A 243793-nucleotide genomic window follows, 5' to 3' on the forward strand; every position below is an offset into this window, starting at 1 on the left:
TATACACTGTTAAAAATTCATTCATCCAAGAAAAATTTTCCACCCAGCTTCTTTGAATTTACTCATTACTATGGTCAATTTGACCGTAGATTTGACCCCACTAATGATTGGTAAATAGAACAAACGCTGTTAAAACAAAAAAATTTGAACAGAATGTATGAACAGCCTATGTCTTCAAACTCATGCATATTAAATATTTGCTCATACTATCATGTTAAACATCTTCTGGATCATAATAAATATTTATAAACACAGCTAAGAATAGGAAGACTCCATAGCCTGATAGGAAGGTCACGGGGCTCCTGAGTATATCATAAATCTTTCAGCATGTTAGCAGGGTTCCATGCTTAGATAACTCTGTATACTGAAGAGTATAAGATATGTTGTGTTTATATTCGGTCGGTCGCTGCAAGCAAAGACCTTTCGACCTGATTCTGCTTAAATATTCGACAAGTGCTGCAGGATATGGTCCTCTGAACTGATACTACCTAAATTTTAAGTCAACAGGCATTTTGTAATCCAACAGCTGGCAGGGGAAAGACATTTTCTTTTTGCTGTCTATAGCAGTTTAGACGTAAATCATAATTTTAGCTTGAGCATAAGTAGAAAGTAATTATTTGTCACTAGTAAAGAATAGAAACTCTTGCATTAAATTTCAGTATTATGAAATAAGCTCCAGTCTTTAAGAAGGTTGTAGGTTGGAGGTTCTCAGGCAAGACATTTTGACATGATAACCACTCCCTAAACTGCAGCTGTTGAAAATAACATAATTGCCATTTGCCAATAGTTGAAGAGATTCAATGGCATGTGTTATATACAGAGTATTTTGTTCTCCAAGCTTTCTACACAAAGGGCCAGTTTATTGACCTTCAGTTGAAATAGAAAATGCCCCAGCATCAGTGGGAGTGGAAAATGCTACAGGCTTGGTTGTCAGTTGCAGTGAAAAGATTACATAGGGCTTAAGGTCAGGAGAAGAAGGAGTAATGCCTCTTTGCTGGTGTCAGTGGAAGGAATTGCTCCCCATCATTGGTGTCAGTGGAAGGAATTATGCCCCACTGTTGGTGTCAGTGGAAAGAACAGTGCCTCATTGTTGGAGTCAGTGGAAGGAATAGTGCCTCATTGTTGGTGTCAGTGAAAGGAATACAGGCATACCCCACTTTTAAGTACACAATGGGACCAGAGCATGTATGTAAAACGAAAATGTACTTAAAGTGAAACAATACCCTTTTTCACTTCTGGGGTGTCAGGGGCTGTAGAGGGGGGTCAGGGACTGTAGTGGGGGGGGGGTCAGGGAATGTGTTTCCAAGTAGTGGGGAATCTGAACTATCCGTGCAAAGATTACTCAGCTGCAGCTTTATCCTGAGAGCCACTTTACATACACTCACGGGTATGTCCTTACTCACGAGTGTATGTAAAGTGAGTTTACTTAAAGCGGGGTATGCCTGTAGTGCCCCTTCACTAGTTTCAGTGGAAGGAATAATGCCTCATAGCTAGTGTCTGTGTTAGGAATTGTGCCCTTTCGTTGCTGTCAGTGGGAGGAATTATGACCCATCGTTGGTGTGAGTGGGAGGAATAGTGCCCCATCGCTGGTTTCAGTGGAAGGAATAATGCCTCTTTGCCAGTGTCAGTGTTAGGATATGTGCCCCATCATTGCTGTCAGTGGGAGGTATAGTGCCTCATCATTGGTGTCAGAGGGAGGAAAAGTGCCCCATCGCTGGTGTGAGTGGAAAAAATAATGACATGTTGATGTCAGTAAAAGGAATAATGCCCCATCATTGGTCTAAGTGGGAATAATTATGCCCCACAATTGGTGTTAGTAGAAGGAATAGTGCCCCATCATTGGTGTCAGTGGGAGAAATAGTGCCCCATTGCTGATTTCAGTGGAAGGAATAATGCCTCTTTGCTAGTGTCAGTGTTAGGAATTGTGCCCCATCATTTCTGTCAGTGGGAGGTATAGTGCCTCACCATTGGTGTCAGAGGGAGGAATACTGCCCCATCGCTAGTGTCAGTGGAAAAAATAATTCCTTGTTGTTGATGTCAGTAAAAGGAATAGTGCCCCATCATTGGTGTCAGTGGGAGTAATTATGACCCACAACTGGTGTTAGTAGAAGGAATAGTGCCTCATCGTTGATTTCAGTGGGAGCAACAGTGCCTCATATCATTGGGGGGAACAGTTCCCCAAGGCTAGATAAAGGGCAAGCAAAGGGTTCACAGTTTGGAGACCACTGCTTTATGCAATCCCTCATATTTGCAGTTCCTTATACACCTCTGTTATACAGGGATACCTTTACTACAAGCAGTGCCCAATGCACTACAAGTATTGCGTTGTGCCTCTCTGTTACATGCAGTGCTTTACATATCATTGGTACTTGATAGGTGTACCTAATAAGAGGCAGCTTCCTCTTGTGTTGAACACAGATGGGAGTTTTTCTTACTGCTCTACAAATACAGTATCATAATACATGCATTGCTGTTGGGTAGGATGGATGTTTAGAGACCACACAAAAGCTCAGGCAGATTTCAGACAGGTGTTAATATGCTGTGGAGAATCTTACAGAACTGCTTTCAGTATCAGAGCATTTGATCCTAAAGGCTAATGCCACCTTTTGGACCATGGACCATGTTGCAACCTGGTTCAAATGTGACACACACACCGAAACCACCCACCACCCCTCCTTCGATCACAACATAGTTCTTCTGCAGCATCTGTCAATTTTGAAGCTTGAGATCTGTAAATGAATAAACTACACTGCAGGAGATGGACTTGTAGTTCTTAAAGTGGTTGTAAACATTACATATACCCCATGAAGTGACTGGTTCCAGGTGATACATATAGATTAAACAAATCCTCCTACATAAATTATACCTGTCTATCTGCAGCCATCTCTTCTCTACATCTGTTCAAAGTGCTGAATTATAAAGCTTGTCTGAGAGTTCTGAAAAAGGGGGTGGGTAGCTGAAGTTACACTCTGCAGAGCTCAGTGAGGAGAGCTCTGAGAGCTGATTGGAGGCAAGCCCCCCCCCCCCTCCCCTTCACACAGGACACAGGAACAGAGCTGAGGCTGTCAATCAGCTGGGGATCCCTCCTCTATCACCAATTTTCTCTTGGTGTCAGGAAAACTTTTCAGAAGTGACTCATGCAGATAGCAGAGGAACGAAGCAGCAGACAAAATTGATACTTAGTGCTCTTGATTGAGATGAGTATACACTATAGAGGGATATGCTTTGTTCATATTTAATGTCTGAAGTTTACAACCACTTTATTGGACTTAAGTAATGCTAACAAATTCAAAATTTGTAAGTTCAGGTAATTTAATCACAACCCTCAAATATCTAGTTTGGGAGGACCTGTTTTCCCCAGTAGCAGCAGTCTTTTCTTTGTACTTTGGAGAACCTGTACACAGGGCCGGGACAAGGGGTGGGCAGAAGGGTGCTATGTGGCAAAGGGGGCACTGAGAGCTGATGAGTGCTCCCCTCTCCAGCTACCTTAATGACAGGAGTGACACTGCCATCAGAGCACAGTGCAGGGCTGCACTAACAAAGTAAAACCCTCCCTCCAGCTGTGGGACTGGATGTCTCCCTGTCCATCACCAGAGCACAAGAAGTAGAGGAACTGGGACTGGAGCAGGCTGGAATTGAGGAAGAGGTTAACATTGTCATTACCACAAATGCAAGTGGGGTATGGGGGGTTAAATTTCGCTGCCAATGACCCCCCTGCATTGGTGGTCAGTGCCAGTGAATGTTAACCCCGTCATCCCCTCCCCCCTTTTGTACTGAACTTCATGGCAGCGAAATATTAATCCACAACCCCCTCTGCATTTGTGGTAATGTCAGTGAAACCCAGATAGCAAGCAATTGAGCTGCAAGTTTGAAAATGACTTGCTAAGCTACTGCTAGACTTGCCAGGCTTCCCAAGTTTGTTTCACAATTGCAGCAAGTACGCATTGCATGACTCCGAGTCAACTTTCTTTTCAAACATTCTGCAAGTCTTCAAGTGTTGGTTCAGTTATGTTGTGCAATAGTCATCCCACCACAGGGGTCACTGTGACTTGCAGAGCTCCTGCTGCAGACTCACCACTGCAACTTTGCTCTTGCTAGAGACTTGTTATGCAAATTTGCTACAAATTGGAAAAGTCACAAGTGTCAACTAGATCTTGTGCTTTAAGTGCTCTGCAAGTGTAAAACTTGCCAGTGAAAATGTGCAGCAAGGTAACAAGACTTACAATTCAACACTGCCACAAACTTATGGCAAGTTATCCTTGCTATCTGGGAAGTTAACCCCCTCCTACATAGTTACATAGTAGGTGAGGTTGAAAAAAGACACAAGTCCATCAAGTCCAACCTATGTGTGTGATTATGTGTCAGTATTACATTACATATCCCTGTATGTTGCGGTCATTCAGGTGATTATCTAATAGTTTCCTGAAGCTATCAATGCTCCCCGCTGAGACCACCGCCTGTGGAAGGGAATTCCACATCCTTGCCGCTCTTACAGTAAAGAACCCTCTATGTAGTTTAAGGTTAAACCTCTTTTCTTCTAGTTGTAATGAGTGGCCACGAGTCTTAATAAACTCTCTTCTGCGAAAAAGTTTTATCCCTATTGTGGGGTCACCAGTACAGTATTTGTAAATTGAAATAATATCCCCTCTGAAGCGTCTCCTCTCCAGAGAGAATAAGTTCAGCGCTCGCAACCTTTCCTCATAACTAAGATCCTCCAGACCCTTTATTAGCTTTGTTGCCCTTCTTTGTACTCGCTCCATTTCCAGTACATCCCTCCTGAGGACTGGTGCCCAGAACTGGACAGCATACTCCAGGTGCGGCCGGACCAGAGTCTACTCCTCTTACATTAAGTAATGGAAGGGATTAAATTGCAATGGCACTGACCACCAATGTTGTGGAGAGGGTTAATAATACTGACACCTGTGCTGGGAGTGATTATTGTCCCCACTGGCATCAATGCTGGGATTATGGCATGCAGTGACACCAATGCTGGGAGTTATTAATGCATCCTCTGACACCAATGCTGGCGATTATTAATGCATCCTCTGACACCAATGCTTATTAACTACTTGCCGACCAGCCGCCGCAGTTATACTGAGGCAGGTTGGCACAGCTGCGCGGATCACCATCATGGTATGTCAGCTCTTTAAAGCGCTATAGCAGGTGCACGTGCACCCGCAGCATGTCCCTGGAGCCAATGCGCGTGGCCAGTGGGTGCAATCGCCGCCGGCCACCCACGATCGCAGGCACGAGAGCCAGAATCAGGATTTGTGCGTGTAAACACACAAATCCCTGTTCTGACAGGGGAGGAGAAACAGTTTGTCTGTTCCTACTAAGTAGGAACAACAATCTGACTCCTGGACTCCTGCTCTAGTCAGTCCTATCCCCTCACAGTTAGAAACACACCCAGGGAACACATTTAACCCCTTGATCGCCCCCTAGTGTTAATCCCTTCCCTGCCAGTGACATTTACACAGTAATCAGTGGCTATTTATAGCACTGATCGCTGTATAAATGTCAGTGGTCCCAAAAAAGTGTCAAAAGTGTTCGATCTGTCCGCCACAATGTCGCAGTCCCGCTAAAAATCGCACATCGGCGCCATTACTAGTAATAAATAATAAATAATAAAAATGCCATAAAGCTATCCCCTATTTTGTAGACGCTATAACTTTTGTGCAAACCAATCAATCCGGTGTCATGTGACTCGTTAGTCTTACAAGGTCTCAGGTGTGAATGAGGAGCAGGTGTGTTAAATTTGGTGTTATCGCTCTCACTCTCTCATACTGGTCACTGGAAGTTCAACATGGCACCTCATGACAAAGAACTCTCTGAGGATCTGAAAAAATTAATTGTTGCTCTACATAAAGATGGCCTAGGCTATAAGAAGATTGCCAACACCCTGAAACTGAGCTGCATCATGGTGGCCAAGACCATACAGCAGTTTAATAGGACAGGTTCCACTCAGAATAGGCTTCACCATGGTTGACCAAAGAAGTTTAGTGCACGTGCTCAGCGTCATATCCAGAGGTTGTCTTATGGAAAAAGAAGTATGAGTGCTGCCAGCATTGCCGCAGAGATCGAAGGGGTGGGGGGGTCAGCCTGTCAGTGCTCAGACCCTACGCGGCACACTGCATCAAATTGGTCTGCATGGCTGTCATCCCAGAAGGAAGCCTCTTCTAAAGATGATGCACAAGAAAGTCGAACAGCTTGCTGAAGACAAGCAGACTATAGACCAAAAACATGCCTGCCTCATTTTTATATCAGCATACAAGGAGTTTGTTTTTTCTTACTGGAACCATATCCTGTGGTCTGATGAGACCAAGATAAACTTATTTGGTTCAGATGGTGTCAAGCGTGTGTTGCGGCAACCAGGTGAAGAGTACAAAGACAAGTGTGTCTTGCCTACAGTCAAGCATGGTGGTGGGAGTGTCATGGTCTGGGGCTGCATGAGTGCTTCTAACACTGGGGAGCTACAGTTCATTGAGGGAACCATGAATGTCAACATGTACTGTGACATACTGAAGAAGAGCATGATCCCCTCCTTTCGGAGACTGGGTCGCAGGGCAGTATGCCAACATGATAACGACCCCAAGCACACCTCCAAGACGACCACTGCCATGTTAAAGAAGCCGTTGGTAAAGGTGATGGACTGGCCAAGCATGTCTTGAGATCTAAACCCTATTGATCATCTGTGGGGCATCTTCAAAGGGAAGGTGGTGGGGGGGGGGTTTTCCAACAACCAAGGTCTTCTAACAAGGCCTCTAACATCCACCAGCTCCATGATGTCATCATGAAGGAGTGGAAGAGGACTCCAGTGGCAACCTGTGAAGCTCTGGTGAACTCCATGCCCAAGACGGTTAAGACAGTGATGTAAAATAATGGTGAAAATAATGGTGAAAATAATGGTGACCAGACAAAATATTGACACTTTGGGCCCAATTTGGACATTTTCACTTTTACCACAGTACCACAGTTCCCGGTACTCACTTTTGTTGCCAGCGGTTTAGACATTAATGTCTGTGTGTTGAGTTATTTTCAGGGGACAGCAAATTGACACTGTTATACAAGCTGTACTCTCACTACTTTACATTGTAGCAAAGTGTAATTTCTTCAGTGTTGTCACATGAAAAGATATAATAAAATATTTACAAAAATGTGAGGGGTGTACTCACTTTTGTGAAATACTGCATGTACATTTATTATTTTCTCTTAAAAGGTGGATTTAGCTTTTAATTCATGATGTGGTATTATCTGCTTGGTGTTTGTATTTTTGAATTCAATCGTTTATTAAAGAGGCACTCCTGTCTGCCTGCTTATATGCAGTTATATTGTCTAATGTCTATTGAGAAAATCTTTATATACCGATGCAGACAACCATATACTATAGTTGTTTCTTATGCTATACAGCAGTTTTACTATAAATGTATAAGGGGTTGAAGCTTGCCAGCAGAGAGGGAGTTAAACACCCTGGAAATTCCTTGGTAATGATATGTTGTGGTGGAATTCTATTGCTCATTTTCATGGAACTAAAGATATTTAAATGCTCCCAGTGGGGAATGACCATGGTGGTCCTGATAATTATAAGCTCAGTGGTGAAAATGACAGCCTCGGGTCTGTAGCTCTGTCTGTCCTCTCTTTTATGCTGCAGTGTGTGCGTGGGTTTGAGGGCGCCCAGGCAGCAGGGGGTTGGCAAATGCCAAGAGCACGAATAAAGAGATCAAAGCACCTGATGATGCGACTGCCCGCAAACGAGTAAAGGGCACAGCGTTTGCTGCTTTGTGTAGGAGGACAGTTGTTTTCTCAGACTGCACTTCTGGCCCTTGTTAGTTTATGGATCAACAAGTTTTCAAACAAAAAGTGATGCTAAAATGTGCCTCAAATGGTTTGAGTCACTTGTTGTGTATGTAACTTTTTAACTCATGCAGTTTCATTGTAAAGGGCCTGTAAAAGTATTAAATTGCCATTCACTCCTATATTTACAGTTTTGGCAGCATGTTGACACACATATTGTTGTATGTCAATGCACTTTCCCTATTTAATTTCAACAGGCCATTGATGGACACCTATAGACCAAAAACATGCCTGCCTCATTTTTATATAGCCATACAAAGCATTGTTTTTTTCTTACATACCTCACACTGACCACCAGTGAATAGGAAATGTTTTGGGGGGGATATGCTAATGATTGGGAAAAGGAATATTTTACTGATCACCAGTGCCTAAGTTTGGGAATCTACAGTATATACCACTGATCACCAATTTCTCTATATCTCTGACCACCAATGCTAGGGGGATTGGGGGTATTTTTTCCTCGCAATGACTACACTACAAACACTTGGGCATTGTTTCCTTTCACTGCATTCTTTAAGCTACAGTATGTGGTACATTTATACTCCTGATTGCTACATTGCATATGTAGTGTTTTATATTACATAGTCCTGACAGCTGCACTCTGTAAACTAGGCTGTATATTACTCCTAACAAAGGTGTTTATTGTTTTAACAGTTGCTGCTTGCTAAGTAGTCCCCAGTAATTTTAATAAAGTTCAGGCTAGATTTGAGTGATTGGAGCTGCGGAACCACCAGCAGCAACCACCTGCACAGAAAAATGTGCTGCCGCTCAGGAGATGTATGGGGGTGGCAATAATACTAATGGCAACTGTAATGGAACCGTCCAGCACCCCGCTTGAGTGTTTCTGTCAGTATACTGCTTCCTCCAGTATGGACATAGGAACCAGATATTATAGCTGCAGCATACAAGACTAGCCGGCAATAGCTTGTATGAGAACTGGAACTGTTTATTGAAAACTCACACAGACGTTATATACCACACCAGGTCAGGTGAGCCTGATTACATTATTGTATGCAAAGAAAATTGTATACAGGACAATAATTAACATAACTAAGAAACAGCCAACATAAACTATGCTAATTCACCTCGCGCAACTAATAGCTGACAGTGATATATTTAACTGAAGCTAATTAACTGGTTATTTTAAACCAGCTAAGGTGACTAAACTGCCCGGCATCTACAACCCTGGATACAAAATACTGTACAATACACATTATTACAAGTATAAACACACAGATGAGAAGATAGACAGAGCAATTAACACAATTAAGAATGGGACTGTGCCCTAGGAGGCATACAATGGGAGAAACGCACATTTGTGTATTGTGTCCTCTAGACAAGTCATTAGAAGAGAAACCATATGCCAACAGTCTGATAAAGTGGAATTCATTCATCTTTATTTATTTCTTGAGGGATATTGTTGATAAATATTACTGTCCCAAGTAAAGGAGCCTCACAAACCACACATATAGAACCCAGGGTAACAGGGGTACAGTGAAAAGCTGAGTCTGGTGTGCTTATACAGTTAGTCTGGTTAGGGCAGACCAGACTGGACTTCTTTGTTACCCTGAGCCCCTAATAAACACAGGGTAACTTACACATAAGAGGGGCCTGGGGAGCTGAACAAGGAGTTTCCCGACCTCTCTAAGGTAAGCTGGGCTCCACAGGCCCCCTGCCCAAAGTGACTCCCACCTGCCACAGCAACCCTACACACTGGAAACCATAGTGCAGCTTCCTGAACTGGGAACCACACTACACCTGCATTTGCCGTGCAGGCCGCATTTTTCAAAAATGGAGCAAGGACCTTTTCCCTGCATTTTTATGTGACACGGCAGCCCACTCAAATGAATGGCCTGCCATGCCCACTCGAAATGCGGCTCACAGAGCCACACAAGCTGAACCTAGCCTAAAGATGAACACCGGCTTTACCTTAAATCTTGCACATTTGTATGGGCTACTTTCCTGTAATAAGAATTGTGAGATAGAGCCTGTCTCATATTCTGGATGGGGAATGGCTATCCCTGGCTCACTTCTTTCATTCATTGTATTTCAGTTCTTTCAATCATGGAGGATAAGCATCACATGTAGGCATTATCTAGTACAGTCTGCATGTGTCAGAACCAATGAATCGGACTGAGACAGAAGTACAGTTAAATCACATTTGTTTAATAATATTAAAAAAGGTAAACAGAGTAAACCTAGCCAAAACATAGCCAGAGTTCAGGAACAGGAACGGATAGTCAGACAAGCCAAAACGTCAGGAAGCCAGAGATGAGCGTAAGAGAACAGCAAGCAGGATCTGAAGCCAGAAGGAATGTCAGCCAAGCAAGTCTTTGACAGGAACACAGGAGAGCTTCTCTAGAGATGTGACCAAGGCAAAGGCAGAGATCATCTGGACTGGGCGGCTTAAGTAGGCAGGACTGACGAGCAGGATATCATCAACAGGTGAGTCAGTGTGGAGAGATAGGAGCTAGCAATTAGCCGACAGCTGAGCGGCCAGCTTAGAGAAGGAAGGGCTGAGCCCAGCCCTGGCAATACCCCCTCCTCAATGACCCCTCCCCCTCGGAGGACCACCAGGCTTGAGGGAAAAATGTCTATGGAAATCATGGAGGAGGACAGGGGCATGTAAGTCCGAGGATGAGACCCAAGAGCGTTCCTCCGGACTGTACCCTTTCAAATGCACCAGGTACTGTATGCGCCCACGGAACCTACAGGAGTCAACAATAAACTGTACTTCATACTCCTCATGGTTCTCAACCTGTACAGGGTGAGGATGAGGCACCGAAGTGGTAAAGCGGTTGCAGACCAAAGATTTTAAAAAGGAGACATAAAATACATTCGAAATACGCATATTAGAAGGAAGGTCTAATGCGTAAGCCACTGGGTTAATCCTGCGAAAAATACGGAAAGGCCCAATAAACCGAAGTGCAAACTTCAGAGAGGGAACACAAAGTCGGAGGTTGCGAGATGTCAGCCAGACCCTGTCCCCAACCTGGTAGGAAGGTGCAGGCAGGCGTCTGAGGTCAGCATGGAGTCTGTACCTATCATTAGCATGTCACAAAGCCTCCTGGACTTGTGCCCAAGTGGAACGAAGACCACAGAGGTGCTCCTCTAATGCAGGAATACTCTGTGGAACAAACGAGTCAGGCAACATAGAAGGTTGAAAACCATAATTTGCCATAAACGGGGACAACTGGGTCAGAAATATAGCAACGTAGGAATTGCTCCAAGGACTGATTGGCTTGTTCTGCAGCCCCATTAGACTGAGGGTGATATGCAGAGGAGAAAGCAAGCTGAACTCCCAACTGTGCACAAAAGGCTCACCAGAACTGGGATACAAACTGACTACCCCTGTCCGAGACAAACACCTTGGGTAGCCCATGTAAGCGATAGATCTCCTGAGCAAAAATGGGAGCCAGTTCCTTAGCAGTGGGCAACTTCTTCAATGGAATACAATGACACATCTTTGAGAACCGGTCAACCACCATAAGAATAACTGTGTTGCCCTGGGAGTTGGGTAACGCCACAATGAAATCCATAGACAGGTGGGTCCAGGGCCTCTCTCCATTGGGTATGGGTTGTAGTAGGCCCACTGGAAGGTGTCGTGGAGTCTTACTCTGAGCATACACGGAACAGGCAGCTCCGATTAGCTAAGGTCCGAATCGCAGTTTTGTGCGATGACTCAGATTCTTTACATCACAGCCTAGGTGTGCAGGCACGACAGTCCATTCATTTGAATGGGCTGCTGTGCCTGTGTTTCTTGCTGGGAAAAAGTCCTGACACCTTTTTAAAAATGCAGCCGCATGGAAACTGCATGGTGCGCTTGTACCATGCAATTTCCATGTGCAGGAAAATGCACCTTATATTTCAGTGCACTTAAGAGTCAATGGTACCCCTACACATTTTCTGTGCAGCACCTCATTTTGTGTGCAGCTGCTTGTCCCCTTCACATTTTCCCCACCACAGCACTGCCCCCTTCACATTTCACTCCACACAGCACTGCCCCCTTCACATATCACCCCCACACAGTATTGCCCCTTCACATATCACCTTCACATATCACCCCCACACAGTATTGCCCCTTCACATATCACCTTCACATATCACCCCCAGACAGTATTGCCCCCTTCACATATCACCCCACACAGCATTGCCCCTTCATATATCACCTCCACACAGTATTGCCCCCTTCACATATCACCCCCACACAGTATTGCCCCCTTCACATATCACCCCCACACAGTATTGCCCCCTTCACATATCACCCCACACAGCATTGCCCCTTTCACATATCACCCCCACACAGCATTGCCCCTTCACATATCACCCCCACACAGCATTGCCCCTTCACATATCACCCCCACACAACATTGTCCCTTCACATATCACCCCCACACAGTATTGCCCCCTTCACTTATCCCCCCACACAGTATTGCCCCTTCACTTATCCCCCCACACAGTATTGCCCCTTCACTTATCCCCCCACACAGTATTGCCCCTTCACATATCACCCCACACAGCATAGCCCCCTTCACATATCACCCCACACAGCATTGCCCTCTTCACATATCCCCCCACACAGCATTGCCCCTTCACATATCCCCCCCACACAGTAGACGCTCTCCATCCAATCTGACAGAACTTGAGCTATTTTACAAAGAAGAATGGGCAAAAATTTCACTCACTAGATGTGCAAAGCTGGTAGAGACATACCCAAAAAGACTTGCAGCTGTAATTGCAGTGAAAGGTGGTTCTACAAAGTGCTGACTCAGGGGGGCTGAATACAAATGCACGCCACACTTTTCACATATTTATTTGTAAAAAAATCGAAAACCATTTATCATTTTCCTTCCACTTCACAATTATGTGCCACTTTGTGTTGGTCCATTACATAAAATCCCAATAAATACATTTATATTTTCGGGGTTGTAACATGACAAAATGTAGAGAATTTCAAAGGGTATAAATACTTTTTCAAGGCACTTGTAGGCCCCCGGGCCCCCTGCTTTACGTAGAGGACTTTTGAACCCAACTGTGGACCGCTTGGGGGGTGGTGGTAGATCCTTCACTTAATTTACTGATTGGGTGCAGGTATACAGCTTCACTGAGATATGGCGATGGAAGCATCCGGATGTCTGCCAGTACTCCTGTCATTCTGATTCCTTTCACAATATGTCTCATATAGACCTGGCGCTTGCCTCAGAGGCTGCACTTCCTATTGTTTCAAATGTGTCTTACTTGTCTAGAGGTGTATCAGACCATGCACCCCGTTCTGTGGATCTCCTCCTCCTCCCAGACTCGGCTCCCACTGTTTGGTGCCTGAATTCCCAGTGGTTGGAGGATGAGGTGGTACAGGGGGAATGCAAGCAGGGTATTGTCAATTATTGGAACACAAATTTGGGCACGGTTGACCCATTAGCAGAAAGGGAGGCTTTTAAGACTGCACTGCAGGGCACTTTTATGTCAATTACAGATGTTTTGCATAATAATACCCAACAGCTTACCTAGGAATTAGAAAAAGCCATGGTAACAGCAGAATCTGCTTATGTCACCAACCCTGACCCTGATACGTGGAATACATGGTTACAATGCCGCAGAGAGTATGTGCTCCCCATTTGCTGGACCTCACATAAAAACATATGCTACATATTACCCAAAGAACATGACAACAAGGTTGGACGCTTACTGGCCTACTTAACTAGGCCAGAATATTCCCCTGTATCTATACCCTCGAATCTTGACTTCTCAGGGTCAGGTCAGGGACACCCCCCAGGATATTGTGGAGACCTTTCTAAACTTTTACAAAAAACTCTATACTACCAGAGCACACTACTCTGAATCCCAATTAGGCGAATACTAAAGGAACTGGAGGCGTCTCTTTCTGTTGAAGAGATCGCCCTGGCCATTTCGCAGCTACCGATATGCAAGACACCAGGCCTAGATGGTTTCCCAGCTGAGTGGTATACCAATTTTCGACTTTTACTATGCCCATTTCTTCTTCATACCTATAACAAAACCTTGGAAATCGGAATTCTTTACCCCACTATGTGAGAGGCTCAGATTATCCTATTATTAAAACCTCATAAAAATCCTGTTAAGCATGACTCTTACCGCCCGATTTCTCTCATTAACGTGGATGTTAAGATCCTAGCTAAAGTAGTGAAAATATTAAAAAATTGGGTGCAAAACCATATATACATATGAATGTCATCTAAACCTACATAGGTGTGACAAAATAATCAGCACATATACTATAAAATACAAAACCAGTCCAATATAAAAAAAAATTGTGAAATAAATAAGATGAATGAGTGTATTTCTTCTGTGTAGGAGAAATCTCCAACACTGTGCCTTCATAAAGGGCAATGTGCTAGTTCCTTGTGAGAAAAACGCTTCACCCGAAGTGATAAATAAATCTGCTCACCAGATATCTCTGGCCACAAAGTGACCACCAGGCATAAAGTATGGAAAGCTTCCTCGGTAAGCCATGATCCTCCAAGCCAATTTGAACTTCAATCGAGCATCTCCAATATCGATCAAACCTCATACAATCATAGATGGTGGATGGTAATCCTCTGATAATTACACTCACAGTGCAAATCCCAAACACTTGTTATCCTCAGCTTAAGTCTGCAAATATTGGCTCTCCCAAGAATGAGCCAAAAAACGGCAATATAGTGTAGTACTGTCTTTATTGTGAAAGCACTTACATGCCTTAGACGTACAGCAGATAGCAGCTCAGCTGTGGGATGAGGCAGGGGCCGGTCCGTCACTAGAATGTGAGACAGGGAAGCGCGGCATGCGTCTCAGCTGAGGGTGAAAGAGATAGCTCCTGTGTCAAGCATCTACAGCCTCGTTTTCAATGCATTTCGTGCCTAGTCACACATCATCAGGAAAATGGAGCTCCTGCCTTATCCCACAGCTGAGCTGCTATCTGCTGTACATCTAAGGCATGTAAGTGCTTTCACAATAAAGACAGTACTACACTATATTGCCGTTTTTTGGCTCGTTCTTGGGAGAGCCAATCTTTGCAGACCTAAGATAAGGATAACAAGCGTTTGGGATTTGCACTGTGAGTGTAATTATCAGAGGATTACCACCCACCATGTATGATTGTATGAGGTTTAATCGATATTGGAGATGCTCGATTGAAGCATTTTTCTCACAAGGAACTAGCACATTGCACTTTATGAAGGCACGGTGTTGGAGATTTCATCTACACAGAAGAAATACACTCATTCACCTTATTTATTTCACAAATTTTTTTTATATTGGACTGGTTTTGTATTTTATGGTATATGTGCTGATTATTTTGTCACACCTATGTAGGTTTAGATGACATATGTATATATGGTTTGGAGCCCAACTTTTTAACATTTTTGCTATATTAGGTTCACTAATTTTTTGGTGCAGCATCACTCTATTTTTAATACTGTTTATATTATCTGGCGCCGTTTCTCATTCCTTTTATTCAAGCTAAAGTAGTGGCCAACTGTCTAACACTCTGGTTGGGAAACTAGTCAGGAACGATCAGGGAGGCTTTATAGCCAATAGATCCACAAGGATGAATATTTACAGTATCCCCATGATTGTTCTCCTACCTGTGCCATTGTGTCCCTCGATAAATGCAAGGCCTTTGATAGTGTGGAGTGGCCCTATCTCTTTCAAGTACTACAGCTTTGGCCCCTACATTTTAGTATGGATAAGACTCCTTTATAACTCACCACTGGCCTGTATACAAGTTAATTCTCTTGTTACTGATGCCTTCCCAATAACCAGGGGCACTAGGCAGAGGTGTCTATTGTTGCCCCTCCTATTTGCTTTGGCTATGGAGCCTCTTGCTGCACGCATCCGTTGCTCCCCTTTAAATAAAGGCCTCCCTGTTGGCAGCACCATAGAGGATCGTGTTTCGCTTTACGTAGAAGACACCTTCCTGTATCTGGCTAACACTCACAACTGCTTAAAAACTCTTTTGTCCAAAATTAACATCTTTGGCGACTATTCTGGTTTCCGGGTGAACTGGGACAAATATAATCTTTTCCCTTTGGATCAAACTGGGATACCTATGGTTCACCCAGATTCCAGACTACAAATTGTACCTTCCTTTAGATACCTGAGTGTTATAGTTCAATTACCTTTATCTTCATATATTAACAATTTGTGCCCCCTATTAACCCAGTTGCAAACACAGACTAAGCAGTGGATGGATCTACCCCTAGACCTTATGGGAAGGGCCAAGGTCTTTAAGATTATCTATCTACCCAAGCTTTTATACATTATGGTCAATACCCCCTGCAAGATTCCCAAATCCATTTTAAGCGTATTGATATGATCTGCACAGCGTTCCTATGAAACGGCCCTCCTCCTAGGGTGGCACTCGAAGCGCTACGGCTTCTGACACATCTGGCATTTCCTAACTTTTACTTATACTACCTGGCATCCCAATTGGTCCATATTCATGACTGGCTATACCCGATTGCTGCAATTACTTGTACCACTACAGAGGAGCCTATCACCTCCTCCTTAGAAACCCTCCACAATATTATATATAGGGGTCCTGTCCCTGCTTGTCTGTGCACGTCAATGTTATGCACCTCTCTCTCCTTATTTCAATCGGTGGTTACGAAGATCTCCAAAGACTCATGGTCAACTTCCCGCAACAACCCCTTGTGGTTCCACCCTAACTTGCAGGAACTATACTTCCTGCCTGATCCACAGCAATAGTATTCTAGGGGGATTAAATATCTATGCCACTTATACACTGCACAAGGTTTTAAGTCCTTTTACCAATTGTGTGCAGACTTTAACCTACCACACACTTACCTAATTTACTACTACCAACTCCAACATGCTGTCTGTGCGCAATTTTGTTCTCTTGATAATCCTATTAGAGTGCCTTCACTGGAAAAAATGTTTAGACAACTAGATCCCACCAAACTTATCTCCACATATTATGCTGCCCTCGCCACAGACTGTAACCATAGATTCCGGATTGCCCATATAAAGTGGATCTCACTAGACATGCCTCTCATGGAGGCCGATGGTCTGAATTTAGCGACTTGTATCAGTCCTCAACCATATCCTCTAGGGACCACATTATACAACTTAAGCTCTTTCATCACTCCCACCTTACCCCGGCCAAGTTATATAAAATGGGGTTGTCGCCATCTGCTGAATGTTTTAGAGGATGTGGCCAGACTGCTGATTTCCTACACTGTTTCTGGACCTGCCCAGTGGTTCAGGACTTCTGGATAGATATAGGTTCCTTTATTTCCTCTTCACTAGGTCTACCAAACATCATGAATCCCAAGAATTGCCTCCTGGGCATCTTTGGTGACATGCCTATCCCCTCTCATGCTAAGAAATTACTCCACATCTTATATTTTTATGCAAATAAGTCCATTTTATTATCATGGAAGGAATTGCAGTTCCCAATGAGACCCCTTTGGTTGAAATTAATCAACGACTTTCTACCATTGTATAAACTCACATTTGAGACTCAGAAAAGAACTAAAACATTTCATAAAATTTGGGGCAGATGGATAGCTAGCCCTCTGACCCTCACCCTAGTGTAAATATGCTAGCTATATTACTCTTTGGCCATGCTAACCACCCTATTAATTTCAATTACTATTTCACTGATTCGAAATTCTGTCACCTAGACAGTTCCTTGTAGATATACATTTTAATAACCACAAGTGACATGCGTGATGAGAATCGATTATTATTGTTCACTGTCTATTGCTCGTTTGAGTGCATGGCCCTTCTGTGCACTGTGTTGGGCAACAAAAGTTTTTTTGTATGTAAGTTTGTCTGTAAAATCAATAAACATATCTTTAAAAAAAAAAAAAAGAGTATTTTGTGGGTACAGGGACTGTGGGATATGTACTGCTTATAGGCTCAGACCTAAACGATGAATTATATTCAGTATATTATAGCCACAACCACTTTTCACACATTACAGATATTCTTCCTCAAGTTCAAAAATTGGGAGGTATGCAAAAACATAAGCACATTTTCTGTGTTCTGTAGTGACGTAGGGATCAGATGATGAAATAGCATGCAGTAGGGACACAGGCTTGAATGCTGAGGAGTCTGATGGAGGCTGCAACACATAAACAAAATAAAAGTAGGAGTCAGAGGCTGCAAGACAGGTAAGTATAATACATCTTTCTTTGCAGGGAACTGCCTTGGCCAAATTTATTAGGTGATAAGACAAAGTCTTGACCTGTAGCTATGTACAGGGATCTGCTGCCCTCTACTATTAGCTGCTAATATCACTTATAATTATGCATTTACACTTCCTGTCTCAGGGAGGGGCTTTTAAAACCCCAGAAGAAGAAAGTGAAGAGAGAGACAGAGGACTGAGCCACATGACCTTATACACACAGGGGCTGAAGCTGCTGTATTTTTACCCAGATCAGAAGCAGAGACTATTAGACAAGTATTTCTACGTTCTAATAGTTTAACTGCAGCTGTCCATAGCGTATTTCTAAATGCTAGTGACAAACGTGTCTCTGTCCTATTGGTATTATCTCACATGCACAATGCCAGATAACCAGGTCTGTGCTACTGTAACTAGGTCTGTGCTACTATACTGTACTGTGTAGTAGTCACCTTCCAATATATTAGTAGGTGAACCTGTTTATTGCAGTTATTTTATATGTAGCTTCTGCTATTTTAGTTGACCCTGTTCCTTCTGGTCTGGGATTCTATAGTTAGTTTCAGCATAGGATTTAATAACCAGCATAGGCTAGAGCCAGGTTAGACATCAGATGACCAATTATGGTAGTTGAAGGTCAGGCTTCATGTCAAATTAAAAACTACTAGGGAGGGAAAGTGCAGAGTAGATAGGCTGACTCTGAATTCTGTGCCACACTACAGTTCCTGCTGGTGAGTAGCTCTGTTCCAGGCTGGATGGGCAACAGTTGGACTGCCCCCCCGTGACTGCTGATCTTATCTTCAGGTCTCCGATACAAGGCCAAACACTGCATCATCCTCAGGAACCCCTGTAACATTCATCTGGAGGCATCTCTATTCATAACTGTATATACCCGGCTATACGTGCACAATTCCACCAGGACTCTTATTGGCCGTTTGCTGATAAAACCTTTTTGTACATTGGATGTATGTTCTGTTATTAATCTCTTCTTATATAAAGCCTGTATTATTTCTTTACTGGTATGCATCTTTATACTTATGGTTAACGTTATATGCTATCTGCAGTAGTTCCTCTGCTCCCAATTACAGAATAGTCCTTTTTGAAGTCTCTACGCTGCTCTTTTATTAAATTTATCTGGGCAAAAAAGCATCCCCGTCTATCATTCAATTTTTTGGCTATGCCAAAGGCCAGAGGGGGCATGGTCTTTCCAGATCCGATTAGATACTATAAAGCAGCATATCTTGCTAGGGTACTCGCCTGGTGTAGAGACGAGGGACACAAAATCTGGGTAACGATCGAACAATCATGTACAAAGATCCCACTCCCCTGCTTGCCATGGCTGTGGCCAAAAACTTTGTGAATTTTAAGATCTCACCCTCTGATAGGGGCAACCTTAAAAGTAATCCAACAGAGCCACCTTTTCTAAAAATTTGATGGAGAAATCACTCGGCTCCATCCAGTTCTGGGGAATCCATTATTCCCCCTGGTTATACAGATAGCCGTTTTAAGCAAATCACGTGCCAGGGTAAATCCCGCTTAGGGGATTTTCTTGAGGTATCTAGGCTGAAGAGCAGGCTGGAAATACAGTCGCTGTTCCGTCCGCCACTGGATCCATGGCGCTTGTAGCAGCTTACACATTTCCTAACTTCCCTTAATAGGGGGGAGAGATCAGATCGACCAAACACACCAGGGGAAAATGTATGTCTTTTAGAAGAGCCCTCTGCCCATGGAGTATCGGAGATATATAAAATACTAATAGATCCCCCCGAAGACTTTGTGCCAGGATTCCTTACGAAATGGGAAAGAGATTTAGACATTACACTTTCTAAGGAGCAACGGAGTTATATCTTACATTTTGCCCATTACTCTTCAACAGCCAGCCATTACCAAGAGCTATGTTACAAAATTCTTACAAGGTGGTACAAAGTTCCATCACTATTACAAAAAATTACAAAAAACCCAGAGAGGACGAATAAATGCTGGCGGTGTGGAGAGTCAGAGGGTAACATGCTCCATATCTTCTGGTCATGTAAAAAGATAGTAGATTTCTGGTCTAAAGTGCGGGACACCGTAAGACAGTTAACAGGGTATGACTTAGGGCTCGATCCAGGAAGATATCTTCTCCATCTCTCAGATCTTCCTAAGCATAAATATCGGAACTCCCCGGTGGTTCACCTTCTGAATGCGGCAAAGGCCTGTATCCCGGCCGTCTGGAAGCAAGAGTCACCCCCCAGATCTCACTATGGTATAAAAAAAAAATAGCTGGGATATATGCTATGGAAAAAGGCATTGCAACTTTACAGGGCAGGGTGGAGAAATTCAATAAAAAATGAAACTCATGGTCCCTTCTGGTTTGTACTAGGGAATACGGATGTGCGATCGGAGAGCAAATGGAGACCTAGGTGGTAGGGAGAGAGAGTGGGAGCATTCCGGGGTAAGGTGGGGGCTCTGTTTTTTTTTTTTTTTTTTTTTTCCCTTCTTTTCTCTCCCTGGTTGACAGCATTTGTGAAATGCTGGGGGGGAAGAGGACGGGGAAACCATACTTATGTATGCATGTATGTATGTGCGTGCATAAGGTGTGTATATGGACAAATGCGTGTATATAGAATGGATATACTAGAAACAGGGGAAGAATCTGTGTGCGGGTTGTGGTTTTTTTTTTTTTTTTTTGTTTCTTTTATATATACGCTGTGTTATTTTTGGTTCTGCTGTGGTTGATAATAAGCCATATATATGTAAAGAAAACTGAACTAATAATATGTTAAACTATACTCTGTGATACGCAAACAGCAATAATGGCATTTGTTTATTTGTTGATATGCATGAAAAAAGTACTTTATGTTTTTGTTTTTGGAAAAAAAAAAAAAATATATAGAATTTAAAAAAAAAAATTGATTACAGAATAAATTCCCAGGAGTGGAATCCCTTCCGTTCACAGAGGTGCTGTCCTGGATGGCGGCATTGCCAACTTTATTATCACACCCACTCTCCCACTTAGCGAAGGTTCTGGTTATCTTATTACTTACAGGTTTAATGCAATATCCTGTTTGGGCAGAGCCATTTTTCATAACCTCGCAAAAGAGGGCTACATATGTTTTGCCAGATCATTTGGCTTCATGTTAGGGGAATGCAGCCATAACCAGTCATTTTTTGGGCTTTACTTGCAAAATAAGGACAACATAAGGGGTGTCTGGCTGTGCTTTCTCTGCACAGATATTATCTGGCATATCCAAACTCCATCTAGTGTTGACGTATAAGTTCACCCTAAAGCTAAAATTTCTAAATCTACAGACATCCACGATCTAAGACTAGCCTATCTAGCCCTGTAAAGAAACAATCGCTGTACATACCTTTTTTTGAAGCCAATCCAGTCTCCAGTGGCGGAAGCTCTGCAGAGGACACAGCTGACAACAGCTGGGAAATTAATGGGAAGTGACGTCACCCATAGAGTTACTATGGGGCTTCCATTGTGGGGTGCCTCCTCTGCACCTGCCTCTACAGCTAAGCCGCTGCTGACAGCTCACCGTGGGACCGGAGAGGAGCGGCTTAAAAAAAGATATTTACAGCAATTTCTTCTTTACAGGGCTAGATAGGTTAGTCTTGGATCATGGAAGCCTGTAGATTTACAGATTTTAGTGTTATGCCGTGTACACACGATTGGACATTCCAACAACAAAATCCATGCATTTTTTCCGACGCATGTTGGCTCAAACTTGTCCTGCATACACACAGTCACGCAAATCTTTTTGGAAATTCTGATCGCTGTGACGTACAACACGTACGACAAGCCGAGAATAATGAAGTTCAAGAGCCAGTGCGGCTCTTCTGCTTGATTACGAACATGCGTGGAACTTTGTGTGTCAGAATTGCGTACACGCGATTGGAATTTACGACAATGGATTTTGTCGGAAAATTTGAGATCCAGATCTCAAATTTTGTGTGACGGAAGTTCCGATGGAAAAAGTCCGATGGAGCCTACATGCGGTCAGAATTTCTGACAACAAGCTCCCATCAAACATTTTCTGTCGGAAAATCCAACCGTGTGTACGGGGCATTAGGGTGAACTTCTACTTTATAGCTAGCTTTAAAATGAGTCAGACTTCAGTAGCAACCAAAATCATCTTACATTATTCTACAATATTTTTATTACTTTATTATCAATATGTTATGGACTATAGACCATAGTTCTTTTACATTATGTTATTAAACAGGCCTTTTAGCATTCACTAAAGATTTTCTGGGAAAATACATGTGTGTATCTTTGTATGTATGTATGTAGGTAAGCACAGATCGTAGCAAAGTTCATAGTGATACTCTGCCACCTGGCTCACATAAAGGCAAACGTAATTAATGATGTGACAAGCATTTCACATATGCTGCTGCTGATGTACTAATGACAGTAATGAGGTATATTTATTTCCTCACTCTGGCAAAGAGTTCTTCAAATGTCTATTTACCTGTCAAATTGGAAGTGATCCTTCATTGGACAAGCATCCATTTAAAGTTGGCATATCATTAAAGTTCATGCATCACATCAATCAATACAGAAAATGTCTGTATTACCAACACATATTATTTTGTGGAAAATGTTACTGCTTGCATGCCATGAATAAATAAATAAATGCTGCTTCTGAGCTCTTCCATGCAAGTTAAAACCTCATGTAGAAAGCAGATATTTTGTTATAATAGTTGTCATAAGTAGAAGTAAGTTCAGAGTGATCTACTTGAGAAAGCATCTGCTCCAACCTGGCAACACGGAAGGAAACATTAGATAACCCAAATTGAGCAGCCACCGTATGTTGAACCTGCAGATATCGGAAAAATTCAGTGCCAGGTATATGGTACTCATGCTGAAAACCCACAAATGATTTAAATGATCCCTCTCAATATAATTGTGCAACAGTCTTAACCCCCGTATCTGGCCCAGAACAAGCCGTCCTCCCAGGAGTGGAATTCACAAAGACGTGGATTATGCCACAGTGGAGCATTGGAAGTGAGAGCGGTCGCATCGCCGGTTTGGATTAAATGAGCGGCTTTAAAGACCCGTGGTGTTATATCATGAACCTCAGTACCCTTGTACCTTTGTGTAGACTGTCGATGAATAAGGTTTTGCAGTAGCTGCATTATTTGTATCCGGGTGAAACCACCAGTGCGCATGAGTCAGTTGGGATGCAGAATAATATGTTTGAGGGCTGGAGATAGCCAGTCCTCCATCAGATGGGGGCATCTGTAGTGTATACCTAGCACTCTTGCTGGCTTGCCTGCCCATATGAATGATGTGATAACGGTGTGAATGGGGCAGAATTTAACTACAGAGACACCCACTGCCCCTTTCCCCAAGTCGGGACCCCACAGCAACCACATGGGCCACGTTATTGCAGTAGTTCTGAGAGGTAAAACGTAATAAGGAAGGTGGAGCTTGACACATGTTACAATTGAGTGAGCTGCAGAGGATTCAGATAAGGAATCATTTACAGTCTGTAAGTACTATCCCTAATTGCACACTATGTGGGAATGAATAACAGGTAGAAAGAATTGTTCAGGATGCTGACTAGTCATCATTGATGCATATTTAGGGGGCTGCTGATGGCTGAATATAAAATCACAGTTCAATGTAGGGAGAATCTGAAGAATGTACATAAAGCAGTGGCGTCTCCAGCTTTCAAATTTAGGGGGGGCACATGGGGGGACAACTATAAAATGCATATATATATATAGATATATATATATATATATAGATATATATATATATATATCTATATATATATATCCTGGGGCCCTTTACTACGACCCCACAACGGGCCCTTTCACATGTTCTGCAGTGAGCTCCCTTCCTACTGTATTGGGGTCCCCCAGGGTGGCAGAAAACAAGAGATATATGTCACCAGCATATCAAGAAAATATAAGGATCCAAAGCAGTGGGAGAATTATCAGGGTTGCAAAGGTTGTCTTGCCTCCGGGCCCTGGTGTTCTGCCACTGTGGGGTTCCGCAGCCTCCTCTTGCTGTCCTGCCCCTGCTATTGACAGCGCTGGTCTGGCATCTCTTGGAATTTACAGGCTGGTCCTCCTGTCCTAAGGACGGGAGAAATCAGTCTGTTTTTTCAGTAACTGAAAGTCCTGGTGGAGTCCTTCCTGCAACTCGCTCTTCTCCCTGCCAATGAGGATGCAGGTGAAGGAGCAGATCAGGCGGCCGTGGTTGTGTGAACGCTAGCATTATGCAGTGTCAGCGAGCAGGGGAGGGGGGAGGAATCACCCGCAGGAGCTGACTGGGGACTCTCTCCCTCTTAGACATTGATTTTTTGTAAAAAAAAAAAAAAAAAAAAAAAATTTGTTTTTGGGGGGGGGGGGGGGGGGGCACATGGTGGGGCACAGCATAATGTTGGGGGGGTCAGGGCCCCCTCTGGCCCCCCCTAGGGTCGCCATTGACATAAAGGTGACTTACTTTGAGGGGGGTCTGCTGATAAATGGAGATACAGTAAGGGGGCTGTAAACTGGGAAGGAGAGGCTGATGAATATAAGGGGAATTTACATTGGGGGTTGCAATAAATGACTATAAGGTGAAAGGGTAAGAACTGGTGGGGCGGTTCATCAGAGAGTCTATCTGTGGCTGTTTACAGCTGAATTTCAGACTTCATTTCACATTAAATAGTTTGTTTGGGCCAAACAAACAATTTCCCAAAGTAAGTCATCCAGTCGTTTTGTGCGATTTATCATACTGTAGTAGCATTAGTTACATACAATATGCGGTGCTGTATTCTGGCAGCAGTACAGGTGAGTACGATTCAGCATGAACACTTCTCAGCCTGTCAGGGGCAGCTTATTTTTATCAATAAATACAAGGCTTCCTCTGATTGGCAAGGTTGAAATTCTGACCATCCGCCCACCTCTCCACCTTGGCCAGAGGAAGACTTGTGTTCATTGATAAAAAATTACAAGGCTTCTCCTGAATGACTGAGAAGCATTCAAACCGTCTCAATTTACTTCCAGCAGATGGAAAGTTGGCTGTCCTGCTGTACACAGAGCCGCATACTGTATGTACAGTGGTTGTTGCTACTACAGTGTGTTACAGAACATAGCAGCCGCATCTCGTAGTCATAGAAATAGTTCATTTGGGCCAAGCTGAACTATTCATGGGCGGCACAGTGGTGTAGTGGTAGCACTCTCGCCTAGCAGTAAGAAGGGTCACTGGTTCGAATCCCAACCACGACACTACCTGCTTGGAGTTTGCATGTTCTCCCTGTGCCTGCGTGGGTTTCCTCCGGGTACTCCGGTTTCCTCCCACACTCCAAACACATGCTGGTAGGTTAATTAGATCCTATCTAAATTGTCCCTAGTATGTATGAATGTGAGTTAGGGACCTTAGATTGTAAGCTCCTTGAGGGTAGGGACTGATGTGAATGTACAATGTATATGTAAAGCGCTGTGTAAATTGACGGCGCTATATAAGTACCTTAAATAAATAAATAAACATGACAGGAAACCTGGAATTCAGTTTAAAAATTACAGTATGAGTACAATCACACCAGTTTTTATTATAGAAGAATCTGCAGTAGTGTCCAGGCAGATGTCTGGAGTGAGTATTTCTTTTAATTTAGTTCCGCTTTATAACTGTGGCAGTTATCGTACCCGAGCAATATGGAAGGTTGTGATGGCGCCATTTATAGGGCGATCAGTCACCTAGATGATGATGCTGCCCTCTCTCCCTGCATGCGTGCGTGAAGTTGGGGGTTGTTCTGTGGTGGCGCCCATATAGGCATCCTCCCTAGGTGGGCTAGACACTCTGGGCTCTTTCACACACCGGACTTCATGCATTACCCTGGATCACAGTCCTCTTCTTCCCCCAGAACTAGGTATCCGTTTGGATTCAATTAAGTCATTTACCCTTTCCGTCTTTTTACTCGCTTTCATTCCTCAGGTGTCTTGTTGGTAATTTCTTCCACTTCCTCCACCTACCTTCTATTCTTGCTTAGCCAAAATTGCCACCAGCTCTCACTCTTGCACCTATCACTTTCATCACGATTATGGGTTCTAGTGTCAAATCATGATTTTTTTATTCACATATTCTTTACGGAGGTCCCACCTGGTTGGCCCACTCATTATTCCTATTCCACACCAGGAGTGCCTTACGGACCTATATCCACCTTGGATGCTGTCTGTGTTGGTTGCTATTATTTAATACACCACCACAGCTCCCGGTAATGATTTCCCCAGGTGGCTCACGATCCACAACAGCTCCTGAAGAGTGGCTAAAAGCTCACAAAACGCGTAGAGCTACCAGATGCCATGTTTAATACTAATCATGCGCTTATTAGATCCCCATGTAATTATGTACACACCCTTACAAATTATGACAAGGATTAGTGAGAGCATAGGTCAGTGTTTCTCAACCTTTTTCCAGTCGGGGCACCCTTAAAAAGTATTTTCAGTCTTGAGGCACCCCAGTCCAAGGCTTAGTTCACGTTACTGTGTGTCGCGGAACATGCGCAAAATCGCACTCGTTCCTGACACACAGACAAATGCTCTGCTCTTTAGGGGTGCCATTAATTCTTAATGGTACCTCACACATTGGAAAATGTGCTTTTGGTGTCGTGCAATTTAAAAAAAAAAAAAAGGCTGGGGACTTCCTTCCCTGAATTTTTGTGGTTAGGGAAGCCCATTGAAATGAATGGGCTGCCCTACACGCAGCACGCAGCCACACAGATGTGAACCAAGGGCTTGTTCACATGTCAGGTTGGAGGGGTGGTAAAAGCACATGGTTAAGCTGTTTTTACCACCCCCAACTTCTTCCCCTTTAGCTGCAGAGACAGCAGCTGAGGGTGTACACATGCTGTGGCTGCAGCTGGAGGTATACCCAGGGTGAATGGGGCTGCACTGCAACTACCCTGCAACTGTGTTCAATGCACGGTTGCGGTGTAGTGATGCTGCATTAAAACAGGTGGTGAGGAGGCAACATAATGCCTATTTACCGTCTGTCAAATGCCTCTGAAAAGCGATCTGTGCATGGGTTGCTTTTCAGAGGAGAAGCAGTCCTTGCTGCTATCACAAACAAGACCTACAAAAGCAGTTCTGATGGTACAGGAATGGAGGGGGGGGGGGTGTCCGGATTAAAAGATATATACACACACACATATACAGACACATACATGTGCACACAGGCATACGGACACATACAGGAACTTGTACACACGCACATGCAGACACGTGCACACACACATGCAGACACGTGCACACACACATGCAGACACGTGCCACACACATGCAGACACTTGCACACAGACACATACAGACACACACACACACACACACACATGTACAAACATACAGACAGACACTCACATGCACACACACATGTACAAACACACATACAGACACATGCACACACACACACACACACGTACAAACACACAGACGTACACACACACATACAGACAGACATTCACATGCTCATGCACATACAGACACATGCACACACACATACAGACACACACATACAGACACATGCACATGTACACATACAGACACTCACATGCACACACACACACACACACACACATGTACAAACACACATACAGACGTACACACACATGCTCACGCACATACAGACACATACATACAGACACATGCACACACACATACAGGCACATGCACACACACACACACACATACAGACACATGTACACACACATACAGACAGACACTCACATGCACACACCCATGTACAAACACACATACAGACGTACACACACACATACAGACAGACACTCACATGCACACACACACATACAGACACATCCACACACACATACAGACACATGCACATGTACAAACACACATACAGACACATCCACACACACATACAGACACATGCACATGTACGAACACACATACAGACACATCCACACACACATACAGACACATGCACATGTACATGCACATGTACACACACACATACAGACACATGCACATGTACACACACACAGACACACACATGTACACACACACACAGACAGTCAGACACTCACACACACACACAGACACATGTATAAAGCCCTTTTAAAACAAATCTAGCTTCTAGCACAGTACCTTTCCAGTTTCCTCATTCAGCCGGGTACTGCACTGTAGGGGGAAGCAGAGAGCACAGTACACTCCCCTGCACTTTACTTTCACTTTGCTGAGGCTGACGGAGCTTCTCACAGTGCCGATGTACAGTTCGGCAGGGGATCAGGAGATCGGGCTCATCTGACAGCCCTTCTCTCCCCTGATCCCGCGGCACACCTGAGAACCTCTGACGGCACACTGGTTGAGAAAGGCTGGCATAGGTCATGCAGGTATTACTCTGTAACATATGTATGTATATATATGAATTTTGGTGGATTGTGAATATTTTATTATGTGATGTTATTTGATACCAATGTTATTATCATGTTTAACTGTTTTAGTTCATCAAGATGATACATATATATATATATATATATATATATATATATATATATATATATATATATATATATAAACAAACATTTTTTAATATTCACCAATTTACTCATTTGCAACCACATACTTCATACAAAGTCCCACCTCCTTGCTCCTTCTTTCATATTGACAGGGATGAAGGCACATGACCTTACCAGGCCATGGCTTAATATGGAGTCTCAAACCTTTTTCCCACGTGTGACAGTTATCATTCATTGCATGCCTTAAATATAACAGTTTTGGGAAACAGTTACGCCGACGAGATTAGTTCTGCTTTTTTTTAACTGATTAGTCTCTTTTTTTTTTTACATTAATAAAACATTATTATGCGTTTCTATACTTTTATTGTTATTTTTTCCTGTTGGGGCAGGGAAGGTTTTGACAGAATTTATGGGTCCTGGTTTCACTAAGGTTGAGAACCACTTGAATAGAGAATGTACAGCACAGTGTACAGAATGAGTCATGTATATACAAAAGGGTTGTGTTGTTTATTGGTATCTATCCACTTATAGTAAAAATGATATTTTCCTGTTCGTAACTCTAAATTGTGTCTGCAAGCCTATGGCTTCGTGCTTCATTGGTTACATTAGAAGCTGTCATGGTTTTTATATTGTTTACAGACTGTAGCTCCTCCTATCCCTGTTTCATGATCTCATTGCCTTTTACATTCTTCCATGTCAATTTTGCGCAATAACCAATGTGTCAGTTCTTTACAATGCTGCCATAGCAACAAAGGATTTCAGGGTCCAGTATCCATGGAGATTTTGTCTTAAAATCCTAGACATTCTCATAAAGCATTGCTACATAATTAAGCAGCTTTCTCATACAACCTCATAAAACCTAATAAAGATTGTAAGTAAAGCTGCATATCTTGATGAAATTATTACACTTCTCTTTTATAGAAGAACACAAGGCCTCAATCTGACAAGGCTCCACCATTCAATGCACAGAGTCATTTACAGACCAATCTTTGACATCTTCATTGTTGCCAGTTGGGTTTGTATTATTACAATGTCTACTGTTCTGTTCATTTGTACAACTTTGCAAATACATTTTCCTCTGACTATAGCAGCACATTAAGTGAGCAAAGACCAGGGACAGAAGGTCTGATGTCATGTGGGAGAAACCAGCAAAAATGTAGCAGAAACGCATAAAAAATGCAAGCACTGCACACTTAATGTGATTCTATTGAAGTCTATAGAACCAAAAAGGCACTCTGCTGCAGGAAAAAAAAGTCCCTGGCCCTTACCAAAAATGCAGAGAAGTGAATGTGACCAATAGGAAACCATGTTAAAAGGGCTGTAGTGCATTTCTGCAAAACTGAAAATGCACTGAAGAACGCTAAGGTGTGAACCAGGCCTTAGTATCCAAGAGGACAGGGAGAAACATAATAGAATCAAGTAAGACAATGCCAAGGCTTTTGCGCAAAGCAGAAGTGAGCACATCTACAAAGGAAACCATATTGCATGAAGCCATAACATCAAGTGTTTAGGAGGCTGGAGATGAGAACTCTTCTGCAGCCTCTAACACCACCTCTGGGTCTTCTTTATTCCCTTCAATGCCCTTATCCTTTAGGGAAGGGGTTGTATTAAAGCTATTAGTTGTTTGAGCATTGCAGAGAAATCTACCCTGGTCAGATAGGGCTAGAATCAGATGCAGAGATGAGACTGATGTTAAATTAGGGCCCTGCTCCAAAGCAAAGAAAGCATGGTTTGAGTGTTTTGCAGGCCAATGACAGAGTTAATATTTGCCTATTTGCCCCAGTTCCCATGGTGAGGGTATTCCCATATGAGGTTCACATGGAGTAGGGTGCAAAAAACGTGTAAGCGTGTCCCTTAAGGAATACATAGTAACCCAGATGTTGAGTGTACTGTAGTAAAGTCCTTGTGGCAAAAGGGCAGTAGGAACTGCTCTAAGAAGAATTGGTGGTTATAGTGTGATCTGTAGTGTGATAGCACCTACTCATCCACCTGAGACTAAGCTCTGAATTGTGGGATCTTTACTTCCAAATTTGAAAAGTTTAACTCTCCATTAGGCTGGCCATAGATGGTTCAAATTTGTTTCCTGTAGCCACGGGTTGCAAAAAAGAAAAGTGCACGATTCCCCCGTCAGCACAGACAGTGCTGACAGGGGAATCCCTCCTGCCGAGACATTGTCGTCTCCCAGCAAGGGAAGCCACTGTCCCTGCTGGGAGAGGACAGTAGTGATTATCGCTAGTGGCTATAGCAGCTGTTTGCGATAATCGGAAGGGAATCTGGCAGGCTGGTTGTACCCAAATTGACATTCAACCTGCCCATTAATGGTTTGAATCTCGGCTGATTTCTGATGAAGTAAACACCATTCATGGACAATTCCCAGTTTTCTGAAAGTAATACTATTCAGGAAACTTGTAATAAATGAGGCTACTGTATCTTGTCAATCCGAATGTGGAACTCCTGAACCAATGTCTTGTAGTGAAAAGAGTTTAAGGTTTATTTCCTACAAACACACAATATATTATTTCTTTCTACAAGTTAGGGCACATTTTAGATTATGCTGTAAGTGTACACAAATATTCTTTATGAAGTGGAAGGACAGAAACCTGACCCTGGATGGTGCGGAGAGCCAGATGCTGGTCCATACCCAGCTGTAGGAGGGAGAGATATTGTCCTCTGGAGAAACTTCTGGAGTGGAAACCATGACTCACACCAAGTAAAGTATGCCTTCTAGGTGATATACAACATGCAAGAAGTAGATTTCCTAGTCTGTGTTTGATCAGCTGGAACAGAAGGCAGAGGAGACATTAGGGGTTTAATACACCCCTGATGTCTCTATAAAGAGTACTTGTCACCTGCCCAATGCTATCACATAGAGGATTGTGAATGCCTTTACCAAGGAGTGATTCTGTCTTTGAAAAAAACACTAGAACTGAGATTTGACTCTTAATGGTACACAAGGATGTTAATCCAGACCAGACAACTGAAAAGAGAGAAGTTGTTTTAGTAGATTTTAAAAGCATAGTGATAACCATATCAGATAGGTCCCATCACTCAGAAACCTGGCTTCAACAACTAGGCCTTTAAAGCTACTGACCAAGAAGCAGGGTTGAAAACTGATCCTTGGGACAGAATATCTGGGTGATTCTGGTGAGAAGAGAGAATCTGCCAGGAGTCTTACAAGGTTAGTACCACGTCTGCCTGGGCCAGGTTGGTACAATGATAATCATCGGAATGTCCTCCATCTCGATCCTGCAGGCCAGAAGAAAAAGGAGTTTCAGCATAGGAGGAAAAGCATAGATTAGGTTGAACCAATCCCATGGAGTCACCAGAGTATCCACTGCTATGGATTGAGGATCCCTGGACTAGAAGACAAACCTGCTAATTTTGTTGCTTTACCTGGAAGCTAGGCCCACGTCCAGCATCCCCCATCAGTGACAGAGGTCTTGGAACACCTCAAGTTGAAGAGAGAATTGTCTGGAGTCCAGATTTTGACTGAGGAATTTTCTAGGCCTGGCATGTGCACTGCAGACTACCCAAGCTAGGACCTGATCTGCCTCTATTTGAGCTGCACAAATTCTGGTTTATCCCTGATGGCTGATGTAAGACACTGCCGTGGTGTTTTCTAACTGGATTCTGGTCTAATGACTTTGCAACCTTTGGGCTTTAGGATATTGATCAGCAGATGAGCTTCCTCCGGTGACCAAGTAACTTGTACCAAGAGAGTATCTAGGACTCCTCCCAAGTCCACCAGGCTGGCATTTATCATGAGAACACTTCCAAACCAATAGGATTTTCCCGACTCCAGCACTGGACGTGTGCCTGCTTGTCCCATGCTGCCATAATTTTATATTGAAATGGTCAGGAGTGAAATTGGGCATATAAAACTGTTTTGGAAAAGGCAACATGAAGTCCAGAACCCTCATTGAAAAGTGGAGGGTTTATTGACTCCTAGACTGTAGAGTCTGAACATGGTAGCAGAGAGTCTGGAGTTTGTCCTGTGTAAAGAAAACCTTGGACAGATCCAAGCCCAAATACTCCAGAGCAAGCGCTGGTTTTTGGAGAGTTAGGCTCTACCTGAACTTCAGTAATGTCTAGAGTAGACAGTCCACTGGACATTGGCCCTTTATCAACTGACCCCTTAGAAATAAGATATTCAGATATTCTACTATGGATAAGCCTTGCACATAAAGCAGAGATGACACAGGGGAGGGGTGCAGTGGACAGGCCAAAAAGAAAAGCAACAAACAGGGAATGTGTGCCCACAGTAAAATTCAGGTAGTACTCATGTGCCAGGAAGATGGGGACGAGAGAGAAAGAGAAAGAGAGAAAGAGAGAAAGAGAAAAAGAGAAAAAGAGAAAAAGAGAAAAAGAGAAAAAGAGAGAAAGAGAGAAAGTGAGAGAGAGAGAGAGAGAGAGATCATCATGATTTAAGATCGGAAGCCACTCATGATACAAGGAGGTGCCTGGTCTCAAGGAGAATCGTTGCCAATGGAGATCACGAACATACAGTAACCGAAGTTAAGTAACTCTTGAGTGTATTTGGACTGTTTTAGACCATATGCTGTTCATTTGCTAGGCATTTTGCTTGTTATAGATATCTGCCAGTCTTGTATTGTATTCCTAACATTGTAATAGTTTTGTATGCACAGCATCTTTGTATAGTAAAAGCACATTTACACACTGCAGAAGTCTCAGCTTCCTAGCTTATACCAGATTTGATTGTAGCCGTATTAGTGCAATTGTGACATAGAAAATTGAGTACTGTCCGTGATACTTTTTTTATTTGCACTAACATACAATTTTTCAGGACAAGCTTTCGGGGTATGTCCCCTTCTTCAAGGTCCAAGCAGTACTCCTTATACCACAAAGTACCCTTGCTAGATAGAAGCAAGCAAAACAGCTGGAAAAGTCTTAACAGGCTGGGGACTTTTAAGAGAACCCAAGCTGATAACTTTAGGTATAGGTGATGCAGGTAGCCTAGTTATATGTGGACTGCATCAATAATGACCAATATGGTATCCAAGTTTTGGAGGTATGTCTGCTGATTGAAACTCCTCAAATTAGGATATGGTACAGTCCTCTTTATCCTTTGACTGTGTGGGAGCAGCTACAGCCCCAAGGAAATCAGAGTTGTACTCTAGAAAAGAGGGTGTGGAAGCACACTTGCAGCCCCTGTGTTCTGAGTCAGCTAACATGTGGGTAATTTTCACATAAACCTAGACATAGTAGCAGAAAGTTAATCCCTAGATAAGGACAGAGGAGGGAGTTATCCATGAAACACTCTGAGGAGTGTTGGGAATATGGCAGGGGACAGGTTGAGCTAACGGTGTCAGTACTCTGCCAGACTCCCCTGTACTGTTAGAAGATTAACTGGCTCCTAGGACTGCTGCCATTGCATGTATGATCCATTATATGGTAAACGTTCCGCACTACCCCCAACTGTGATAACCCAATGTGAAATTTAAATTAGTGAAAATCTATTTTAAAAGTGCATAAAAAACACACAAAATCGCAAATATATGAAACATAAATAATCCTGAGTGCTGCAACTAAAAAACCTTGAACATGAGGTTTTATACAGTATAAAGAAAAAAGTTCAGTGCGCTACTCAAATAATAATGTGAATATAAAGAAATGAAAAAATTATAGTTTATATGGAAAATGATTGTATCATAAACTGGAGGTGTGATTCCTCTTTAAATCTTCAGTAAATCTTCTGTGGATCTTCTAAGACAATGCAGAAATAGGAAAAGGGGGCTGCTTACCAGATTTGATGGATCCCTACCACAGAGATCATACGAGCCTGAACAAACTGCTCTCGGGGTCAGGAATAGCTGGTCTTTAAGTAGAGACAGACTTCCCTCCACGCCTGGTAGTTGAAATTTCAGAGGCGGCAATCAGGAACGCTCTCCTCCATTAGATGCTCCAGCAAAACCACTCGTAGCAGGAAATAGTATATTTTAAAAGAAAAAGAGGCGCTTCATTGTGCAGTAGTCTAAAATGCTTTAATCCATGAATGGACAACTGACATCAACGCATTGGCAGGGTAAAACACCGTAGCAATTAAAAAACACAGCCAACGCTGAAGCTGATCAGCTGAGAGTGTGGTGACGTAAGTTCCTCTGACTCCACCCAACGTACGTTTCTCCTAAACAGGCATCGACTGGGAGAGGAGGCCATAGAAGATTTACTGAAGATTTAAAGAGGAATCACACCTCCGGTTTATGATACCATCATTTTCCATATGAACTATAATTTTCTCATGTATGATCCATTATCCTTGGTTTACAAATGAGGGATCCCCCACAAGGGCTGCTCACAAACTAATGCTCAAGCAGCAAGGGTTAACGCTATCTGCGACCAGTACACTGTAAGACAGCAAGGAAACCAGGTGAATGCCCAGAGGATCAGGAAGTGGTAGGCAAAAGGTCTGCACACACGTGCAATGAAGACCCCGAGTGTACCCTCACACAGGAGCAATAGGGCCAAATAGTCTACACAGCAACAGTAGAGAGTTGCTAAAGTGCAGGGACAGTTCCAGACAATTTGTTTGGAGGATGCTGTGCTGGTGCCAAGAGTATAGGTGGGGGAGCTAATGTGGCACGTGTAGCGCACCCCCTTCCACCCCCTGTGGACATGGCCAAACATTGGTGTGGCACTAAGTGGGTGTGGTCAAAGTGCATGTTTCACAGTCCACAGATTGTAGGGAGCCGCCTTTTCCTTTTTTATTGAAAAATAAATTCGTTCATCACAATAGACCCATCTTCACATTAGCAATCCCCCTATTATATCCGAAGACCACTTCACATCAAAAGCCCTCTCCATCACACGAGAGGTAACCCCAATCACATCAGGGTGCTTTCTTTTGCACATATTCACATTACAGGTCACCGGTCACATCAGAAGCTCCCCATCACATCAGAGGTCCTCCATTACATCAGAAGATCTACTTTACCATCAGAGGACCCCACATCACATCTGAAGTGCCCCCAATCACATCAGAAGTGCCCCATCACATCAGAGGCCTTCCTTTGATTGGCTCAATATAAATACGTTTGGGCTGTCCTCACAGGGTGGTACTGTGAGCAGTGAAGGTATACAAAATGCCATGTCCTTTGAATTGATGAAACACTATTTTTGAAAAGAGGAATGAATGGACTTTATAGGCATGATAAGAAACAAGTTTATAAATCTTATTTGTAGCAAAACTGACAAAGTCATTGTATGAAATTGTTCTAATCATGCCTATAAAAAAAAAAAAAAAAAAAAAAAGGAAAAGTCTGAGAGCTGCTCCCTAACATGAGACACCTCCATCCCTATATTACATACAGAAACAAAAAAATTCGCCTGTGGGACTTTAAATGAAGTGTCCATGGTGATCCCATATAAATAGAGAGAGTATAGAAATAACAAAATTTATTGAAATAAATATCATCCAGTACAAGTCATAAGCATGGGTGACAATTACATAGGAACAGCAACATGATAAAATGGTCCTAAAACATAACCATCATGACATAACATCAAAGTATAAAAAGTACAGATATACATGATACATTTCTAACCCGACGCGTTTCGCGAGCTCTCCTCGCTTCATCAGGGGCTGATGTGTATATCTGATGTCTGTAATAACAAGTAAAAATGTATTGAAGTATAGCTTGTAATTGGACAACAACATGAAGCCGAAGCTAGTAATCCGATACCTACTTGTCAGGCACTTGACCCCAAAGAGGGCGGCCCCAGGCAGGGGGCGGCGGAAATACATCTCCCCCGGGAGCTGAGGGGGAGGAGACCACGGAGTGGAGGTCCAGGAACAGGCATAGGGCAGGCATGGTGAAAAAGAAAGAAAAAGGATGGACCCGATTGTCACCCACGATGGTTACAGAGCGTGCTCGCTGTAATAAAATATACCAAAAATATATGTATCTAAAATAATGATAGTAACCATATCCAAAAGGGTTTGCAGTAATATGATTGAGTATGGTGGGTGCAGGGTGTCCAGCAGAGCATGAAAGGGAGAGTGAGAGCAGAACAGAAAAACGAGAAAAAGTAAAAAAGATGTGAGCCCAGGTGTGGCCCAAGTGTTAACCATGAATCTAGCAGGGCTTAGTCTTTGTAATGAAGTATATAGATGTATATATATATATATATATATATATATATATATATATATATAAAAATGGTGGATAATATGATCTCCTAAATAACCTAAAAATCCTACATGGCATGTACACCATGATAAGGTACATGAATATATGTATTGTGTAACTTGAATGATTCATATCACAATGTACTGGGAGTATAAGGTATTAGGCTAGGGTACAGGAAATATAGGAGCGTCCTGCAGAGCATGGGGGGGGGGGGGGGTTGATGTAAAAAAGAAAATGTAAAGGAAAGAGTGGGAGAGAATAGTGAAGGAAAAGAGGGAAAAAGAAAAGAGAAAAAAAGAAAAAGGAGGAATAAGGAAAGATGGCAAAGAAAAAAGACAAGAAAAACTGCAGAAGTGAAGAAGAGGGAAAGATGCAGACAAACAAGAAAGTAAAATGGAGAACAAACAAAAGTAGTTATCAATAAATTGCAAGTGATATTGCAGGGTGTACCTATACAAGTGGTGAGTGCACTGGTGGGGTGACATGTAAAAATATAAATATAATGGTGATGCCTACCAGTATAGTCTCTCGCCAGTGTGTAGAAGGAGCCAGATGAAAGGAAAAATGACCATGCCAAAACCCCCGCCTAAATATCCGGACGTCCGCCGCAGCCTCCGCCCCCAATGTCATACAAGCGTCGGTGGGGGGGGACCGCACACACCGCGCCCGCCAGCGTGCGGCAGGATGCAGCAGAGGTACCCGCCCATCGTCCGGATGTTAACTGTGCTCAGGAGGTGGGGACACCGCTGTTTGCGGAAGTCTCTCACTGTAGCACACAGTATGACGCCGATGCACTGGTGGCTCCGCCCCTTCTGAGGTGAAGAGGCGGAGACAGCAGGGGAAGACAAACCCCATTTGTGCATCGCAGCTCCCGGGGGGAAGTGAACCGCCACCCCTAAACCGAGAGCCACACACATGGGGCCAGGTCCGCAAGTGGGAAAGGGGAGTCACCTACGAAAAACCATGTCATATTGTGGATGGGTAGTCAAGGTATATATATATATATATTTATAAACTGGTTCTAGGAGCAGCAACAGACTTAGGGCATTTAGGTGTCTTCCACCTGGGTTCAATAGAAAAAAAAAAAGGAAAAGTCTGAGAGCTGCTCCCTAACATGAGACACCTCCATCCCTATATTACATACAAAAACAAAAAAATTTGCCCGTGGGACTTTAAATGAAGTGTCCATGGTGATCCCATATAAATAGAGAGAGTATAGAAATAACAAAATTTATTGAAATAAATATCATCCAGTACAAGTCATAAGCATGGGTAACAATTACATAGGAACAGCAACATGATAAAATGGTCCTAAAACATAACCATCATGACATAACATCAAAGTATAAAAAGTACAGATATACATGATACATCTCTAACCCGACGCGTTTCGCGAGCTCTCCTCGCTTCATCAGGGGCTGATGTGTATATCTGATGTCTGTAATAACAAGTAAAAATGTATTGAAGTATAGCTTGTAATTGGACAACAACATGAAGCCGAAGCTAGTAATCCGATACCTACTTGTCAGGCACTTGACCCCAAAGAGGGCGGCCCCAGGCAGGGGGCGGCGGAAATACATCTCCCCCGGGAGCTGAGGGGGAGGAGACCACGGAGTGGAGGTCCAGGAACAGGCATAGGGCAGGCATGGCGAAAAAGAAAGAAATAGGATGGACCCGATTGTCACCCACGATGGTTACAGAGCGTGCTCGCTGTAATAAAATATACCAAAAATATATGTATCTAAAATAATGATAGTAACCATATCCAAAAGGGTTTGCAGTAATATGATTGAGTATGGTGGGTGCAGGGTGTCCAGCAGAGCATGAATGGGAGAGTGAGAGCAGAACAGAAAACAGAGAAAAAGTAAAAAAGATGTGAGCCCAGGTGTGGCCCAAGTGTTAACCATGAATATAGCAGGGCTTAGTCTCTGTAATGAAGTATATAGATGTATATATATATATATATATAAAAATGGTGGATAATATGATCTCCTAAATAACCTAAAAATCCTACATGGCATGTACACCATGATAAGGTACATGAATATATGTATTGTGTAACTTGAATGATTCATATCACAATGTACTGGGAGTATAAGGTATTAGGCTAGGGTACAGGAAATATAGGAGCGTCCTGCAGAGCATGGGGGGGGGGGGGGGGGGGTTGATGTAAAAAAGAAAGAATAATCATGCCTATAAAGTGATCACACCATACTTGGGGCTGATAGGGCCATCTGCTAACAGCTGGGCTACCTGGCCATTGTGCCGCTTGCCTGCCAGGTTTTAGCTCTACCAGCGCCTCCTTCGTTTTGCCACTCCATACCCTACTAACAGCCAAGGCTTATTGGAGTATCTTCCATTTAGCTCGCTCCATACCCTGCTAATAGCCAGGGCTTACCAGAGTATCGCAACCTGTCTTCCCAGTGCTCACCAAAAACTTCAGGAAGAAAATGAACCAAACCGGTCCTTAGGAGGAGGACAAAAAAGGAACACGGCCGCTGGCTTGGAGCAAAGAGTTATCGGAGAGGGGTCTTATAGGGGAGGAGTGAAGGCAGGATTAACCCACACGACGTATGCTGCCATGGAGTCTGCCAGGAAAGTGCATATATAGTGAAAATATATAAGTATTCTGATGATACCACAAATATCACTTCATATGTAAAACCAATACAAATTGTGCAGTGCATAAACACTTAAAATTTGTAAAACAATAAAAAACAGAATTCATATAAACATATAATAAAAATTAAATATATATAAAGAAATTAGTCCATAAAGTCCCCACGATGTAAGTGCTTCATAATAAGTGCAAAATAAATTCACTCCTCTGTGCTCAACAAGCAGGGTGGGCGCCCCCCCCCCCCCCCCCCGCAGGAATATTCTCACCTGGATCAGTGTGACCACTACAGCTAAGTAGGGTCAAAAACAGCTTTCTAGCCTCACCATGGGCTGTAATAAGACAACTCCAGAGTTCCTCTCCACTCCTTGCTCCCAGGTGGCCAGTTTATGATAAATAAACTGATAGTGCTTATATCATTTAAAAAGCTTTTATTTTCATAAAAAGTGATGACAAGGTACTGACATTTTTTCTGGTGCTACAAGCGCACCAGTCTGTGCTCTTCTCATGGAAATAACTAGCTCCTCTCTATTTCCTAGTACTGCGATCATCCGTGCCCCTCCCCAAGGCGTGTCGATACAGGGTCTTGTATCTTCCTCAGGGGGATTTCTTGACCTTCATGACCAGGCCATTTTTTGCAATATGGCACTGTGTTACTTTAACTGACAATAGCGCGGTCATGTGATGCTGAACCCAAATAAAATTGATGTCCTTTTTTCCTACAAAAAAAGACCGACAAAAAAATTAAATTTTTTTTTTTTTTACTTTATGCTAGAATACATATCCAATAAAAAAAATTGTAAAAAATCAAATTTCTTCATCAATTTAGGCCAGTATGTATAATATGCTACATATTTTTGTTACAAAAAAATCCCAATAAGCGTATATTGATTGGTTTGCGCAAAAGTTATAGCGTGTACAAACTATGGGATATAGTTATATGTATATATATATATATATATACCCCCTCTGATGAAGTCGGAAGTGATGAAACACATTGGGGCGTGGCTACATGGCAACTGTATTCCGATGCTGGATCATTGACTCTGGGCGTGCGAGTGAAGGGACTGTGAGATGGCAGCTCTTTGTCACCCAGCATGATTTGATTTTACAATATGAAAGCTTGTTTGAGTTTTATTTGATGTACATTCAATACTTTTTAAAATAAATCAGTTACCTTGTGTTTTTACACTATTAGAGGCTCTGTCTTCACTTTCATCCCTACATGTGGAGTTTGAAGCTAGTATCTGGATGGAATTTGGCGTCCATTAACAGCTCTTCAGTATAATACATAAGCGATTTTTGACAAACTTGAGAGTGAATGGCAACATCATTTGGTGAGCGCTTTTCTTAAAGGAATGGAAGTGGCACACATCAATGTGGTGGAGGAGTATTGGTGATAATACTTGCTTTGCAAACAGACAAAAAGGAGACAATATGCCCTACTACAATCCTCCTATCTCAGCGCTTAAGGATATTTGCTATAATAAGATGGAAAATATAAAACCGCAGTGATTTGACCTGATGTCACCTGATTCTAAATGAGATATCTCTAAGAAGCCACTTAATACAAAAACATATATAAATATGGATGAGTAAATAATCACTATATATCAACCATTAACCCATCAAAGCGGCGCTATTCTCAGTCCTAAATGCTGACTGATAAAACAAAAAGTCTTTGTAAAATGCAGGCAAAACAAATGCAGGCAGGAAAATTCCAGCAAAGACACAAAGGCTAGGACCTAATCTGGAGTCTCTTAAACATATAGTAGATCTGATGAGTGCATCTTTCACCATCTGTTAGGACACCTTGTGCTGCACACACCCCGCAAGGGGTTCAAACTCACCGGAACCGAGAGGTTAATAGACCTTGGATAGTATCCTCACTCCAATTACTCCCGAAGTCCTCCAGGGTTGATAGTCAAACACCAGCAACAATGTCCATATGTAAAAAAGAGACCCCAAAATAGTCCAGTACCTTTTTGATAATTTATTAAACAAATAAAGGAAAATAAAATAAAATAAACTGTAAAAATCAGCAGGTCCTTTCAGAGGATAGCCTTCAAGCTTTCAGTTGGTTGGTAATAGTGGATAACTCAAATAGCTTCTCTCAAAGCACAAGGGAGCTGGTTACAGACTGGATGGACGATACACACTCACAGCTGATCAGCCCTTCATCCCACTGGTAACAGAAAGCTACTAGTTTGGAACGCACTGCATGTCAACCAGTCTCAGCTGATCGGCACTTCCTCCCTCTCGTGTCTGAAGCTTCAGGCTTAGAGCGCACTGCGTCCTCACGTGATAACGGTTGCCGTGGTATCAAGCTCTGACTAGTTTCGTCATTGAGACTTTTTCAAAGAGCGTGACATCACGGCATGTTAATCAGAATTTATCTTAGAGACAGGGGGTGGAGCGCGGCCGGCACTCCGCCCTAGTGAGTAAATAATTTGTAAAGTCTGGGTCTGATTGAAAGGTGCGTCCCTATCTTATACTGGGAACGTATCCTCACTCCAACCAACCTAAAACTGCAGGCTGCACATTTTATTAACATCGCAGTGTAAATGTAGCAGAATACTGCAATACATCTGTAAACACCCAATTTCTTGTAGCACAATAACTCAGCCATAGTTCTAATGTCCTAGATTGACATTAAAAACATTAAACTAGCATAAAACATTACATACAAAATCGCATATAATCATAGCAACAGCGAAACTTGTAATAAAATCAGGTAATATTGATTCAAATCCAGTCAGATTGTAATGAATACCTGAATGACAAACTATAGAAAAAACATTTCCAAAGGTAAGAAAACGTAGGTTAATAGTAGAGTACAGTTATCCACTATTACCAACCAACTGAAAGCTAGAAGGCTATCCTCTGAAAGGACCTGCGCCCACTGATTTTTACAGTTTATTTTATTTTATTCTACTATACAGATTAGGAGGTATTTTTAATCTGAGTAATGCACCGCTTACACACAAAGAAACTAACATCCTACATCAGGGACTAAAATGTGGTCTCAATAGACCTCTCACTAAGATTGATGCTTATATAGATGTACACAAGTTTGTGCGTAAGCTGAGTATTAAAAAACACTTTTTAAATAAAAACTCAAACCCAACCAGTATGAGCGGGGTCTCATCACTGGCGATGGATAGCGGGTTAAAAAACAAGTCCTTATTCAACCTCCCAATAATGGTTCTCACCATTTGGAGGTTTTTAAAAGTCTTATTTTAAGAGATTTAGATCAGTTAAAACCAAAAAAGCAAGTGAACCCGAGATATATTAAGGAAGCTATTGAGTCACTTGAAGCGAGAAAAAATATAATAATCAGACCTGCTGACAAGGGAGGGGGAGTGGTTATTATGTCAAAGGACTATTATACCACTCAATTGACTGAATTGTTGTCAGATAAGGATACATACGAGATGTTAGTTAAAGATCCGACCCCTCAGTACAGAGCCGAATTAAAGTCTCTGATTGATTTTGGCTACCGCTCACATGTCCTTACGGACAAAGAAAAAAGATTCCTGTTCCCCAGCAGCAGTCGTACCCCTACTATATATACTACTATATATACCCTTCCAAAAATCCACAAGGATCTGGCTAATCCCCCCCCTAGACCCATAGTTAATGGGATTGATTTGGTCACCTCAAGTATAGGTCAATATTTAGATGTATTCCTACAAAAAAGTGTGACCACCACGAGAGCCTATTTGAAAGACACTAAGAGTTTATTACAGGATCTGAAAGAAATCAGCTTAGCGGGGATGAATGAGGTGTATCTGGTCACATCTGATGTGACCAGTCTATACACTATTATTCAACACGATGATGCCCTGCTAGCACTCAATTGGGCATTGAGTAAAAGGGAAGATCTTCCTCTGAGACAAAAAATATTTCTTAGAGATGCGTTAGACTTCTGTCTCTCTCACAATTACTTTTGGTTTAACCACAACTTCTTCACCCAAAAGAGGGGCGTTGCAATGGGCGCGAAATTCGCGCCCAGCATCGCTAACCTCTTTATGGGTGAATGGGAGGATAAAGAGATCTTTCGAGACAGAAGACCAGAACTCTTATACTACAAACGCTATATTGATGACCTGATACTGATATGGGCGGGTTCAGAACTGGCACTCCAAAATTATATGGCTCATTTGAATGATAATACTCGTAATATCAGACTTACAAGCCAGTGGAGCACTGAGGAAATACACTTTTTAGATGTGAACATCTATAGAGTTGGTGACAGAGTACAAACGAAAGTGTTCTTCAAACCCACTGATAGAAATAGTTACCTTCCAGTACATAGCGGTCACCATCCGCTTTGGTTGAAAAATGTGCCCAAGGGCCAAATAATGAGGGTCAGGAGAAATTGCTCCGAATTAGAGGATTTCGATCAACAAGTTACAGTATTAAAAAATAGGTTTGTGAGGGGCAGGAGGCGGAGCCTAGCAGAGCAGACATGCATTGTTAGAGCTCCACACCGCTGAGGAGAGAAGAGAAGGACAAAGCGGAGCCTGCAGGCTCAAAAGGTAGCCATTTGAACCTTTTTGCCCCAGGGAACAAACTGTGAAAGTTTGGGCAGGAAATATGGTACTGGGAGGAAACCGTGGCAGAAATAAAAATCACCTCACAAAGAGCTCACAGGCACTCACTGCAGCTGAAGCAGCTCCAGTCACCTCACAAGATACAGCATCAGGGCGCTCTCACAGACAGAAAATGTCACAGCAAGACTCTCCATTTGAGTCAGATACAGAACAAATCCTCTCACAAACTTCTCCACAAGCCTCCTCAGTATCCCCAGTAATAGTATTACAATTTGAAAAGATGCTTCATAAGGCTTTAAAACAAACCTCAGACCAAATAACAAAAAGCCTAACCAAAGAAATAAGAGAGCTGGGAAACCGCACCGCAGCCTTAGAAATAAAAATGGATGAAATTGAAATTACAACCCAAGAAAATATAACAGAATTGGAACAATTAAAAAAAGAGAATTTAATACTTCAAACTAAGCTCGAAGATTACGAAAATAGAGCCAGACGTTCAAACTTGCGCATAAGGGGAATACCTGAAACTGTGACAGACCTGCAATCTACTATTACTGCTCTATTACAAGAACTAAAGCCAGATATCCCTATTGAGCGTTTAGAACTGGACAGAGTACACAGAGCCCTCACAGCCAAAAAGAAAGATGGACCCCCACGTGATATAATCACAAAATTTCATTATTACAGAACGAAAGAACAAATACTAATTGCTGCAAGAGAAAAAAAGGAACTTAATTTTCAAGGACACAATTATCAAATTTTTGCTGACCTATCCCAACTTACTATTACTAAAAGACGATCCATAAAACCCCAACTAATGGAACTGCAACGCCACAACATTATGTATCAATGGGGCTTCCCCTTTTCAGTCAGATTTAACTACCAAGGTACAATTTACAGAAGCAGATCAGCAGATGAACTACAACAAACCCTTTTAAAATTAAATCTGACAGAACCCACAAGCAGCAACACTCCCACACGCAGAAGAATGGCGTCATCTTCACCTTCAGGCAGCACCCAGAAAATTTCAGAACAAAATGGGAATCATCATTCTCACAAAAGAGGCCGTTATGCCACATCATCCATGGACCAAGAAGATTCAATGGACTGACATCCTAATTCCTGATATCTCTTCATTTATTATACTAAGAGATGGTTCTCTATAAAAAAAACTATATTTATAACTGAATGTAACTGCATTCTGATAGTCACACACTGTGTGGGATCATGTTACATTCCAGTTATATTTCTTATTACTTCTGATTCATATAGCCTTAGAATATATAAGTGAAATAAGGAAATTCTTGTTCAGTTATATATTATCAGGTAATAACAATAGATTTATTACTTTTTAGGACAAATATGTTCAATAATCCAGAAGTAATGGAAGCTTTTTCTTTCTTTTCTTAAAACAAATATATTATTACCTAACTAGTTCCTAGAATTATGTTTTTGTTTATTCTAATCTGAAGCAATACAACCTCAATTTTATGAGTTAACATATCTAAAAACAGTTACATATGAATAAAATATGTAATTGTTTACTCTAAAAGGGTTAAAATCCCAAAATAATTCAAACTATCTTCATCAATACCAAAGTTATTAACAGTACCTTTCTAACTGAATTATTTAGCCTAGGGCAAGACTAACCATATACAACCACCCTGGAATAAATAATTTCAACAAAAACTATATTCTGCACTCCAATTAATGAAACATTATTTTGATGTCTTTTGACATAGCACTTCTCTCCTGTAAGCGGAAGATCCGTGTACCCCCATTAGCCCTCCTCATTCTCCCAACCATATAATGTGGGAGTGTGACGAAGGCACTTATTCCCCTGAGAGAGATATTTATTCTCTTTCACGGGTAAATTGTGATTACTTGCAAAAAATAATTTATACAATGTATCATCTAATCTCATATGTTTTTTGTTTACTCTTTACTCCAGAATTCACTGGTTTCTTTTCTATCTATTCATCTCTTCAGTCCACACAGGTTGATCTGCGCAGTCAGCTCTGCATAACAAAAAGTAAGTCAAAACTATTTGATCTATTGCCATGGCACCACTGAATATACTTTCCCTGAATGTTCAGGGAATAAATGTCCCTCAAAAAAGGACCAAAGCCTTCCGTACTTTCCATAACAAGAAGGCTCACATAGTATGCCTCCAAGAAACACACTTCACCAAAGATTCTACTCCAAAATATATTTCTCCTTTTTATCAACAAATTTACACGGCTTCTGCCTGTACCAAGCAAAGGGGAACTCTAATTGCATTTCACCGATCCACACCATTCACCTTATCATCAGAAATTAAAGACCCAGAAGGTAGATACCTGATACTCATGGGTTATACAATGGATACAGCAATCACGGTGATTTCCTACTACGCTCCTAACAAACAACCTACACCATTCCTCTCACATATATTACAAGTGATTAATACACACAAAATAGGAACAGTGATAATGTGTGGGGATTCGAACCAGGTCCTCCTCCCATTTCTAGATAAATCACCTTTTACACCATCCAAAATAACCTCTAGATTACCTTTTTCTCAACTTCTTTCCAAATACAATCTGGTAGATTCATGGAGAGAAAGTAACCCAATGAAAAAGAAATTCACTTATTTCTCACACCCTCATCAAACCTTCACGAGAATAGATCATATTTTTCTAACAATAGGAATGATACCAGAAATTATTGCATCAGATATAATTCCGATTCCGTGGTCTGACCATAATGCAGTATACACTACTATAGCCTCAGCCATACCAAAAGCGCATGACCCAACGTGGTACTTACCGGACATAATGCTCAAACACCCACTACATCAGATGGCCATTGAACAAGCTTTAAAGGAATACATATCAATTAATAATACAACAGACATCTCCCCAATAACACTGTGGGAAGCTCATAAGCCTGTCTTGCGTGGTACAATACAAAGACAAATGGCACTATTTAAACGGGAACGCAAAAATCTAGCAAAAAAACTAGAACTCAATTTTAATGCAGCCTACATATAATTTCAAGATAATCCATCTCAGAGTACAAAATCTCATCTGGAAAAATCTAGATTGGAATACGATCTATTTCTCACTGAGTCAGTTGATAAATCCCTCAAACGCTCCAAACACAATTTCTACATGAATACAAACAAACCAGGTACATATTTGGCTCTGGCATTAAATTCAACTAACAAATCTTTCAAACCAATACGTTTGAAATTATCAAAAAATGTTTACACTTGTAATCCAGTTAAAATAGTCCATAAATTTCACTCACATCTCGCAACTTTATACAAGACAAACAATGAATTTAATCCTACAGAAGCTGAATCCTTCTTCTCAAAAATAACCTTACCTGAGTTATCTCAGAATCAAAAAAGCAGTTTGGATGAGCCTATAACTATAGATGAAGTTGCTAACGCCATAAAAGACCTAAAACTTAACAAAAGACCAGGCCCAGACGGCTACTCGGCTTTATACTATAAAACATTTTCAGAAATACTCTCTCCCATTCTCACTGAAACTTTTAACAAACTTCTAGATGGACATTCTTTTCGGCAAGAAACACTAATGGCAATTGTTTGTATGATCCCAAAACCCCTTTCTGATGATACTTCCTGTGTGAATTATCGGCCTATCTCTCTGTTAAACCTCGATATTAAATTATTAGCAAAAATAATAGCAAAACGCCTCAATAGCATTATAGGAAAATTAATACATAGAGATCAAGTAGGCTTCATGCCAAATAGACAGGCAGGCGATAATATACGCAGGGCAGTGTTATTGGCACATATTGCTAAAAAACGGAAAATCCCTTTATGTTTTCTATCTCTCGATATTAAGAGGGCATTTGACACAGTATCCTGGCAATATATGCAATATTCATTACAAAAATGGGGTTTTGGACCCCACTTTTTAACATGGATCAAAGCATTATATAATAAACTCAAAGCCTATATAAAATATGCTGGATACAAATCTGAAGCCTTTAATATCGAAAGAGGTACCCGACAGGGTTGCCCATTATCTCCCTTATTATTTGCCCTTATACTCGAACCCATGGCCCAATACATCAGAACAAACCAAACTATAACTGGCATTGAAGTAGGAGGTATTACACACAAATTATGTATATTTGCAGACGATATATTACTTTTTCTATCATCACCACAGGTCTCTGGTCCTAACTTAATACCAGCTCTTGATGGATTTGCAGCCCTATCCGGCCTTATGATTAATCCTAAGAAATGCCTAGTGCTTAATATTTCACTCACAAACATGGAATTGATCCCGGCTAGGGCTGCACTCCCATTCACATGGGCAGAAAAATCAATCCCATATCTTGGAATTCATTTAACAGCATCTCATTCTGACATATTCTCAACCAATTATCCTCCTGTATTAAGACAGATCACAAATCTAATAAAACAATGGTCGCAACTTCCTTTATCCTGGATAGGGAAGATTAATGCAATCAAAATGACTATTCTACCCAAATTGCTTTATCTATTCAGAGTCCTCCCTATTCCAATTCCTTCCTATTTTTTGAGAATAGTACGAAAAAGAGCAACTTCGTTTATATGGGGCTCTTCTAAACCACGTATACCTATACACACACTACATCTTCCCAAAAATAAAGGAGGCCTGGGATACCCTAATTTTACTAACTACTACAGAGCAGCACATTTGGCCAGTCTGTCCAAATACCATGCAAAACAGGAAATCCCATTATGGGTATTTATAGAGGCTTCAGAAAATGACCCTCTATTAATATCAAATTTATTATGGCTTGATCCTAAAGACCGCTTTAAAATTCATAATCCCATAACTAAACACTTCTTATCTCTCTGGGATAAACTAAAAAACAAATATCAGTTACAATCTCCACACAATCCTCTCCTTTCTTTTATCAGAAATTCGGCCTTTTATCCGGCATGGATCTACCCAAATTCTTTTAAAGCTTGGACAACATCAGGCATTCAGACACTAAATGACTTCATAGCATCTAAATCATTCCTTTCATTCCCATCGCTTAGAGAAAAATATGATCTACCAAACTCTGAGATATTTAGATATCTCCAAATCAAAAATTTCTATACACCATTATCCCAATTATCCATTTTTGAATCAATCTGTACAAAAGATCCATTTGCTAAAGGTACAATTTCATCACTTTATAATCAATTATATGGAGTAGCAAATCTTAATAGACCCTCTTACGTTCAGAGGTGGGAGGAGGACCTGGGACGAACTTTAGAAGACACGGACTGGTCTAACATATGGCTCACATCTAAGTCATCTTCACCCAACATCTTAGCACTGGAGACAAATTATAAAGTCCTAACTCGCTGGTACCTTGTACTCGCTAGAGTGGCAAAATATTCACCTAATACTAGGGTTGTCCCGATACCACTTTTTTAGGACCGAGTACAAGTACCGATACTTTTTTTCAAGTACTCGCCGATACCGATTACCGATACTTTTTTTTTAATGTCACGTGACAGTTTTTTTTTTTTTTTTTTTAACAGTGCTTGCTTTTTTTGGGGGGGGGGGGGGGGGTGAACGTTGTATGTGTGTGTTATTTTTTTTTTTTTACAATTTTTTTTTTTACAATAATATTTTTTTTATTCTTTATTGTTTTTTTTTTTTTTTTTAATCAGCCCTTTTGGGGGGCTTTGGTGAGATATCAGGGGTCTTAACAGACCTCTGATATCTCCCCCTTGAGACAGAGAAAGAGACAGAGGATAGAGATTCCCCAGTCCCTTTCTCTGCAGCGTCAGCTGCACTGAGAATGAATGGAGAGGAGACAGCGGCTTCTCTCCATTCATAAACTGACACATTGTAATCACAGGAGATTACAATGTTTCAGTTATGTGAATAGACAGAGTCAGCTGACTCTATCCATACACAAAGGAAGGAGGAGGGGGAGGACGGAGGAACTGAGGGGGAGAACGGAGGGGACAGATAAGAAGAGCACTACGGAGGGGACAGCTGAGAGGGACAGATAAGGAGAGAGGAATGCAGGGGACAGCGGAGAGGCACAGAGGAACGGAGGGGGCACGGAGGAGGATGCAGTGACATACAGCTGTGACCGATCACAGCTGTATGTCACTAAAGCAGCTGAAAGCCGCTGGGGGAGAATCTTTGTATCTCCCCCATGCGCCGATCACAGCTGACTTCCAGGTATCGGTGGAAGCATCGGGAGCATTTGCCCGAGTACAAGTACTTGGGCAAATGCTCGGTATCGGTGCCGATACCGATACTAGTATCGGTATCGGGACATCCCTACCTAATACCTCAACTCTTTGTTTTCAAGGATGCCCAGAAATAGGCACATATTTACACATATGGTGGACGTGCCCAGTAATCCAAACCTTCTGGAAGGAAGTCTTCGTGATTGCATCTAAGATATTTAAAAAAATAATACAACCAGATCCATATTTAACTTTACTTAATCTAAAACCGGAATGGTTAACACTCTCTCAATTCAAACTTATGATCCAACTAATAACGGCTGCAAAACAAACAGTGGCCAAGGCATGGAAATCTCCTACATTGGTACTAGCAGAAACAATTCACAGAATGAATAATATAATGTCCCATGCTAAGATGGTAGCCATCGATCAAAATCAAATTCCAAAATTTGAAAAACTTTGGCATCCTTGGATAAAACAACAGTTCCTGTCAATCTTCAATGACTCTGTCCTGTTGCCATGGTAACAGATTAAATGACTTACAGAGACACCCATTCTAAGGCTTCAAAGAGAACTAAAAAGAATAATAAACTGACGAGCGGGACAACCTTGCAGACCATACCTCTACCTTTCAACCCTTTTTCTTCTTTCTCTTTCCTTTTCTCCACCTTACGATTAAAGCTCATTATCAGAATTTATTTGACCTATATACACTCTACTTGTAAACAATATGTATAGTAGGTATAAATCATTTAAATACCTACAAAAGTAACTAAGGAAATGATATATATCTTTAATTTAGGTTTACGTGAACCCAATGTTTAATATTTGAAATTTCATGATATTTACCTATATAAACCCTACTGTAAAACAATGAGCTTACTTTATAGATCCTTGTAAACTTACTTTATGTATCTTTATAACATTGTATACTCAATAAACTTCTTTTGACAAGGAAAAAATAGGTTTGTGGAAAAAGGATATAAACCTCAGTTTTTAGACCCTATTATTGAGGAGATTAGGGCTCTCCCTCGGGATCATTGTTTAAGAGATGTACCTAGTATGGAAAGAAACCTAGATCATGAATGGAGTTTTATATCTCCCTTCCATTCACAATTCAAGGAGGTGGAGAATATTTTCCACAAATATTGGCACGTCCTACGTTTGGATAGGACACTGTCAAGGGTTCTACCAGACAAACCCAAGTTCATTTACCGTAAGGCGCCAAGCTTTGGGGATGTTATAGTCAAAAAGATCATTGATCCCCCTGGGAGAAATCCAACCTTCTGGGATCAAAATGTTTTTTTTGCATGCCGGAAATGCAAAGCTTGCAGAAAGGTGGCTAGACCTATGAGAAAAATAGAAAAATTTACCTCAAATTCTAATAACAGGGAATTTGCAATTAAGCACTTTATAACATGTAATACATCTCATGTTGTGTATGCCTTGCGTTGTCCTTGTGGATTAATGTACATAGGTCGCACTAAGCGTCTTTTAAGAGTTAGAATCGCAGAGCATGTGCATAATATCTCTATTGGTTATAAAGACCACAATGTATCCCTGCACTTCAAACAACATCATGAACAAGACCCTTCTGGTTTGTTATTTTGGGGGATAGATCACATTAAACAATCATGGAGGGGGGGCAATATAGTAAGGGATTTATCAAAAAAAGAAACTCAATGGATTTTTTTAACTGACACTCTTAGCCCGAAAGGGTTAAATATTGAACTCGATATTAATTGTTTTATCAGTGATTTTTAGGGATCTATAGTGGACGATCCTGTACTGTATTAGAGGTTTAATTTAGGGGGTCTCTACTCTGGGATTTAAATTTGTTTATTTTATGGATTACATAATGACTTTGCCTCGTTTAGATTACATATTAGTTATTGTGTATGTACAGTTAGACCTTTGAGATACAGAGAGGCACTGTAGAATCTACTATTAACCTCCGTTTTCTTACCTTTGGAAATGTTTTTTCTATAGTTTGCCATTCAGGTAATTACAATCTGACTGGATTTGAATCAATATTACCTGTTTGATTTTATTACAAGTTCCGCTGTTGCTATGATTATATGCAATTATATGCGATTTTGTATGTAATGTTTTATGCTAGTTTAATGTTTTTAATGTCAATCTAGGACATAAGAACTATGGCTGTTATTGTGCTACAAGAAATTGGGTGTTTACAGATGTATTGCAGTATTCTGCTACATTTGCACTGCGATGTTAATAAAATGTGCAGCCTGCAGTTTTAGGTTGGTTGGAGTGAGGATACGTTCCCAGTATAAGATAGGGACGCACCTTTCAATCAGACCCAGATTTTACAAATTATTTACTCACTAGGGCGGAGTGCCGGCCGCGCTCCCCCCCTGTCTCTAAGATAAATTCTGTTCAACATGCCGTGATGTCACGCTCTTTGAAAAAGTCTCAATGACGAAACTAGTCAGAGCTTGATACCACGGCAACCGTTATCACGTGAGGACGAAGTGCGCTCTAAGCCTGAAGCTTCAGACACGAGAGGGAGGAAGTGCCGATCAGCTGAGACTGGTTGACAGGCAGTGCGCTCCAAGCTAGTAGCTTTCTGTTACCAGTGAGATGAAGGGCTGATCAGCTGTGAGTGTGTATCGTCCATCCAGTCTGTAACCAGCTCCCTTGTGCTTTGAGAGAAGCTATTTGAGTTATCCACTATTACCAACCAACTGAAAGCTTGAAGGCTATCCTCTGAAAGGACCTGCTGATTTTTACAGTTTATTTTATTTTATTTTTCTTTATTTGTTTAATAAATTATCAAAACGGTACTGGACTATTTTGGGGTCTCTTTTTTACATATGGACATTGTTGCTGGTGTTTGACTATCAACCCTGGAGGACTTCGGGAGTAATCGGAGTGAGGATACTATCCAAGGCCTATTAACCTCTCAGTTCCGGTGAGTTTGAACCCCTTGCGGGGTGTGTGTGCAGCACAAGCTGTCCTAACAGATGGTGAAAGGTGCACTCATCAGATCTACTATACGTTTAAGAGACTCCAGATTGAGTCCTAGCCTTTGTGTCTTTGCTGGAATTTTCCTGCCTGCATTTGTTTTGCCTGCATTTTACAAAGACTTTTTGTTTTATCAGTCAGCATTTAGGACTGAGAATAGCGCCGCTTTGATGGGTTAATGGTTGATATATAGTGATTATTTACTCATCTATATTTAAATACTTGCTTTGTGACACTTATTTTATCACATTGGAGTGAATTGGAGTTAATATTGCTGCATGATATTGCAGGATATTGCTTCATATTTTCATGGACACGGATTTATTTTCATGGACACTTTTTATATATACATCATATAATATTCTTTTTTCGTTTTTTTGTCCGCTACTGTGAAATGTATGTTTTCTGTTTGCAATTTATATTTTCACTTGTTTGTTCTGTTAGTATTTGGTTTAAGTAGCAGAACATTTATTTCCTTATTTATATTTAAACACATTCTGAAGCAGTGGTCATCAACCCTGTCCTCAGGGCCCACTAACAGGCCAGGTTTTATGTATTACCTTGGGGAGATGCAGACTAGAATACTGCAATCACTGAGCAGCAAATGATATCACCTGTGATGTATTTCAGTTATCTTGCAAACCTGGCCTGTTAGTGGGCCCTGAGGACAGGGTTGATGACCACTGCTCTAAAGCGTAGTGCGCACATATATAAACTATGGGATATATCTATGGATTTTTTTCTTTACTAGTAATGGCAGTGATCCAGAGATTTTTAGCAGGACTGCGACATTGCGGCGGACACTTCTGACACTAAGTGACACTAATACAGTGATCAGTGCTAAAAAAAAATGCACTGTCACTGTTCTAATGACACTGGCAGGGAAGGAGTTAACATCAGGGGCGATCAAAGAGTTAAATGTGCTCATAGGGAGTGCTTTCTAACTGTGTGGGAGATGGTTTAACTGTAGGAAGACAGAGATCCCTGTTCCTGCAGAAACACAAGATCTCCATCTTCCCCTCTCACAGATCGGTGGTGTGCCTTGTTTACATAGGAAGACCACCGATCTGCCTCTCCTGAGAACAATCGTAGGGTGCCGGGAAAATCGGATGTGCCGGACCCACTGATTGGCTCCCGCTGTGTTTAATCACAGCGGGAGAGGTTCGCCGGCAGTGTGCACGCGTACACCCCAGACCACGAAGTCATGTGGATTTCGCACAGGAGGGACGCCCTGCTGCAGTATATCTACGTGGGGTGGTCCAGAAGAGGTTTAAAGTGGTAGTAAACTCTGCTATATAATTTTTGTTTCAGGGCCCCCCAGGTGAGTTATACCATAATGTGCTAGTATGCACAGCATATTATTACATTATGACAGACTTACCTGCCCTCCAGCACTGCGGTGGGATTGATCCAACTGGACCCCGGAGCTTCCATCTTCTCCTGGCCTTCCTTCTGGGTCTTGTGCCTTCGGTCGTTTGATAGGCCACGCCGCAATAACGTCACTCCCATGCATATGCACAGGAGTCACATCGCTGTGGCACAGATTGGGACTGTAAATATTCGCTGAGCTGCGCATGCACAGCTCAGTGTTCATGACAGCTGACAGGCAGAAGGACAAGTTTTCAAAAATTGCCTTTACTTTCATTTTAAAGCGGTGTTCCACCAAAAAAAAAAAAAAAAGAAAAGCCAGAAGCTACACATACTGCAGCTGCTGTCTTTTAACAATAGGACACTTACCTGTCCTGGAATCCAGCGATGTCAGCACCACAGCTGATGTTTCCATCAGCTGTCGGGTGCTGCCGCCGCCATTGTGGGTAAGAGTACCCGGCAGTGTGGCCTTACGGCTTCATGCCGGGAACCTTACTGCGCATGCTTGAGGCCGCACTCCTCTCTCCTACTGGCTCGGTGACAGGGAGAGGAGGAGGAGGAAGGAGGAGGGAGCCCCACGGTAATGTCATGAGCCGCGGCCCGGACTCCCGGAAGTGGGAACAGGATGCATGTGAAAGACAAGTATCCTGTCCCCCCTCCCCCCCGAAAGGTGCCAATTATGGCACCGCAGGGGGAGAGGAGACAAATGAGTGGAAGTTACACTTTTGGGTGGAATTCCGCTTTTATTACTTCACCCTGTGCCCCCAGAATAAGAAGCTTGATATGTTAACTTGTACGTTATTTCACCAGATAAAAGGAATTAAAAGTCTCCTAAAAACTACAATCATTTTTCAGAATGAAGTAGTACGTTCTGCTTTGTGCTGTGGTGAATCACATATTCAGAAAGGCTGATGGATTTGCATGTTGCTGTAGCCTCCCTGACGGTATTCCCGAGTGTGGCTCGGGGTTAAATTTCAGCACCATTAGCGGTAAGCCCGAGCCACACCCGGGATTACATCTCAGGATCCTGGTGGGGTATACTTACCTTGTCCCCAGGATCCTGTGATGTCCCCCCACGCTGTCTGCGGGCTCTGTCCTCCTCAGAAGCCTCTCTGTGCCAGGCTCCGTTCCCTGCGAGCGTCGCAACGCACGGGGCGGAGCCTGGTGGCAAATTCAAAAAATGTAAAAATCATAACACATACAGTACTGTAATCTTACAGAAAGTGGCTTTAGACCAGCTAGAAAACAGCGATAGTAAATAAGAACACTTGCAGAATTGAGCGATAGTGAATCGTGGGGAAATTTATTTTATTATTATTTTATTATTACTTTTTAAAATTATTTATATTTATTTTTTTATATTATAATTAATGATTTTGTGTTTCAAACTTCGTCATACCCGGGATATCTACTAGACTCCTGGTGGACATATTTAAGTGTGTTATTGTTAAGAATTACAGGCCTACGATATAAAACAACAAATTTCCATGCAAAATAATTGTACCGCTTTCAGCACCTAAAATCCGAAATAATCATACCGCCAGGGAGGTTTTAGCAGAAGGGATACTCTACTTTCAAAGAATATAACACATGCTACATGAGTAGATACAAAGAAAAATTTCACAAAGGTTCTAACCACAAGGAGAAGTGAAACTGTTTCTGTAGGTGTAGCAATGGTCATGTGCAATAGACCTACAGTATTCCTTCTGCAGCTACTGTATGTTCTGAATTTTGTACACAGTCTGCATTTTTAGAATTTCTTGAATTTCAGCAATTTTTAAGTTTCTTAAAACTGCAAGAAAATTTCATGGAAAATACAACATTGGCTAACCTGCTACCAAGCCAGATTGTGATATTTTTTTTTTTTTTAAAAGATAGTTTGAAAAAACTTACATTTTAAATTCTATATTTAACGTTTATATACACTAAATGTATTACTAAAATAAGAAAATTTCTACTGGCCAGCAAGTATCTGGTTTTGGTCACTTTTATCAAGCTGACAGGTGCCCTTTATATTATAGTGCTGCGCAATTGTTGTGCTTTAGCTACTTCAGCCTTGGAAAGTCTACCCCCAAACGACCAGACCAATTTTTGCAATATGGCACTATGTACTTTAACCGCTTTGGCCCTGAAAAGTTTTACCCCCAAATGACCAGGCCATTTTTTTGCAATACGGCACTGCGTTATTTTAACTGACAATTGCACGGTCCTGCACCGCTGTACCCAAATAAAATGTATGGCCTTTTTTTCCCCACAAATAGAGCTTTCTTTTGGTGGTATTTGATCACCTCTGCGATTTTTATTTTTTGCGCTATAAACAAAAAAAGATTGACAATTTTGAAAAAAAAAATGTTTTACTTTATGCTTTAAAACCTATCCAATAAAAAGAATTTAAAAAGATGTAATTTAGTCATCACTTTAGGCCAATATGTGTTCTGCTACATTTTGGGTAAAAAAAAAAATCCGCACAAAAGTTATCGCATCCACAAAATGGGGGATAGATTTATGTAATTTTTATTTATTTATTTTACTAGTAATGCTGGCAATCAGCGATTTTTAGCGGGATTGCGGCGGACACATCTGACACTAAGTGACATTTAGGGGACACTAAGGCTCGGTTCTCACTGGAACCGTCTGCGGATCGCACAGGGACGCTGTGCGTCCCCATTCTCCAGTTCAGGGATGAATCAGAGCCAAATCTTTGTCTGAATTTGGGACTGAAACGGAGCCAAAGACGCACAGCGTTTCTGTGCAGTGCGCTCTGCAGCCGCCCCGGAGATATGTGAACCAGCTTCATAGAGAACAAGTCAGATTCTCCTGCTATGCGAATTGGATGCGGGTAAACCCAGCCTAATACAGTGATCAGTGCTAAAAAAAAAAAAATGCACTCACTGTACTAATGACACTGGCAGGGATTTGGTTAACATCAGGGGCAATCAAAGGGTTAAATGTGCTCCTAGGGAGTGCTTTCTAACTGTGTAGGGGATGATTTGATTGGGGGATGACAGAGATCCATTTTCCTGCTTAGCAGAAACACAAGATCTCCATCTTCCCCTCTCACAGAACGCCGGTCTGCCTTGTTTACATAGGCAGGCCGCCGTTCTGCCTCTCCTGAGAATGATCATGGGATGCCGGCGAACGTAAGTTCCACCAGACTCGCTGATTGGCTCACGCCGCGTCCAATCAGGTACATGATTTTGTGCTGGAGGGCCACCTGATTTTGCGTGGGGCGGTCCAGAAGAGGTTAAAGTAGTTTTAAAGTCAAAAGGTTTTTTTTTTACCCGAAAAATCATCTTTATTAGCAGCAGAGATTCTTGCCATGTTGGCACTCTTCCAGATTATTGGAGCGTACTTATTCATAAAAGTTGTATCCTTTTTACTACTTCATTCTTTTGATCATTCTGCAAATACTAAACACTTACTTATATCGATTCAGTTTATATATATATATATATATATATATATATATATATATATATATATATATATATATAATTCCGCGCTAATGTAAATGTGCTTGCTGCCTCCCCTGGAAACCTTACTGTGTGAAATAGAGTGCAATATAAATATAAAGAGGTAGGTGGTGCTAATATATTGACCAAAGCAACCTTGAAAAAGTGCTAAAGTGCATGTGCAAGTGCAAATTGTTACCAAGACTTGAAATGATCCTATTGTGCCAAAAACTTCATTAATAAAAATAAAGAATAAAAAGTGTTTTTCAAAACGGCAAATAGTGCTATGTGCCACAATCTTCATCCATAAACAGAATAAAGTGCTAACAAATCTTGATAGATAGATAGATAGATAGATAGATAGATAGATAGATAGATAGATAGATAGATAGATAGATAGATAGATAGATAGATAGATAGATAGATAGATAGATAGATAGATCATAGGGGTTCACTTATGCCCCGTACACATGGTCGGACTTTGTTCGGACATTCCGACAACAAAATCCTAGGATTTTTTCCGACGGATGTTGGCTCAAACTTGTCTTGCATACACACGATCACATAAAGTTGTCGGAAAATCCGATCGTTCTGAACGCGGTGACGTAAAACACGTATGTCGGGACTATAAACGGGGCAGTAGCCAACAGCTTTTGTCTCCTAATTTATTCTGAGCATGCGTGGCACTTTGTGTGTTGGATTTGTGTACACACGATTGGAATTTCCGACAACGGATTTTGTTGTCGGAAAATTTTATAGCCTGCTCTCAAACTTTGTGTTTCGGAAATTCCTATGGAAAATGTGTGATGGAGCCTACACACGGTCGGAATTTCCGACAACAAGGTCCTATCACACATTTTCCATCGGAAAGTCCTATCGTGTGTACGGGGCATAAGAGTTCTCACAGCATTATACTGACATATAATCACACACATAGGTTGGAGTTGATGGACTGGTGAGTGTGGAACAGAGAGGGGAGCACGAGTGTTGATCACTTTCTACACAGAAGTTGTGACCAATTTGTCGTATAAAGTCACTTTGGAGAGTCACGTTTATGGACATTGATTGCACAAGTCACTTTGGACTATTATTACATATATATTTTGTGTTGCTTTTTATATATTTCCTTTACTAGCACTTTATTATTCTGTTTATGGATGAAGATTTTGGTACATAGCAATAATTGCATATAATTCTCATAGTTTTACAAGGTAGTATCTGGATGTGATATAGTGGGTGGACGTGTCTGAAAGTTCCCCACCTTGATCACTGGGGGCACGGACATTCATTTAGTCCATTTGTCCTCCCGTGGATCATGTTATTCTAACTAAGCAGTTAGCTAGATGGAATAATGCTGTGAGTAAGAACTCTTAGTGCACTCCTATGAGTTGTTTATATATATATATCTATATAGATACCTATATTTCCTTATTAGCACTTTATTCTGTTTATGGATGAAGATTTTGGCACTTAGCACTATTTGCAGTTTTGAAAAACACTTTTTATTCTTTATTTTATTGATGAAGTTTCGGGCACAAAAGGATCATTTGGAGTCTTGTTAACAATTTGCACTTGCACATGCACTTTAGCACTTTTTCAAGATTGCTTTGGTCAGTATATTACTCTGTCTCTTGGCAGCGCCACCTACCTCTTTATATTTATATTATATTTGCTGTCAAATTCTGTGAGGAGGGATCGGAGTATGGGGGCAAGCTGCACTGTGTGCGTCTATGGACACACACAGCCTAGCCCGAGAGTGCACCCACACATGTGCCCACATAGTACACGGCTTGCTATGGGGGCACATGCATTAGGAGAAGCAGAGAGCACCGGTGGGGAACCCCCAGAAGAGGAGGTAAGAGACTGCTCTGTGCAATACCATTGCACGGAGCAGGTAAGAATAAACCTCATTAAAAAAATATTTTACAACCGTTTTAACTCTCCTTTTACAACACAAGTCTGAGTCAACTGACTCAATGGAAACAATGCACTTTGTTGGTGGTTTATTTTTTATCTCACTTGCTAAAGAAAGTTTCTACTAAAAATGATGCTGGCTGTCATTTTGGTATGCCAAGCGGGGATTGATGACTTTGTTTGCTCCATACTTGTTTCAGGTCAAAGTTCTGAAGTTAATAACAGCAAGACAGTACCAGGACAAGGGCATCTAGAGCCCAGGGTGAATATGCCAAACAGTGCCCCCCAAGATGTATGAGCACTGTGTTAGCAAACCCCCCCCCCCCCTCAATAAAATATGAACATTAATCTGCATGCTTACCCTCTATGCATAAATTTCCCTTCCTCCATGGACAAATCTTAGCCCCTCCCAGCTCATGTCCGCTCTTTTCCCAAATCCCCCTAGCACAAATCCCCCCCCCCCCCCCAAAAAAAAAAAAAATCACTCCTCCTAGCACAAATCATCTACTTCTCAAATTTCCCCTCCTTTCACATCCTCTTCCCCTCTAGCACAATTATCCTCCAATCATCAGTACTAGCACAACATTCCCCGCCCACTAAAGAAATGTCCCCTCCTAGAACAAATCCCCTGCCCCCTCTACCATATCACTGCTTGTGGCACAAATCCTCTTCTCCCAACACATATCCCCCCCAAATCACCTTTCCTAGCCCACCCCCTCTTTCCACACAAATTCTTACCCCCGTTGCCCCCCAAATTCCCCCACCCAACACAAATCCCCTCCCTGCAACCTCCTTTTGGCACTCCCACACCTCACATGATACCACAATGCACAGGGCAACCGTTCCTCCTACCCACCCCTTCTCCCGGCCCTGCAGCAAGGACACACATAGGAAGACACATAAAATGGCAGCAATGCATTTTGCAAATACAGTACATTGGTTTGAATCTCCCAAACATACACAGTGTATTTCCACTTTTGCAGCCAAACTGAGATAACACCTACTTTGTTGTTACATGTTCTCATTCCATAACTTACATTTTTTTTAAATAGTTGCTTGCCAGATGCTTAATTTCGGATAATTGCAGCACTGAAAAATCTTACTTGGTTCTCTTTGTTTAGGAGTGGGCTGTGGAGTGGAGTATAACCTCTTGGGATTATCTCCTCTCTGGGCATGGTATGTGTGCAGGTGGTGTATTTTTATTCCATTTGGCAGCATTATACCAGTATATGCAAACTGCTGGACGTTTAATGGTGTACCTCATCCATCTTATTTTTTTACATTTGTGTTTTATTGTAGTGGAGTTTTGTTACAGAGTTTCCAAGTTCATTCTTTAAATTTTGGGGGTTTGTCAACGTATACACTTTAAGTTAGTGGTACGTTTTTCCAATAGTTGGTATGTAATATGTGTATTTTGGTCACTTAGAGATGTGGAATGGGCAAAGATTTATGATTTATGTCTAATTTTTTGCAGTCAGTGGGAGGGTCATATACATAATCTTTGCCATTTGCTTTCCACTCCACCGTGACCATTTCTACCAGGTTTCCTATAAGAATATATCTTTCTAGCAGGACTTATGTGTACATCTTATATGGTATGACTAGTTCTCTGCCCATGCATGAGCTTATGCTTTGATGTATGTCAGGAATATTGGATTTGGATATATATTTTGATAAAAACTCTCTTTGGCATATTTACTTTCAGATTGGCACATGTACTGCCCTTTTTGTATCATCTGGATGATATCTGAGATACTAGTCTTGGGATGTATATGTAGTATTTTAGGTGAGGAGTGTTGTTCTGCCTGGGAAAAATTATTTTGATTCTGTGCCCCCCCCCAACTGTCCTGTTCCTCCCTTCCCCAAACTAAGCTAGCACCAGTGCAAGCCAGAAACAGTGTTTCAGATCGTCACTACACTAGTCCCTGTGTTGCCAGGCCAGCGCTGCCAGCAACAGTGTTCCTGATTGCCACCACAACAGGTCCAGCATCAACAGAGCACTAGGTCGGGAACAATGTTTCTGATCGTCGCCACACCAGTAACTGTCTCTCCAGACTAGTGCAGCCACCAGATTTCCACATTGCCACCACATAAGCCAGTAAGTGTTCCTGATCTCTGCCATACCAGTCCCAGTGTTACCAGACTAGTGTAAGCCAGCAATAGTTTTCCTAATCACCACCACACTGGTCCCAGTGTCACCAGAGCAGTGTAAGTCAGAAACAGTTTTCATGTTATTATCATTTTTTTTTATTATTATACAGGATTTAAATAGCGCCGACAGTTTACGCAGCGCTTTACAACATTAGGACAGATAGTACAATTACAATACAATTCAATACAGGAGGAATCAGAGGGCCCTGCTCGTTAGAGCTTACAATCTAGGAGGGAGGTTCAAGTTATACAAAGGGGTAATAGCTGTGGGGGGTGAGCTAATGGAGAAAATAGTGCAGTTGTTAGATGGAGGCAGGATAGGCTTCTCTGAAGAGGAAAGTTTTCAGGGATCGCTTAAAAATGGATAAATTTGGAGACAGTCTGACAGATTGGGGTAGGGAATTCCAGAGGATGGGTTAGGCTCGGGAGAAGTCCTGGAGGTGGATATGGGAGGAGGTGATGAGGGAGCTAGAGAGCAGGAGATCTTGGGAGGAATGAAGAGGACGATCAGGTTGGTATTTTGAGACTAGGCTAGTGATGTAGCTGGAGGCAGAGTTGTGGATGGCTTTGTAACTTATTGTTAGTATTTTGAATTTAATTCATTGGGCGGGTGGCAGCCAATGGAGGGATTGGCAGAGAGGGGTAGCAGACACTGTGCGGTTTGTAATGTGGATGAGTCTGGCAGCAGCATTCATGATGGACTGAAGGGGGGATAGTCTATTTAAAGGTAAGCCAATGAGGAGGGAGTTGCAGTAGTCGAGGCGAGAGATAACCAGGGAGTGAATCAGGAGCTTTGTGGTTTCATTGGTTAGAAAGGGACGTAGTTTAGAGATGTTGCAGAGGTTGAGGTGGCAAGCTTTGGAAAGTGATTGGATGTGGGTCCAAAAGGAGAGTTCAGAGTCCAGGATAACGCCTAGCACCCTGACATGTGGGGATGGGTGGATGGTTGTGCCATTGCTCTTGACAGATAAGTCAGGGGAAGAGGCACGTGGGGTAGGAAATATTATAAGCTCGGTTTTGGACAAGTTGAGTTTGAGGAAGTGGTGTGACATCCATACAGATATGTCGGTTAGTAAGTCAGTGATACGTGAGGAGACTGATGGAGTACGTCGAGGGGTGGAGAGATAGATTTGTGTGTCATCAGCGTAGAAATGATATTGAAAGCCGTGAGAGGCTATCAGCTGACCCAGGGAAGAGGTGTAGATTAAAAATAAAAGAGGTCCAAGAACAGAACCTTGGGGGACCCTGACGGAGAAGGGAAGATGTGTGAAGGAAGTAGAATTGTTATTGACACTGAAGGTGCGTTGGGATAGGTGGGATGAGAGCCACTGAAGAGCACAGTCACAGTGGCCGAGGGAGTAAAGTTTTTTGAGGAGGAGGGGGTGGTCAACCGTGTCAAAGGCAGCTGAAAGGTCCAGAAATAGGAGTACAGAATAGTGTCTGTTGGTATTTACAGTTAGTAGGTCAATTATGCATCTTAATCCCCCAAGCAAGATAAAAGTCATGTGAAGTAAAAAACATCTGAAAATTGGTCAATGTGTGTTTGATGCATCGAAGGTAGGCCCGATGCTGCGTTTCATGGACTTCAATCCACTCTTCAGGAGCCAGATGCATCTAAATTCTATAAAAAAAATGTATGAAAAGCAATATAGTTTCAGGGTCTGACAAGATCAGCAGAAAAGGGGGAAATTTGGGCATAATGGGCCATACCAAAAAGGGTTACTCACATGATAGTCAAAACTGGGACCGTGCGACAAAACAAAGCCAGGGGGGAGCCATGGAGCCTGGCCCGGGAGCTGAGAGGGGGACCTCAACAAGGAACACCGGACTGCGCACACCAACACCCTGCAGTGGAGGGGACTTCTATAATGTAGGAAATATATAAAATGTATCTATGATGATACAAGTAACAAAAAAACGAGATGATATAAGCTGCAGATATCACCAAGGTGATTGAAAAAAGCACCTGGAAGATTACCTTGAAAAATGCATGTGATGTTTGAAGCCACATAGATGGGAGAGGATCAGGGTTGCATAGGTTGTATCAGTACCATCTCTGAATACCATGAAGCAGGGAGTGAGATGCAGCCCCAGCATTGAACGTCAGCTCCCCCTCAGCGTCATGCAGGCACGACAAAGTGGAGCAAAACCTCGGCGAACGCCAGAGAAGCTCACCACATGTCAGCCCAGCTGATATACCAGACGTCTGTGTGTGCGACGCCCAACCAAGGAGGTCACATGCACAGTGCCGGGGGCGTGGCGCCGATGCAAGGTGGAAAGATCCGCCCAGCCACTCACCCCCAACCCTGTGGAGGGGAGGTAGGAGGGCGGACACCAGCATGCATCGCAGCTCCCGGGAGACAGGACATCTGCCCACCCACCGACATTGAGTCACACACACCCAGTCTGGCCACAGGGAGTAAAAAAATATATAAAGTAGTAAAAGATCAAAGTATGTGAACTGTCAGTGCAAAGAACATTCCATATCAAGCATGCTGAATTACGGCCGGACCCGTTAGGAATCCGCCATAAGAGAGCAATGGGCTACAATCATGAGCACCTTCATCCCTAATCAATGCAAGCAATGGGGGGGGGAAAGCGAACTTAGGACTTTAAATGGGACGCAAGGGAAAGTTTGCTCCCCCTTCCTTAATATCATGAAAAAGAGGGGGGAAGGTTGGGACTTTGAATGAGGTGCACATGATGCAGCCCAATCACACTCACAAAGGTGCAAACATATGTATGTTTATAAAGGACCAATGATCAACATGGCATAAAAACGCATTGCATACATTAAACATAAAAAAAAAAATCGCATATAGACAATAAATCTATGTATATACAACCATAGGACATGGGTAGGTACAATTATGCATCTTAATCCCCCAAGCAAGATAAAAGTCATGTGAAGTAAAAAAAAATCTGAAAATTGGTCAATGTGTGTTTGATGCATCAAAGGTAGGCCCGACGCTGCGTTTCATGGACTTCAATCCACTCTTCAGGAGCCAGATGCATCTAAATTCTATAAAAAATGTATGAAAAGCAATATAGTTTCAGGGTCTAACAAGATCAGCAGAAAAGGGGGAAATTTGGGCATAATGGGCCATGCCAAAAAGGGTTACTCACATGATAGTCAAAACTGGGACCGTGCAACAAAACAAAGCCAGGGGGGAGCCATGGAGCCTGGCCCGGGAGCTGAGAGGGGGACCTCAACGAGGAACACCGGACTGCGCACACCAACACCCTGCAGTGGAGGGGACTTCTATAATGTAGGAAATATATAAAATGTATCTATGATGATACAAGTAACAAAAAACGAGATGATATAAGCTGCAGATATCACCAAGGTGATTGAAAAAAGCACCTGGAAGATTACCTTGAAAAATGCATGTGATGTTTGAAGCCACATAGATGCGAGAGGATCAGGGTTGCATAGGTTGTATCAAGTCTTTGAGAGACTTAGTCTTGTGCCACAGACGCTCAAGAGCACAACTACGTTTTTTGAGAATTTTAGTGTCATCTGTTTGCCAGAGTTGTAGGGGTCGAGGCCTGATTCTGCGTCAAGTGAGGGGAGCAAGCTTGTCCAGGGTGGAGGACAGGGATTTATTGTAGATGGACGTGGCTCGGTTGGGGCAGGACAGGGGAGAGATTTTGTCATAGAGGTGGTCAGTAGCAGAATAGAGGAGAGAGGACTTGAAGTTGCGAAAGTTTTTACAGGTGATTGTTAGGCGATTGGAGGGAAAGGTGGTGGAAGACAGGGGGAGAGAGAAACTAATAAGGTGGTGGTGGGTGAGAGGAAAAGGATTGTTTGAGAAGTTGTATAGAGTGCATAGGTAAGAGAATACAAGGTCAAGGGTGTTGCCATCAGAGTGAGTAGAAGCCTGTACCCATTGCTTCAGGTCAAATGAAGAGGGTAGACTACGAAGTTTAGAAGTAGCAGGAGTGTTTGTATTAGCAAAGATGTTGAAATCACCAAGAAGGATTGTGGGAATTTCTGAAGAGAGAAAGTAGGGTAGCCAGGCAGAAAATGAATCAAGGAAAGTCGATAATGGTCCAGGGGGCCGGTAGATCGCAGCAATTCTTAGGGAAGTTGGAGAGAATAGACGTATTCAGTGGGCTTCAAATGATGAGAGGGAAAAAGAGGGAGGATAGTGAATAACCTGGAAGGTGCTCTGGGGGGATAGGAGGAATCCCACTCCACCTGCCTTGCATCCATTAGGCCTAGGGGAGTGAGTCCAGTGAAGGCCACCCTGGGATAGGGAAGCAGGAGAAGGGGTATCAGATTCGTGGAGCCAGGTTTCGGTGAGAGCAAGTAGATGAAAGGAATTAGTGACAAAGAGGTCATGAACAGCGGTGAGTTTGTTGCAGACAGAGCGAGCGTTCCAGAGGGCACAGGAGAAGGGGAGGCTGGTGTTGGGAAGAAGAGGAATGGAGACTAAATTGAGTAGATTGCGACTACTGCCAGAGGGTGTAGGGTGATGATGATGGGTGTGTCGGTACAGTTAAATAAGGGAACTGTCACACTAGTGACAGTGCTGCAAGACCAATGCAGCCCTCAACAGTGTCCCTGACCATTGTCACATTAGTACAGTGTCCTTACTCAGTGGGGCCAATAGTTTTCCTCATTACTGCCTCTCCAGTGCAGTGCTGCCTTTGCCTGCCACCTGTACTGACCATGTTATTGCATGCTGCCTGAAGAGCTCCTTTGCCTATTTATTGACCATGACTTTTTCCTTGTCAAAAGAAGTTTATTGAGTATACAATGTTATAAAAATACATAAAGTAAGTTTACAAGGATCTATAAAGTAAGCTCATTGTTTTACAGTAGGGTTTATATAGGTAAATATCATGAAATTTCAAATATTAAACATTGGGTTCACGTAAACCTAAATTAAAGATATATATCATTTCCTTAGTTACTTTTGTAGGTATTTAAATGATTTATACCTACTATACATATTGTTTACAAGTAGAGTGTATATAGGTCAAATAAATTCTGATAATGAGCTTTAATCGTAAGGTGGAGAAAAGGAAAGAGAAAGAAGAAAAAGGGTTGAAAGGTAGAGGTATGGTCCACAAGGTTGTCCCGCTCGTCAGTTTATTATTCTTTTTAGTTCTCTTTGAAGCCTTAGAATGGGAGTCTCTGTAAGTCATTTAATCTGTTACCATGGCAACAGGACAGAGTCATTGAAGTTTGACAGGAACTGTTGTTTTATCCAAGGATGCCAAAGTTTTTCAAACTTTGGAATTTGATTTTGATCGATGGCTACCATCTTAGCATGGGACATTGTATTATTCATTCTGTGAACTGTTTCTGCTAGTACCAATGTAGGAGATTTCCATGCCTTGGCCACTGTTTGTTTTGCAGCCGTTATTAGTTGTATCATAAGTTTGAATTGAGAGAGTGTTAACCATTCCGGTTTTAGATTAAGTAAAGTTAAATATGGATCTGGTTGTATTATTTTTTTAAATATTTTGGAAGCAATCACAAAGACTTCCTTCCAGAAGGTTTGGATTACTGGGCACGTCCACCATATATGTAAATATGTGCCTATTTCTGGGCATCCTCGAAAACAAAGAGCTGAGGTATTAGGTGAATATTTTGCCACTCTAGCGGGTACAAGGTACCAGCGAGTTAGGACTTTATAATTTGTCTCCAGTGCTAAGATGTTGGGTGAAGATGACTTAGATGTGAGCCATATGTTAGACCAGTCCGTGTCTTCTAAAGTTCGTCCCAGGTCCTCCTCCCACCTCTGAACGTAAGAGGGTCTATTAAGATTTGCTACTCCATATAATTGATTATAAAGTGATGAAATTGTACCTTTAGCAAATGGATCTTTTGTACAGATTGATTCAAAAATGGATAATTGGGATAATGGTGTATCCCCCTTTAGGAATGGTGTATAGAAATTTTTGATTTGGAGATATCTAAATATCTCAGAGTTTGGTAAATCATATTTTTCTCTAAGCGACGGGAAAGAAAGGAATGATTTAGATGCTATGAAGTCATTTAGTGTCTGAATGCCTGATGTTGTCCAAGCTTTAAAAGAATTTGGGTAGATCCATGCCGGATAAAAGGCCGGATTTCTGATAAAAGAAAGGAGAGGATTGTGTGGAGATTGTAACTGATATTTGGTTTTTAGTTTATCCCAGAGAGATAAGAAGTGTTTAGTTATGGGATTATGAATTTTAAAGCGGTCTTTAGGATCAAGCCATAATAAAATTGATATTAATAGAGGGTCATTTTCTGAAGCCTCTATAAATACCCATAATGGGATTTCCTGTTTTGCATGGTATTTGGACAGACTGGCCAAATGTGCTGCTCTGTAGTAGTTAGTAAAATTAGGGTATCCCAGGCCTCCTTTATTTTTGGGAAGATGTAGTGTGTGTATAGGTATACGTGGTTTAGAAGAGCCCCATATAAACAAAGTTGCTCTTTTTTGTACTATTCTCAAAAAATAGGAAGGAATTGGAATAGGGAGGACTCTGAATAGATAAAGCAATTTGGGTAGAATAGTCATTTTGATTGCATTAATCTTCCCTATCCAGGATAAAGGAAGTTGCGACCATTGTTTTATTAGATTTGTGATCTGTCTTAATACAGGAGGATAATTGGTTGAGAATAAGTCAGAATGAGATGCTGTTAAATGAATTCCAAGATATGGGATTGATTTTTCTGCCCATGTGAATGGGAGTGCAGCCCTAGCCGGGATCAATTCCATGTTTGTGAGTGAAATATTAAGCACTAGGCATTTCTTAGGATTAATCATAAGGCCGGATAGGGCTGCAAATCCATCAAGAGCTGGTATTAAGTTAGGACCAGAGACCTGTGGTGATGATAGAAAAAGTAATATATCGTCTGCAAATATACATAATTTGTGTGTGATACCTCCTACTTCAATGCCAGTTATAGTTTGGTTTGTTCTGATGTATTGGGCCATGGGTTCGAGTATAAGGGCAAATAATAAGGGAGATAATGGGCAACCCTGTCGGGTACCTCTTTCGATATTAAAGGCTTCAGATTTGTATCCAGCATATTTTATATAGGCTTTGGGTTTATTATATAATGCTTTGATCCATGTTAAAAAGTGGGGTCCAAAACCCCATTTTTGTAATGAATATTGCATATATTGCCAGGATACTGTGTCAAATGCCCTCTTAATATCGAGAGATAGAAAACATAAAGGGATTTTCCGTTTTTTAGCAATATGTGCCAATAACACTGCCCTGCGTATATTATCGCCTGCCTGTCTATTTGGCATGAAGCCTACTTGATCTCTATGTATTAATTTTCCTATAATGCTATTGAGGCGTTTTGCTATTATTTTTGCTAATAATTTAATATCGAGGTTTAACAAAGAGATAGGCCGATAATTCACACAGGAAGTATCATCAGAAAGGGGTTTTGGGATCATACAAACAATTGCCATTAGTGTTGCTTGCCGAAAAGAATGTCCATCTAGAAGTTTGTTAAAAGTTTCAGTGAGAATGGGAGAGAGTATTTCTGAGAATGTTTTATAGTATAAAGCCGAGTAGCCGTCTGGGCCTGGTCTTTTGTTAAGTTTTAGGTCTTTTATGGCGTTAGCAACTTCATCTATAGTTATAGGCTCATCCAAACTGCTTTTTTGATTCTGAGATAACTCAGGTAAGGTAATTTTTGAGAAGAAGGATTCAGCCTCTGTAGGATTAAATTAATTGTTTGTCTTGTATAAAGTTGCGAGATGTGAGTGAAATTTATGGACTATTTTAACTGGATTACAAGTGTAAACATTTTTTGATAATTTCAAACGTATTGGTTTGAAAGATTTGTTAGTTGAATTTAATGCCCAAGCCAAATATGTACCTGGTTTGTTTGTATTCATGTAGAAATTGTGTTTGGAGCGTTTGAGGGATTTATCAACTGACTCAGTGAGAAATAGATCGTATTCCAATCTAGATTTTTCCAGATGAGATTTTGTAATCTGAGATGGATTATCTTGAAATGATATGTAGGCTGCATTAAAATTGAGTTCTAGTTTTTTTTGCTAGATTTTTGCATTCCCGTTTAAATAGTGCCATTTGTCTTTGTATTGTACCACGCAAGACAGGCTTATGAGCTTCCCACAGTGTTATTGGGGAGATGTCTGTTGTATTATTAATTGATATGTATTCCTTTAAAGCTTGTTCAATGGCCATCTGATGTAGTGGGTGTTTGAGCATTATGTCCGGTAAGTACCACGTTGGGTCATGCGCTTTTGGTATGGCTGAGGCTATAGTAGTGTATACTGCATTATGGTCAGACCACGGAATCGGAATTATATCTGATGCAATAATTTCTGGTATCATTCCTATTGTTAGAAAAATATGATCTATTCTGGTGAAGGTTTGATGAGGGTGCGAGAAATAAGTGAATTTCTTTTTCATTGGGTTACTTTCTCTCCATGAATCTACCAGATTGTATTTGGAAAGAAGTTGAGAAAAAGGTAATCTAGAGGTTATTTTGGATGGTGTAAAAGGTGATTTATCTAGAAATGGGAGGAGGACCTGGTTCGAATCCCCACACATTATCACTGTTCCTATTTTGTGTGTATTAATCACTTGTAATATATGTGAGAGGAATGGTGTAGGTTGTTTGTTAGGAGCGTAGTAGGAAATCACCGTGATTGCTGTATCCATTATATAACCCATGAGTATCAGGTATCTACCTTCTGGGTCTTTAATTTCTGATAAGGTGAATGGTGTGGATCGGTGAAATGCAATTAGAGTTCCCCTTTGCTTGGTACAGGCAGAAGCCGTGTAAATTTGTTGATAAAAAGGAGAAATATATTTTGGAGTAGAATCTTTGGTGAAGTGTGTTTCTTGGAGGCATACTATGTGAGCCTTCTTGTTATGGAAAGTACGGAAGGCTTTGGTCCTTTTTTGAGGGACATTTATTCCCTGAACATTCAGGGAAAGTATATTCAGTGGTGCCATGGCAATAGATCAAATAGTTTTGACTTACTTTTTGTTATGCAGAGCTGACTGCGCAGATCAACCTGTGTGGACTGAAGAGATGAATAGATAGAAAAGAAACCAGTGAATTCTGGAGTAAAGAGTAAACAAAAAACATATGAGATTAGATGATACATTGTATAAATTATTTTTTGCAAGTAATCACAATTTACCCGTGAAAGAGAATAAATATCTCTTTCAGGGGAATAAGTGCCTTCGTCACACTCCCACATAATATGGTTGGGAGAATGAGGAGGGCTAATGGGGGTACACGGATCTTCCGCTTACAGGAGAGAAGTGCTATGTCAAAAGACATCAAAATGATGTTTCATTAATTGGAGTGCAGAATATAGTTTTTGTTGAAATTATTTATTCCAGGGTGGTTGTATATGGTTAGTCTTGCCCTAGGCTAAATAATTCAGTTAAAAAGGTACTGTTAATAACTTTGGTATTGATGAAGATAGTTTGAATTATTTGGGGATTTTAACCTTTTAGAGTAAACAATTACATATTTTATTCATATGTAACTGTTTAGATATGTTAACTCATAAAATTGAGGTTGTATTGCTTCAGATTAGAATAAACAAAAACATAATTCTAGGAACTAGTTAGGTAATAATATATTTGTTTTAAGAAAAGAAAGAAAAAGCTTCCATTACTTCTGGATTATTGAACATATTTGTCCTAAAAAGTAATAAATCTATTGTTATTACCTGATAATATATAACTGAACAAGAATTTCCTTATTTCACTTATATATTCTAAGGCTATATGAATCAGAAGTAATAAGAAATATAACTGGAATGTAAAATGATCCCACACAGTGTGTGACTATCAGAATGCAGTTACATTCAGTTATAAATATAGGTTTTTTATAGAGAACCATCTCTTAGTATAATAAATGAAGAGATATCAGGAATTAGGATGTCAGTCCATTGAATCTTCTTGGTCCATGGATGATGTGGCATAACGGCCTCTTTTGTGAGAATGATGATTCCCATTTTGTTCTGAAATTTTCTGGGTGCTGCCTGAAGGTGAAGATGACGCCATTCTTCTGCGTGTGGGAGTGTTGCTGCTTGTGGGTTCTGTCAGATTTAATTTTAAAAGGGTTTGTTGTAGTTCATCTGCTGATCTGCTTCTGTAAATTGTACCTTGGTAGTTAAAGGGGTTGTAAAGGTAAACATTTTTTCACCTTAATGCATTCTATGCATTAAGGTGAAAAAACTTTTGACAGTACCGCCGCCCCCAGCCCCCCCGTTTTACTTACCTGACGCCTCGAATCTTCGCTCCTCGTCCTCGTCAGCTTCATTGCAGCTCAGCCTGGTCGCTGATTGGCTGCAGTGGATGGATTGAAAGCAGCGCAGCCATTGGCTCGCGCTGCTGTCAATCACATCCGATGACGCGGCGCGCCGGGGGGCGGGGCCGAGTGATACAGCGAGCGGCTATAGCCGCCGGCTGTATCACGGGAGCGCGCCCGCAAGCACTCACCACCGTGCGAGGGAGCTCGCATGAAGGTGGTAAATGCTTGCGGGGAGGAGCTGAAACAGCCGCCGAGGGACCCCAGAAGACCAGGTTCGGGGCCACTCTGTGCAGAACGAGCTGCACAGTGAAGGTAAGTATAACATGTTTGTTATTTTAAAAAAAAAAAAAAAACATCTTTACAACCCCTTTAAATCTGACTGAAAAGGGGAAGCCCCATTGATACATAATGTTGTGGCGTTGCAGTTCCATTAGTTGGGGTTTCATGGATCGTCTTTTAGTAATAGTAAGTTGGGATAGGTCAGCAAAAATTTGATAATTGTGTCCTTGAAAATTAAGTTCCTTTTTTTCTCTTGCAGCAATTAGTATTTGTTCTTTCGTTCTGTAATAATGAAATTTTGTGATTATATCACGTGGGGGTCCATCTTTCTTTTTGGCTGTGAGGGCTCTGTGTACTCTGTCCAGTTCTAAACGTTCAATAGGGATATCTGGCTTTAGTTCTTGTAATAGAGCAGTAATAGTAGATTGCAGGTCTGTCACAGTTTCAGGTATTCCCCTTATGCGCAAGTTTGAACGTCTGGCTCTATTTTCGTAATCTTCGAGCTTAGTTTGAAGTATTAAATTCTCTTTTTTTAATTGTTCCAATTATGTTATATTTTCTTGGGTTGTAATTTCAATTTCATCCATTTTTATTTCTAAGGCTGCGGTGCGGTTTCCCAGCTCTCTTATTTCTTTGGTTAGGCTTTTTGTTATTTGGTCTGAGGTTTGTTTTAAAGCCTTATGAAGCATCTTTTCAAATTGTAATAATATTACTGGGGATACTGAGGAGGCTTGTGGAGAAGTTTGTGAGAGGATTTGTTCTGTATCTGACTCAAATGGAGAGTCTTGCTGTGACATTTTCTGTCTGTGAGAGCGCCCTGATGCTGTATCTTGTGAGGTGACTGGAGCTGCTTCAGCTGCAGTGAGTGCCTGTGAGCTCTTTGTGAGGTGATTTTTATTTCTGCCACGGTTTCCTCCCAGTACCATATTTCCTGCCCAAACTTTCACAGTTTGTTCCCTGGGGCAAAAAGGTTCAAATGGATACCTTTTGAGCCTGCAGGCTCCGCTTTGTCCTTCTCTTCTCTCCTCCTTTCCACTGACTATGTTTCTGCGAAACAGCCACAGGTGATGCTGCACTAAGCTATGTTCTTTGACCACTTGTACAGAGGCAAGTATAACAGTACACTGTTTTTGATGCAATATTGTTTGAATTTTGTGATACACAGGATAAAATGTCTGGTACATAATCAGTCCAAACATTGAAAAAGTTTCACAAATGTGGTGTCCCCATACTCAGGAGGAGTAACAGAATATGTTTTGGGGTGCAATTCTAAAGATGTTAATTTCTTTGAGAAATATCTTAAAAACAACTTTATGTTGTTACTACTGTATGTGTGAAAGAAAATATTTTTCATTCTCCAAAAATATGTGGCAAGAAATGAAATATTCAAGACTCACTATTGTCTCTTTAGGGTGCTTGCTTTCCAAAATGTAGTCATTTTATGGAAGTTAGTCAGGAAATTAGATGGCCAATTTATGCCTGTTGAAAGCCTGAAGGTGCTCCTTGGAATCTGGGTCCCTCTACAGTATGCACGCAGGCAGCAAAAAACTCACCTATATGGTATCTTTATACTCTGGAGTAGAAGAATGTGTTTTGGAGTGTAATTGTAAGTACGCCTATGCCGTGTGAAACAACGTGTTAAAATAACAACTTTCTAAAATAAAATGAAATGTTATTTACTTTTTTTTCATTTTCCCAAAAAATTGTGGCAAAAATACAACTTCAAAAATCTCACTGTGCTCCTTATTAAATACCTTGAAATGTATGCTTTACTCAAAATTGGTCATTTTGGGGGTGTTTTATACGGTCCTGGCATAATAGAGCCTCAAGAAATGAGATAGGCAGTCAGAACATCAGGGTTGATAAATTTCAAATATATACAGTATAACAGTTTGTAGATGCTATAACCTTCACACAGACTAAACAATGTACACTTTTTTTTTTGTTTAACCAAAGAAATGTAGAACACATTTTGGCCTAAAATTAAAATAAAAAACTTTGCAAATAAATAATTTTTTATAACGGTCAGCCTTTTTCCTTTATATTAGGGGTATTGAATTAAAACTCACAGGCACCTAACGTTCAATACAAAAAACTTAAATGATATAAACAGCGTGAGTGCAGTGCTAGATATGGTGTGAAATTGATTGTTATATCAATACATGATAAAGAATTGGATGATCAATATATTAATAAACAATAAATTCATTGAAAAAAAATATTATGTAAAAAACTAAAAAAAAAAAAAAATTTCCAAAAAAAAAGAAAAAATATTTTAAAAAAAGAAAAGAGAAAACTAAAGCAACGTCGCATTCAAATAATGATCAGTGAAAAAGTCAGTGCAAAGTTAACCTCCAGAGGGGAAAAGATGAACTGCAGGAAAGAAAAAAAAAAGTTGTGACACCAATCTTCCCAAAAATCAAACGTGTATTCAGGTCAACACCTAAGCCTGCTTACCAAAAAGCAGTGACTGCTGATAACAGTCTCACCCAGCACAGGGAATTAACAGTCTCCCCAAAACCAATATGGCATCCCGAACAGCCGTTGATGTTCTATTGCTGCTCAAAGATAGAAAACAAAAACTCCCATAGTGTAAGGCAAAGTCTACAAGCTTGGAAATATCAGTTTGTAAATGGATAGAAAACTGGTTAAAAGACATAATTCAGAGAGTAGTGGTTAATGATTCTTACTCTGAATGGTCTGTTATTAGTAGTGTACCCCAAGGTTCAGTGTCAGGACCTTTACTTTTTAATATATTTATAAATGATATAGGGTTTGGGATTAAAAGTACCATCCCAGTCTTTGCAGATGACACCAAGCTATGCAGTGGAATAACATCCTTACAGGATGTCTCCAATTTACAAGAAAACCTCATGGCACTGTTTAATTGGGCAGATGAGGTTTAATGTTGATAAATGTAAAGTTATGCACTTGGGAGCGAAGATTATGCACGCATCAATCATGCTAGGGTGGGGGTGGGAGTACAACTGGGGGAATCCATGGTGGAGAAGGACCTGGGTATTCTGGTAATAATAACCTGCAATGCCAAGCTGTGGTTTCCAAAACAAGCAAAATCCTTTCTTGTATTAAGGGAGGCATGGACTGCAGAGAGAGAGATATAATTTTGCCCCTGTACAAATCATTAGTAAGACCTCATCTGGAATATGCAGTTCAGTTTTGGGCACCAGATCACAAAAAAGATAATCAGGGAACTGGAGAGAGTGCAGAGAAGAGCAATCAAACTGACGAGGCATGGAGGAACTCAGCTATGAGGATAGAATAGAGGAACTGAATTCTGTACTCTAATGAGGAGAGGAGATTAACCACTTCAATACAGGGCACTTATACACCTTCCTGCCTAGACCAATTTTCAGCTTTCAGTGCTGTCGCAGTTTGAATGACAATTGCGCGGTCATCCATCACTGTACCCAAACTAAATTTTTATCATTTTGTTCCCACAAATAGAGCTTTCTTTTGGTGGTATTTGATCACCTCTGCGGTTTTTATTTTTTGCTAAACAAATAAAAAAAGACTGAAAATTTTGAAAAAAAATAAGTTTTGCTTTTGTTTCTGTAATAAAATTTTGTAAATAAGTAAGTTTTCTCTTTCACTGATGGGCACTGATAATGGGCATTGATAGGCAGCACTGATGGGCACTCATGGGTGGCACTGGTGGGCACTGATAGGCTGCAAAGATGGGTTCTTATGGGTGGCAATGCTGGGCATTGATACGTGGCACTGATATGCATCCCTGGTGGCACTGGCAGGCATTGTGAGTGGGCACTGATTGGCAGCTGCCTGGGCACAGATTAGTATTTTCCTGGGGGTCTAGGGGGGCATACCTGGTGGTCCAGTGTGGATGGCCATCCTTGTGGTCCTGGGTGGCATGATGGTGGTCCTGAGCGGGATCTGAGGGGGGGGCTGTGCTGATAAACAATCAGCACAGACCCCACCGTCAGGAGAGCAGCCGATCGGCTCAGTGAGGAAAAGACGATCACCGGCTCTTCCTATTTACATCGTGATCAGCTGTGATTGGACACGGCTGATCACGTGGTAAAGAGTCTCCGTCAGAGACTCTTTAACTAGATCAGAGTTGCGGTGTGTCAGACTGACACACCGCAACAATGATCGCCGCGATGTGCGCCCCCCCCGGCTTAATATCCTGAGGATGTCATATCACGCCCAGTCAGGATATTGAAACCACTTTGCCGCCGTCATTCTGCTATATGGCGGACAGCAAGTGGTTAAGGGAGGATATGATCAACATGTATGCATACATAAGTGGTCCAAATAGTTTACTTGGTGTTGTGTTATTCACTTTAAGGTCATCACAGAGGACAAGAGGGCACTCTTTAGGTCTGTTTAAAAAAGATTTAATTTCCAAATACGGAAAGGTTTCTTCACAGTAAGCTGTGAAAATGTGGAATAGACTCCCTCAAGAGCTGGTTCTGGCCAGCTCAGTGGATTGCTTTAAAATAAAAAAGGCCTGGATTCTTTCCTAAATGTACATCATACAGTACCTTGAAAAAATATTCATACCCCTTGACATTTTCCACATTTTGTCATGTTACAACCAAAAACGTAAATGTATTTTATTGGGATTTTATGTGATAGACCAACACAAAGTGGCACATAATTGTGAAGTAGAAAGAAAATGATAAATGATTTTCAAAATGCGTTACAAATAAATATCTGAAAAGTGTGGCGTGCATTTGTATTCAGCCCCCCTGAGTCAATACTTTGTAGAACCACCCTTCGCTGCAATTACAACTGCAAGTCTTTTTGGGGATGTCTCTACCAGCTTTGCACATCTAGAAAGTGAAATTTTTGCCCATTCTTCTTTGCAAAATAGCTCAAGCTCTGTCAGCATGGATGTAGAGCATCTGTGAACAGCAATTTTCAAGTCTTGCCACAGATTCTCAATTGGATTTAGGTCTGGACTTTGACTGGGCCATTCTAACACATGAATATGCTTTGATCTAAACCATTCCATTGTAGCTCTGGCTGTATGTTTAAGGTCGTTGTCCTGCTGGAAGGCGAACCAGTCTCAAGTCTTTTGCAGACTCAAACAGGTTTTCTTCTAAGATTACCCTGTATTTGGCTCCACCCATCTTCCCATCCACACTGACCAACTTCCCTGCTGAAGAAAAGAATCCCCACAAAATGATGCTGCCACCACCACGTTTCACAGTGGGGATGGTGTGTTCAGGTTGATCTGCAAAGTTAGTTTTCCGCCACACATAGCCTTTTCCTTTTAGGTAAAAAAGTAAAATTTTGGTCTCATCTGACCAGAGCACCTTCTTCCACATGTTTGCTGTGCCCCCAACATGGCTTCTCGCAAACTGCAAATGTGACTTCTTATGGCTTTCTTTTACAATGGCTTTCTTCTTGCCATTCTTACATAAAGGACAGATTTGTGGAGTGCATGACTAATAGTTGTCATGTGGACAGATTCTCCCACCTGAGCTGTGGATCTTTGTAGCTCCTCCAGTGTTACCATGGGCCTCTTGGCTACGTCTCCGATGAATGCTCTCCTTGTGCGGCCCGTCAGTTTAGGTGGACGGCCATGTCTTGGTAGGTTTACAGTTGTGCCATTCTCTTTCAATTTTCAGATAATGGATTGAACAGTGCTCTGTGGGATGTTCAAAGCTTGGGATATTTTTTTATAACCTAACCCTGCTTTAAACTTCTCCACAACTTTATCCCTGACCTGTCCGGTGTGTTCCTTGGTCTTCATGATGCTGTTTGTTCACTAACCTCCGAGGGCTTCACAGAACAGCTGCATTTATACTGAGATTAAATTACACACTGGTGGACTCTATTTACTAATTAGGTGACTTCTGAAGGCAATTGGTTCCAATAGATTTTAGTTAGGGATATCAGAGTAAAGGGGACTGAATACAAATGCAAGCCACACTTTTCACATATTTGTAAAACATTTTGAAAACCATTTATCATTTTCTTTCCACTTCACAATTGTGTTCCACTTTGTGTTGGCCTATCACAGGGGTAGGCAACCTCGGCCCTTCAGCTGTGGTAAAATTACAAATCCCATCATGCCTCTGCCTCTAGGAGTCATGCCTGTGATTGTCAGGGTCTTGAAATGTCTTGTGGGACTTGTAGTTTCAAACCAGCTGGAGGACCGAGGTTGCCTACCCCTGGTCTATCACATAAAATCCCAATAAAATACATTTACGTTTTTGGTTGCAACGTCACAAAATGTGGAAAATTTCAAGAAGGTATGAATACTTTTTCAAGGCACTGTATAACTGGGTACTAACATTTATAGGTAGTTGATCCACAGAATATACAATTGCCTCTTGGGGGATCAGGAAGGAATCTTTTTCCCTGCTGGAGCGAATTGGTTCATGCTTTGCTGGGTTTTTATGAGTGAGGACGCTTGCGCACCTTCATACATGAGAAAACACATGACATCATGGATGGGATGGGGTCGGAGTGAGATGAGAGTGGGGGTATCTAAGCAGGCTGTGCTGTGCTGCTAGTACAGACACTGACAATGGTACCAAGAAGTGCATGTGAGCAGCCACATTCGTCTGCATAGACAAATTGCCAAATGTATAAATTAGACTGTTGTTTCTAATCAGACATTTAGCGATTACAATAATGCATAATATAACACTATTATATATTATACATACTAATCAAGTGTAGATTTTCATTTTTGACTGGAATTCCACTTTACCATGCCAGTTATCAAATGGTTAAGATGATTCCCAAACAAATGACAAAGACCAGTTATTTCTATACATAAACTATTCTTTAATGTCACATTTTCTGACAATTGTACATGGATTACATGATCTGCAATAGATGTGGTCAAAAAAGGCAATGATAATGTATGCTTCAGTCTTATTTTTTCCTGTTATAACAGTAAATGTAATAAACACAGAGGTTGTCATTAACATTTACACAATTCACATCAGATTGATGACATCTCAAAGTACTCCTTTTAAAGGATAGCAATCATCAATAAAATATTACATTTCAACTAATACTCTGGCACAATACTTCATATGTCTTTAATAGAAAAAAAAAAGGGAAGAACATCATAAAAGTGGGTATATGTCTTTTAGCTCTCAATCACTGTATCAGAGCAGTTCCTTTTCCCATCTGTGACGGGATAAATAAATGTGGTATTGGTAAATGATAATTTTGCAGGACTGAATGTACCAACCGGGTGTGTAATAAGATACCTCAGTGTGCAGGATTTCAGTCAACCACATAAAACAATAAAAAAAATATATATCAATACTAATAAAACAAAATCATTCACTAGAGACATATCCCCAAACCAAATGGCATCTGCATGATTCTGGACAGAAAAGCTACGGTCAAGTAAATCATGGGTGCTGAACATTCAATGCTTATGCTACTGCTAGCCTACAGCCTCTGTCTCAGTTGGCAGAGCATGTAGGATACAGAACAGCCAGAGCAACTTCAGCAATGAACAGAAATTTCCCTTACCAGTTGATGGATTATTGGTCTCCGTTACCAGAGGGCGTCTCTTGCCAGGGTTTCAAGTATACCAGCGTCTGCAGTGATTCCTTCCTTTTAATGTACTTTCTGATCCTTGCCAGACAGTGGGGGAAAGATCAAGCAGACTTGGAAAATTGAGCTAATATGGCCAGGAATGCTAAACACTATAAAGTGGGCCCAATAAACAACTGCAAAGGCTGCCTTTTTCTCATATCCAGTCAGTAAATTGTGTGTCTATTTGAAATGTGGTCTAAGTAGCATCTTCTGCATGCCTTTCACAGGGACATTGAGTTGTGCTAGGTGATATCAGCAGGTTTGACACACCTGCCTGCTACAAAACTGGAAAGTGCAGTGTGAATAGCAAGCTTGTATGAAACTTTGAGCAAAGTTTTGAAAAGATTTCTGCAATCTTCGAGCAGCTTTCTACAGGCCTTTAAAAGCACCCTTCAGCTCCATTTTAGAAATGTTATATACAGATCTTATTGGGAATGCCTGATTGTCACTTTTAACAAGCTGTTAGCAAGCTTCCCACAAACTTTAAGTAGTGCCGATGCCTGCTAGAAGCTTGTTTAAAGTGGCAATCTGCACTCCCATTAGGGATCTGTGTTCAACATTTAAAACTGGAACTGAATGGTATTTTAAAAGCTTGATAAAAGCTCTGAAAATTTGTAAAATTTGCTCTCATACAAGCTGAAACCTGTGTGAAACAGGCCTAACATGATTTGAAGAGGGACAATAAAGTAGTACTGTATTTCATCTAAAAAAATTACAGCTTTCATTACCAAACAAAAGTTAGTCCCTTTTAAAGTTCCTAATTTGGAAATTGATTGCTATCACTAATACTGTCTACACACAATAAATTGCTTTTCAATTCAATCACAATTTTATGTTGTGGATAAATAAATCATTTCCCTGCAAACTGCCATCAGATTAAAAAAAAAAAAATCATCATCAAGAAAGAAAACTCTACTATCGATTTATCTGTGGGCACCTTAAGAACTTCCCAATATATTTGCACATGTAGTAGCATGTGTCGAACATGCATTAACATATGTTTTCACAGGTTAATGCACATTTTCTGTGATTTTGAGGTTGAAATAACATAAAAATAAATAACAAATAAAAGATAAAAGAAAAAGTATAAAGAATGCTAGTTATCATGCACTACAAGCTCCTGAAATGCACTTAAATGTAGAAAAAAAAACTGCTTATGTTTTCACTGCTATGCAGCACATTAATCTAAATACCCAACAAATACATTCATTTTTTACTACCCTGGCGATTACCTATAGTAAAAAACAAAACAAAAAAAACATACATTAGAACAGGAAGGTGTAGTTTGTGTTTATCAAACCCAATATCAAATATCTCCAGAAAGGACCATCTAGATTGATTTCATCAGATGTAGGAGTTGAGTCTTGTACTCTGCATTACAATTGGCTAAAGAAAAATAAAAAGATGCTGCAACAAACCAGTGTATTATAGGGACTTTTTAATGTGTAATATAATGTATATCGTATGTGTGAACTGTCTGTAACTACATATGAATCTCCACATAGATTAGTCAGTAGTAAAGAAACTGTACTTTATTTAATAATTTGGTGCAAACTGTAGTGGTGCTCGGTAACATAGCAAAGAAATGACAGCTTTCATTAGTCTCGCTACATTAACTGTTAATTCTACCTCTAAAAACAATTAATTGCATGTACTGAAAACATTACAAGGCAATATCTAATTCAAACCATGTGACTGCATGATCTTCCACTGCACTGAAGCTTGTTGTGCCCGAGCCTGCATACACCTGACAATTTATGCAGCAAACACCCACTTGGCACTAAATTGAAAACGTCTAAGAGCGTAGGGGAAGCATGTGTTATAATGCACTATATGACAAACGGAAGAAAGATCTCATCAAATAGCTGGAATCTTTCATTATTTTGCACAATTATTTTAGAGGCTAACTTAATTATCTTGTGTGTCAATATTTCTAATATACATGCCTTCCATTTGGCAGGAATTCACAGTTTGGAACGATCATATTTTTATACAGCATAATTCATCACAAAGATACCATTACAACTCTTGTAATTTATTTTGGGGCTATAACATTCTAGGGTCCGAGATCAAAACCTCTGAATGTTCTTAAAATAGTGCAAGCTTCTTTATTTTGATGTAAAAGTCGATTCAAATAGCAGGAGACAGAGAGGAGAGTAACCACATCACATATTGTATGTATCCTTTACTGTGTACCAGTAATTCCATCTGAAAGCTGTGCATTCTATTAATGTCACATCAGCTTCAATAATGAATTCAAACAATTAGGCATATCCTGCATTAAACAATTTTCACCCATAGCGTGGGAGCGGCCATTAGACAGATTATTATCTTAGCCTCAGGCTCCTTTCACATAGGGTGGATTCCGTTGCAATCACCAGGGGATTAGCTAATAGATTCCCTACTGATCGGAGCACAGTGGGCGGATGACACATCTGTGGTCGCCCAGTTTCTGCTGAGTGGACACAGACAGAGCCCGCTCTGCTCTGTGGGCGGCTGGTAGTAAATGAACTTCGCGGTCCGTTTACACTGGACTACCCTCCAATCCACTCCGCCTAAACAGAAGAGGCTGGATCCCCTTAGATTTTTTTTTTTTAGCGGACTGGATCGGACCCGAAGGTAGGCAGGTGCAAGTGGACACAATTCTGTTTACACTCACCTGTCCAAAGGAATGCATGGACCTTCTGACCAAGCCCGTCTGAAAAACTGACAGGTGGACTTGATTGTGAATGGGATCTAAAAGGTAGATACACATAATACAACTTTTGTTGTTCAATTTCCTTTAGCCTTACCTTCAACTATGTAGTGCAAGGGCTGGCCTGATTGCATACAATTTGAAAGTGTTTAGGTTTTGGTAAATCTAAAGGAAAGTTGTACAATAAAATTGTATGGTGTGTAGCCAGCTTTAAACTGCAGTGTTGTCACTAGTTGGAGCCAGTATTGGTTTGATTTACCAAATAAATACTTCTACATATAGATGCCAGGTATATATCATTTTGCAGTACACAATAAGCTGGGGTAGTTAGATAAGCAATGGTTGTTTAACTTCATGGTTACAGTTTATTGAGTTTTGAATATGTGATATTAAATCTTTCTCTTCCCAGGTTGGGAATCACATTCAGTGATATCCTGCGACACTACTTAGATGAGGGAAACTAGCTACAGAGAGGGAACTGGAGCTAGAAAATGCTACTAGATGTGAGAATCATAACTTGGTCTCTCCTGCTTTCTTTATACACCATCCCTAAATGCTCTAAGTGCAAATATAATCCCAATAAGCTATATGAATAACCAATAATCTGTAAACATATCCCATTACAGTGCAGTTTTCCCCACAGAGCACTACAAAATACAGGTATCATAAAACATTATCTGAAGTGCCTTATTTAAAGTGGTACTTGGCAGACCAAGTTATTGCATGCATTTAAAGCTCAACTCCAGGTTTCTTATGACTAAAGTGGAACAAAACTCCAAAAAGGGAGTTTGTTTCATGTTAACACGTGGGAATTTTGTTTGTTTTTTTAATTTTGCCTGAAAGTGGTTGTTAAGCTACTACTATAAAAAAAAAACCTCCCATCCCCTCTGTAACATAACAATGTGTGTCCCTGTGCCTGTGTTATATAAAAAATATGCTGATCTGTATCTATATCAGAGCAGATTTTGGCGATCGCGCAACTCCTCGGCTCTCTCCGCTGTCTGGCTGACAGCTCCAGTGGGTGGGGCCGAGCACTCCCGATGACATCAGTCGGGAAAGAGGGGAAGAGAGGAGAGAGCCGAGGAGTCACGTGAACGCCAGGAGATGCTCTGATATAAGGTAGAAATTGGTATCTATTTTATAGAACACAGGCACAGAGACACATATTATGTTACAGAGGGGATGGGAGAATTTTATAGTAGTTATGAGAGCAGCAGGAGGGGAGGGGGTGGATACTGACATGAGAAGAAAAGCGGGAAGGGGGGAGGATAGAGAAGGCTTGAGCGGGGCTGCGGATGACGGAGGCACGTAAACGGACTATGGTATCAGGACTCAGCAGCCACGATAAACTGGTCAGTTTACAAGGGGGAGGGTATAGCCAGGCAGGATCAGCCAGGTTTTGTAGGCGATAGAAGGGGCCAAATTACACAGCACAAGCACTGTGCTGTATAATATGCTTTAAGGGAAACAGGATCTGTTTTTTTTGTTTGTTTTTTTTAAGGTTAAACACTTGAATTTTTTGCTCTGCACCTAGCCCTGCATCTTCCTGGGATACCTACATCACATCTCCTAGACAGCTGCAGGATCAGCACACAGAGCGGCCAAAGAGGGATAGGTGGGAGGGGCAGGGGGATTTAGCACATCATCAGAGCTGGCTGCCTAGACTTTGAAGAAAACCAATATGACAGCATGGGACACCCCAACAGAGGATCGCAGAAAAAAAACTCTGGATTCGCTGGGGGGGGGGGGGGGGGGGGGGTTAGAGCCACTTTAAATAGTACTTTAACCAAGCTGGTTCAAACAAATTATTTTCCTCACTAACAGATACACCCGCTGGGGATGCTATTTAAATTGTATGTAGCATCAGCTACATAAAGTATGCATTTATTGTGTTCCTGCGGTGGGATGGGGACTTCATCAATGACTACAGGGCTTCTGCTGCTTGATTGAGGTGGAGAAGTGGACGGATGATGTCACAATCTCCACCTGTGAAATTCGATTTTGCTCCAGGAATGGGAGGTCCCCATCCTGCTTCTGGAAGCCAGTAATGTAAACTGTATGTAGCTGATATAATTCTGTTTTGTAGTGTTCCCAACAGGCACATCTGTTAGTAAAGCAAATAGATCATCTGGACCAGCTTGAAGTAAAAAAACATGGAGTTAGGCTTCAAACAGATTCAATATCCTTCAGATTTGTCAGAACTTTCTAGCACAAGGCTACTAAAAAAAGTATTTAAATTTATATCCAGTCTGGTACTACATTATCCAGTCACACTACAAGATTAGTCTTTTTAGATTTACCAACAGAGAACATTACGTGTGGCCACTTCACTTCTAACATAAATTGCTAGAAAATATAAAAACATGCAAATAATTTAAGGAGATTCCACCTTAGTATAGTTTTGTCCACTACTTGGATATCTTCTTGTAGTTGGTTGCAAGTCCCTAGGTTCTCCTTTTGAACTAAGAGCTTTCATTGCAAGGCACAGCCAGTTCAGCCATGTAGCAAGACTATTCCACTGGCCGAAAAACTGAAATCTTCTTTGAAATCTAAAGCCTGAGTTTAAGTTGGTCACTGAGTAGGGAATGTAAATAAACCTGAATATTTTACCTTATGCAGAATCTGCCTTCTTCTGTGCCAAGTATATTGGAAAGTGAATTTTGCATACTTAAAGCCGATCTCCAGCTTTAGTTTCAGTTTAAATAGAACCATTTCCTTCGCCAACATGTGTGGACGCTGTATTTGCTGTCTAAACTGTATGTAGCTGAGGCCGAAGCCAAGGCTTTAGCGGTGGTCCGGGTGTGAGACAAGACCTTTTTGTCTCACACCCAGAACAAAGCACCGTTGGTCTGAGCGGTGCTCAGCCATTTATAGGCAGCTTTGCATTCTATCAATTACCTCATTGATAGAATACAAAATTTTCTATGAATGGCTAAGCGCTGCCCAGACAGATGCTATTTTGTCCTGGGTGTGAGACAGGAAGGTCTCTGCTTGCACCCGGAACATAGTGCTGTGCATTGTATATAGCCTCAGCTACATACAGTTTATACAGCACATCCAGCAGCATCACATGTTAGCAAGGGAAATAGTTTGGTCAGAACGAATTATGTAAACTGAAACTAAAGCTGGAGATAAGCTTTAAATCAAATACCGGAACTTCTTGCAGTCCCTGTACAGAAGGAAGGAAGAATCAGAACAAGATACCATTTAGGCATGTTGCAGTTCAAGTAGTATGTTGACTGGAAGAGAGAGCAGAGTAAAAGAGAGATGAGCTTACGAGTGTGCTGTTCCTCCTTTCACTGTCCAATCACAGGGTGGGGTGGAGAGGAGAACGTAAGAAAAAGTAAACTACAGTAAAGAAGGGATAAGGTCTACTTCCCTGCCAAATAAGGCTGTTCTGTGGGGCAGAGCTGTGTAAATTGAAGGACTGGATGTCGAGAAATGCATATCTATGGCAAATACATCAGCTCTCGGATATGGAATTCATCTGTGTATTTAGCCATTTGGCTGGAGTTCAGCTTTAAGCATCATATCATGCAAAATACATCAAGGCCTTCTTCAATTAAAGAAATGTAAGGAGTTTGCCTGTAAATTAATAAAATGTCGTTAACAGACATCCTTTTGCACAGGCTGCCATCTTTTGATGATCAGCGCATGAAGCTGAACATTGATCATCCTTTTCTAAACAACAAGGTTGTTTAAAATTGAAGGAAAGACACAGAATATTCTGCCATGTTGCTACATAAAAATTAAAGCTCAATTCCAGCTAGATTTACGTAAAAAAAAAATGGGATCAAGTGGAAGTATGGATAGAACCCCTTTTTAAGGCTTTTATTGTGTTCACTGGAGAAATTTGCTTTTACTTTCTGACCAGACAGGTAGTGATGGGAATTCTCTCGGGCAGGGACACACACTGTATTAAAACTTCTTACCAGTAACATGGGGGAGGGTTAGAACCTCTGGGGTTTTTATAGACACTACTCTCCTCATATTTTATCCTGTTGTCACAGATGCAGAAGTCCCTAATGGAGTCACAGACAGCAAACAAAATAAAAGCAAAAGTATTTACTCTTCCAAAGTCTATCCAAAACTAAAAGGAAAGTTTTGACTGGAGTTGTGCTTTAAAATATATGTGCCTCATTTCGTAAAGTACTGATACCCTTAAAATCTAGCAACAAAAATGGTGGGATGTCACACTCTGACCACTAAAAGGTTTGTTGTAAATATACATACATTATCTGGAACTCCAGTATTAGCTTGGTAAGCAATGTCTAATGGTCAGGGAAATCAATATGAGCCAACAGGATTGACCACAAAGTTCCATCGTTCAGGAGTAAGAGGGTCTCTTGAGGTCATAAAGTTATCAACGACATTACACAAACTTTGTCCAATGCAAAAATAAGTACAAATAGATTCCAATTTAATGTATAGAGTAGGAGACTGAAAAATCTCAATTACCAGCATCCAATACACATTGTTAAAAAGGTTAAAAAGTCCTGCTTCGGGGTCTACTACTACCTTAATTATATAGGTGTTACTCTGTTCCTCTGGAAGGGCTCGAATTACTTGACCTTGGGGGTTAAGCCTAAGAAATGAGTGTACTCTTTTTAGCCACAAAGTCCTTGTCAATATTAAAAGAGAGCTGGGCCTTAAAGTTGGAGGAATAGTAAATAAATGAAGCTGGTATGCTAAGTACGTACAGAAGAGACTTTTCTGACTAAGAGCACACTCATTGTGGTATCTAGAGAGGGCAATAGAATGTCTGACAGATTCACATTACCTTGGTCATTTTTAATGGCTTGGGTGCATTTTTGTATGTTTACACAAAGTCATTATTGATCGTTATGGAAGATGCATTTGACGTGACATCATAACGTCGCTCCCAGGCATCTGAGGGTCATAGAGATGACCGGGGACCACCTGGTCATCAGAAATCTATATGGTAAACTTCTGCCAGCGGCCAATTCATTCTTTGGCTCACTGATCGCACGGGCCCTTAGTGTGATGCACAAAAGACATCACACTAAGGGCTCGTTCACATATGTGCATTACGGTAACATATGGTAAAACACACAGTTTACTGTATCACAGCATATATGTTTTGGTGCACTGCAATGCCATTTATTTATGATAGCACACCAACACACCTCCACAATGCACTGGTGTACTGCAGTGCACCTCACCCACAAAAAATGCAGCCTTCAAGCTGTGAGCATTCCTGAAAAGCAGAAAGGTGTGAACTGTGACTTTAGGTGTGTTCACAGTATCTTAATTTCTTTTTCATCTACTTTAAAACACCAAAGAGACACATAAAGAGGTTGAAAACCACTTTATGGCAGCTTTTCACAGCCACGCAGCATTTTTGCTAGAAGTGCAACTAGCCCGCACGAAAACCACTTTCCCATAGACTTCCATCTTCTTAAAGTGCAAAGATGCAACATGAAGGAGTTTTGGATCGCTTTCTGAAAACATATCAAAACCGCAGGTCCTCACAGAAGTCTATGGGAAAGGGCAGCTAACCCTAACAAAAACTGCAGGTTTAGCAGAAGTGCAGCGGGGCACTGTGAAGCCGCTCTAAGAGAAAACAACCTAGTATAACCATTTAGGGGTTGTTTCCCAGAATACATGGGTTAATGTGTACTGTGTCAACATACATTGCTTTGCACTGCATTTTTGACTGAATCATTTTGGACTGGTGTGAGTGGCAAACTTCAGGTCAACACACAAAATGCAGCACACAGGAACCCTTTACGATGCAACACCTTGGTGGGGACAAGCTCTATACAAAACAAGGGCCTGCCTGATGTCTATGCGTTCTGCCTACACTGGAGAAAGCAACAAATTGTGTGACAATACATCTGGAAGGAGCTTATAGACAAAGAACAGAGGTCTATAATGTAGGAATACAATCAATGAAGCAGTACAAGCTGACAAAAGGTTCCACCTATAAAAGTTCAAGTTTTACTTCACATATAAAAGAAGCACTTAAAACATTAAAAACGTACCTGGATTGTAAAATGGGTAGTTGGGGCACCATCGTAAAGGTAGAGAATTTTTTAAAGGAAACATATTCCAACAGAAACAGGGGGGTGGTTCCAAATATCCCTCTGAAAATGGTAGTTACATGTCTGTCATGCTGATCCTCCTGACTTTAACAATTATAAAAAGTATGCAGCAAGTAAAAGCAATGTCTGGTCAGGACACTAAAAAATTATTCAATCCTTAGATCAGCATGACAGCCAGGGAAACTAGTGGTTTCCGAAGGAGGAGTCAGTAATGGTAGCCTTCACTTTCTCTAGGCATAGGTTTCCTTTACAATGGTTACAAAACAGACTAAGAGGTTTTTAGGCTGAACTCCGGGTATTTATTTATTGTTTTCCCATACATGGGGCTGGGTCTGCACTGCAGAGGTTAACTGCTCGTTGTTGTCTCGGGGATTGAAGAGCGGAGATAAACTTAACTAATCCTCCCAGCACAAGACTGGTCCCCGCAAGTCCTGCCCCACCTGTGGTCTAGCGGTCCTGTGCGGTGGACTGGAACGTCTGGTCCAGTCCATTGCATGGCTCATGGGGGAGCTCCATTAGCCGTTGCAGCGGAGGATCGGGTGAGTATACAGCTTTCAGGTCAGATCTTGACAAAACGAGCAGTTTATCCATGCAGTGCAGGCACAGCCCCACTGCATGGGGAAAAAAAATACCCAGAGTTCAGATTTAAGGATGAATTTCAGAGAGAGATCCAAACTCCAATTAATATACTCCACTGAAATATAATGACATTATTTTTCATGCTACTGGTTTAAGTACCTGAATTTGGCTTGGTACCAGACTGCACAGTAAAAGGCAGACTGGGAAGGCAGCAGGGCAGCATTAGGTGCTCATCAGGTATGCTGCATGCAAATATGCTCACTAGAATTATGCTGACAGGAAGAGGACAGCAAGTAGACGTCTCTTGCTTTTTCTTTATTGTCCAATCACAGGCTGGGGGCAGGAAGTGACAAAGCTGAATAGCTTAACTGCAGTAGTAAATATCCAGGTTTCCTATCTGGCTGTGCTGTGTGGTTGCGTAAACCTCAGGACTGTATGGACATGCGTACAAATCCTTTGGCAGGCAAGTTGGTTCCCATATACGCATTTCAACTATGTATTTAACAGTTTTCCAGGAGTTTAGATTTCAGCTTAGTGAGCAGGACCATGGCGTGCTATACTAAACTTTATATGTCAGATAAATACATTCACTGAATTTGCAGTAAGACTATTCACATTCATGTTTTAATTCCTTGCATTTCCAAACAACAATTTTCAGCAGGCAAGGCGATAGAAAATTGTGCTCAATTTATAACTGAGCTAACATTCTTTGTACTTTGAACAAGATTACTTGTCATAAATATTCCTCATCAGTTTTTTAAAACTGTGCTCTTGGGTGAGGTTAACAACAACTGATGCAAAGTCTAAAAACCTGCTACAGCAACCAATCTCATTTCTGCTCATTTTAACAATATAGGGCAGCAAATTTAATACACTGCCTGACTCGTTGCCCATCATTATAGGCACAGCTTCCAAGATTCTTTATATATTTTTTGCAGTGCTACCAGATTCAAATGGTGAAAAAACTCAAATGGTGCAATGCCTTCAAGCCAAGCTACAGAAAAAGAGCAAAACTATTTCAAGCATGGTTGTAACCTTGTATAAATGTAAGAAAGCTTACACAAAACGGTTTCAAAATAAGCTTGTGTCACTCTTTTAGTATCTTTACAGTGGGGATTTCTTGGTTTTGGTCAATAATAATAGAAAAGCAGTACCTTTTAAAAGCTGCTGTACAAACGAAACAAATACAGCATAAAAAAATGTTGTTTAAACCTTGCACAGTATCTCTAAATACAACAAACTATCCAATATTCATAATAGCCACATTTATATCTCAACATTATTCAGCAATTCAAATTTATTATACTGATGGTATCTAGAAATGAGCGCACAGGGCACACTACTAGCAAATGAGAGCATGAACAGTTTGATGTAATCGTAGCAGTTAAAAAAAAAAATTATAATAATATAGCTACATGGCTTGAGATCCACTAACTGTCATTAAACTAAAATTACCAAGAGCTATGGAAAAGCATGCTGGGTAACCGTAGGCTACCCACTCAAAGTTATTAAAAAAAAAAAATTATGATGCAATTGTTAGCCCACTTTTTTTTTTGCAAATACCTATTCAAAGTTTAAAAAAGTATATTAGAGTGCGTAGTTTTGTTTTTGACAAATCATTCCACTGCACTTGCAGCAAAGGAAATCATTTCTGGCAAAATCCAACAAAAAAAATGAAAATTCTCTCCTTAAAACATGACAGTTCTAAGAAAAAAATTAACTCATTATTTTGCAAAGTTGTTAATATTAAGGTGTGATGTTAAAATAAAGCAATTGTCCAATCAAAGTACTTTTGCATTTTGGGGTGAAAGTGACAATTTGGACTTATTGGAAAAACTAAAACCTCAAATCAGATGATTTGATATCTTATATGGGTGGAAAAGCCTAATAATCTCAACTCTTCATATAGTAAAATGACAGGCTTATTAGGTGCAAATGAACAGTGAAGCTGATATCCAATGAACAACGGCAGCGCTATACTGGTGCGGGCTCAGAGGACGATCTGTGTTATTATAAAGAAGGCATCTTAAAATTCATGTCCATTATAGCTGGAATTCACTAGCTGATCTTTAAGTGGCAGGACTGTGGCAACATGAATAGTCTTTCATATGGCTAAGGGAACTGCCATCATCATTTTTAATCCATGCCGCATTTCATTGGTTTTCAGTTATCTGCTTAGCTAAATATTATTTCTACTCACAGAACAGCTGCCTCTACTATGAGTAGCTTACAGATACACCAAGGCCACCCGTAGAAAAGAGGGCAGTTAAAAGTGAAGACACAATCTGACATACCCATGGGGCAAGCCCACTGGAAAGCACTCAAAATACCTGCAAGCATAGTTGAGCTTACAAATACTATCAAAGGAGAGGTTGGAGTGGGGAGCAGGAAGTGGTACTAGTTTGTCAGTGGGAGGTGACTGACAAATTTTGACCAGACCAGGCGACTGTTGACTCACATCGAAGGGTAGCTTAAAATCCAGCTCAAGTGGTTATGGCTTACATAGCACATCTTACAATCTACACTGCTACATAATTAATGAAAATGCATAAGCCTATACATAAGAATATATCAGTCAAGTTTGTACATATAAGATGAACCGCTAGCACGGTTATCACTGGGAGGTTTGTAGAAGAACTCCAGTGCAACTGAAAATCTTATTACGGTTTTAATACAAGTAGCTGTTGATTTGACACTTTTGCCTGTGTTGCAATGGGTAAGAAGATAATATGCGGTCCAGAATCTAACAGTGTAAACATATCACCTCCATGACAGGAGTAACAAATTAAATCTCTGCATCTATGCTAATTTACAGGCATGGAGGACACCATAAAAGCTAGCAAGTATTCACAGAAAAGATTGTAGCTTTCCTTTAAAAAAAAAAAATTTGGTTGGGTTATGTTGCCATATTTCAGTCACATAGTGCTATGCAGAGTTCTCCTTTAAACGAGCTACGAGTACTAGAATTAGCAGATTAATCGATTCAAAGTGTGGGGGATAATGGAAATACATCTGTGGAAAAAGTGAGCTTAATTAAAGTCCTTATTACTGTGGGCTTATATTCATGGAATCTACAAGCATCAGTCATCTGAAGAGCATAAAGGCAATATGGTAAAAAAAAAAAAGCAGCAATGACTGGAAAGAGTCAGCATTCTATGAGTAAGTTTTAATCTCAGGAATTTGTCCTTGTAGGTAGGTGTGTTTTGCCAAAACAAACCCACATTCCACTCATTTTTGATCTAGAAATTGGTTAAGCCAGTCTGGTAAGGTCCTGTATTTGGTGCACACAGCTCAAAAAAAAATGTGTTACAGGAACCTTTTGGCAAAACACACCTAAAGAAAAAAAGAACACAATGAAGCACCTGCAGAAGAATGTAACTGAAAAAAAGAGTGCAATATTCACCTTGTGGGGCCCAGAGCACAGAGGGCAGAAACTAGGCCTCACAGTAATAATGTACTTTCTGGCTGAAGGTAGGCTGTGACTGTAAAGGCACTTTAAGGAAATGCTTAACTAAGGTCCTGCTATAGTAAAAGTGCACAACTTGAGCCTTTTAAGCAGCAGCCCCCTCCCACTGAGAACACTGCATTTATCCAGTGTTAAAAGGGGGCCACATTTTGCAGAGTTAAGCAACAGGTGACATAAGGCCTTACTCAGCAAGGGTCAGTTTGAAGCAAGATAAATGAACCCAACAGCCTTGCCATTCCCAAGAAGCAGAACAAGTTAAACATTAACCATTTGTAAAGTGCATCTCTAAATTTTCACTGTGTATCGCTGCATTTTTGTGACTGGCACAACATTCCGTGATCAATAGATCCTTAAATCAGCATCAGTCACACCTCCATGACTCGTTACAATTGGCACTAGGCATTATACATTTTGTCCATTCAATACTCATTTCTGGCTTCCTGCTCTCTAAAGAAAGTCTTATGACAAGAAAGAAAAAGAAAGCACCATTATATTATGTGAGAAAGCTAAGAGTGTAGATATTCACATTTTAAACATCTCCACATTAGCATGAAAAAGTTAAATGAATACAGAGGTTTTTTTATGGTCTAGTTAGAAACGGTTATCATTGTCACAGTCTGCACTGTGAAGAAAGGAATTGTTCCCGTTGTAATGCAAGCAATCACCTTATTACTTTGTGTTGCCAGTGAACTAAGGTGCACTCAGTGGACTCTCAATACCTTAAACAGGGAGCACTATAAAAGAGAAGAATAGGCCAGCTTATTTGTAGTCTGTGTTGTGGACTCTACACAGTCAAACTGTAGAGTTAAAGATGTGTCATCGTGAAGAAAGCGCTGATCCAACATTTGGGAGATTCAGAGAGGACTTGAAGGAAGGGTTTCCAAAATCTTCTGATTTGTAATCTTAACGGTTTATGGATTTCAGACCAATTATTTAAATGGACACAGCCTTTAAAAGCCAGGTCTTATACGTTCCATCTCGTCTTCACATTTCTTTTGCCTTTTCTCAGTCTTAGATTCTACAGGGAAAAGAAAAAAGTTAATTAACACACTCTAATGACAGATGTCTAAAGTGGACCAGAACTTGAAAAAGTGAAGATCTGCTATCATAGGGCCATTTCATAGGGGTGACAATGTGGCAGTAAAAACGGGCAGTTGATCCACACACTCTTACCATCTCGGTCAATGGGACTCTACTGCAATTGTGAGCACAAAATTTCCCTTGGGGGTTGCCACCAAAATACCTGGCAGCTGCTGCTGTACAGCAGGGTGGTAGAGACAATGCCCTGTGTTAAAGAGACCTTTGAGGGAATATCTAAACAGTTTAGTCCTAAAGTGGAACTTGACAAAACAACGTGATAAAAAAAAATAATGTTCTTTAGAAAGGAACATACATTCCACATTAATAATTATGCTACCAAAATTAGTGTGTGCAACTGCCTCTGGCATTGCTCTGGTTTCTTCCCTGATTTACCCTGTGTCCTGGTGACCATTATCAATGAAAGTGAAAGAAAATTGCAAATTTTAGGTGTTCACCAGAACAGAAATAGAGAGGAAATCTTACAATGCAGGCAATAGTTCTAGTGATCACCAGGGATTTTCTCTCACATCATGTGGTGGCTATGGGACAGGAAGTGAAGGGAAATCTTCCCAATGGGACACAGAAGTCAATAAGTACCTGAAAGTGCTCATAACCATCTCTTACTCAAAATGAAAAAAAAAAAAAAAAAAAAAAAAAAAGTTTTGCAGGTTTTTGCCTTCAGCTCTAAGTTAATGCCTTCAGTTTTCTTTGGGCTGCAAAATGACCCTTCGCCTGTTCCCTGATGCAGTTTGTTAGCATTATCAACAGGCCCCAATGCCCTCTGTAAGACACAACACCAAGGGGAGATTATTAGAAGAGAATCAAAGCCTGGAATCTATATGGAGCCTGCAGAACTACAGTGGTTATAGAACATCCACACACCCCTGTAAAAATGCCAGGTTTTTGAGATTTTGTAAAAAAAATAGATAAATCAAACCAAGATAAAATCACTTCAGAATTTTCCTGACCTTTAGGCCTCGTTCACACCATGGTGCAGAGATGTCAGTTTTTCTGCATGCATTCTGCAAGGGCACAAAAAAACAAATTGTTCTCGATGTGTCCTGTTCACAACACAACACTGGTATCATGTACAGATTTTTTTGTACACGGTAATCCGTAACATGTATGCAGTTTTTAGCATAGGGGAAAAAAACGAACATGACATCAACATTGGTGTGAATAGGGCACATAACTAAAGCGCATGAAAACTGATGTGCGTGTACATTAAAACTGATGTGAAACTGATGTCTCTGCAAGTGAGATCTGCGTGGTTTTCCCATCAGTTTTCATGCATGTATGGGGTGTGAACGATGTATCTGACCTATACTCTACAATTCAATTAAAAAAACATCAGTGACATTACCAAGACCTGAACAATCCTCCCAAATTGAGATACAGTATATCACAAAAGTGGGTACACCCCCCACATTTTTGTAAATATCTTTTCATGTGACAACACTGAAGAAATGACACTTTGCTACAATGTAAAGTAGTGAGTGTACAGCTTGTATAACTGTATAACAGCGTATAACAGTGTAAATTTGCTGTCCCCTTAAACTCAAACATACAGCCATTAATGTCTAAACCACTGGCAACAAAAGTAAGTACACCCCAAGTGAAAATGTCCAAAGTGTCAATATTTTGTGTGGCCACCGTTATTTTCCAGCACTGCCCTAACGCTCTTGAGCATGGAGTTCACCAGAGCTTCACAGGTTGTCACTGGAGTCCTCTTCCACACCTTCAGACCTTGCGCTCCTCCACCTTCTGTTTGAGGATGCCCCACAAATGCTCAATTGGGTTTAGGTCTGGAGACATGCTTGGCCAGTCCATCACCTTTACCCTCAGCTTCTTTAGCAAGGCAGGGGTCATCTTGGAGGTGTGTTTGGGGGTCATTATGATGGAATACTGCCCTGCGGCTCAGTCTCCGAAGGGAGGGGATCATGCTCTGCTTCAGTATGTCACAGTACATGTTGGCATTCATGGTTCCCTCAATCAACTGTAGCTCCCCAGTGCCGGCAGCACTCAGACCATGACACTCCCACCACCATGCTTGACTGAAGGCAAGACACACTTGTCTTTGTACTCCTCCTGGTTGCTGCCTCACACGCTTGACACCATCTGAACCAAATAAGTTTATCTTGGTCTCATCAGACCACAGGCCATGGTTCCAGTAATCAATGTCCTTAGTCTGCTTGTCTTCAGCAAACTGTTTGTGGGCTTTCTTGTGCATAATCTTTAGGAGAGGCTTCCTTCTGGGACAACAGCCATGCAGACTAATTTGCATGCAGTGTATGGTCTGAGCACTGCACTGACAGGCTGACCTCTCCACCCCTTCAACCTCTGCAGCAATGCTGGCAGCACTCATACATCTATTTCCCAAAGACAACCTCTGGATATGACACTGAGCATGTGCACTCAATTTCTTTGGTCGACCATGACGAGGCTTGTTCTGATTGGAACCTGTCCTGTTAAACTGCTGTATGGTCTTGGCCACTGTGCTGCAGCTCAGTTTCAGGCTCTTGGCAATCTTCTTATAGCCTAGGCCATCTTTATGTAAAGCAACAATTCTTTTTTTCAGATCCTCAGAGAGTTCTTTGCCATGAGGTGCCATGTTGAACTTTCAGTGACCAGTATGAGTGAGCGAGAACGATAACAGCAAAATTAACACACCTGCTCCCCATTCACATCTGAGACCTTATAACACTAACGAGTCACAAGACTGGGGAGGGAAATGGCTAAATTGGCACAATTTGGACATTTTTACTTAGGGGTGTACTCACTTTTATTGCCAGCGGTTTAGACATTAATAGCTGTGTGTTGAGTTATTGTGAGGGGACAACTGTTATACAAGCTGTACACGCATTACTTTACATTGTAGCAAAGTGTAATTTCTCCAGTGTTGTCACATTAATAGATATAAAAATAAAAAAATATTTACAAAAATGTGAGGGGTGTACACTCACTTTTGTGAGAATATATATATATATATATATATATATATATATATATATATATATATATATATATATATATATATATATATATATATACATACATACATACATACACACACACACATACATACATATACACACACACACACGGTATCAAAAACTGGTCCAGGAGGCAGCCAAGAAGCCTACAGAAGGAGCTGCAGGAATGTGGCAAATACTGGGTTTATACTACATGTGACAGCAATCTCCTGTATTGTTCATATGTCTTGGCAGTGGAATAGAGTGGCAAGACAGAAGCATTTTCTTACTAAAAAGAAAAAAAATTCAAGCACTGCTACATCTTGCAAAAACCTACATCAAGTCTGCCAAAAGCATGTGGGAAAACGTGCTATGGTCTGATGAAACCAAGATTGAACATTATGGTCATAATTCTAAAATAGAAACTTTGGCACAAATCCAAAACTGTGCATCACTAAAAAGACTCCATACCAGATGGATAACTGGCGGGAGGCGTGGCTGGGTGAAAATGTGAGAGGACGCGTGTAGCTGCTCCTCTGCTCCAGCTTCAGAAATCCTGTGTCCAGACGCGGAGCGGCGACTGAGGGGGAGGCGAAAAGCCATTGTGCGATGGAAGAGGCAAGCGGTGTGGTGAGAGAACACCGCGGCCCCCACACTAATACCCCGGACAGGTGGATGTGTGTAGGGCCCCCTCTCTAAGTGGTGGGAATACCACGGTGGTAAATCGTGTCTCTGCCATGGTGTTTCATCGGGGAGGACGTGCGCGGTGGTCTGCTAGTGGCACTGGGGACGCCGCTCCGGATGGCATGCCATGACGCTGATGTGGAGAGCGATTTGAAGGAGAGGTGAGAGCGGTTGGACAGTGCTGGAGATCAAGCAGCGAGGAGAGAGAGCACCGAGGTCTCCACTTTGTTGGGCCGGTGGGGAGGACGTGTATGGAGGCTCCCTGATGGATATCAGGAGGTGCGCTGTGCTTGATTGTTCCTTCACCCCAGTAGCCTATGAGGACATGTGAGGAAAACCCTCTGTGTCAGCTTGGATCATTACTGTGCTCATTTGAAGTGACAGTGTAGAAGGACAGTTGAAAAGAAGCGAGGAATGAAACTGAGACACCAAAAGATCCTGGGGAAATCCGAGTACATTAATATACTGGATAACCCTATGCTGGACATTATAGTTGCTGTGTGAGAGTCCCTTGATTTGTTATGCAAAAGGCCAATTATCTACATTGAATCAAAAAATACAAAGAGCAAAAGTGTGAATAAACAAGGGGCATTGTAGAACATTAATTGGTGGATGGATTTGCAGATCCCTTGAGAGGTGAATATCCTGTGATCCCTTTAAAGCTATACAGTGGCTTGCAAAAGTATTCGGCCCCCTTGAACTTTTCAACCTTTTGCCACATTTCAGGCTTCAAACATAAAGATATAAAATTTTATTTTTTTGTGAAGAATCACCAACAAGTGGGACACAATTGTGAAGTGGAACGAAATCTATTGGATATTTTAAACTTTTTTAGCAATTAAAAAACTGAAAAGTGCGTGCAAAATTATTCGGCCCCTTTACTTTCAGTGCAGCAAACTCACTCCAGAAGTTCAGTGAGGATCTCTGAATGATCCAATGTTGTCCTAAATGACTGATGGTGATAAATAGAATCCACCTGTGTGTAATCAAGTCTCTGTATAAATGCACCTGCTCTGTGATAGTCTCAGGGTTCTGTTAAAAGCGCAGAGAGCATCATGAACACCAAGGAACACACCAGGCAGGTCCGTAATACTGTTGTGGAGAAGTTTAAAGCTGGATTTGGATACAAAAAGATTTTCCAAGCTTTAAACATCCCAAGGAGCACTGTGCAAGCGATCATTTTGAAATGGAAGGAGTATCAGACCACTGCAAATCTACCAAGACCTGGCTGTCCCTCTAAACTTTCAGCTCAGACAAGGAGAAGACTGATCAGAGATGCAGCCAAGAGGCCCATGATCACTCTGGATGAACTGCAGAGAACTACAGCTGAGGTGGGAGAGTCTGTCCATAGGACAACAATCAGTCGTACACTGCACAAATCTGGCCTTTATGGAAGAGTGGCAAGAAGAAAGCCATTTCTCAAAGATATCCATAAAAAGTCTCGTCTAAAGTTTGCCACAAGCCACCTGGGAGACACACCAAACATGTGGAAGAAGGTGCTCTGGTCCGATGAAACCAAAATCGAACTTTTTGGCCACAATGCAAAACGATATGTTTGGTGTAAAAGCAACACAGCTCATCACACTCAACACACCATCCCCACTGTCAAACATGGTGGTGGCAGCATCATGGTTTGGGCCTGCTTTTCTTCAGCAGGGACAGGGAAGATGGTTAAAATTGAGGGGATGCAGCCAAATACAGGACCATTCTGGATGAAAACCTGTTGGAGTCTGCAAAAGACCTGAAACTGGGACGGAGATTTATCTTCCAACAAGACAATGATCCCAAACATACAGCAAAATCTACAAAGGAATGGTTCACAAATAAACGTATCCAGGTGTTAGAATGGCCAAGTCAAAGTCCAGACCTGAATCCAATCGAGAATCTGTGGAAAGAGCTGAAAACTGCTGTTCACAAACGCTCTTCATCCAACCTCACTGAGCTCGAGCTGTTTTGCAAGGAAGAATGGGCAAGAATTTCAGTCTCTCGATGTGCAAAACTGATAGAGACATACCCCAAGCGACTTGCAGCTGTAATCGCAGCAAAAGGTGGCTCTACAAAGTATTAACGCAAGGGGGCCGAATAATTTTGCACGCCCCACTTTTCATTTTTTTATTAGTTAAAAAAGTTTCAAAAATCCAAAAGATTTCGTTCCACTTCACAATTGTGTCCCACTTGTTTGTGATTCTTCACAAAAAATAAAAATGTTATATCTTTATGTTTGAAGCCTGAAATGTGGCAAAAGGTTGAAAAGTTCAAGGGGGCCGAATACTTTCGCAAGCCACTGTATATCAACTGAAATACAAGTAAAGTAAACTGTATAACTTACAACATGACTAAGAAGAAGAGAGAAGAGGTAGCACAGCAGGAAGGTACACAGGCACAGCGCTAAGCAAAAGGGAATCAAGCAGCAGAAAAATTAGAATGATTTGCACATACACCTATAAAAGGGGAACAGATTCCAACCACACAAACTAAAACTCAGACAGGGATGTCAGCTGCAAGGAAAAATCAGGGGATGACCGCGGGGGTTGATCAAAACAGCGGAATCATCAATGTTACTCTCTGAAGCTAGTGCTCTAATAGACGAGGAGCCATCTCTGAAAGAAGTATTACATGCAGTCAATTCTTGAAAAGAATCCGTGAATCTTCAATCCGTGAAAAAGTGTAACATGTATACCTCCAAAATGGAAGATATGGAAAACAGACTTCGTAGGAATAACATAAGAATTGTGTGACTCCCTGAACCTTGCGAGCGGGTCTATCCGCACAGGATTTATGGAAAAATGGCTTTCAGAGACTTTTGGTAAAGAATCCTTTTCACCATATTTTGCTATAGAGAGAGTACACAGAATTCACTATAATGTGCCATTGCCAAGAGGTCAGTCTAGGCATTTTCTGGTTAAAAAAAAACATACTTAACTGTAAAATCCTTTTCTTTGAGTACATCGTGGGACACAAGAGTAGGCTAATATTCATTTCCTTCTGGGTTATACTTCATCTCCAGGTAAATGGACACTGGTCGACCAAAGGTCTTTAGACAGGAAGTGATCCCCAATATAACCACTCCCATACAGGAAGTACTTCAGGTTTTGTAGCAAGCACCAAATCCTCAAAAAGAGGGGAGGGAGCCTAACTCTGTGTCCCATGATGTACTCAAAGAAAAGGATTTTACAAGCAGGTATGATGAAAAAATACTATTTTCTTTTTCATACATCATGGGACACAGAGTTAGGCTAATATTCATTATCTGCTGGGACGTTCCAGAGCAATAGCTTTGAGGGGAGGGAGACACCCTTCCAAACAATAGCCATCAGACCTTATACGGCAGCCCGCAGTACACCGCGGCCGAAAGCCGAAACCTCGGCTGCTCGAACATCCACTTGATAAAATTTTGTGAACGTATGCACTGAAGACCAGGTGGCAGCCTTACAAATCTGGGCCATAGATACCCGATGGCAAAAAGCCCAGGAGTTTCCTACACCCCTGATAGAATGAGCTGTCACCCTAAAGGGAGGAGCTTTATGTTTCAGACCATAGGCCTGAATGACCAATTGACGGACCCAATCGGCAATGGAAGCTGCCTGCCCCTTCTTGGGTCCTTTTGGTAAAACAAAAAAGGAGTCTGATCCTCGGATCTCCGCAGATCTAGACAAATAAACCTTGACAAAGAATGCAGTCTCTCTTCCGCCGAACAAGGCTGAGAGAAAAAAAAGGCGGCAAAATAATGTCCTGATTTAAATGAAAGGCTGACACCACTTTTGGAAAAAAGGATGGAACAGATCATAACCTGACCCCGTCGTGGTGGAGGATCAGGTACGGTTCCCTGCATGAAAGGGCCGCCAACTCCGACACCCTTCTAGCCGAGGTGATAGCCATCAGGAAGGCTAGCTTGTGTGACAGCAAGCCTAATGGAATTTCCTTGATAGGTTCACATGGTTGTTTCTGTAACACAGACAGCATCAAGTTCAAGTCCCAAGGACACATAGGTGACCTAATGGGGGGAAGCAAGCAAGTTGCCCCCTGCATAAAAGGTTCAGATCAGTGAATGGGAGGCTAAAGGCCTCTGGAAGAATACTGATAGGGCCAAAACTTGACCTCTGATTGTACTCAAAGCCAATTTGATTTCCACAGCTGACTGTAGAAAAGAGAATTCTCCCAATCACGTATTTCTGAGAATGCCTTATTTTTCCTTCACACCAAGCAATATAAGTCTTCCAGACCTTATGATAGATCTTCCTTGTACAGCTTTTCTGGCATTCACTAGGGTAGACAACACTGGTCCTGAGATGCCACGGTCCTTCAACACCCTGGCTTCAATATCCATGGCGTCAAATTTAGAGACTGTAAACTGGGGTGGAATATAGGACCTTGAGACAGTAGATTGGGGCGCCATGGAAGCGTCCATGGTCCGTCTATTGTCAGTCTCACAACCTCCGGGAACCAGAGCCTTCTGGACCAGGCTGGAAGGAGAGGTATCGGAGGGAAAGCACAAACCATGGCGTACTGGCTCCATGGAACTACCAGAGCATCTGCTTCGATTGCCAGAGGATCTCTTGTTTGGGACACAAACTGCTGTAGTTTGTTGCTGAACCTGGATGCCAGTAGGTCGACCTCTGGCCATCCCCAACATTGGCAAGTTTCCTTGAACACCCCTGGGTGTAGGGATCATTCCCCCGGCAGATGTGCTGGTGGCTGAGATAATCTGCTTTCCAGTTTTCTACTCCTGGGATATGGACTGCCGATAGAATCGGCACATGGCTGAACGACTCCTGGTACCACCTTGGTGGTTTATATAGGCCACTGAAGTGGCATTGTCGGACTGAACCCTGATAGGGTAGTCCTGAAGCTCCACCGTCCAGGACTGTAGTACTGTCGTCCTGCCCGTAATTCCAGGACCTTGATGGGCAGGATCTATTTTGTCCTTGACCATTCCCCTTGAGCTGTGAGCCCCTCTAAGGTCACTCCCCAGCCCGAGAGACTGGCATCTGTAGTCAGTACTCTCCAAGTTACCAGGAGGAAGGATCTTCCCCTTCGCAGGTTCTGATCCTGCAACCACCAGCTTAGGCTTAAGCGTACCCAAGGAGATAAGAAAATTGGATAATCCAGGGCTTGTCCTCTCCAGTTCCAAGCCAACAAGATGTCTTATTGTAGAAGCCTGGAATGGAACTGGGCATAGGGCACTGCCTCGAATGAGGATACCATCCTCCCTATAGAACCGAATGGAGGGTTGTCTAGTGCCTCTTATCTGACCTACCTGATCCTTGAGGGCACAGATCCTTGCGGGTGGCAAGAATACTCTTGCTTGGACCATATCTAGGATCAGACCTAAATACTTTAGACTTTGAGCTGGTCTCAAGGTTGACTTTTCAGTATTTATGATCCAGCCTAAGCTTTCTAAATACCACACTGTGCATGTTATGCTCTGTTGTAGAGCCTGTAGTGAGTGATCTCTGAGGTCATCCAGATACCCGAGCACCAGGATCCCTTGGGCCCTTAAAAGACCCAGTACTGGTGCTAGGATCTTTGATCTTTGTGAACACCCGGGGAGCTGTAGAAAGCCCAAAGGGTAGAGCCACAAACTGAAAATGACGTTCCTCTACTGCGAATCGCAGGAACCTCTGATGAAGCTGAAAGATGGGTACATGTAAATACGCATCCTTTATATCGATGGAGGCTAGAAAGTCTCCCATCTGGAGTGAGGCTACTACTGAGTGGACAGACTCCATCCAAAAGGACTGGATCAGTAGATACTGGTTCAAGGATCTTCGGTCCAAAATGGGCCTTGTGTCCCCGTTTGGCTTTTTAACCGTAAATAGGTTTGAGTAAAACCCTGCACCCCTTTCAGGTAGAGGAACCTCTACAATAACTCCTTGATGCACTAAATGATGTAATGCCTAAAGTAATAAGTCTCTTTGTGGAACCCCCCACAACTCCGGCTTGTATCCGCGGGATATACTTGAGGTGACCCACTCATCCTGAACTATTGTTGTCCAAATCTCCCTTCCCCCCACCCAATGGAGTGGGGGCGTCCCCTTAAAAGGAGGGCTTGGTGCTGGGTTTAGAAGAATTTTGGACCCATGGCTTTTTCTGGCCCTAGCGCCCTGTTGGCGGGGGAACTGCCTTGGCGCTGAGACATTTGAGGAAGCAGTCCTTGAGGTTTTAAACGAGGGACGCCTGGTGCTTTTCTTCACAGGAAGTAGAGAACTCTTCCCCCAGGAAATCTTTCGGATATAATTTGTCCAAGTGATCACCAAATAAACGTTCCACATGAAAGGGGAAACCTGCCAATACCTTTTTACAAGGAAGCTCGGCTGACCAGTTCTTAAGCCACAAAAGTCTGCGCATATTTACAGACAAAGGAGCCAAAATGAGAAACCTGCTGTATTTAATCCTTTAAAGGAGTCAACAGCAAAACACAGTGCTCGAGGAATATCTGCCTTATTATCAGGCAGATCATCCTCCTGGTTAGGCCTGTCAGGCCGTCTGATCTGATCCTTTATGGACTGGTAGATCCCAATTGCTACAACAGCTGGCTGAATAGCTGAACTGGCCAAAGAAAAGAAAGCCTTTAATAATGACTCCATATTCTTGTCAACAGGGTCTTTCAAGCCCTGTGCGTTATCTACCGGACAAGTTAAGTTCTTGTTTAACTGCTTGCTGACCGCCGGCTGTCAATTGACGTTGCGGGTGGGCGTCATATGACGGCCTCGCTTTCCCGGCCCACCAGGTGTCACTGGGCACTCGGTGCGCGTGCCCGGCGGCCGTGATGTCCGCCGGGCACCCGCGATTGCCGGTAACACAGCAGGACCGTTGATCTGTGCGTCTGTAAACACACAGAGCCACGGTCCTGTCAGAGGAGAGGAGACCGATGGTGTGTTCCCAGTACAGAGGAACACCGATCGGTCTCCTCCCCTAGTGAGTCCCCTCCCCCTACAGTTAGAAACACTCCCTAGCAAACACAGTTAACCCCTCGATCACCACCTAGTGTTAACCCCTTCCCTGCCAGTCACATTTATACAGTAATCAGTGCATTTTTATAGCACGGATCGCTGTATAAATGTGAATGGGCTCCAAAAATGTGTCAAAAGTGTCCAATGTGTTAACCGCAATATCGAAGTCACGATATAAAATCGCAGATAGCCGCCATTACTTGTAAAAAAAAAAAAAAATAATAATAAAAATGTTATAAATTTATCCCATTTTGTAGACGCTATAACTTTTGCGCAAACCAATCAATATACGCTTATTGCTATTTTTTTTACCAAAAATATGTAGAAGAATACGTATCGGCCTAAACTGAGGAAAAAATTTGTTTTAAAGAAAAAAAAAATTGGATATTTATTATCGCAAAAAGTAAAAAATACTGTGTTTTTTTTTTCCAAACTTGTCACTCTTCTAATGTTTATAGCGCAAAAAATAAAAACCGCAGAGGTGATCAAATACCACCAAAAGAAAGCTCAGTTTGTGGGGAAAAAAATGATAACAATTTAATCTGGGTACAGTGTTGTATGACCGCGCAATTGTCATTCAAAGTGCGACAGCGCTGAAAGCTGAAAAATGGCCTGGGCAGGAAGGGGGTGAAAATGCACTGTATTGAGGTGGTTAAGGAAGAGACTGCTGCATCTACGGCTGGAATGCTCCACTTCTTAACAAACTTTTCATTTATGGGATATAAAAGGGAAAACCTCTTAGGAGGAACAAAAATTCTGTCAGCATGTTCCCAATCAGCATACCCTGCCCATTCCAACAGTGGGTGTAAGGGGAAAGCCTGTGTGGCCTGAAGAGGCCTCGGGGATCCCAAAGAGTACCAGGGAGGCTCAGTAACCTCTGCAAGAGGCAACTTAAATGGAGGCAATCATGCCAGCAATCCTGTGCTCTAACCCAGCTAGGGCTGAGGACAGTTCATTCCCTAGTGATAAAGGGTGAAGCAGCAGCCTTGACTGTAGGCACAATCCCAGATAGGCGCAGCGTCTCAGATTGCCCAGAAGCCTCTGGTCCTTCAGGGGATATAACACTAGGGATACGACTAGGTTCGTAAGGAACTACTGATGACATAGGTGTGTTCTTTTCTGCACTGTTAGTCTTGCTCCTCTTTTTTGAAGACATTTACTAGCCACAAAAAAGGAGTACCTGGGTGTAGTATGTTGTGGAAATTTTATTATATTGACTCATGTGGACATTTTATTCTAGGATGCGTGTTTTATAGATTGTCATCTGTCTTCCTGTGTCTGATTTATCTAGCAGAGCACACTTGGGATGAATCGGGACCAGCGGTAAAACCTTCTCATGGGCTTGGAGATGTGTTCTCGGAGTGTGTGGGAGTTTGTCGGTTTGTAAGTATCAAGCGCAATGCGCTGAGCTTCTTTCCTTCAAATGTCCAAGTACATTAGAGAAGCGAAGTCCACATAATGAGAGAAACATTATCTCTCTGTTGTGGCTATGCTATCTCTTTTAGATACATATCTGATTTTATAAGAGGACATTGGTATCTGCCTTGTTGGTATACTCGTACCGTATATTGGCAACAGCAGTGGCAATGTCCCCGCAGACCATCTCAAGCCTGTAAGAACAAGTAGAATGATCTTACTAGATACTGGTTACTCAGAGCAGCATTGAATAGGCTTCATGCTGACCAAGATGGTGGATGTGCATGCATGTGGCTGGGCGGGGGGCAGTGTACACGCCTCAAGTGGGTGAGACGTGCACTCCCCCCCCCCCCCCCAATCCTGTGGATGTCCACCCCTTTACGGTTGTCATTTCCTGTGATGTCATTTCCTGTGATGTTATTTTGCATGGAGGAAGCGATTGGCTGTTGGGGCCCATGACTTCCTGTTTGTCATCCTTTTTGTTGCCCATAAATAAACAAAGTGCCTGTGGTCGTGAGGTCAGACACATCGAGACTCCAGCTTGAAGCAGCATCTTTTCTGATTCTGTCTGGTGCCACTGAAGTACTTCAATTTCCTTATACCAAAGAGCTTGATACAAACGTGCTTTTAAGCACAAAGGAATTGTTTTGTGCTTTGTGTGCATTTTGACGCGGCAAGTGCACATTTTGGCACAGTGTGGATTTATGTACAAAGCCCAAGAAAATTTCCATGACAAGTATTAACACACCTCAGAAGGGAGACCCTTTAATAGGGATCACCAAGCCCCTATGCAAAAATCCTGCCTTACCTTTAGCCTGCCAAGCAACACCTGGTGACTCGCCTGCCCTGGGTAAGGAAAAAATGAACCGCTGCAAATGCCTGGTTCAGAGCCTGCTCTGTGTCCCACAGCTGCCTTCTGGAAGCACAACATGCTTGGCATACACAGCGTAAATAAGCTGGCTGTACGCTGGAACGTTCTGTGTGAACGCACGGGCCTGGTGAATGGGCGTGGCTGTATTCGCGTCTGGCGTGAACCTTCAGTAATACTTCATATTCCCATCGCACACATTCCTGGATGAGCTCACGGATAAGGGTGCTGCAGCAACCACCAGCTGGATACTGGTTCAAGTCACAATGAAAATATTTGCCAGCACACCATGGAACGGCGTAGATAGCGTCCAAACGTGTAATTTATTGCATGATCACAACACAAGGAGAGTGCAACGTTTCGCAGTCACGCGGGACCCCTTCGTCAGGCATCACATGCACCCAGATGAAGGCTACAGCGCATGAACGTACATGCGCCATTGCCAAATGGCGCCTCGCCATGCGCCATCATACGGGTAAAAAACAGCCAGACACAAGCAAAAAAGGTAAACTCTGCAAACACCTACAGCTAGCCCCAAAAAAAACTCCCCCGAATGGTCACCGCACACAGGTATCCAGCCTCTAGCTAGTTTGATTGTTACAATCACTGGGACACCCCACAATAATAATAATAGGATTTTTAAAACAGCCTACCTGTAAAATCCTTTTCTTTGAAGTACATCACGGGGCACAGAGCCATAGTAGTTACTATGTGGGTTATAGGCCACCTTCAGGTGATGAACACTGGTACGCCCTAAGATAAAAAGTGCACTCCCTATATAACCCCTCCCACTATTGGGAGGATCTCAGTTTTGTAGCAAAGCGATTACTTGTTGAATCCATTTAGAATAGTAGATTTCAATGCTGCCTGTCCTCCTTTAGGATTTTCAGGCAACACGAATAAAAACATCCGTTTTTCGAATCTGAGCAATCGCCTTTAAGTAGACATTGGCTTCTCTCACCACATCAAAAAAATGTAGTGATTTTTTTTTCCAAAGAACAGGGTTCTGGAAAAAGGACGGTAGAACAATATCCTGGTTTAGATAAAAACCTGATACTGCCTTTGGTAAAAAGTTAGGATGAGGACGCAATACTACCTCATCCTTGTGAACAAAAATATGGCTCTTTACAAGAAAGAGCAGCCAATACTGATACCCTTTCTTGCAGCAGATATGGTTACCAGAAAAAATAGTTTCCTTGTCAAAAAAGCACCAAGGGAATATGTCGTATCATCCCAAAAAAGTCTGTTTTGTAAGGCCGACAAAACTAAATTCAAGTCCCAAGGATTCAGGGGTTACTTAACCAGAGATTAAGTTGCGTTACCCCCTGAATAAAGTTATGGACCAAAGAATGCGAAGCAAGTGGTCGTTGAAATAATATCGATAAGGCCGAGACCTGTCCTTAGAAAGCACTCAAGGCCAGCTTTATTTCTCACTCCATGTGCAGAAAAAAACCAAGGACTCTACCTAGACTTATTTCCTTGGGGCAGCTCCTGGTTTCACACCAGGAGACATATGTTTCCCAGACTCCATAATATATAACCATGGAGGCTGGCTCTGCATAAACCAAGGTAGAAAAACTACCGAACCTGACAGCCCACGCTTCTTCAGAGTGTGGGCCTCAATAGCCAAACCGTTACATTTATCGTTTGTAAAGTAGGATGGAACTTCAGACTCTGCGAGAGAAGGTCTGCCCACGAAGGTAGGGTCCATGGGTTCCCTACTGCCATCTCTATGATCTCTGCATACCGAGATTTCCTGGACCCCGCTGGGGTTACAAGAATCAACGACTTCCCTTCCTGCTTGATCCTGTGAAGAAGTTGTGGATGCAGGCAGAATAGGGGGGAATGCACAAATAGTGAGAACCGATTTCACAGGATTAGCAAGACATCTGTTCCACATGCTAGCGTATCCTTTGTTCTTCACAAAGTTGTCAATCTTATTTGTTGATCCTGGACGCAAACAGATCTATGTCTGGGATTCCCTATCCTTGACATATTGAAAGGAAGATCGGGGTAAAGGAACCAATCTCCCAGGAAAAACTGCTGGCGACTCAAGTAGTCCGTCTGCCAATTTTCTACTCCTAGAATGAAAACTGCCGTTAGGCAAAGTACATTGTTTTCTTTCCAAGATAGGATAAGCTTCACCTTTCTCTGGGCCGCACAACTTCTTATGCCCCCTTGGTGATTAATATAGGCCATTGCTGTGGCATAAACGGATCGACTCCTAGCAGGACAATACCTTAAACTGAAAGTTTAGGCCTCAGAACCAAGCGTTCTGCCTGAATTTTTAAAATGTTAATGGGCAAGGCCATTTCTGATCTAGGCCACCTCTCCTGGACAGCTGCCTCTTTCAGGACTGTCCCCCAACCTAAACAAAAAAAGGTTGGCATATGTTGATACTATTTCCCAGGTAACTGAAATAAGGTTGTTCCCCTTCGCAGATTTTTGGATGTTAACCATAAACTGAGGCTCCGGCGCACTCAGCCTACAGCACCTGGTATTTCCAGGTGGTCTTTCATCCGGGTACTAACCAGGCCCGACCCTGCTTAGCCTCCAGGATCAGACGAAATTGAGCACTTACCAGGGTGATGTGGCCGTAGGCTTTGGAGTCAGACACACATGTGGTGACCATACTTTTGGTCTAAGCGGGCTACCGACTGGTCTAACAAAAACAGATCAACTAGGTAAACCATAATCGTTGTACCTTGGGCCCTCAATCTGGCTAGAAAAGGAGCCAGAACCTTGTACTTGAGGTGTAGCAGCTGGATTGGAAAGCAGAGCTACACACTGAAAAAGAAGATTTTCTACTTTGAAAGAAAATATTACTAGTGAGCGAGGAAATAGGCATATAGAGATATGCATTCTACATGCAAAAAGGGGGAGATTATATTCAGCAATTGAATTTTAGATTTTTGAGATCTATAAAGTCCATTTGGATTTAACCAAATCCTAATCTCTTGATCTGAGAAAAACGGTTTGTACGTTGGAGCTATTGAGGAAGTCCCCCATTCGTCTTGACATTCCTTTTGCCAGATCCCTGAGAACTGTAGAAGAATACTCCCCTATTGAGCAAGCGCGGGTACCTCCTCATAAGGAGGCTACAGTATCTTGTAGGCCCTCCTCCCTCAAGAACTCTTTCGTTCCTGGGGTTAACCCTGAGGATTACCCTTTGAACCTGACGGCGGAGGCCGGCGTGACTGCCTGGAGGCTGATGCCCCTGGCACAGAAGAAGGAACTTTGAAATAAAAAACACAATTAGTCCTTCATTTAAAAGGCAAAAGGGGTATCTTTCTTTTGCTAGAAATTCTTTGGATTTATCCAAAATATCCCCAGATAGCGGTCTTACCGCAAAAGGGAAGACTAGCCAGGAGCTTCTTGCACGGTGCTTAGCGAAAGTGCAATCTGTCATAGCAACTATTGCAAACATAAAGCTGCCTCCTGGACCTGCTGAGCAGGATAACCTTAAACACCTGTTAAAACTGGTTTCTCAACAGAAAGGGGAGAAAATAGTGAGGAGAGCCTGGAAGCTGCTGTGTAGTGCGGTGTGCCAATCGTTTTTTTTTCTTTTTTTAGAGCTTCTTCCTCTTGAAGAGGGGTAGCAAATGGCACGGGTGGGGGGAATCTGGTGGGGAGGAAAACCCCCCCAGACTTAGCGGAGGTCTGCTGCTGGCTGGAGGAGATGGAAGCTGCTGCTCCGGCCACATCGTGAGCTCTCTGAGGAAGCGTGAGAAGGTATATGCTCTATACAGCTCCCAGTGGTGACACATAAGCATGACAACATTTACTTATTTAAAGGAGACATTCATAAGAAAATTCAAAAATTTCTTAGAAAAACTCCACTTACCTTTCCCGCCGCAGGATTTTCTGTGGTAAAATCAACAGACCCAAACTTCACCCTTCACGGTGGGTTCTGTTATACCTTCAGGAGCTGGGGATCCTGGAGGAAACCCACATTCCTGGACCTGTAATAGCAATAGCCTTACTACCAAAAAGTACTGGATCCCAGGGTCCAGCTCTCTAAAAAGAGAGGCGTTTACAGGCAAGACCTTGTTTCTTCGGACAGGAAGCCCGGGTACCATTCAATTCGGCCTAAAAGACACTTTGAATGGATCCGGCTGCATGGCTAGCCCCAGCAAGGATTACTCCAGTGGAGCTCAGCACAACACATCTTTACTCGTGACCAACACCTTAGACACTGGCGAAAAAACTGAGATACTCCCAATAGTGGGAGGGGTTATAGAGGGAGTGCACTTTTTATCTTAGGGCGTGCCAGTGTCCATCACATGAAGGTGGCCTATAACCCACATAGTAACTACTATGGCTCTGTGTCCCGTGATGTACGATAAGAGAAAGGGGTTTCACTTACCCATTCAGGCACAGGGCAGCTTAGAAACTAAGAGCCCAATCTTGACCCTTCACGGTGGGTTCCTGTCGCTTGAGGACCTTCAAGGACTGGATACCCTTTTCACGTTTAGGGTCCACTCCCTTGGATCTGTACAGCACCCTCCAGGAATGCTTTCGCGCTGTGGTGTCCAGTATTCCACTTCGCAGGGTCCAGCGCCCGGAGGCCGCATTACAGGCAAAACCTCGCAGGATCTTGAGTCTTCTTTGTGAGGCTCGGGTACCATTTATCTAGCATGTCAAATAGATCCGATTGGTCAATCCCTTGATTCCTTTGAGAACCGTTTGTGGGACTAGAGACCTGGAGCTCAGAGAGCTCAAACAACCGTGCCATCCACCTTGCAGACACTGGTAAAAAAAAACTGAAGTACTTCCTGTATGGGAGGGATTATATAGGGGATAACTTCCTGTCTAAAGACCTTTGGTCTACCAGTTTCCATTCACCTGGAGATGAATTATAACCCAGCAGGAAATGAATATTAGCCTAACTCTGTGTCCCATGATGTATGAAAAAGAAATGTTCTTTTTTTTTAAGGATAAGGGCAATATATTACAAAAGGCAAGAGAGAAAAAAAGAGTTTATCTATAATGTAACTAAAATTTCAATATATCCATATTTTTCTCCGGAATTACAGAAGAAAGGGGCTAGGTTTATGGAGATTAAAAAGAGACTGCAACACTTGAAAATGACATACGCCATGTTATATCCGGCGCAGTTGCGCATAACTGCTTTTGGTGAGGTACTTTTCTTCAATACATTAAAAAAAAGCACTGGCGTGGCTGAAATAAAAAGTGAATGGAAATTGCGGAATAATTATTATGAAACTTACATGAACAGGAAAGGTGTTGAAACCAAGTAGTGGATTAGATTGAAAATAACGTTTTCTCCTATAGAAAATAGAAATGAGTGGGAGTGGAAAGCTACAGGTTTTTTTTTTCCCTTTGTTTTTTGCCAAAGAAATTTTTTTACACGGGATTTGTCAGAAACTTTTTTTGATTTTAAAGTTTCTGGGTACTATAAGGAAGGTAAAGGGAAATAGGCAGGGAAGAGAAAGGTTAGATATCACATTTATCACATATGGCCCAGGTGTGGAAAATGAGAGAATATTTTTACATGGGTTTTTTTTTTTTTTTTTTACTGTTTTCCTGCTCGTTGGCCGAGGAATGGCCAGATGAGAGGGAGAAAGGATTATTTTTTTTGGTTGTTTATAGAGTTTTTTGGGTTATGAAAAAATAAATTCACTACTATGGAAAAAGGAATTTGTATGTAAAGATGTCACTGATACACAAAGTACACATTATATAAAATACACATTGAGATAAATAAGGATAATGAATTTAGGTAAAAGGATATTAACCACTTAAGGACTAGCCTCGTTTTTGATTTTAGGTGTTTACATGTTTAAAACAGGTTTTTTTTTGCTAGAAAATCACTTAGAACCCCCACACATTATATATTGTTTTTTTTCTAACACTCTAGAGAATAAAATGGCAGTCAATGCAATACTTTTTTTCTGCACCGTATTTGTGCAGCGGTCTTATAAGCGCACTTTTTTTTTGAAAAAATTCACTTTTTTGAATAAAAAAAATAAGACAACAGTAAAGTTAGCCCAATTTTTTTTATATTGTGAAATATGTTACGCCAAGTAAATTGATACCCAACATGTCACGCTTCAAAATTGCGCCCGCTCGTGAAATGACGTCAAACTTTTACCCTAATAAATCTCCATAGGCGACGTTTAAAAAATTCTACAGGTTGCATGTTTTGCGTTACAGAGGAGGTCTAGGGCTAGAATTATTGCTCTCGCTCTACCGGTCGCGGCGATACCTCACGTGTGGTTTGACCACCGTTTTCATATGCAGGCGCTGCTCACGTATGTGTTGGCTTCTGCTTTTTTTTTTTTCCTTATTTTATTTATTTTTCACTGTTTTTTTTTTTTTTAATTTGGATCACTTTTATTCCTATTACAAAGAATGTAAACATCCCTTGTAATAGAAAAAAGCATGACAGGTCCTCTTAAATATGAGATCTGGGGTCAAAAAGTCCTCAGATCTCATATTTACACTAAAATGCAAAAAAAATAAATAAATTGTCTTTTGAAAAAATGACAAAAAAAAATATGCCTTTAAGACAAATGGGCGGAGCTGACGTTATGACGTCGCTTCCGCCCTCCTATGGTATGGAGACAGGTGGGGGCCATCTTAGCCTCACTCATCTCCATACCCAGGAAGTGACAGGTCCCGATCGCCTCCGCCGCTACCGACGGCTCCAGTAAGCGGCGGAGGGTGCGGGAGAGCGGCGGGTGGCCGCATATGTTTAATATGATTTTAACTTTTGATTTTGAAGATGCAATTTATGAATATATGCTCTTGGAATATCCGAGGGCTGGGTGATCCAATAAAGAGAAAAGCAGTCTTTTCCACTATAAACATGTATAAAGCTGTGGTACTCTGTCTGCAGGAGACGCATTTGACAAAAGAAACAACTTGGTATTTAAAACAAAGGAATTTTCAAACCCAGTACCACTCAGTGCACACATCATATTCAAGGGGCTTGAGCATTTTGACTGGTGCTGGGGTTGCGTTCTCTTGCAGACAGGCTGTCATAGATGATAATGGCCGATATATTTTTCTTTATTGTACTTTTGAATATATGGGATGCATCTTAGCTAAAATATATACATCCCGCCTCCATTAAAATTTGAAGTAATATATACGGTAAGTTGATATCAATTATCTCTGATAAACCCAATGTCCCAGTTTTGGTGGAGGGAGACTTTAATGCAGTAGTGGGTGGGAAAATGGATAGGTATCCATTAGGAAGGCTCCATGATCAAGGATCTGATAGAATGTTTTACCAGCTAGTAAATGAAATAGGTTTGAAAGATATATGGAGATTAAGGAACCCGACGGAACAACAATATTTGTGTTTTTCAAAGACTTATACACTTTTGAGGATTGATTTGGCTCTAGGTAGCGAAGACATGTTAGCTTATATCAAGAATATTAAATATATGTCCAGGGGGCTTTCAGACCATTTGCCATTGGTGCCAACAATATGTCAAGGAGAAGATTACAAAAAGGCAGTGGAAAATAAAAACTTTTTGGTTGGAACTGGTGGGGGACCCGAAGGGAATAGTATCAGCTAAATCAGGAGTATACAGAAATGAATTCTGACAAGGCACCTTTGGGGGTGGTCTGGGACTCCCTTAAGGCCCTCCTCAGGGGTATACTGAGACAGCAGGTGGCGAAAATAAAAGAAGCAAACCAGAGAGCAGGAGGTGACTGCTATGCAAAGTGTTATGGAGGCAGAAAGAAAATATATAGAAGTATCATCTGACGAGGCGCTAGATGACTGGGTAAATGAACAACAGAAATATAAACAAATACTCCTGATAAAAGTGGAAAATAAGCAGTTGTTTCAGAGACAAAACTCTTTTGAAGATGGAGAGTATAGGAAATTTACTGGCCCTACTGGTAAAAACAATAAATCTTACATAGTTACATAGTTACATAGTAGGTGAGGTTGAAAAAAGACACACGTCCATCAAGTCCAACCTATGTGTGTGGTTATGTGTCAGTATTACCTTACATATCCCTGTATGTTGCGGTCATTCAGGTGATTATCTAATAGTTTCTTGAAGCTATCAATGCTCCCCGCTGAGACTACCGCCTGTGGAAGGGAATTCCACATCCTTACCGCTCTTACAGTAAAGAACCCTCTACGTAGTTTAAGGTTAAACCTCTTTTCTTCTAATTGTAATGAGTGGCCCCGAGTCTTATTAAACTCTCTTCTGCGAAAAAGTTTTATCCCTATTGTGGGGTCACCAGTACAGTATTTGTAAATTGAAATCATATCCCCTCTCAAGCGTCTCTTCTCCAGAGAGAATAAGTTCAATGCTCGCAACCTTTCCTCATAACTAAGATCCTCCAGACCCTTTATTAGCTTTGTTGCCCTTCTTTGTACTCGCTCCATTTCCAGTACATCCTTCCTGAGGACTGGTGCCCAGAACTGGACAGCATACTCCAGGTGCGGCCGGACCAGAGTCTTGAAGAGCGGGAGAATTATCGTTTTATCTCTGGAGTTGATCCCCCTTTTAATACATGCCAATATTCTGTTTGCCTTATTAGCAGCAGCTTGGCATTGCATGCCATTGCTGAGCCTATCATCTACTAGGACCCCCAGGTCCTTTTCCATCCTAGATTCCCCCAGAGGTTCTCCCCCCAGTGTATAGATTGCATTCATATTTTTGCCACCCAAATGCATTATTTTACATTTTTCTACATTGAACCTCATTTGCCATGTAGTCGCCCACCCCATTAATTTGTTCAGGTCTTTTTGCAAGGTTTCCACATCCTGCGGAGAAGTTCTTGCCCTACTTAGCTTAGTATCGTCTGCAAATACAGAGATTGAACTGTTTATCCCATCCTCCAGATCGTTTATAAACAAATTAAATAGGATTGGTCCCAGCACAGAACCCTGGGGAACCCCACTACCCACCCCTGACCATTCTGAGTACTCCCCATTTATCACCACCCTCTGAACTCGCCCTTGTAGCCAGTTTTCAATCCAGGTACTCACCCTATGGTCCATGCCAACGGACCCTATTTTGTACAGTAAACGTTTATGGTTTATAAATCTACCAAGGTTATACTAGCAATTAGGACAAGAGAAGGAAGGGTTACTGCATATACACCTGAAATTATAGATGAATTTAAAGATTGTTATAAAACATTGTATAGAACCCAGTGCCAAGAAGTAGAGGGGCAGATGTGGAGTTTATTTCAAGGCTTGGAGATTCCACACCTCTCCGATGAGGATAGGGAGATGTTGGATGCCCCCATAGTTCTGGAAGAACTTTGACAGATAGTAGCAGCGTTGGCGAATCAGAAGGCTCCTGGGCCAGGTGGTTTGCTGGCAGATATATATAAAACATATGGAGAGGTATTGATGCCTGATCTGGTGAAGGTATTTAATGGAGCAACGAAAGAGGGTAGGCTACCAGCATCAATGATGGAATCTACTTTTATAGTTCTACCAAAGGAAGGACCCACTTAATCCTTCTTCCTACAGGCCGATATCCTTGCTGGGCACAGATGTTAAAATCCTTGCGCAGATACTGGCCTCTAGGTTAAAGAAGATAATACAAAAATGTGTGCATCCCGATCAATCAGGATTTATACCGAAAAGGGCAACTAGTATAAATATAAGACGGGTATACTTAAACCTGCAAGTCCTGACAAATAACATGGGATTAAGAGCCATACTGTCATTGGATGCAGCTAAGGTTTTTGATAGCCTGGATTGGCACTACTTAATGGCAGGTTCTGGCAGCCTTTCGGTTTGGTCCAGAGTTTGTTAAATGGATGAAATTTCTATATGGGGAACCTAAAGAGAAAGTTAAAATAAATAATGAGTGCTCAGAAAGATTTCCGTTGACCCGGGGGGATGAGGCAGGGGTGTCCTCTATCGCCCCTGCTCTTCCCTCTGGAAATGGAACCACTGGCTTTAGCTATCAGATCGTCGGTAAATATCCAAGGAGAGAGGAAAGAATAGCATTGTACGCAGATGACTTACTTTTGGGGGATAATCAATCCTCTTTAAAACGGAAGTAAACCCATCCATAAAAGTTTAATTACCGGGACGTGCTGGAAATGTAACACACCCATTGGTTGTGCTCTCAACCAAACTGTCAAACCATGCAATGGCTGGTGTCTAAACTGATCACATGCGGCGGTCCGCCTAATTTTTTTTTTTTTTTAAAGTCAGCAGCTACAAATACTGCAGCTGCTGACTTTTAAAATAAGGACACTTACATGTCTAGGGCTCCCACGATGTCGGCACCCAAAGCCGATCTCTCCCTCGGCTCTCGGGTGCTGCCGCCGCCACCTTCGGTAAGGGAATCAGGAAATGAAGCCTTGCGGCTTCACTTCTTGGTTCCCTACTGCGCATGAGCGAGTCGCGCTGCACAATCCGAATTGTCCCTGCTGTCTCTGGGACCCATGTGTGTCCCAGCAGACAGCGTGCGGGGATGGGAAGAGGCGTAGACTCCTGCGGGAGTCTATGCCCAGAAGTGGGTACAAATACTTGTCTTAGACAGGTATCTGCACCCCCCTCCCCCCCTGAAAGGTGCCAAATGTGACACCGGAAGGGGGGAGGGTTCCGAAAAGCGGAAGTTCCATTTTTGTGTGGAACTCCACTTTATACAGAGGCAAAGATGGCAGCTTCCTTGGCTGAAAACGATAGGGGGGTTTACCTACACTTTAAGTGCAGCGATGGATGCGATAAAAGATTTTGGACGTATTTCCGGTCTAAATATAAACTGGAAAAAATAAATGCCCCTACCAGTAGACCCTATAGAAACCTCCTTGCCTGTTGGGGTTCCACAGATGGAAATAGTCAATAAAATGAAATACCTGGGAATATACAGATATAAATCCTAAACACTAGATTAGTAATAACTTAGCTCCGTTAATAGAAAGATTTAAATGTGGTGCCGATTACCTTTGTCATTGGTAGAAAGATGTAATCTGATAAAGATGATCTGGATGCCAAAACTCATATATCACTATATATATATATATATATATATATATATATATATAAAATCACAACTCGCCACTCTGGATACCAAAGCAACAGTTTCAAAAGGTAGTTGAAACCTAGGATAAAATTACGGGTATTGCAACTGCCGAAAAACAAAAGGGGTAATCTTCTGGAGGGAGAGGAGTTGAATAGGAAAACTATGCTCTTAGGTACAAATCATAACACATTAATGGAGGCTCTGGAAGCTAAGTCGTTGGAAACTTCCCCTACATCTGAGTTGATTAAAAAGTTAAGGAGATGTTGGGATATCAGGGTTATACTGAATTCTCGCCCATATGCGATAATAAAAATCTACAGGAAGTTGAAAATATAGAGAGTAAGGAATGGGAGAGATGTGGTTTGGTGCGATTGGTTCAATTGTACAAATAGACAACCCTTAAGTCATTTCAGGAACTTTGTGAGAAATATGGACTACAGAGACAGTCTTTCTATAAATATTTACAAATTAGACATGCACTGGACAAATAATTTAAAGAAAAGCCATTAGAATGGAGTGGGATTACTGTACTCCGTAGAGTGACTGATATTGGGAACCTATGGAAGGATATGTGAAGTGGCGATAGATGCAAAAGAAGAACTTCCCTGTAGAAGATGATGGGTGGAGGATTTGAGTGATGCAACGGAGGAGCAGTGGAGGTATATACTAGAAGTTGGCCCATTGGTATCACTATCCTCATCACAAAGAACTCTGCATTTGCTGCTACTTCACAGAACATACTATATTCTCCAGAACGTTATTTTTGTTTTGGCGGAGGCCAGATGCTAAATGCCCACGATGTGGGGGATTGAATGGAGATATCCATATGATATGGAGGTGTCCAAAGTTACACAGATATTGGGGGGAGGTTATGGGCACCATAAAAAGGACTTTTGAAGTAGACCTTGCATTGGACCCCATAATATGCATTTTGGGGTATACAAGGGAAGAGGGTGTAGTAAATATTAGACAAAATGCAGTAATTAGGTGTCTGTTTCTAGCGCGGAAATTAATAGCAAGAAAATGGCTAGCAGTAAACCCACCAACTGATAGAGAATGGATAAAAGCGGTATAAAATACAATTAAAAAAGAAAGATCCGTATATATTAACCACTTCAATACTGGGCCATAGTCAAATGATGTCCACAGATGGGATCTCCCATCTTGGGTGGGCGTCATATGATGTCCTCGGCTTCTCGCTGCTCCTGCGGGCCCCCGGGGGCCCGCAGCGCAGCGAGCGGGGATGAGGCGTGTCCCGCGGACACAGCCCATCCCAGATCCGTGTAAAGAGCCAATAAAAAAATATGTCTCTTTACCACGTAACCGGCTGTGTCCAATCACAGCCGGTCACACGTACTGTCCACGTGCACGGCGCTCGTGCGTGCCCCTAGGGCGCGCGCAGAGCAGCGATCGGGGACGAGACTTATCACCCTGACACTGCCCAACCCCGATCGCAGTAAAGAGCCAATAAAATTGGCTCTTTACCACGTGACCAGCTGTGTCCAATCACAGCCGGTCACAGAATGTCAACAAACCACGGTAACAAGATGTTACCGGCTTCTCCTCCTCACACACCAGGATCCTGTTGATCGTTCATTTCCACAGTACATTTGGTTTTGTTTGACAAATTGTTGCAACATCTGGCTGTACAGCTAGGCCTGCAAGAGCAAAGAGCCTTTAAGAGAATATAATTTTTTCTGTCTGCAGAATCCTTGGAAAGAAAAAAAAAAAAAGAAGGAAAGTCAGCTGCAGGTACTAAGGTGCTTTTTTAACACTGAGACAATGTTTCTATTACCAGAACAGCCCACTTTTTAGTGAATTTATATTCCATGGATATAGCATCATAAATTGCCCATTCTTCTGGTTCATGAAGGGGGAATGTCTTTCAGCTTTCACACAAAGTGAAGAATATTCAGGGGACACTTAAATGCGTGCACTGCCAGTAATAGGATATAATGAGTCTCATGATATACCATAAGAGTACTATATATATCTATATCTATCTCCCTCTCTTCTTTAGCCTCTGACCAATCCCCAAGCTCCTCTTGGGGTAAGGATGAGCTTGAGCGTTTGTTATTTTTTAAAATAATAATCTTTTCTTTAGCCAGCCAAATCCACCAGCACCTCTCACTGTAAGGCTGAGCGCAGGTGTTTTCTGTTATTTTTTTTTAAATGATAATCTTTCCTTCAGCCAGCCTAATCCACCAGTGCCTCTCACTGACTGAAAGGAACCGCATTCTGGTTTGATGTGGCCCCCACTTGGAATTTACATATATATCCATCTGTGGCCCCCCCAAGTATATCCATCTGTGGCCCCCAGATGTTATGTTTTTTTTGCTGTGAATATATCCATCTTCTTTAGCTGAACAAATCCCCGAGCTCCGCCGCTCATTGTTAGGATGAGCCGGCCCGGGGTGTGTGTGGTTGGGCGTGTTCAGAAGTCAATGTGCCTGAGCCCACAAGGAAGCTGACAGCTCGCAGCGCCACCGCCAATCACAGGCACTGTGACATTTCCCCAATCTCTGCATCTGCAGTCCACAGATGCAGAGATCGGGAATAGTCACAGTGCCTGCGATTGGCTCTGCGCGCTGTCAGCTTCATAGAGGCTCGGGCACATAGACTTCTGAACACGCCCAGCCACACACCCGGCTCATCCTAACAATGAGCGCGGTGCTCAGGGATTTGTTCAGCTAAAGAAGATAGATATATTCACAGCAAAAAAACAACACGCTCGAGCTTGGGTGCCACAGATGGATATATATGTAAATTCCAAGTGGGGGCCACATCGAACCGGAACGCGGGCCGGACTTTGGACATGCCTGCCTTATATACTACTAGGAAGGGATCCACCGATTATCGGTGGGGCCGATATTCACTTTTTTTGAAGTATCGGGCACACAAACGTACCCGATATAATCATTATTGCTACAAGGGGTTTTACCGGGGTGATGCATGCAGCTGCATGCATCACCCTGTTACCGTTCTTTAGAGCGGACGGTTGGCTTTATTGTAATAACAACCGATACGGCTCAGCAGCTGCTCGGCTGTTATTACAAGCAGCGGGACGGGACATCCCCTTCCTCCCGCCGCTCACCCGGGCTTTCCCGTCCCACCGGGAATCCTGAGCAACCACCCTGCACATCCGCCAGCTGGCCAAAGACCCGATGCTTTGTTCGCGTCTTGGATCTAGTAACCCGGAAGCGATGTCATGACATCACTTTCTGGATTACTGGCATTTTAAAGGTGTCAGTTTTAAAAAATATAAAGCATTATATTATCAATACTATAAATATTATATTCAAAAATGCAGATCTTTTGAATACTTTCAAGTGCAGAGGAGGGGTTTGGGGTCTTGTAGACCCCCAATCCCTCCATAAAGGAGTACCTGTCACTCCCTATTACTGTCACAATGGATGTTTACATTCCTTGTGACAGCAATAACAGTAGTAAAAAAAAAAAAAAAAAAAAAAAACAAAAACTATTTTTACACTTTAACATACAGAATATCGGCAGACAATATCAGCTATTGGCCTGAGAGGTGGCCGAAGTATCGGTATCGTATCGGCACAGAAAAAAACTATATCGGTCGAACCCTACTACTAGGTAATTTACAAAAGAAGTAGGTTAACAAGGAGAAGGTGCATGCCTAAAGCGGGGGTCCACCTATCTATCGTTTTTTTTTTTTTTAGTTCATTCACAAACTTTTCTTCTCAGCATTACATACTCACATATTGTGTGTAATATGTCTGCCTGTGTCAGATTTCGTCGGAAAGAATAACTTATATTATTCACTGCAGGTAGTTTCCATCTTCATTGTGGGCATTTGAAGCCCACAAGCATTTATTTCCTGGATGTGGTGAATGCTGTGCTCCCAGCATTCACCGCTCATTCCCGCACATGCTCAGTGGCATCCTGGGAAGCCTGAGACTAGCTCCCAGGAGTCTGGGAGAGGCTAGAAACACGCCTACTCCCACGGGAGGAGAACCAGGAAGTGCAAAGAAGAATAGAAAAATAAAAGGTAATTACGGTGATTTAAATTTTTTTAAATGGCATGTCAGCATCTAGGCAAGGAAGAGAATACATACAGATATTGTTCAAAATTTGGGTGGAACCCCGCTTTAAAGGCAGTATCTGACCATAATCATGAATTTCCATACAATCCACTGATGCCCTTGAGGCATAGCACAGGCAGATAGCAGATCTGCCTAAGCTCTAATCTGGCAGCTCATACATTTTATCAATATGCTGTAAATGAAGGAGGGAAATACAAGCACCAGCTCTGCTTTTCTATTTTTTTAATCTTCCTGTGATATATTTAGTGTTTTTTGAATGGTGGCATTAAAGCTGTACTCCAGACAAAAAGTTAAAATACACAGATCAATACTCATAAAAGGGGATGCATTTTACCTGCCAAAGGATCTCTATTTGTGTCCATCCAGTCCTGATATTTACACAGCTCTGCCACACAGCACAGCCCTGTCTGGAAGGGCAAGAGATCTGATTTTCCACTGATGCAGTTCAGTAATTCTTACAGGTCTTGTCCCTGCTCAGCCTATTACTAGACAGTGAGAGAAAAGCAGCAGACTAAAGGTGTTCACCTCTGTCATTCTACTTTTTCAGCACGCGTCTTCATACCGCACACACACACACACACACACACACACACACACACACACACACACACACACACACACCTACCTGTTTGGTTCATTCTGCCAATTCTCATTCACCCAGTCTGATTTCTGCTGTACAGGGATTGCAAGTGGCCAATACCAAGTCAAATTTAGATACCTATACTGCTTGTATTTAAAAAAAAGGATGTAATGATACATTAATAAATACAGAGCCTCAAAAATTTGTGTCCGGAGCTCAGCTTTAAGCCTTTACTTTCATTACTGTAATCCTTTCTTCAGACTAAACCAATGAAACCAACATTCAGATTAAAAGCAGGTACCTAGAGCTGCTTCACATACATATTACTGCACCAGAGTACCTTCTTTTGAAATTGTGTGTTACCTTAAGGAGTGAATTTGTGTGTTGCCTTAAATAGAATATAAACCATATTACAAAGAAAACCAGTCTCTATACTTTGTATCTCGCTTTGTCCATTAATGCCAGTCTCTGCCTGCAGCAGAGCCCTCTGAAAGACTGCCGCAGTAACAACCGATACAAACACGAGATGCTAAATGAATGCAGATGTTACAGAGAGGCTGGCCACCTTCTGCATTCAGCATTCTGCTGAGATTTCCACACAAATCTAGTGTGTAAGAGTGGAGCTATTTTTCTATCAAGCAATAAAAAGTGCATTTTAGTTTATATTCAAACAACATTTCTGCATGGTCAAACAGTTCATAAACATAGTTTCCCTTTCAAATAGATTTTGCAGCATGAACCTAGTGCAGCCTTTTATTGTTTATGAACATGCAAAGAGGAAAAATGGGCGGGCATGGACATTTCACTTACGGAGGAAGACTGGACTGAATTTAGTGACACATACAAAAACACTGTTATCTCATCTAAGGACCGGGTTATACAGATCAAAATTTTCCACCAATCTCATCTTACCACAGCTAAGCTGTGTAGGATGGGGTTGAAGCCCACTGCTGGATGTTTCCGGGGCTGTGGGAGAGATGCTGATTTCCTACATTGCTTCTGGACTTGTCCGGTGGTTCAAGACTTTTGGAGGGAGGTGGGTTCTTTCATTTCCTCTGCCCTAGGACTCCCCAATATTATTCACCCTAAGAATGGCTTATTGGGGGTCTTTGGTGATTTACAGATACCAGCACAGGCTAAGAGACTATTACGTATCCTTTATTTTTATGTTAGAAAGACTATACTGCTTTCCTGGAAAGGTATACAAACACCTTTGAAATCTCTATGGCTAAAATTAATGATGTCATACCGTTGCATAGACTTACCTTTGAAATCAGGAAACGAAAAAAAATGTTCCATAAAATATGGGACAGGTGGCTAGCTAGCCCCATGACCCTCTCTATATAATTTATGCTCAATCTGTACCACTCACAGGTCGTGCCAGGAAATGCACTATATATGTGAATTACTTATACTCCTATTCATCAATAACTGGTTGTGTATATACTTATGTAGTCAACCTCAAATCGAATTACCATTAGCTATCTGTTTGTTTTTCTCCTCCCCCCACATATAGGCAATATACTTGACAGGGTATACCAATGCTTAACCGTGATTTATTTGGTGACTGTTTGTTGTGCTTGTTTTTTTGTACAACTGGTTTGTATTAAAATCAATAAAAATATCTTAAAAAAAAAAAGATCATGCAAAGAGGAAACTGCCAAAAACGCAGAACATAAAGTCGAGATTCAGTCTTATTCAGACTCTTATGTCATAAAAAAAAATTCCAAAGCTCTTCAGGTTTCGAAAGGTCCCACCTTCATCAGAGCATACTATTGTGGAACAAGGTGTGCAAGTGGATCCTAAAAAGTAATTGGTTTGATCGCTCCAGATGCTAGTTAGGCATCACCTTCTCCACTGCAGAAACCTGAGGGGGGTGTAAGAGAACTATATGATAAGTGAACCTTGGCTTTTAGCGCTACAGAGCTGAAATCAGAATTTACTTTTTAAACAGAATTATCATTTTGATAATTTCACATCAGCTTTGCATGCAAATGTAATTGTAATTTCAATATGGTAAACCATGGCTTCCCTGAAATGTTATTCCATGTGTTAATGGCAGTTGCATTTATTGTAAAATACACTTCACGGGCCTTTATAAAGATTGGTGTAATTCTGGCATGGCAAGATTGAAAGATAGCCTGGCTAACATTTTTTTTCATAGTAAGTAAGGCTACTTTCACAATGAGGCGGTTTTCAGGCGCTTTAGCGCTAGAAATAGCCTCTGAAAAGCACCTCCCATTCATTGTAGTGTGTCTTTTCACACTGGGGCAGTGCGCTTGCGGGAAGTTACAAAAAGTCCTGCAAGCAGCATCTTTGGGCCGGTTTGGGAGTGCTGTAAATAGTGCTCCCAAAACGCCCTGCCCATTGCAATGAATGGGCAGCACTTCCAAAGTGCCTGATAAGCAGGACTTTTTACTATTTGTTTGGTAAAAAAGTGTTCCGCTAGCGGTCGTGCGCTGCCAGTGTGAAAGGGGTCTCAAGTATTTCTTTATTAAGTAACATTTTATCAAAATAAGAATAACACATCGTTGAGCAATGGATTGTAAGCACCATATATTACCAGTCTATGTGGTGGAGACATCATATTTCAGTTCATCTGAAGCTTTTCTGCTGCTGTATGAGGCCCACATTTTCATACACTCTACCAGAATCTTCTCTCATTCTGTAACATAACAGACAAATATTCAGACACCGGTATTCAAATAACTCCAGAGCTGCATTATGCTTCATCACTCTGTTGTATTCGTCACCTGATAACGTTTCTACCAGTTTAGAATTTACCCTTAAAACATGCTCACCCTTTTATAGACTTTATCTAAACTGTCATAACAGTCTTTAATGCTGAACTCCAGGAATAATTAAAAAATACACTTGCAGTCGATCTTTTTTGTCTAGGGTACTGTTAAAATATATATAATATATATATAAAATTACAGCACAGGGTGGGAAGTCATAAACTGAGTTATATGTTGCTACCCTCAGGTGATTGAATACTGACAAAAGCTTTGCTGTGGACACCCCGAGTGCACCCTCATAAAAACCCATCCATTCTGGGACTTCAGTTTTGTAGCAGACAATAAGAAAAAGAACAGAGGGGAGAAACAAGAGTCCTGTTCTACAAGATATGGAATTTACTGACAACCCAAATTCATATTATCTTAATTGTACAGTACAGGAAATCAAAAGAATGTGCGACTTCCCCAAGCAATAAACTGAGGGTTGGGCAACAACATAGCAAACAGACCCACAAAGAAACAAGGATGGGTGCGATGGTAGCTTTTACGATAGGTATATGTAGGGAGGATACAGGATAAGGGATTCAACAGCCATGCCATTAAACCAAGAAACTTAAAAACAAGGTGGAAGAGAGAGCTCTTTGATGGGTCGTCTGGCCTGCTTTTGCACCAGCCAAAGTAGGCCCTCCAAGTGCGATGGTAGCTTTTACAAGCAGTAGATCTGTCATTGATCGAGGTGAAAATGAGTCATTAATGCCCCTTATCCTGGGTTTTAGTCAGCGACTTCGAAGCAAGGTGGAACAGAGGGCTCTGTGACAGGAGGTCTGGCCCCTCTGGAAGAGGCCAAGGCTCGCTCTCCAGGAGTCTGTGGTTGCCGATGTACCAAGTACTCCTGGCCCGGTTTGAAGCAATGAGAACCACTGGAATCCATTCTTCCTCTATCTGGAGGAAGCAGTCAAAGGAAAATCTTTACTGGAGGTAATGCATATACCAGCCTGAGAGGGAAACAAGGAATTACTAGGGCATCCACGGCGAAAGCCAGGGAATCCCTGGAACTGCCCACAAAACCTATACAGATTTTTTTGTTTAATCTGGGAGGTTATGATGTCCACGTTTGGTGTACCTAGTTTCTGACAGAGCATCAGGAAGATGATGGATGGCCTACTTCCCTGAGACCAGGCATTGGCGACTCAGGAAATCTGTGTACCAATTTTCCACTTACAGTATTTAGACAGCAAAGAGAATTGAAATATGGTTCTCTGCCTGGGAGGGAATCATGCTTGCTTCCTTTATGGATCCCCGATTTCTGGTACCACTTTAAAGATTTATGTAAGCCACAGCAGTGGCATTGTCTGGCTGCACCATGACTGGGTGACTTTGTAGGAGAGGGGTCCAGCCTGGGAGAGTCAGTCTTATGGCTCTCAGTTCCAGGACGTTGCTGGAGAGCATCAACTCCTGTGGGGACCAGGTTTCCTAGACAGTCAAACCATTAGGCTTCCGTCTATCCTCTAGGGAGGGGGAAATAATATTTTCCTGGATTCTAGGGCTGAGTTCCACCATGCCAGGGAGAGTTATACCTGGCTGAGCTGTAGTAGTGGGTGAACCAGAGAAGGAATTTGCTTGTGCCACAACGTGAGAAATATTTGTTTATCTACAAAAGGGTTTGAGTGGAAATGAGTATTAGGAAACGCCTCAAAAAGAGACCACCACAAGGACCAGAACCATCATACAGAAGTTATTCTTGAGACGCCAGCTTGACCTGAGAGTCTGACAGCGGGACTTCAGAGAAGCAATCTTTTACTGGGGAAAGGAAATCTTGGCCTTTACAGTGTTCAAGATCAGTCCCAAGCATTCTAGGCAATAGGGTGGCTAGTGTCCTGCCACTCTGGAGAGTGAGGGTGCCCTTTCATTGTGAAGAGGACTTCTGGTTAGGCTTGAAGGGTTTGAGTTCATGCCTTGTGATGAAACAAGGATTCACCAAACAGGGCATAAAAGATACCCACTGCAGGCAGGCACTGTAGGCCAAGACTTTAACTACAAAAATTTTTGCATATACACAGACAGCAGTGTCATCCTAGAGACCTGGCAAAGTACATTCTTTAGGGAGTCAACACAAAATAGCAGTGCTAGAGCCATGAACTGCAATTGTTCCAGCAGAACAGGGTCCTCAAAGACAGGATTGTGTTCTCTATTTGCCTAGTCTAGATGGCAACTGTCTGACAAAAAGAAATAGCCACTTTTGCCGGTTGTTTGGAAGGACCAATGGGGGAAGATTTGGCTAATCCTCATGCAAAGCACAGACAACTTGCTTGTGCAAGGGATAAGTGAGCTCATAGTAGAAAGCGCATGGTGTGAATCCTTAGCTTGTGCCTCAAAATGCAAGAGGTGAAAATTCCTCTGTAGGATTCTCTTCTGTGTCAACCTCACCTTTTTCAATATCTTACTTGAAGAGTTTAGAAGGTTCAGGGTCATACTCCTGAATAGAATTAGGTGGTGGATAGGCATATGAGGGCTTTTGAGCCCTGAAGAATGAAGATCCTAAAGGGGCACAGTTTCCCAAAGAAATAAGACATAGTTGCAGTGGAATTAGTTTTAATTAGATAGGCTGTTTCACATCTAAGAGGGAGATGAATTAGAGGAAGGGAGCTGTGTCAGTATAGGACCTATGCAGGGGAACAGCTAACACCCTAAACATTTTGCTGGTTTCCCTCAGTGCTGTATCATGAGTGCTATTAGTAGGGGTGCAACGGATCAAAAAACTCACGGTTCGGATCATTCCTCGGATCAGGAGTCACGGTTCGGATCATTTTCGGATCAACAGAAAAAAATCTCCCCCACTGTAATATCCACAATCTCCCCCACTGTAATAATATATTAGCAGGGTATTGGCAGGGTATTGGCGGGTATATTGGCAGAGTATTGGCCGAGTATTGGCAGGGTATTGGCAGAGCATTGGAAAGGGGATGGCAGAGCATTGGCAGGGGATGGCAGAGCATTGGCAGGGGATGGCAGAGCATTGGCAGGGGATGGCAGAGCATTGGCAGGGTATGGCAGAGCATTGGCAGGGTATGGCAGAGCATTGGCAGGGTATGGCAGAGCATTGGCAGGGTATGACAGAGCATTGGCAGGGTATGACAGAGTATTGGCAGAGTATTGGCAGAGTATTGGCAGGGCATTGCAGGGTATTGGCAGGGTATGGCAGAGTATTGGCAGGGTATGGAAGAGTATTGTCAGGGCATTGCAGAGTATTGGCAGGGTATTGGCAGAGTATTGGCAGGGTATGGCAGAGTATTGGCACGGCATTGCAGGGTATTGGCAGGGCATTGGCAGGGTATTGGCAGAGTATGGAAGAGTATTGTCAGGGCATTGCAGAGTATTGTCAGGGCATTGCAGAGTATTAGCACTGCTGCCATCCGAACTCTCCCCTCCACTGTACAGATCAGTACACAGAGGGGAGATCACTTGTAACGACGCCGGTTTGTTACAAGTGATCGTTCCGTCATTTGACGGAGCGATCACATGGTAAACGGCCTCCGGGTGCACCAAGATGGCCGCCGCTCCGGAGCTAGGCCGAAGCCGCGGCCTTTCCTATGGCCGAGGCCACAGAGCGCTCCGCGGATCGCAGGTGTCCCAATCCGCAGAGGTTGACCCATACGGATCACGGATCGATGGCGATCCGTTGCACCCCTAGCTATTAGGCTTCTCAGCTACTCTGCGTCTTGTTTTGGACCATAGCCAAGTAAGGGGATCCCCTGAAAACGTAAGGCAAAATAAGAGGGTACTAGCGAGTCCAGCTGTGATAAACCCAGGTGCTGACCAATCTCCTGTGGTTGGGCCTCTGGAAAGCAGGCAGCCAGAAGACTCTGTGATTAATTTGTCAAGTACTTCACCAAACAGACATCCTTACTCAAAGAGCATACATGTGAGGCATTTTTAGAGGCAGCTTCAGCTCACCTGGCTTTCAGCCACAAGATTCTGTGCATGTGAACAGAAATCAGAACCATGTCATTACTTGTTCTAGGGCAGCAGGGCAGAAGGTAATTGCTCAGTAAGTATGGTCCTGGAATACAGGATCATGTTGGTTGTTTATGGCCTTTATCTAGTTAGCTGCGTTTTGAAAGAAAGAAATTGCAGCAATACAACCCATGGCAAAAATTATGGAATCACCAGTCCCTGAGGATGTTCCTTCAGTTGTTTATTGTTGAAGAAAAAAAGCAGATCACAGACATGGCCAAAAACTAAAGGCATTTCAAATGGCAACTTTCTGGCTTTAAGAAACACTAAAAGAAATCAAGAAAAATAATTGTGGTGGCCAGTAACAGTTAGATTTATAGAACAAGCACAGGGAATAAATTATGGAATCACTCAATTCTGAGGTAAAAATAATGGAATCACCCTGTAAATTTTCATTACAAACACTAACACCTGCATCAGACATTACAATACATTACAATAGACACACTCCTAAACCTTGTGGACAGCCTTCCCAGAAGAGTTGAAGCCGTTATAGTGGCAAAGGGTGGGCTAACTCAATATTGAACCCTACGTACTAAGACTGGGATGCCATTAAAGTTCATGTGCGTGTAAAGGCAGGTGTCCCAATACTTATGACAATATATTGTACATACATATATATGCGCACACACACGCACGCACTTACACTTACATGTAAAAATCATATTTTTTTTTTTTGCTAGAAAATTACTCAGAACCCCCAAACGTTATATTTTTTTTTCTTTAGCAGAGACTCCAGGGAATAAAATGGCGGTCGTTGCAACTTTTTATGTCACACGGTATTTGTGAAACAAATTTTCAAACGCATTTTTTTTTTTGGAAATAAACGGTTTCATAAATTAAAAAAACAACAAAACAATGAAGTTAGCCCAATTTTTTTGTATAATGTGAAAGATGTTACGCCGATGACATGGATATTCACTGTACTGTTCATTTAAGCACAAGAGACTCCATTTTGTTCTCACTGTTGAAATGTGTTCTGTAACCTTCACCTAACACAGAGTCACATCTCCTACTAAACGCTCTCTACTCCCCCCTCCCTTCTCAATGTTTTACTTTTGCAATTGTTCTATTTCACTAGCTTTTAATAATATATTTCTATTTGTTAGTTTTTAATAACATCTCACACCAAACCTTTCTTATCTATGTATAAAATAACATGTAATAATAAATTTTGCCACTGAACAGACATTTTAAGCACAGTGATTGAGTCCTGTGAATCTGTTCCTGCAGTTGCAGTATTAACTTTGTTTGATGCCCTGTACACACGGTCGGACATTGATTGGACATTCCGACAAAAAAATCCACGGATTTTTTCCGACGGATGTTGGCTCAAACTTGTCTTGCATACACACGGTCACACAAAGTTGTCGGAAAATCCGATCGATCTAAACGCGGTAACATAAAACACGTACGTCGGGACTATAAACGGGGCAGTAGCCAATAGCTTTCATCTCTTAATTTATTCTGAGCATGCGTGGCACTTTGTGCGTTGGATTTGTGTACACACGATCGGAATTTCCGACAACGGATTTTGTTGTTGGAAAATTTTATAGCAATTCCGATGGAAAATGTGTGATGGAGCCCACACACGGTCGGAATTTCCGACAACAAGGTCCTATCACACATTTTCCGTCGGAAAATCCGACCGTGTGTACAGGGCATTAGAGTCCCAATAAGAAATTTGTCATAACACCGAGTAAATAGATATCCAACATGTCACGCTTTAAAATTGTGCACACTTGTGGAATGGCGCCAAACTTTGGTACTTAAAAATCTCCATAGGCGACATTTTAAAATATTTTACCGGTTACCAGTTTAAAGTTACAGAGGAGGTCTAGTGCAAGAATTGTTGCTCTTGCTCCAACGTTCGCGGCGATACCTCACATGTGTGTTTACATATGCGGGCGCTACTTATGTATGCGTTCGCTTCCTTGCGTGAGCACACGGGTACAAGGCGCTTTAAAAAAAAAAACAAAAGAAAAAAATTAAAAAAAAACTTTTTTTTATTATTTTACTTTTTTTTTTTAACTTTCTCTTTAATTTTTTTTTTGTTTGATCACTTTTATTCCCATTACAAGGAATGTAAACATAACTTGTAAAAGGGATCGTGTGCGACAGGTCCTCTTTATGGAGAGATGTGGGGTCAATAAGACCCCCACATCTCTCCTCCAGGCTGGAAAGATTGAGCCTAAAAAAAAAAAATAAACGATCTCTTTCATTCAAGCTGAGTTCTCGGCTTTGTTTACTTCCGTTGGCCTGATGGGATGTCATAAGGTCACGATCGAGCCTCCGAAGGTCATAGAGATGACTGAGAACCATCTGGTCACCGGAAATCTCTATGATCAACATACGGCGGTGGGTTCTTTCTCCGAGTTGCCGATCGCGGAGAAGCACCGAAAGGGCGGCGGGGGGGATTGCCCCTCCCGCCACCTGTAAGAAAGATCAAGTGGCTTAACTGCCGCTAGGATTGTTCTTAGGGTAAACAGAATCGCCGGCTGTAAAAGATGATGATATCTGAATGATGCCTGCAGCTGCAAATCCCCACTCAAAGTCAATGCTGTGTAGGCACCCAAGCAGGCGTGTTTCCAAGCCACGGCTGTGTTTCCAGTCACACATGGAGCAGCAGCTTGGCCCCGCCTCCTGATTGGCATTTCACAACTAGTGAGCCAATCAGGAGTGTGAGTCCAGGAGAGCCAAGGCTCTTGTGGACATCACTGGAGAGGGGGCTCAGGTATTAGGAGGGGCTGCTGCACACAGAATTTTTTTTTTACCTTCATGCATACAATGCATGAAAAAAAACTTGTGCCATTACAACCAAATCACTTTAAGCCGGCCCCGTACATGGATCGAAATTCAGTTAGTTTAGCGGAGTTTAGCGAATGTTGAGCTATGTATGGGCTAGCGGGTCGTACACAAGTTGATCTATTGATTCACATGTGTACAACCAGCCTGTCAGGTTTTTCCCTGAACGATCAGTATACCCAGCTATAGCCAGAAACACTGATCACTATATTCTGTTTGCAAAAGGAAATGTTCAGAACATTGATCAGCCGGCACCTATGGGCTACATACTATTTCCAGAACAAGTTTACAGTAGTAGAATTCAGAAAATGGTAGCTTCAATCTGATCCTTGTCAGGAAAAAAAAAAAAAAAATCACTTTAAAGACCATTTGGCGCACACAAACGCTGATATGTCTTTAATTACTTCTCTGTTACCTGGTTAGATCAGAGCTAACGACAGAGTAGCATCACAGCACTTCAAGACAGATTAAACCTCTATTTAATTCCAAATGTCAAGGGATCTGCATAAACAGGGTATAAGTGAACACATCTCACACTAAGCCCTGGATGAGTTTATCTTCTAAGTTCTCCATCAATAATCTCCTTTGTAATGTGACTTCTTTCCAAGTTCATTATGGCCAAGACAGACCAGTAATTACTGTTTGCCATTTAAAATTTCTACATATCAAAAAAAGGTATTTATCTATCAACATGACTTGAGTAAAAATTAAAATGATCCTATGTCAAATACAAATTTTCAGGGTAGGTTTGAATCAGACTGACTGAGGCTTGTTATTCTTCATCAAAAACGTAAATGCTGGAAAACAAATTATAAGATAAAATAAAAATACCTTTTTTTTTTCTTTTTTATTATCTCTGTTCATTGTGAGTTCTCACAGAGTACTATACAGATATTTTTAAAAATAAGTAATTTTTCAGAAATTAAAAAAAAAAGAACCCAACTGTCAATTAGGTCAGAAATGTTAATATTTAAATTAAATTGGCAATTTAATGGATCAGAAAGTAACAAATATTAGCAGCACATGTTAGCAACACACTGGGGGGGGATTTACTAAAACTGGTACAGCTCTGCATAGTGACCAATCAACTTTTAGGTTTATTCGCAAAGGTTAATTGAACAAGCTGAAGTTAGAAGCTGATTGGTGCTATGCACAGCTGCACCAGATTCAGAGCGCTCCAGTTTTAGAGCCGATTCACACTGAGGCAGCACGACTTGCAGAGTGATTGCCTCAGGCGACCTGCACACGACAGCAGCAGCGACTTGCAAATCGACTTCTATAAAGAAGTCAATGCAAGTCGCCTCAAGTCACCCCCAAAGTAGTACAGGAACCTTTTTCTAAGTCGGAGCGACTTGAGTCGGTCCTTTTAGAACGGTTCCATTGTACAGAACGGAACGCGACTTGTCAGGCGGCTAAGTCGCCTGACAAGTCGTCCCAGTGTCAACCGGCTCTTAGTAAATCTCCCCCACTGTTGCGTAAAATCCAGAAAGAAAAAAAAAGTGCAAAATGCCATTTGGACACTCTTTCTACTTGTGTTTTTCACCTGGCATCACCTGGCATCTAATACAGAAAAAGAAATGCATCAGACATGACTAAAAGCTCACTGACACAGTGAAAGTTGAGCTGTGCTTATCTGCATTGATCAATACAGGCTCAAAGCAAGAGCACATGGAAAATAATCTTCACTTTATGTTATGCAAATTTTATTTACTATTTTGTATATTCTAGAGGCAGTATTACCATTTGTAATTTAATTATGGTAATGTAATTAATTAATTTAAAGGGACAACACAACATTTTCTGTTGTTTTAAGTGTAGAATATAGAGAACTGGCATGGTCTGTTTTCCTTCTTCAGTTTAGAATTGGGAATCAAACATTCAATAACCATAGTCACAATGTGTACGCCTCAGTGAAAAGACGTCAAAATATTTCAGATGCTGCTCCAGTCAAGATAAGGCTCTACACTCCACAATCACATCTGAGGTGCTGGCTCAGCTCCTCACCAAAGCAATCATTTGTACCAGCAACAGCAATGCCACATACCAAGATCAAAATAATATTCTCCCTTTATTAAAGTGGTTTTAAAGGCTCAAGGTCTTTTACCTTCATGCATGAGGATAAAAAAAGCTTCTGTGTGCAGCGCCCCCCCAGCCCCCCTAAAAACTTACCCGAGATCCCACTCGATCCAGCAATGTGCATGAGAGCAGAGCTTCTCCAGGGTCTCTCATTCCTCATTGGCTGAGACAGGAGCACCGGCGGTAGAGGATAGGAACTGCTCTGTGCAAAAGCACAGCAGGTAAGTATACGTTTTTTTAAAATTAATCCTTAATGTCACTTTAAGACAGCCAACAGGAAAAGGTTCTATTCTGACATGATTCAGGCTAGGCACAGCTCTTTCTCAAAGAAGAGTATGTACTGTGTGTCTAGCACAAACCATGTCAGTGAAAAGATGGTGGCAAACAGCTATGAGCTGCATAACAGTGGCACTTCATAAAAGGATTGTAGAATCCAGTCTTTATAATAATAGCTTACCTAAATAACTCTTTGGATATTCAGCATCAATCCTCCTTTCCCTTTTTTTAGTGCTGGGTTCACACTTAGTGCAGATGCGGCTCACAGCAGGGGTCCGGTGCGTCCATTTTCCGTTTTATGGAGGAATCAAGCCCAAATTTTTGCCTGAATTCGGACCTGAAACAGAGCCAAAGACGCAAAGGACCCTTGTGCAATCCCCGGCCGCCACGGAGATGTGTAAGCTGGCTTCATTGAGAGCCAGGCACACTGTCCTGTCATGCGAATTGGATGCGAGGGAAACCCACATCCATGTCGCACTAGTGTGAACCCAGCCTAAACAAAGTGATCAAAACATAAACATGTTGACAGAGGATTACATGAGTGTAATATCAGTGACAGAAAGACTGGTGTTTGATTATTGCACCTGAATTTACAATGGATTAAGGTGAGGTGTATACCAGATGATGGGGAATCCTCTTCATTTTTAAACAGTTACTATTAAAGAAGAACTCAATTCTAATGGGAAAGCAGGATATTTGTGTACGATCACAACCACCTATCTTTGCAACGGAAAAGAGACTAATGTTAACCTTTAACACTCTATTTGTGCCTGTGCAAAACAATCGCTTTGCAACGTGAACCCCCTCTACTAAATGAGTAAATCAAACCAAAGTATGATTTTATTTTTTGACGTTATGTGGCTAGCTTGGAAGCAAAAAACGTATAGCAGAGACAGTCATTAGTTTCAACCATAAGAGTTCAGAAAATATGACAAGCTACCAAGCTTACACCTGGTAAAAAGTTACATTTCTGCAAGCTACTGTATACCAAACTGGAGCAAGGAAATTCAATTGCTGGACTCCCCAGAGGGACAACAGAAAATACTGCTGGTAGTTCGTGCCGGGGGTTTTAGGCCAGCAGGCTCCCTTGATAATTTTAGGAAATTATTTTACTGCAAGGCACATCTATGGTATAATCAATAACAAGCATTTCTCCAATAATCGGTCCTTATAGCAATTGAATGTACAAATATTAAAAAGTTTGAGGGACTGTAATTTTCATATTGATATAGTTACATTGGAAAGATCACACATCACCTATAACACTCTTAATGGTAAGATATGATAAGAGATTGTCTGAATCTCTATTTTTGTGCTATTTTTTTTTAATCTAAGGGTTTAAGTTACGGTAACTCAAATGATGAAAATTAAAATTTTGCATATCTTTTACTTTCTTATATTTTGTTGTAATCTAGTGCTGAAGAATATGGGCCAGTTTACACCAGCAGTTGTGTTAGAATACAGTTTCTGGTATGAAGTTCGAAGGCTGTGGTCTTGATGAGCTGGGAACAGCGCATCACTCCAACTTTTTTTTGGGGCATTTTATTCACCTCTATTGGCCGCAGCACTGGAATACAATATGCATTGCACCAGCTGTGATGGAAAAATGTACTGCATGTCTTACTTTTTTCAGCGCACACTACTACGTCACAGTGATGTAAACTGAACTGAACATAAACAAAGCAAATGGCCTTTTCCTGTGTGGAACTGCGCTGGGCAAGGCTGTCATCCAGTGCAGTCCCAACACATCTAGTGTGAACAGGGCCTTTATACCCAGTGATCCTACCAGCCTGCAGGGCTTCCTGTTCTCCTTTGACCACGCTAACCATAAATACATATTTGTTGTAGTGCAGCCAGTTTCAGTCTCTTCTTTGCGTAGGATCTACATAATGCTGTGATAACAATATGGCCATGCCTGTGGTCCCGTTGTCTGCTTGTGACATCACAAGCAGACTCCCAGCCTGGAGTTGGGCTTTAAATATAACCTTTCAAGATAGAATTGAAGCTGGCACTGCTGACTTGCCAGGTTCACAATTTAGGTTATCCACACTCCACTACTTAATGAAAACCAGGGACCTAAAACAAGCATGTGCATGGTGAGTGTCCCAACAACTGATCTACATCTGATCAGTGACTTAAATAGTGAAGAAAGGATGGGAATGACTTCTGTGGAACCCTCCTGCAAAAAACCTGGCTGCTCCCGTATTACGATTGTGACAGATTCTTTAACCACTTGCTGTTGGTTAAAGAGTAATGCTTCCCAATACCGAATTTTCGTAGGTTTGGTCTTTGATATTATATTTACATGAGTACTATGTATGTACCAGAGTTCTCCATAACGGCAATGTAAACTTGCGCCGTGAGTCTATATTTTAGGCAGTTTAGTTCAGTCTTCATTTTAAATTGTCTGAATCCCAACAAAGCAGAGACAGATGGAAATAATGGTTCCTGCTGGAAATGGAAAAGAGCAGAACATTGTCACATCTTTAAAATGGTGGCAAGAATATACAAAATCATTTTACTTACTCTGGAAGTGTGGGTGTTGGCAATGGTGTAGGGGTACAGGGAGGAAGAGGGCTCTGGTCTCCTGTCTGTTCAGTAAGGGAATATTTGATATTTGTGTATTCATGCCCTTTCCTCTTACTTTTCTGAAAATAGAAGAATACATGGGCTGATTAACAAAAACACAATGTGAGGCATGTTTTAAACCATAAAGTCTAAACCGGTATCACATATATAACTATACAGTATACATTTTAGCTTAAAACTGAACTCCAGGCACATAGAATATAGCATTGAATAGTGTAGCAGCAAGCTTCCCTTTACACAATCCATTTGCATCACTCCAGCAAGCCTATACTTTTACAAAACTATCTTCAAAATGGCTGCCATTTTCTGTTGTGCAGACTGGTCACTCCAGCCTACTGTACTCCGTGATCACTCTCGTTTTTTTTTTGCTCTCGAGGGCTGTCTGCAGCAGCAGGATCATAGTGGATAATGCTGAATGGGTTTACTCCACCTCTATCCAACCTGCTCCTAAGAACTCAGGACAACAAAAGCATTGGGGTCAATTTACTAAAACTGGAGCGTGCAAAAACTGGTGCAGCTCTACATAGAAACCAATCAGCTTCCAGATTGTTTTTTTGTTAAAGCTTAATTGAGGACGTGGCTTGGCAGCGGATGTAGCCGGACACGTGGATAGCGCTCTCTGCTGAGACTCCTGATTTTGATCCTGTCAGCATCTTTTCCCCTGCACAAAGGGTGACACCGATCACACCTCTAGACTGCTCAAGCTTATGGCTATCAGTCGCTGGTATTCTGATAGCCGGACATGTCTATATGGGGGGCTCCTCTACCTGATCGGCCGCGGACCATGCGGCCCAAGATTGAGGTGGACTTCCTCCCCAGTTGGCGAAGGACACTTAAAGAGAAGCTGCGCAAAAGTTCTTCTCTAAACAGGCTCCTAAGGATCTGCTTCCAGAGCCCTCCTCTCCTAAAGACTGCAGCAGAGAACATTCGGAGACTGGACGATACAGCACCGTTGGATACTTCTGCTATTCCCCTGCAGGAATGGGACACAGCGAGTATGCAGGCAGATATCTTTGATATGCACTCTGCACAGGCTCCAAACTCTGAGGAGACAGAGCCAGAGCCTACGCTTAGAGAAATACTCTCTGCGGTAACGGCCTGCAATACCACCATTACTTCCCTTTATGCTGACATTAAGGGGGTTAAGGCTGAAGTGTCCTTCATACATCAGGACATGCAGAAACTTAGAGACTGCACAGCGGCCCTGGAAGGCTGACTAAGCACTCGAGGATGACTGGGCCCCTCTGCAATGTGAGGTTGCCTATACTCACACCACTGTAACCCAACATGCGGCAAAATGATAGGATCTTGAAAATAGGCTGAGGAGAAATAACATGTGGGCTACAGGTGTTCCTGAGAAAAATCAAGGGGAAAAACCCTGTGACTTGTTGAACAATGGTTAATTAATACCTTTGGGAAGGATTCCTTTACCCCCATGTTCTCTGTGGAACAGGCACATAGGTTCCCAGCAAGTCAGCTACCTCCTGGAGCCCCTCTTCGCCAGTTCCGGTTTAAAATGCTAAAATAGACAGAGACATAATTCTTTCTAAAGCCAGAATAATGGGCCCGACTATGGTAATCGACAACTCCAAAATGTCCTTATTTCCTGACTTTTCAGCCGACGATCAGAAGAGAAGGGCCCAGTTTACTGATGTCAAGAAAAAGGATGGAGAGCCCTGGATCTTCAATATGCTATGCTTTACCCTGCTAGGTTACGTGTGGTGGCAAAAGGCATGGTTGACTTCTTTGAAAAACCACCCCTGGCCCAAGTGGTTGGATTGTGAGAATACCCTGCAGAACCAGGCTGCAAGCCGACGAGAACACGCTTAATCCCAGTGGATCCTGCGGGGGGGGGTCTTTTAAATTTGTGCCCCAGGCTCCTTGGTTGATGCAAAATCATGCCAGAGCCTGGTGAACTGCTACAAAATTTTCTTCTGACCTACATTTAGTACTACAGTGACTATCTGTTTGGCAACAGCTAGCTAAGATGTTAACCCCCAAAGTTATCCCATGTGGATGCTGCCTTGTGCCGTCTATGTTGTCTTGGACCCAGTTGGTCCGCTCAATCCTTTTGCTACTGGTCCTACCTACCTACCTGTGATTTATCCTACCTTTTTTTACTACTCAATGCAGACTCGGACTGATTACGTACTTATTCAAAGTTGTTCATTTCAGTAAGGTCTACTTTGTTCTCAAGATATGGACCTACCCTACATTACGGGGTCAAATGGCCTTTGGACTGGGGTCCGCTGCTCTACTTATGGTTAAATTCTATTATCTTATTTTCTATGTTATGGCTAATGATCATATTACTTTCTCATGGAATGTGAGGGGTTTGGGTACTCGGGTGAAAAGATAGCGTTTTGAACAGCGCTGAACAGCCTATAACTCTTCTGTTATGTCTCCAAGAAAACGCATTTTTCACCCGGGGACAATTCCCCATATTCAAGGAGACTGTACAGCTACCAGTTTCAGTCTTTTGATCCCTCAGGGTATTCAATTCTTATGTATACACCACCTTATCGATTCTCTAGGTCGATTTAGATTACTACGTTGTGTGCTGGAGGGCTTTCAGTGTGTTCTAATTAACTTGTACATTCCTCCTTCATTCTCTGTAGATTTTCTGCAGTTGATGGCCTCCTTTTTAGTGAGCCACCCTGGGATACCCGCTTTGGCGGTTGGCGACTTCAGTAATGTGTTGGACATTACTCTAGGTTTCCTGCTGCCGTAGCGTATTCATCTCGGGGATGGAACTGAGCGATATATAGAGATCTCTAAATCCTATGGTGCAGAAATTCTCATGCTATTCTGCAATACATGGCAGGCTCTCTAGGTTTGACCTGGGCCTGGCTAATGAGATGTTACGAGTGGTTTCTTCAGCTGATTATGAGCCGAGAACGGTCTCTGACCACTGCCCTCTCTGGATCAAACTAGCGATAAAGGGGGGGTGGGGGTCAAAAAGAACGTATTGCAAAATTAATCCTTTTTGGCTTGACCTGTTCCCTAACCCAGATCTGGTTTTTGCAGCGATGACAATGCTATTTCCATGGGTATATTGTGGGATACTCTAAAAACGTTCCTTGGGGGACAATTTATTCCTGTTATTTCCAATACTAAAACAGGAATTAAGGAATGGGAGTCCACTATAGTATGAGAGGGTGCTAGAGCAGAATCCAACTATATTGCACAACCAAATTACAATACTAAAAGAGTATGATTGGAAGTACAGGGTATGGCACACCAGGTTACTCTAACAAAAGCTGAGAATAAGCGTTTCTTTCAACAGCAGACATCTGAGCAATGGGAAGGTACTGGTCATATGTTGGCTATGATGGCAAAAGCAATTAGGAGCGTTATCCCAGCTCTCACTAAAAGTACGGGAGAACTTATCACTTCTCATAGAGCTATTTTATCCATATAAGTGTCTCTAAAAGTGGTTATGTACTCTTCTAAAACTTCACCTACACTGGAGGAAATTAATTTCTTTCTGAAAGTCCACTTCCATGCCTGTGTCCCTCTGATAGTATAAAACAAAACGGAGAAAGCGCCTCTGAGTGCAAGCATTTAATTAGACATATTAATCGCATAAGTACACTTACAGTAAAGGTAGACAGGGTTGAGTTGCAGTAAAAAAGTCATCTGGGATCAGTAGAACGTCCAAATAGCGTGTTCCTATGATGTAACTCCAGAGGGACGGCCGCGGACCTCCACTCGGGGTGACAGATAGTAAGGCGGCTATCAAGCCGCCTTACTATCTGTTACCCCGAATGGAGGTCTGCATTATAGGAACACGCTATTTGGACGTTCTACTGATCCCAGATGACTTTTTTACTGCAACTCAACCCTGTCTACCTTTACTGTAAGTGTACTTCTGCGATTAATATGTCTAATTAAATGCTTGCACTCAGAAGCGCTTTCTCCGTTTTGTTTTATATGGTCGTTTTAAGAGCTGGCTTCGCTCTCCATGATAGCTGCCCTCAGCGCTGGTGATCATTAAAGACAAAAGATTTTATCTGCCAATATACCTACCCACCAATATGGACTTTTTAGAGACTGTTCTGATACCAAGTAACTATTATTGATTGTTATAAGGACCAAAGCGCTGATATTATTATATGTTATTTGTGTCCCTCTGATAGGCCCTTTACAGGGGTACAAGGCAGGGGTGGCCACAATGGATACCTCACCGTTGGTTCCTGCATATAGAAACCCTACTCGTGACCTTATTTGGTGGAAAAAAACTGCCAGAATAAGGGCTCTTTCACACGGGGCGGATCAGTAATGATCCGCCCCGTGAACACCCGCTTGCTCAGCAGGGATCACTCCGCCGATCCCCGCTGAGCAGGAAAATGACAGGTCCGTCGCTGCACACTGTGCATCGACGGACCTGTCAGAGCGCCGCTCTCCCCTATGGGGGATCGGATGATGACGGACCGTAGAGTCCGTCGTCACCCGATCCGATCACGGATGGAAAAGTAGGGTTTTCCTCCGTTACACTTTTCGGAAGGGAGCGGGTCGGATGTCAGCGGACATGTCACCGCTGACATCCGACGCTCCATAGGGATACATGTATGTCCGTTTTTCATCCGAAAACGGAAGGATGATAAACGAACATACGGATCCCCCTGTGAAAGAGCCCTTAGATTGACCACTCTACAATATAGCAAAGATCAGGGATGCTTGGCAATACCCATACCAAAATTGTATGTTTTTGCCTCTCAGTTGCAACATATGGTTGGATGGGGGCTCCCGGACTCTACAGATCCCATAGGCAGACTCTTACCAGGATACACCTCAGATCTATTGCTCTTATCCCTGTTAGAAGGGGCGTTTGCTAATATCTCACAAGGAGGCCCTACATTTTCATCAATGCAAAAAGTGTGGTGCACCATCAAGGAATATTTAGGAATTGCAGGATTTCTTAAAGAAACTTCCCTTATGGCAAATCCCATCTTATAAAGAGCTCTTTATACTTGAAGGATTCCAGTCTTGGAAGGCTTGTGGAATAAGATATACCTTTCCCAAATTTATAGCCAGAATGTTCTAAAATGTTTTACTGAACTACAGGGAGACTTTTCTTTACCCAGAACAAAAGTGTATCAATACCTTCAGCTGCGACATGCCTTGCAGGCCCAAGCTCGCTCCCTCTCTTTGGTGTTGGTGCAGCATGCCCTGGCTGAAGAGGTGATGGGGACAGAAAGGGTATGATATCTAGAGTATATTCAGCCTTGATTGCTAGTGTTCATGATCCTACCAAGCTACTAGAGCTGCATGATTAATAATTAAAAAAATTGTGATCGATTAAACCCCCCTCAAGATCTCTATGCAGAATTTCCTGATTCATTCATGTAACAAGTGTAGAGAGAGTTCTCTGCTCACTCAGCTGTCACTCAGCAAACAGGAGATTCTCGATGTAAGTAATCTGATGGCGCTTGTCCCGCCCCCCTCCCTGTCCCCTCCGAGGCAGCAGTAATCTAAGGTGAGGCTGCAGATGAGCAATGGTGCAGCTGCAGATGGGCACGGATAAGGATGCATTGATGGACACCAGTGAGGCTGCATTGATGGGCACTGACCCTTATGTTGCTTCAAAAGTTCTTTATTTAAAATTTAAGTTTTTTCCCTGAAACTGCCCTCTTAAAATGAAGGTGCATGTTATACGCCTATAAATACGGTATTTCTACTGTCTTTATCCTTTAAAATACCAGATCCATTGATTTGTATTTTGAGGCAATTGATGAAGGAATGTATCCTGCTCCACTTAATCTTACAATCATTAGGCTATTATATAAAGCCTGCAAGCAGATTGCCAGACCGTGGCTATCCCCTCGTGCTCCCATGGTCAAAACAGTGGATTAATCAGATAAACTCTTTATAAATAAGAGAAAAATACCTAGTAAATTTTGTTCCATATGGCAGGCCTGGCTTGTTAAGCCAGGAATTGCTCCTGCTCAGCTAGTATTGGACCGACTACTACAAATGTAAATCCAGATATATTAGGATGTACCATTGACAAAGGCTAGCAATGGATGGCTTTACATACCGTTTATTGATCTACTCTTGTAGTGAACTGGACACATTAGTAGAATATGAGTACATGCGGTTGAAGGATCTGGGTTTGGTTTAGGACAGGTACTTACTTATTCTAGTTCAAGTTTTCTTTAAATTTTTTTTTTAATTTTTTTTTATTTGATGTTCTGTTTTTATACTGGTTATTCGATGTTGTCATCTTTGAAATCCTAATGCGATATGAGAAGTATGCCACTTAATTGGTTACCACTGCATCTTTTATTTGTCTATACTTGACTGAATGCTCAATATCCATTTATTCTTTTGTATATTTTCTTAATTTGTATTTTTATATGGTACACCTGTACCTGTATTTTGAATGGATATGTTTTTGCTATCAAAAGAAAAAAAAACGGGCAGCCTGCCAAGATTTACACAACATTGTCTGCACTAGTAGATAACTATAAACATTGTAACTTTGTGTTCTTAGATCAAAGGAATGAATTGGTGTGTAGATGAGGGCAGTTTAACCATTTAAAAACTAAACCTTTTTCTGGCACTTGTTTCTTACAAAGTTAAAAACTGTATTTTTTGCTAGAAAATTACTCGGAACCCCCAAACATTATATATATTTTTTTAGCAGAGACCCAAGGAAACAGTAAAGTTTGCCCATTTTTTTTGTATATCGTGAGAATCGTGATCGTTATTTTAAGCAAAAAAATGGTAATTCTCATTTTAGCCAGAATTGTGCAGCTTTACAAGATACCATGTAGAAGTAGGTGGGAGCAGGACCTGGGAGATATTGATGGAGATACATGGGATTTGTGTTTACAGTCCTTGCCTTTGTGCTCGGTTTCTCCCTCGCACAAATTATAACAACTGTTCATATTACATAAGTCTTACTGCACGACAGTACAATTGCATAGATGGGGCTGACGAGCATCTTCTCTATGTCCCAAATGTGAAAGACAAGAGGGTGATCTGATACATCTGGAGATGCCCGAAGCGTCACAGGTATTGGAAAGGAGTCAGACATTACCATATTTATCGGTGTATAACATGCAATTTTTCACCCTGAAAATCAGGTGCAAATAGTGTGTGCGTGTTATACACGGATACTTCCATTTGGACTGCCTCGGAGGGTGGAAGGAGCGCCGTCAGATTACATTCAGCGAGAATCCCCGGTTTACCGGCATTGGACAAGTGTTCTGTCCATTATAGAAGCCGGTCCAGGAGGCGGGACTTCAGAATAAAGAGGCCGCTGAGTAAACAGGAGATTCTCTATGTATGTAATCTGATGGCGCTTGTCCCGCCCCCCTCCCTGTCCCCTCCGAGGCAGCAGTAATCTAAGGTGAGGCTGCAGATGGGCAATGGTGCAGCTGCAGATGGGCACTGATAAGGATGCATTGATGGGCACTAGTGAGGCTGCATATGGGCAATGATAAGGCTGCATTGATGGGCACTGACCCTTATTTTGCTTCAAAGTTCTTTATTTAAAATTTAAGTTTTTTTCCTGAAACTGCCCTCTTAAAATGAAGGTGCGTGTTATACGCCTATAAATGCGGTATTTCTACTGTCTTTATTCTTTAAAATACCAGACCCATTGATTTGTATTTTGAGGCAATTGATGAAGGAATGTATCCTGCTCCACTTAATCTTACAATCATTAGGCTATTATATAAAGCCCGCAAGCAGATTGCCAGACCGTGGCTATCCCCTCATGCTCCCATGGTCAAACAGTAGATTAATCAGATAAACTCTTTATAAATAAGAGAAAAACACCTAGTAAATTTTGTTCCATATGGCAGGCCTGGCTTGTTAAGCCAGGAATTGCTCCTGCTCAGCTAGTATTGGACCGACTACTATAAATGTAAATCCAGATATATTAGGATGTACCATTGACAAAGGCTAACAATGGATGGCTTTACATACCGTTTATTGATCTACTCTTGTAGTGAACTGGACACATTAGTAGACTATGAATACATGCGGTTGAAGGATCTGGGTTTGGTTTAGGACAGGTACTTACTTATTCTAGTACAAGTTTTCTTTAAATATTTTTTTTTATTTGATGTTCTGTTTTTATACTGGTTATTCGATGTTGTCATCTTTGAAATCCTAATGCGATATGAGAAGTATGCCACTTAATTGGTTACCACTGCATTTTTTATTTGTCTTTACTTGACTGAATGCTCAATATCCATTTATTCTTTTGTATATTTTCTTAATTTGTATTTTTATATGGTACACCTGTACCTGTATTTTGAATGGATATGTTTTTGCTATATGGTGGCTTAATAAACAAATTTTTTGATTAAAAAAAAAAAAAAAAAGGTTAATTAAACAAGCTGAAGTTAAAAGACGATTGGCTACCATGCTCAGCTGCACCAGATTTTGCACTCTCCAGTTTTAGTAAATCAACCCCATTGTGTGGAAAATCAGCAGAAAAGACTTACTATCTTTCTGCCCCTGTGCAATGAACCAATGATCAGCATTCAACAGGGGGTGAGGCAACAGTTGTTTGAGTCAGTGGTAGAAATCATGCCACATTGTTGGTGTCCGTGGGGGAATAGGGCCTTTCATCAGAAAGAATAATGTCCCAAGGGCCAGGTAAAAATAAGCAAAGGGCCACATCTGGCCCCCAGGCGGCAGTTTGGAGACCACTGGTCTACAGCCTAGTCAGACCACTAGATGTGTTGGTGCTGTATCAGTACCGGTGTGATTGAACTGCTGCCTGATACAATTAGATACAAGAATGACAGAGCCATCTACTACCGAGGTCACAAACTTGCCCACATTGCTACCCACTGCTGCCATTGCCAAGGAAAATCTTTTTCCACTCTTCACTGTCATTGCTAAGTCATAGGTATAAACAGATGAAAATCTATAGGAATGAAGCATTTAAAAATGATGTTGGTTTAAAGAAAATGCAGCTAAATTTCATATTCTTTATAACACCCATAGAAAAAAAAATGAAGGAAACTAATGAGCCAAACTCCTTTTCTCCCACCACTGAGGATAGAGTGGATTCAAAATTACATGCAGACTAATATACAGTATCTCACAAAAGTGTGTACACCCCTCACATTTTTGTAAAGATATTATTATTATTATATCTTTTCATGTGACAACACTGAAGAAATGACACTTTGCTACAATGTAAAGTAGTGATTGTACAGCTTGTATAACAGTGTAAATTTGCGTTCCCCTCAAAATAACTCAACACACAGCCATTAATGTCTAGACCGCTGGCAACAAAAGTGAATACACCCCTAAGTGAAAACTTCCAAATTTGGCCCAAAGTGTCAATATTGTGTGCGGCCACCATTATTTTCCAGCACTGCCTTAACCCTCTTGGGCATGGAGTTAACCAGAGCTTCACAGGTTGCCACTGGAGTCCTCTTTCACTCCTCCATGACGGAGCTAGTGGATGTTAGAGACCTTGCGCTTCTCCACCTTCCGTTTGAGGATGCACCCACAGATGCTCAATGGGGTTTAGGTCTGGAGACATGCTTGGTCAGTCCATCACCTTTACCCTCAGCTTCTTTAGCAAGGCAGTGGTCGTCTCGGAGGTGTGTTTGGGGTTGTTATGTTGGAACACTGCCTTGTGGCACAGTCTCCGAAGAGAGGGGATCATGCTCTGCTTCAGTATGTCACAGTACATGTTGGGATTCATGGTTCCCTCAATGAACTGTAGCTCCCCAGTGCCAGCAGCACTGATGCTGCCCCAGACCATGACACTCCCACCACCATGCTTGACTGTAGGCAAGACACAGTCTTCACAGCCTCGTCCGGTTGCCGCCACACAGGCTATACACCATCTGAACCAAATAAGTTTGTCTTGGTCTCATCAGACCACAGGACATGGTTCCAGTAATCCATGTCCTTAGTCTGCTTATTTTCAGCAAACTGTTTGCGGGCTTTCTTGTGCATCTTCTATAGAAGAGGCTTCCTTCTGGGATGACAGCCATGCAGACCAATTTGATGCAGCGTGCGGCGTATGGTCTAAGCACTGACAGGCTGACCCCCCCACACCTTCAACCTCTGCAGCAATGCTGGCAGCACTCATACAGTGGGGCAAAAAAGTATTTAGTCAGCCATCAATTGTGCAAGTTCTCCCAATTAAAAGATGAGAGAGGCCTGTAATTGTCATCATAGGTATACCTCAACTATGAGAGACAAAATGTGGAAACAAATCCAGACAATCACATTGTCTGATTTTTTAAAGAATTTATTTGCAAATTATGGTGGAAAAGAAGTATTTGGTCACCTAAAAACAAGCAAGATTTCTGGCTCTCACAGACTTGTATCTTCTTCTTTAGGAGGCTCCTCTGTCCTCCACTCATTACCTGTATTAATGGCACCTGTTTGAACTTGTTATCAGTATAAAAGACACCTGTCCACAACCTCAAACAGTCACACTCCAAACTCCACTATGGTGAAGACCAAAGAGCTGTCGAAGGACACCAGAAACAAAAATTGTAGACCTGCACCAGGCTGGGAAGACTGAATTACCCCCAATCACTACTGATACCAGGGTATTTATTACACTCACCAATGCAGGGAAATATGTTTCTCGTGCCACGACCACTTGATAAAATTTCCCAAGTTGTGGGGACCCCTAACAGTAAAATTATTTTCATAGCATGGGTTGTCAGCACCCAAGGCAAGACAAGTAATTTGCTCCCCTAACCCATGGACATTTAGCTCTCCCAGAGTCCCTTCCACTTGTACAGTATTAAAACCCCTTCTGGTACAGTTTAGGATGTACCACTCTCTCTTTGTTCTCCTTTCTTTCCCTTTTATCTCTCTCTATCCCAATTTCTTGTTTTTTGCCTCCCCATCCCTCTCTCTAGCCGCATTTCTTGTTCTCTTGTATTCTTTCTCTCCGTTTTTCTTTGTTCCTCCCCCTCTTTTCCTCTCCCTTCCATGTATTCTCTATTTTTTATTCCTTCTCTTACTCCTTGGTGGGGGGAATGGGATGAGTGGCAGTTCTGATAAGCCAACTTAGGTGCTCTTGATCAAGGTCATCTGCTGATCTGAGAACTGTAGTGAGGACCTTTAATTGCAACTCTAATTACAGGTAGTTACACACTGTGTCTCCGGCTTCACTGTGTCTCCAGCTCTGTGGTTTCTCGTAGCAGTGACACCTATGCTGAAATCAGGTGATAGGGTCTCCTCCAGCCCCTCCCACTTCAAATTCCTCATCAGTCAGCTGACCTCTAGTTTCTGCCCCCCACCCATGCTGTGAACTGAATGGGCGGATGCGAAGAGGCTGAGTGGGCGGCCGCGGGCTCCAAGAACAGCCCAGCTGGGCGGTCATAGGCTCCAGGGACAGCCCTGCTGGGCAGCCACGATAAGGCTGGGAGAGCGGTGCGGGCTTCAAGAACATTCCAGGATTCGGTGACCGCTGGCAAATCGTCAGTCTAACCCCTGGGTTGAGAGCATTTTTTCCTCTTGCCGACAACTGTTGCAGAAGCATTTATTACTTCTCCTGACTACTGATTTATTTTTGCCATGTGACTTCAGGAAAATAATTCCTGGAGCATCCTTTGGCTTTTTTCCCCCATGCGACTACTGGATGAGGGAAAGCATGAGAATTGGCTGTAATAAATTTTAACCAAAATAGTGAAACTGGGAGTGCTTTTACAGTAAATTTAGAACTTTCCACTTGGCACATTTAACACCTTCAATCAAGTACACCAGCCATCATCAAAGCAAAAAACAGAATCTGCACTAAAGTTCAGGCAAATCCATGCCCTATACTGCAAGACTGAAAACATTTCATGGATTCCAACTAATAGTATGATTTTTTCTACAGCTTACCTGTAAAATCCTTTTCTTGGAGTACATCATGGGACACCGAGCAGCCATAATAACCAACTAGGTTATAAGCCACCTACTGGTGAATGGACACTGGTAAATCAATCAAACAAGAAGTCCTCCCCTATATAACCCCTCCTATACAGGAAGCACCTCAGTTTTGTAGCAAGCAATAAACTTCCCAGACAAGAGGGGAGGGATCTCTGTGTCCCGTGATTTACTTCAAGAAAAGGATTTTACAGGTAAGCTGTAGAAAAAATCCTAATTTCTTTATCATAACGGGACACAGAGCAGCCATAATAACTACAGTAACTGGGATGTCCCCAAGCAAATGCTTTTAAGGGGAGGGAATCCATTATGACCAAAGAAACACCATCAGAACAATAGGATCTATATTTCTGCCTGCGGTACACTGCGTCCAAATGCAACATCCTCCTAACATTCACTTGATAAAACCTAGTGAATGTATGCACCGAAGACCAAGTAGCAGCCTTGCAAATCTGAGCCATCGATACTTGATGATGAACTGCCCATGAAGCACTCACTCTTCTGGTAGAGCGTGGCCTTACTGGAAAAGGCGGGGCCTTACCCCTTAAGCCATACGCCTGAACAATCACTCATCTAATCCATTGGGAAATAGTCGACTTAGATGCTGCCTGTCCCTTCTTGGGTCCTTCTGGCAATACAAACAGAACGTCAGTCTTCTGCATCTGAGCTAACATCTTCAGACTGCCACCAAGACTGTTTGTAATACGCAGGTACCAAGGCAGTCTCCTCCAGGTTTTTGATGTCCACCTGGTAAAAACCCAGTGGATGTATAAACTAAAGACCAAATAGCCGTCTTGCACACCTGGACCACCGACACCTGATGACGGATGGCCCAAGAAACTCCCACAGACCTGCTAGTAAATCTCTTCCCAGAAAAAAAAAGGATTTTGCCCTTTAAAACCATAGGCATCCTTGGTAAACTGGCAGATCCACTGCTAAACATTTGACCTGGATGCTGCCTGCCCTTCCTGGACTCTTCTGGCTGCACAAATCATGATTCCTGACCTGTGCCGACAACTCAAGTAGACCCTGAGTGTCTGAACTACCTCTACAGTAAGTAGCAATCTTTCTCCTGCCGTCTGTGGAATAGAAGAGAAAAAAAATAAAATAAAAAAGCAAGACACAGTCCTGATTCAAGTGAAAACTAGAAACCACTCTAGGCAATAGAGATGGATTAGGACGCAACATCACCTTATGATGTGCGATCAAGAACGGCTCCTTGCATGAAAGGGCCGCCAGCTCTGACATTTCAATTATTGAAGTGATAGCAACCAAAGAAGCCATCTTTCGAGAGAAGGGACTAACAGTCTCCCGATTGGTTCAAAAAATGGCCTCTGCAAAGACCACCAAAAGCGAATCCCAGTCCCAAGGACACAAGAGTGGCCTGACATGTGGGACTATCTACGCTACACGCTGTATTAAGTATGAATCCAGGAGTGAGAAACAATGGCCTCTGGAAAAAAATGGATAGGGATGAACTCAAACCCTTAATGGTACTTAAGGCCAATCTCCTTTCCGCTACTGATTGGAGAAAGAAAACAACATTTCCCACTCATATTCCTGTGAGTGCCACTTCCTGACTTCCCCCAGAAAAAAAATAATTTCCAAGTCCTGTAATCGAGGTTCCCTGAAACCAGCTTCCAGGGCTCAACAGTGCTGAGATACAGGACCCAAGACCATTAGGTCATACTGGACTGGGAGTGTTCAAGGAGCGACCCCCGAAAGCCTCGCTATGTCAGCATACCAAGCCCTCCTGGGCTAATTCGGCTAACACTATTATCAGTGTTACCACCTCCAGGATTCTTCGCAAAAGATGTGGGAGAAGTCAAAACAGAGGGAAAGCATCAAATAAGGGAGAACTGGTCCCTAAGGTGTTACCAGTGCATCTGCCCCTATTGCCAGTGGGACTTTCGTCCCAGACACAACCTGTTCCCACCTGTTGTGGAACTTGGAATCTAGTAGATTTACCTGCAGAGTTCCCCCTGCCATTATTCTATACCTGGAGTATGTACTAGTGATAGAGACAGCACTTGTTGTACTGTCTCAGACAGAATCTGGTTGATCTTCCTGAGCCGCATGACTCCTGGTGGTTGATATATATGCCTGCAGAGGCATTTCCAGATTACACCTACAACTGGTTTGTCCCAACATCCAGAGCAAGGCATACTCGCCAAAAATCCAAGATATTGATGGGCAGTACTTTCTCCTGTGGAGACCAAGTCCACTGAACTATAGCCACCTTCAAACCAACTGGAGAAGATGGCATCAGTGGTTATCTTCCCTATCCCTTCTCCAGAATTCGAACCAACCAGCAATCTTAGCTGTGCAATACCCTGGTAACAGATCCCTCTGGCAATCCAATTCCTGCAACTTCATGTTCCAGACCTCAGATGCCTCCCTCACACAGGTGGAGAAAAGCTTACAGCATCTGGTATTCCCGGGCAGTCTCACCTCCATTTACTAATCGGGCTCGATCCTTAGGCTTCGATCAACAGAGATCAGGCATGATTAAGGTGATGCGGCTCGGAGATCATCTGATGAAAAATGAATGCATCAGGAAAATACTGCAATGCCAAACCCCACAGTGGCTCAGATGCATCTGACACCACTGTCCATCGGGGGATGCTGACACTGCCAGATCATTGAACCTGACAGCGGTGCACCTGCCTCCCCCGGCTGCCTCTCCTTTCTGGAACCATGCCGTAGCAACTATATTAGCCAACTTAATACACAGTCCTCTAAGGATGCAGGCCTAAAAACAATGTTGGTTTAGGGCTATGCAACCTCTTACGCATGTAAGTATGCAGGTACCCAGACATGCCGTTATGTAGGTACCCAAGTATGCAAATATGTAGGTATACAAGTATTCTTGCCATTCATGCATTTATGTAATCCGTGCCCCTGGAAACATGCATTTACGCAATAAGCAAGCACACGTTTATGAAACCTATATTACGCAACACGAATCTATGCAAACATGCATCTTTATGCCACCATGTATCTTTATGCAATCATGTATAACCAAGTATATTTATGCAAACATGAATAACTATGCATCTTTGTGCAACCATGTATAATCACTGAATATGTAAAAACATGTATCTTTAGCAACCATGCGTTTCAGCCACCGTGCGTTTTAGCTAGTTTGCAAGCATGCACCTGCTTAACTGCAGTTGGCCCCATGCCCGTCTTCGGTCCAGCCTCTGCGGGGGGGGCTCTGAGTTCTGGGGTGGAGGGGGCCCATGCTCATGTTTTTCCAAACGTGTATATTTAAACATGCATTTAAGCAACAAGTTTGCAAGCATGTATACCAGGCTGCAGCTGCCTTCCGAGCAGTCACCACTTTAAAGCAGACTGCTATCCATTCAGGGGTGTATCGACTTAAAGTTGTACAGTTCCCCCAGATAAGCAGTAAATATGCAGCATATAATTATGGCTTGTCTGCCACACAGTTCTCCCATAGTAAGTACTCACACATTGTTAGTATCCATGGGCTGCTGTTATGTCTCCAGAGTCCCTGCTAACCACACCCTTCCACTTCCTGCCTATATGAAAATAGGCCATACTGAGCAAGCCTGTGCCCTCTAGTGGGTGGAGGAAAAACAGCAGCCCACAGCACAAAGGTACAGTCAGGTCCATAAATATTGGGACATGGACACAATTCTAATCTTTTTGGCTCTATACACCACCACAATGGATTTGAAATGAAATGAACAAGATGTGCTTTAACTGTAGACTTTCAGCTTTAATTTGAGGGTATTTACATCCAAATCAGGTGAACGGTGTAGGAATTACAACAGTTTGTATATGTGCCTCCCACTTTTTAAAGGGACCAAAAGTAATGGGACAATTGGCTGCTCAGCTGTTCCATAGCCAGGTGTGTGTTATTCCCTCATTATCCCATTTACAAATAAGCAGATAAAATGTCCAGAGTTCATTTCAAGTGTGCTATTTGCATTTGGAATCTGTTGCTGTCAACTCTCAATATAAGATCCAAAGACACCTAACACCCAAAAAAGCCTTCACAGTTCTGGAACAACATCCTATGGACAGATGAGACCAAGATCAACTTGTACCAGAGTGATGGGAAGAGAAGAGTATGGATATGGAGAAGGAAAGGAACTGCTCATGATCCAAAGCATACCACCTCATCAGTGAAGCATGGTGGTCGTAGTGTCATGGCGTGGGCATGTATGGCTGCCAATGGAACTGGTTCGCTTATATTTATTGATGATGTGACTGCTGACAAAAGCAGCAGGAAGAATTCTGAAGTGTTTCGGACAATATTATCTGCTCATATTCAGCAAAATGCTTCAGAACTCATTGGACGGCGCTTCACAGTGCAGATGGACAATGACCCGAAGCATACTGCAAAAGCAACCAACAAGTATTTTAAGGGAAAGAAGTGGAATGTTATGCAATGGCCAAGTCAATCACCTGACCTGAAGCCAATTCAGCATGCATTTCACTTGCTGAAGACAAAACTGAAGGGAAAATGCCCCAAGAACAAGCAGGAACTGAAGACAGTTGCAGTAGAGGCCTGGCAGAGCATCACCAGGGATGAAACCCAGCGTCTGGTGATGTCTATGTGTTCCATACTTCAGGCTATAATTGGCTGCAAAGGATTTGCAACCAAGTATTAAAAAGTGAAAGTTTGATGGATGAGATGGTTAATCTGTCCCATTACTTTTGGTCCCTTAAAAAGTGGGAGGCACATATACAAACTATTGTAATTCCTACACCGTTCACCTGATTTGGATGTAAATACCCTCAAATTAAAGCTGAAAGTCTGCAGTTAAAGCACATCTTGTTCGTTTCTTTTCAAATTCATTGTGGTGGTGTATAGAGCCAAAAAGATTAAAATTGTGTCAATGTCCCAATATTTATGGACCTGACTGTACACAGCATGATTAAACAGCACACTGTCCCCAGTGGCCATCAGGAAAACAGACAGCCAGATTGCTTTTTTTCTTTTTTTTTTTAAAGAGAAACTACAAAAATGCAGACTTACCATTCCTGCTGGAGGACTCTGGACTTAACAGGAGTCCAATCTTCACCCATCATGGCGAGCTTTGTCATAAAAGACCTTCAGAGACTGGGTCCCCCTTAATCTGGGGTCCACTCCCCTGGACCTGTATAGCACCCTGCTGGAAAGCACCTTGGTCAGAACAAACACTGCACAGGGTTCCATTACGTAGGGTCCAGCGCCATAAGGCTGCATTACAGGCAAACATTGAGGAATCTTCTCTCCTTCCAATGAGGCTCAGGTACCATCCATTTTGGCTGATAGCTTTTTCAAATGGATCCGACTGAAGACCATGATTCTTAAAAGAACCGTCCAGACCTCCAAGTATGCTCTAAGCTAGAGACTATCCACCTAACAGACACTGGCAAAAAAAACTGAGGCACTTCCTGTGTAGGAGGAGTTATATAGGGGAGGACTTCATGTTTGATTGATTTACCAGTGTCCATTCACCAGTAGGTGGCGTATAACCCAGTTGTTATGGCTGCTCTGTGTCTTGTGATGTACGATAAAGAAAAACAATTTATGACTGCAAAGCTGAGCCTAAATGCAACTTTAAATACACTTTTAATATCATTTGAAATATAAACCATTTTCTTACACACATTCACATTTTGCTATGAATAATGGGCCCCAGTACATTATAAAGAAATTAATAGGACACGTGTTTTAAATGACCGTAATTAAATGTTAGGTAAAAGTCACGTTCACAGTCTTATAAATATACCCTTAGGAGCGCAACTAGGTTTTCCATTGTATGGTAAAAAATGAAATAGAACATCTGATTGGTTACAGAACACTAGTACAGTATACTCGCCATCAGTGCAAAATCCTAAACATAGTAATGATGTCTGGAACAGAACACAAGTGAAAAAGTTTTGGCATTGCAAAATATCTAGATAAGGAACACCTGCCACCAGTACTGATTTTATTTTCCCATTCCTGCAAAAATTTCCCAGGTGTGTCCTTTTACACAAATATGGATCATTTATTTTTGTTATGCCACACAGTGCAAGCCTTACCTGCTCCTCTTCAATCCTGCGCTGCAAGGTTTCTATATAATGCTGTACAGCCATGTATATAAACCTGTACTGTGCTTCTGTCTGAACCATTCCTGATCTCTGAGATCTTACCATCTGAATAGTCTTGGGTACGTCAATGTCACAATCAACACCTATATATTAATAGAAATAAGAGTAAAATCATCTGCCAGTCTATCAAATTTTATAATCTAAATATTACTCTGCAATTCCTAATCAGCATTTGACTTGAAACAAACTGGAGACTGTACCCTAGAGCTGCCGTACTTGGGTACTCAAGAGTTAAGTGAGCAACTTTTTTTTCCCCCCAGAAGGTGTTAATCAACAGCCAATATTTCTTTTCTCAGTAGGAATGTTTCTTAACCCCTTAATAATGGAGGGTTTTGCAACTTTGACATGCGTTAGTAAAGCTATACATATTATCACAGCTACTTTGTGTATCTAGGTGAATTATTTTTCAGAACAAACTGGGCTTTTTCATTTGGTGGTCACTGGTAACAGATGATATCTCCTATTTATTTTTTATTGTTCTCAAAAGGAAAATCAACCCAAAATAAATTCTGCCGTTCCTGACAATTGCAGTGATACCACATTTGTGTATGTTATTTTTGTTAGTACAGTACCTGTAGTAAGTCCAGAAACAATGGTGCGCATTTGGCCTTTTTTGTTTTAGCCTATCTAAAGCACACGGACAGTAACTTACAGTCATACTAATTTTTAAAAATGCTTTTTCTTTTTTAATCCTACCTAAAAATTTACTGCCCCTGACCTTTGACCCCAACTCTAACCCTCATACTGACCTAGAACCTTGATCTAGCTATTTTTCGTATTATTATTTTTATTTTTTACACTCTAGCAAGGAGAAAAAGACACAATTCAGAGGAGAAAAAAAAATGGAGATAGCCAATCAGAGACTGTCACAGCGGAGGCCTGGGAACCGGGCCTCCTGATTACCGATCATTACTACAAGACTCAGGGCCTTCCAGTGAGCTCAGTTTCTGTACTAGCAATGCATTGTGCAGCAAGCTTTTGGCACAAACACAGGTATGCACATATGTGGCTCAGTGGAAGAAGGCCCAATTCAATAAGGCCGCATATATGTATACACTCGGCGGCAAGGGGTTAAAAAAGACACTTCTATGGACACCCCAACTACTATATAATGCTGATTCACTGCAGAAATTACATACACACACACACACACTAGGAGGGGGGGGGGGAAGGGGTTGGGCTTTCTTTTGGGGGTATTTGATCACCTCTGCGGTCTTCTTTTTTTTTTCGCTATAAACAAAAAAAGAGCGACAATTTTGGGAAAAATAAAATATTTTTTACTTTCTGCTATAAAACACATCCAAATTAAAAAAAAAAAAATTAAATTTATGTCAATATGTATTCAGCTACAAAAAAATCTCAATAAGCGCATATTGATTGGTTTGTGCAAAAGTTATCGCGTCTACAAACTATGGGATATTTTTATGGCATTTTTCTTCCTTTTTTTTTTTTTTTTTTTACTAGTAATAGCAGCAATCAATGATTTTTAGCGGGACTGCGACAATGCAGCGGACAGATAGGACACCTGACACTTTTTGGAACCAGTAACATTATTAGTGATCAGTGCTAAAAATATGCACGGTTACTGTACAAATGACACTGGCAGGGAAGGATTTAACATCAGGGGCGATCAAAGGGTTAACCACTAGAGGACCAGCCTCCACAGTTATACTGCAGCAGGTTGGCTCTCCTGGGCAAATCGCCGTAGCTATACGTCGGCCTCTTTAAGAACACTAGGGGGCGCGCTCGACCACGGAAGCTGATGCGTGTGCCCGGCGGCTGCGATGTCCGCCCGCGATCGCTCCTGAGAGAGACAGAACGGAGATCTGTCAATGTAAATAGATGGATCTCCGTTCTGTCAGGGGTGAGGAGACTGATCTGTTGTTCATACCAAGTATGAACAATGATCGGTCTCCTCCCCCAGGCAGTCCCACCCCCCCCCAGTTAGAATCACTCCCTAGGACACACATTTAACCCCTAGATCGCCCCCTAATGTTAACCCCTTCCCTGCCAATGACAGTAATCAATGGGCATTTTTAGCTCTGATCGCTAATGTCAATGGTCCCAAAAAAAGTGTTAAAAGTGTCCGATCTGTCCACCCGCAATGTCGCCGTCCCAATATAAAAATAAATAAATAATATCGCTGATCAGTGCCATTACTAGTAAAAAAATAAAAATAAAAAGGCCATAAATATATCCCCTATTTTGTAGACGTTATAACTTTTGGGCAAACCAATCAATATACGCTTATATACGGGTTTTTTTACTAAAAATATGTAGAGGAATACATATCTGCCTAAACTGAGGAAGAAATTCGTTTTTATTTTTTGGGGGATATTTATTATAGCAAAAAGTAAATAAAATTGCAGTTTTTTCAAAATTGTCGCTCTTTTTTTGTTTATAGCGCATAGAATAAAAACCGCAGAGGTCATCAAATACCACCAAAAGAATGCTCTATTTGTGGGGGAAAAAAGGGCGTCAATTTTGCTTGGGTACAGCGATGCAAAACTGCGTAATTGTCAGAGCGAAGCAGTGCCGTATCACAAAAAATGGCCTGGTCATTAAGGGGGAAAATCCTTCCTGGGCTGAAGTGGTTAAATGTGTGCCTAGCTGGTGCTTGCTAACTGTGTTGTGGTTGCTCTGACTGGATGAAGACAGAGTTCCATGTTTCTGCTTAGCAGGAACACAAGATCTCTATCTTCTTCCATGTCAGAACGGCAATCTGCCTGGTTTACATAGGCAAATCGCCATTCTGCTTGTCTGGGAAATGATCGCGCGTGGCCGGCAGACATAGAGTCCACCGGACCCACTGATTGGTGTCCCCCGTGGCCAATTAGCGAGCGACCGCTCCTCCGGCAGCACACGCACGCGCCCCCCCCCCCCCAGTGTCTATTGCACGAAATGATGTACAGGTACATCATTTTGCGCAATAGAACCGACCGGCCGCAGTCAAAGTGGTAGGCGGTCAGCAAGTGGTTAAAGCAGAACTACACTGCATCTGAGCACCACAAACCATTTAATTCATTTTTAATATTCAAATCAAACGCCCCCATCCATCCATGTCTCCGAGGAAGGGCAAAAGATTCATGTAGTATTTACTTTCTGGAATCCATCTGCCCTTAACTCAGGCAGGGGGATATGCTTAGCTGATAAAACCCCTCCTCTCCTCCTGAAGACTCCTGGGATGCATGACATCATTTGTAATTGAAATGAAAAAAAAAAAAAAAAAAGTTTAAAAACAAGTAAATGAGATATAATTTTATCTTATCTATTTACTAATTCTTGCAGCATAAGGATTGAAAAGTGTCAATGTTGATAGGGATAGACTGACGTTCCGTTTTAATTAGACTAGGATTCTTCCTCAACATGTTGATGAATGTATGATGGTACACATGCTGCAAATATCTAACTAAAAAGATAAGCTCTTCTTTCAGACGGCCTGCGGTTTGACTCATCTGATCAACAAAACCTTCCAGCTATGAGAGAAGGAACACAAGACAGTAACAGGAGTGGACAGAACTGCTTTCAAATTTGGTATTAAACTGCAGCCTAATCCAGAGCTCTCCTAGGGATGCAGAGATCCTTAGTGCTACAGCCGAGACTTATTTGTGCAGTAGAAGGTCCACAGCCTGTAGGGCTCTTTGCAGATCATGTAAAGAAAAAAAGGAAAAAAAAATGTAAAAATATAAAAAAAAGGTACCAACATGTTAGCAGCTTTTCTAAAAGGAAACCTATAGTCACATCAGTCCTTTAATAAAATCTACATTGTAATAGCAATACAAAAAATCGTTTTTTTTTATAATAATCCAATATTGGCTTCCTTGAAAAATCTCCTTTCATATTTTCAGTGCTACCGGTTTGCTGGCCATCTCTTTCCAAAATTTCCTGTATTCCCTGAATGCAGCTACTGGCATAATCCAGATATCTTTTTTTTTTTTTCAGTCAGCGATTCCCTACATTGTAAAAACTATCTTCGTGGCGGTTTAGCCGCCTGATTTCTCCCGTTCGATCGGGGAGCCGGAGAATATATCCGGCGGGGCCGCTGTTTTACCAGATGGTCCCCGCCCATCTCTGCATCAGAGGCCGGAAGAGACGTCATGACATCACTTCCAGCTCTGGCAGATGTAAACACTGTGAAGAAAAGAAAATGAAAGCGCTGATGTGGATTCTCTATAAAATAACAAAACACCAAAAAGAAATGTGTAAGCTGCAACCCACCAATTAGTGCTGTGACACCTGTTGCTATAAATCAATATAAAATATGTTGGTGCGCTTATCAAACTATCCCCCATCTGTTGGAATGGTGCTTATATATAAAATCCTAAACCATAAAAATACCCTGATATCATAATCAGTAAAGTGAATAAGTGCAAATAAATAATCAATAAAGTGAATAAATGCAAAAAAATGCATCAAAAAAACATATACCCTGATATCACAATCAGTAAAGTGAATAGGTACAAATAAATATATCAATCAATAAAGTGAATAAGGTGCTGTCCATTTCTTCTGATCATCCTTGAGATGGTTCTACACCTTCATTTGAGTCCAGCTGTGTTTGATTATACTGATTGGACTTGATTAGGAAAGCCACACACCTGTCTATATAAGACCTTACAGCTCACAGTGCATGTCAGAGCAAATGAGAATCATGAGGTCAAAGGAACTGCCTGAAGAGCTCAGAGACAGAATTGTGGCAAGGCACAGGCCTGGCCAAGGTTATAAAAAATTTCTGCTGCACTTAAGGTTCCTAAGAGCAAATGCTTAAATGGAAGACGTTTGGGACGACGAGAACCCTTCCTAGAGCTGGCTGTCCGGCCAAACTGAGCTATTGGGGGAGAAGAGCCTTGGTGAGAGAGGTAAAGAAGAACCCAAAGATCACTGTGGCTGAGCTCTAGAGATGCAGTCGGGAAATGGGAAAAAGTTGTAGAAAGTCAACCATCACTGCAGCCCTCCACCAGTCGAGGCTTTATGGCAGAGTGGCCCGACGGAAGCCTCTCCTCAGTGCAGATATAGATATATATATATATATATATATATATATATATATATCCCCCATAGTCCATGGGACCCAGTCAATCTCGGGAAAAATGAAGAGAGGGTAGCTACGTCCCTACATACAGTGGGACCAACGTAGACCTCTTCTGTACAGCAAGTGTAACAGGAAGTCTGATCACAGGAGCACAAAAAAATACCAATTACATTTGGAGATTGGGTGGAGACTGAAGGCAATTTAATGTTCTTTACTGAATTAAGAATACATACTTGAATATTTTTAACTAGAGTTTAGTGTCACTTTACAGCACAGTTATTTTAAAGGAGAATTATGGCTAAAGCTTTTTTGGCCATACTTCTACTATGGCACAGAGGAGTGTAGTTCTTCCTGCACTCCTGTGACCAGTTTTCAGCCAGCGGGCTAAAGCCCACTGTCGGCTGACGTCACTTAGCCGGCAGTTGGCTCAGCCTTTCAGCTGTGCCGCTGGGAGACTGAGCCAGCAGCTTCCTCCCCTTCCCAGCCCAGCGCTCAAGTGCTGGAGGAGAGAGCAACGAGCCATTGAATGACAGTCACGGCTCTCTGCTTAGAACAGAGGGGGAGAACTGAGCAATCAGTGGTGTTTGATTGCTTAGTTCTCTGTGCAGAACTGGCAGGGGACAGATGCTGCATCGGATGGATACTGCATCTACCTAGGTGAGTATAAGGTTTTTGTTTTTTTGAAACCCGGAACTATTCTACTCATTTCTGATTTCTCTAAAGCAGGTGCCCTTCAGCGCCTCTAGTAACCACTTCTGCCTACCATTTTGATCACTGCCATAGTCCTACTGAAAATTCCAGTACTTTGGGGTAAGTGGCAAAAAGGCATGCCCCCCTCCCCTTCCACAAGGTTTTGCTTGGTACCCGAGCCCATGGTGGGCTGAACGTTACATACAGCAACAATCGCAACAGTGCCCAATGGAGCAGTAGACATGTAGAAGAGGTGCCAAGATTGGGCACTGAAGGGTGCAACTGAACTGAAAAGCAGGCACCCTCCAGTACTTGCATGTTTGTGTTTCCCAGTGTCCTGGGTCCCCCAAAACCTAGGGTACACTGATATACAAACTATTCGTGACCTTTCCCATCATATTTGAAGATCAATAGTTAGATAAAACACCCACCACCTAATTCAGAAATTTCATGTAAAGGAAGCACACAGCACAAAATTAAGAAGAAGATTAAACATATTTGTAGCAAACATATGTGATCAAAGCAAGGCATTTTGTTCTCTCAAAGTGTTAAAAGATTAAATTAAATCAGCTTGGTAAGACAGCAAACATATAACAACATCAAATATCCTCATATCTCTAGAGCCATACATTATGCTCAACTTCCTTAAACATGTGCCTTGTGACAGAAGACATTGTAATTCTATACCCACCTTTTTCTCGGATGACATCAATGAGAATATCAATCACAATAAAAGTGCCTGTACGTCCTATTCCTGCACTGTTAATAAAGAAAACAGCAGTGTGGTGAGCAAGAGACCATCCTGGAGTTCCAAAGCACAGATTTTATTGTGCAGACTGAAAAGCAACACATTCCAGCTGGCAACACACAAATACCTGTTAATTTTATTGAACAGAGCTGAAAAAATAGACTGCCACGTTATCAACAAATTTAATGGTCAGCTAATCCACTAGTTTAAAAGGCCTTCAGGCAAAGAGAAAGACCAGTATATTCAACTCTCTAGCTGTAGGGAAACAAATACCTATATTTCATTAATTTATACAGTAAATGTAGGTAAACAGTCAAAGTAGCCTGGTTATAATAAACAGCTGTGTGGCCGTAGCAAACAGTCCTCCCCTGTAAAAGATAAAAAATAAGATGCTTGCCTTACAAGATTTTAATGTGAGTGTGCTACTTTCATTTTCTATTTATTAAATTGTTTATACGGATTCACACTATGGAGGATGTGTCTTTTATTCCCCTGGGTTCCTCATGCTGAGTTTTTGGCTTGTATGTTGGAGAGTTCCGGGCGATCCTCCCTCTATGCTGTGACCGTTGGTGGTGTCCCCGCTGAGTGGATTTCTTACATAAGCCTTATGAAAGCTTGCCTTTGGTAAGCATACATCTTTATAGGTGGTGGATCCTTCTCACGAGGTGTTTTTTGTTCATCAAGCCCTTAATCACTATTGGTGAAATTATTTGCAATAAGGACTGTCTTTATTTGAAGTCACTATTAGCCACGGACTTATTCTCCTTTTTTTCTCATCATTTTTCATCATTTTTTTTTCTTTCCTTTTTTGTCACTAATTTATATGCCTACAGTCACAATATTCAATATTTATAATATTAATCACGATCATGTTGTGTTGATATTTGGGTTCAGATTATAATATGTTGTTTTGTTTATAACACTATAATCAAGGTAATAGGTTGATGGGAATTTATTCACTATAAGATTTATAGCGCGGTTCTGTTGACTGCTTTACTAATTTGATTCTTACCTATGAATGAGAACTGCAGCTTGGGGGTGTAGGGAAGCGCAGTAATTTTCTATTGTTTTGGTCTACTATGCTTGTTTACCGGTTAGCTCCTGTCTACTATACTAAAAATACTTCAGTACAACCAAAGGCAGCCTGCACTGCCTTTATGACTAAAGCCCAATCCAAAAAGACTTAAAGTCTTACTAAACCCAGGACCCTGCATTCACTATATCTGGTCTCTCACAGTACACAGAACATGGAAATACAATAGTTTTAGTAAATATAAACTACTAAATACCTTTTTTCATTAGCAGTTAGAGCAGTCCTGTGACTAGAGGTCGACCGATATGGGTTTTTCTCTGGCCGATGCCGATATTTAGAAATCGCGGTGGCCGATATGTGATGCCGATTTTTTTGGGCCGATATATTTGGCAGATTTTTTTTTTTCCTTTCTTTTTTCCCTTCATCTCATAAAATCTAACAGTTAGACCCCTTATACACTGGGGCGTTTTTCAGGCGCTTTTTGGGCTAAAAATAGTGCCTGTAAAACGGCTCCCCTGCAGTCTCAGTGTGATATCCCGAGTGCTTTCACACTGAGGCGATGCGCTGGCAGGATGTAAAAAAAAGTCCTGCAAACGGCATCTTTGGAGCGGTGTATACCGCTGCTCCACCACTCCTGCCCATTGAAATGAATGCGCACCGCTGCCGAAGCGCCTGCAAAGCGTTTAGGCAGCGGCGCTTCAGGGGCACATTTAACCCCTTCCTCGGCCGCTAGCTGGGTTATAAGCGCCCCGCTAGCAGCCGAATAGCGCCTCTAAAATGACGGTAAAGCGCCGCTAAAACTAGCAGTGTTTTACCATCAACGCATGCCCGCTCCAGTGTGAAAGCAACCTTAAGTAATACAGAATTTTTTTTCATTTAAACATTAAACAAAACAAACCTTCAATCAGTTCACTTGTATGTATAATTTAGAAAAAAAAAAAAAAAAAAAAATATCTTAAATAATAAATACACAAAAACAGGTAATCAAAACTTTTGGACGAAAAAAAATGGGCTAACTTTACTGCTTAGGTTTTTTTTTTTTAATTCATTACTGTATTTTTTTTTTTTTAAATTGCGTTTGAAAGACCGCTGCGCAAATACCGTGTGACATAAAATATTGCAACAATCACCATTTTATTCCCTAGGGTCTCTGCTAAAAAAATATATATAATGTTTGGGGGTTCTAAGTGATTTTCTAGCAGAAAATACAGGATTTTTACTTGTAAGCAACAAGTGTCAGAAAAGATTTAGTCTTTAAATGGTTAAACTGAGAGCTTCTACACATTCAGTCTATTGATAAAAGGAACCTGAAAAGATACAAATGTATCTTCTTATCAGACTTGGCAGGCTGCCCAGAGGAGGAGAGAATCCTCTCCACAGATAACTTAAGGAAACTTGCATTAACTTCTATTACAGAAGTCATTTGCAAGTCATGGCTGAAGTTATAATCGGCCTTTTTTATCAGCACAATCGGCTGATGCCGATTAAGTAAAAAACGCCAAATATCGGCCGATATATACCTGTGACCTCTATCAATGTCTGGTTAAAGCTTGTAGGAGGTGTTTTTATTTTACTACGACTGTCCTATAAGGCTGCAGGACCCTTGACCTTCTGTCTGGACAGTGCTGATTGGCCCTGTTCTGATCACATGCACTCTCCCAAGAAAAAGAAAAAAAAAAACCTTTAGCAATACACATCTAACTGAGCATGTGCAGCCTCTCCCCAAGCCTCTGTTCTATCAGGAGATGGTTTGGGGACACTGGAAGAAGGGGAGGATCTGTTCATACAGGATCAAACCGACTTTTTACACAATGCAGAGGATTAACCCTTTAGGTTCCACAGTGAGTATAACAAGCATGCTTTACTGCACATACACACCGATTTTAATGTTGTGGGTTTAATAACACTTGAAGTACTCAGTACAGCCACTAAAAACGCTGGTGATTTCAGGAGGCTACGCAGGATAATTAGACCAGGGCACCAAGTGCTAATGCCAGAAATTAAGAATACAGGGACAGAACGGCTACTAAATCTTGTCCTTAAAAAAGTCTGTGCTAAACATCATCATCGTGTAAATAATCAATCTGCGCAATCCAATACTATATCAAAGAAAATTAAATAAAAAAGTTGCTAGCCAACACCCAGAAGTGATTCAAACCTTAGTGAGCTAATATATACACAACAGAATGATGTAGTGCAACTTACAAAAATAACCACAATATAAAAATAAAATAAATAAATCTCACGCTGTGTGTGTGTGTATATTAGAACTGCACAATTAATCGTCAAGAATCGTTATCGCGATCTTGACTAAAGTGTTTCACAATTCTTTCTATGCAAAGAATTCTCTCTGCTCTTCTGAAGCCACAGCCCTCAAAAGAAAGGAAGAGAAAAACGGGGCAGTCTGCCAAGAATCAAAACAATCTTTATCAGTTGAACTTAAGTATAAACATTGTAACAATTTGTCAGAGGAATAGACTTCTTGTGTAAGTGAAAAAAGTTTAACCACTTATGCCGCGTACACACGACCGGAGTTTACGGCATACTTGGTCCCGCGAACATGAGTCCGTCGGACAATTAGATCATGTGTGGGCTCCAGTGGACTTTTTTTTCTCAAACGTTTGACGGACCTACCCTGTTTCCCCGAAAATAAGACCTAGCGTGATTGTCGGTGATGGCTGAAATATAAGCCTTACCCCCCAAATAAGCCCTAGTTAAAGTCCTTGTAGGTCTTATTTTCAGGGTAGGGCTTATATTGCAGCCATCACTGATAATCACGCTAGGTCTTATTTTCGGGGAAACAGGGTAGAAATGAAACATGTTTCAAATCTGTCCGACGGACTCGGGTCCGGTCGGAAAGTCCACTCGTCTGTATGCTAGTCCGACGGACAAAAAACGACGCTGGGGCAGCTATTGGCTACTGGCTATGAACTTCCTTGTTTTAGTCTGGTCGTACGTCATCACGTACGAATTCGTTGGACTTTGGTTGATTGTGTGTAGGCAAGTCCGTTCATTTGGAAAGTCCGTCAAAAAGTCCGTCGGACAACGTCTGCCGTAAAGTCCGCTCGTGTGTACGCGGCATTAAACACTAAACCTTTTTCTGTTGGTTTCAAGTAAAAATCATATTTTTTGCAAGAAAATTACTTAGAACCCGCAAACATTATATATTTTTTAGTAGACACCCTAGAGCAGCCATTCTCAACCTTTTCAACACAGAGGAACCCTTGAAATAGTTCTCTGGTCTCGGGGAACCCCTGCTAAAAATTAGAAATCTACAACTCGCGATACAATAGTGTGATGGTCAGTGGGAAGAATGGTCCTTACACTTGTGGTCATTGGGAAGAATTACCTCCTTACAGATAGTTAAAAAGATCAATGGTGTCAGTGGGAACGTATCTGAGAGGCAGAAATTGCCCAATGCTGAAGGAACCCCTAGCAACTTTTGGAGGAAACCTAAGGTTCCACGGAAACTTGGTTGAGAATCACTGCCCTAGAGAATAAAATGATGGTTGTTGCAATATTTTATGTTGCACTGTATTTGCGCAGCGGTCTTTCAAATGCAATTTTTTTTGAAAAATTACTTTAATGAATTAAAAAAAAATTAACCCGTAAAGTTAGCCAATTTTTTTTGTATAATGTGAAAGATTTTACGTCGTGAGAATCGTGATCTTTTTATTCTAAGCAAAAAAAAATAGTAATTCTCATTTTGGCCAGAATCGTGCAGCTCTAATATATATATATAATATACATACACACAGTGGGTACAGTGGGGACAGAAAGTATTCAGACCCCCTTAAATTTTTCACTCTTTGTTATATTGCAGCCATTTGATAAAATCATTTAAGTTCATTTTTTTTCCTCATTAATGTACAAACAGCACCCCATATTGACAGAAAAACACAGAATTGTTGAAATTTTTTCAGAATTATTAAAAAAGAAAAACTGAAATATCACATGGTCCTAAGGATTCAGACCCTTTGCTCAGTATTTAGTAGAACCACCCTTTTGATTTAATACAGCCATGAGTCTTCTTGGGAAAGATGCAACAAGTTTTTCACACCTGGATTTAGGGATCCTCTGCCATTCCTCCTTGCAGATGCTCTCCAGTTCTGTCAGGTTGGATGGTAAACGTTGGTGGACAGCCATTTTTAGGTCTCTCCAGAGATGCTCAATTGGGTTTAAGTCAGGGCTCTGGCTGGGCCATTCAAGAACAGTCATAGAGTTGTTGTGAAGCCACTCCTTCGTTATTTTAGCTGTGTGCTTAGGGTCATTGTCTTGTTGGAAGGTAAACCTCCGGCCCAGTCTGAGGTCCTGAGCACTCTGGAGAAGGTTTTCATCCAGGATATCCCTGTACTTGCCTGCATTCATCTTTCCCTCGATTGCAACCAGTCGTCCTGTCCCTGCAGCAGAAAAACACCCCCGCAGCATGATGCTGCCACCACCATGCTTCACTGTTGGGACTGTATTGGACAGGTGATGAGCAGTGCCTGGTTTTCTCCACACATACCGCTTAGAATTAAGGCCTAAAAGTTCTATCTTGGTCTCATCAGACCAGAGAATCTTATTTCTCACCATCTTGGAGTCCTTCAGGTGTTTTTTAGCAAACTCCATGCGGGCTTTCATGTGTCTTGCACTGAGGAGAGGCTTCCGTCGGGTCACTCTGCCATAAAGCCCCGACTGGTGGAGGGCTGTAGTGATGGTTGACTTTCTACAACTGTCTCCCATCTCACGACTGCATCTCTGGAGCTCAGCTACAGTGATCTTTGGGTTCTTCTTTACCTCTCTCACCAAGGCTCTTCTCCCCCGATAGCTCAGTTTGGCCGGACGGCCAGCTCTAGGAAGGGTTCTGGTCGTCCCAAACGTCTTACATTTAAGGATTATGGAGGCCACTCTGCTCTTAGGAATCTTAAGTGCAGCAGAAATTTTTTTGTAAACTTGGCCAGATCTGTGCCTTGCCACAATTCTGTCTCTGAGCTCTTCAGGCATTTCCTTTGACCTCATGATTCCCATTTGCTCTGACATGCACTGTGAGCTGTAAGGTCCTATATAGACAGGTGTGTGGCTTTCCTAATCAGGTCCAATCAGTATAATCAAACACAGCTGGACTCAAATGAAGATTCAGAACCATCTCAAGGATGATCAGAAGAAATGGACAGCACCTGAGTTAAAATATGAGTGTCACAGCAAAGGGTCTGAATACCTAGGACCATGTGATATTTCAGTTTTTCTTTTTTAATAAATCTGCAAAAATGTCAACAATTCTGTGTTTTTCTGTCAATATGGGGTGTTGTGTGTATATTGATGAGGAAAAAAAAATGAACTTAAATGATTTTAGCAAATGGCTGCAATATAACAAAGAGTGAAAAATTTAAGGGGGTCTGAATACTTTCCGTCCCCACTGTGTATGTTTATGTATGTAGGCCTTCAGAAAGAAACTCAAGACCTACCTCTTCTAAGAAGCTGGACAACACAGGACGGATCTAGTGCCTTGAGGCGATTCAGTTCGCATCTGTAGCGCTATACAAATTATATATATATATATATATATATATATATATATATATTACATCCCTCTCATTTTTGTAAATATTTTATTATATCTTTTGATGAGACAAAACTGAAGAAATTACACTTTGCTACAATGTAAAGTAGTGAGTGTACAGCTTGTATAACAGTGTAAATTTGCTGTCCCCTCAAAATCAACACACAGCCATTAATGTCTTTGATGGCGGACCTGAATGGGGGCTCCAAGCTAGTCTATGTCAGCGGTGACATGTCCGCTGACATCCGACCCGGTCCGATCCGCTAAAAGCAGACGGATGCCCCTACGTTTGCATCCGTCCCTGGCGGATCGGATTGGGTGAGATCTGATGAAAATGGACATGATGTCCATTTTCGTCCGATCTCTCCATAGGAGGCAGCGGCGCTCGACAGGCCCCTCCCCGCTCAGTGAGCAGAGAGGGACCTGTCAACCGACGGCTCAGCGGAGATCAACGGAGTGATCTCCCACTGAGCTGGTGGACAGAGGCAGACTCCGAGGCAGCGGATCTGCCTCGTGAATATGATGCCTAATAGTGTAAATTTTTTGTCCCCTCAAATTAACACACAGCCTTTAATGTCTAAACCGGTGGCAACAAAAGTGAGTACAACCCTAAGTGAAAATGTACAAATTGGGCCCAATTAGCCATTTTCCCTCCCCGGTGTTATGTGACTCGTTCGTGTTACATGGTCTCAGGTGTGAATGGGGAGCAGGTGTGTTAAATTTGGTGTTATCGCTCTCACTCTCTCATACTGGTCACTGGAAGTTCAACATGGCACATCATGGCAAAGGATATAAGAAGATTACCAATACCCTGAAACTGGGCTGCAGAACGGTGGCCAAGACCATACAGCGGTTTAACAGGACAGGTTCCACTCAGAACAGGCCTCGCCTTGGTGGACTAAAGAAGTTGAGTGCACGTGCTCGGCGTCATATTCTGAGGTTGTCTTTAGGAAATAGATGCATGAGTGCTGCCAGCATTGCTGCAGAGGTTGAAGGGGTGGGGGGTCAGCCTGTCAGTGCTCAGACCATACGCCGCACACTGCATCAAATTGATCTGCATGGCTGTTGTCCCAGAAGGAAGCCTCTTCTAAAGATGATGCACAAGAAAGCCCGCAAACATTCTGCTGAAGACAAGCAGACTAAGGACATGGATTGCTGGAACCATGTCCTGTGGTCTGATGAGACCAAGATAAACCTATTTGGTTCAGATGCTGTATAGCGTGTGTGGCGGCAACCAGGTGAAGAGTACAAATAGTGTGTACAATTGTGTCTTGCCTACGGTTAAGCATGGTCTGGGGTTGCATGAGTGCTGCTGGCACTGGGGAGCTACAGTTCATTGAGGGAACCATGAATGCCAACATGTACTGTGACATACTTAAGCAGAGCATGATCCCCTCCCTTCGGAGACTGGGCCACAGGGCAGTATTTCAACATGATAACAACCCCAAACAAACCTCAAAGACGACCACTGCCTTGCTAAAGAAGCTGAGGTTAAAGGTGATGGACTGACCAAGCATGTCTCAAGACCTAAACCCTATTGAGCATCTGTTGGGCATCCTCAAACGGAGCGCAGGGTCTCTGACATCCACCATCTCCATGATATCGTCATGGAGGAGTGGAAGAGGACTCCAGTGACAACCTGTGAAGCTCTGGTGAACACCATACCCAAGAGGGTTAAGGCAGTGCTGGAAAAAAATTGTGGCCACACAAAATATTGACACTTCGGGCCCAATTTGGACATTTTCACTTAGGGGTGTACTCACTTTTGTTGCCAGCGGTTTAGACATTAACGGCTGTGTGTTGATTTTGAGGGGACAGCAAATTTACACTGTTATACAAGCTGTACTCTCACTACTTTACATTGTAGCAAAGTATAATTTCTTCAGTGTTGTCACATGAAAAGATATAAAATATTTACAAAAATGTGAGGGGTGTACTCACTTTTGTGAGATTGTGTGTGTATATATATAATCCAATGTATATCCAAAAATATCAAAGAAGGAAATAATAAAGTGCAAACAACTGTGCAAAAACATATGTACAAAAAAAAATAGTCCAATGTATATCCAAAAATATCAAAAGGCAAAGAAAACGATATCCAATTTGAATCCACTCCAATCACCAATGTGAAATGTAATGCAAAGTGTGAATCCTCCACCCTTGGAGATTAGCCTCTCACCTCACTGCTGTGACCCCTGCATTACCAGTAGGTCTCACCACATATTTTTCCCTCTCTGGGGATGAATACAAACTGCTGCTGCTTCAAATGTCTCTTCCTCAGATTACTTACTTAGATGGATGAATGAATTATTAGATTTCCAATCCCTATAGCATACATGCAGGAAGAAAAAGCACACAGATCTAGTGCTCTCCATTTAAAACTTCACATTTATTTAGAAAAAGGTATAGTATTGCACTTACAAAAATGGCACTATAGGCAGTGCTAAATCGCGCATTAATCGTGTGTCCGTCATATACAATCACAGGATCCTTAGATGCAGAGATGATCGCGGGATGACACCATATACGTGAAAACCTCGTCCTATACGTACGTTACGTCCAAACCTCGAGACTTCCTCAGTAGGGGGAGGAAGTCCCGATGTTTGGACGTAACATACGTATAGGACGAGCTTTTCATGTATATGGCGTCATCCCGCGATCATCTCTGCATCCAAGGATCCTGTGGTTGTATATGACGGACATGCGATTCATGGTTAGCACTGCCTATTATGGCAGCTCCATCGTCTCTTCTGATCTCTTCTCCCCTATCTGGCTTTTCTGTGTCCTCCGCTGACGTCTTCTGCCTCTCTCGATTCTTCTCCCTCTGTCCGCTGTCTTCTGCCGGGTCTCCTTCGCTGTTTTCTCCCTCTGTTCTTCTTCCGATGTTGACTCGACGCACTCTCCCGCTCTAATGCTAGGTGCGCAGTGTGCCACTACTTATATTGGCATGGGGCGGGGTCACCGGGTGATGTCATTCGGAGGCCCCGTCCCTTATGTTACCACCCGGGGCATGATAGGATGGTGACATAAGGGGCGAGCCTCCGGTGACCCCGTCCCATTCCAATATAATTAGTGGCACACTGCGCACCCAGCATTAGAGCGGGAGAGAGCACTGAGTCAACATCGGAAGAACAGAGGGAGAACACAGCGAAAAAGATCAGGCAAAAGAGCAAGAAGATAGCTGAGAAGTCAACGGACAGAGGGAGAAGAACCGGAGAGGGCTAGAAGACATCAGCGGAGAAGACCCGGAGAGGGAAGAAGAAAAGGCAGAAGTCAGCTGAGGAGGCAGAAGAGCCGGAGAGGGGAGAAGAGATCAGAAGAGACGACAGAGCTGCCTTAATAAATTACTATAACCACTTGAGGTCCGGGCCATAGCCGAATGACGGCTACAGCGCGGACCTCAATTTCCGGGAGGCCGTCATGGGACGTCCTCCCCTGTGGGGGCGAGCGGTGTGCGCGATGTGATCACCGAGTCAAAGAGACTCTCGGATGATCACAGATCCGAGTAAGGGGCCGGTCCTGGCCCCTTACCATGTGATCAGCTGTCAGCCACTTTTTTTTTTTTTTTTTTTTTAAGTGAATGGGAAGGGCCAGATTCCGATAAGCCCCAATGGCCAGGGTTGTCGGGAGGAGGCCCTTGTCATAATCATCATAGGGACAAGGTGGTTGGGGGGGGGGGCGCAGGACCCCCTGCCCCAAAGCATCCACCCCCCCCCCCCATGTTGAGGGTATGTGGCCTGGTACGGTTCGGTGAGGGGGCGCTAGGTCGTCCCCACCCCTTTCCTGACCTGCCAAGCTGTGTGCTCAGATAAGGGTCTGGTATGGATTTTGGGGGGGACCCCCACGCCGTTTTTTCAGAGCACAAGTCGCATGCCAAAGTCGGATCAGTTAAGACCGCAAACCGACTTTGATCCGACTTCAGTGATATTTAATGGGCTGAAGTAGGATCAAAGTCGGATCAAAGTAGTGCAGGGAGCATTTTCTAAGTCGGACCGACTTGTGTCGGACCAGTTAAGACGGCTCTCATAGAGAAACATGCGACATGAGCTCCCAATGTCGGAGCGTTTGTTGTACCAGTCTGAACCCGGCCTTAGGAAGTTTCTCACATGTATCAGTCAAATGCAAACCTGCTGGGGATGTTAGATTCCAATTGGTAATGCAGCAATCAAAGATAAAAAGTTGCACAGCACATTCTTAAGATACTTCTGTTCAAAAATATAATGAGCTGTGTGTGCTGTGGTTGCAGTGGATTAAAAAAATCTCACATTTGAAAAAAATTGGAAAAGCATGGGAAATTCACTCCTTCAAGAGTCCTCGTGGGGAAAAGGTGTCTCCACTGATGCTTTAGCACTAATTCTTGTTTCCACAACAACCCAAATCCAAATTCAACTTAAAGGAGTTGTAAAGGCAGATTTTTTTTATCTTAATGCATTCTATGTGTAGCAGCCTCCCTAGCACCCCTCTTACCTACCTGGGCCCCATCTCTGTCCACGAGTCCCTTGGCCTGATTGCGACACTCCCTTGGGATTGGCTGAGATGCAGTAGCTGCGTCATTGGCTCCCGCTTCTGTCAAAGTCAGTTAGCCAATCAGGAGAGAGAGGGGGCGGGGCCAAACGCCAGCTCCATGTCTGAATGGACAAACGGAGCTGCAGCTTGGCTCGGGTGCCCCCATAGCAAGCCGATTGCTGTGGGGGCACTCGACAGGAGGGAGGGACCAGGAGCACAGAAGGAAGAACCTGAGAAGAGGAGGATCCAAGCTGATCTGTGCAAAACCACTGCACATAAGAGGTAAAAGCATAACATGTTTGTTTTTTTTTTTTGTTTTTTTTTGGGGGGGGGGGGGTTAAAGAGACTTTATAATCAATTTAAGAACAAACCTACAGAACCTTTGTATGTAACCCAAGGACAGCCTGAAGTCTGCAAATTCCATTTTACCTGCAGTGAACGACAACAGGTCCAGGTTCTTGTATATTATCCTGCTTATGGTGAACCTCTTCTAAAAAGTCCAGGACTCCGCCAGGGTCAGTAGGTACTCCATGATCTGGCCAAGCTTTGAAATGATACTGCCATACAGTCCTTTCATTGTTTGCCTTAATGAATATAAAAGAATTATCTTGTTAACTGACAATATCACGGGGGAAAGCTGAATGAAAAAAAAAAAAATACACTTTACACCTAGCAAACAGCTACCACGGGTGTTGCTCATTGCTTAAATAAATAAAAAAAAAGGAAAATGCTCTACTTACTTGTCCTACTTTTGAAAGTTTAAGTTCCCTTAATATATAGTCATGAGATGGCGTTTCTTTGACATTTCTCACTCTCATAACTCCGTATTCCTTGAGGGCACACTCCTCTGGCCAGTATTTAACACATTTACTCTGGAAAACAAATAAACCTTCCATTTTGAATAGGTGCCAACAGAGGCAGCTCTAGACTTTGTGAGGCCTTAGGCAAATCTTAGATATGAGGCCCCACTCACGCCCATAATGGGAAAAAAAATTAAAGCGATAGAAATTAACTGTATAAATTGCATATATTAAGAGCCTTAAATCATATGAACAATGTATACATAGTTTCTAGAATTTTCTCTAACCAATTACTCTTCAATCAAATATCATTAAACATAGGGTATATTAGCAATGTGTTTAAGTTATAGAAAAAGTGTCAAAAACCATATTTCTCCATTTAACATCAAGGTCAGGTTAATACAATCCAGCCAGCACACAGTTCCCACTTACATCAGAGTCTGCAGGAGAACCCCTTACCGTGAAAGGGGAAATTTGATGCAAGGGGGAATGGTGCAGACTTTGGTATAAAGGAGAACGCTGATGTAAGGGTGCAGGGGTTACTGTTATAAGGGGGAACCTTTATATCAGTGCCCCCTTACCTTAGTGTATTCACTCCCCCTTACATCAGTGACCCTCCCCCCTCAGACTGGCCTGGTGGCTCTGTCACTGACCTTCTCTTAGGTGTACTGTGCAGGGCTCAGTCAGACAGTTCTCTCTGAGCTCCAGTGTGGCGGCTCTGGCCTCATCCAATATTCTCCTCTCCACAGTCCACACACACCTGACTCCTCCCATGACCCCTGCCCTAGCAGCGTTCCCACTCTTGGCTCCTCTGTACCCCCCCCCCCCCCCCTCAAAGACTGTAGACATGATACTGGAGATGGTCAGAGACTGTGCGGCTATAATACAAGAGATGGTCAGAGACTGCAGACATGATAAAGGAGATGGTCTTAATGGTAATGGTAATGACAAGCAAACTCTCACCCGGCTAACACAGTAACACCACAATGTTGCAGCAGCCAAACACTAGAGCCACAACCTCACATGATCCCGCCACAGACAGGGTACAGACAGATGATCCCCCTCTATACACTCCTCCATTCCCAACTACAAGCAAGAGAAACCAAGACATTCGCTTTGAGCGCCCAAGAGTGCATTCTGGGAGGTGTAGTCTCTGCAGAGCGCAGGTAATGGCTGACCAGTGTGTAGTGTGGAGAACTACAACTTGGGAGAAGGCTAGGATTAGGATGACATTAGAGCCTGTTATTGGCTGCAGCTTATGAGATGTTCACAGTGTGAGGGGGGGGGGATTGTTACAGCTGGCTGGAATCTCCATGGCTTTACCCCAGTGTGTGGCGGCCCTCTCACCCCGCCCGCCCAGGGACTGGCGGGGTGAGCGGGCTAAAGATGACAGGGGGGTGGGATAAAGATGACAGGGGGGTGGTTGGAAGCTGGCAGTAGGGTACAGGTGGGATGATGAAGACAGGGGTGGTAAGAAGCTGGCAGAGGGGTACAGTGGGGATGATGATGATGACGGGGGGTGGTAGGAAGCTGGCAGTGGGGTACAGGTGGGATGATGATGATGATGGGGGTGGGGGATGATAGGAAACTGGCAATAGAGTACAGGTAGGATGAAGATGACAGGGGGGTGGTTGGAAGCTGGCAGTGGGGTACAGGTGGGATGAAAATGACAGGGGGTGCGGTGGTAGGAAGCTGGCAGAGGGGTACAGGTGAGATGATGACAGGGGTGGGGTGATAGGAAGCTGGCAGAGGGGTACAGGTGGGATGAATGTATGACTGGTGGTCAGTAGGTGGCATCATATACCGGATGATATACAGATCATGGTTGTGTGTGTGGGGTGGCTGGCAACAGTGAATTTCGGGGCACCCTCGGTCAGGGGGGGTGACGTCATGGGATGTTTCTGTATCGGCAGGACCGTCCGTCAAGCTGTACCACGAGCCGCAGACAGGCTCCCCGATCGCCAGGCACCAGCTCTGGCAGGTTCCTCCATTACAGAGACTGTCAGCATCTGTCCTGGAGAGTGGATCAGGGAGCTGCTCAGCTGCCACGCTCTGCACATTGCAGGAGATCCGCATAGCGTGGCAGAAGCGGAAGAGCTGGAGGAGGGGAAGTACATGGAGCCACAAAGCATTGACCCTAGGACCTCGGGAAGTGATTAAGTGGTCAATCCGCCCCCTGGCTGTGGAAAACTATTTGCAGCCATAAACACGGCCCTGGGGTCACCGACCAGGGGACATTCACTCCAACTTCCACACACACATTAGGCAAATTAGGCGTCTGCGAGCCCCTAGGAGCGCGAGACCTTAGGCGAAAGCCTAATTTGCCTAATTAGAGAGCCGCCTCTGGGTGCCAAATTCTGTAAATAGACATTCCAAACGGAAAACTCCACCCAGAACTTATTTTAACCCCTTCACGCCGACAGTACACATATATGCCTCACTGGACTGAGCTTTTTGCCGTGGGGCCGCATATATGCATACCTGTCTTTGTGCTGGGAGCACGCGGCATAGCGTGCTCCCAGCACAGAGATCGGGGTTTCACCAAGTGCCCCAGGTCCTGTAAGAACGATTCCAGGTCACCTGATCGCTGTAGTAGCTTCCGATTTGTCAGACAATGAAGGCTGCCCGTGTTTCTCTCTGTAAATGGCATGGAAAGATACATTGTATCTTTCTCTCTCCTTACTCCTTTTGCAAAAAAAAGTGTGTGTAAAAAAAAAAAAAAATAAATAAAAATAATATAATAATAATAATAATAATAATAGGTCAGTGCCAGGGTTAGTGTTTGCGTCAAGTAAAGGTCAGGGTCAGTATATTTTGGTTAATTAGTGTCAGTGTGTTTTAGCTAGGATAAAAAACAAACAAAAACGGTTATAAACATATATACACATATGTGGTATCGCTGCTATCGCCAGGAGCAGGAGAATTTATTTTGGGTTGTTATTTGGTGGTAGGCTATGGTAGTTACAAGAAATGAACAGCTGGATTAAAAAAAATATATATATTTTTTACTATTTTGGGTCAGTATTCAAAAAAAAAAAAAAAAAAATCAGAAGATATCCATTACCATTTACCACCAAATGAAAGCCCAATTTGTCCTGAAAAAAAACAAGGTATAATCTTGGATGCACAAAAGTAGTTGTAATGATATGTATGGTTTTATGATCACATGTCAAAGTTGCAAAATTGTGCATAGGCATTAATATTTGTTTTACCCTTAGGCATGAAGGGGTTAAACTTTGCAAGGTTAACAGCACATTCATTCGCATTCTGGCTTCTGTAAAGCTGTTAACATGCTTTCCATTAAAGGCAGCCCATTCATGTGAGGGTGTATACGCTATTCTTTGTAAGGCAGCAACCACAACATACAGTGAGTCAACCCAATCCTCCAAGTAGCTTTACTTTTAAAGCAGAGGTTCATACAAAAATTGAACCTCCGCTTTTCGGAACCCCCCCCTCCGGTGTCACATTTGGCACCTTTCAGGGGGGTGCAAATACCTGTCTAAGACAGGTATTTGCACCCACTTCCAGCATAGACTCCCATGGGAGTCTACTCCCCCTCCCATCCCCACCCCGCTGTCTCCTGGGACACACACGTGTGGGTCCCAGAGACAGCGGGGACCAGTTAGGAAGCGCAGCGCGGCTCGCGCATGCACAGTAGGGAACCGGGAAGTGAAGACGCAGCGCTTCACTTTCTGATTGCCTTACAGAGAATGGCGGCAGCAGCACCCAAGGACCGAGGGATGATTCGGTCTCGGGTGCCAATATCGCTGGACCCTGGGACAGGCAAATGTCCTTTTTTTAAAAGTCAGCAGCTACAGTATTTGAGGCTGCTGACTTTTACAGTTTTTTTTTTTTTTCACGGGACTCCCTCTTTAAAGACTAATTGCAAATAAACAAACATTGTAACCGAACAGCTGAGGCGCATTAAGGGTTCTTGCACAATAATGTGCTTTTTTATTGCATTTATCTTGAACAAATTATAACTAATGGCATAAACATAGCAGAATTCTTGCTATGGTGCTTCAGAGAAAATCATACATGCAGTAAACAAAGGTAATCTTTAAACAGGGGACTTTGAAAGCCATCTGAAAGCCACACGCCTGTCTCAGGGTTTTATAATAGACAAATAAATAGTCTTACCACTAAAGCCAGCCATAGATGGAGCAATTTTCTTTCCTGCAACAAAGAAAATCGCTCGGTTCCCCCATCAACACAGTCAGTGCCGATGGGGGAATCCCTCCCAGGAAGCCATTGTGTTCTCTTGGCAGGGGGGCGGGGAGCTGTCCCCACCGGAAGAACCCAGTAATTACTACTAGCAGCTATATTAGCACCTAGCAATAATCGCATGTAAAATCCGACAGGCTAGTTGCACCCAAAGTTGATTAATCGATCAACTTTGGTACATATAGCCTGCTCATACAGGGTTTGAATCTTAGCCGATCTGAGCTAAACCGTCTATGGCTGACTTAAAGTGAATGTAAACCCTCTCCTATACCCAGTGAAGTGAATAGCCTTAGATGATACACAGAGATGGAACAAATCTCCCTACATAAGTTATACATGTATATAGCTGCTGTCTTCAGCTTTCTTTAGAAAGTGAACATTGTGTTAGAATTTTTACTTCCTCTTTCAGTAGTGGGATGGGAGTCTTGACATACACTGTGTGACAGCTGATTGCAGGAAAGGCACACACCCCTCATTCACATAGGCAGAGGAAGAAAGAAGCATGAAGAGCTGTGAATAGACAAGCTCTCTGCTAATCTATTAATAGCAACCTCCCAAATTTTCAGCTGCTTTTATCTCCTATGTTACAGAACTTGTCAGAAGTTATCATGCTGATAACAGAGGAACGAAGCAGCAGAAAGACACGGACTCAGCGCTTTGGAGAGAGATTAGTAAACACTACAGATATATGTGCACAGGTCAAATTTCATGAATAGGGTTTACATCCACTCTAAAAGGACCTTATGTATCAACACATCCTTTTTTTTAATTAGTCCTCCTTAAGCACCGATAAGCATTGGATCTTCCCTGAAAATCGGAGTGATTTTTTGCTGTCTGTGCCTTCTTATCTATTGTATGTGAGCACTTTTGCATTTTATTTTATTACAGGTAAATACAGGGTGCCGACAATTTTAAACACTGTGCATTTAGTTGCTGGAGCTTACAATGTAAGACTAGCTAGGTGCAACCCCAACCCATACAGTACATATAAATAATGGATGTGCCTGTCAGCTGAGGTTATGATCAATTTAAAAAAAAAAAAAATCTGATTCCTTCCTGCATGGCCAGCTTTAGCAATCCCCTAAAATCAGGGCCCAAAATTCCTGAGCTACTAGCCAGGTCTCAAGGGTTACTCGCCACCAGTTGCCCCACTCAACCCTTACCCTGCCCCGCCCCTAATCACGCCATCGTAAATTATCTCATGAAATTACATTTAAATGTTTTATGCAGAATTAAGTTACAAAAATAAATTTTAACAACTTCTTTATCAGTTCCCCTCAGCACAGCCTCACCAGTGCCCATCAATGCATCGTGACCTGTGCCCATCATTGCAGCCTCACCGTGCCCCCCATTGCAGCCTCACCGTGCCCCCTTGCAGCTTTGCCAGGGCGGAGAGGGGTGGCCGGATCATGACTGAAGTTAGAGGAGAGCCGTGGGATCACCGAGCGGTAAAACATGCTGTAACAGCTTACAGGCTGTTACAGCTGAAACTGTCTCCGCTCTGTTCACTCTCACACAGCCCCACCTCCTCCTAACCCCACGCCTGTAATAGACAAAATGCATCCCAGCATTGGACCCGCGTTCTGTCTATTACAGGCGCGGGGTTAGGAGGAGGCGGGGCTGTGTGAGAGTGGGCAGAGCAGAGACAGTTTCAATGTAAGCTGTTACAGCGTGTTTTACCGCTCGGTGATCCCGCAGCTCTCCTCTGACTCCATGCACTCTTTCACCGGGAGAATGGCTCCCGGTCAACCCCGGCGGTGCTCGCCCCACCACTCCCAGGCAGCCCAGCTCCTCGCCAGCCCTCATTTTCCACTCGCAAAATGTGAGTAGGCGAGTGGAAAATTTGAGGGCTGCCCTAAATAATTTTCAGCTCCTTCCTCACATCAGAAAGAAATGGACCAAAAACATTCAGTTTTAAAATAATATATAGAAATGGGAAAAAAAAAAAAAAAACTATCATAAATGGACAGGTTAATGATCTTTTTTTTAATAGGGCTATTAAAAAAAAAGGACAGATACATGTGTACACATTTTAAGGTGTTTATTACAGTGTTCACAAAAGTGTTCCCAACAGGAGGTTGCTACCAACATAGAGCGCAGTGTGGCATTTATCTTACATTGTCAAAGTTATTCAGTGTAAGATACAATGTGCAGCACTCACAGCAACCAGCCACAATACATCTTTTCCCAAGTTGCGATTGGCTGCCATGGCTCAGTCTCCTCACTTCGCTCCTTTCATTTTCAATAAAACTCTCCCACATCTACTGCTAACAAAAAAGCAGCACCTTTATATAATCAACAACCAGTGTTGAGTAATTCACAAACGATTAGACAAAACAAATGAGACAGCTACGTAAGAAAACACACCTTGCCTCGTTCAACTTCTTTTGTCGTCATGACGATAACCCTGGAGTTTTCCTGGAAAACCATTCTCCAGAAATCATTTACTGTAGTTGGCAAGCAGCCCTGAGTAGCAATATAACGTTTCTTGGGTTTTAAATTGTTGCATTTTGTTTCAAATTCAGGCTGTAAACATAAACATAGTAAAAATATAATGGAAAACCACGATCATATTGTGTTAAATAAAAGAAATGGGCATTCAAGTACTTGAGAAAGGATCTTACCATTATAGTATTGGCATTAATATAATCAGAGACTTGCTCGTTAGGATCTCCATCATGAAGAACAACCCTTGTGTGATCAACTGTATAGAAAGAAAATAAGTTATAGTAAAACAACATTCTTATCACTACTGACAAAGTGGATTTGGATATATTTTAGAAAGAGGTGAGAAGGTGGCCTGGTGATTTTATGCTTCAGCCTATTTTTACGCTCCCTGTACTTTAACAGAAACCCTAATAGAAATTAGTAGGCAGTTACTGTTTTTTTTTCCTTCTGAAAATTCCAACTTGCTTGGCTTTCAATGACTTCAGTCACTGACCCAGAAAAAGTATGCAAGTGAAATCAGAAGTTATGGGATAAGCATGACAGCCAGCCGGCAACTAGCATTTACAGAAGGCGATGTCAGTAACAGTAATCTTTGACATTCAAGTAAGTACACGTTTTCTTCATATTTGGGAGTGATGAAGTGTTATCCCAAGTGCTTGAATTGTCAGGCAGCACAATAGGGAGCATGGTACACAAACCCATTACTTAAAATGAATGAGTCAGCAATCACAAACTATTAAAAGAATAGGGTCACCTTTCTGAACATGTTACACTCATATTTAGGGTGTAACATGTTCAGCATTTGACCCCTCTCCTTCTATCCACCGCCCCCCCCACCTCCTTGTGACAGTGAGCCAGGGATCTTCCACCCGCACTCGCTGTCACAATTCAAAGAGAGCGTGGTCGTGCAGGGCTACACCCACACAGCTTCTTTATTGATTCACAGATCCCTGAAGTGAATTTACCAACAGCCTTTGCAGATGTCGGGTTGTAGTTCTCACTGAACTACCAGGGCGCTGTTGAGCTCTCAAGGTAGTTCATTGAGCTTCCTGCCTGTATTGCAGGTACGGGCAGGACAGCTACGCAGACAGTCTGCAGGAACGTGGCATTTCACCCACGATCTGCTGAGCATGGGTGCAATGCTTAACTAGCCCCTAACGAAAAAAATAATAAATGCATATTTTTTTTACCATGTATTCATGTATTATTTAATTTTTTTTGTAAGGGTGAACTTATCCTTTAAACTAGCATTACAACCTTAGTACATGCTCCTTGGGTCAATACACATACATGAGACTTTCCACGCTAACCACGAATGCACCTTGGATACAAAAAACAATGCTTTTCTTGGATACTGGAACCGTAAAAGAAACAGTATGACTCAAAAGTCAAGGAAGCTGTGATTCTAGGACTGGGCTCTCCTTGCTATTTTCACACTAAATGTCCTCCCCACCAATCAGGAAGCGGGTCGTGAGACACGTTTCCCGATTGGCCAAAACATCAGGCGATCCTATTGGAGGCCTAGCACCTAGGAGGAGGAGAGAGGAGCTGCCGTGCTGGAGAGGAGGACACCGAAGCTGCTGACCACCACCTAGATCGGGTCCACTGTGCCCGCAGCCCGCCACCCAGATGGGTTAAGTGCCAGACCGTCCATCAGATAGAAAGCAGGGGGGTTGTACAGCCCCCCCCCCCCCAAAGAAAACCCAGCAGCCGCCAGTGAGAATAATAGTATTTTGCAAATCTCTAACCAGCAAGAGTGCATTTTAGCATGTAACTGTGCTCGTACAAGATAGTGGAATTGTGGGCGGGATGATATTGCAAGCAATGCTGTTAAAGTGATTGTAAGGCTCGTTTTTTTTTTTTTTTAAACAAACACGTCATACTTACCTCCACTGTGCAGCTCGTTTCGCACAGAGTGGCCCTGATCCTCGACTTCTGGGGTCCCTCGGCGGCCCTTGCGACTCCTCCTCACTTCAGATAGCCTCCTAGGACAGTGGTTCTCAACCCTTCTAGTGCCGTGACCCCTTGATAACATTTCCCAAGTTGTGGGGACCCCTAACAGTAAAATTATTTTCACAGCATGGGTTGTCAGCACCCAAGGCAAGACAAGTAATTTGCACCCCTAGCCCACAGATATTTAGCGCTCCCTGATCCCTTCCACTAGTACAGTATTAAAACTCCTTATGGTACATTTTAGGATGTACCACTCTCTTTGTTCTTCCTTCTTTCCCTTTTATCTCCTTCTATCCTAATTTCCTGTTTTTTTTCCCCCCATCCCTCTCTCTAGCCGTGTTTTTTTATGCCCCGTATACACGATCGGACTTTCCGCCAACAAAATCCTGAATTTTTTTCCGAAGGATGTTGGCTCAAACTTGTCTTGCATACACACGGTCACACAAATGTTGACCAACAATTCCAAACGTGGGAACGCGATGACGTACCAGACGTACGACGAGCCGAAAAAAAGGAAGTTCAATAGGCAGTGCAGCTCCTTCTGCTTGATTCTGAGCATGCGTGAACTTTTGTGCGACGGACTTGTGTACACACGATTGGACTTTCTGACAACAAAGTTTTCTTGGCGGAAAATTTGAGAACCTGCCAAGAAACATTTGTTGGCAGAAATTCCGACAGCAAATGTTTGATGGCGCATACACACGGTCGAACTTTCTGACAACAAGCTCACATCCAACATTTCCCGTTGGAAAATCCGACCGTGTGTACGCGGCATTGTTCTTTCTCTCCCTTTTTCTTTATTCCAACCCCTCTTTTCCTCTCCCTTTCAAGTATTCTCTATTTTTATTCCTTCTGTTACTCCTTGGTGGGGGGGTTGGGATCAGTGGCAGTGCTGGGGGGAGTTCTGATCAGCCAACTTTGGTGCTCTTGATCAAGGTAATCTGCTGATCTAAGAACTGTAGTGGGGCGGCTGCAGGCTCCAGGGACAGCCCTGCTGGGCAGCCGCAAAAAGGCTGGGAGAGCCGTGCGGGCTTAAGGAACAGCACAGGATTCGGTGACCCCTGGCAAATCATAATTTGACCCCCGAGGGGGTCCCGACCCTGAGCGGCCGCAAAAAGGCTGGGAGAGCAGTGCATACTTCAGGAACAGCCCAGGATTTGGGGACCCCTGGCAAATCATCATTCGACCCCCAGGTTGAGAACCAGTGCCCTAGGAGAAGCGCTCTCCTGGGGGATCACCTTGCTGGCGCGCTCCTGAGTCCAGCATTTGCATCCATAGACACGAAAACTGGACTTGGCCCTTCCCCCTGGCGTCATTGGATTTGATGGACAGCAGCGGAAGCCAATGACTGTACTGCTATCAATCTATCCAATCAAGAATCTTGCTGAATATGGTCAGTATGGAGCCAATTGCAGAGTGCCTACTATTCTAAGGAAATGGCAATTAATCAGAAAGATGACATTTCTCCTTAATACGGAGCCCAGCCTGTGAATGTAAAATCTCTTGAGAGTACTAAATGCCACTTGTTCGGAGTGATGTGTTGTACTCACAAGGTAAAATATTCTTGTATCTGTTTTTGTTCTTGTTTTCTTGTCTCTGCCCCTCTTTGCGGCTGTACAGTAGTTTGCATTCTTGCTGCTGCAAAGTCTGAAACGAATGAAGGAAAAAAAAAATGCAATAAAGCCCATTTCACAAGAAACCTTTATCTTTGTCATTTAAAGCAGATGTGTTGTGCTTTTTCTTCACCTACTGCAGAACCATCTTCCAGACTAAGCAATTACCTGTCAGTCAGAACCACAATGAGGTCTGCTGTCAACACGTTCCTAAAATATACATCCCTTGTGTGGATGACACCGCACCGCTTCACACAAGGACACGCAGAGGTGGAAATAACCTATCACTTCATTACCAGTAAAACTTGAATTCAGGGCCATTCGCATACCAAAACAGCAGCATTTCTGTATTCATAAATGACTGTAAATATTTTCTGTGAAGACTGCAGCTGTGTGCCACACTTAGACATTGAAATAAAATATTTAAGAAGTCTGTGAGATCTAATTAATAGAAGAAATAGAAGACAAGCAGTATAGCTCACTCGAAAAAAGTACAAGAAAAAAAACTTTTTAAAAAGCTTTCCAAAACAAACTTTCTGCAGTTGATGGATGAACAGGAATCCTGACAGTATGAGGTCTCCTGAAACGAATAGATGAGTACCTGTTTGCATGCGGGGTATTTTTAGTGTTTTCTAGGCTATGCTGGAGAATTGCATAAAGCATGATAATAACTTTCACATTGTATTTGTCAAAGCCCCAGACAATCGGAGCATGGAAGCTGAACGTTGTGTGCTCATGGCAATATATTAAATTCTATTCTAATTGACTCATTAGAACAGAATTATTGCTCCTCCAGCTTTAGACACAGCAGTGGTCAATTTTTACACCAGAAGGAAACTATATCTAAAGATGGAATACAGAGATTCCTACAGGTTTCCATTAAGTTTGTTTTTTACAATATTAAAAAGACAGATGATTTCTATAGCTCTGCTGCAAGGGATCTTGAAACTAACCAATTATTTCTTGGTAGCACTTACAAGACCTTTCTCAAGCCCAGACTTGAGTAAAGCAAGCGCAGCCGATCAAAAAAAAAAAAAAAAACAGCAACGATAAATTTCTGTACACTACATTAGCTTAACAGAGTTGAATATATATATATATATATATATATATATATATATATATATATATATATATATATATATATATATATTTATTTATTTATTTACCTGTCTTTTAAAATGGAAGCAAACACCCTAAATATAAGTATATATTTTATGATTGGCTGCTCTTGCGCGTGTTGTCCTGTTCTCATTGCACAAAATATATGACAGGCTGATGATGTAGATTATAATTTTCCTTGTAGCCCAATCTGGAAACATACAGGGCATCCGGAGAGTATGAACAGCGCCTCACTTTTTCCACATTTTGTTATGTTACAGCCTTATTTTAAAATGGATTAAAATTCATTATTTTCCTCAAAATTCAACAAATAATATCCCATAATGACAACGTGAAAGAAGTTTCAAATTTTTGCAAATTTATTAAAAATAAAAAACAAAAAAAATCCTATGTACATAAGTATTCACAGACTTTGCCATGACACGCATTGAGCTCAGGTGCCTCCTGTTTCCACTGATCATCCTTAAGGCCGGGTTCACACTGGTACGACACGACAGCCCTCCTACTTTGGATCCGACTTTGCCCTGCTACTAGACATATGTCCGACTCAATGAACGGGGATCCGACTTGGATACCAGGTACTGTGTTTGGTATGAATCTTGAGGGGGAACTCCACGCCAAAATTTAAATAAAAAAACGGCATGGGTTCCCCCTCCAAGAGCATACTAGGCCCTTCAGCCTGGTATGGATTTTTAAGGGGCACCCCCTATGCCGAAAAAACGGCGTGGAGGTCCCCCCAAAATCCATACCAGACCCTTATCCGAGCACGCAGCCCGGCCGGTCAGGAAAAAGGGTGGGGACGAACGAGCGCCCCCCCCTGAACCGTACCAGGCCGCATGCCCTCAACATGGGGGGTGGGTGCTTTGGGGCAGGGGGGCACCCTGCGCCCCCCACCCCAAAGCACCTTGTCCCCATGTTGATGAGGACAAGGGCCTCTTCCCGACAACCCTGGCCGTTGGTTGTCAGGGTCTGCGGGCGGGGGGCTTATCGGAATCCGGGAGCCCCCTTTAATAAGGGGGGCCCCAGATCCCTGCCCCACCACCCTATGTGAATGAGTATGCGGTACATCGTACCCCTACCCATTCACCTAGGGGAAAAAAAGTGGCAATAAAAAGAAAAAAAAAAACACACAACAGGTTTTTAAAGTAATTTATTAGGCAGCTCCGGGGTCTTCTTCCGACTTCGGGGGTCTCTTCCCTCTTCTCCGCGCTCTCCGGCTTCTTCTCCGCGCTCAGGTATCTTCTTCTCTTTTGCTAGCGGTGGCCCGGTCTTCTCGGCCGTCTTCTTCCCTCTTCTCTTCTTCCAATGTTGACACGACGCTCTCTCCCACTGTAATGCCGTGTGCGCGGTCCGCAATGCCTTATATAGGGATGGGGCGCGGTCACTCGGTCCTGGGGCATGATGGGACTGTGACATAATAAGGGGCGGGCTCACCGGGTGACATCACCCAGTGACCATGCCCCATCCCTATATAGGTCGTTGCGGACCGCGCACACAGCATTACAGTGGGAGAGAACGTCGTGTCAACATCGGAAGAAGAGAAGAGGGAAGAAAACGGCGGAGAAGACCAGGCCACTGCTAGCCAAAGAGCTGGCAAAAGAGCAGAAGATAGCGGAGGAGCCCAGCAGAATATACCGGAGAGCGGGAGAAGAAGGAAGAGACCGCGGAGAAGAAGGAAGAGACCGCGGAGAAGAAGGAAGAGACCGCGGAGAAGAAGGAAGAGACCCCCGGAGGTGCCTAATAAATTACTTTAAAAACCTGTTGTGTGTTTTTTTTATTGACACTTTTTTCTCCTAGGTGAATGGGTAGGGGTACGATGTACCCCATACTCATTCACATAGGGTGGGGGGGCTGGGATCTGGGGGCCCCCTCATTAAAAAGGGGCTCCCGGATTCCTAAAAGACCCGCAGACCCCAACGGCCAGGGTTGTCGGGAAGAGGCCCTTGTCCTCATTAACATGGGGACAAGGTGCTTTGGGGTGGGGGGCGCAGGGTGCCCCCCTGCCCCAAAGCACCCACCCCCCCATGTTGCGGGCATGCGGCCTGGTACGGTTCGGGGGGGGGTGGTGCTTGCTCGTCCCCACCCCTTTTCCTGACCGGCCAGGCTGCGTGCTCGGATAAGGGTCTGGTATGGATTTTGGGGGCCCCCACGCCGTTTTTTCGGCGTAGGGGGTTCCCCTTAAAATCCATACCAGGCCGAAGGGCCTGGTATGCTCTTGGAGGGGGAACCCATGCCGGTTTTTTATTTAAAATTTGGCACGGAGTTCCCCCTCAAGTCGCATGCCAAAGTCGGATCATGTGAGACGGCGATCCGACTTTAATGATAGTCAATGGGCTAAAGTAGGATCGAAGTCGGACCAAAGTAGTACAGGGAGCATTTTCAAAGTCGGACCAACTTGTGTCGGACCAGTTAGGACGGCTCCCATAGGGAAACATTGATTTTCAGACGTCATGTGACATGAGCTCCCAATGTCAGAGTGTTTGTCGCACTAGTGTGAACCCAGCCTGTGGTAAATGCAATTGATTGGACATGATTTGGAAAGGCACACAGCTGTCTATATAAGGTCCCACAGTTAACAGTGCATGTCGGAGCACAAATCTGGCCATGAAGTCCAAGGAATTGTCTGTAAACTTCTGAGACAGGATTGTATAGAGGCAGAGATCTGGGGAGGGGGTACAGAAACATTTCTGCAGCATTGAAGGTCCCAATGAGCACAGTGGCATCCATCATTTGTAAATGGAAACAACAGGACTCTTCCTAGAGCAAGCCGCCCAGACAAACTGAGCGATCGGGGGAGAAGGGCCTTAGTCAGGGAGGTGACCAAGAACCTGATGGCCACTCTGACAGAGCTCCAGTGTTTCTCTGTGGAGATAGAAGAGCCTTCCAGAAGAACAACCATCTCTGCAGCACTCCACCAATCAGGTCTGTATGGTAGAGTGGCCAGACAGAAGCCCCTCCTCAGTAAAAAGGCACATAACAGCCCACCTGGAGTTTGCCAAAAAGGCACCTGAATTCTCTGTCTGATGAAACAAAGATTGAACTCTTTGGCCTGAATGGCAAGCATCATTTCTGGAGGAAAACAGTCACTGCTCTTTACCTGGCCAATACCATCCCATCCCAACACCATGTTTTTCAGTGGCAGGAACTAGGAGACTAGTCAGGATTGAGAGAAATATGAATGCAGCAATGTACAGAGACATCTTTGATGAAAACCTGCTCCAGGGCGCTCTGGACCTCAGACTGGGGAGGAAGGTTCATCTTCCAACAGGACAACAACCCTAAGCACACAGCAAAGATAACAAAAGGAGTGGTTACGGGACAACTCTCTGAATGTCCTGCCCAGCCCGAGCCCAGACTTGAACCCAACTGAACATCTCTGGGGAGATCTGAAAATGGCTGTGCATGGACGCACCCCATCCAACCAGATAGAGCTTGAAAGGTCCTGAAAAAAACAATGGGAGAAACTGCCCAAAAATAGGTGTGCCAAGCTTGTAGTGTCATACTTAAAAATCACTGAAGCTGTAATTGGTGCCAAAAGGCGCTTCAACAAAGTATTGAGCAAAGGATGTGAATACTTTATGTATATGTGATTTTTTTTTTCGTTTTTCATATTTAATAAATTTGCAAAAATTTCAAACAAACTTCTTTCACGTTGTTATTTTGGGGGTAGTGTTGGTAGAATTTTGAGGAAAATAATGAATTGAATCCATTTTGGAATAAGGCTGTCAACAAAAAGTGAAGCGCTGTGAATACTTTCCGGACGCACTGTATGTGCATATGTGAGATCAAAGACATTAGTGGCACAGTTCAAGGCAATATTAACTGTGGATCTCCTAAAACATAGTAAGCTGGAGGTCCTCCACAAAAAAAAAAAAAAATTCCCCTGGTATACAAAAGTCTTACAACACACATTACAGGAAAGCAATAACTAACTGTTTTTCAGGAACAAGTATCATCAGATGTTTTACATTTATGTTCTGTAGAGTTTATGTATATAAACACGGGAAAAAAACATGTAAAGTCTCTGATTATGTAACCGCAGAGAACAGGTCATATGCTTGCAGTTTTTGACTGGGTAGAAAATACTGTCATTTCCACAAAGGTCTGGTCCTTTTACATCCCATAGATCTTATTATGCAGCAGTATACTCTGTCTTAGACACTGCAGTGTTAGACACCAGCATACCAGCAGTGCAGAGACAGAATACTGCAATGCCACAAAGCAAGAAAACGGCTTGTAATAAACAGAAGTCAAAGAGCTCACAAGCCAAGTCTTACATAACCTTAAAAAATGTTTGCAAACATAGTCCCTTCACATTCTCTTTTATGGTAATTACAGAGCACAAAATGCTAGCTGCAAAGTTAAAACAATTGCTTTCATTGCACTACACAGTATTTTACTGCCCACAGCTTAGATAGTCTGTATTTAACAAAACTGAAGACAGATGTTCCCTACTGTAAATAATAGCTGGTGTTCACGACATTATAAAAAAGATCTGTAAAACCATCTCTTTATAAATTAGAATACTTAAAATGACAGCAGCAGTTTTGCTATACATGTCTTATCTACACATTTCAGTGCAGCCTCCCTGAATAACCCTAAAAGAATGTGTTAGTTTTAAAGCCAATAACTTTAGTTTATAATAGTATGGTTGTTTTAGAAGACTGAATTACAAGGTCTAGCAAACTGCTTGCAACCATCACTAGGGGGCATTGTTCAGAGGCAGACTGGCACTATAATGATATACACAAAAGCACAAGTTTTCTTCTAGCAGGTTTCTCTAGCCAAGTGGGTGCGCAACCTGTGGCCCTCCAGCTTTTGTGTAACTACAAGTTCCATCATGCTTCTGCCTTTGGGAGTCATCCTCGGAACAAGGATGGCTCATGGGACTTTTAGTTCCGCAACAGTAGGAAGGGCAACAGGTTACGCACCCATGCGTCTAGCACAAGCTAGGGAGAGCCTCTAATTTTCTACCAACAGGCCCATACTATCGCATGGATTGGGGTTTCCTGGCCCTTTTTTGCCATTGTACACTATCAAAACAAATTGGCTCTGGAGTCATCTGGCAGTCTTCCTCATACTACTATAAACGTTCATACTTGGATGATCTGAGATAGGTATGAAAAGATCTTTCATAGAAAATGTCCTCTAAGCAACTTGATCACATCTGCCACCTTCTGAGTTCTATAGTTAGCTTAAATTGACATACCTCAAACTCTTCCCAAAAGCCCTGCTTAAATTTGTCAGCTGTTTCTGCAGGTTTACTCAGTTCCTTTACTCGACTTTCAATTTCTGCTGCATTAATACGGGTTGTATTCAGAGGCTGGGAACAAAACAAAAAAAAAAAAAAGGGTTATAAAAGCAAACCCTTTGCTGCAGATAAGTTTCATGTGATTGGACAGGATTATAGATGACCCTCTACCTGTTTGAGTTGTAGTACTGTGCCAAGTGTTTCCACCATGGGATTTTTCTTATAATGCTCCACAAGGTCTGTTAGAGAGTCAAACTTCTCTCCTCCTCCAACATCATATTTCATATCCTAAACAAGAAGACAAATCATATAATGGATTAGGGGTTCACATAGATCAGTCATACCCGCTTTTCTTTTGAAAGGCAGAATTCCATTATCAAGTGAAAAGGCCATAAAGACAAATTTCTGGCCTATAGTACAAAATACCAAGTTGCATTCTAATAGCTGTGAAAAGTGCTGAGACTTCATTACCCCTGATTCAGCAAGGACTGGCTGAATTTCGATCCATCAATAGCCATTCCCGCTCAAAAGAATCAATCTAACAACTAGCTTCTCTTGAATGGGAATGGAAAACTGTCATTTGATCAGCTCCTGCAGGCAACTAGCTGTAGCACTGATCAATGTATTCTGACAGTGGAAGTGTCCCGCTGTCACAATACAATAGCACAGAGATTCCTCCATCCACCTGGATTTTGTGGATGGGGGAGTCTGCTCAGTTTGTTTGATCAGCCCCGCCGGCTGATCAAAAAATAAAAACAAAAGATCCATCTATGGCCAGCTTGTGCTATACTGTATATACTGATAATCTCTTTTTAATTACCAATTTTCTCTGAAAGCAAACACCATCTAAAATGTTCTACTTACCTATATTCTGTTATATTTAAATGCAACATATTTATCATATACTTTTTCATCTGAGGAATTCTAGGGCTGACTATTAGGGGATGATTTATGATTTTAACAGATACTGAGCAGTCACATTTTTATGGCCCGTGATCTCATCTTAAAAGCACAGTGGTGTAGTGGTAGCACTCTCGCCTAGCAGTAAGAAGGGTCGCTGGTTCGAATCCCAACCACGACACTACCTGCCTGTAGTTTGCATGTTCTCCCTGTGCCTGCGTGGGTTTCCTCCGGGTACTCCGGTTTCCTCCCACACTCCAAAGACATGCTGGTAGGTTAATTGGATCCTGTCTAAATTGTCCCTAGTATGTATGAATGTGAGTTAGGGACCTTAGAGTGTAAGCTCCTTGAGGGTAGGGACTGATGTGAATGTAAAATGTATATGTAAAGCGCTGCGTAAATTGACGACGCTATATAAGTACCTGAAATAAATAAAAAAAAAATAAAAAAAAATTGGGGGACATGTCCCTAACTTTCGCAAAATTTATATAAATAATTTATATTATAATATATCACGGGATATTATTATTTATTAATTATTATAATTATATTATAACATATCACGGGACACAGAGCCACAGTAGTTACTATGTGGGTTATAGGCCACCTTTAGACGATGGACACTGGCACACCCTAAGACAGGAAGTCCACTCCCTATATAACCCCTCCCACTACTGGGAGTACCTCAGTTTTTGCAGCAAAGCAATAAACGTGTATTAGAAGAGGGGGGGGGGGGAACATCTGTGTTCCGTGATTTGCTCCAAGAACAGGATTTTACAGGTAAGCTGTTATAAAAACCCTATTTTCTTTATCGTACATCACGGGACACAGAGCCATAGTAGTTACTATGTGGGAAGTCCCAGAGCAATGTTAACTGAGGGGGGGAGACACAACAAAAGTAGGGCACCATGAGACCAGAGGACCTATACTGCTGCCTGCAGCACACTGTGCCCAAAGGCGATATCCTCATTCCTTTTTAAATCAACCTGATAGAATCTGGTAAATATATGAACTGAAGACCAAGTTCTGGCCTTGCAGATTTGAGCCATGGAGGCATGGCAATGCACTACCCATGAAGTACTAAACAGCCCCGGTGGAGTGCGCTTTATTTTGAGAGGGTGCAATATTCCTCTTCAAACCATAAGCTTGAACAATTACTTGTCAAATCCACTTAGAAATAATAGATTTTGATGCTGCATATCCTTTCTTAGGGCCTTCAGGCAACACAAACAAAACATCAGTTTTTCGAATCTGAGCAGTCGCCTTCAAGTAGACTTTGACTGCTCTCACCAAATCAAGAGAATGTAGTGACTTTTCTTCCATAGAAAAGAGTTCTGGAAAAAATGAAGGTAGAACAATATCCCGGTTTAGATGAAAACCTGACAATACCTTCGGTAGAAAGTTAGGATGAGAACGCAATACTACCCTATCCTTGTAAATAACTAAATATGGCTCTTTACAAGAAAGAGCAGCCAACTCTGATACCCTTCTTGCAGAAGATATGGCTACCAGAAAAATTAGTTTCCTTGTCAAAAGGACCAAGGGAATATGTCGTATCGGCTCAAAAGGTTGTTTCTGTAATGCCGCCAGAACTAAATTCAGGTCCCAAGGATTCAGGGGTGACCTAACCGGTGGATTACGCCACGTTACCCCCTGTATAAAAAGTTACGGACCAAAGAATGTGAAGCAAGTGGTCGTTGAAATAATACTGATAAGGCCGAGACCTGGCCTTTGATAGTACTCAAGGCCAGCTTCATCGCTAACCCCATTTGCAGAAAGTCAAGGATTCTATCGATGACATACTTCCTGGAGTGCCAACCCCTGGATTCACACCAGGAAACACATGCCTTCCAGACTCTATAATATATGATTCTAGAGGCCGGCTTCCTTGCATTAATCAAGGTAGATACCGCTGAACATGACAGCCCACGCTTCTTCAGAATGTGGGTCTCAATAGCCAAACCATTAAATTTAGCGTTTGTAAGGTAGGATGGAATACTAGACCTTGCGAGAGTAGGTCTGGACGTGGTGGTAGGGTTCATGGGTCCCCTACTGCCATCCTTATGATCTCTTCATACCAAGATCTTCTGGGCCACAAGAATCAGCTGCTTGATCCTGCGAAGAAGTCGTGGAAGCAGCAGAATAGGAGGGAATGCATAAATCAGTGAGAACCGATTCCGTGGAATCACCAAGGCATCTGTTCCGCATGCCAGTGGATCCCTTGTTCTTGACACAAAGTTGTTGATCTTCTTGTTGAACCTGGACACAAACAGATCTACATCTGGAATCCCCCATCTTCGGCATATTGCCAGGAAGATCTCGGGGTGAAGGGACCATTCTCCCGGGAACAACTGCTGGCGAACCCAAATAGTCCACCTGCCAATTTTCTATTCCTGAAATGAAGACTGCCAATAGGCAAGGTACACTGTTTTCTGCCCAAGTTAGGATATGATTCACTTCTCTCTAGGCAGCACAACTTCTTGTGCCCCCTTGGTGATTGATATAGGCCACGGCTGTGGCATTGTCTGATTGGATCCTGACAGGACAATTCCGTAACTTGAACGTTCAGGCACTCAGGGCCAGGCACGCTGCCCCGAATCCCTAGAATGTTGATGGGCAAGGCCATTTCTGATTTGGACCATTTCCCTTGAACAGTCACCTCTTCCAGGACTGCTCCCCAACCTGAAAGGCTCGCATCTGTTGTTACCACCTTCCAGGTAACTGGAAGGAAGGATCTTCCCTTTTGCAGATTCTTGGTTATCAAACACCAACTGAGGCTCTGGCGTACCTTTGGAGACAAACACATTGGGAAATCTAGAGCTTGGACCTTCTTGTTCCAAGCTACTAGGATACTGTTTTGCAGCAGCCTCGAATGAAACTAAGCATAAGGAATGGCCTCGAATGAAGCCACCATCTTTCCCAACAACCTCATGCAAAGCCAAATAGAAGGATTCTTTTTTGCTTTGACCATCTGAATCAGTTCTTTTAATGGCAATGATCTTTGCCTGGGGCAAGAATACCCTTTTTGGGCTGTATGTATGATCAGACCCAAGTATTCTAATCTCCTTGACGGTTTTAAGGAATATTTCTCTAGGTTGAAAATCCAACCTAGGTATTCCAGGTAGTTGACTGTGGTGACCATACTTTGGTCTAAGCGGGCTACCCACTGGTCTATCAAGAGCAGATCGTCTAGGTAAACTATAATAGTTATACCTCGGGCCCTTAATCTGGCTAGAGGAGGGGCCAGGACCTATGTAAACATTTGCAGTGCAGTAGCTAGACTGAAAGGCAGAGCTACAAACTGAAAATTAAGATTTTCTACCTCGAAATGTAGATATTTCTGGTGAGCGGGGAAAATAGGCACATGGAGGTATTCATCCTTGATGTCGATTGACGCCAGGTTCAGCCTTTGATTCAGGTGTGTGCAGAGCTAGCTTTGTCAAGTATTCCTAAAGGCAGTGATGACTTTTCTCCCCCTTTCAGCATGGCTCAGTTTATGGAGGCAAATGGTTTGATCACTTACAAGGATGGTACAATCATAAGGATGCATACAATATCCTTTTCTTAAAATATGAAGACATGATAAAGTCCCCCTTTTTCTTTTTTATGGTTTATCCTTGCTGGAATACTGGCCACTTGAACCATCCTGGAACCTCCTTTTTCTCCTGTCTCCTGCTGCTGCTGGGAAGCTGTTATTGAAGATAATCAGAGGGACATCAGTTGCGGTTGGTTCCAAATAGGATATCAACGGTGATCTACTAAGCCTGTTTTGACCCCCCTGAATAAGGGCGGTCGCATGCTTTCTGGTAAGCCTTCATTTTCTCATTGGATTGCGATTCTGCACTTTACATACAATTTTGGACTTTTTTTCATTCACTATTTTTACTTTCCATTATTGTTTGGACTTTGGAGCATGTTTTCCCACTGATGAATGTTTGCACATTTGTGGTTTATCATTATTATAGATCGCTTATAGTATTTACTATTATATTGTTACTTTTTGTTACTATTATCATCACTATTTGCTATAATTATCCACTTAGATTCATGTCCAGCGCTGCGCTGTTACATCCATACAAATTTTGCCTTATATCGGGGTTATAGTGCCTAGCAGCAGGACTCATATCACTGTTATTTTGTTTATTATTGTTTTTTTATTTTTCACTATTTATGCACCTAGCGCAATTCTTTATTTATTTTTAACTTAAATACATGGGCGGGAGATCTGGCTTAAAACATATGGGTAGGAGGTCCGCGGCTGTGGAACCATAACAGCCAGCGGAACCACATTTTTACAAAAAAATAAAGATGAAAAAAGAGGGATGAATTAAAGATCAACTGTTTAATACAATATGTGAACAATAAATGTGAAATAGTACTAAAAAAAAAAAAAAAAAAAGGAAAAACAGTTAAATAATGAAAAAAAAAAAGTGTTTTTTTATTAAGTGATTAAAAATGCTTAAAAATGCACTATTACAATACAAAATGGATTAGTAAGCAATGGGACATTATTTCTGGATAAGGTCACAAAGGACATAGGAATGTGGGAGAAAAAAATAAATAAATAAAGGGGAGAGAGAGAGTAACAAATGGGGGGGGCGTCGAGGAGGAGAGCTGGTGACAAACCGCCGTGCAGAGGCGGTGGAGAACGGAGCGGCTTCCCCCTACTTATCCAGGGAGAGGGGGAGAGCTTCTGCCCAGGTGGGGGGTGTTATTAGAAAAAAAATCCCCCCTCCCCGCCCCCAACATCTTACCAAAGGCCTGGGACTGCTAGCCGGAGGGAAGTCTGCAGCTTCTGCTGATACAGAGCGATCTAAGAAACGCATGAACAAGGTATGTGCTCTATACAGCCCCCAAGTGGTGACTTTAGGCATGACAACATTTACTTTTAAAGGAGACAATCCATAAGAAAATTTAAAATTCCTTAGGAATCTCCACTTACCTTATCCCGCCGCAGGGATTCTGTGGTAAAACCAACAGACCCAATCTTCAAACCTCACAGTGAGCTCCGTTAAAAAACCTTCAGTGACCGGGGCCCCTTTTTATCGGGGGTTCCACTTCCCTGGACCCGTAAAGCACCCTGCCATGAAACTTTGTTTTTTTCATCCATAAAGTACTGGATCCTGGGGTCCAGCTCTCTAAAAAGAGAAGCGTTACGGGCTAAACCTCGTTTCTTCCGCCGCGAAGACCGGGTACCATTAAATTCGGCCTGAAAAGACACCTTGAATGGATCCGGTTGCATAGCTTGCCCCAGCAAAGGAATATTCCAGTGGAGCTCAGCATAGCACATCTTTACTCGTGACCAACACCTAAGACACTGGCGAAAAAACTGAGGTACTCCCAGTAGTGGGAGGGGTTATATAGGGAGTGGACTTCCTGTCTTAGGGTGTGCCAGTGTCAATCACCTAAAGGTGGCCTATAACCCACATAGTAACTACTACTACTACTACTACTACTACTATGTGTCCCGTGATGTACGATAAATCTCTCTCTCTCTATCTCTTTATTATTATTCATTTATATAGCGCCAACAGTTTACGCAGCTCTTTACAATGTAGAGGGGGGACAGCACAATTACAGTACTGTTTAATACAGAAGGGACAGGAGGGTCCTGCTCGCAGAGTTTACAGTCTAAAGGGAGGAGGTGGTGGTACAAAAGGTAATCGATGCGGGGAATGATTTGATGGGGTTGTTAGATGGGTGTGGGATAGGCTTCCCTGAATAAGTGAGTTTTCAGGGATCTCCTAAAGGTGGACAGGTTAGGGGCTGATTGGATATACTGGGGCAGGGAATTCCAGAGGATGGGAGAGGCCCTGGAGAAGTCCTGAAGGCGAGCATGAGAGGAGGTAACAAGGGAGCTAGAGAGCAGGAGGTCCTGGGGGGAGTGCAGAGGACAATTTGGGCGATATCTGCAGATGAGGTTGGTGATGTAGCTGGGGACGATGTTGTGGATGGCCTTGTATGTTGTGGTTAGCATTATGATTTTTATACAGTGGAGTAGGGGAAGCCAGTGAAGGGATTGGCAGAAAGGGCAGCAGTCACAGATTGAATAGTGAGGTGTATTAGTCTAGCAGCAGCATTCATAATAGACTGAAGGGGGGATAGCCTGCGTAGGGGTAGGCCATTAAGGAGAGAGTTGCAGTAGTCAAGGCGGGAAATAATCAAGGAGTGAATACGTTAGTTTGTGGTGTCATTAGTCAGGAAGGATCGAATTCTGGAGATGTTGCGGATGTTAAGGGGGCAGGCTTTAGCCAGTGATTGGATGTGGGGGGCTGAAGGAGAGGTCAGAGTCAAGGATTACACCCAGCACCCTGGCATTTGTGGAGGGACCAATGGTTGTGCTGTTGATCTTAATGGTAAAGTCATGGGGGGGTAGCGGGAAGGAGGAAATATTATAAGCTCAGTTTTAGAAAGATTGAGTTTGAGAAAGTGGTGCGACATCCATATCGAGATGTCATTCAAAAAGTTTGAGATCCGTGAGGAGATCGAGGGGGTGAGTTGAGGAATAGGGAGATAGATCTGGGTGTTATCAGCATAGAGGTGGTATTGGAAGCCATGGGAGGTTATCAACTAAACCCAGGGAAGAGGTATAGAGCGAGAATAGGAGGGGCCCAAGGACAGAGCCTTGTGGTACCCCAACAGAGAGAGGAAGAGGAGTAGAGGAGATGGAGTTGTAAGTTACACTGAAAGGTAGGAGGAGAACCGGGATAAAGCAGAATCAGAGGCCAAGGGAGTGTAGTTTTCTGAGGAGGAGCAGGTGGTCAACTGTGTCGAAGGCAGCAGAGAGGTCTAAGAGAATGAGTATGGAGTAATGGCCATTGGTTTTAGCAGTTCGTAGGTCATTGGTGAGTTTTAGTAGGGCAGTTTCAGTAGAATGTTGCGGACGGAAGCCGGACTGTAGGGGGTCTAGAAGGTTGTTGTCCGTGAGGTAGCGAATCACTCGGTCATGGACAAGACATTCGATGAGCTTGGAGGCAAATGGGAGCAGGTAGCTGGGGGTAACCAGTGCATGTTTGAGCAGGGAAGGAAAGGTGCCGGATGAGAGGGAGAGGTAGAAGATGTGGGTTAGGAAGTTTAGGATAGAGTGGGAAGGTGGTTGCAGTAATTGTGAGGGGACAGGTGGGCCATGGAGAGGAGTTTATCAACTTCATCGGTGGTTGCTGGGCAGAAGGAGGAAAGTAGTGTGTGTGTGTGTGTGTGTGTGTGTGTGTGTGTGTGTGTGTGTGTGTGTGTGTGTGTGTGTGTGTGTATATATATATATATATAAATTTTTTAACACATCTCATTAGCATATTCTAATGAACTTTGTATTTTCATCTAATCAGCAAATGTATTAAAATCATATCACTTCCGTTACCAATTCTGAAATTCTGATGGGTCACCATATCTGACAAAACACCTGCAGCTACAGGCATCATTCAGATATCTTTGTTTTGAGCCGGCGATTCCCTGTAATGTAAAATCCATCCCAGTGGCTATTCAGCTGCTGGATTGCTTTTACAGGCAAAGGGAGGGGATGTCCCCTACTCCCTTGGCCCTCCGGTGCCTTTCCGGGCTCTCCTGTGTGATCGGGAAGCCGGATTACTGATCCAGCAGCGGATTATCATAGAGCTGGCCGGGGAACGGATGGTGGAGGCCCTGGGAAGCCAGAAGCAGTGACATATAAACACTGCCAGTTTTTTTTCCTGGAAAGCAGAGATCAAAGTTTTTTTTGTTTTTGTTTTTGATCCTATGTTTTCTGGAGTAGAAGAGATATCTGGGGTCTTATTGACCCCAGATGTCTCCATAAAGAGGACTTGTCATGCCTTATTCCTATTATAAAGGGATGTTTAAAAAAAATTAAATAAAAAAAAAGGAAAAACGCCCCGGTCCCCTCGTGCTGGCACGCAGAAGTGAGCGCATACATAGGTTGCACACGCATAAGTAAAGAGCGTTCGAACCACACATGTGAGATATTGCCGAGAACCTTAAGAGTGAGAGCAATAATTCTAGCACAAGAACTCCTCTAACTCAACTTGTAGCCTATAAACTTTTTTTTAAAGCATAGCGCATCGTTTCTCAATGCCAGTCCTCAAGGCGCCCCAACAGGTCATGTTTTCACGCTTTCCATTATTTTGCACTGGTGATTTGATTAGTTTTACGGCCTTAATAATTAATTACCACAGCTGTTTCATCTGAGGGAAATCCTGAAAACATGACCTGTTGGGGCACCAAGTTGAGAAACACTGGCGTAGCGTATGGAGATTTTTAGGTACCATTCCACGAGTGTGCACAATTTTAAAGCGTTAGGTATCCATTTACTTGGTGTAACATCATCTTTCACATTGCAAAAAACAAATTGGGGTAAAGTGTTCCCCATTGTACCATAGGACAGGAAGTGTATAACTAGAAGGATCATTAGGTGAAAGGAAATTAAAAAAAGCCTTAAAAAGCAAAACAAATGCAGCTATCACATCTAAGGACTAGTAATCTGTAATATATTACATTTATATTTTTGGATTGAAATACACTAAGTGCAGCAACCCAATCCAACCAATCTCAAATTGTCTTCTCCTGGTGCGATTTTTTAAATTGATTTTGACTTCTTAATTTTTGGCCTAAAAAATAAGAATTATTAAACAGGGCCAATTGTATTTACTGAAGTTGAAGCGAACCTTCACCCCTCAGGTCAACCAAAGCTCTTTGCACTGTCACTACCTTCTGCAATTTAAAGCTGTACTTTTTTCGTCTCCCTCCCTCCCCCCTAAATTTTAGGTCTGGCCCTGCCCACCACAATTCTAGCCTAAGTGAGAATAACATGTCCCTGCTGCAGCAGCCTCCTGGTATTCCACCTCACATGTTCCAGGAGGCTGCAGGAGTAGAGAGACTCACAGCAGCTAGTGGGCGGAGCTGCGGTCCTCGTCAGAGGCCGGCCGCCTGACACTGTTGGAGACAGCCGGCTTCTGATGACAGAGAACCAAGATGTAGCGCAGGGACTTGGGTTCCTGCACCTCATCATCTGATCTCAGCAGAATAATCAGGGTAAAGGGCCAATCACAGCGGCCCTTTACCATGTGATCAGCTGTGTCCAAACAGACTTGCCAGTTATCGGCAGTAATTACTTCACACACACTGTCACTGTGCAAGGAAAGCACAGCCAGTAACCCGCCAGTGTCACAGTGGACAAGTACACAGATAATCAGGGCACTGATTACCAGTGTCCCGATTATCAGTGCATCATATTAGTGCCGATCAGCGCAGCCTCATCAGCGCCCATCAGTGAAGGAGAATAATTACTTATTTGCAAAAGTCTTATATCAGAAACTAAAAAAAAAAAAAAAAAAAAAAAAAAAATTTTTTTTTCAAACTGTCTTTTTTCGTTTGTTTAGCAAAAAAAATAAAAAAACCCAGTGGTGATTAAAATACCACACCAAAAGAAAAGAAAATTCTATTTGTGTGAAAAAAAAAAAAAAAATGATCAAAAAAATTTCATAAACAGTGCAGTGTTGCATGTCTGCCCAATTGTCAAAGTGCAACAACCCTGAAAGCTGAAAATTGGCCTGATTAAGAAAGAGATTAAAGTGCCCAGTAGGCAAGTGGTTAATGTACACATCACAAAATTTTCTGAAAGAAAAGCTTTTTTTTTTTTTTAAATCAATGTAGCAGAATTTATAAATGACAAAAAAGAACAATGAAAAACTGAAGTGGTTATTAAGACAAATTACCTGGCACCGTATCATGACATGTGTCACTTTAGACTTGCCATCATTGCTCTCGCCTTTGTCATCCCCTGTGCGAACAGACAACACAAAATCTCCAGGGTGGCTCTGGCTTTCACGAACCAGGAAGCTTCCATGTTTACCTTTTTCGGTTAACAACTTCTCTGCTTCCTTCCCAGAGAGGTGACCATGGAACCACCTAATCTCCAAGCAAACACAGAATTCTAGTTAGAAAATAATAGTTATTAATGAAAAGGGGTCAATACACAACATTATAGAATGTCATATGTGAAAGCTAAATCATCTTAAAAGTATAAATGTACTTTAAAACTGTTAAAAAGCCCTGCTTGCTCTCCCCATTTTAGCTATATCCATTTAGAGTCCGAGTCTAGGAGTTGCCACCTATGCCAGGCAGCATTCTGGTCATCTAAGCCAACTAGGCCACATGGCACTGCACAGGAGCAGCCTACGCTACATAGGTCCTACTGGAAAAGTCATCAATCTGCAGGTTCACAAGTATTGTAAACTAACGTGTAGTACTGTGTGACCCTGCCAGCTTGAAACAGCACCTAATGTAAGTTGCACAGGCATCTACGGGATGTACAAAGTCCGGCTTAAACTCCACCAAATGGCCACCTGTGCACCAACCCAGGTTAGAGAACAGGGAAGCCAGATCCTCAACAAAATGGCCACCACACCAGTACACCTCAAAATGGCCACCCATACCATCTAAGGCAAAATGGCCACTGCAGCTAGTGGGTCCCACCAAAACTGGCTGCTGCAGCTACAATAAAATGGCCACCCACCTAGCACATGGCAGGCATTGCTGCAGAAACAGGGGAACCTTGCACTTTCCAACCAAGCCCCCATAAAAGAGGACAAAGCCCTGAACCTCCCACAGACCAAAAAGAGTGCCCCAGGTCAGAGTAACAGCACACATGTTACAGGAGAAGGGGGGGGGGGGAGACTAGCCTAGGGAGCCCAGGCCTGGAGTGAAGCAGGAGACATGACCTATAGGCAGGTACTATCTAGGAATCCAGCTTGCCTGAATGAAGAAACGGGCCATGTCATCAGTGTGTGGCTCTGTATGCATGTTTACTGGGATTATCTTGCTGTTGAAGAAGCTGGGGGCTGTGCTCATGAGCCTCTACCTTTAACTAAAATATTTATTTTGAGTAGACTGGCTCTTTAAAAACAATTACATTTATGAAAAGGGGGCAATAGTGCAATGGCTCCTTACTGTAACAAAGCACTGTTGATGTCTGCATTGCAGTGCTGGGATAATGCTAAGTTTCCTCAGCGTACTGAGTATTTAGACACAAAACATAATTGAGGGGCATTGACAATTGGTTTGGCCTTGTAAAATAAAAGTTTACATGCTCTCCAAAAAAAAAAAAAAAAAATTTAACCCAGAGGTTTTAAAGCGGCGTTTCACCCAAAAGAGGAACCTCTCCCCCCTCCGGTGCCACATTTGGCACCTTTCAGGGGGGAGGGGGTGACGGTACCTGTATTTGACAGGTACCCTTCCCCACTTCCAGGAGACTCTGCCGTGGTGCCATCCCACGGAAGTTCGGCCTCCCTCTTCCTTCCATCGCCACCGGGCCAGTAAGAAAGTGCAGCGCTCTTCACGCATATGCAGTAGGGAACCGGCTGTAAAGCTGAAAGTCTTCACTGCCGGGTTCCTCTACTACGAATGGCGGCGGCAAGCACCCGAGAGCCAATCCGAAAATCAGCTGGGGTGCCGACATCGTGGGAACCCTAGAAAGGCAAGTGTCCTAATATTAAAAGTCAGTAGCTGCTGACAATTCATTTTTTCATGGGGCGGGGGGGTGGGGGGTGGGCGGAACTCCTCTTTAACCTACAGAGGGGTCTGTGCTGCTGTACTCATAACCGTGAAATGCTAGGCAATAAGATACTATGAAAATTGACCATCTCTATTTTGAGAAATCAAGAGACCGCTCACCTCTCAGATGTAGGATCCGCACAGTTTAATGGGTACTTTAACTCAATAACATCCCCATTCTTTTCCTTTAGCTGTCCATGGTGTTCCATGTAATACTGAACCAATTCAGCCAGTGTAGCAAACTTTTCACCACCATACAAGTCATAGTAATCACCTGTGTTCTGGATTTTAATATGTGTAACCGCTCCATTCCTCCTGAAATGATAAGACATTAGCTAAGATATAGTTTGTGAGCCGATTTATAAAAACTTGAGAGGAGGAGAATAAAAATAAAAAACACTTTCCCATAGAGAACAATAATTTTTTTGTTTTCCTGGGAAACATGCAAACAAACTGAATGTTGACTGCAGCAATTTCTCCACTTGCATAAGAGAACTTTTTCTGACATAATAAAAATGGGACATTAAACTTTTCTATATGAAGTTTTAACTAAGGCCATATAGAAAGATGAGCCTGCATTGAGTACATAGATACCCAACACGTCAAGCCTTAAAATTGCACTTGCCAATAAAACAGCAATAAACAGTACCCAAAATTGTCCATAGACGGTGACATAAAAGCCTGTGCAGATCATCATTTTAAAGTTAACCAGGAAAGATGGCCTTAGAATTACTGCTCTCACACGGGTGCGACTTGTGTAGCACAATTGTTGTTTTTGTACATAGCCACAACTGAAACATGCACAGTGGCGAAAATAATTATTTGATCCCCTGCAGATTTTGTAAGTTTGCCCACTTACAAAGAAATGAAGGGTCTATTATTTTTATGGAATATCAACCAAAAATCCAGAAACAAAACACGATACAAATGTTATAAACGGAGTTGCAGTTCAGTGAGTAAAATAAGTACTGTATTTGATCCCCAAGCAAAACATGGCTTGGTGGAGAAACCCTTGTTGGCAAGCACCAAGGCAAGACATTTCTTGTAGGTTGTTACCAGATTTGCACACATCTCAGGAGGGATTTTGTTCCACTCTTCTTTAGAGATGTCTAAATCCATAAGGTTTCTTGGCAGTCACTTGGCAACTCGAAGTTTCAGCTCCCTCCATAAAATTTATAGGACTAAGGTCTGGAGACTGGCTAGGCCACTCCATGACATTAATGTGCTTCTTCTTGAGCCACTCCTTAAATTGACAAGGACTAATCTGTGTACCACATGAGCACATACTGTAGCCAGTCTGTGGGAGACAGAATTATTGTTGGTTGGTAGAGGATGAAAAACTTATTTTACTCACTGAACTGCAACTCAATTTATAACATTTGTATCATGTCTTTTTTCCTGGATTTTTGGTTGATATTCTCTCTCTCATTTAAAACATTATGCTTTGGGGCCGTTTCTCTGCTAAAGGTACAGGCCGACTTTGCATTGAGAGGCCAACGGACGAGCCCATGTATTGTAAAATCTTGGATGAGAACCTTCTTCCCTCAGCCAGAACACTGAAGATGACTCGTGGATAGGTCTTCCAGCATGACAATGACCAAAAACATACCACCACCAAGGCAACAAAGGAGTGGTTCAAGAAGAAGCACATTAAGGTCAAACCTGTCCTGTTAAACTGCTGTATGGTCTTGGCCACTGTGCTGCAGCTCAGTTTCAGGGTCTTGACAATCTTCTTATAGCCTAGGCCATCTTTATGTGGAGCAACAATTCTTTTATTCAGATCCTCTTTGCCATGAGGTGCCATGTTGAACTTCCAGTGACCAGTATGTGATATTGATTTAAATTTTAACACCGGCTCCCAATTCACACCTGAGACCTTGTAACACTAACGAGTCACATGACACCGGGGAGGGAAAATGGATAATTCATCCCAATTTGGACATTTTCACTTAGGAGTGTACTCACTTTTGTTACCAGCGGGTTAAGACATTAATGTCTGTGTGTTGAGTTATTTTGAGGGGACAGCAAATGTACACTGTTATACAAGCTGTACACTCACTACTTTACATTGTAGCAAAGTGTCATTTCTTCAGTGTTATCACATGAAAAGATAAAATAAAATATTTACAAAAATGTTGTTAAGGGTGTACTCACTTTTGTGAAATTTATTTATGTTTTATTTTTTAAAGCAGAGGCTCTAGAAAATAAATTTGCAAGTTTTTATGTCGCACGATATTTGTGCAGCGCACACTAGCACATTATGAAAGACTTAAAGTGGATGTAAACCCAATGTCATCCTTTCTAAACTACTGCCATAGGGGTTATCTATAAGGATATACACGCCTCCTGCATGTATCTTTACCTGTCAAATGTCTCCCCTCTGTCTGTTATGAGAACTGAAAAACTGCAGATTCTGTGGGTGGGTCTGTTGTCTGGAGCACGGTGGGTGGAGTCGTGATGTCAGTAGAATCCCCGCCCACCTCTACACTCCCCTTGTCAACATACATTTCTCCTGTGTGTTTCTTACACTGAACTTCTGCTATGATCTCTAACATCCAGTGAAAAGACAAGAAAGTAACCACATGACTTCAGCATGCCAAATCATGGTGAGGTGTGGAACACCCAATCCTTGCAGAGCAGCAGAAGAAAGGAGTGGGGGTGGGAATTAAAAAATAATGCATGTCTTAGGCTAGTGCACGAGATATGTAAATCACCTGTCACTCACAGCAAGGGAGAGTTTTTCTCAGTTTGTCAAGATTTATCTCACTGAACAATAAAAGAGGATTGCTCAGAGATGCATTAACTCTGTGTGGCAAGACTGGGCTCAAATAATAGGAAATCTTATACTCTACAGTATGATATCAAAAAAAAAAAAAAGAAAATTCGGGTTTACATCCACTTTAATGTGAAATGAAGGCCTCCAGCGGCGCTCATAGGGCTTCCATCTTCACCTGGTCGTCCTTCAGGGTTTGCGGGCTGTGGTCCTTTCAGTGGCCGAAATGCAATGATGGCACTTCCGCCCATGCGCACAGGAGTCACTGTTTATGGCCCAGGTCTGCAGGGACACCGATTATCTCCTAGACAGTGTACGTTTAAGGAGATATTTCTTGTACCTACAGGTAAGCTTTATTATAAGCTTACCTGTAGATAGAAGTTTCCAGGGGGGCTTTACTACCACTTTAATTGTCCTGTATCCTATTTTTCATGAAATGGTTTCTTACTGCACTTTTCTACCACTGTGCAACATCCTCCATGAGCTCCCAAACCTCTCCTTTTATACCACGCTTCTGTGTGTTTGGAATAAGCAGTGAATATTAGTTGTGGTCATGCACACTACACATATCATAGTCTCTAGTTCACAGTCTATAGTCCATAGCCAATCTCGGAGAGCGAGCAAGAGAGGGAGAGAAAAAGGCAAAAAAGTGTAGCAATGAAGGCAATATACACAGTTTTTATTCTCAGAGAAAAAAAATATATCTCTGCTCAAGCCAAGAGCAAACAAGTATTATAAAACATCTTTTGATAACATTCATCCAGGAAAAGAGCTCCTTACCTTACTGAGAGTGTGAAATCACCAGGATTGCTCTTACTGGGACGTGCCAAGAAACTGCCGTCCACTCCACGGGTCAAAAGAAGATTTTCTGCTTCAACACCTGTGATATTCGGGTGAAACCATCTGTAACCAAAAGAAAGTCAACAGCATGAACCAAATAATTATTTTCAAACATTAGTCAGCAAGAAAGCAGTGTGTGTTATCACCAGGAAGACATGCTGCCTAATTAACAATAAATAATTGTAATTCTGTTCTTGCTCATAGCTATACATATAGCCATATTAAAGCTAAATTCCAAGTACGGATTGTCTATGTAGTTGCAGCCGCCCGGCATAGGACCCGGACAAGCCAGGATCACTGTATTACAAACAGCTACTACAGTGATCCTTCACTTCCACAGGGATCAGCCAGGTACAACAACACATACATACTTATGTTGGTCCAAGCTGGACTAATGCCTATCTAGAATTAAGCTTTAAGCATTGTGGCTTCCCTTGGTAGGTTAATTGGCATCTGTCCAAAATTGGCCCTAGTATATGAATGTGAGTTGGGGACCTTGGATTGTGGGCTCCTTGAGGGTAGGGACCGATGTGAGTGTGGGATGATGTGTGGAGCGCTGCGTAAATTGACGGCGCTATATGGGTACCTTACATAAAAAATAGGGATAATTGTAGACACGCACCCACACTCACTCAGGTTGAACTGGATGGACTGGTGTCTTTATTCAACCTTACTAACTATGTAACTATGGATCCTCTCTGCCTCCAGCTTGCTAAGGGTCCTTTCACACTGGGGCTATTGCGCTTATAATAGCGCCTGCAAACCGACCCGAAAGTGCCGCTGCTTTAATTCCAGTGTGAAAGCCCCAAGGGCTTTCACACTGGAGAGGTGCGCTGGCAGGACAGAAGAAAAAGTCCTGCCAGCAGCATCTTCTGAGCGGTGAAGGAGCGGAGTGTATACACCACTCCTTCACCACTCCTGCCCATTGAAATCAATGGGACGGCGCGGCTATACCGCCGGCAAAGAGCCTCTGCAGAGGCGCTTTGCTGTGGTTTTAACCCCTTCTCGGCTGCTAGCAGGCGGGTAAAACCGCCCCAGCTAGCGGCCCAATACCGATGGTAAAGCGCCGCTTACAATAGCGGCGCTTTACCGTCGACAACGCCCCCGCCCCAGTGTGAAAGGGGCCTAACTGTGCAACAAATCAGCATCATCAAGGTCTGGCTTATCAAAACAAAAAAAAATGGAACTATACAACAATCAGTGATGCTTTACCTGTCATTAATCCTATACAATAAACAGAAATCTACACACTGTGCACAGTCTGAATTCAGAGAAACTTTAGGAAGAGTTGATGATTCCAAGTCTTCAGACTCAATGTTTGGGCCTGGTTTACTTCATCAATGTCAGGGGGAACAATAAAATTAGGGGGTAATGTTTGCGGTATGAACCATGAAGTATGTTGGCCTTTTTATTTAACCTCTTGAATAAAGTGGTTTTAAAGGCTGAAATTTTTTTACCTTTATGCATTCTATGGATGAAAGTAAATACCTTCAGCGTGCAGCTTCCCCCGCCACCCCATTGTGTTACATTGGTCACCTAAATGCATCAGTTCCTGCTGTATTTTGCATGTTCAAGTCAACTGATCATTGTACGGGTTATTATGCCTTAAGACACAAAGTGCGTTGAGTCACGTTGATCTGAGTCAAATCAAAACAGGCTCAATGCAAGGACGCAGCAAGAACAATTGCAGTGCCTTGCAAAAGTATTCATACCCATTAAAATGTCATTTTGTCATGTTACAACAAAAAACGTAAATGTATTTTATTGGGATTTTGTGTAATAGACCAACACAAAGTGGCACATAATTGTGAAGTGGAAGGAAAATGATAAATGTTTTTCAAAATTATTTACAAATACATACCTGAAAAGCGTGGTGTGCATTTGTATTCAGCCCCCTTTACTCCGATACAGCCCAACTAAAATCTAGTAGAACAGACTGCCTTCAGAAGTCACCTAATTAGTAAATACAGTCCACCTGTGTGTAATTTAATCTCAGTATAAATACAGCTGTTCAGTGAATCCCTCTGAGGTTTGTCAGAGAACCTTAGTGAACAAACAGCATCATGAAGGCCAAGGAACACACCGGACAGGTCAGAGATAAAGTTGTGGAGAAGTTTAAAGCAGGGTTAGGTTATAAAAAAATATACCAAGCTTTGAACATCTCAATCAAACATCCGAAAATGGAAAGTGCATGGCACAACTGCAAACCTACCAAGACATGGCCGTCCACCTAAACTGACAGGCCAGGCAAGGAGAGCATTAATCAGAGAAGCAGCCAAGAGACCCATGGTAACTATGGATGAGCTGCAGAGATTCACAGCTCAGGTGGGAGAATCTGTCCACAGGACAACTATTAGTTGTGCACTCCACAAATCTGGCCTTTATGGATGAGTGACAAGAAGAAAGACATTGTTGAAAGAAAGCCATAAGAAGTCCCGTTTGCGAGAAGCCATGTGGGGGACACAGCAAATGTGGAAGAAGATGCTCTGGTCAGATTAGGCCAAAATTTGACTTTTTGGCCTAAAAGCAAAACGCTATGTATGGCGGAAAACTAGCACTACACATGACCCTGAAGTGAACACACCATCCCCACCGTGAAACATGGTGGCAGCAGCATCAGGTTGTGGGGATGCTTTTCTTCAGCAGGGACAGGGAAGCTGGTCAGAGTTGATGGGAAGATGGATGGAACCAAATACAGGGCGATCTTGGAAGAAAACCTGTTAGAGTCTGCAAAAGACTGGGGCGGAGGTTCCTCTTCCAGCAGGACAACAACCCTAAACATACAGCCAGAGCTACAATGGAATGGTTTAGATCAAAGCATATTCATGTGTTAGAATGGCCCAGTCAAAGTCTAGACCTAAATCCATTTGAGAATCTGTGGCAAGACTTGAAAATCCAATCTGACTAGACTACATCCAATCTGACAGAGCTTGAGCTATTTTGCAAAGAAGAATGGGCAAAAGACTTGCAGCTGTAATTGCAGCAAAAGGTGGTTCTACAAAGTATTGACTCAGGGGGGCTGAATACAAATGCACGCTACACTTTTCACATATTTATTTGTAAAACATTTTGAAAACCATTTATCATTTTCCTTCCACTTCACAATTATGTGCCACATGTTGGTCTATCACAGGGGTATTGAATTAAAATTCATAGAGGTCCGATTAGTAAAATTTTCTTCCAGCCAAGGTCTGAATGGCAGTTTTGTGCAATGACTCAGATTCTTTACATCACAGCCCAGGTGTGCAGTAGGGGTGCAACGGATCAAAAAACTCACGGTTCGGATCGTTCCTCGGATCAGGAGTCACGGTTCGGATCATTTTCGTATCAACAAAAAAAAAATCTCCCCCACAGTAATATCCACAATCTCCCTATTGGCAGGGCATTGCAGCAGGGTATTGGCAGGGCATTGCAGCAGGGTATTGGCAGGGCATTGCAGCAGGGTATTAGCAGGGCATTGGCAGGGCATTGCAGCAGGGCATTGCAGAGTATTGGCAGGGCATTGCAGAGTATTGGCAGGGCATTGCAGAGTATTGGCACTGCTGCCATACGATCTCTCCCCCTCCACTGTACAGATCAGTACACAGAGGGGAGAGAGAGAGGAACCGGCGTCATGACGCCGGTTTGTTACAAGTGATCGCTCCGTCATTCGACGTGCTAAACGGCTGCCGGGTGTACCAAGATGGCCGCCGCTCTGGAGCTAGGCCAAAGCTGCGGCCTTTCCTATGGCCGAGGCCACAGAGGTGTCCCGTACGGATCAACCTCCGCGGATCGGATCAACCTCCGCGGATCGGATCACGGATCGATGACGATCCTTTGCACCCCTAGTGTGCAGGCACCACAGTCCGATGAATGGACTGTGGTGCCTGCATTTTCTGCTGGGAAAAAGTCCTGACAGCTTTTTAAAAATGCAGCCGCATGGAAACTGCATGCTGCTTTTGTACCATGCAATTTCCATGTGTATTTCAGTGCGTTTAACCACTTGCCGACCAGCCAACGTCGTTTTACAGCGGCAGGTCGGCGCGATCCCGCGAACCATCGTAGCTACACATCAGCTCGCGGGATCGGGATAGCAGGCGCCCAATGTGGGGGTGCCGATGCTCGTGGCCGACGGTCACGATGACCGATGGCCACGAGCGATCACAAGCACGAGGGACACACAAATCCATGTTCTGTTCTGAGAGGAGTTACAGATCGTGTGTTCCTATTAACTAGGAACCATGATCCATCACTTCCTCTAGTCAGTCCCCTCCCCCTTCAGTTAGAATCACCTCCCAGGGAACACAATTAACCCCTTGATCGCCGCCTAGTGTTAACCCCTTCACTGCCAGTGACATTTTTACAGTAATCAATGCATTTTTATAGCACTGTATATCGCTGTATAAATGCCAATGGTCCCAAAAATGTCTCAAAATTGTCCGATGTGTCCGCCATAATGTTGCGGTCACCATAAAAATCACTGATCGCCACCATTACTAGTTAAAAAAAATAAATAAATAAATAATAATAAAAAATGCTATAAATCTATCCCCTATTTTATAGACGCTATAACTTTTGCGCAAACTAATCAATACACGCTTATTGCGATTTTTTTACCAAAAACATGTAGAAGAATACATAACGGCCTAAACTGAGAAAAAATTAGCTTTTAAAAAAAAAAAAAAAAAAAAAAAAAAAGGGGATATTTATTATAGCAAAAAGTACAAAATATTGTGTTTTTTTCAAAATTGTCACTCTTTTTTTGTTTATAGCACAAAAAATAAAAACCGCAGAGGCGATCAAATAACACCAAAAGAAAGCTCTATTTGTAGGAAAAAAAAAAAAGGACATCAATTTTGTTTGGGTGCAGTGTCGCACGACTGCGCAATTGTTAAAGCGACGCGGTGCTTTAAAAAAAATGGCCTGGTCATTTAGCAGCCAAATCTTCCGGGGCTGAAGTGGTCAAGTGTCAATGGTACCTCAACACGTTTTCTGTGCAGCTGTTTGTTCCCTTCACATCTTCCCCACCACACCACTGCCCCCTTCACATATCACCCCCACACAGTATTGCCCCCCTTCACATATCAACCCACACAGCACTGCCCCCTTTCCCCGCTCCCCAGCCTTCACAGTTCCATGTATTTTCCTCCATTCGCTCTCTTACCTTACACAGAGCAGAGAGCAGGAGGCGGAACAATCCTAAACTGAAGGCACAGCAGCACTGGGCGGGGCGTGGGAGCTGCCAGGGTTAACTTTTCATATTAGTGAACTGGTGATTGGCTGCTAGGACCGCCTCCTAACAGCCAATCACTTCCCGAATAACGTGACAGGCAGCTACCTCTCTCCACGCAGTGCTGATCCCGCCCTAGTCCAGAATTGTCCCTCCTCCCACTCCTCTCTACTCTAATGACAGCAGAGGAGGCTGGGGACAAAAGCAGCAACTAAATGGTGTGATTGCGGCGGTCCGGAAAGAGCAGCAGCTAGGGCTGGACGTGGGCCGCCATTTAGTGATACCCGGTCTATCACATAAATTCTCAGTAAAATATATTTACTGGGCTTTTATTTTTGATTGTAACATGACAAAATGTGGAAAATTTCAAGGGGTATGAATACTTTTTCAAGGCACTGTTTGTGCCTCAGTCACACCAAACAAATGCGTTTGTTGCAGCACAATGCACAAAAACACATTCCAATGCACATCAGCATGTTGCAACATGCTGCTGTCTATACAGTTAAATAAAGTGTTTATTAAAGGGCTAGTTCACCTTTTCACAAGAAATGAAAAGATGAACGGTGTGTACCCTCCCCTGGGCCTCACTTTATTTACCTCCATGGATGATACGGTTTCATTCCCAACGCAGCCAATGTAGGGCCCCTGGGGTTTGAAAGTCGCAGTGTTCTTCCAGGATGAATCGGAGCGATTCTGTCGGTCACATGCTGGCACTTGCCCACTTTGACCAATCGGAATCATTTTGATCTAACCTAGCAGCTCTCTTGAAAGAAAAAAAACACGGCTTTCAAATCCCTGGACCCCTGCACCAGCTACATGGGCAGTGAATACTAATCTGCAGAGGTAAGTGCAGCAGGTAGGGATGCACCAATACATCAGTCGTCTAAAATTATCGGTCAAAAATAGGGTTATTGGCGTTTTGCCGATCTTAAAAAAAAAAAAAAAAAAAAAAAAAAAAGGGAAGAAGTGCCGATAATTATATGCAAAATATTATAATTATATGTGCCGATAATGGCCGAATTCAGATTCATTTCAATTCATGATATTAACACCTTCCCGCCCAGCGTATCATAAAATGATGGCCAGGCAGGAGCACTGTTGTTCTTGGACAATGTCATCCCAAAACGCGCCTCTCACGCAGCCGTGCAATCTGTCACAGGCTGTGTCCACCAGACACGGCCAATGACTGATCACTGTACCGGCTCATTGCCAGTGTCATGTGATCGCTGTGACCAATCACACCAGATCACTTGACAGTTGTAAACAATGGATGGCTTCCTTTCATGCCATCCATTTTATACAATTGTGTTGCTAGCTGTGATTGGTCACGGTGATCACATGGTACAGACGGGGCCAATCACAGCCCATCTGTACCTTGGGATTAGCTTTGGCCAATCACAGCTAATCACAACAAAAGACACAGAATAAAACAGTTTCATTCAGTAAAAAATGGTTAGTTATACCAGTAATATTCACTCGTACGAAACAATCATAATGTGTAAAAAATAAAATCATGATCACTTCCACAGAGTAGTACAGTTTTACTATGGTAACACTGTATTGCTCTGGTCACAGTGAAAACATTTTTTTAAAAGGATTTTTTTTTTTTTTTTAACATACTGATCACCACCACACCAGTTAAATGACAATGCTCTACTGCACTGGTGACAGTAAGGGCACTTTCACACTGATGCGCTGGCAGCGTTAGCTAATTTTAGCGGCGCTTTACCGTCATTTTAGCGGTGCTTTTCACCCGCTAGCGGAGAGCTTTTAACAACGCTAGAGGACAAAAAAGGGTTGAATGTGCACGCAAAGTGCCTGCATCGATTTTAATGGTGGGGGTGGTTTAGGAGCGCTACATACAGTGCTCCCGCACTGCCCCAAAAATGCTGCTTGCAGGACTTTTTTTCTTGCAAGCGCACAGCTCCAGTGTGAAAGCACTTGGGCTTTCACATTGGGGCTGCAAAAGAGGCAGTTTTACAGGCGCTTTTAATGCGCTATTTTTAGCACAAACACACACCATAGATTGTGGACTCTTTAACTTTACTACAGATTGCATAATATACACTGATTTGGGTTATTTTCACCAAAGAAATGTAGCAGAATACAATTTGACCCAAATTTATTAAGAAAGAAGATTTATTTGCAAATATTATTCTTATAACAGAAACAAAGAAATGCATTTTTTCAGAAATGTTGGCCTTTTTTCATTTATTTAGCAAAAAAAAAAAAAAAAAAAAAAAAAAAAAAAAAAACCTAGTGGTGGTTAAATACAGCCAAAAAGAAAAGTTTCATTTGTGCAAAAAAAAAAAAAAGATAAAAATTTAGTTTGGGTAGTATTGCAATATATATATATATTTTTTTTTTTTTAAACTGTCCATTTTCGGTTTTCACCCACGTACATATTAAATCTTCAGTTTTGGTCCAGAATTTTTATTTCGGTGCACCACTAGCAGCAGGGACCAGGTAGGGAGTAGTATATAGCGTTAGTTCACCTTTTCATTCTTTTGTTAAAAAGATGAACTTGCACTTTAAATGAAGTTTAAAATACTGGTGACCCATTGCAACTCCAGATCACTTCAACCAGAAAGACTGGCATCTCGTGTCCATAAAGAAGCAGTAGGTAGTTTAGGACTGAACACAAGTATAACAGCCTAAGCTGCCTTTTTGTTTTTTTTGTTTTTTATTCTAACACATACACTGAAGCTTATAAATTAGGAGGTCTACAGACAAGTTTCTAATCAGGGCAATTTATTGAATGAGGACACACTCCACTGATGGATTATCATCTGAAAACCAGTTTACCATTGTCCAGACCCCACATGAGAAAATGTTACTGGAGACAGGCTGCATTGTTTGTTATTAGACCAAAGTTTTAACAAACTTAATTGCTTCTACAAAACAGCTAATCCAAAGAAAAAAAAGCAGACAGGAGTAAAGATTTTTGGTGAGGGTTTGCCTGGAGTTCTACTTTAAGGCAGAGCTTTCTGAAAAGCCAGGCATTGAATCAGATGACCAATCATAAAGAACGCGCCTGTCCTACACAAGAACTGTATACAAATGTCACTCTAAAGCATATTTCCACATCACAAGACTGCTAAAGCCAGTAAAACGTGCTATGCTTTTATTTGAGTGACTAAACTTTAGTACCCAACCACACCCATTATTTTCACTGGATCCTTCTAACAGTCCATGCTATGTATATATTGGCACAACCCTGCTATTAACATTTAGTCAATCAGGAAAACAATTAATAAAACTGTATAATGAATGCAATGTAGCAAAATTCTATGAAACTGACTTGGCGCCATTGGGCACAAGACATGACTGCTCTGTGCACCATGATCCACAATAAAAGAAAGTGTCTGTATGTTGAACTGTCTCTGCATGGCCTTCATCACATAGCAGGGTGAATTAAAAAAAAAAAAGATGATTTAAAAAAAAAAAAAAAAAAAAAATCTGACTTAAATAAAAATAAGCAGATTTTTTTTATTTAAAACCTCCCTCTAATGTTCACACCTATAGGTAAGCCTATAATAAGGCTTGCCTATAGGTACTGTAAATATCTCCTAAACTTGCACCATTTGAGATATTTACTGTATACTGCACCGATGTCAGTGGCACATGCACTCTGAAAGAACGGTGGAGCTTCGTTATGTAGCATAAGACTGTATATTCTGCATTTACATTTTTGGTAAACTCATTCAATGAATCCAAGCTCTGCAAGCGGAGATAACATGCACTGCATTGATATTAAAGATTCTAACTACCAGCAAGAATAAGTCCTTACATTTAATAAGCACCTGTCATTTCAGATCCACCATGGCAGCGCCTGTTGGCGGGCATCCGCTCACCTGCTGCCACCACGCCCCTCGGCTTGTTGTGTTCACTGCCGCATCACCAGCCATCCTAATAAAGTGAATGGGACTATTGGTGAGTCAACAGCGGGTCAGAAAAGGAGCTGCTGCGGGACAGAGATGACAGTTGCTCTTTAAAAATTATGATTTAAATCGAGTTGATTTAAATGAAGATCTTTTACTAGGGATTTAAAGCGCAAAATCGACCTGATTTAAAAAAAAAAATCCACCCTGTCATGTAGGTTTTCTCCTATTTTTTTTAATGAATGGAGCCATTTGCCTGGTACACTAGTAGGAGGGCACCAAGCATGCATTCCTTGGTACAAGATCTGGGAAATCCCAAACTACTCATCCTGCCAGCTTAGAAAATGATGTGCCCTCTTCTGAAGAAATAGAAAAATCACAGACACCAAACTATGGATTAACATGGATTCATAATGATGGTCGTAGACACCGAAAGTGACTATCCTTGTGCCTGATTCCTACACCTGCCACAGCCTCTGCGCTGTCATAATGATAGGCACATGACCGAGGAGTTTCAAACTAGATGGAGCCTGACTTTTGATTGACGGCATGGCATTAGACGGATCCATAGCAGTTATTCGGCCTAATACCGGCTTTGGAATCGGCCCTCTGCTGTGCACTGTCAAAAGGTAGAGCAGACCTGATGGGGAACTAGTCTAATGCCGCGTACACACGGTCGGACTTTTCGTCTACAAAAGTCCGACAGCCTGTCCGACAGACTTCCGGCGGACTTTCGGCGGACTTGCAGCAGACTTTCTAACGAACGGACTTGCCTACACACGACCACACAAAAGTCCGACGGATTCGTACGTGATGACGTACACCGGACTAAAATAAGGAAGTTCATAGCCAGTAGCCAATAGCTGCCCTAGCATGGGTTTTTGTCCGTCGGACTAGCACACAGACGAGCGGATTTCGGGGTCCGTCGTAGTTACGACGTAAAGATTTGAAGCATGTTTCAAATCTAAAGTCCGTCGGATTTGAGGCTGAAAAAGTCTGCTGAAAGTCCGGAGAAGCCCACACACGATCGGATTACCAGCCAGCTTTAGTCCGTCGGCGTCCGTTGGACTTTTGTAGATGAAAAGTCCGACCGTGTGTACGCGGCATAAGTGTTCCCCATCAGGCTCCACCCACCCTACAACTTACATTTTTAGCCGCCAAGCCTTTTTGGTGGGCGAAGTCTGATGGAAAACTCAGAGACTAGTTCTCCATCAGGTCTGCTTTGCCTTTGATTGACAGTGCACAGTAGAGGGTGGATTCCAAAACCAAATTGGAATGACTAGTAGCTTTGGATCTGCCCACTGCCATGCAACTGTCAATCAGAAGAACACCAGACCTGATGGGGAACTAGTCTCTTAGTTCCCCATCAGGCTCCGCCCACCTCTTGCTTCCAAAGCCACTATTGGACGGCACCCGCGCACTGCCATCCGCAGGCAAAGCAGACCTCTCTCAGAGCTCCTCATCAAGCTCCACCCACTGTCAGTTCAGTGTGACTTGCCTCATTGGTTGCTAGGATTCAGGTAGCCTTTGTTCTAGCAACCAATGCTGTAAATGTAAAACACAAACATTTTAATAAAGCAATGAATATACAACACCCTCCTCCCCTGTACACCAACTCTGAGCTGGTCTTAATTACCACCCGTTCTCTTATTTGTGAACTGGCCATAATTATTTTAGAAGCTTTCACAGGTAACAGATCCCTAAAATTGCAGTGGTAAAAACGACCTATATCTGATACACTTGTGGGTACCTGTACCAAAACTGGCACAAGCCTTTCATGAATTAGGTCATGTCATATTAAAAGGGCCATACCACCAGAAAAGTTTTTTCTATAGATATAACCCATTTTTATTTTCTGCAGTAACGATATCTGTTTCTATTTCACCACCCCACTTCTCAGGTCTATTTCACAGAACAAGCCCATAAACTATTTTTTTTTTTTTAGGTATATGGCTCCATCTTGTGGCTAAAATGTGGACGGGTCTTTTTACAGAAAAAAAATTGGTAAAGTGAATCGTTCTATAAAAAGTACAAAATGACAAATAGTAATTAGAGGGTACCTTCAAATGATTCTTGGTACCCGTCATGTCTCTTCAAGTGCTTCAGAACTTCTAAAAGCTGGGGCTTTTGACATGCAAATATCGACTTTTTCTCCAAGTCAAGTGCTGTCCCATCCCCCCCCGAACACCTAGTTATTCCGTATTAATCCAGCTCAGCGGGACGAATAGTTAAATTCTGGAGGTGAAGGACCAGTGTTCTAGACTTTATAAGGATAAATCAAAATTTGTGTAGGAGTGGGTCAGTGACTGCAATCATAAGCCCCAGCACTGATTTCAGGGCTATTTCAAACCCCATTAAATTCTGTTGACTCCACCTTAACCCTACCCCTATATTGATGACAGTAAACACCCCTCACCCTCTTTGGTAGCCAGTGGCAATACTATACCCCCATCCCTGCACTGCTGATCAGTGGTGGGGCTGTTAATTGACACCCGACATTGTGAATAGATGCAGCGTTTTTAACCCCACTCAGTGTACTTACCAGATCACCCACTCTTGCACCGCTCTGTCCCTGAGACTTCAGGCTGGGACTATACTACTCTGTCTGACAGCACAGGCTTTAGTTCAGTGAAAGAATGCAGAGAGCAGGCACTGCAAAGTGCCCAACAGGTGGCAAACCCTGCCCAGGACACAGTGGGCCACAGCACAAAGAGCTAGCAGGCTGCGTTTCGAGTACAAGGGCTCTGCATGGTCTGTAAGCATAATGATCTGTGGACAAGAGAGGGGGCAGGATAGTTGATGTATTCTAACTCCCAGGGGTTTAATGGCCAAAAAACCTGCTGCTAGAGCTGCACAATTCTGGATAAAATGAGAATCACAATTTTTTTTTGCTTAGAATAAAGATCACGATTCTCGGCATAACATCTTTCACATTATACAAAAAAATTGGGCTAAATTTTCAGTTTAGTTTCTGTTTAATACATTGAAGTGTATTTTTTCCCCAAAAAATTGCTTTTGAAAGATCGCTGCGCAAATACAGTGCAACATAAAAAATTGCACCGACCGCCAATTTATTCTCTAGGGTCTCTGCTAAAAAAAATATATTTTAACTTGTAAGCAACAAGTGTCAGAGAAGGCTTAGTTTTTTTAGTGGAGCCGCTCTCCCTCAGGGCACTCATGCGGGCACGCTCCCGCGTCCTACTGCTGCATTCATAGGTAGATAGCAGTCTTTTCCTGTAGTGTCTTTTGGGATCTCCTAATAAAGGATCTTGGATCAACATAGTGGTGTGCGGACATTTCTTCTTATTTCTGTTTTGCTCGTCCCCAACGCTGGAACAATCGGGTTCAGGTAAGTAAAAGGGGGACTCTGGGGGCTGCTGCATCACAGGAGGTTTTTCACCTTAATGCATAGAATGCATTAAACTGACCTCAATTGCAGACTGAAGTTCATCTCTGATCTAAAAGAACTGAATGATACAATGTTTCTTTTTATCTCTCAGCTCTGAGCAATGTTGTGATAAACTTTACTTTGCACCTTATACTATAAAATGTGTTTTTGGGTAGATTGACACGTGCGTCTAAATCTACCTTTCCTCTGAAGCACAATCCGTATTCAGTCTACACTACAGAGGCGCTTAACAGACAGTGAGTAGGTAATGCGACATCTCCTCGCTGTCGGTTTTACCCTCATATTTGCCACAGGCACTTCCCCCTTCACCTGAATGTGCTGCATGTTACATGTTGGGTAGGTTTTGCTTTTCAAACACTGCCACCCACTGCCTATTGTAACTTAAGGGAGAAGCAGCAAAAACACAGCCCAACCAGCATTTTTACCACCCCCCCCCCTTTTTTATTAGTATTTTTTTTTCCTTTTGTTTTGAAGTCTTGGGATATCTTAGGGCAATCAGTAAGGCCGGCCCTACACGGAACAAATTTCTTTCCTGCAACCCGTGGAAATTTGCTCAATTCCCCCATCAACACAAACAGTATTGATGTGGAGATCCCTCCTGCCAGGCCATTGTCTTCTCCCGGCAGGGAGAACCAATGGGGGAGTGGACGAAGACAGTGTTTATAATCATAAGCAAATCCGTCAGGCTGGTTGTAGCCAAGTTGATCGATCAACTTGGTACATTCAGCCTGCCCACTAATGGTTCCAATCTCGGCTGGTTTCAGCTGAAAAAGCAGCAAGACTGGCTAACTGGTTACCATAGTAAACTACACACGACTGTCTTACTGGCTGGATGACCAGATTTTAAAAAAAAAAAGGGAAGGAAGAAAACCAAAAAAATGAGACCAATCACATCTACGAATTGGTAAGCTGCAAAATAATAAATGTTTTCCCTTGGGTTTAAAAGGAGAAGTATGGCCAAGCTTTTGGCTGTTTTTCTCCTGTGGCTCAGTTAGTTCTGGACTCCTGTGACCCGTTTTCAGCCAACAGCAAGCTAAAACTTGAAACGTTGAGAACAGCTGCAGGCCCTTGCCCGCTTCTTTTGGCGTGTCTGCCCTCTGAGCGCCTGGCAGCTCAGAGTGATGACAATTATCTAGCGGCTTCTTCCTCCATCCCGAATTACAGGCTTTTCCCTTCATGTCTAAGCCACAACTTCCTTACTTTAATATAACCCTTTCACACATGCTGTCCGATCAGGTCAGCCTGTCCATTTTTCAGGCGGACCCGATTGGACGCTCCATGCACCTCTATGGAGCGACGGATGTCAGCGGTGACATGCTATCCGCTGATATCCGATCCAGCAAATCCAGACAGATGGAAACTCTATTCTCCATCCTTCTGGGGGATCGGATGGAATCAGATGAAAACGGATAGGCAGATCCGTTTTCATCCGATCTCACATAGAGCACAGCAGGGCTCTGACAGGTCCGTCTCTGCACAGTGAGCGGAGACGGAGCTGTCATCTGCCTGCTCAGCGGGGATCGGGTGTTCGCACTGCAAGATTTCCCCTTATCTCTTGTTCTGAGGACAACTCTAAAACTTTGGACTTCCCCTTACTTTCGATCTCAGTGACCATTGTCACTAGTACAAACGGGCTCGGTTGGTGGTGAATTTTCCTAATCATTGACTTAAATAAATGCTTGACAGCATTTATAAAAACAAAAATGGACTCAATGAAACTGTCGCAAGGCTTTCAAGAATGGAGGGTAAGAGTGTTACAATAGGGCCGTCCAGACAGAAAAATGTTGCAACTGTTTTATTAAATCACCCCCAATATATGTTGCAATAATTTAAATGAATAAATCAAAAAACAAGTGGAATGAATTTAGCCATGTAAGGCCTTTTTAACTGTCACATAAGAATCAATTTACAAGCATAACATCTGTGGTACTCTTTTATTGCCAAGCATTATTTATTTTACTGATTATATCCACCACCACAACCCCCCCCCCCCCACACACACACACACACACACACTATAGGTTTAATTGCACAGGTATGCATTATCTGCTTTTGCAGTATTTTGCGCATAACTGGTCAGATAAAATACAGATTCAGATGATACAATGGATCTGTGGAAGAAATACCAACGTCGTCTGAGAAAAAGAAATCATATTATAGTAATTCCGGTAACAAGATATGTACTACTGGCCTGTCATCCCTGAAATGCACTGAAAATCTGCTCACTCCAGGAAGTGCACATTTAAAAAGTTCAATGAGAAAAAATTATGAAATACAGTAAAACCTTGGATTGCGAGCATAATTCGTTCTGGAAACATGCTTGTAATCCAAAGCACTTGTATATCAAAGCGAATTTCCTCAGAAGAAATAATGGAAACTCAGATGATTCGTTACACAACCATTTATTCATAAGTCCTTCAATTTAGGCTCCATGTGCACAGGATGCTGGGGCAAACTCCTCTGAACGAACTTGAAACCGGCGTTTAGAAACGCCTGTTTTGCCGCGTATAGCGGCGTTTTACCACGTTTGCGTCTAGAATAGTTTATTAAGATAACCTCATTAACCCTCTCCAAACTCAAAAAACATTGTTATTTAACTATTTCAGCCACTTTGACCAGAGTGAGTAGCAGCAGCAGAGAGAGCAGCTGTATACTCGTATTATATACTTGTATTTGCCTCTATTTCTGTGCAATGGATCCCATAATGAGCATATGTGAGGAAATGCTCCTGATGTTGCTCTTGATGAGGCTAGAACGACGTAGAAAATTGTGTGCGAGGTCCAGAGTCAGAGTTCGTCGCTATTGGATCCATCCATTGATTGCACAGTGAATGTCAGTAGGATATTTTTCCAAAATGTACGTACAGCTGCATACCAACCCCGACAAATTTTTCATTGCCACATGTGACCTTCTACTAGAAAAATTACGACCCAGTCTGCCACGCATGGACACCAACATGAGGAGGAGTGTTTTACCAGAGGAACGTCTGTTGGTAATCGTGTGTGTGTGTGTGTGTGTGTGTGTATATATATATATATATATATATATATATATATATATACACATACATACATATACACACACACACACACACACACACACACACACACACACACACACACATCTATATCTATATATATATATACACACACACACACGTAGTATTTTTGTTTTTCCTTTATTTTTTGAAAAAAAAAATTTGTCTATTTTATGCAAATTTAGACGTTAAATTTCATTTCTTAAAATATATAACTTTTTTTGCCATTTTTTAAAATATTTTTGATAATTAAATATTCATTGATTAATACATTTTTGGGATTTTTTTTTTTTTCATGAAACTATGTTTGATCAAGTCGGGGGTCAAGCTCAATGGTGGGGTCATCTTGGTCAAATCTAAACATATGGGTCAAATTCCAATAAAAATTTGGATACAGCAATGCTAGTGGTGTATTGCATTGCATCAAGGGCTATATATGGTCTATGAATCATTGCAAGTAATTAAAAACATTTTAAACTATTTTTTTTTTTTATGTTTTTTCATCATTTGCCATCACATTTTTGTCTTTTCAGGTCAAAAATATAGGGAACCTTTAAAATCACTTATGAACGAAAACGCGTCTAAACGCCGGTACCGCATTTGGCATCTGAAACGTGGAAATCTTCAGTGTTTGAACCCATTTTTTTTACTTTCAAAGAAACGCTGTTAAACGTAACTGCCTAAAACTGGCAATAAATGAGACTGTGTACATGGTCACATAGGATAACATTAAACGAGTTCAGAGCCAATTGAAAAAAGCATCCAACTGCCTCTGAATGTACGTTTAGCAGCACCCTGTGTACATGGGGCCTTATAGTCCATTTAAAAAGATTATAGCAATGTGACCAGGTTGTGTAACCATAAAATGTCCATCCACAAATGGCAGCCTCCACAAGGGAATTAGAAGCAAAATTCAGCAGGATCTATAGAGTAGGGCAAAAACAACTAATCGATTAATCGACCAGTAACATAATGGGGTTAAAAAACTAAGATGAGCCCTTTAGAGTACAAAAAGAGCAAATAATCGCTACTGTAAATAGTACTTTCACTGTTGCACAGTAAAAAAATGAACCCCTTACAGTAGCGATTACTTGCTCTTTGTACTATAAAGGGCTAATTTTTTTTTTTTTTTTTAACCCCATTATGTTAGTAAACATCTTAGGCCTGGTTCCCACCTATGTGTTTTCTTGGTGCTTTTTGCAGAAAGGCAGTACAGTTCATTTAACGTTCACATCTATGCTTTTTTCAGCTGCTGCGTATTTGGAAAGGGTCAGGGACAACACAAAACGGTGCTTTTTTGGTGCAATATACTTCAATGGCGAAGCTGCAGAAAAGATTGTAATGCGTTTTTGCAGCAATTTGTGTTTTTTTTTTTTTATCTGCCCAACAAATTGGCCAAAAACGCAAATCGCAGCAAAATCACGTGTGCACAAAATCAAAATGCACTGCAAAAACAGATCAAAAGCAAACTGCATAGGTGTGTACCGAGCCTTATGCTGGCCCCATGGATCAATTTTCAGATGAGAATATTCAAATATTCAGACGAAAAATCTTTGTACATTCGTTGAATGAAAGAATGTCATTTGAAATTTTCACTTGCTTTTAAAGTGGTTGTAAACCCTTACAGACCACTTTTACCTACAGGTAAGGCTAGATTAAGGCTTACCTGTAGGTGCAAGAAATATCTCCTAAACCTACACGGTTTAGGAGATGTTTCCAAAAGACAGGCACCGATGACTGAGCGCGCCGTCTCTAACGGCGATCATGTCGTTAGTGGCGGCACCAGTGCGCATGTGCGGGTGTGACGTCATCGCGGCTCCGGCCAATCACAGTGCCGGAGGCACGATACCCAGAAAGAAGATGGACGCTTCGTAGGAGAAGGGACAGCGGTGACATCGCAGACTCCCTTGTCAGGTAAGCGACACATAATGGGCTACTATGCGATGCATAGTAGTCCACTATGCTTTACCTTTGCAGGGAAACAAAGAGGAAGTAAACTCATCAGGGTTTACTTCCTCTTTAACTTTCTGTTTTAAAACGAATGTAATTTCTGAACGAAAATCACATACATTATCTGAAAATTCCTTTGACCAAGAAGTTTTCTATCATTTCTAAATTTTCCTGTCACTGTGGTTGAAAAACAAATGTCGATTTGACCCCACTAACGATTAGAAAATCGAACGAACGTTCTTAAAATGAACATTTTTTTTGAAGGAAGACATTGTTTTTGTATGGCCAGCATATAATGATACAGTTCTGTTTGAAAATCTGCAAAAAACAGTCTTTTTTTAATTTTAAATAAAAAAATTTGAACTCTGAGTCTGATGATATTTACTAGATTCAACCTCTAATAGTATATACAGTATATCTCCTCTAATAGTATATACAGTATATCTCTTCAGTTCGCTATTCTGAGTGGATTAAAGATTTCACTCCCTAACCATATAGTTGGTTATTTATATTTACCACTGCATATAGAGATATTTAAGAATAAATTGCCTTTTTTTTTAAACTTTACATATTAACTAAATTATACACCACACTTCTTTTAAGGTTATTAACCGATTAATCGAAACAATAAAACGGCCAACTAATCGATTATGAAAATAATCGTTAGTTGCAGCCCTACTATAGAGTATAAAAGAGAAGAGAGGCGCCTCAACCTTTTTTGCGGAAGGGAGTTTAACAAGACTGGTGACCACTCATTAAAATTATGAAGAAAAGAGGTTTATCCTTAAAAAACTATTAGATAAGCCCCTGACCTACCAGAACATACAGGGATATACCATGTAATACTGACATATAATCACACACATAGGTTGGACTTGATGGTCAAAATTTATTAAAAAGAAAAAAAAAAAATGTTACTTGTCTTGCAAAATGCTCTCAAACCAAGGTTTTACTGTACACTACTGACATCACAAAGTATTTACATACCCTCACCTCCTTTAGAAGATCTCATTCACATCCCTGCAGCTCGTACAGCGTGAATGGGCTCTTAGTTTATGTGGGTGGAGCTCCGTGCAGACAGCCTATGTTACTCTATGGGGGCACAGCCACTCGTCCCAATTTGATAGGCCTGCAGGGGCGAGTGAGCACACCTAAACACACGTGGTCTGCATTCAGGCTATTCACCTCTCCCTGCAAGTCGGCCAAATTAGGATGAGTGGCTGCGTCTCCATAGAGTAACCGTCCGTCTGCACAAAGCACCAGCCACATAAACAGGCCATTAAGCTGTACAGGCCGAGGCCACCTGTGTAAATGAGGCTTTAGGCCCCTTTCACACTTGTACGACTTGTCCTACGAATTGAGACTGCAAAGTCGCATGAAAAGTCATTCCCCATGATTTCCAATGATAACCATTCATATTAGTACAACTTCAAGTCATGCCGACTTCAAAGTAGTTCCTGCACTATTTTGGTCAGACTTTGATCCTACTTCAGCCCATTGAATATCACTGAAGTCGGATTCGCAGTATTAATGAATTCGACTTTGGCATGTGACTTGTGCTCTGATGATCTTGAAGGGGAACTCCACACCAAATAAAAAAAAAAAAAAAAAAAAATGCATGGGTTCCCCCTCCAAAAATCCATACCAGACAGAAGGGCATGGTATGTTCTAAGGGGAACTCCCATGCCGAAAAACGACATGGGAGTCCCCCCCAAAATCCATACCAGACCCTTATCCAAGAACACAGCCCAGCAGGTCAGGAAAGAAAAGGGGGTGGGGATGAGTGAGCACCCCCCCCCCTCCTGAACCGTACTGGTCCTGCGCCCCCCACCCCAAAGCACCTTGTTCCCATGTTGATGAGGACAAGGGCCCCTTCCCAACAATTCTGGGCGTTGGTTGTCGGGGTCTGCGGGCAGGGAGCTTATCAGAATCTGAGAGCCCTCTTTAACAAGGGCTGTGTGCTCGCATAAGGGTCGGATATGGATTATGGGGGGGACCCCCGCGCCGTTTTCTTTTCGGCGTGGGGGTTCCCCTTAAGATTCATGCCAGACCGAAGGGCCTGCTACGCTCTTAGAGGGGGAACCCATGCCGGGTGTTTTTTTTTTTTACATTGTGCGTGGAGTTTCCCCTAAAGATTCATACCAGACAGTGCCTGGTATTGTTGGGGATCAAAGTCGGATCCCTGTTCATTGAAGTCAGACTTCAAGTCGCAGGGAAAAGTTGGATCCACAGTTGTACGACTGTCTTGTCAAAATTGCGGCCGTGAAATCATGGCGAAGTCGCACAAGCGTGAAAGGGGCCTAAATCCAAAACTCGCAAAGCTTGTTCCTCATTTAAAAACGGTCTCTGGAATTTACAGAGTGCCATAGATACCCTAGAAATCTGTCTTGTGGTAGTGTGACAAACTCTGGAACTTGCAACAGATACACATAGATAAGGTGTATATAAATCTGTCACACCTCTGACAGAACGGTCACAAGCTCGTCTCCTGTGAAGTGGAATAGGGCGTACACACGGTCGGACTTTGTTCGGACATTCCGACAACAAAATCCTGGGATTTTTTCCGACGGATGTTGGCTCAAACTTGTCTTGCATACACACGGTCACATAAAGTTGTCGGAAAATCTGATCGTTCTGAATGCGTTGACGTAAAACACGTACGTCGGGACTATAAACGGGGCAGTGGCCAATAGCTTTCATCTCTTTATTTATTCTGAGCATGCGTGGCACTTTGTCCGTCGGATTTGTGTACACACGATCGGAATTTCCGACAACAGATTTTGTTGTCGGAAAATTTTATCTCCTGCTCTCCAACTTTGTGTGTCGGAAAATCCGATGGAAAATGTCTGATGGAGCCCACACACGGTCGGAATTTCCGACAACACGCTCCGATCGGACATTTTCCATCAGAAAATCCGACCGTGTGTACGGGGCAGTAGAATTTTACAGTCTAGAGAAGCTAGGAGAGTAATGGAAATGAAGATCCTCTGAAAAGGATGCTTGATACAAGAATTTTTTTTTGTTTCAGATTTGCTTCAAAGATGCGACACGATAATTACACGTGTGACACAATTTACTCCAACATGGACGGGGTCTTGTTTACTTTCCCTTGCTTTTTACCGATTTGGCAATATTTCTTTATGAATGTGTCACAACAATATTGCCTAATAGTAAAAGTGCCGCAAAAAAGAACTACTTGAATTTGTCACACACATCAGTACAAACAATGAAAATATCAGAGTTTTCTTGAATTTGGCGCAAGGATGCCAACTACATACATACCACCAGAGAGGTGTGGGAAATGTCTTATGCAACGTACACACGGGCGGACTTTCCGACGGACTTTTGAGAGACTTTTTTTACGAACGGACTTGCCTACACACGACCGGACTTTCCGTCAAACTATGTCCGCCGGTCTTCCCGACGGAGTTACGATGGACTGTCTGAATGATCGGACTTGCCCACACATGAACACGTACTCGGGTACGACGGGACTAGAAAAGGAAGTCAATCTAGCCACTTTTATCTGCGATATTGACACCTTGCGAGCCCATCGCGGGGCATATCAGGCCCTTAAGGCCGGGAATGGATTTTAAGGGGAACCCCCTACGCCGAAAAAGGGGGTGGGGGACGAGCGAGCCGTACCAGGCCGCATGCCCTAAACATGGGTGGGTGCTTTGGGGAAGCAGGGCGCCCTGCGACCCCCCTGACCCAAAGCACCTTGTCCCCATGTTGATGAGGACAAGAGCCTCTTCCCGACAACCCTGGCCGTTGGTTGTCAGGGTGTCAGGGTCTGCGGGTGGGGGGCTTATCGGAATCTGGGAGCCCCCTTTAATAAAGGGGCCCCCAGATCCCGCCCCCCACCCTATGTGAATGAGTATGGGGTACATTATACCACTACCCATTCACCTAGGAAAAAAGTGTCAATAAAAAAAAAAAAAAAAAAAAACACACTACACAGGTTTTTAAAGTAATTTATTGGACAGCTTCGGGGGTCTTCTTCCGACTTCGGGGGTCTCTCCGGCCTCTTCTCCCAGTGTTCAACCTCTTCTGCCGGCTCCTCCGCTATCTTCTGACACTGTTTTGCTAGCGGTGGCCTGGACTTCTGCGTCGTCTTCTTCCCTCTTCTCTTCTTCCGATGTTGACACAACGCTCTTTTCCACTGTAATGATGTGTGCGAGGTGCGCAGCGACTTATTTAGGCGGTGACCCCACCCCCTTTCCTGACCGGCCGGGCTGCGTGCTCGGATAAGGGACTGGTATGGATTTGGGGGGACCCCATGCCGTTTTTTCGGCGTAGGGGGTTCCCCTTAAAATTCATACCAGACCTAGGGGACATCGTCGCCTCTGCCTCGCCGCAATAGGAAAATTTGTTTTTCTTATTGCAGCGAGCGCAAGATGCAGTACCTTGCCCTTGCGTCGTATCTGGTCCGTTGGACCAGCATACAGACGAATGGGCTTTCCGTTAGGAACTGAGTCCGGCGGAGTTACGACATAAAGATTTGAAGCAGGTTTCAAGTCTAAAGTCCGTCGGAAGTCCGATACAGCCCACACACGGTCGGATTGTCCGCCGGATTCGGTCTGTTGGACCAGTCCGGTTGGAAAGTCCGGCCATGTGTACACGGCATAAGTGAATCTCCCCAAGTAGGTCTAGATTTTCAAATCTTTCACATATAACTCCTGCACTCAGCTGTGCATTTACAAGTGTTGTCTAAACGTATAGCGCAATTCATTGCTGCTTAGCCCTCCTCTGTGCAGGATATGGAAACCCTGGTTCAGGGAAGCAGAGCATTTGGAGCAATGTGACCAAGGAATGACAAGAACATTTTGACCTGGGAGACCTACAGGACCAATTGGCTCTTTTAATGGCAGAGGCAGCTTTCTATAGGTTGACGATAGTGCATCACACTGTGTGCCACAACAGTTGGTGATAATGGGCAAGATAGATGATGTCCTAGAGAACATCGTTTCTGTATGTAAAGCCAAGAGATTTTAGTTTTAGATAGAGTTGGGAAGGGTTAGAATCTCTGTCTAAAGTTTTTTAATGTGTTGGGATGCTTGGGATATTCACTCTCAGTATGCATCACGGTGACCACGGTCACCAAGACAGAATATAATGGGAAATCCAAACATTTGAAATGTTGGAGGAACAGAATGTGTTCTCCCACTGAGGAATCCTGTTCTAGTTACAGCTGTCAAAGAAGGGGTTTCCTATTGCTTTGAAGAGATAGCCTCTTACTTCCTTAGTGGGTCTCGGAGACAGGAAGTGACCTGGCAAAATAAAATAACTTACAAAGGTCTTATCTATTCCCCATTGTATTCAAAACCAAGGTCCCTTTAACATGACCATAACAATCAGGTCCGCCTGATAGGTGGACCCCATCGCATGGTCCATTCACTCTCTATGTACCGATGGCAGCCCCCAGTACAGTGGTCCTAGTCCAGGACTTGGGCGCCCCCCCCCCGTACAGTGGTCCTAGTCCGGGACTTGCCCCCCCCCGTACAGTGGTCCTAGTCCGGGACTTGCCCCCCCCCCCGTACAGTGGTCCTAGTCCGGGACTTGCCCCCCCCCCCCCGTACAGTGGTCCTAGTCCGGGACTTGCCCCCCCCCCGTACAGTGGTCCTAGTCCGGGACTTGCCCCCCCCCCCGTACAGTGGTCCTAGTCCGGGACTTGCCCCCCCCCCCGTACAGTGGTCCTAGTCCGGGACTTGCCCCCCCCCCCCGTACAGTGGTCCTAGTCCGGGACTTGCCCCCCCCCCCCCGTACAGTGGTCCTAGTCCGGGACTTGCCCCCCCCCCGTACAGTGGTCCTAGTCCGGGACTTGCCCCCCCCCCGTACAGTGGTCCTAGTCCGGGACTTGCCCCCCCCCCGTACAGTGGTCCTAGTCCGGGACTTGCCCCCCCCGTACAGTGGTCCTAGTCCGGGACTTGCCCCCCCCCCGTACAGTGGTCCTAGTCCGGGACTTGCCCCCCCCCGTACAGTGGTCCTAGTCCGGGACTTGCCCCCCCCCCCCGTACAGTGGTCCTAGTCCGGGACTTGCCCCCCCGTACAGTGGTCCTAGTCCGGGACTTGCCCCCCCGTACAGTGGTCCTAGTCCGGGACTTGCCCCCCCCCCCCCCGTACAGTGGTCCTAGTCCGGGACTTGCCCCCCCCCCCCCGTACAGTGGTCCTAGTCCGGGACTTGCCCCCCCCCCCCGTACAGTGGTCCTAGTCCGGGACTTGCCCCCCCCCCCGTACAGTGGTCCTAGTCCGGGACTTGCCCCCCCCCCCGTACAGTGGTCCTAGTCCAGGACTTGCCCCCCCCCCGTACAGTGGTCCAAGTCCAGGACTTGCCCCCCCCTGTACAGTGGTCCAAGTCCGGGACTTGCCCCCCCCCTGTACAGTGGTCCAAGTCCGGGACTTGCCCCCCCCCCCCTGTACAGTGGTCCAAGTCCGGGACTTGCCCCCCCCGTACAGTGGTCCAAGTCCGGGACTTGCCCCACCCCCGTACAGTGGTCCTAGTCCGGGACCTGCCCCCCCCCGTACAGTGGTCCTAGTCCGGGACCCCCCCCTCCGTACAGTGGTCCTAGTCCGGGACCTGCCCCCCCCCGTACAGTGGTCCTAGTCCGGGACCTGCCCCCCCCGTACAGTGGTCCTAGTCCGGGACCTGCCCCCCTCCGTACAGTGGTCCTAGTCCGGGACCTGCTCCCCCCCCTACAGTGATCCTAGTCCGGGACCTCCCCCCCCCGTACAGTGGTCCTAGTCCGGGAACTGCTCCCCCCCCTACAGTGGTCCTAGTCCGGGACCTCCCCCCCCCGTACAGTGGTCCTAGTCCGGGACCCCCCCCCCCCCGTACAGTGATCCTAGTCCGGGACCTCCCCCCCCCTGTACAGTGGTCCTAGTCCGGGACCTCCCCCCCAGTACAGTGGTCCTAGTCTGGGACCTCCCCCCCAGTACAGTGGTCCTAGTCCGGGACCTTCCCCCCCTACAGTGATCCTAGTCCGGGACCTCCCCCCCCCGTACAGTGATCCTAGTCCAGGACCTCCCCCCCCTACAGTGGTCCTAGTCCGGGACCTCCCCCCGTACAGTGGTCCTAGTCCGGGACCTCCCCCCCCGTACAGTGGTCCTAGTCTGGGACCTCCCCCCCCCCGTACAGTAGTCCTAGTCCGGGACCTCCCCCCCCCGTACACTGGTCCTAGTCCAGGACCTTCCCCCCAGTACAGTGGTCCTAATCCAGGATCCTTCCCCCCAGTACAGTGGTCCTAGTCCAGGATCCTTCCCCCCAGTACAGTGGTCCTAGTCCAGGATCCTTCCCCCCAGTACAGTGGTCCTAGTCCAGGATCCTTCCCCCCAATACGGTGGTCCTAGTCCAGGACCTTCCCCCCAGTACAGTGGTCCTAGTCCAGGATCCTTCCCCCCAATACAGTGGTCCTAGTCCAGGACCTTCCCCCCAGTACAGTGGTCCTAGTCCAGGATCCTTCCCCCCAATACAGTGGTCCTAGTCCAGGACCTTCCCCCCAGTACAGTGGTCCTAGTCCAGGACCTTCCCCCCCAGTACAGTGGTCCTAGTCCAGGACCTTCCCCCCCCCCCAGTACAGTGGTCCTAGTCCAGGACCTCCCCCCCCCCAGTACAGTGGTCCTAGTCCAGGACCTTCCCCCCCAGTACAGTGGTCCTCCTCGGGATGACAGACCAGAGGGCACCCTGCTCCCCTATGTCTCACCTCCTGGATGTCATTGTATGGCTCTCCCTGCCTCTTCCCCAATAACGATCAGCAGTGTCCGCTCAGCGCTGCTCCCTGGCCGGCTCCCGCTGGGCTCTCCTGTATGATCCGGGTATAATCCAGATGAAGGCCTCCAGTAATATCACCACCGCCCGAGCGGCCACGGATGACGTCATCAGCCGGCGCCACGACAGTCACAGCTTCCCTATCTCCTCATCCTGAACACAGTTCTGTAACATGAATAGAAAAGGCCGGTGCTTCCCCGGAACTTAGTCACTCCTAGTCCATATTTAATTACAGCGAATATATGTATCCCAGAAACCAGCCAACAAATCCTACACCAATGTAGTACTCCCGGGCCTGACCTACGGACCTGCACTACTCCGGGATAACTACTCCACAGCCCACTTATCGCACAATTTCGGGCCTCGTACAGACACCGTCGCTCCGGTATGACGTCAAAGACGAGCGGCTGACTGCCTGTGTCCCAAAGCCGAGTGCTCCGGACTGCATGTCCCAGAGTGCCGTGCGGCGGAAGTGACGTTGCGCGGCGGGTTCATATGCTTGCTTTGGCCGGATGTTAATTCTTTTTCCTTTCAGCCGAGGTAGGAATGGCGGATGTTGCTTGGCAGGCGGGGGCCCTGTGTTCTGGAATCCAAAGTAATCCTGTATTTGTCGGGCTCCTCAGTACCTACTGACTCCCGGGGGGTTTAGCTGGGGTGGTGTGTGGGCAGCCGGAGCCGATATGGGGGAGATTGCTACCCGGGCCGGCTGACTTATCACGTCTGGGGCCCTCGTCCCCTTCATGCTATAGGACGAGGGGCTGTCCGTACTGCGCTACGGTGTTCTGTGCCGGCATGTGTACAGCAATAGAGCCCAGCAGTACGCCGCCACAAGGGAGCTGTCAGGGGCCCCATTCTGAGGAGTCCTCCGTGAATGCTGGTGGTGTGCCGCGATTACCTTCTCTCCAATACAGCAGCATGTTAGTCTGATCGGTAATACTCTACATAGGTCCCCATGTACAGGATGTAGGAGCAGAAGACGCGGCTAATCATCATGGTTCTCCTTTATTTGATGTAATCCAGGATCAGTGCTCACATGCAGGCAATGTCGCTCTCGTGTAGCGCACGTTTCTCGTGCAGGCAATGTCTCAACACAATATGAGCAATTTAAAATCTTTCAGTGCCTTTCCCTACACTGGTTCAATGCGATTCCTAGGCCTTGTTCTGGATAACAAATAACTTTTATGCCCCCCAGATAACTCCCCTGTGTTTAGTTGTTTTTGCTTTTAATGCAGAGTACCACCCAAAAAATAACTTTTGGCACCTTTTGGAGGGGGGGAGGGGGGGGGCAAACACCTGTCTAATACAAGTATTTTGCTCCCACTTCCGGGCATAGATACGCGAGGCACCCGCGGGTATCTATGCCACTTCCGGCGCCTTCTCTGTTCCACCACTGCTGTCTTCTGGGAGTCACACAGGTCCCAGAAGATAACAGGGACCAGTGGGAACGCACAGCGTGAGTCGCGCATGCGCAGTAGGGGATTACGGCTTCACTTCCTGATTCCCTTACCGAAGATGGCGGCGGCACCACCTGAGAGCCAAGGGAAAGATCGGCTTCGGGTGCCGACATCGCGGGCGCCCTGGACAGGTAAGTGTCCTCATTTTAAGTCAGCAGCTGCAATATTTGCAGCTGCTGACTTAAAAAAAAAAAAAATCAGCGGAGCTCCGCTTTAAGGCAGTTTTGCACACATTTAGAGTGTCATGTCAGATCCTGAACAAAGAAAATGCTATTTCCTCTAAGCACAGCTAAACTGATGGCAGCTGAGGCTCCATTCACACTTGTACAAATCCAAAGTTGCGCAGACTTCGCAGTGCAACTTTGGATGGGTGCAACTTGGATACGACTTTGGCTTTGACCAGTGGTCATTGACAATTGTTGCACACAAGTTGCATTGTATAACACTCGGGTACGACTTTCCTGCATCTTCTGAGGGTTAATATTAGAGTCTATGGCCTTCAAGCTGCATGGAAGTTGGACCAAAGTAGTGCATGAACTGCTTTAAAGTTGCTGCAACTTTAAGTTGCTTTATGTATGGTTATTAGAAAACATGGAACAACTTGTCATGCAAGTTTTATGTCCGAAGTTGCATGACAATTCACACAAGTGTAAAGGGAACCTAAGCACAGGTAAGTGCAGCTTCACACTGCCCTGCTGCAATTTTGCTAAACTCTAGCTAACTTGCGTTTTAGCTGCCCTTTTCTATAGACTTCTATGAGATCCTGCTCGCGCTTTCTGAAACTGTGGGACCTAGAAGTCTATAGGAAAGCACAGCTTAACTGCACGAAAGTCATGGTTTAGCTGCACTTTGCCCAAAGTGCAGCAGGACCGCATTGGGTTGGTGTGAACTGGTCCTAAATGCACAGTGTAAATGGTACTGTAGGAAAATAATTGCTTGCATTTCATAGGCTGTTAGATGTGTCCTATAAATGCAGGTGTGATAGTGCTAGTGTGAGTTCCCACTTATTATCTGAGACCATTTATTTCTTTGCTGCTAGCCAAAGCTACTAATTGGCTTTTATCTATATTTTTTTTTTCCCCTCTCCACATGGCTTATAATATGAAAATGGCCCATACCCCTACATGTAGCCTTTTCTTTAGATGAGGCCTCTAGGCCAGTGGTTCTCAACCCCTCTGCTCAGGACCCACTAACGGGCCAGATTTTAAGTATTACTTTGGGGAGATGCAGACTAGAATACTGCAATCGCTGAGCAGCAAATTATATCGCTTGTGATGTATTTGTTATCTTGCAAACCTGGCCTGGCAGTGGGTCCTGAGGACTGAAGTTGGGAACCACTGGTCTAGGAGCTGCTGGTAAATATAGAGCTAGAAGCTGGGTGAGAATTTAGTAGTACACCCTTTCTAACAGAGCTATGCCCCTTTTGTGTTTAAAAAAAAATAAAAATCCCAGGGCCTTTTCTTGACTTGATACTATGCCTTATTGTCCATAATATTACGTTAACTATGGTCACATTGTCCTTTGTTTAACTTATTTAGAGATCCATATTGCCTGTCATACTTGCCAAGGTTGTTATTGGGTTGTGTGTACATCTGCACGGTGCTTGTTCAAGAAATGTCAAGACTTTGGTACAAAATTTGCAGTTTTAATTCCTTTACTATAATTTTTCTGGATGTGCAGTCTTGGCACAGCATCACTTGTAAATATATTACAGCTTATATTATCTATGTATATCTCAAGCATGTATTTTTTTTTTCTACAGATGGCAGGAGAGCAGGCTGAGAAGAAGGTCAGGAGGCATCATGCCAGCCGCAATCCAGTTCTGGCCCGTGGAATTGGGAAATATTCCCGATCTGCCATGTATGCAAGGAAAGCCTTGTACAAGCGCAAGTATAAGGCTCCAGAGACTAAGGTAACAACTTCATCACTTTAGTCTACAAAGCTAATTTTTCCATAAGTCTTGTATGCTTACACTGTTGTTTTTCCTCAGATTGAAAAGAAGAAAGTGAAGCCTCCAGCCACCGTAACAAAAACAGTTGGTGGTGATAAGAATGGTGGCAGCCGTGTGGTCAAGTTACGCAAGATGGTAAGTGCTTCGCATTTTTTTTTTTTTTTTTTTTGTTCGTTTTGTTTTTTGTTTTTAAGCCTTAAATTAAAATGTAACTAAAATATATCCTATAGTGTGTGTACCTGTCTCAATTACGAGCACTGAGTGTTATTTCTGTTTGCTGCGTCATTCCTCTGCTGTCGGCATGAGTCGCTTCTGAATTTTTTTTTTTTCCCCTGACACCAAGAGAAAAATGGTGACACAGGAGGGATATCCAGTTGATTTGACAACCTCAGCTCTGCTCTTGTGTGCTGTATGGAGAGGGGTGTGTCTTTTCCTTACATTAACCTCTCAGAGCTCTCCTGTAACATGAGCTCCACACCCCCCTTTAAAAAAAAAAATGGACTTTGAATGGATGGAGAGAAGATGGATAATGTAGATAAACAAGTTCAACTTATGCAGGAGGAGGTTTTTTTTTTTCTAAGGCCAATACCTTGACTGGGTATATACAAGGCTTTGCTACCACTTTAAAGTGTTTAGAAAATTGCTTGTTAATGTTGGGGCCCTGAGAAGCTTTTGTTATGTGCAGGTGCTCGGCATATTTGCATATTACGGCACTCTTGCATAGTGAATTCCGTTCTCCAGCAAATCAGCGGCTACAGTCCCCCGTGTCACTGGCGCTTTCAAATTCACCTGATCTGGGTTTCAAGTCTCCATCCTAACTTGCTGGGTTGACGTAACTACCTGTACATGCTTGCTCATACTAGCACAGAATTGTTCTGGGTATGTGTGGCTGTGTACACTCAGAATTATATTTTTTTTTAAAAAGGCAGGAATGCCACTTTTTGATAGAAGTGACATGCAGAGTCTCCTCCTTATAATACCCTATTTTGTCAGCACTTGAGTTTAATTCTGCTTTAAAAATTGAGCCAAAGCTTGGCTGTCATGGCCACAGTCTGCCTAATATTTGTAAGCATTTCCAGGTAGTGGCGAATTCATGTGGCCCTTGGAGCAATTTACAACAGAGTCTGAATATCCCTATTGGCGCTCTTAATACTTGTTAGGTTATGCACACTGCAACCCTCATCTTTCAGCCCATTCATATAATGATGGCCACAGCATGGAGCCTACAGGGTTTTTTGCTCAATGGCTATATTTTTAAGTGGGAATCTAGGTTTTTGCTTTTGAAGTATAAGTTCCTATGTGAGTTGTCAGTACTGACAGTGTTTTTGTTTTCCCATCTAGCCACGTTATTATCCCACTGAAGATGTTCCACGCAAACTGTTGAGCCACGGAAAGAAACCATTTAGCAAGCACAAGCGCCATCTGCGTTCCAGTATCACTCCCGGGACTGTGCTGATTCTTCTTAATGGACGTCACAGGGGCAAGGTATTTATGTTTTGACTTTTGAAGCTTAAAGAAAGTGTTTATTTTCTCTTGACAGTCATATTTTGAGTAGTCTTCAAGTTAGGTATTTGCTAGGTTTAAGTACCTTTTAGTAACTAGTATATCTTCACCACATGAGCAGACAACAGTAAGGATATCTGTGGGGTGGAATAGCACTATCTATGTCTGTAGTGCAGGAGATCCAACAAGACTTATTCAGCCACATAAAATAGTGAACAGAAGGGAAATCCATGTGCAACTGAATGTATATAAAGGGGATCACTAGGTTATTAAATAAACCACCCATGTTGTGCTTAGAGATGATAGGCATCTTATCTTCCACATAGTTTTTTGTGTACGATCAAAGCAAAGGATTAATGTTTTAGGGTGGATCTGAGGTTTAAAAAAACTGCTAGGGGGTTAACTTGGTTGAAGATACTGTTTTTATCTTTGGCACAGTATTCTCTTTTTCGCCAAGCACTGACCATAAGCCATTAAAGGCTGCCTCTCCAAGATTATACACTGGTAAGCCAAATTGCCAGGCCGCCATGTATGTTTTGGTATGGAAAAGGAAATGTGACTAGGTAACACATGTCCATCTAGGATAGGAAAGAACAATTGCATTTAGCTAACATTATCCATGGAGGCTTCTGCTATTTGCTTCCTAACTGGTGATCCAAGGATGTGTTTGATCTGATGTTCATAGATATCTTTATTTCCTGTTAATCTGTAATTGGTGTTGATATGTAGTTTTAATACGTTCATACTTTTGTGGGTCTAGTAGGGTTCTGTGAATGCACCCTGGAATATAAATGGTTGCTGTTTCCCCAAAGTGTGCGCTTGGTATTCTTACATGTTACCCACGTTTTGCCATAGACTTCCATTAGATTGGGTGTTTTTGGTGTGTTTTCTCAAAGTGCATAATAAGGGCATGCAAATTTTCCCCCTTCCTTTATAAATGTACATACAGGGTGGATTTGATTTAAATCAATAGTAAAAAGGCTTGATTTAAATCATAATTTTATATTTTATCATTTTTAAAGAGCAACTGTCATCTCTGTCCTGCAGTGGCTCATCTTCTGACCTGCTGTTGACTCACCGACAGTCCCTTTCACTTTAATGGGACGGCTGGTGATGTAGCAGTGACAGAACAAGGTGAGGGACATGGCGGCAGCAGATGAGTGGATTCCCGCAAACAGGCGCTGCCATGATGGCTCTCAAATGACAGGTGCTCTTTAAATGTAAGGACTCATTCTTGCTGGCAGTTAGAATCTTTAATATTTGCAAACGAAATGAAGGTTTCTTATTTAGAATAATAAGCTGTGAGGTTAGTAAAATGGTGATATCAGAACCGAATCAGTCATACAGATTGTAGTGTACATAGATTTGAAAAACAATGGGATAAAGGAATATTACTGAACTTTGTTTTATCTCATGGTCACTGTAAAATTGTGTGAATGCATCAATGCAGTGCATGTTATCTCAGCTTGCAGAGCTTGGATTCATTGAACGAGTTTACCAAAAATTGTAAATATTGCAGAATATACAGCCTCATGCTACATAACTAAGCTCCATTTCATGCTGAATAAACTAAGTTTTCTATTTAAGATACATTAATTATCTTTTTATATTGTGTGTGTGTGTGTGTGTGTGTGTGTGTGGTGTTGTTGTTGTTGTTTTTTTGTTGTTTGTTTTTTTTTCCCCTAAAAGCATTTTATTAAAATAAATTTGATCAAAAATCGATTTAAAAAAAGAATAGTTTTTATTTTTTTTTAAATCATTTGCTTTATATCCTCCCTGAATACATACTATGTACTTGGTTGAGGTGGAATCCTCATCAGGGGATCAAGTTCTCGTGTCATAGCAGTAAGTGAAAGTAAATATTCTTCCTAGACTACAACATGGTTTGTTTTATACTGCCCAGTGCAAATGGAAACAGGGTAGTATGGAGCTGTCTGCATATTAGGTCTGTTTACTGCAGGTAATAGTATATAGTGTGTGTTCTTTATTAAAAAAAAAAAAAAACTGTTTAATGCTGATATTACTGGAGCTGCATTATGTTAGCATCCATGCTTTTGGGGGAGTGTGATCCTTCTGCGATATATCACATCTTTGATTATTTTTATAACGCACCCAGTTGTGATGGTTGTAAGGGGAATTCATTGCATTTATCTTTGTACCCTATCATATTTTTCTAATGTTGCTTTTGCTCTCTGAAGTTATGGATTTCCTTATTCTTTAGTTGCTTTCTCCATATTTCTGGCTGCAAAGTCCAATAGAGAGAGTGGAATCCCTTCAAAATGCCAGTGGCGATTGAGCAGACTTGAGCGCACACAAATCTTCCTGTTGGAGGGGAATAGGGAGCATTTAGCTGGGTTTAACACTTCAGCATATGTATAAAAAAGATTTTACGGGCCAGTTCACACCAGATGCGGTTTCATACGCTTTTTTTTTTCCTGCACCAAAAATGCGTGCAGTGTTTTCAATGTTTTCCAATGGCTCTAGTTCACACCATGCAGTCAGTTTCTGGTGCGGAAACTGACTGCATGGTGTGAACTAGAGCCATTGGATTACATGGGGAAAAAACACTGCATGCATTTTGTGCAGACAAAAAACGCACGCAACTGCATCTGGTGTGAACTGGCCTTTGGTGTTAAAATTTGTGGAGATGTGAGGTCTTGAGTTAGGATTATGTGAGCAGTTTAGCAGTACTTTATAATGGACCGTTTCTTTGTACAAAGTCTTTTGTCTTTTTCTTAAGTTTGTGATTTTTATTTTTCCACAGCGTGTTGTCTTCCTGAAACAGCTTCAGACTGGTCTCCTCTTGGTCACAGGTAAGCTTATCAAATTGAGTTTGCTTTTCAGGAAACCATGTGAAAGTACCAGTTATTGACATTGCCCTGCTTAGGCTGAGCACAGGTTCATTATAGAGGCCCTTGAAAAAGTGTGCATGTCACTTGTAGGCTCTAAGAGCATAGCAGTTGGTCTTGCCACTGAAATCCAGGAGGTTTGGATTAACGTCTTAATTGCAGCCATATTTGAAATGATTAGCACAGTCTTGGGTAAGTGTCAGGATTCAAGTAGTCAGTGTTTACGTTGCAATCCAAAGACCTAATGCAGGAAAACCCTATTGTGTTGAAAGTCAGTGGCCTATTTATATTTTATATTTTTTTGTTTTTTTCATTGTATTTTTAGGTCCTCTTGCCATCAACAGAGTTCCCCTGAGGAGAGCACATCAGAGATTTGTCATTGCCACCTCTACTAAAGTCGATATTTCCAGTTTGAAAGTTCCAAAACACTTAACTGACTCTTACTTCAAGAAGAAGAAGCTGCGTAAGCCCAAGCACCAGGAGGGAGAGATTTTTGACACTGAGAAGGAAGTAAGTAACCTGGATTTTAAATACGATAGAAGGCTTACTTGACTCATACAGTGATGCTAGTAATTCATGAGTAGCTATGCTTAAATGTAGTTTTGATAAATATTAATAGAACTCTAGCAACAAGATATTTGGTTGATTTGATTGCTAAATGCTACCATTACAAATTCTGAGTTTTTGAATTTGTATAAATGATATACATTAGTGTAAATGCAAAACCTAACATTTTTTACACTATATGTGAGGAATTCATAGTTAATAAATGCTACTTGCGTAGCACACGCCATAGGTATCAATTTGTTATCTTTTTGAGTAGCAGTCGACCACTACTGTAAGAGCTCATTCAGACCTTGGTGTCCTTGTTATGGTAATGCAGGTGCAGTGTTTTTCCATGTGTTAAAGCAGCCCTGGCTGGCAACACAATAGAACATCCAAAAATGAATTAGTAATGTGGCACAGCACAGTGCACGTTGGTATGTTGCTGTGCGTTTGAAGCTGCTTTGCCTTAGAGTGCCTTTCAAAATGAATTGCAGTTTTCTAATATACCTTTTCTGCTGCAGTGTGTTGAAGCAGCTTATGTCTGCCTGAAGTAATTATCTGTTTAGCATGATTGGGCCAGTACAAATCCATCCCTTGGTGTTCAAAGAACCACATATGCTACTGTACTTGGACTTTCTTTTAATTTGGTAGTAATGAAAAATGGTGCAAACAATTTTTTTTTATTTAATTTTTTCCAGAAATATGCAGTGACACAGCAGCGCAAAGCAGATCAGAAGTTTGTGGACTCGCAGCTCCTGCCTCTTATCAAGAAAGAGACCCAGCTTCGAGGATACCTGCGCTCCCAATTTTCACTGTCAAATGGAATGTACCCACACAAACTGGTCTTCTAAGAAGTTTTCAAAGCTTATTAAAAGACAGTGTAAATCCATTACTGTGTTTTTGTAATGTTTTAAACCTTTAACAGCAGCATTGTACCTTGGTATATTAAAGTGGGAGTAAACTCCTTTTTGTACCTACATTTAAGCCTATTATAGGACTTACCTGTAGGTAAATATCTCCTAAATATACTCGCACCATTTAGGAGATATTTACATTGTAGCAAGTGATGTCACGGCGCACTGTGCTCTCAATGGACGACATGCGGTCCTTTGAGAGAGCTGCACTGCGGCTGTGACTCCGTATGCACAGGAGTGACGTTGTGGCTTGGCCATTTTTAAACAGCTGAAGCCTGCAAACCTGTAAGGAAGACCAGGTGAAGATGGATTCCCTGTTGGCTGGCACGGTGCCACTGGAGGAATCTGTCTTGGGCAAGGCCTGTCATAATGAGATGGCATGCAGTACATAGTGGCACATTATGACATTGCCCTGCGGCAGGACTCGTCTTGTGGTGTTGGCTTTTTAGGGGGGTTTTTTACTGCCGTTATCCTTTTCCCTTACAAAAATCCAGGCATTCGTGTACTGGTAAAAGTAAGCGGTCAAGCGTTTTCCAGGTCTAGAGCTGTGGCACTGCTTCTGCTTCACCCTGCCTTTTTGAAGACTCACTTTTTTAATTATTGGGAGCTAGGTCATTACTGGGACTGCTGGACACTGTAAAGGATAAGCTCACCTTTTGAGAACATGTTCCCAGTGCTGTAGCTGCTGTCCGCTGCCTCACTCCTTGTGGCAGCGGTATGAGGATAAGTTCCCCGTACTAGCTGCCATTATTTGAATACAGTGTGGCCGTGCAGGGCTCTGCCCTCACGGCCATGTCATTCAGATACACAGCTTTGTCTGAATGAACTACAAGCCCTAACAACCTTTGCGGCTGTCGGCTTGTAGTCTTTTATTACTAGCCATGGCGCTATGGAGCACTGTGGTACTTCATTGAGTCTTCCTGTCTGGGAGTATAGGCTTACCCATATGGGTAAGCCAATACACTAATGGTGTGCCTGCATGTCATCAGCAATCTGCTGGTCCAGTGCTTATCGGGTTCCTGCAACAAAAAAATAAATGCAGATTTTTAAGTGTGTGTGTGCGTTTTTATATATATTTCTCTGGTGTGTGTGTATATGTATGTATATATGTATATATATATATATATATATATATATTATAGTATTGTCATTACAGTAAGTGACAAATTGCTCAAAACTCCCATTCCAGATTATCAAATCATCAATAGAGCACCCAAAGAACACTATATATCTTGCAAGGGGATTTTCTCATTCGATCATTGACAGACACAGCCTTCTTTATTCAGAATGCTAAGGTTATATCATCTCCGCAGGAGTAGGACTAGGCAGAACAAAAAAACAACCCCTGGCTACACCCAGTCAGTATATAACCCCCTCCTTGCTTTAGGTATTCAGTTTTTTTTTTTTTTTCTGCCTAGTCAGGAGTAAGGACCTAGTTCCCTGCTGGGATCTCTAGTCCTGGGAATTTTTTTTGTTTGTTTTTTTTTTTCTTTCTCCTGGATTTTTTCTGGAGAGATCTACAATCAACTGCTGGGCTGGGCGCTTGATCCAGTGGTCACCCCAGTCTGGCCAGCGAGCACACGCAGACCACAGCTACGTGCTAGGTCGGCCGTGACATAACCCCACTGGACAGGGGCTGGCCCTGTGATTTAAATGTCTCGCGAGGTCGCATACGACCAGGTCTCGGCCTGTGTCGCAGCGTTTCTCATGGCCGACAGCCCCCCACTTTGGTGGCGAGGGGGATCTGTCTGGGAGCGTTACCCGCGCTTTTCGCTGGAGAGGTAAGGTCCCCTCCTCTCCTTCCCTAGAGTGGTATGGGGCGTGGGAGCATACTCCCCTGGGGTGGTCGGTCTCTCCGGGGGTTCACATCCGCCTCTAATTCACCACACCTAGGGCATCTAGAGTCTGGCCGGCGGCAGAACTAATACAGTTTTCGAGGGGGTATAATAAGTTCTATATAGTAAGAACAAATGTGACATCCTCTGAGAGGGGGACAGCGAGACCAATGGGACCAGTTCCATCATTCTGTTGCACTGCAATTCTGTAATACTTCCCATGTCTTTTTCCCACTTTCTCCTGTACAGAGGGGGTTCCATTCTCCCCTTATTGACATGTGGATGTATTTTTGAGATTAACTCTTTCCCTGACTCTGCATTAATTTAGTTTTTGAAGAACAGGAATAGTATTCCATTCTAGGGATCTCCCTCTGAACTGTTCGACCAGTGCGTGCCTGACCTGTAAATATCTGAAAAAAGAGTTATTTGCAGGGGATATTGGTCTCAGTTCCTGGAAGGTTTTCAAAATGCCGTCCAGATATAGCAGAGTAATATATTGTATACCACGTCTCTCCCATTCCTTTACTACCCCCAACTTTGCAGTTCTCCCAGTTTGCTGTTCTCCCACAGGGGGGTATACTTCATGAGACCTCTATATATCAAAATTGTTTTCGCTATATCACATACTTTCATAATTTTAGATTCAGGGGAGGGAGTCCTGAGGGAAAGGATCCCGCCTCCAGAGCTGCCCCCATTTGAATCATGTGGGCTGTTTTGAAGGAGTATCTTTCTGCCAGCTTCTTGGCCTGCTAGATTACACTTCGCTATATGCTGAAGTTGAGACGCCAAGAAGTAACTAAAGGGATGTGTAAGTGCTACTCCTCCTTCTGACTTCTGGAGCTGCAGGGTAGAAAATCGAATTCTTGCTGGGCCACCCTTCCAGATCAATTTTCTGAACAAAATATCTATCCTTTGGCTTCACAAAAAGTGGTTCCAGATTGGGGAGTTATGTAATACATAAAGAAGCTGTGGCATCCAAATCATTTTGATTTGGTTACAGCGTCCTGCCACAGATGGTTGCAGGCATTTCCACACTTTTATTTTGCTCCTAAATTTGGCCAATAACTGGTCAGTATTGTGTGAGGTATAAGATTGAAGGTCTCTGGTGATATCTATTCCCAGGTATTTAAATTTATTAACCACTTGAATCTGGGCCACCCCCTCTGGAAGGGGGCCTTCCAAGGGATCTATAGGTAAAAAGCTAGATTTTGAATGCCCAGTTTATCTTTAACCTGGAAATTTGACTGAGTCTATTAATGATGTTCATAGCTTTCTTAGGGGAGTTCTGTGTGTCCGAGGAATAGCAGAAGGTCGTCTGCATATAATGCAAGTTTTTCCTCCAAATCACCTCTTTTAAAGCCCCTCACCTGGTGAGAGGCTCTGGGGGCAATGGCCAGAGGCTCAATTACAATGGCAAAGAGGAGGGGTGACAGGGGACATCTGTCTCATCCCCCTCCCCAATCCAAATTTAGCAGATTGTTCATTATTTACTCTTACTCTGGCATCTGGTGCTCTATAAAGCATTTTGACCCAGTTGATGAAGCCCAGTCCAAGTTTGACTGCCTCCAAAAGTACTGCCATTCTAAACTGTCAAAGGCCTTGGC

At 42.7% G+C, this 243793-nt stretch overlaps 2 protein-coding genes and 1 pseudogene across 2 annotated transcripts; 1 reads left to right on the forward strand and 2 right to left on the reverse strand.

Annotated features, from left to right (window-relative positions):
• Positions 1 to 79849: 79849 nt before the first annotated feature.
• Positions 79850 to 231593, reverse strand: PTPN11 (protein tyrosine phosphatase non-receptor type 11). The gene is made up of 16 exons (XM_073625934.1): positions 231073 to 231593; positions 205827 to 205949; positions 202394 to 202588; positions 200437 to 200629; positions 190004 to 190120; positions 189791 to 189904; positions 183397 to 183493; positions 180070 to 180149; positions 179813 to 179971; positions 173162 to 173293; positions 172851 to 173005; positions 161284 to 161351; positions 154802 to 154953; positions 136817 to 136938; positions 124945 to 125046; positions 79850 to 93788 (listed from the first exon to the last, which is right to left on the reverse strand). The coding sequence occupies exons 1-15, from the start codon at positions 231084 to 231086 to the stop codon at positions 124977 to 124979; spliced, it is 1791 nt and encodes a 596-aa protein (XP_073482035.1). The 5' UTR covers positions 231087 to 231593; the 3' UTR covers positions 79850 to 93788; positions 124945 to 124976.
• LOC141125098 (5S ribosomal RNA) lies at positions 109226 to 109345 on the reverse strand (annotated as a pseudogene).
• Positions 231594 to 234318: 2725 nt separating the features above from the next.
• RPL6 (ribosomal protein L6) lies at positions 234319 to 240329 on the forward strand. The gene is made up of 6 exons (XM_073625947.1): positions 234319 to 234503; positions 234582 to 234677; positions 235884 to 236027; positions 238810 to 238858; positions 239220 to 239404; positions 240139 to 240329. Exons 1-6 carry the CDS (start codon positions 234333 to 234335, stop codon positions 240289 to 240291), a joined length of 798 nt encoding a protein of 265 aa, XP_073482048.1. The 5' UTR covers positions 234319 to 234332; the 3' UTR covers positions 240292 to 240329.
• Positions 240330 to 243793: the final 3464 nt, after the last annotated feature.

Source organism: Aquarana catesbeiana, linkage group LG01 (assembly GCF_042186555.1).
Source record: "Aquarana catesbeiana isolate 2022-GZ linkage group LG01, ASM4218655v1, whole genome shotgun sequence".
NCBI lineage: Eukaryota > Metazoa > Chordata > Amphibia > Anura > Ranidae > Aquarana > Aquarana catesbeiana.

Excerpts from the sequence above, each read along its gene's own strand:
- PTPN11 (XM_073625934.1), bottom strand. Across the intron at positions 180,150-183,396 it reads ATACAAGAATATTTTACCTT|TTGATCACACAAGGGTTGTT; the intron begins GTGAGTACAACA and ends CTTTCTATACAG. Across the intron at positions 179,972-180,069 it reads TTAATGCCAATACTATAATG|CCTGAATTTGAAACAAAATG; the intron begins GTAAGATCCTTT and ends TTATGTTTACAG.
- RPL6 (XM_073625947.1), top strand. The coding sequence starts at position 234,333 with ATGTATTTTTTTTTTCTACAGATGGCAGGAGAGCAGGCTGAGAAGAAG. Across the intron at positions 234,504-234,581 it reads ATAAGGCTCCAGAGACTAAG|ATTGAAAAGAAGAAAGTGAA; the intron begins GTAACAACTTCA and ends GTTTTTCCTCAG. Across the intron at positions 234,678-235,883 it reads TGGTCAAGTTACGCAAGATG|CCACGTTATTATCCCACTGA; the intron begins GTAAGTGCTTCG and ends TTTCCCATCTAG.